The 251,224-nt window shown below is 44.7% G+C and overlaps 4 protein-coding genes and 1 long non-coding RNA gene across 13 annotated transcripts; 3 read left to right on the top strand and 2 right to left on the bottom strand.

The window, feature by feature from the left end:
- The first annotated feature begins 6,501 nt into the window (after positions 1 to 6,501).
- Positions 6,502 to 54,009, top strand: ANAPC5 (anaphase promoting complex subunit 5). 2 transcript variants are annotated; one of them, XM_047760611.1, is made up of 17 exons: positions 6,502 to 6,822; positions 9,430 to 9,509; positions 9,973 to 10,082; positions 11,215 to 11,407; positions 22,411 to 22,477; positions 25,369 to 25,470; positions 27,328 to 27,518; positions 32,804 to 32,885; positions 33,525 to 33,614; positions 36,470 to 36,651; positions 38,109 to 38,244; positions 42,944 to 43,018; positions 45,246 to 45,367; positions 46,096 to 46,203; positions 46,287 to 46,434; positions 53,138 to 53,300; positions 53,682 to 54,009. In XM_047760611.1, the coding sequence occupies exons 1-17, from the start codon at positions 6,616 to 6,618 to the stop codon at positions 53,891 to 53,893; spliced, it is 2,268 nt and encodes a 755-aa protein (XP_047616567.1). In that variant the 5' UTR covers positions 6,502 to 6,615; the 3' UTR covers positions 53,894 to 54,009. The 2 variants fall into 2 exon arrangements, 1 of the variants encoding a protein (XP_047616567.1); XR_007132190.1 differs by lacking the exon at positions 45,246 to 45,367 and having other exon boundaries at positions 53,682 to 53,824.
- A 5,686-nt stretch (positions 54,010 to 59,695) lies between these two features.
- Positions 59,696 to 114,076, top strand: CAMKK2 (calcium/calmodulin dependent protein kinase kinase 2). Of its 7 annotated transcripts, none has more exons than XM_047759644.1 (17): positions 59,697 to 60,261; positions 78,124 to 78,636; positions 84,599 to 84,646; positions 85,368 to 85,421; positions 86,131 to 86,182; positions 88,914 to 89,047; positions 92,025 to 92,061; positions 96,977 to 96,998; positions 97,126 to 97,214; positions 98,450 to 98,649; positions 99,580 to 99,633; positions 101,801 to 101,874; positions 101,961 to 102,048; positions 103,350 to 103,478; positions 107,512 to 107,612; positions 108,153 to 108,195; positions 110,863 to 114,076. In XM_047759644.1, the coding sequence occupies exons 2-17, from the start codon at positions 78,190 to 78,192 to the stop codon at positions 111,025 to 111,027; spliced, it is 1,737 nt and encodes a 578-aa protein (XP_047615600.1). In that variant the 5' UTR covers positions 59,697 to 60,261; positions 78,124 to 78,189; the 3' UTR covers positions 111,028 to 114,076. The 7 variants fall into 7 exon arrangements, with proteins under 7 accessions (XP_047615604.1, XP_047615606.1, XP_047615600.1 ...); XM_047759647.1 differs by having other exon boundaries at positions 59,703 to 59,785; XM_047759645.1 differs by lacking the exon at positions 59,697 to 60,261 and adding an exon at positions 63,138 to 63,485.
- Positions 114,077 to 116,118: 2,042 nt separating this feature from the next.
- P2RX4 (purinergic receptor P2X 4) lies at positions 116,119 to 135,471 on the bottom strand. The gene is made up of 12 exons (XM_047761031.1): positions 135,252 to 135,471; positions 129,672 to 129,819; positions 126,214 to 126,285; positions 126,032 to 126,104; positions 125,495 to 125,591; positions 121,609 to 121,689; positions 121,363 to 121,504; positions 121,126 to 121,262; positions 117,812 to 117,905; positions 117,613 to 117,678; positions 117,199 to 117,294; positions 116,119 to 116,702 (listed from the first exon to the last, which is right to left on the bottom strand). The coding sequence occupies exons 1-12, from the start codon at positions 135,383 to 135,385 to the stop codon at positions 116,676 to 116,678; spliced, it is 1,167 nt and encodes a 388-aa protein (XP_047616987.1). The 5' UTR covers positions 135,386 to 135,471; the 3' UTR covers positions 116,119 to 116,675.
- Positions 135,472 to 165,084: 29,613 nt separating this feature from the next.
- P2RX7 (purinergic receptor P2X 7) lies at positions 165,085 to 224,216 on the bottom strand. 2 transcript variants are annotated; one of them, XM_047761736.1, is made up of 13 exons: positions 223,968 to 224,216; positions 202,419 to 202,587; positions 201,196 to 201,264; positions 196,779 to 196,851; positions 195,269 to 195,365; positions 191,124 to 191,204; positions 190,382 to 190,511; positions 183,705 to 183,841; positions 174,971 to 175,061; positions 172,153 to 172,218; positions 171,916 to 172,065; positions 170,104 to 170,205; positions 165,085 to 166,034 (listed from the first exon to the last, which is right to left on the bottom strand). In XM_047761736.1, exons 1-13 carry the CDS (start codon positions 224,090 to 224,092, stop codon positions 165,537 to 165,539), a joined length of 1,788 nt encoding a protein of 595 aa, XP_047617692.1. In that variant the 5' UTR covers positions 224,093 to 224,216; the 3' UTR covers positions 165,085 to 165,536. The 2 variants fall into 2 exon arrangements, with proteins under 2 accessions (XP_047617692.1, XP_047617694.1); XM_047761738.1 differs by lacking the exon at positions 223,968 to 224,216 and adding an exon at positions 206,120 to 206,358.
- Positions 172,330 to 178,046, top strand: LOC125116486 (uncharacterized). The gene is made up of 3 exons (XR_007132345.1): positions 172,330 to 172,484; positions 176,425 to 176,471; positions 177,972 to 178,046. It is a non-coding gene; the product is annotated as an uncharacterized LOC125116486 (long non-coding RNA).
- Positions 224,217 to 251,224: the final 27,008 nt, after the last annotated feature.

The following is a 251,224-nucleotide window of genomic DNA, read 5'->3' on the forward strand; positions in this document are numbered from 1 at the left end:
TTATTTTTTTTGGCCACGCCTACGGCATGTGGAAGGTCCTGGGCGAGGGACTGACCCACGCCACAGCAGCAAACCCAAGCCGCTTTAGCAACAACACCGGATCCTTAACCCACTGCACCACAAGGGAACTCCTATTACCTTTGGCTTACTAGTGTTAAGATACATGGGAAATGTATTCGAGAAAACAAATGACAAGAGTCAATGATAGAAATGTAAACTCAAGGTCAATTAATTAATTAACTTGTCCAGGGATCCCTCCAGCTGCAGATGGTGGTGTCTACTTTGGATGAAACAGGAGGTCCAGGGAAAACAAGGAGAGTTTCTTTCCCCAGGGAGTGAGGTCAATTCAGTTCATGAGCTTTGAGAAGCTGGAATGTTACCTTGGGTCTGGAAATACTCAGTGATCCTTGTCAGGCTAGTGATCAAGTTTCCCCAGCAGTTCAGTTAATTACCCAGAACATTCTGTATTGATGGAGCCCTGAGACCCTGCATGACTCTCCCAAAGTCATTTTATTCAACAGGAGACATTTTCTTCCCTCTCACCTGGATTTTCTTGAGTTATCAGAAAAAGTGTTTATGCATGCGCACAGGAGACCTGGTTTACACATTCTACTTTCCTTGTTCAGAGCAATCAGAGCAATGACCTATTTCCTCAAACATGATGTCTTAGAACTGCACAGCACCCACCGTTAGGGTTTGTCATTTTCAGTTCTGTGTCTGATCAGCAGGTAAAGCATGCATTCTGTGGCACTGCCGGCTTTTCCCTGTCCTGGGAGCTGCAGAGCGAGTGCCAGCACTCAGCTGCTGGTAAGCTGCTCTCTAATGAGCAACAGGGAAAATTGGTTCTGCCTCTGGCACAATTTGACTTGGAGGAGACTGTGTTCTGAGGTACATAAAATCATGGATAGAGTCCTCCATTATAGTGAACAACTTAAACACTTCTGAGGATTGATTACTCAGTTCTTTCATAATCATGACATTGCTAATCATGATTCATAATTGGATAGCAAGCTCAGTGCCTGATCCTCATTGAAATGTGGCCATCCTCATTCATCGCTGGTGGGAATGTGAAATGATGTAGCCACCGTGGAAAAGACTTTGGCAGTTCCTCAAGAAGTTAGAGTCACCATATGACCCAGAAATTCCACTCCTAGGTATATAGCTAAGAGAACTGAAGCATGTGTTCATGCAAAGACATATACGTGAATGTGCACAGTGCCATGATGCACAACCAAAAGGTGGAAACAACCCAAATGCCCACTGATGATGAAAAAATAATAAAAAATAGAGCCTAGCCATAGCATGGAATATTATTTAGACATGAAAAGGAATGAAATACTGGTACATGATACAACAGGGATGAACCTCAGAAACATCATGCTAAATGAACACAGAAGACCACATAATGTATCATTACACTGATATGCAACACCCAGGCTAGGCAAATCCACAGAGAAGTTGGATTAGTAGTTGTCAGGGGCTAGAGGGAGGCAGGATGGGGAGTTACTGCTAATGGGTGTGGGGTTTCCTTGTGGGGTGATGACAGTACTCTGGAATAGAGAGTGGTGAGGCCTGCACACTTCCTTTCCCAGATTCTGAGTCAACCAGCTGGGTTGAAGTAATAAGAGACTCTGGAGGGAGATTGGAGAGGAAGTCAGGGTATTTTTTGCCCCCTCTCTCTTCAGGCAACATCCTCCTGCAGTGGTTACATTTACCTGTAATTTCGGTTCCTGCTCAGTGGCTTCAGCTTCTGGACTCTGGTAACCATTTCTTTCCTTTGTCCCTTCTGTCCCGGGAGTGGTGGCATCTTCTTGTTACTGCTAATCTCTATCCCATTTGGCTTCTCAGATCTTCCATCATCTGTGGAGTCAGTTCTCTGTATTAATTTTCTTGTGTTCAAAACATCTAGAGTGACTTCTGCTTTCCTGCCTGGACCCTTCTGAGGGCTATGCCAACTTAACATTCCTTCCAGGAATACATGAAACTGCCTGTATCCTCCCAACCCAATTAATGCTGTGTATTATCATCATAGGATGGATGGGGAGTTATTGCTAATGTATATGGGTTTTCTTTTGGGGGTGATGAAAAAGTTCTGGTACTAGACAATACTGAAGGTTGCACATCATTGTGAATGTACTAAAGGTCATTGAATTGGCCATTTGAACATGCAGTTAAAGTGGTAAATTTTATTTTATTTTATTATTTATTTATTTATTTTTTGTCTTTTGTCTTTTTAGGGCTGTACCCACAGCATATGGAGGTTCCCAGGCTAGAGGTCTAATAGGAGCCATAGCTGCCAGCTTACACCAGAACCACAGCAACGTGAGATCTGAGCCACATCTGCGATCTACACCACAGCTCACCGCAACACCGGATCCTTAAGCCACTGAGGGAGGGCAGGAATCAAACCTGCAACCTCATGGATACTTGTCTGGTTCTTAATCCGCTGAGCCACAATGAGAATTATGATTTCAATATTTTCTTTCTTTCTCTCTCTCTCCCTCTTTTTTTTTTTTTTTTGCCTTTTTGTCTTTTCTAGGGCCGTACCCATGGCATATGGAGGTTCCCAGGCTAGGGGTCTAATTGGAGCTGTTGCTGCCAGCCTACACCACAGCCACAGCAACATGGGATCCGAGACACCTCTGTGACCTACACCATAGCTCACGGCAACGCCAGATCCTTCAGCCACTGAGCGAGGCCAGGGATCAAACCAGCAAGCTCATGGTCCCTAGTCAGATTTGCTTCCACTGCGGGAACTCCTTTTTTTTTTTTGTCTTTTTAGGGCTGCACCCCCAGCATATGGAGGTTCCCAGGCTAGGGGTCTAATCAGAGCTACAGCTGCTGACCTACACAACAGCCATAGCAATGCCAGATCCTGACGCATCTGTGACCTACACCACAAAAAACTAAATATGAACTATCCCACTGATCGAGGCCAGGGATTGAACCTGAAGCCTCATGGTTTCTAGTAGGATTTGTTTCCACTGCATCATGATTGGAAGGAACTCCAGCACATACTTCTTGAATAGATGAATGAATGACTTAAAAGCCTTACCAATTTACAGTAAAATTGCTGTTTAGGATTTACAAAAATTATTTTCCTCTTACTTTCAGTGAAGTGTTCCTATTCAGGTTTTCAAGATTGAATAGATGTTTATTCCACAAACATCCTTTGCCAACATGTATTTTACGCAAAATCCATGATGCAAAAAGATACTTAGAGCTGTGAGATTGAAAGTATGTTTTTACATGTAAATCAATGAAACTGGACCATATCCTCACACCATTTGCAAAAATAAACTCAAAATGGCTTAAGGACTTAAATATAAGACATGATACCAAAAAACTCCTAGAAGAGAACATAGGCAAAATGTTCTCTGACATCAACTGTACAAATATTTTCTTAGGTCATCCTCCCAAGGCAACAGAAATAAAAATAAAAATAAAACAATGGGACCTAATCAAACTTACAAGCTTTTGCACAGCAAAGGAAACCATTAAAAAAAAAAAGAAAAGAAAGGACAACCTACCGAATGGGAGAAAATAGTTGCAAACAATGCAACCGACAAGGTCTTAATCTCCCAAATATACAAACAACTCATACAACCCAATGACGAAAAACAAACAACTGGAGTTCCCGTTGTGGCTCAGTGGTTAATGAACCGACTAGTAACCATGAGGTTGTGGGTTCCATCCCTGCCTCGCTCAGAGGGTTGAGGATCCGGCACTGCTGTGAGCTGTGGTGTAGGTCGCAGACACGGCTCGGGTCCTGTGTCGCTGTAGCTGTGATGTAGGCCATTAGCTGTAGCTCTGATTAGACCCCTAGCCTGGGAACCTCCATATGCTGTGGGTGCGGCCCTAAAAAGACAAAAGACCAAAAAAACAAACAAACAAAAACCCCAAAAACCAAAAAATGAAAGAACAAAAAACCAAAAAACACCAACCCAGTCGAAAAATGGGGGGAAGACCTGAATAGACAATTCTCCAGTGAAGACATATGGATGGCCAGAAGGCACATGAAAAAATACTCAACATCACTAATTATTAGAGAAATGCAAATCAAAATTACAGTGAGGTACCACCTCACACGAGTCAGAATGGCCATCATTATTAGTCTACAAATAACAAATGCTAGAGAGGGTGTGGAGAAAAGGGAACCCCCCACACTGTTAGTGGGAATGTAAATTGGTAAAATCGCTATGGAGAATAATATGGAGGGTCCTCAAAAAACTAAATATGAACTACCATATGATCCAGCAATCTCACTCCTGGGCATCTATCCAGACAAAACCACAATTCAGAAAGATACATGCACCCATATGTTCATAGTAGCACTATTCACAACAGCCAAGACATGGAAACAACCTACTGTCCATTGACAGATGAATGGATTAAGAAGTTGTGGTACATATACACAGTGGAATACTATTCAACCATAAAAAGAATGAAATAATGCTATTTGTAGCAACACAGACCCAATTAGAGATTTTCATACTAAGTGAAATAAGTCAGAAAGAGAAAGAAAAATACAATATAATTATCACCTATATATGGAATCTAAAATACGGCAAAATGAACCTATCTATGAAACGGAACCAGACTCACAGACATAGAAAACAGACTTGTGGTTGCCAAGGTGTGGAGGAGAGAGTAGGATGGACTGGGAGTTTGGGGTTAGTAGATGCAAACTATTACTGTGTAAGCAATGAGGTCCTCCTGTATAGCACAGGGAACTATATCCAGTCTCTTGGGATAGACCATGATGGAAGATAATATAAGAAAGGGAATGTACATATATGTATGACTGGGTCACTTTATTGTACAGCAGAAACTTAAACACTATAAATCAACTATAATATAATAAAAAATTCAACTAAGAAAATATGCCTTTACAGTAAAACAAAAGAAAGGGGTGGGGGAAGATACAAAAATAAACTGAGGCAAAGAAACAAGTATCAAATTTCCTTCAAACAACCAGCTTCCCCTTTTACAAATAAAAGACAGTTACATAAGAATTGTATGTGGATGGAATTTCCTTATGGTTCAGCGGGTTAAGGATCTGGCAAAGCCACTGCAGTGACTTGGGTTGCTGCTGTGGTGAGGGTTTGATCCCTGGCCTGGGAACTTCTGCCTGCTGCAGGCACAGCCAAACAAAACAAACTCCCCCCAAACCAACCCTCACCCCCCCGAAAACCAAATAATTGTATTTGGTAAAATGTACAGAGCTATATGTCTAAAACATATGTAACCGTATGTCTAAAATCCATAGAGCTTTCAAGATATGGAAGTTAGGTCCTGCATTCCAAGCTATCAATGATTTCTTTTCTGGCACAGCTATTTACCCTATGTGCGTCTGCCTTCTTTTGTATTTTCTTTGTGAACTAAAATCACATAATCATTCATCATTCATTAAACTAATAGCAATTGAGATAATAAAAACCAGGCACTATGAACAGTGAGTGCGTGTGCAGCCAAAGTTGAAGAGTGGGTGTTTTTCTTTCAAGGGACTTGCAGATTAGTACAGAAGGTAAATCATTATTAGTACTGAAGGTAAATCATTATTAGTGTTTCAGGCTGTAGAGAAATGTCTTGGTAAAGGTATACAAAAGTGGGAGTTGTGAAAAATCGGATTGAGAAGTTCCCCTCATGGCTCAATGGTTAAGGAACCTGGCTAGTATCCATGAGGACCTGGGTTCCATCCCTGGCCTTGCTCAGTGGGTTAAGGATCTGGCATTATCCTGAGCTGTGGTGTAGGTAGCAGAAGTGGCTCAGATCTCACCTTGCTGTGGCTGTGATGTAGGCCTGCAGCTACAGCTCCAACTGGACCCCTAGCCTGTGAACCTCCATATGCCTCGTGACTGCGGCCCTAAAAACACCAAAAAAGAAAAAAAATCGGGTTAAAAACATTTGTCTAGGGATTGATTTTGATTTTGAATGCCAGAATGTAATATTAAATAGGAAACAGAGATTCAGCTTTTGGAAGTGATGTTATTTTTGTAATTAAGTAAAGTATACATGGCTACTTGCAATCTGACCTGGCTGTCTGCAAATAACATTTGTGAAATATTGAGGGAGAAAAAATGTTTATTCACGCATTTAAAAAGACCTAAATGAGACTTCCAAACTTTGCATTTAAAAATTAACATAACGAATTAAAAACAAATTTTAAAGATGCAAGTTTAATTTTGTTGCTTTTAAACGCAATCATTTTTAATTCAATTTCAATTATTTTCAAATTAAATGAACAAACGGGGCACTCCTACTGGCCTTTCACACCTTGCTCGAAAGCGTCGACTCTCTTCCACTAGGCGCCAGTACAAGTAGACCCGGAACCTGCTCTCCTTCGGCAAGAGTTTTTCTGTAGGGACTCAGTCTTTAGCTGCACCGCCTTTGCTCCACCCTTCACAGTACCTCTGGACATTTTGATTGGCTGTAGCTACCCTCGTGCTCTGTCCTGGTTGCTCTAATTGGCTAACGACGTGCCATGAGCGCAAGGATGACAGTTTCCTCGGATACGGCGCGGGCTGGCGGAGGCGTAGGGCGGGTTGAAGAGCGTCCTGAACAGGAGCTTGGCTGTGGCGCGCGACCGGACTCTTGTTCTTTTCCGGGGGTGCCATGGCCAGCGTCCACGAGAGTCTCTACTTCAACCCCATGATGACCAATGGGGTAGTGCACGCCAACGTGTTCGGTATCAAGGACTGGGTAACGCCGTATAAGATCGCGGTGCTGGTGCTGCTGAACGAGATGGGCCGCACGGGCGAGGGCGCCGTCAGCCTCATGGAGCGGCGGAGACTCAATCAGCTCCTCCTGCCGCTGCTGCAGGTGAGGCGCTCCTGCTCATTCAGCAAACTCTTACTATGCACCTGCTCTGTGCCAGACATTTCCTTGGGCCTGGACACTCTCTCTGCCCTGTTGGACTGCGAAAAAATATAGTTAATACCGCCAGCAAGCACTTAATGTGTGCTTACGATGGGCCAGGCGCTGTACATGCATTTATTTTTTGCAGGTCTATATCTTGCTCCAGCATTTATTAGCTGAGTGACTGGGGAAAGTGTTATTTTCTCAGATCGTCTGTCTTCTGTAGAATGAGACTACATGTAGGCCTGGGTGTTGGAAACAGCTATAAGCTCTGCCCTAGAGGTCTGTAATAAGTGATAATAATGACATAAATGTAACAGCTAACATTGATTGAACACCTTATATGTTTTAGTTGATTTTGCAGACTGAGGAGATAGCTCCACCACTTACAGGCTGTGCAGCTTGGGCAAGTTTCATAACCTTTTTGGGTCTTTGCTTTCTCTCTGTAAAGTGGAAACAATAATAGAAACTGTCATGTGATGGTTATATTAAGTTAGGAGATCCAGGAGAACATTTCATAGTAAATGGCACGTAAATGCTCAATCAGTTTTAGCTAGTTTCGTTTTAATCTTGTAGGAGTAGGACATGTAGTTTATATCATGTGGTTTTTCCATTTTTTGTGTGTGATTACATGAGTGATGTCTCTTTCCCCTACTAGACTGTAAACCTCCATGAGGGCATTACTTCTTCCTGTTTTTGTTCACCCTTGTATCCCCAAAGCCTGGTACAGTATAGTTTATAAAGGGCTTATTTTAAATCAGTCACCTTTTTTCGGAGGGGAGAAAAGAAGGGGTACTAAGGACACAGGTTAAGGGGTACTAAGGACACAGTTAAATAAAAGAAATGAGGGTCTCTATTATTTTCTGCTTCCAGGCCTGTCTACATTACCCTTATTATAAGTGCGTTTTCGGAGTTTCCATTGTGACTCAGTGGAAACAAACCCGACCAGTATCCATGAAGATGCAGGTGCTATCTGTAGCCTTCTTCAACCTACACCACAGATCGTGGTAGCACTGGATACTTGACCCACTGAGCAAGGCCAGGGATCGAGCCTTTGTCCTTATGGATACTAGTCGGGTTCATTTCCACTGTGCCACAATGGGAACTCCCACTCACTCAACTATTTATTAAGCAGCAGATGAGGATAGATCTTTCTAGACTTTTTTTCTGTATGTTTGTGTATATAGATAGGTAGATGCATATGATTATAAGTATACATGTATCCTTTCAATTTTTCTTTTTTTTTGGTCTTTACGTATTTATTTATTTTTGGCTTTTTAGGTCCTCACTTGCGGCATAGGGAGGTTCCCAGGCTAGGGGTCCAATCAGAGCTGTAGCCTCTGGCTTACGCCACGGCCACAGCAACGTCAGATATGAGCCAGTCTGCGACATATACCACAGCTCACGGCAATGCCGGATCCTTAACCCACTGAGCAAGGCCAGGGATCGAACCTGCAATCTCATGGTTCCTAGTCGGATTCATTAACCACTGCGCCACGACGGGAACTCCTACCTCATCCTTTTTAATGGCTGTGTTATAGTCCAAAGTAATAAAAGAAACATGATCTAACTCATACTTTTAATTAATATTAAAATTTATAAATTAAAATAAACTATATTGATGAACTTACAGGTTCTTTTTAGTTTTTCTTCATTTCAAACAATACATGCCAAACATACCTTCCCCAGGAGTGGGATTGCTCGGTTATCCACATCTAAAATTGGCAGCTTACTCTCCAAAAAATATTCAGTGTTTAGTTTTAAACCTCAGCTAGGTTTTAATCTCCTTGATAGCTGAGGTTGCATATTCTGTCTCTAACAGTACCTTTTACAAGCTTGGACACATAGTATGACTGCTTATCCTGCAATGTTTGGGGAAGGATCAGATGCGATTTATGTTTATGAAAAATAGGATGCCTGTATTTATATAATCTCCAGGCTACAACACACTTTGAATTATTTTAAATCTTTGCCACTAACAAGAGAGGTTATTATTATCTTCATCTTATTGATGAAGGAAGCTAGGGCTCAGAGAGGCTACAACTTTGCCATGATTATAAAACTAAGAAGGAAAGGAGTTTCCGTTTTGACTCAGTGGGTTAAGAACCCAACTAGTATCCATGAGGACGCAGGTTTAATCTCTGGCCTCCATCAGTGAGTTAAGGATCTGGTGTTGCCACAGCTGAGGTGTAGGTCGAGGATGCGGCTCTGATCTGCAGTTCTGATTAGACCCCTAGCCTGGGAGCTTCCATATGCCATGGATGTAGCCCTAAAAAGAAAAAAAAAAAAAAGGAAGGAAGGAATAGGGTGGGTGTGGGGCGGGAAAGGGGCTCTTAGACTACAGGTTCTATGCTTTTTTTCCATTTTAAGTCTTTCCTCTGACTAAAAGAGAATGCTATGCAAATGTGAAAGCATTTTATGCAGATAGGTTTTTTTTCCCTTCCTGATTTGAGATTTCATGTGTGAAATGATTCTTAAAGCAGAGAGCTTGATAAGTGAATTCATGTTTGCAGCTGTTTATTAATCTCAGCTCTTAAAATTTTTTCTGAAACCTTTCTCTCCTTTACCCAGGGCCCAGATATCACATTGTCTAAGCTTTATAAGTTAATTGAAGAATCTTGTCCTCAGCTGGCAAATTCAGTACAGATCAGGTAAGTGTCGTTTTCTTCTGCATATATGAAAAGGTGTCAGAGTAGATGAAAATCAGAAAAAGGCACATGGTGATTAATTTCTTTAAAAAAGATACCTTTATTATTCTAGGTTGTTTTCCTAAGTACCTTTATTTGATTTTTTTTCCAAAAGTGGATAACATTAAACATACTGCTTCAAAATTTATTCTGTATGAATGTACCTTGTTCGTTTTAATTGTTGCAGAGATTTTAATTTTTATTGCCTGATATGTTATTTCAAGAAATTGTATAATCAAGACGACATCAGTAATGATACTTTTCAGAATATGGGCATGACATTATGGATTATCAAATTTGTTTTATGTGCCACCATTTGATATGAATCTCTGAATTGTTTTTCAAATAGATTTATTTTAGGTAATTGTGGAATATGAAATGTGTCAAAGGGCCTTCCTAAAACACGCATCTCACTTTTCTTACTCAGAATCAAACTGATGGCCGAAGGCGAATTGAAGGATATGGAACAATTTTTTGATGACCTTTCAGATTCTTTTTCTGGAACTGAACCAGAGGTTCACAAAACGAGTGTAGTAGGTATGAAATTCTTCTAAGGAGAGCAGAGAATATTTTCACAGAAATGAGCAGCTCTCTGAATCACGTCTATCATTACTCTGCTATATCTGAACACAGTGGGGATGTTGGACATGTTTTTGTTTGTATTCATTGCCTTGCCATTTTGATCTACATTCAAATAGTTGTCTTGTGGAAAAGCATCTTCTCTTTTGTATGCTCTTGTCACAGTGTTAGCCTGGTTGTGGGGTCTTTTAGGGCTTCTCAGCTCTTTCTGACATGTTCTGGTCACTTGTCTCTATTTTATGACTAAGTCAAGGTTACTAAGTAAACTTTTATGAAGAGAGGTAAAGTGAGAGTATATTCTTGATACAGCAGAAATCATCATAGCACTGTAAATCAACTGTACTCAAATACAATTTTTAAGAAATGGTATAGTTTATAAGGCAAGGGCATGCATGAAGTTTCTTGAGGCTTTTGTTAACTTTATAACCTTTTTTCATTTTTTTTTTTTTTGGAGGTCCCCAGGCTAGGTAGGGGTTGAATCAGAGCTGCAGCTGCTGGCCTACACCACAGCCACAGCAGGACGGGATTCAAACTGTGTCTGCGACCTACACTACAGCTCATGGCAATGCCAGATCCTTAACCCACTGAATGAAATCTGGGATCCAACCCTCATCCTCATAGATGCCAGTCAGGTTCTTAACCCGCTGAGCCATGATAAGAGTCTGTAGCTATTTTGTTCCTGGTAGCTTTTATGTTATTAACTGTCAGTTATCTATTGATCTGCCATGTGCCAGGCTCTGGACTTTAAGAGAGACAGGCACCTTGGTCTTAATGGAGATTACATTCTAGTGGTTGTGGGAGGAGGGGCAGGCAGATGGTAAAGAGTAAACAAATAAGACAACTTCAGTAGTTATAATAGTCTTGAAAACATATATTAGGTGGAGAAAGAGTAGAGTCGGGGTGGAAGGACTGAGCCTTTCATATAAAGAGAAAATCAGTTTTATAAATGGTGGTGAAAGGACATTCTGGGCACAGGGAACAGCACCCGCAAATGTCTTTTTCTGATTATTTTGAAGGAAGAATGGCAACTAATAGTCATGGACTCTGTACCAAATTAATGCCGACACCTCGTCTATGTCTTCTCTTCTAGGTTTGTTTCTGCGTCACATGATCTTGGCCTACAGTAAGCTCTCTTTCAGTCAAGTGTTTAAACTGTACACTGCCCTTCAACAGTACTTCCAGAATGGTGAGAAAAAGACGGTGGAGGATGCTGATATGGAACTGGCCAGCAGAGAGGAGGGTGAAAGAAAAATGGAAAAAGAAGAACTTGACGTATCTATAAGGTAACTGGGGTTTTTCTGGCAGGGGTCACTTCCCTGTGAAGTGGCAGCATTACAGGAGCAGTAAGTTCTTACCACCCAGAGTTCATGTGCTGGCTGTCATCTTCCTGTCCCTCCAGACCCAGGAAGTTGACCCTAACGGGCTGCATCAGTAGGCTCCTTCCCCTCTGACTTCTTCTTCTTCTTCTTCTTTTTTTTTTTTCTGTCTCTTGTCTTTTTAGGGTCACACCCATGGCATGTGGAGGTTCCCAGGCTAGGGGTTGAATCGGAGCTGTAGCTGCTGGCCTACACCACAGCCACAGCAATGCAAGATCTGAGCTGGGTCTGTGACCTGTGCCACAGTTCAGGGCAACGCCAAATCCTTAACCCACTGGGTGATGTCAGGGATCGAACCTGTGTCCTCATGGATACTAGTTGGGCTTGTTACCGCTAAGCCACAATGGGAACTTCCTCTTTTTTTTTAATTAAATAATTTTTTTTAAGTTTTTTAAGTTTATTGAGGTATGCTCAACATAAAATAAACTGCACATATTTAAAGTGACAAATATATAATTAATGAAACCATCAGCACAATCAGAATAATAATAAACCCATCATGCTAAAAAATTTCCTCTTGCCCCTTGGTAATCTTTTTTTTTTTTTTGTCTTTTCTAGGGCTGCTTTCCATGGCATATAGAGGTTCCCAGGCTAGGGGTCTAATCCGAGCTGTAGCCACCAGCCTATGCCAGAGCCACAGCAATGTGGGATCCGAGCTGCATCTGTGACCTACACCACAGCTCATGGTAACGCGGGATCCTTAACCCACTGAGCAAGGCCAGGGATTGAACCTGCAACCTCATGGTTCCTAGTTGGATTCGTTAACCACTGCGCCACAACGGGAACTCCGGTAATCCATTCTTTATAGCTCTCCCCACAACCCCCTGCCCCATCTCCAGGCGACCATGGATCTGCTTTCTATCTCTATATATTATTTTACATTTTCCAAAAATTTTTTTGTTAATGTCCTTGTGTCTGTTTTAATAGGGAAGTAGTAGCAGATATTAGAAACAAGGTAATAAAGGTTCACAGCTGGGCCCAAAGTATTTTCTTTTGGAATTTTCTAGAACTTAGTAGCAAACTAGATGCAAGGCCAGGAAGCACATCTCTGAGAGTCAGCTTGATGCCATGGCAATGAGGCAGTGCATGTTATAGTTTCTCGAGTCCTCCAAGCTGAGGTCTGCCTCACAGTGCCTGGCCTGCTCTCCCCTGACTTCTCACCTCGCTTGTGCCCTCTCACCATTCAGATCTCAGCCCCCATGTCCTCATGCAGGCCTTCGCTGACCACATATCTGAACTAACTCCATCATAAATACTTCCAGCTTTTTTACTTCCTTCATAGCTCTCCTCACTGAAGAACCTTTATTTACTTACTCGTTTATGTCTGCCCTTGCTCCTCCTCAAGAGCTAAGACCCTTCTCTGTTGTATTTCACCTTATGTTACTTAGTGCTTGGCTTGGAATGTCTGTGAACAGGTGTTGGATGAGTGAATGCAGACAATCAGAACACGTAGTCCATCGCCCACACTGGTAACCTGCGCCATTAAACCCTTTGTATTCACTTCCTTCCCTTCACTGGCTCATGTCTCCTCTTCTCCAGCTCTTCCTGGGATCACCTCCTAAATAGACTACTTGTGTTTGGAGGGAAAAACGTGTATGCGTGTGTATGTGTTTCCTATTTCCTGATCTCAAGGAGCCCACAGTCTTGTGAGGAAGACTGACGGGGCGGCAGATCACTACGAGTAACAGTGTGCTCAGAGCTGTGTGAGAAGTTGGGCCCTCCTGCTCTAAGTAGGCTGGCTCACCCCCTTGTGGGCTGGGGGGTGACTGTGTGTAGCCAGAGAATATTTCCCTGCAGTTCCTATGGGCGGCCTTTGTACGGTTATATGATTTGTTCAACACATACTGGAGCACGAAGACTATTGTACCAGTAAGTGCCGCCCCAAACTCACTCAGACTTGCTCACAAATGCTTCCCATTTAGTGGAAACCCTTGTAGGGTTGAGTCTGGCTCTGGAGTCAGACCCTTGGTTTTGAATTCCGGCTCCTCCACTTACTCCTTTGAGACCTTGGGCAAGTCACTCTCTGCCTCAGTTTTCTTCTTTTGGCTGCATTCATGGCATATGGAAGTTCCCAGGCCAGGAATGGAACCTATACCACAGCAACAACCTGAGCTGCTGCAGTGACAATGCCTGATCCTTAACCTTAGTGTCACAAGAGGACTCCTGCCTCAATTTTCTTATCTGCAAAATGGGACTCATGTCACCTCCTGAAAAGGTTGTTGTGAGAATTAAACGATACGTCTATATGAAGTGTTTAGAACTATGCCTGGTATTAGTAAGCATTGGACAAGTATTCCCTGTTCTCCAATTTCTCTTTTGTTACAGTCCCCTAATGAAGGCTGCTAGGAAACAATGTAATTTTTGTCCTTGCTACTATATATGCTTAAAGTAGCAGAATGTCAATTCTTCAGAAATGTTAAAATTCAGACTTTTCTTATTTAGGTTTGTCTTTCTCCTAAATTAATCTAGTTTGACTAGGTCTAACTGCATCACTTTGTTTTTATCCTATTCTAAGAATTCATTTGTGTGTAATACAGTGTGTCTACTGTTAAGTTGTATGGTTTCAGAAAATAATATGCATTTAGTAAACTGAATTCCATCACTGAAATAAAAGAAAATATTATTTAAATGTTATTCTTATTAAGTGTTATAATTCTTTGTCCAAAAGGAAATGATTTCATTGCAAGATTTTTACAATTCCATAATATATATTTATATTCATTTCTTGTTTATTTTCATCACTTTAAGTATATTGTGCCACTCCCTTCTGGCCTGCAGAGTTTCTGTTGAAAAATCTGCCGATAACCTTATCAGGGTTGCCTTGTATGTTATTTGTTTCTTTTCCCTAGCTTCTTTCAGTATTTTCTCATTGTCTTTAATTTTGGTCAGTTTGATTAATATGTGTCTTGGATGTTCCTCCTTGGGTTTATTTTGTATGGTACTCGTTGTGCTTCCTGGATTTGAGTGTGTGGTTCCTTTCCCATGTTAGGGAATTTTTTGGCTATTATCTCTTCAAATAATTTTTCTGTCCCCTTTGCTCTCTCTTCTCCTTCTGGCACCCCTATAATACGGATGTTGGTGCATTTAGTGTTGTCCCAGAGTTCTCTTAGACTGTCTTCATTTCTTTTCAATATTTTTTCTCTTTTCTGTTCCACATCAGTGATTTCCACTAATCTTTCCTCTACTTCGCTTATTCATTCTTCTGCCTCCTGTATTCTGATGTTGGTTGCTTCTAACGAATTTTTTATTTCGGTTATTGTATTTTGCATCTCTGCTTGCTTAAGTTTTAAATCTTGTATTTCTTTGCTCAATGTTTGCCATAAATTATCAGTCTTTGCCTCCAGTTTATTTCCAATATCTTGCATCATCTTCACTATCCACAGTCTAAAGTCTGTTTCCTGGAGGCTCAGAATCTCCAGATCACTTAGCTGTTTTTCTGGGGTTTTTTCTTTCTCCCTTATCTGAGTTATAGTTCTCTGCCTTCTCATTTTTATAGGTTTTTGGTGTGGTCTTCTTTTTGCAGACAATAGAGTTATAGCCTCTCATACGTCTGATGTCTGCCCCCCTTGTGGTTGAAGTTGGTATGAGGGGTTTGCTGTTGGCTTCCTGATGGGAGGGACTGGTGCCTGCCCACTGGTTGGTGGGGCTGATTCTTATCCCTCTGGTGGGTGGGGCTTTGTCTTTGGGTGAGATTTGAGGTGGCTGTGTGCCTGGGTCGTCTTTAGGCAGCCTGTTTACTGAGGGGTAGGGCTCACCTGGATTATTAATCCCACCTGGATTATTGTTTGGCCTGGGACTTCTCAGCGCTGATGGGTGGGGCCGTATTTTCCCAAAATGGCCACATCTAGAGGAACACACGCTGCTGAATATTCCCGAGACCTTTGCTTCCCATGTCCTTCCCCCACAATGAGCCACAGTCAGCTCCTTTTTTCCCAGGAAATCCTCCAAGTACTGCAGTCAGGTCTGACCCAGATTCCTATGGAGCTTCTCCTTTGCCCTGGGACCCAGTGCACCTGAAAGCCTGTATGCGGCTTTCAAGAATGGGGCTCTGTTTCCCCCAGTCTCGTGGAGCCCCTGTGCACAAGCCCCACTGGCCTTCAATGCAAGGTGCTCTGAGGGCTCTTTCTCCCAGTGCCAGATTCCAGGTGTGGGGACCTGACGTGGGACTCAGAACTTTCACTCCTGTAGGTGAGTCTCTGTGAAACAGTTACTTTCCAGTCTGTGGGCTGCCCACCTGGCAGGTATGGGCTTGCTTATATTGTGTAATCACCCCTCCTGCCGTCTTAATGTGGTCTCCTCTTTGTCTTTTGGAGTAGGATATCTTTTTTTAAAGTTTCCAGTTCCTTTGGCTGAAGGTTGTTCAGCATTTGGTTCTTGTTTCTTTTAACAAGGAAGGTTTCATTCTTTTCTGTGTTCTTTTCTAATGTTTTATTGCATTATGAGAAGCTTCTCATAACCTTTCATTCCCTGCCTTCCTCCCTCCCTCCCTTCTTCCCTTCCTTTCTCTTTTTAGTTATTAGAATGTTTTTAGATCTCTTTTGTTCAGGGAAATTATTTTTCTTGCCCTAGAAATTTGTATTAAAGTAAGAAAGGCCAAAGTAATATTGGATAGCTTGAAGATCTCCCATCCTATGATGAAATTATTTCGGTTTGAAAATAGGGACCCACCTGTTAATTTAGAAGGGAGAGAATAAATATTTAGTGAACAAATATTTATTAGCTGTTTTTAAAAAATCCAATTACAGGAGTTCCCAGTAGTGCAGTGGGTTAAGGATCCAGTGTTGTCACTCCTGTGCCTAGGGTTTGATCCCCGGTCCGAGAACTTCCTCATGCTGCAGGCGAGGCCCCCCCCCCCCAAAAAAAATCCTGTTATGTAAGAAAGTGCAGACTGAAATTTAGCCTCAGCTTTTCATTTATTCGTTGTTGCTCTGGTGCAGCATTTGTTGCCTGCAACAAGAGAGGGGGCTTATAGTGTTACACTCCACCAGTTTGTAGGGGAGGCTCCAGGTCTGAAAGCTGTTGGTGCTACACTTTCTCTCTGCTTCTAAGGACCTAACAAAAGTAGAAATTCTCTGGCAGTTCTTCACTTGTCAGTGATGTAATGTAAATCTCCCAAGTTCATTAATTTATTCAGTGAGTACTTATTCAGTACTTCTGGTGAACCAGGTGCTATGTTAGGAGCTGTGCTGTCAGCAAACAGGAGAAAGTCCCTGTCCTCATGAGGTTATGTGGAGAGCATCAGGTAATAGAGAAATAACTAAATAAGGAATGTGATTTCAGAAAGAGTCAGTGCCAGAAAGGAATGACCAGGATGCAAGGATGCAGGGTAATTGGGTGCTGTGAGGGAAGGGCCCTTTAAGACCGGGAGCCAGGCGACCAAGAAGCCAGCCCTGAGAAGAGTCATCAGAGTGTGTGGCAGGCTATCAGCTCCCAAGACTGGACAAGCTGATGTGCTGGAGGGACTGAAGGAGGACAGTGTGGCTGGGGCATATGAGCTGGAGAAGAGGAGCTGGGTCACCCCTCTGGTCACACACCTTGGAAGGGTTTTGGTCCTCGTGGCCTCCTAGGGTGTTGAGTAACTGTTCCCTGTCTCATCCCATCCCCTGCCTTTGTTCCATCACTACCTTGCTCAGCAATCTACAGAGCTTCACAGAGTCTCCCAGCCTGGTGTCTGAGGCCTTCCGCAGTTGACCTTTTTGAGATTAATTTCCCTTTCTTACCTTGGATCCTTTATCCTAGGCAAGCACCTCTGTCCCTCTAACAGGCTTGGTGTTTTCCCATTCCTTTTTTTTTTTTTTTTTTGGTCTTTTTAGGGCTGAACTCGCAGCATATGGAGGTTCCCAGTCTAGGCGTCCAGTCGGAGCTGTAGCTGCTGGCCTACCCCATAGCCATAGCCACACCAGATCCAAGCCCCATCTACAACCTACACCACAACTCAGGGCAACGCAGGATCCTTAACCCACTGAATGAGGCCAGGGATGGAACCTGCATCCTCATGGATACTAGTCAAATTTGTTTCCACTGAGCCACCAAAGGAACTCCTGTTTTCCCATTCTGCATCTTTCATTTTCCTTTCCTGGAATGCCTTCTTCCTTCCTCATCCTTTCCTCCACTCCTCTCTAGCTTTCAGGCTCCTCACCACTCCAGCAGGAGTAATTTATCCCTTTTCTAAGTGCAGAGATCATATTCATACTTGGTGTTTGTTGTTTACTGTCATCTTTACACACGGGCTGCCCTTAGCCTTCACCAAGACTCTAGGTCCATTAACACACTATTTTCTTCAGGAACCTAGACTTGGGTCCCCCACACCCTGCCACCACCCAACTTTGTTGATTTTTTTTTGGCCATGCCCATAGCATGTGAATGTTTCTGGGCCAGGGATTGAACCCAAATCCCTGACAGCACTGGACCCTTAACCCACTGCACCGCAGGAGAGCTCCTTTTTTTTTTTTTTTTTTTTAAAGATTGTTTAATAATAATAACAACAAAATATGTATATTTTAAAAATTTCAATTACAGTGGGCAAGTTAAGCCCTTTAGAGGAGTATCCAGGGTCCTTTTTCGAATCTCATGAATGCCATATACTGTCATCACGTTAAAAATGCTTATTTTGCATGTAGTTTTACAAGGTTCATGAATGCCTTAAAGCCCATCCATAGACCCAGGTTAAATGCCTTTGATCTATGGAGCACTTGTAAGTCTAAAATTCTTTCTCAATTGTTAAGTGGATTCATAAACAAGGTATATTTGAGTCCTTTTCCTATATAAGTAGCCATCTTCCTAAATTGAATACTTCTGTGGCTTTTTTAGGACCGCATCCTCAGCATATGGAGGTTCCCAGGCTAGGGGTTGAATCAGAGCTGTAGCTGCTGGCCTATACCACAGCCACAGCAATTCAGAATCAGAGCTGTATCTGTGACCTACATCACAGCTCACGGGCAACGCCAGATCCTTAACCCACTGAGGGAGGCCGGGGATTAACCCACTTCCTCATGGATACTAGTTGGATTTGTTTTCACTGCACCATAATGGGAACTCTTGTGGCTCTTTAAGAGTTACTTGCTCTGGCATGTATTTGAGGCCTTGAGGAAGCAAAGGAGGAACCAGTAAAAGGATGGTTTGGCCATGGTATCTTTACTTGCTCTTCCCAAGCTTGTTCACTTTGGCCACTGTTCCCACCATGGAAGCCAGAGCCAATTTTTTTTTTTTTTTACTGGTTTATGTATGTATTTATTTTTATTTATTTTTCTGCTGTACAGCATGGGGACCAAGTTACACATACATGTATACATACTTTTTCCTCCCATTGTTGTGTTGTGATGTAAGTATCTAGACAGTTCTCAATGCTACACAGCAGGATCTCATTGTAAATCCATTCCAAGAGCAATAGTTTGCATCCATTAACCCTAAGCTCCCGATCCCTCCCACTCCCCCCTCTCCCCCCGGGCAGCCAAAAGTCTATTCTCCAAGTCTATGATTTTCTTTTCTGTAGAAACGTTCATTTGTGCTGTATATTAGATTCCAGTTATAAGTGATATCATATGGTATTTGTCTTTCTCTTTCTGACTTATTTCACTCAGTATGAGAGTCTCTAGTACCATTCATGTTGCTGCAAATGGCATTATGTCATTCTTTTTTATGTCTGAGTAGTATTCCATTGTGTATATATACCACGTCTTCCTAATCCAGTTGTCTGTTGATGGACATTTGGGTTGTTTTCCATGTCTTGGCTATTGTGAATAGTGCTGCAATGAACATACGGGTGCATGTGTCTTTTTTAAGGAAAGCTTTGTCCAGATGTATGCCCAAGAGTGAGATTGCTGGGTCATATGGTAGTTCTATGTATAGATTTCTAAGGTATCTCCATACTGTTCTCCATAGTGGTTGTACCAGCTTGCATTCCCACCAACAGTGCAGGAGGGTTCCCTTTTCTCCACACCCCCTCCAGCGTTTGTTATTTGTGGACTTATTAATGATGGTCAGTCTGACTGGTGTGAGGTGTTATCTTATGGTAGTTTTGATTTGCATTTCTCTAAGAATCAGGGATGTTGAGCATTTTTTCATGTGCTTGTTGGCCATCTGTGTATCTTCCTTGGAGAATGGTCTATTCAGGTCTTTTGCCCATTTTTCAATTGGGTGGTTGGCTTTTTTGCTGTTGAGTTGTATAAGTTGCTTGGATATCCTAGAGATTAAGCCCTTGTCCATTGCATTGTTTGAAACTATTTTCTCCCATTCTGTAAGTTGTCTTTTGGTTTTCTTTTTGCTTTCCTTTGCTGTGCAAAAGCTTTTCAGTATGATTAGGTCCCATTGGTTTATTTTTGCTCTTATTTCTGTTGCTTTGGGAGACTGACCTGAGAAAATATTCATGAGGTTGATGTCAGAGAGTGTTTTGCCTCTGTTCTCTTCCAGGAGTTTGATGGTGGCCAGAGCCAAATTTGATCTTCGTTTATAATAAATGTGTTTGCCTTCTTTTGCAGCAGTTTCGCTTTGCATGATTCTGGTTTTCTCTTTCTCTTTTTATTAATCTTATTGTTCTTGAGTCCTTTCTTATAGGCTACCTCAACTCTTTTTGGGGAAAGGGTTAAAGTAAATAAAGCATTTGGTAACACTGAGCATCATGGACCTTAGAGGAGGAGGGTGGGACCAGGCATGGTGTGTCCCATTTCATTCAGAGTCTCACCTGTCTCAAGCCCTTTTGTGTACAGCCGTATTCATTTCAAGCCTTGGGCTTCCTTACTTTGAGGGCTATGGTAAGAGAAAAGGGCTTCTTATTACCCAGGCACTTTTCCATTTGAGAACTTGGCCCGTGAATTTTTTTTCCATTTCCCTCTAGGTCACTGTTGTCTCACTGATTTCTTTGATGCCGGGGCGGGGCTGGTCCTTGGCAGCTCTACTACTTGCAGAATCTGATATGCTGCCTCGTACCAGAAATGAAAGCAGGAGTTCCTGTCATGGCTCAGTGGTTAATGAATCCGACTAGGAACCATGAGGTTGCGGGTTCGAGCCCTGGCCTTGCTCGGTGGGTTAAGGATCTGGCATTGCCGTGAGCAGTGGTGTAGATTGCAGACGTGGCTCAGATCCCGCGTTGCTGTGGCTCTGGTTTAGGCCGGCGGCTACAGCTCCGATTGGACCCCTAGCCTGGGAACCTCCATAGGCACAGGAGTGGCCCAAGAAATGGCAAAAAGACAAAAAATGAAAAAATTAAAAAAAAAAAAAACGAAAGCGAGAGAATATTAGAGCAGCTCTTCCCAAAGTGTTTCCTATGGAATACTAGGGCTTCTTGAGAGATGTGAGGAAAAGATTCTTTGTTCAGTTGAGTTTGGTATATGGTACATTAAACAAAAGTGAATGAAATGTCTCTCTGTTAGATTTCTGTAATGTGTGTCATGAATCCCCAAGGAAGAGAGCATACAACTTTCCCCAAGTGTTTTAACCTCAGAAGCATTTTTTTTTCCTTCTAGAATACTCATTTACATATTGTTTGCATGCAACAGCATGAGAACTACTGTATTAGAGTGCTTATAAAAATATTATTGATGAATAAATGTTGATTTTTATACTTATTGTCATCCTACGTAGAGAAGCCACTGCTTCAGAGTCATGTGGCAAAAGGGTATTATTCATCCTTTGCTCTTTAAATAAGACTATTTTATATTGTATAAACATAGATTTCTTAAATCTATATTTATAGGAGTATATGTCTTGTTTAGTCTATGTAATCTGAACTTCTAGGCAAACGGCTATTTCTTAAATGAGGCTTCTTTTTCTTGTTTTTTTTTTTTTTTTGGTTTTTTGGCTGAGCCTCCGGCATGCAAAAATTCCTGAGCCAAGGATCCATCCTGAGCCACGACAGTGACAACACTGAATCCTTTACTGCTAGGTTACCAGGGAACTTCTCTTTTTCTTGAATAGAACACCATTTTGTATGTGTATTGAGGAGTTAGAAACTCTTTCTTCATTCATTTCCCAATGTGCCTGGGCATGGACTGGCTGTTCACATGCAAATGCAAGTAAGAACAGCCAAGTGTGGCAGTGCTAGATGTTGTGATAAGTATCTCTGGAAGGCAGTGGGAGCTCAAATGAGAGATGTCAGGAGAGATTCTTGCAGGATATGGCACTTGAAGTATTCTGAATGCCAGATGGTGCCACAGTTCAACAGTGGATGGAAAAATAGGCTCTGTAAGTTGAGGAAGCAGGGGAAGGGGAGCCAGGACTGGCAGTTTGGCATGATAGCAGATTGTAAGGAGTTCACCATGGCTGGGGTGTAGGTGAGAAAGCAAAGGTGGAGGAGAGGGGTAGGACTGCTCAGGAAGCATTGCACCTGCCCTGCTGAGACTTTATTCTGGAAGGTGATGGGGTACCACAGAAGGGCTTTAAATCAGGGATAACAGACTAGGCATTTTAGATCATGCTGAGGGCTGTGTAGAGTTGAGACCTATATCTGTCTGTAATTGTGTGGACTTTGGTAGGTCATTCGCATCACTTTTTAAGTATGTCTTTTTTTTTTTCTTTTTGTCTTTTTGCTATTTCTTTGGGCCGCTCCCTCGGCATATGGAGGTTCCCAGGATAGGGGTCGAATCAGAGATGTAGCTGCCGGCCTACGCCAGAGCCACAGCAACGCGGGATCCCAGCCGCGTCTGCAACCTACACCACAGCTCACGGCAACGCCGGATCGTCAACCCACTGAGCAAGGGCAGGGACCGAACCCGCAACCTCATGGTTCCTAGTCGGATTCGTTAACCACTGTGCCACGACAGGAACTCCTAAGTATGTCTTTTCTAATTCCTAAGAAGAGAGAATTTATTTTAAGAGTTTTTAATCTCTTATGATAAAAAATTGATTTGACTTTGTAAGCATTACCATTTATACTATTGTGCAATTCTTTATTATTTTTGTTTTATTTTTTCCAGAGAGGAGGAGGTATCTTGCAGTGGGCCTCTGTCCCAAAAACAAGCAGAATTTTTTCTTTCTCAACAGGTATGTTGGTTCTGTAATTTGTCCTGAACTCTTTTTAATCCGGTGACATTATATGTTATGATATATGTTTGTTACGTGAGTAGGTTTATTTGTGAAGAGGCATTATCTCTTATTCCTGGACCTTTTTTTTCTCCACTAAATGCAGTTATAGTTCTGTGTCTCTTCTCATTTTGTGTGTGATTTTATTTCTCTATTAGAGTCGTAATGCAGATTCATTTAGTAATGGTGTGTGGCCAGCACAGCCCCAAAATGTGATTTAGAAGACTTACTTCCCTTTTCCCAACATTTTATCATGGACATTTTCAAACAGAAGTAAAAATCGAAAAGCAGGAGTTCCCGTCGTGGCGCAGTGGTTAACGAATCCGACTAGGAACCATGAGGTTGCGGGTTCGGTCCCTGCCCTTGCTCAGTGGGTTAATGATCCGGTGTTGCCGTGAGCTGTGGTGTAGGTTGCAGACGAGGCTCGGATCCCGCGTTGCTGTGGCTCTGGCGTAGGCCGGTGGCTACAGCTCCGATTCAACCCCTAGCCTGGGAACCTCCATATGCCGCGGGAGTGGCCCAAGAAATAGCAACAATAACAACAACAACAATAACAACAACAAAAGACAAAAAAAAAAAAGGAAAAGCACTGTACAGTGAATATCTAGATATTCACTGCCTATCATCTAGATACTGCAATTAATATTTTCTTCCATTTATCATATATCTACTTGTCTAGCTACCACTTCATCTTATTGTTTGACATATTTCAGGTTGCACACATTAGTCCTCTTTACTCCAAACTCTTCTGGTGGTTTTTTTTTTTTACTTTTTTTTTTTTTTTTTTTAGGGTCACACCCACAGCTTTTGGAAGTTCCCAGGCTAGGGCTTGAATCTGAGCTGCAGCTGCTGGCCTGTGACAGCCATGGCAACACTGGATCTGAGCTGTGTCTGCTACCTACATCACAGCTCATGGAAATGCTGGATCCTTGACCCGCTGAGTGAGGCCAGGGATCAAACCCACATACTCATGGATACTGGTTGGGATCTTAACCTGCTGAGCCACAATGGAAACTTAAGTTTCTCGTGTTTTTGAACCATATTCTTTCATTTTTTTTTCTTTCTCCGTTTTTTCCCCCATTTATTTATTTATTTATTTATGTTTTGTCTTTTTGCCATTTCTTGGGCCGCTCCCTCGGCACATGGAGGTTCCCCAGCTAGGGGTCCAATTGGAGCTGTAGCCACCGGCCTATGCCAGAGCCACAGCAACGCGGGATTCGAGCTGCGTCTGCAACCTACACCACAGCTCACGGCAACACCGGATTGTTAACCCACTGAGCAAGGGCAAGGATCGAACCCACAACCTCATGGTTCCTAGTCGGATTCGTTAACCACTGCGCCATGACGGGAACTCCATCTCTTTCTTTCTTTCTTTCTGTAACACAAGCTGAATATTTTTCTTCCATGTTATTTTTACCATAGAATTTTGATTTTTTTGCTCTACTTTCCTACTTTTCCCTAATTTTTTAAATGAATTTTCTTTCTTTAGAAAGATGTAATGTTTAGATCTAGCTGCAGGTGATAGAATCACCCCTGTAGATGAATTTTAAGCAGGTTAGAAAAACCCGTCTAGACAATTGGTTCACTGTAGAGGAGAAAATACAGCTGGATCCTCACCTCATTTTTGCACCTCAGTACTTTACAGGTGGATTAAAAGCTTAAATGTAGACATTTAAAGTTATAATTAGACTAGAAGGAACTGTATATTAACCTTTAACTGATCTCTGGGTGGGGAAAGACTTTCTGAACATAAAAGCTGTGGAAGAAAAGATGTAGGAGAAGATCATTTGACTTTTCAGCATAAAATTAAAAACGTCTGCATGTCAGTACGTGTTCTAACAAAATTAACAGTCAGATGACAAAATGGGGGAAAGGATTTGCAATACATACTACAAAGGGTTAATACTTTTGCTTTAAAAATTGTATTTTCAAAGACCATTTGATGATGAGACAAAGTTTATAATATGTTATTAAATGAAAAGAACAAGTAATAAAATGATATAGTCACCTTTTCTTAAAAGGGCGTGTACACATGCATATGTGTAAACACATACATAAATATATGTATACACACACGGAAAAAAGACTGGCATAAAATACATTGGCATAAAAAATAGTGTTACTTCTGGGTGGAAAAATTACAGATGGTTTTTGTTTTTCTTCTGTGTGCTTTTCTGTATTTTTGGAATCTCCTCTAATAGTAATTAATTAAAATGGAACTAGAAATTACTTACAAATCAAAATTTGTCTAGGTAAAACTGAAGAGTCTATAACCCAGTTACATACTAATAATTAATTTATAAATAGTTTTTCCACATATTTTATACAACTGTTGCTGGTACCATCCATATGAATCGAATAACCAGGAGCAGGGCAAGTGTGTGCCTTTAGGCCCTTTGCTGGGCTGAAGATATACACTTCCTGCCTTGAAGGCACTTAGAGTCTAGGAGTGCGTATGTGTGTGTGTGTGTGTATATGTGTGTATGCGTGTGTGTATGTGCTTGCATGTTTGCACTTTTAATTTAATTTGATAAGTACTGCCCAAGAGTTAGTGCAGGGGCTTATGGGACCATGTAGGTGTTTATAGGGCTTTACCTAGTTTAGAAGGTGATAGACGCAGGTGGCTGAAGTCTAAATTGGGCCCTGAAGGCTGAGCAGGAGTTTGCATAGAAGAGTAAGCGGATGGGGACAGTGGTTGGGGGGCTTAGAATTCCAGAAAGAGAAAACAGTGTTCTACATGGTCAAGAGGAGAGTGTAGGTGCAGAAAAGAAAGTCATCAGATGATGCCATTTAGTATGCATTTCCCTGCGTTTATTGGCCATTTCTAATATGTTGTCCTTTTAAAATTTCAGGCTTCTTTGCTAAAGAATGATGAGACCAAAGCCCTCACTCCAGCTTCTTTGCAGAAAGAATTGAACAACTTGTTGAAATTTAATCCTGATTTTGCTGAAGCGGTGAGTCTTTCCTAAAATTTATTGGCCAGTTGGACAGCAGGGACTAGACTGCTCTTCCTTTTGAGTTGTCATGCAAATGGGGATTCGTCCTTTGACCCAGATTCTTGGAAAGAAATCAAGTTATTGGCAAGAAAACAGTTCAGCCTAAGTTGCAAAACTTTCCCTCCCACCCTCATTCCTGGGCCAGTAGGGATTTCTTTAGACTATTGGTATTCTTTTTCACTCATCTATCTGATGTTTTGATGTGTGGCCTAGAGATGATAGACTAGACTGGTTAAAAAAAAAATTTTTTTAATTATAGTTGATTTACAGTGTTGTGCCAATTTCTGCTGTATAGCAAAGTGACCCAGTCATATGTATATATACATTTCTTTTCCTGTATTACCTTCCAGCATGGTCTGTCTCAAGAGATTGGATATGGTTCCCTGTCCAAATTTTCTTTTTTAACTTGAGGCCTAAAAATTATTTTCTTTTCTCCTTTTTTGGTCAAGTTTTTTTTTTTTTTTCTGTCTTTTTGCTATTTCTTGGGCCGCCCCTGCGGCATATGGAGGTTCCCAGGCCAGGGGTTGAATCGGAGCTGTAGCCACTGGCCTACGCCAGAGCCACAGCAACTCGGGATCCGAGCCGCGTCTGCAACCTACACCACAGCTCACGGCAACGCCGGATTGTTAACCCACTGAGCAAGGGCAGGGACCGAACCCGCAACCTCATGGTTCCTAGTCGGATTCGTTAACCACTGCGCCACGACGGGAACTCCCTTTTTTTTAAATTTTTTTTTTATTTTTTTTAAGTTAAAATAATTCCATTCCTTGTTGGATTTTTAACCTGAGAACTTTCTTTTTTCTTTTTCTTTTTTTTTGTCTTTTTGCCATTTCTAGGGCCACTCCCGCGGCATATGGAGGTTCCCAGGCTAGGGGTTTAATCAGAGCTGTAGCTGCCAGCCTACGCCAGAGCCACCGCAATGCGGGATCCGAGCCATGTCTGCGACCCACACCACAGCTCACGGCAACGCCGGATCGTTAACCCACTGAGCAAGGGCAGGGACCGAACCCGCAACCTCATGGTTCCTAGTCGGATTCGTTAACTACTGCGCCACAACGGGGACTCCAGAACTTTCTTAATAGTACCTGGATTAGCCATCTAATTTTATCCACATATAGAAATATATTTGCTTTGCTCCTCGGTAACTGGGATCTGCCTTCCAGAGGGAAGTTTAATTCGGTGAACAAAGCAAAATGAAAATAGTGCCCATGGAAGATAATTAACTTCTAAAACTCATAAACTAGTAAAAGTCTCCCTGTTTTTTTATTTGGACATTTAGAAAAATTGGTTTTATACAAATTCAGGTTTTCCATCTTTATTTTTATACTGACTGTTCTTTGATACCTGAGCTGGGTGAGTCCCTGTCCATCCTCACATGTCACCCATGGTTGATAACCAGTGGCATATGGATGAATATTTAGGATAAAACTCTGACATAAATACCAATGGAACCCCCATTTTTTCATCTGGGGACTCCAGGAGGTAAACCAATCAATGTACCTTAAGCCCATTTTATTCTGCCTAGGGTGAAAGATTAAGCTAAACTATGACTGTTTTGTTAGAAGGGTAGGGGATACACAGCTGTTTGCAGCCAGTGGATCTTTCTGAATTAATCTTACACAGAGGGGAGTTCCTTGGTGGCTCATTGGATTAAGGCTTCAGCATTGTCACTGCTGTGGCTCTGGTTACTGCTGTGGTGCGAGTTTGCTCCCTGACCCAGGAACTTCCATATGCCACAGGCACAGCAACAATAACAAAAACTTACACAAGAGGAAGCAGAACATTTACAATATGTTGATTGTTTCTTGTTTTTAGCACTATCTCAGCTACTTAAACAACCTCCGGGTCCAAGATGTTTTCAGTTCAACACACAGCCTCCTTCATTATTTTGACCGCCTGATTCTTACTGGAGCCGAAAGCAAAAGTAACGGGGAAGAGGGTTATGGCCGGAGCTTGAGATATGCTGCTCTGAACCTGGCCGCCCTGCATTGCCGCTTTGGCCACTAGTAAGTTTATATATTTATGTCCATGCAGAAATTGAAGAAACTATCTCTCAAATGTTAACTAAGATGTATTTTTGTAAATGTATTATATTAAAAAAAAAAGAAGGATAAAAGAAATAAAGTGTTCAGCTTGGACTCATTAATAACTTCCAAAGGAAGCTTTTTGCACTGGACAAAAAAGTTCATGAAAAGCTTCTGCCAAAAGAGTCTGCCCCCTGGTGTCACTATTTAACATCACTATTAAATACATGGCCTCTTTCATTACTTCTAAGAATTCTCAACAGCCACTGAATTAAAAGGAAATTAGGTCATTAGGCCAGAGATTCCCAACAGGATTTTTCAGAGGTAATAATGGGGATGTAAAAGTTATTTTCAGTATTTCAAAAGGCCAAAAGGAAGTTGTACTTTTGGATGAGGGACTGCAAGGTTTACCGAAAGTCACATGATTGTGCTTTTGGTTGGAATTCAGTCAGCTCAGTGAGGTGACACTGACTTATGCCATTGCTAAGATATGCCTATGATTTTAATAAGTAAAAATAGGAAAACTGATCAGTTATTTAGTAAATAGAGTTAAGAGGTTAAAAACTTTCAAAATACAGAGGGTGTTTTGGATATAATAATGTAATGGTGAAAATGTAGGAAATTGCTTATTGAAAGAGTTTTCTCTGCCTCCCTTGTGGCTTTTGCCCACTTAGGAAAAATGGGCACTTTTCCCATTTAAGAAAAATTCTGCCCCAGGTGTCTTTGAATAGAAACCAGAGTGTATCAATGGAAGTATAGTGTACAAATGTGAAGAATTGAGACTTCTACCCCTTGCTGTCTGGCCTAGGCAACAACTAGGAATTTGTTAACTTCTGGTTGCCACATTTTATTTTATTTTGTTTATTTTTGCTTTTTTTAGGGTTGCACCTGTGGCACATGGAGGTTCCCAGGCTAAGGGTCAAATCGGAGTTACAGCTGTGGGCCTACGCCACAGCCATAGCAACACCAGATCTGAGCCGCATCTTTGACCTAGACCACAGCTCACAGCAGCACTGGATCCTTAACCCATTGAGCAAGGCCAGGGATCAAACCCGCAACCTCATGGTTCCTAGTTGGATTTATTTCCACTGCACCATGATGGGAACTCCTGGATGGCACATTTTAAAAAGGGACATAGACAAGCTGGAGCTTGTGTGTGGGACAGTTTCATTGGAGGCATTTAAGCCATGTTACGAAAATAGTTTGGGAAGGATGTGAGAATATTTAGCCTGGAAAAGAAATGCTTTAGCCAGGCATGTGTTTGACGTCTTCCTGTAGTGGAGGTCATGTGAAAAGGGCTTATAGGAGTTCCCACTGTGACAGGGTTAAGGACTTGATGTTGTGGCACCTGTGGCCAAGGTTGCAGCTGTGGGCTCAGATTTGATCCCTGGCCTGGGAACTTCTAGGTGCCATAAGTTTGGCCAAAAGAAAAAAAAAGGCTTAGATTGAGAGCTGGTGGTAAGTGCAAGTTAAAGGGCAAAACGTTTTTGCTCATTATAAGGATAAGGTTTCCCTGTATAGAACTCTCTGAGCAAGGGGTCAGCAGAGTGCTTATGCCGGCAGCAGGGATGACATTAGGTAATTCAAGCATCAGATTGATACTTGTACCAAAAAAAATTTTTTTTCTGGTCTTTTTAGGGCCTCACCTAAACTTCCATATGCCTTCCAGCATATGGAAGTTCCCAGGCTAGGGGTTGAATTGGAGCTATAGCTGCTGGCCTACACCACAGCTCATGGCAACGCCAGATCCTTAACCCACTGAGCAAGGCCAGGAATGGAACCTGCATCCTCATGGATACTAGTCAGATTTGTTACCACTGAACCATGATGGGAAATCCCCAAAAATGTTTATGGCTACTCCCAACTCCATGATTTTGTGAGATTTACTTTTAATAGTAAAATTCTTGTCTTCCCAACTTTAATAACTTCTTTGATCAGGGCCTTTCATTTTTTTATGTACTCATAATAAAGAGCACCATTTGTAATATTTATCAATAACCTTTTTCTCTGTTAACACACAGCTTACCCTGGGGTTTGGAAATTTGTAATCAGTCTGCTAGATACAAATAATTAATCTCTTGCTGTACAGAATTTCTCTGTATTTATAGTATCATCAATGGATAGGCAGCTAACTATATGGAATTAATTACTAATTAATTTCTGATTACTCAATTCCAGGCTTCTTTGTTTTTAGTCCTGGAGCAATGAACCTGTGTAAATCGTTGTCGCTTAGCTAATAGGATAGTGAAGATTTGAGAACCTACTATGACCTAGGCACTGTTCTAGGTGCTGAGGATACAGCAGTGAAAAAAGAGGAAAAAAAAAATACCCCTCATGGAGGTTACAGTGGGGGAAATAAATATTAAACAATGCTAAACATGATTATAGTTTATCAGGTAGTCATAGATCAGGATGGATTAGAGAGTTAAGGGGATGCTGTTTTCAGAAGTAACACTCTTCCAGATATATGTACAGATCACTTCTTCCTCAGTTTGTACATTTCTGTTTGACAAGGAAGGTAGCAGCTTGCCCCTCCCTAACCTCTGTTAACAGAATATTTGAATAGTGATGTTGAGTAATTGAGGGCGTGAGTAATCTGTGCATGTATCTGGAGAAAGTGTGTTCTAAGCAGCTAGAATAGCAAGTGAAATGGCCCTGAGCTGAGGGAGGAGTGTGCTTGGCCTATTTGAGGAGGAGCAAGGAGAGTCGTTGGAGTGCTGTAGGTAAGGGGGAGAGGAGAATGAGGTCGTAGAGGGGGCAGGGGTCAGAACAGTTAGGATCCTGTAGCACCAGGCAAGGACTACTCTGAATGACATAGGAAGCTGTTGTTTAGAGGCCACAGGTCTTCCCACTCTGGCATTTTGCAAATGGTTAGACAGCCAATGTGTTTCAGGCATTATAATCAGTTTGCCTCTGGCTCTTTTAGTGAAAAAAATTTTTTTTGTCTTTTTAGGGCTGCACCCTCAGCATATGGAGGTTCCCAGGCTAGGGGTCTAATTGAAGCTGTTGCTGCCAGCCTACACCACAGCCACAGCAATGCCAGATCCGAGCTGTGTCTGTGACCTATACCACAGCTCACGGCAACGCCGGATCCCTAACCCACTGAGCGAGGCCAGGGATTGAACCCGAAACCCCATGGTTCCTAGTCGGATTTGTTTCCATTATGCCATGACAGGAACTCCTAGTGAAAATTTTTATCAGAGGCTTTTCTGATTAGCAGCAGGGGAAAACCACAGGTTCTTCAAGGATTTGCCTGACCAGAAGTTGATAGTCTGCCTTTTCTTCCTACCTGGGGAAAATAATCTTTCTTTAGTCCTGTTTTAGTATACTATCTATACAGTTCTCCCCCCCTCCCCCCAACACAGCATTGTTTATTTGGTCATCAGATGTTCAACAAAGTTAAATCTACTACTTACTGAGGGCTTGTGTGTGAAGATGTGCTTCCTGCCTCCAAACATCTTGTGTTCTCTTAAGTTCCGGTGCATCTCAGCATTGAAAGGGATTTAAAAGAAATGTAAAGTAGGTAAAATGTTTCTTGTTTCTTTATACAAACAGGTAGTTATTGAGGAACAATTTGTCTCTCCCCAGTTAAAATTAATTGTGTAAGGGTATTGCTCATATTGAAGGAAAATTTTACATAAAATTTTCCCTAAGTAAGTGGTACCCATAGAATTTCTGACTCTATCTTGAGATCCTAACTGACCCAGCCTTTATAGAACTTCTTTTCTATGACTTGCCACTGGGAAACCCAAATTTTGAGACATCACCTGTGCCCTCTACAATTTGAAGAAATAAAGCTAATATAGATTAAATAAATAGAAGGTGCATCATCTTTTAGTTCATCAAGTATTTAACTAAGCACTGCAAGGTGGGGCACATATAGCATTTCTTTAAGCATTTTCAGAGGTGAGAGCTCAGTGGGGCCAAGAATAATAGGCTGAATTTCCACAGAAGTTGAGAGTTGGGGGAAATATCCCAGCTGGAGGGGAACAATGTGAGCAGAAAAAAATCAATCTCAGAAGTGAAAACCCAGGGAGTTCCCGTCGTGGCGCAGCGGAAACGAATTCAACTAGGAACCATGGGGTTGCAGATTCGATCCCTGGCCTTGCTCAGTGGGTTGAGGATCCAGTGTTGCAGTGAGCTGTGGTGTAGGTCCTGTGGTGTAGGTCGCAGATGTGGCTTGGGTCTGGCGTTGCTGTGGCTGTGGTGTAGGCCAGCAGCTGCAGCTCCAATTGGACCCCTAGCCTGGGAACCTCCATATGCTGCAGGTGTGGCCCTAAAAAGACAAAAGACAAAAGACACACAAAAAAAGAAGCAAAAACCTGGAATTTCTATGGTGGCTCAGCAGTAACAAACCCAACTAGTATCCATGAGGATTCAGGTTCAATCCCTAGCCTCGCTCAGTGGATTAAGGATCTGGCGTTGCCATGAGCTGTGATGTAGGTTGCAGACATGGTTTGGATCTGGCATCGTTGTGGCTGTGGTGTAGGCTGGCAGCTACAAGCTCCAATTCGACCCCTAGCCTGGGAACTTCCTTATGCTGGGGTACAACCCTAAAAAGGCCAAAAAAAAAAAAAAAAAGGAAAATCCTCAAAATATTTTTTAAAACTAGTTGCAAAGAAATTATAAAAATTGGAGTTTCTTGTGGTGCAGTGTATTGAAGATCTGGTATTGTCCCAAACTGCAGCAGCTCTGGTCGCTGCTGTGGCTTGGGTTTGATCCCTGTGTGGGGAACTTCTACATGCCACAGGTATGTCCAAAAAATTTTTTTTTTACACAAGAGGACGCAAAACATTCAAAATACATTGTTTCTTGTTTTAGCACTATCTTAGCTACTTAAAAACCTCCAGGTCCAAAGAAAAAGAAACAGTATCAAATGCCATAGTTAAAAAAAAAAAAAAAAATCAAAGAATGCAGAATGGAAGGCAATGAAAAGTAAAATCTTACATTCCTTCCTTGTCCCTCCCCTCAGCAGTAGACACCTTAAAAAAAAAACAAAAAAACACCTTAGGATCTGAGATGAAGAAAAGTTATTATCCCTTGTCCCTTTTAGTAGAAATCCACCTTAGAAAGGACATGTTACCCCTACTGTTACTGTTTCTTGCTGCTGGAGGATGGGAATGCCTCTGAGGGAATAAGCCCATGGTTTCAGCTTCTGACCCAGAGGCCTGCACGCTGGTGTATTACTGTACAGATCACTTCCTGTTACCGTTGCTTGCACATGTTTGTGGTTGTTAATGAGATATTAATGTTGAGTCTGTCTTTAGTCAACAGGCAGAGCTTGCCCTGCAGGAGGCAATTAGGATCGCACAGGAGTCCAACGATCACGTGTGTCTCCAGCATTGCTTGGTGAGGCCAACCTCCTGTCCTGGAAGTTCTGCCCTGGGGTTGATTTTGTCTTCGAAAGGCCCCATTTGAATAGAGTTATTTTGCAGTGGATGGTCCTTAGCAGTGTTGGGAAACTAGATGGATGGTCAGGGAAATTCAGGAAAGGCAACCCATATTTATTTATCTTTCTTAATTCTTGATGTCCGTTTTACCTTGGGGGCATTTCTTGTTTACGAATTTTAATGCCACTTGCCATGCAAATCTACCACATTAAACATTGGCATTTGCAGTACCTGGTAACTGATTAAGACCTTGTCCCTTCAAAGCATAATTGCCAGGCACCAGGAGAACACAGAATTCAGCAACCACCTGAGAATTTCACTTTCTTAATTACAGGCGGTATGGAGGCTTCATGCTTTTTGTCTGGAACATTTGCCACTCACTCCTCTCAGAGGTGAAGAAGATCAATGGCTTGTTTATTTCAGTCTGATGATTTTAATGTGTTTGATGGGTTTCATTTAGGTTCATAATTTGTGAAAACGTATTTCAGAGAATTTATTTTTTCCCTAGTTAATTTGTTCTTATAACCATGCTCATACTTTCAATAGAACATTAGCCTTTATCATTGTTATGATACATTTTGATGATTCCCCTTGGCAGAGCTGGCTTTATGTCCTGGGGCAGAAGAGATCTGACAGCTATGTTCTGCTAGAACATTCTGTGAAGAAAGCTGTACATTTTGGGTTACCGGTAAGGCTCATTTTTCTGTGAGATTGTTTAAATAAATGGTATGGTTTTATGCTTGGTAGTTTCATAGGACCTTAATTATTAATCAAACCACTATATTCTTTTGGTAGGTTTCTCTCTACTCCCTTTCTCCTAATAACATCTCTCAATTAGATGAGATCTTTGTTTATTGATCAACACTAACTTCCACATATTTACTTAGAAATTTTTTTTTTTTTTTTTGCTTTTTAGGGCCGCACCCTCAGCATATGGAGGTTCCCAGCCTAGGAGTCAAATCGGAGCTGTAGCTGCCAGCCACAGACATAGCCATAGACACAGCAACGCTGGACCCTTAACCCACTGAGTGAGGCCAGAGATTGAACCCGCTACCTCCTGGTTCCTAGTCAGATTTGCTTCTGCTGCACCAAAACAGGAACTCCAGAAAAGCCTTATTTTTAAACCAAGGCTTGGCAAACTCTTCAGCCCATGGGCCAGATCGGGCTCACTGTCTGCTCATGTATGGCCCTCAAGATAAGAATGAGTTTTACATTTTTAAATAGCGGGGGTCGGGGGGAGGGACAAAAAAGAATATGCTGCAGACCAAATGTGGCCTGCAAAACCTAAATTATTTACTATCTGGCTCTTTATAGAGTAAGTTTGCTGGTAGTTTTAAATAATAAACAGAGCCAGGAACCAATAAACCTGACCAGCAGATTTGTCCGTTCACATTTTGGGTAACAGGGAGGGACCTGAATTATATTCCTCAGTGACAAATACTGAGGGGCATTGAAAGGGCACAGTCAGTCTACACATGAAGTAGTAATGATTCTTAGAATCTAGATTAATGTTGTTCAAAGAACCTTTTTCTGTCTCATAAATGTATATATGTATATATATATGCTTTTTAAAGCTGTAAATTGTTGGAGTTCCTGCTGCAGCACAGTGGGTTAAGAATCTGATGCAGCAGCTGTGGTTGCTATGGAGGCCCTGGTTTGATCCCCAGCCTGGTACAGTGGGTTAAAGGACCTGGCATTGCTGACATTGTGGCATAGGTGTGCTTGTGGCTCGGATTCAGTCCCTGGCCCAGGAACTTCCACATGCTGCAGGTGTGGTCATAAAAAGAAAAAAAAAAAATCTATACATTGTGTAGTTGATTCATTTCTGGGAGATGAAACTTACATGTTTAGAATTGATTGTAATAGCAAAAGTAAGTGGTTCTTTTGCTATTACATAAATGATAGACTTCTTAAGCACAGTTTTTGTTATGGATTTTTTTTTTTTTTGGCAGCACTCGTAGCATGTAGAAGTTCTGGGACCAGGGATCAAACTTGTGTCACAGCTGCAACCAGAGCCACAGCAGTGACAATGCCAGGTCCTTAACCCACTGCACAACCAAGGGAGCTCCTAAGTGAGGGTTTTTTTTAGTTGAGCTTTTGTCCTTTTTTTTTTTTTGGCTTTTTAGGGCTGCACTTGCGGCATGTGGAGGTTCCCAGGCTAGGGGTCCAATCGGAGCTCTAGCTGCCAGCCTACACCACAGCCACAGCTACGCCAGACCCAAGCCACATCTGCGACCTACACCACAGCTCACTGCAACACCGGATCCTCAACCCACTGAGCAAGGCCAAGGATCGAATCTGCAACCCCATGGTTCCTAGTCAGATTTGTTTCTGCTGCGCCACAACAGGTCCGAGCTTTCATCCTTGAAAGTTATACCAGAAGTTAATGAAAAGATAAATTATGCTCATAATAGGCAAACTTTTTTTCATTTTTTAAAATTATAGTTGATTTACAGTGTTGTGCCAATTTCCGCTGTACAGCAAGTGACCCAGTCATACATGTATATACATTTCTTTTTCTCCTATCATTCCCCATCATGTTCTTTCACAGGAGACTGGATATAGTTCCCTGCGCTATACAGTAGGACCTCAGTGCCTATCCATTCTAAATGTATAGTTTTCATCTACCAACCTCTTAATCCTAGTCCATCCCACTCCCTCCCCTTCCCCTTTGGCAACTACTAATCTATTCTCCATGTCTATTGGTCTGTTTCTGTTCTGTAGATAGGTTCGTTTGTGCCCTATTTTAGATTCCACATATAAGTGATATCATATGGTATTTGTCTTTCCCTTTCTTTCTTTCTTTCTTTCTTTTTTTTTTTGTCTTTTTAGGGCCGTACCCACAGTACATGCAGATTCCCAGGCTGGGGTCTAATAGGAGCTGTAGCTGCTGACCACAAGCACAGCCACAGCAATGCAGGATCTGAGCTGTGCTCTTTGACCTACACCATAGCTCACGGCAACGCTGGATCCCCAACCCACTGAGTGAGGCCAGGGATTGAACCCGAAACCCCATGGTTCCTAGTCAGAGTCACCCCTGCTGCGCCACAACAGGAACTCCTGTCTTTCCTTTTCTGACTTAATTCACTTAGTATGATGATCTCTAGTTGCATCAATGGGCATCCATTTAAAATCTGCTACTACCTGTTGTGCCCAGCACTTTTGACATACACTATTTGATTTTTATCCTTAAAATAATTATTTATGATAGGTTTGATGCCATTTTACAGATGAGGAAGTTGAGGCTTTCTGAGAAGCTAAGTTACTGTTCCCTAGGTCATATAGTGAGTGGCAGAGGCAGTGTTTAAGTCCACATCTACTTAATTTCAAATCCCTGGCTCTTCCCATTGTACCATCGGCCTCTCTTCCATTCCCATTTTTAGGAACATATCTCATAGGGGTCAGGGTTAGGCTGTTGGTGCTTTCTTTTTAAACAGTGCTGTCATTGGGCATGTATTGAAATGTGAAATATGCCCAATTTCTCAATAAAACATTCTGTCATGTAATTTCTATCCTGAGTTGTGGGTATGTCTGTCTCCTTAGTACCTCGCCTCCCTGGGAATACAGTCCCTAGTTCAGCAAAGAGCTTTTGCTGGGAAGACTGCGAATAAACTTATGGATGCCCTAAAGGACTCCGACCTGCTCCACTGGAAACACAGCCTGTCAGAGCTCATTGATATCAGCATCGCGCAGAAAACAGCCATCTGGAGGCTCTACGGCCGCAGGTGGGTCTTTAAGTAGATGGTCAAGGCTGTGAGGGCATGAATCCTTTTATGGATGAGCAGAAGCTAGCAAGCGGTTTTGTGAAAGCCAAATGGATGCTAGTTATTTGTTCAGGGGATTAAAGAAAATGCATTATAATTTGGAAGCATTTTCTACTTTGCACACACTTTGCAAAGGTTTTTCCTGTGCCCATTTTCTTGTTTGTTTGTTTTGTTTTGCTTTTTAGGGCCGCATCCGCGGCTTATGGAGGTTCCCGGGCTAGGGGTCGAATTGGAGCTACAGCCACTGGCCTACACCACAGCCACAGCAACGCAAGATCTGAACTGCGTCTGCGACCTACACCGCAGCTCATGGCAATGCCAGATCCTTAACCCACTGAGCGGGGCCAGGAATTGAACCTGCGTCCCCACAGATGCAAGTCAGATTCGTTTCCACTGAACCACAGTGGGACCTCCCTGTGCCCATTTTTATTTACTCCTCCCAACTGCTCTGGCAGGTAACTAGGGGGTGATCTCCATTCTTGGATACATAGGACAGTCATACATCTGATCTGCCCAGATCACAAATGAGTTAACAAGTGACAGAGCTCAGACTCAAGCCAGGTCCCCTGACTCCATGCACTAAGACCCCATGCTCTAAGAAGGGAACTTCTCTTCCTGTTGGCAGCAGGCATGGGCCACAGTCTCATTCAAGTTGAGCATCCCTTAGCCCTAAAGCTATTATAGAAAGAAAGTTGCTTTCCTGTTAACCAAGGTGTGTTCTCTATCTCCAGCCTTGTGTATAATTGCCATTTAGCCTCCTTCATCCTGGAAGTAAACTTATTTTTGGCCACACCTGAGGTCTGTGGAAGTTCCCAAGCTGAGGATTCAACCCATGTCACAGCAGCGATCCAGATCCTTAACCAACTACACCACAGGAGAACTCTGGAAGTAAACTTCTGAACCAGATTTTTTATCTTGGAGTCCTGTCACTATCTCACCTCTCACCTAGACAGTCTGCTGTTTCTAGGAATTCAGTAATGAAAGGAAGTGCCTATTTTATCAGTCTTGTTCTTGTACTTGCAATGATTTTTGGCACAATGTGGTCTGAGACAGCTGCAGACACTGGCCACTGCTTATACTGCCAGGGCAGCTGGTGCCAGGGTGGCATCAGGTCTGAATTTACCCATGAAAACTAATTAACGTACTGTGACCGCAGGGAAAATTAGAGGCACTGGGGGGGTCTGGGGCTTGGAGTTTCCAGTTGTGCCGTAACCACTACATGTGTTCTTTGGGGCTACATTCCAGGATGCTTTTCCACTGTCCTTGTCCTGAGGACAGGAGAACTGGCAGTGGGAGATACCTTCTCCCACGAAGCCAGAACCTGCAGAGGGACTTCATTTTTCTCCATTTCCACTCTGTGGCTGAGGGGCAGCCTGGGTCTCTTGCCTGAAGGGGATTCCTGTTGTCTCCTCACCCAGCACCATGGCACTGCAGCAAGCCCAGATGTTGCTGAGCATGAACAGTTTGGAGGCGGTGAACGCAGGCGTGCAGCAGAACAACACGGAGTCCTTTGCCGTTGCACTCTGCCACCTCGCAGAGCTGCATGCAGAGCAGGTAGGCAGTGGCTGGGCCAGCATGCTTCTGGAGCAGTGCAGGGTCTGCCATTTCTTTCCTCTAGTGCTTGAGAAAAACACTGGACAGGTCTGGTTGGGTGCAGGTGGCTGAAAAGGTGAAATGGACTGAGTGTGGGGTCTACAAAGTTTGTTGAACTTAGAATCCCTTTCTGCTTCAGGGAAGGGAATAAGAGGTCAGTTATTTCCATGTAACAAGTAGAATAGAAAGGAGTCTTTGAAACATAAGGAAGCAGAGCTGCGTATGTTTATGGGAAAAGGAAGAACATAATAAGAGTGTAGCTAAATGATAATAGCTAAGGTTTGCTGCGCATTTTGTTCTGAGCCAGACCCTCTGCTCAGTGATTTTCCAGGTATGATCTTCCTGCTTCCTTACAGGATCCCCGCAAGGTCAGCTCTGTTATCATCCCTTTCTCACAAAAAGAAACTGAGTTCCAGGGAGCTAAGTCCCATACCCGAAACTAGTAAATGTCAGTGTCAGATCTCCATCCCAAGTCTGACTGACCCCAAGGAAGGACAGTGAGGATAGGGCATAACCTTGACTTACAGCCCAAGTGATTTTACACAGTTCTTTTTGTAGGGGATTGATTAAAGGGTTCCTCATGCTGCTCTAGGCTTGCTTTCCCCTTTACTCAAAAATATCTTTTTTCATGGGAAAAGGTCAAGGAAAGTGCTTATCTAAAGCCTTCTATCTCACTGAATACTTCCTTGCTATGCATACATTTTCTTAATCATATTATTTTCTCCACCTCTTTGTGGCATAATAATGATTGTTAGGTTGCATCGTAACACTCAATATTCTTTAATCTGCAGCCTAGGGATCTTTGAGTGGTTTTCGTCCCTTTCAGAAGTCTATAAATACTTCTCTCTACTAGACATATTTTAGCATTTTACAGTCCTTCAAGTGGCTGTGTAAGCGAAGGGGCTGGATGGGCTCTGGCTGATGGATTCTGCCTGCACCTTCATCCTATACCTTAAAGCATCGCTCAGACTTTGTGACATCAAAACAGCAGGCCACCCCCTCTTGCTGTTTGCTTTCTTTCAGGAATGTTGCACGTTAATCACTTTCTTGGTTTTCTTCCCCCGTCTAAGGGCACTGGACCATCTTTAATGGCTTCTTTTCCTCTGCTGGTGCCTTGGTTAAGCAGAGCATTTATAATAAATGAGTCAGTGAACATTCAGTTGGGTATTTGATATGAGCCTCATGTTGACTTTTTTTTTACCAACACCTTTATTGAGATGTGATTCACATGCCACACAATTTACCCATTTAAAGTGTCCCTGTGACTTTTTCAAGTAGGATTCTCCCCACTGACCCCCCCACCTCAAACTGAGCATAACTTCCCTTCTGTTCTCTTTGAATTACATAGGGTAGAAATTATTACAGCTTTACAAAAATCTGATCTTGGCTCAATTCTTCGGCCTTGAAACTTTCTCCAAGGCCAGGTGTTATAGTTCTGTGACTTTTTTTTCCTGAGGTAAGGACTGAAAAGTAACCATGCTCTTTGGACCTGTAGTCATCCTTCCATCCTCAGCCCCTTTTCATCTCTGGGCTTATGTGAAGGACCAGCTGACCCCATCATTGTCTGGCTCTAGTGGATGTGCTAGGAAGCCATTAATTGCACAGCTAGGAGATAGTGGCTGCTTTATTTCAATTCAGCCTCTTTCCCCACCTTTCCTCCACCTGCCTTTGAAAGACCTTTCTAGTGTTATAACATCAACCATGTAGCCTACTGGGCTGATGACTGTCACATTTTATTTATTTATTTATTTATTTATTTATTTATTTATTTATTTTTGTCTTTTTGCTATTTCTTTGGGCTGCTCCCATGGCGTATGGAGGTTCCCAGGCTAGGGGTCGAATCGGAGCTGTAGCCACTGGCCTACGCCAGAGCCACAGCAACGCGGGATCTGAGCCACGTCTGCGACCTACACCACAGCTCACGGCAACGCCAGATTGTTAACCCACTGAGCAAGGGCAGGGACCGAACCCGCAACCTCATGGTTCCTAGTTGGATTCGTTAACCACTGCGCCACGACGGGAACTCCAATTTTGTTTTGTTTTAATTTAATTTAATTTGTCTTTTTAGAGCCATACCTACGGCATATGGAAGTTCCCAGGCTAGGGGTCGAATCAGAGCTGTAGCTGCTGGCCTACACCACAGCCACAGCAATGTGGGATCTGAGCCCCGTCTGTGACCTACACCATAGCTCATGCCAATGCTGGATACGTAACCTACTGAGTGAGGCCAGGGATTGAACCCAAGACCTCATGGATACTAGTCGGGTTCATTACTGCTGAGCCACATTGGGAACTCCGACTGTCACATTTTAAATTGCACAAGTTCAACTTAGACCTGGGAAATTAAGCTTGGCTAACTGTAGAGGAGGCAGTTTTATCATAAGTTTCTGTTTTCTCTTGTATTTCCTTTGTGTCACCTTCAAATTGTGTCCTGAAATTGATCTTCAAATAAACTGGACACCACCCTTTGCTATGGCAGTGACTGGGGCTTGGGTGAACCTGTAAAGAAGTTATGGGGTCTGAACTGCTGTTTCTGAACTTCCTCCTGCAACCCAGAGGAAGTGCTAAGAGGGCCAGCCCCCTTTGCTCTTTCTGCCCAGTTCTGGGTAGGCATGTCACGTTCCTCTCCTGGCCTCAGGAAGTGGCAGATCACAGTGGGGGTTGGGGGGAGTGCTGCCCTGTGTATACTGTTCTCTTCACTTGGCCTGGAGGTTTGACGGCCATCTAGAGCCACGTACCCAACTCCGTGTATTGCAGTCATGAAAATGATGAGTGTAATTGGCCAGTTACAATCACAAGACTAAAAAGATCAGTGATCTGTTATTGTAATTCTGGGTACTTTGCACTTAATTCACTTCAAATAAAAGTTCACTTGTGGTTTGACTGAGCTTGTGGTTTGAAGGTGTACTACCTAGTCAAAGGATTGGGACAGACTGAAAAGCTTTTGGGGTTAATAAGGTAAACATTCCAGCAGTGTGAGAGTGTAAAAGAAGACATGAACATGTATTCCCAGAAAAAAAGTAAATGATTATAGAACTTGAAAAAAATTCAATGTAATCATTAAATAAATTCAAATTAATGCAGTGACATACCAGTTTTACCAAATGAAAAGGCAAAGAAGCTTAAATACTGGGGAAAGAGAAAAGTGTAGAATGTTGGTTAAAAAAAAGTACTTTGTACATTTATGTGTGGTAATTTAGTGATAATATATACATCAAAGAGTTTAACAGTGCCTACCGCTTAGCCCAACCATTCTAAGGTACTATCCTAAGGAAATAATTAGACAAATGTGCAAAGATGTGTGCATCAAGGTAATCATTCTAGCATTTTTAAATGGAAAAAATTGGGAGTATTCAAAATATCCCAAACTGGGAGATCATTCTGATGGACTATATTTATCTACATAGTAAAATACTGTAATGTATAGATTTGTGTTTATTGACACTGGAAAGATTAATTCACTCAAAAAAATAATTGAGTGCCTATCATGTGGTAAATAGTGTTATAGGCATTTTACAAATATGGTATGTATACCTGTTTTTTTGTTTGTTTTTTGGGGTTTTTTTTAGGCCACACCCAAGGCATACGGAAGTTCCTGGGCCAGGGATTGAATCTGAGCCACTATTTTGACCCATACCACAGCTGTGGCAATGGCAGATCCCCAAACCACAGAACCAGGTGGTGATTGAACCCGTGCAGCCATAGAGACACACTGGATCTAAACCCCCTGTGCCACAGCAGGAACTCCAAAGCCTTTTTTTTTTTAATGGTTGCACCTGTGGCATATGGAAGTTTCTGGGCCAGGGATCAAATCTGTCCCTCTGCAGCAACCTGAGCCACTGCATTCTGATTCTCAACCTGCTGCACTACAACAGGAACTCTGTTTTTGGAATATTTAAATGATTTATATATATTATATATATATATATTTTATTTATTTATTTATTTATTTTTTGCTATTTAGGGCTGCAGGTATGGCATATGGAAATTCCCAGGCTAGGGGTCAAATTGGAGCTACAGCTGCCAGCCTGTACCACAGCCACAGCAATACCAGATCTGAGCCTCATCTGCCACTTACACTGAAGCTCATGGCAATGCCAGATCCTTAATCCACTAAATGAAGCCAGGGATCGAACCTGCCTTCTCAGAGAGGCAGCCTCGGGTTCTTAACCCACTGAGCTACAAAGGGAAAAGGGAACTCCTACATGTATAATGTTAAAAAAATTTTTTTCTTTTTTTAGGTCTGCACCCACAGCATATGGAAGTTCCCAGGCTAGGGGTTGAAGTGGAGCTTGTAGCTGCCGGCCTACACCACAGCCCACAGCAATGCAGGATCGGAGCTGCGTCTGACTTACATCACAGCTCGTGGCAATACCAGATCCTTAATGTGCCGAGAGAGACCAGGGATTGAACCCATGTCTTCATGGGTTTATTACTGCTGAGACACAGTGGGAACTCCTCAAAAATTTTTTTTAGTGTACAAGTGAAACACATTAGAAACTAAAAAAAAAAAAAAGGGCCCTTTGATATTTGAGTCTCTGCCTAGGGTTGCCCAGGTTGCTGCACCAAGAACAGGTGAGTCACGTGGACATCCTGTGAGTGGTGCAGCAGGGGTGGTGTCAGACAGGTGTGCTAAGCAAATTGTGCCTTTCTATTTCAGGGTTGTTTTGCTGCAGCTTCTGAGGTATTAAAGCACTTGAAGGAGCGATTCCCACCTAATGGTCAGCATGCTCAGGTAACCTGTCTTTTGTGTATCATTGATTATTTCTGAAAAGACCATTTATATTATTATCAAAATAGGATATTTTAGAATCTTCCCATCTTGATTTCTCTCTGTGACATCTGTGGGGTCACCATAGGAGATTCCCATAAGATATGTTCAAGAAGGCCGAGAAGCGAACTCCAAGAAAAGATTAAAGTAGGATACTTTCCCCATGTCTTTGTGGTTTTAAATTAGTATTCCTTATATCTCTAACTGTATGGGAATAAGAAATCATCAGTGTCCTTTGGTAGATCAAGAATGAGGGCACCGTTTGGTTATTTTGTCTTTTCCTTCTTGGCAGCTCTAACCTTTTCCTCCCAGAATTGAAGAACCTTTTGGGAAGATGTATCCAGAGGGAATGAACCTTATAAAGGAGTTCTAGGTGTTCTGTTCCTTGTTGCACTGATTTCCATCTCTGATGGGACCAAGAAAACCATTATGAGGGACCTCTTCTATTTCTTCCTCTTGCCAAGTTTAGTGTTCAGGTGATGAGGGAGTTTGAAATCATAAGAGACCATGGCTTGGGAATCTCCTACTGTTGGTCTGGGGGATTGGGAGGTCGGGTGGGGGGAGGCTGCCACCATTCACATGGGTTGTCGGCCCCACTGTATTAGATATAATGTGAATGCCCATCTGCTTGTGAGGTGTGCTGGGATCTCATGGCTGCTTTCAGCAGGCTGTGATCTGAATTCAGAGTATCCAGACAGAAAGGTGGTAAGCCAACACAGAAGCTAGCACCCAAGGCTGCTGTGGGGAAAAAAGAATTAAGCATGTTGCTATGTTTGTGCTGTGATAGAACAGTTTTATTTATAATTCTAGCCATTTTTTAAGAAGATGCACAGTACAAAAACAGAGAAAGTCAATTTAATTCACATTCTCAAAAAAAAATGTATGGCTGATAAAGAGATGAAAAGATGCTCATCTCTTTATCAGCTATACATATTTAAAGCATTAAAAGATGCTTTAATTTGTATTTCCCTTGATCAAAAGTCAAGGAAATAGAAATTAAAAAAATTTTTTTTAATTTAAAAAATAGAAATTTAAAAAAAATTAGATATTTCATACCCATCAGATTGGCCAAAAGTAAAATATCTGACACCACCAATTGTTGGTGAACATGTGGAACAGTGAGTAATGTCATACACCACAGATGGGGAGTGTAAAACAGGTGTAACCCATTTGAAGAACATACAAACACTGTGTTAAGGAGAAGGTGTATATGTTCTACAACCCAGCATTTCCACTACTTGCCGTGTGCCTGGGATAACTATTGCACAAGGAGTGAGAGAGGAGAGTGTTTATTGCAACATCATAAAGAAGGGTGAAAAATCGGTACTCCCTAAATACCCATCAACATGAAAGTAGATAAGTTGTTCCATATTCGCATAGTTGAAAACGATTCATCAGTGAAAAGGAATGAACTAGAACTACTTGTATTAACATGCGTAAGTTCCCCCAAACAATGCTGACCTTAAAAAGCAAGTTGTCGAAGTTCCCTTCATGGCTAAGCAGTTAATGAACCTGACTAGCATCCATGAGGACGTGGGTTTGATCCCTGGCCTCACTCAGTGGGTTAAGAATCTGGGGTTGCCGTGAGCTGTGGTGTAGGTTGCAGACACAGCTTGGATCCAGCTTTGCTGTGGCGTAGGCTGGTGGCTACAGATTCGTTTGGACCCCTAGCCTGGGAACCTCCATATGCCATGGGTGTGGCCCTAAAATAGACAAAATAAATAAATAAATAAATAAAAATTTAAAAAAAAGCAAGTTGTCAAAAGATGCATATATTATGATACTCTTTAACGAAGTTAAAAACATGTAAGATCATACTATGTATTAAGAATAAGTATATATTTTGTAACAGAATAAAAGCGAATGGGAGTGATAAACTCCAAATCAAGTGCTTCCTTTGGAAAAAGAGGAGAATGGAATTTGCAAAGGACCTTAATAGTATGTAATAGTATCAAAAGCAAGTAAAGTAAAATGTTCTGACTCAACAAAGTTGATGATTGACACACCTAAGTTGGTTATTTTGTTCTTAGTGCTTTTTCACATACTTGAAATTAAAAAAAAATTAAATCTTAAGAAATGCATGTGAGTTGTAATATTTGCTAATAAGCAAGTCAGAATATTTTCAAATTTCTGTTGAATAATGAGATGAACACCTGCCATTTTATTCTTTTTTTTTTTTTTTTCTTGTTAGTTATGGATGCTGTGTGATCAGAAAATACAATTTGACAGGGCAATGAATGATGGCAAATACCATTTGGCTGATTCACTTGTTACAGGAATCACAGCTCTTAATAGCATAGAGGGTGTGTATAGGTAAGAAATTTTGAAAAAGCTAACCCCAGAATGAAGTAATTTTTCAGATGGCTTTTTTTTTTTTGTCTTTTGTCTTTGTTGTTGTTGTTGTTGCTATTTCTTGGGCCGCTCCCGCGGCATATGGAGGTTCCCAGGCTAGGGGTTGAATCGGAGCTGTAGCCACCGGCCTACGCCAGAGCCACAGCAACGCGGGATCCGAGCCACGTCTGCAACCTACACCACAGCTCACGGCAACGCCGGATCGTTAACCCACTGAGCAAGGGCAGGGACCGAACCCGCAACCTCATGGTTCCTAGTCGGATTCGTTAACCACTGCGCCACAACGGGAACTCCCAGATGGCTTTATTCTTATTTGTTTTGTGTTTGAATTACTTATTAACTTCAACTTAGAAAAAAACTTTTTTTATTTATTACCTGTTTATTGTATGACGTTAGAAAATGCAAATAAGCAAAATGGAGAAAGTTAAGGATTACCCAGAGATAATCACTAACATTCTATCTATAATTCCAGACTTTTTTCTTGTGTGTACATGTGTGTGTAAGCACATATGTGCTTTTTTTTTTTTTTCTTTCTCTTTTAACAAAAATTATGTCAGGCAGAGTTATTCCCCTTGGGAGATTTACAGTCTAATTGAGGAGACGGAGATTCTAACCCTGAAAGTGACTCTACATAAAACCTTTGCAAAACATCAGCATCACCATTTGTGCTTATTTTGTTTCTGTGTCAGAAAAGCAATCGTACTACAAGCTCAGAACCAAATGTCAGAGGCGCACAAGCTTTTACAGAAATTGTTGATTCATTGTCAGAAAATCAGGAACGCAGAAATGGTGATCAGGTAAGGGGGTGCTTTTGTGCATCTCTGCTGGGTGGCACTTTGTGCTTGTTGTTCTCATGCCATGCCTTCCTCTTTGCGGGCAGTGTCCTGCTGTCTGTGGCCGAGCTCTCCTGGCGATCTTCCTCCCCTACCATCGCACTGCCCGTGCTCCTGCAGGCTCTGGCTCTCTCCAAAGAGTACCGGTTACAGCATTTGGCTTCCGAAACAGTGCTGAACTTGGCTTTTGCCCAGGTAAGCAGATCTCTGTTTTTATAGCACATATTTGTGCTCAAGAACTGGCTAGTTTATTACTACTTTTCAGTCTTGAAAAGGTTAATAATGAGGTTTCACTTCTTAATATTAAAATCTGAGAATGTAGTCTTACTGTGCTGGCCTTCCATGGAAATGTGGAGCTGTGAACTTGGTGACAAGCTGACACCTCCCAGTGGCACTGGCTTGACCGAGATGTTTATTCACTTCATTGAGGACCCTAAGCTGGTTCAGAACTGTGCTTGATTTAACAAGGGGATGAATAAAGAAATGAGGAAGTCATGTGTTCCTTGAAAGATTCTAGAAATTAAATTGTCCTTTATGTTTGTTTTCTGTCTCCCCCTGAAGAATGTAAAGACCATGAGAGAAGGGACTGTTTCTTCCCTGCTATGTCCTGTGATACCTAGTAGAATCTGCACATAGTAGATTAATAAATATTTATTGAATGAATGAATTTTGAACTTACTGGAGGAATTTACTGACTAAAGCAGACATTCTCCAAACTGTGCATTAGGACTATTGGGAGATTTAAAAACTGTCTGCATATCTGGCCTTGCCTCAAACCTACAGAGTCAGAATCTCTAGGGGAGGAGCCTAAGAACCTATTTTCCTTACCAACTTCCTCAGTAATTTTTTTTTTTTTCGGAGTTAAGATTAAATTCATTGGAGTTCCCTTGTGGTGCAGTGATTTAAGGATTTGGTGTTGTTACTGCAGTGGCTTGGGTCGCTGCTATGGTGCAGATTTGATCTCTGGCCCAGGAACCTCCACATATTGTGGTTATGGCCAAAAAAAAATAAAAATAAAAAATAAAATTCACATACCTATTTTAACCATTTTAAAGTTCAGTGGCTTTAGAGCATCTGCCATGATTTGCTACCATCACCACTGTCTATATTTTCATCACACCAAATAGAAACCCCAGACCCATTAAAGCAATCATTCCCCATTGCCTCCTTCCAGCCCCTAGCAACCACTAATCTATTTTCTTTCTCTATAGGTTTGCCTGTTCTGGACATTTCATATAAATGGAATCATACAGTATATGGCCTTTGTGTTTAGCTTTTTCACTTAGCAACATGTTGTGAGGGTTCATTCATGTAGATTGTGTCAGTTCTTCATTCCTTTTGATTGCTGAATAATATTCTATTGGATGGATAGATTACATTTTATTTATCCATTCATCAGTTGATGGCATTTGGGTTGTTTCTACCTTTTGTCTATTATGAATAGCTCAACATTCATATACAAGTTTTGTGTAGATATATGGTTTCATTTCTCTTGAGTATACTTAAGGGTGGAATTGCTAGGTCATATTTAACTTTTTATGTTTTCCACTGTGGCTATACCACTCATATTCTCACCAGCAATGTGTGAGAGTCCCATTTCCTCTATATCCTTGCAACTACTTGTTATTTGCCATTTTATTAGTGTGAAGTTATATATCATTGTGGTTTTCATTTGCATTTCCCAAATAAATAATGATATTGAGCATCTTTTCATGTGTGTATCAGCCATTCGTGTATGTTCTTTGGAGAAATGTCTAAGTCCTTTATCCATTTTTTAAATCGGGTTGTCTTTTTAACTTCAGTTGTAAGCGCTTTTTTAATATTCTGGATGTTAGACCCTTATCAGATATATGACTTGCAAATATTTTCTCTCATTCTGTGGTTGTATTTTTACTTTCTTGATTGTGTCCTTTGACACATGAAAATTTTTCATTTTGATAAAGTCCAGTTTACCCTTTTAAAATTTTGTTGTTTTTGCTTTTGGTATCCTACTTAGGAAACTGTTGCCTAGTCCAAGGTCATAAAGATTTACCCCTATTTTTCCTTATAAGGATTGTATAGTTTTAGCTCTTACATTTAGATCTTTAATCCATTTTGAGTTAATTTTTGTATGTAGCATGAGGTAGGAGTCCACCTTCACTCTTTTGCATATGGATATTCAATTGATCTAGCACCATTTATTGAAGACCATTGCATGGTTTTGGCACCCTTGTTGAAAATCAGTTAATCATGGATGTATAGGTTTATTTGTGGACTCTTGGTTCTATTCCATTGAGCTATTTATTTGTCCTTATGCCAGTACCACACTATTTTGATTATTTGAAGTTTGTTTGCAGTCAGGAAGTTAGAGTCCTCCAGCTTGTTCTTTTTCAAAATTGTTTTACCTATCAATGTTCTCTTCCGATTTCATATGATTTTTAGAATCAGCTTGTCCTTTTCAGCAAACATGATATTCAGAATTTGGTGTTTTTTGTTTGTTTGTTTTTTGCTTTTTAGGGCCACACCTACAGAATATGGAAATTCCCAGGCTAGGGCTCAAATCGGAGCTGTAGCCACCAGCCTGTGCCACAGCCACAGCAATGACAGATCAAGCCATCTACACCTACACTGGATCCTTAACCCACTGAGCAAGGCCAGGGATTGAACCCACATCCCCATGTTACTAGTTGGATTTGTTACTGCTGAGCCATAACAGAAATTCTGATATTTTGTTAGGGATTGCAATGAATCTGTAGACCAACTTGGAGAATATTACTATCTTTTTTTTTTTTTTGGCTTTTTATGGCCACACCTGCTACATATGGAGGTTCCCAGACTAGGGGTTGAATCGGAGCTGTAACTGCTGGCCTACGTCACAGCCACAGCAACACCAGATCTGAGCTGCATTTGCGACCTACACCACAGCTCACAGCACTGCTAGATCCTTAATCCCTGAGCAAGGCCAGGGATCGAACCTGCATCCTCATGGATACTAGTCAGATTTGCTTCCACTGAACCATGATGGGAACTCCAGAGAATATTACTATCTTAACGTTATTAAGTCTTCCAATCCTTTAATGCAAAATGTCTTTTATTTAGGTCTTTTTAAAACTTTCTTTCAATAGTATGTTCTAGTTTTCAGTCTATAATAACTCTTGCAGTTTTTAAGTTAAATTTATTCCTAAATATTTTATCCTTTTTGATGCTATTATAAATGGAATCTTAAAAATTGATTTCATTTTTGGATTGTTCATTGCTAGAGTATATTGATCTCAAATCCTGTAACTTTGCTGAGCTTACTACCTGTTATAGGTTTTTGAGGATTCTTTCAAGTTTTCTGTATATAAGATCATGTCATCTGCAGATAGAGTTTTACTTCTTCTTTTTTTTTTCTTCCTTTTTCTTTTAGGGCTGAACCTGAGGCATATGGAGGTTCCCAAGCTAGGGGTTGAATTGGAGCTACAGCTGCCGGCCTACACCACAGCCACAGCAACATCAGATCTGAGCTGTGTCTGTGACCTACACCAGAGCTCATGGCAATGCAGGATCCTTAACCCACAGAGCAAGGCCAGGGGTCGAACCCAAAATCTCATGGTTCCTAGTCAGATTCGTTTCAAGGTTTACTTCATCTATGCCAATTTGAATGTCCTTTATTTCTGTTTCTTGCCTAATGCTCTGTGTAGAACTTCCAGTAGTGTTGAATAGAAGTAACAAGAGTGAACATCCTTGTTTTTGCTCCTGAACTTAGGGCTCAGGATTTTAATCTTTTATCATTAAATATGGTGTTAGCTATGAACTTTTCATGGATATTACTTTGAGGAAATTCCCTTTTACTCCTGGTCTGTTTTTATTATGACAGGATGTTGTATTTTGTCCAAAGCTTTTTCTGTATCAATTGAGATGATCATATGGGTTTTTCCCCCTTCATTCTGTTAATATGGTGTACTACATTGAATGATTTTTGTATATTGAAGTGCTATTGCAGAATAAATCCTACTTGGTTATAGTCTGTGGTCCTTTTAATATGATACTGGATTTGGTGTGCCAGGATTTGTTGAGGAATTTGCATCTACATTCCTAAAGGACATTAGTCTGTGGTTTTCTTGTGATATCTTTATTTTGCTTTGGTATTAGGGTAATAATGTGGCCTCATAAAATGAGTTAAGAAATTTTCTTAACTAATCAATTTTTTTGGGAAGGATTTGAGAAGGGTCGGTGCTGTTTCTTCTTTAAATGTTTGATAGGATTCACCAATGAAGCCATTTGATCCTGGGCTTTTGTTAGTTACTGATTCTTTCTCTTTACTTGCTCTATTCAGATTTCCTATTTCTTCTTGAGTCAGTTTTGGTAGCTTGTGTCTTTCTAGAAATTTGTTCCTTCATCTACTTTATCTAATTTTTGGCATACAGTTGTTTATAGTATTCTCATATAATCCTCTTTATTTATGTAAAGTTGAATAGTTAAGTCCCCACTTTCATTTCTGACTTTTGTCATTTGAGTCTTTTTCTTTTTCTTTGGTCAGTCTGTTTTTTCCAAGAACAACTTGTAGTTTCAATAACTGCTGTTTTTCTGTTCTCTGTTTTGTCTATCTTTATGCTAGCCTTTATTATTTCCTTACCTCTGTTAGCCTTGGATTTAGTTTTCTCTTCTTTTTTTAGTTTCTTAAAGAGGAAATTTAGTTTACTGATTTGAAAAAAAAAATTTATTATTTTTTTTGGCTGTGCCCATGACATGCAGAAGTTCTGTGCCAGGGATTGAACCCAAGTCACAGCAGTGACAATGCTGAATCCTTAACCTCTAGTACTTCAGGGAACTCCTTTCTTTTTTAACGTTTGCCTTTACAGCTGTAAGTTTTCTTCTGAGCACTACATTCCATAAGTTTTCACTGCATCCCATAAGTTTTAGTATGTTGTATTTTTGTTCATTTCAAAGTATTTTCTAATTTTCCTTGTAATTTCTTCTTTGACCCTTTGGTTATTTAAGAGTGTGTTGTTTAATTTCCACATGTTTGTGAGTTTTTCAGATTCTCTTCTGTTAGTGAGTTCTAATTTCATTTCATACAGTCGGAGAAGATAGTTTGTATAATTTCAGTCTCTGAAAATATAATGAGTGTTATTTTGTGACCTAACATGGTCTGTCCTAGAAGAGGTTCCATGTACATTTGTGAAGAATGTCTTTTCTGCTGTTGTTGAGTTTAATGTGCTTTAGATGATATTAGGGCTATTTGGTTTATAGTCTTTTTCAAGTCTTCTATTTCCTTGATGATCTTCAGTCTAGTTTTCTATCCTTTATTGAAAGTAGAGTATTGAATTCTTTAACTATTATTATTGATCTCTTTCTCCCTTCCGTTCTGTCACTTTTTGCTTGATGTATTTTGGAGATCTATTATTTGGTGTATATATGTTTATAATTATTGTATCTTCTTGATGAATTGGTCTTTTTAACGGTATATAATATCCTTCTTTTTGTAACAGCTTTTGACTTAAAGTCTATTTTGTTAGTATAATCAGTCCGGCTTTATTTTGGCTATTGTTTGCATAGAATATCTTTCTTTTAATGGCCTCACCCTTGGCATATGGATGTCCCTGGTCCAGGGATTGAATCTGAGCCTCAGCTGTGACTTATGCTGTAGCTGTAGCTGTAGCAACATTGGATCCTTTAACCTACTGTGCCAGGCTGGGGATCAAATTGCACCTCTGCCATGACCCAAGCTGCTATAGTCAGATTCTTAACCCACTGCACCACAGTGGGAACTCCTAGAATATCTTTTTCTTTTACTGTCCTTTTACTTTCAGCCTATTTGTGTCTTTTAATCAGAAATGAGTCTCTTGTAGATATCATATAGTTGTATCATGTTTGTAAAAATCTGTTCTGCCAACCTCAGCCTTTTAATTAATGGATTTAATGTAATCCATTTATATTTAATATAGTTATGGATTAGAAAAGATTTACTTCTCTATTTTGCTATATTTTTCCATAAATCTTACTTTTTTTTGTTTCTCCATTACTGCTTTTTTTTTTGTCTTTTTGTCTTTTTGTCTTTCTAGGGCTGCACCCGTGGCATATGGAGGTTCCCAGGCTAGGGGTCTAATCGGAGCTGTAGCTGCCAACCTACACCACAGCCACAGCAATGCAGGATCTGGGCCATGGCTGTGACCTACACCACATCTCATGGCACCGCTGGATCCCCAACCCACTGAGTGAGGCTAGGGATCGAACCTGAGTCCTCATGGATGCTAGTTGGGTTCGTTAACCACTGAGCCATGATGGGAACTCCATTATTGCTTATTTTGTGTTTAAATGGATATTTCTAGTGTACCCCTGTTTATTTTAGTGTACATTTTTTAATCTTTTAAAAGTAGTTCCTTTTCTTCCAGTGATTCTTGTACAGCTAGTTCAGCCATTTGGAATCATTAATCTAAAAGCTTTTTGTAGAGAAAAACCTTTCTATAGTGTAAATAACTACCCCCTACTTTACCTATTGTAGTCTGAAATCAGATTGTCACACATTATGTTTTCTAGGAGTGTGGTGCACATTAAAGATAGCACATGTTGGGAGTTCCCATTGCGGCTCAGCAGCAAGAAACCCAACTAGTATCCATGAGGATGTGGGTTCAATACCTGGCCATGCTCAGTGGATTAAGGATCTGGCATTGCTGTGAGCTATGATGTGGATTGCAGGCACGGCTCAGATCCAGCATTGCTGTGGCTGCAGTGTAGACTGACAGCTGTACCTCTGATTCAACCCCTAGCCTGGGAACTTCCATATGCTATGGGTGTGGCCATTTAAAAAAAAAATAGCATATGTCAGGGAGAAAGCCAGATGTGGCCATTCAGGAGAGAAGAGCTGGAAGTGAAGTCCTTCCTATAGTGGGCAGTGGGTGTGTTTGTGTATAGCACTATTATGTTTCTTTTTCAGCTCATCCTTGGAATCCCAGAACAGGCCTTAAGTCTTCTCCACATGGCCATTGAGCCCATCTTGGCAGATGGGGCTGTCCTGGACAAAGGCCGTGCCATGTTCTTGGTTGCCAAGTGCCAGGTGGCTTCAGCAGCTTCCTATGAGCCACTGAAGAAAGTAGAAGGTAGGAAACCATACAGAGATTGTTAGATAATATATTATAGAAAATTTGTAAAATTTAGGACCCAGAAGAAGACAAGATGTTAAGTCTGGGATAACTTAAGTTCTGAGTGTTCACAAATGTGTTAAAATTTCATGCAGCGTTTGAAGTGCTTTCACTTGCATGAAAGTTGAGGGCAAGTGAATTGTTATTTTAACCCTATAGATCTAGGTTTCAGGCTGGAAATCAGGACTAAAGACCTAGTGTATTTTTTTTTTCTCTCAAAGGGTACAATTTTAAAGTTTCTGGTATATGTTAAATCAATAAAAATAGATACTAAGTTTTGAAAACTATATGTGAAGCATTGAGTTATATATGTGTGATATTTTCCCCACTTTCCATCAGCTCTAGAGGCTGCCATTGAGAACCTCAGCGAAGCCAAGAACTATTTTGCAAAGGTCGATTGCAAAGAGCAAATCAGAGACGTTGTGTACTTCCAGGCCAGACTCTACCACACCCTGGGGAAGACCCAGGAGAGGAACCGGTGTGCAATGCTGTTCCGGCAGCTGCATCAGGAACTGCCCTTCCATGGGGTGCCCTTGATAAATCTTCTCTAGTGGGAACATTGCCACCAGACCACTGTGCAGAGTATAAGATTTTGGACTTGTTCACACTTCCTCCCCATAAATGATGTATTTGATGTCTGTCTTATCAATAAACTGCATTCTTATTAGTTCGTCTTATTTTGTTGCTAAAATATACATATTTGTTTGTTTTGGCCATGCCAAATGTTCCTGGGACAGGGATTGAACCCATGCTACAGCAGGTACAACACCAGATCCTTAACTGACTAGGCCACCCGGGAACTCCTGTATATATATATATATATATACCTGTTTTTTCTTTTTCTTTCTTGTGATAGTAAGGACACTGACTTTTCATTAATATGTGGCTGTTTTATTGATAAGCTAGTACAAGTCTTAAGGATTATATCCTCTCTAGGCAAAGTTTCCAATATCTTATTGGAAATTGTGCACACTCTCCATCATTCTGCAAATGCAGTTAGCACATGTGCTCAGACAATAGCTCTTTTGGGTATTGGTAGATCTCTCTGGGGGATTGGTGCAGGTTTTTCTGAGGCTTGGATTTTCCTTTGGAGGCTTCCCTGCTTTGCTCTGCTGAACTGCTACTTTTGGTGGGCCTGTGTTGTACTTGTAAGCACATGTCGGTCCCTGACTGGAGACTAAGAAGGAAAAGATCTTTTTATGGTTTTTGGACCAGGGACAAAAAGCATATTTCAATCACTTTCTGGATATTGGCTTTCTTAGATCTTCTGCATGGGTATATTTTTTCTATATTTAACTATATAAATGGGGGATGATGATTTCCTGAGTCTAGGAATTCATCATGAATAAGGTGATTATAAGTTAAGAAAGGGTCTGAAGCTCAGAGGTGAGTGGACTATCACTCAAATATGTAGTGTATCTAATGTACATATCTCAACCCTGCAGTTTAGCAGAGGCAAGTTATTGCTCAGTTTGTGAATTTATCTTACCCTTCAGTGTTTACAGAAAATTCCCTTTGTCTCAAATCCAAAACAGCAACAAGGAACCAACCAAATTTGCAGCTTCTATCATTGGCTCTTTCTCTGTTAAATTTAAACCTTCTGACGGGAAATAATTTATCTCCAGAACTCTTTGAAACAGCATAAAACAGCTCCCACTCATTAGGGTGTGTTTGCTGGCCAAAGACAGCTGCTCTGAAAATAAGAGACTCAGCCTGGAGATACAGACACTAATTGGTATGTTGATGTTTAAAAATCTTTCCTTAAGTTTACTTGAAATGTTATATATGTAGATGGTAAAAATTAAAGATTGTTAAAGGCTGTGTAGTAAAACATTATTCTTCCTCCCAGGAAGGATCCTCTAGTATCAGTTTCTCTCTGTTCTTCCCACATATTCTCTCATCTGCTCTTATTTTTGGTCATTGTATTTAAGTGCCTTTCAGCCTAAGAAGTGATCTTATTCTGGCTCATTGTAAGAAGGTTTAAGAGATGGGGTGACATAAAAACCAGAAGTCATCACTCCTGGCCAGGACCAGCTACATATTTTGTGGGGCCCAGTGCAAAGGAAAAAAATATGAGGCCTATATTAAGCAGAGCGTTAAACCAGGTACAGGGCCCATCTAAACACAGAGCCCTACTTGGCTGCACAGTTGGCACTCCTGTGATGCTTTCCTGCCCGACCCTGCTCCCAGCTTGCTGCATGTTCACCATGCCAGGCCTGCATCCAAAGCTAATACAGAGAGTCTGTGGCCTCCTGCCATCTGTGACTTAGATTTGTTGGCTGGAGCCTGGCCTCTTCAGGAAGAAATAGTGGGTTAAATTGAAAGTCAGAAATATCAGAGTGACCCCAAAACTAATAACTATCTGAGTTACAGCTAATTGTTTTTTTTTGTTTTTTTTTTTCTTCCTGGTGCAGCGTTTGGTGGGGGAAGGAGGAATCAGGTCAGTGTAATTATGGGTGGTTTAATGTAGGGGTGTAATAAGCAGTGATTTAATTAAATGGGGATGGGGTTTGGTGAGGAGATAACTGGAAGTACATAGCTAATGGGAGAGTCCTGCTGGCTGGTGTCTCTGCAGCTCTAGGATGCAAGTTCTATCCCCTGGCCCAGCACAGTAGGTTAAAAGAATCCTGTGTTGCTGCAGCTGTGGTGAGGTCTCAACTGCAGCTCCACTCTGTTCCCTGGCCTGGGAACTGATCCCTGGCCCTGGGAACTGCATATGCTTGGAGAGGGTTGGGAGGAGGGAAAGAAAAAGCTAATGGGCATCTGGGTCTATACTAGAGACCTGAGGACAGATCCTCAAAGGGGAAGAGGAGAGTGGGGTTGTGACCCCTGCCAGTGGCTCGGCCTGGTAGGAACTCTCCCCAGCAGGTTTGGTATTGTTTCCAGCCCTGAGACAGGTGGGCACAAACAGCTTAATAGAGAGTGCCCTTTGTAAGTTAAATGTCAAAACAATCTTCACAACAGTCCTAAAAGATAGGCAATAGCAATAATCCCATTGAACAGATGTGGAAACTGAGGCATGAGGAGTTTAAGTCACTTACCACCCAACCTCACACAGCTAGTAGGTGGGCTGCAGGGCTGGGGATCCAACCCAGCTCTTGCATTTACCCTAGAGCTGTCTGCTCCCAGAGTTTTGAGCAGTACTGTACTGTTTGGGGGAACATTCCTTTTTTTCATTGAATATAAAATTGATAAAAGCAGCTGTAATTTATCTAGCGCCCAGTATAGGCCAGACACTGTGCTAGGTACTTTTACAATACCATTTCTAATGATTGTAAGCGAAATACTATTTTGCAAGTGAGGAAACTGCTCTATAACTTGGCCTGACCCAGCCCCTTCACTAGGGAGGACCAGTCAGGATTTAGAGCAGATGTTACAGGTTCTTCAACTCATCACCAGGCCGCCTTTGTCTTCACCTATGTATCTTGAATACTTCTACTTGTTTGGAGTATTATAATTATTACTACTGACCAGGGAGCTCCAGGGTGTTTTAAATTTGTCATTTTAGTTGGTCAAAATGTCTTTCTTGGAGTTCCCTAGTGGCACTGTCATTGCTCTGGTGTGGGTTCCATCCCTGGCTTGGTATAATCATTTCTTTATTGTAATACATTGAAGGCAAATAAAGAACTTTATCTTGCTCATGCTGACTTCTCTTTTCATGATGCTGTTTCAAACAGCTTTTCATGCTGTTTATGTTTGGGATTAACATATTAATTTCACTGCCTGTTGAAGAGAAATGAGAAAATTCTTGGCCTCTTTCTTTTTTCTCGTCTCATTGTTTTTTACAGTCTTATTTAATGGGGAGGAATTTAACAAAGTCTAGGAGTTCCCGTCGTGGCTCAGCGGAAATGATTCTGACTAGCATCCACGAGGACGCAGGTCCGATCCCTGGCCTTGCTCAGGGGTTAAAGATCCTGCTTTGCTGTGAGCTGTAGTGTAGGCCAGCGGTGACAGCTCCAATTTACCCCCTGGGAACCTCCATAGGCCACGGGTGCAGAACAAAAAAGTCTCTCAGTATGGTTAATATTGCTGTCTTCATCTGGGTGTTCAAGGTTTGGGAGGTGGTGGACCATTTTAGTGGACGAGGCGAGTAGCACACAGAACAGTTCAGAAAGGAAAAAACAAAGCCTCCGCATGAGTTTATGATGCTGTCCTAGTGAGTGATTTTTTTTTTTTTTTTTTGCGCTTTTTAGGGCCTCACCCAAAGCATATGGAAGTTCCCAGGCTCAGGGTAAAATCGGAGCTCCAGCTGCTGGCCTACACCACAGCCACAGCAACACCAGATCTGAGCCACATCTGCGGGGCCACACCACCACCCAAGGCAATGCCGGATCCTTAACCCATTGAGCAAGGCCAGGCATCAAACCTGCATCCTCATGGATGCTAGTCAGATTTGCTAGCTCTGAGTCACAGTGGGAACTCTGAGTGAGATGATTTTAAAACCTTGTTTTTCAGCCCCTCCCTTGTGCTGTCCAAGTTTTCTTAAAAATAAGATTCCTATGCTCTGTTTACTTATTTTCTTGGCAATCTGTGTTGTCAAGACAACAAGAGCTGTTTGCCTAGAATAGGTTTTTCTGGTGTTCTTGGAGGAGAAAACTCAAAAAGCAAAGCCAATTCTTATTTTCATATTTCAATGTTTCCCTTGAGTGGAAGGGACTCTATCATAAAAGGGACTGAGTGTCAGTGAAAGGCAGTTGTGGTTTCTCCGCTTTGTTCTAATTCACGTTAATAAGAAAGACACATAATTAATGGGGTCTTTAGCTCTGTGCTAAGTGTATTAATAGTTAGCACCTTTGAGCACTTAAGTGCCAGGCACTGAGGTAGTATCTTTTTTTGAGCTAAAATTATGTAACTTTATGTGTTTCAGGTGTACAACATTATAATTTGATGTCTTCCTGCATTCCAACATAATCATCACCAAAAGTCTAGTCACTATCACTCAATCCCCTTGACTCATTTTCTTTTTTTTTTTTTTTCTTTTTACGTTTCACACCTGTGGCACATGGAAGGTCCAGGGCTAGGAGTTGAATCTGAGCTGCAGCTGCTGACCTATGCCACAGCAACGCCAGATCAGAGCTGCATCTGCAATTTATGCTACAGCTTTCGGCAATGCAGCATCCTTAACCCATTGAGCAAGGCCAGGGATTGAACCCACCTCTTTGTGGATACTAGTCTGGTTCTTAACCCACTAAACCCAAACCTGAACTCCTCCTTTGACTTAAAACACTCATGTTTTGTTTTTGTTTTTTTGGCCGCAGCCTTGGCATGCGGAAATTCCCCAGGATCTGATCTGTGCCATAACATGACAATGCTAGATCCCCACTAGCCCACCAAGGAAATCCCAAACACTCATGTTTTAACGTAGAACCCACATGTAGGCATGTGTCTATGAACAGTGTAAACTATATTCTGCAATTTGCTCTTCCTTTTTTCATTTTTAAAAGTTTTATTGAAGTATAGTTGACTTACAATGTTGCGATAATTTCTGCTGTACCACAAAGAGATTCAGTTATACACATGCACACATCCATTCTTTTTAGATTCTTTTTCCATATAGGCAACTTGCTCTTTTACTCAGCATTTTGTTTTGGGTTCTCCCCATGTCTGTACAAATAGATGTATTCATTAGAACTATTGCATAACATTCCATCAAATGACTACAACACATTTTATTGATCCACTTCCCTGATGAACATTTAGAATAGTTGTTCCCAGGTTTCTACTATTACCAACAAATGCTTGCATGTTGAACATCAGAAGCGGCTGTTTTAAGCAGAACGCTCTGAATTGTTTGGGAGTCACTCCTGCAGCTTGAAAATACTAGAGGGACTAAACTGAAGAGGACTTCGAACCTTTAATATGGCCCTTGACACAGGACTGAGTTTTGCAACCACTCAAGGACAACAGCGGCATCCTGCAGCCCGTGTGAGGTAGTCCTTTGCCCCTCTCCCGCAGTTACCCAGCTGGGAGACTAAAACTCTAAGGGCTCCAGCAAGGTAGGGCGCCAAAAGGGTAGAATGTTTGGGAAGCATATGATGTATGTCACAAAAAGCATCTAAGAAGTTTTCAGGAAAGACAGGACTTCATCGGGTTTCCTGTAGTCTGGTACATCCAGGTGGAGTTGGGGTGGCAAAGAAACACGGTCCCCCAGCCTTTAGGGCGGGTCCCGAACAGCGGTCTGTGGGGAGGCGGGTGCGGAAGGGAGTTCCCCAGAATGGGTGGTGACCCGAAATCCAGGCCGCACCCACCGCCTGGTACAGGGGCAGCAGCCCAGGGACAGGAGCTGAGCCTCGAGGCGGGGCCTCGCGTGACTCGCAGGCTTGGGGAACTTTCCGCGGCTCAGCCGCCGCCCTGCAGTCTCCGCGTTTGACTGAAAGCGAGTGCAGCCGGAGCCTCCGGCCGGCCCGAGGGTGCCGCGGTCGCCGCGGGGAGAACCCGGGCAGGTGCGCGCCGCGGGCGGGGGCAAAGTTGCAGCACAGCCTCCCCCCCTCGCGCGCCCAGGCAGGTTTCTGCCCTCCTCGCGGGTCCGCCAGCTCTTCCGACACCCCCACCCAGCCTTGCCTCTTTTCCCTCCTCTCTGCCTCCTCCCCTTTCTCCTCCTTTCCCTCCGCCCCGCCTCTACTTTCCTCTCCTTCGGCTCCCGCCTCCCTCCCCTCCTCGTCACGGGGCCGAGCCTTCGGGGGCGCGCGGCGAGAGCGGGCGGCTCCGTGCCGGGGTTTCTAGCGACCGCAGCCAATCTCCGCGCAGCCCGCGGCCGCGTCGCGCTGGAGCCGGGACTCGGCGGCTCCTCCCGCCCCCGCCTCTCCCCTGCGCGCCCGCCGGGGCCGCGGGGAAAAGCTCGCGGGCGCGCGGAGCCGAGCAGAGCCGAGCTGGGGGCGCAGAGCGCGGGAGGCGGCGGCGGCGGCAGCGCGGAGCCCAGGTGAGCGGGCGGGAGCTGGGCCGCACGGTGGGGGGACGCATCCGCCGAGGTCTCGGCGTCCTCTCCTATTCGGGGCGCCGGACTATGGCCGGGATCGCAGACAAAGCCCTGCGGCCGGGCCCTGGTTCCCTCCACGGAAAGGACCCCACGTGCGCAGTCCCACGCCCCGCCACGTGGGGGACGCGGCCCCCGGCGCCCCTTCCCCCGCGTCCTCCGGGCGCCCTGGACCTCAGGGTGGCTGGCTCGGCGGGGCCGCGCCCCGGCTTGGGGTGGAAGGGGTGGTCCCGGAGTTTGGAATCGTTGTCACCAGGGGACCAGGGCAGTCAAGGATCTTGGAGGCGGCCTAGGCCCACCCCCTCGCGTTTGACAGGTGGGCAGAGCTAGAGCGGGCGAGCGAGGAGAAGGCCCGCGGACTTTGAGCACCCGTTCCACGCTTGTCTTGGGGGGCAAACCCGGGCCGTGATGGGTTGGACACCAGGCGGCAAGACCCAGACCGGCAGCTGTGGGACCGGGGGCCCTTAGCCTCGCCTCAGTCGGCCCTTTGCCCCTGCCCCCTTCTCTCTGCCGGAACCTCACAGGCTTGGTCCTTTTGACCTAAATTCACCTCGGGGCCGCAGCCTACTGTGAACGCAGAGCAGTGCCTTCGCCCGGCACCCTCCGCCTGACTCTTGAGGATGGTGGGCCCGCCCGGCCCCGCTCAGCATTGGGTCTGGGTGCCCGCGGTGCCACCCGTTACAGCCTTGAGCTTTTCCTGGCTTCCCCCACCCCCTGCACTGCCCAGTTTGGGAAGCGGGGTGTTTTCACAGCTCTGCCAGCCGCCCTGCTGCTCTCACTTGGCGCAGAAGAGGTTGCACCGCAGCCCCTCCTATCTCCCCTAGAAGGCTGGGGCAGAGGCTTGGTGCTTGGGGGGCGGGGATCTCAGTGCCATCAGTAAGAAGGGCAGGCTGACCTGAGTTGGGACGTGCAGGGTCCACCTCCTGAGAGGCAACTTTTACCTTCTTCGGTCTGGAAGTCCCCACAGTCCTCGAGATAGAAACTTCTTGTGCCTTGGAGCTGTGCTATCATTTACCACACCCTCCCCTGGCTCTGCCCCTAGGGGAGAGAGGAGATAGCTCTCAGTTTCTTTGGCTAAACTACTTCACAGAAATGCAATTTAAGAATAAATGGTGTGCGGCTATGCAAATACAGCTTCAGGGTGAGTCCTGGAACTTCTTGCCAGATTGCTGATCCTAAACTCTTCTCGTATAGAGAGCAACCATTTGTAGTGAGAGCACACAATGTATTTTTATACATAATAGCCATCATTTCATGGGTCCCTAACTTGGATAATAAGAATAATATAATAATAATGTTAATAACTAGTATTTTTGGGGTTCTTACTATGTGTTAGAAACTGTGCTATATGTTGCAGGCATCATCTGGTTTACTGCCTACCAGAATCCTGTGAGGCGGAGATGTTTATCCTCATTGTAGAGATGAGGAAATCAAGGCTAAAAACAACCATGCAGTATTGCTGGGAGAGAGCCCATTTTATAGAAAGGCTCAGAGAGGTTAAGTAACTTGCCCAGGGTCACACAGCCAACCCAAGCATGTCAGGTCCTAAAGCGTTTGTACTTTACCACCTGCTCTGGAGCAGAGGCCCTTGCAGGGCTGCCCTCAGCTTCATGAGTAACCCAGGAATGTTTGCTAAAACAGCCTAAGGAGCCATGGTGGTGATGCTGATCGACTTGGGTTTGTCTTTGTTTCCAGGTTGTTAGTGGGCTGGTAGGCAAATCTATTCACTAATAATCATGCAGTAGTTCTCATCAGGGGTGTTCCCACCTTCCTGGTAAGCATTTAGAAAAGTGTGGGGGTGACTTTGGTTGTCAAAATGATGCTGAGCCCTCCTGACTTTTGGCGGGCAGGAGCTGGAGATGCCAAATATCCTGCAAGTGGGCCAGATTCACAGCAGGCATGAAGAATTGCCCTGCCCTAAATGCCAGGAGCGCTCCTGTTGAGAAATACAGGAGGAATACATGCTGTGGGAACGATGAAGCAGAGGGCAGTGGGGGATCTGGAGAAATCCCTTCTGGCTTGTGTGAATCCAAGAAGCTTCCTGAAGGAAGCATCATTGGAGCTGAATCTTGAAGGATGGGCAGAAAAGTGGAGACTGGAGGGGAGTAAGAGGGGAATAGGACAGGATGCTCCAGCAGAGGGAAGTTTCTGGAGTCAGCTGGAGTTCCCTCCTTGACAAGCTCAGCCTGTATCCAAGATGGGCTGGTGGGTGGGGAAGCACCTCTCTCAGGAGGAAGAGATGGGTGGGTGGGGCAGGCCAAGCCTGTTTCCAAGGCATTTTGGCTCCGATTTGAAAGTGGGCCACAGAATCACCCTTTCCCTCTCAGGAGCCCACCTGATGGAAGGGCTTGGAGAGGCTAAATGGCTTGTTCAGCGTCACTTGTGACTTTCTACCCACAGGCCTTCTTCTGGTGGCTGGGGGAAGCATATGGTTCCCGTCTCTTTTCCTGATCCTGAGGACTTTGGGCAAATGCTCTTTCAGATTTTCCTTTGAGTCAGAGAGCCTTGTTTTGCTATTTTTTCGCAGCTGTTTTGCTTTCCCAGTAGCTCCTCCCTCTTGGACTGGGTTAGAAAAAGAACCTGGAGGTGGGATTCAGGCAGGCCTGGCTCCATGCTGCTGCAGTGGCCTTCGCCCTCACCTCTGTGCCTTCTCTCCTGGACACTTGAGGAAATGGCAGTTCCTTTTTGGAACTGACTTTTTTCCTTTTGGACTGTGCTCGCTACAACTTTACTGATGTGCTAGTACCACGTGACCTTTTATGTCTGGCTTTCATTGCGCAGACTATTTTCAAGGTTCACTCAGGCTGTGGAATATTTCAGTGCTTCCTTTCTATGACTGAATAATATTCCCATGTATGGAGACCCCACATTTTGCTTCTCCATTCATCCGTTGATGGTCATTTGGGTTGTTTCCACCATAAGAACTTCTCAAGGGCACTTTGTCCCTTCCTCTGTCTCCACTGCCCCCAACGAATAAACCTCTGGGCACAAGATATGATTTTGTCGCTCCATTTGCAGGGAGAGGGTGATGAAAGGAAGGTTCTCCAAAATCAACTGGAGACCAGCTTCCTGGAACAAGTTTCAGGACTCCTTTAACTTCACCCCCACCTGCTCCTCCATGAGAACCCTCGCTCCCATCCAAGCACATCACCTCCAGGGGCCACTCACAGGTATTCATTCCAAGTGTGATTTTTCAGGGAGTGTCTGGATTTCATTCTTTTCAGGGATGATTTGTTAAATGTAGGTCCCCATGTGATTTTATTGGTATATATTTTGTGAGACCTTTTTCCAGGTAAGTAAATCCACAAAGGAGAGAAAGCCTCACCAGACAGACGGTCCTCAAACCCTGTGGCTTGGCGTGGCGTCACCTCCTCCTCCTGACAGCTTTGCCAGGAATGCCCACCAAGGATGTGGAAATGGAGCAGTGTGAAAAGTGGGCTGGGGGGAAGCCCAGAAGTTTCCAGCCCTTCCTTTTTGACAGCTGGGGAAGGTGCAGGGCAGAGAGGAAGGTAGTACATGGTCTTTTCATACGAGATTGGGTGCGTTCAGGGTGGTATGGCCTTTAAATGAACATGGTCGTTTCAGAGCTTTGCCATGTTGTGTGTTGGGCACTTTTATAGAATGACTCTATGGCTACCCCCTTGGTAGGTTGCTGCAGTGGCTCCATTGTGCAGATGAGAAAATCAAGGCCCAAGCCCCCTGAGATCTGTAGTTTCCTGACATATCTTCTAGTCTGAGCTCTTGTGTCTCCATCGGCCTCCTTATGCTGCCAAATGATATCCCTTTTCTCATGGAGTAGAATCCACCTTCTCCAGGGGGTTACGGGGTGGAAATAGTTTCCTAATGGTTTTGCTCTTTGAAAAATAAGATTTGTTGTGGAGTTCCCATCATGGTGCAGTAGAAACACATCTGACTAGCAACCACCAAGTTGCAGGTTGGATCCCTGGCCTCACTCAGTGGGTTAAGGATCCAACGTTGCCATGAGCTGTGGTGTAGGTCGCAGACATGGCTCGGATCTGATGATGCTGTGGCTGTGGTGTAGGCCAGCTGTAGCTCCATTTGGACCCCTAGCCTAGGAACCTCCATATGTCACAATGTCACGGATGTGGCCCTAAAAAGCAGAAAAAAAAAAAGAAAAATAAGATTTGTGGATGCTCATTTTTTCTTTCTTTGCTTATGGAATTCCTTACCCCCAAAACCAAAAAAAATAAAGGGGCATATTTAAAAGGAGGTGAGGAATTCCTGTTGTGGTGCAACAGAAATGAACCTGACATATTAATATCCCATATCCATGAGGATTCGGGTTCGATCCCTGGCCTCGCTCACTGGGTTAAGGATCTGGCGTTGCCATGAGCTGTGGTGTAGCTTGGCAACTGCAGCTGATTAGACCCTTAGCCTGGGAACTTCCATATGCCGTGGGTGCGGCCCTAAAAAGCTAAATAAATAAATAAATAAAGGAGGTGAGCGTAGGGAAGACCTCTGGCTCTGGCATTCCCAGCTGGGGGATGCTAATGACCAAAATGGGGAAGGAATTATTTTAGCTGCCAGTGTTTTCCATTTCAGTCTTGTTCGTAGTGTTGCTGCTGAATTTTTTCCCTCAATTATGAAACATTTTAAGGGTAGAGAAAAAGCTGAAGTTTTTTTTTGTTTGTTTGTTTTTTTTTAACTGGCTCATGGTTTTGGAAGGCTGGAAGGAGGCCAGGAGGTGATGGAAATGGGGCAGAGCAGGGCGCTGGCTCTGGAACCCTATGACCTTTCACTGAACCCACCCCTTTGGTGGGTGCTGGTGACAAGCCCTGCCCTGGGAACTGAGGAACGCTGGAACTTGGTCCTTGGCCCTAAGGAGCTCCCAGGTGAGCGGTCTGGAATTATGGAGGATCACTTTGGACAAGATCACCAATTCTAGCATTTTTCCCTTTTGAACAGGAGAGAAAGAAAATTGGAAGCAGCGTCTGTTGTGCCCCTGCCCTCACCCTCCCCTGAAAGCTGCTGAGCAACTATTTTTATGTTGTCCCTTTTTATCCTGTTGGCTTCTGTAAATAGTTGAGAGATGGCAATTGCAGAGATAAAGATGCTAATTCTAACCTGGAGAGGAGAGACTGATGGTTCCCCTAGGAAATCGGAAAAGGCCAAGGTCTTGCCCCTTTGCCCTCGTCTTCTTCGGCATGAGGTAGGAAGTGAGGGGGACATTGAGGAGGGGACACGGTGGGAGGTGCCTGAGGTAAGCCTCTACTGGAGAGCCTTAAATGGGGAACTAGTGGTTTGCGTGGGGGCAGGGTATGGAGGAAAGGATTCCCTTGTGGGCTTTTTAAGGTGCATTGGTATTTTGCTGTTAAGGCTTCTGGTGAAAGAGATTTTATTTAGATTCCTCCCAGACAGTTCTTCTGCCCTCTGGGTCCAGTGTAGGGGATAGGATTGGACCCCTAGAGCCAGCTCCCAGCCCCTCGTTGCCCCTGGCTGGGGTTGCTTCGTGCTGGAGGCTGGGGAGGGAGGGAGCTGGATTTAGCATCACCTCAAAGCATCAGGGAAGAGGGAGGGAGAAGGGCTGTGGGTGGGCGAGGCCGGATGCCTGTGGATTCCCAGCCAGCCCCCTCCCTCTCTGATTTGCCAAGCTGCAGAGCGTTGGAGTCAGGAGTCTTTTTCTTTTCATCACAAATGGAAATTTTAGTTGTTTCCCAGCCTCTTCCTAAAGTTCGGTGAAAGATTGCTCCGAGGGATTCAGCGGGAGAAGAGAAAGGAAGTAAGACGGTTCCTACCTCCTTTTTCTATGTACCCACACTCACACCCACCCCCGCACTCAGCCATTCATTCACACTTCCTGGCTCTTCAAGCTGGGGGCCACCAGCACACACCTGCCTTTAGGTTCTGGCGGGTGATTGGGGACCGTTCTCTTGTGATACTTCACTATGGACGGAACAAGAGGAACTCTTAAGACAGTGGAGCTTCTTGCTCTGCCAGTGTCCAGGGCCCTAGGGGACACTGCAAGGGTCAGGAGTCCTGCCCTGGCCGAGCCTAGAACCTACTGAGCTGCCTGGAAGAGGTCATCTCACTTCCCTGGGTCTCAGCCGCTCTGTCTGGAGCCTTCGGGAGCTGATGATCAAAGCTGTTTGAGAATGTGTGCAAAATTCTTATACCACAAGTAAGCGAGAATGCAAAATTATCTCTGCTTTTGAGGTTGTAAAAAGTAATGCATGTGGATAAGAGTTAGAGGGGAAGGGGAAAAGAGTTAAGCGTGGTGTGATTTCACAATAAAAATTTTAATGTGAAGCCAGTTGAGGGCCTTGAACTTGATAGCGGCTGAAGTGCTTTCTTGGTAACAGCTTCCATTTAGGGAGCATTTGCCATGTGCTGGGACCTGTGTGGTGGGTGAGGTAGGTATTGTCATCCCCAAGGTTACAGCACCTAAGGTGAAGGGCTTTCCCCCCCTTTCAAGGAGCCTTTGATTTCACACTTGCGCCCTCCCAAATCATTGTGAGATTGGGGCAAGTCACTCATACTCTCTGTGCCTCAGTTTTCTCATTGGTGAAATAAGCATGATAATAATACCTAACTCATAAAGTTGTTGTTAAGGTTAAATGAAATAATACGTACAATGTGCTTAGAGTAGAGCCTGGCACTCGGCCAGACTCAGTCATCATTGTTATTGTATCTGCAACTACTGTGGCTGCTGCTATAGTGACTTGATTCTTGTGTTAAAAGTATTAGTCAGGAGTTCCTGTCGTGGCGCAGAGGTTAACGAATCCGACTAGGAACCATGAGGTTGTGGGTTTGATCCCTGGCCTTGCTCAGTGGGTTAACGATCCGGCGTTGCTGTGAGCTGTGGTGTAGGTTGCAGACGCGGCTCGGATCCCGCGTTGCTGTGCCTCTGGCATAGGCTGGTGGCTATAGCTCCGATTTGACCCCTAGCCTGGGAACCTCCATATGCCGCGGGAGTGGCCCAAGAAATGCCAAAAAAAAGACAAAAAAAAGTATTAGGGAGTTCCCATGGTGGCGCAGTAGTAATGAACCTGCTAATATCCATGAGGACATGGGTTTGGTCCCAGGCCTTGCTCAGTGGGTTAAGGATCCAGCATTGCTGTGAGCTCTGGTGTAGGTTGCAGACACGGGTCAGATCCCACATTGCTGTGGCTGTTGTGTAGGCCGGTGGCTACAGCTCTGATTCGACCCCTAGCCTGGGAACTTCCATATGCTTCGGGTGGAGCCCTAAAAAAACCAAAAAAAAAAAAAAGTCAGTTTCTTCCCTTCATTCCATCCTGTTCATTAGCCCTTTCCTTCTGCATGTTTGACTTTTTTTTTCCTTAAAATAAAAAGAGAAAGAAATTAGGACTTTGGAAGTTCTGATTTTCTGCCACACTGTCAAGTGAAGGCTGTCAGGGGAGCTGTAACTGCCTGGCAGTTTAAGGATTGGGATCCTTAAGGTGTAGGGAACTTACCATCTGGCAGGGAGCTTAGTGGAGGTTTTCTGTCAGTCACCTCTGTGTCATTTGTCTATTAGGACCCTTGGTTGTAAATGACAGAAAACCAACTGCAAATTAACTTAAGCAAAAGTGAGAATTTATCGGCTCATGTAGTTAAAAGCTTGTGGGGTATATGGGCTTCAGGCATGGCTGGATCCAGGTGCCCAGACAATGTCTCCGACTTCCGTTTTTTGTTTGTTTGTTTTTTAAATCTGTTGCCTCTCTTCTCTCTCTATCCACTTCATTCTAAGGCAGGGTTCTCCCCAGCACCTGGTAAGTCTAGAAATAATCTTCATTGCTCTGTGCTCCACAGAGACATTCTTCTTAATATTTCCACAGAATCCTAGAATAAGACTTAATAGACTGACTTGGGTCACACATCTACTCTTGAAACAATCACTTGACCAGAGTAGGTGATGCCCAGTTGACCAGGCTTGAGTAATCGTGGAACCCCTGAAGCTGATGGTACAGATAGTTCCATGGAGTTACCTTTCACACAGAAGGGTGAATTCCAAACATAAATCAGACTGCTGTTAGCAGACTAAAGGAACATAAATTCTAGGCCAGCTAAAGAAAGCATCTGACCTCTTGAGTGGTCTTGGGATTAGAGAAATAAACAATGACCTCTAGCCAATACTTAGTGAGTGCCTACAGTGTTCTAGGAAGTTGTAGGTCCTGGAGTCCAACAGTAAACAAGAAAGGCAAAGCCAAGGCTCTCACAAGTTAAGTCAAATCAATATGTCTGTGCCCATGCATGTCTTTTCGGAGCACTGTAAGACACTGTGCTTTCACACTCTCCCCTTTCACACAGGTTGGAGTCTCAGAAAGCCAGAGGAATGGGCACTATATTCCCCTTTGTTCAAGATTTTGGTGCAGCCTGGACTTCAGGACATACTAAGTGGACATTGCAAGGCTGTACCTGTAATTTTTAGCTCAGACCCATTTTAACTCTGCTTGGAACCACTGTGTAACTTTGAACAAATCAGTAGCCCCTCTGAGCCTTCATTTTTCTCATTGGCGGAATGAAATGGTTGGAACAGGTGACTGCCAACCTGTGCCTGTTTTAGCACTAAGATCCAGTGCATCTCAAAGTAGGGTCTGTAGGGATAAGACCCATCATGAGAGGTGGGAGGATGTGTAACATGGCACTCAGCCTGTCCTTGGTGTGGGGGAGTCAAGGGGGAACAGTGAGGACTATGGCAGCCTAGTGAGTGTATTTTCTGTCCAAGAGCTGCAGGGAGCTGTTGCCAGGGGAGAATACAGGCCCACTGCTATTAGAATGTCCAGTTCTGGAGTTCCTGTTGTGTCTCAGCAGGTTAAGAACCCAGTTAGTATCCATGAGGATGTGGGTTTGATCCCTGGCCTCACTCATTGGTTAGGGGTCCAGTGTTGCCACAAGCTGCAGTGCGGGCTGCAGATGCAGTTTGGATTCTGAGTTGCTGTGGCTGGCAGCTGTAGCTCTGATTCAATCCCTAGCCTGAGAGCCTGAGACCCTGAGACCCTGAGAACTTCCATATGCTGCAGGTGTGGCCCTAAAAAAGACCAAAAAAAAAAAAAAAGTCCAGTTCTTCAAAGAACTCTGGAAATTTTCTTTTTTTTGGCTGCACCCATGGCATGTGAAAGTTCCCAGGCCAGGGATCAAACCCATACCACAGCTGTGACCAGAGCCACAGCATTGACAATGCTGGGTCCTTAACCTACTGAGCTATAAGGAAACTCCTGGAAATTTTGATTTTTTTTTAACTTTTTTTTGGCCACGCCCATGGCATGCGGTTTGTGGCCAGGGATCAAACCTGTGCCACAGCAATGACGATGCTGAATTTTTAACAGCTAGGCTACCAGGGAACTCCTGGAAATTTTGATTTTGATCTGAAATCTCCTGGCTCTGAAATCTTGGTATCTCATCCAAATAGTTTTAAACACAATGTAGGCCAAGCAAAATACATCAGTGGCCAGATGTCGCACAAGGGGGACTTTTTGCTTTAGGGACTCTGATGGGGATAGGGTCTGCGCGCTCTAAAGCCATCACTGTCCCATGTGCCTTCTGCCAAGGAGGGGCCTTTGTCTCTGAGGAGACAGTATCAGTGCCTCCAAACTCAAGAGTGTTCAGGGAGGGATAAGGTGGAGTCACTGAATCTGATTGGACTGCTTGGCTGGGCTATGAGCCGGAATCTGGAATATTTCAGCTGGTGTCAAACCTCGGCACCACTTCGGCTGGTGCGGCTGAGCCTCCCAGGTCTCTGCTTAACCACTGGGAAACACCTCTGAGTCCGTGGCCTCTGGGCCAGCAGGCTTCTGTGCTTGGGTGGGGGGCACTGTGACAGTTCGCTATGACTGCTGACTGCCGAGATGAAGCCCTGCAACAGGGGCAGCTTGAGCAACAGAAAGGCATTCTCTCCTAGTCTGGAGGCCGGAAGTCTGAGGTCCAGGTGTTGTTGGGCTGGTTCCTTCCAAGGGCTGTGCAAGGGAATCTGATCCATGCTTCTCTTCCTGCTTCTGGTGGCTGCTGGCCGTCTTTAGGGCTCCTTAGCTTCTAGGGGCAGCACCCCAATCTCTGCCTTCGTGTTCTCATGGTGTTCTCCCTGTGTGCAGGTCTGAGTCCAAATTCCCACCCCCACCTGTTTTTTTTGTTGTTGTTGCTTTGTTTTTTGTCTTTTCTCCTTTTCTAGGGCTGCTCTCGTGGCATATGGAGGTGCCCAGGCTAGGGGTCGAATCAGAGCTGTAGCCGCGGTCTACACCAGAGCCACAGCAACTCGGAATCTGAGCCGCGTCTGTGACCTACACCACAGCTCACGGCAACGCAGGATCCTTAACCCACTGAGCAAGGCCAGGGATCGAACCCTCAACCTCATGGTTCCTAGTCTGATTCGTTAACCACTGAGCCACAATCGGAACTCCTTTTTTTTCTTAAATAAGGACACCAATCATACTGCACTAGGACTCAAGCATATCTTTCTTTGGGGGCGGGGGCACAATTTCACAACCCATAATAGGGCCCATTGATGTCCCTGTGGCTTTGCCTGGGCCACCCCTCCTGATCCTATTGTTTCCTGCAAAGCTCTTGGGCTCTGGTCCCTCCAGCCTCCCTCCCTTCCCCCTCATTTACACAGGACTCCCGTTCCAGGGTCCTCTTTCTGTTCCCTCCTGTCTCCCACCTCTTCCCTGGTTTGGGGCCTTCTCAGTAGCTATTTCCTCTGCCTGGAACAAGTTCCTGCCCCCTTGGTTAGCACTCACTCACCCCATAGGTCTCAGCCTAAATACAACTTCCCAAGCAAGGCCTTCCTTGGCTCATCCCCTCCCATTCAGACCGCCCCTGGGTCCCTGTGCTGTTCTCTTTTATCTCATCCTGGTTTTCTCCTCCAGTTTGTTCTTATGGAGTCATGTGCTCTTACAGTCACTTTTAAGAAATCAGTCTGTTTTATTTATCTGGAACATAGTAGGTTCCCCGTAATCATGTACTGAAAGAGGGGTGAGTGAATTTCCTTTAGGACCGCCCCCCCAGGGGAGGGAGGGTGTGGCTGGCCATGCCTGTTACCCCAGAGGGTACATCATCCCTGGCCTTGGCAGGATCCTCAAAGCTATTTTGGGCCCCTTTGTTGTCCCGTGGTGCCTGGGACCTTAGGGGACCACATAAAGCCACTCACTGGCTACTTGCTATGCTGCAGCTCCCTCCCAGGGCAGCTCTGTGTTTGGTAAGATGGCGCGGGTTGGAAACAAACACCCCCCCAGGAAATGGAATGCATTTCCTAGAGGCCTGAGCACCGGGCTTCCTGGCAGGGGAAGGAGCACTGGCTTCATCCTGGCCTGGAGCCGGGTCCATCTGCTCCAGGAAGGGTCTGTCTGGTCCTTGGTTGAGTGGCCTGTGAGAGGGAAGGGGAAGGGAGCCTGGGGCTGCCAGCTGGGGCAGTGGGGAGGCCCTCAGGGCGGGGGTGGGTGGGTGGGGGAGAACCCAGGGGCAGGAGGCTGGGGAGAGAGCTTTTGGAATTTTGTCAAACCTATCCCCCCACCCCCCACGCCCAAATCACATGCTTAGCTGTTCCTGGCAGAGGGCCTATGAGGGTTAACTGATGCTTGGTGAGTACGTGCCCAGTTGGATGTTAGCTGTTATAATGCAGACCATTGTCTTTTTGTCTTGAGTTTTCTCTCCTGGGAGTGTGGGGAGCTCTCATCCTATCTTTAAGAGACCTGTGACCTCAAAGGATCTGTGACCTCAGATCTGGTCAGAGCACACTGGCTTAGGCTCTGTGGGCTGAGTGGTGCCGAATGGCCAAGTCCTTGCCTGCCAGGCCAATGAGTGGCCTCCAGTCACTGAGGTCCGTGTCCCTTGGGGCTTCTCCCTGGGACCTAGACACACCTGGTGCTCCAGCCCAGAGACACCGCCCCCCCCATCTCTGTCCCAGCACCAGCCCCAGCGCCAGCCAGTGCGTTTTTTCTCTCCTCTCTACCCCAGGCCTCAAGGGCCAAGGCATGGGCCACATGCCAGCTTGTCAAGGAGACTGATTAAAAGCAGCTTTGCTGGTGGTGGATGGCTTGATGTCCTTGGCCTGGAGTGGCGATCAATAAGCAATTGTTTTTCTGTTGGCAAGAAAGGAAAATTCTCCATTAACTTTCTCAGGTGCTGCCAGACTAGTTTTCTTTTCAGGAACTCTGCAGCCCTGTCAGACGTGGGAGGGAGGGTGGGCCAGAGAAGCTGCTCTCCTGGGGGAGGCAGGTCCACGCTGCCAGGGCGTCCGAACACACACAGAAGGAAGAACATTTGGGAAGACAGCCTGCTAATATTTGTTGAAAAAAGAGCTTTTTGAGCTCTTAACCACGCAAGAGACATGAATATTGAGTTCTGGATTTCATGTTGTGGCTCAGAGGTTATGAACCTGACTAGTATCCATGAGGATGCAGGTTCAATCCCTGGCCTTGCTCAGTGGGTTAAGGACCCTGCGTTGCCGTGAGCTGTGGTGTAGGTTGCAGACATGGTTTGGATCCCGTGTTGCTGTGGCTGTGGTGTAGGCTGGCAGCTGCAGCTCTGATTCGACCCCCTAGCTTGGGAAATTCCATACGCTGCAGGTGCAGCCCTAACAGGACAAAAGAAAGAAAGAAAGAAAGAGAGAAAGAAAGAAAAAGAGAAAGAAAAAGAAAGAAAAGAATATTGAGTTTTTAGTTCAGTTAACCCTCAGGACTCTCAGGTGAGTGCCCATTTTATAGATGAGAAAACTGAGGTTATAGACCCAAGCAGTCAACCTTGCTTTTCCCCTCTTGGGAAATAAGGATTATAACAAGGAAATGTAAAGTAACAGCAGCTGGGACCATGGAGAGCTTTGAACTCAGGTTGTCTTCTTTCACTGATGAAGAAGCCAAGACAGGGACACATTTAATGATTTCTTTCCCAAATACAGTAAAGGTAGGATAGAGGATTAGGAGATGGGGCTAGCTGTGCCTTCCCTCTGCCTCGTGCCCCAGAGGTGGTGCTCAGGCCAGATGATCTTTACTCCAATTGTGGTTACAGTTACTTTCTTTGAAAAATTCATTTCTGAATAATTATTATTTGCACACTTACTTTTACAAAAGTAAAAGTAAATCCAGTGAAAATTAAGTCCCTCCCACCCTGTCCCCATACTTCTGCAAACCAGTTGTCTTCTCTTGAGGCCAGTTATCACTTTCTTGTGTATCTTTCCAAAAATATGCTGCACATATTTGATTATGTACGCATGTGTGGCCCTTTCCCCCCTCTGCCAGCAGCAGCATACTAATGCTTTGGTGTTTTTCCATGTAGTAGTGTGTCTTGGAGCTTATTCATATTAGGATGTAAAGAGTCACCTCTTTTAAAAGAAAGGCATGATTTTCTCCTAGGCTACATGTGTCTCCATTTACTTATTCAGTCCCTGGTGGATAGTTATTTCAAACCACACTACCAAAATCATCCTGTATACATGTCATTTTTATGTGTGAGATTGTCTCTAGGATCAAGACTCAGGTGCAGAATTGCTAAGTCAGAGGTCTCTGCATTTGGAATTTGCTTAGATATTGGTGACTTTCACTTCATAAAGATGGTACTAGTTCATATTCCCCATAGCCTCATCAAAATATTGCTTTGCTTTTTGCCTTTGCCAATCTGATAGATGGAAAAAAGTCATTTCATTGTAGCTTTATTATTATTTTCTTAATTTTGGTAAACGATACATAACATAAAATTTACCATTTCAGCCATTTTTAGGTATACAATTCAGTGGCATTATTTGCATTCAGAATGTGGTGCAGTCATCACCGCTATCCATTTCCAGAACTTTTTTTATCACCCCCAAACATACCCCTTAAGCAGTGACCCCCCCTCTCCATCTGCCTCCCACTCAGTCTCTGAATAACCTCTATTCTAAACTTACTTTTTGCTTTTTAGGGCCACACCCATGGCATATGGAAGTTCCCAGGCTAGGGGTCGAATTGGAGCTGCAGCTGCTGGCCTATACCACAGCCACAGCAACGTGGGAGCTGAGCCACATCTGTGACCTACACCACAGCTCATAGCAACACCGGATCCTTAACCCACCGAGCAAGGCCAGGGATCAAACCTGCATCCTTATGGATACTAGTCAGGTTCATTACTGCTGAGCCACAGCGGGGGCTCCTAAACTTACTTTTTTTAATTTTCATTTTCCACACATCCATTCTCTTTCAGAGTCTTTTCTCACATAGATTATCGCAGAATATTGGGTAGAGTTCTCTGTGCTCTACCGCAGGTCCCCATTGGCCAATCATACCTAAACTTTCTGTGAATTTGCCTGTTCTGGATACCTCACATAAGTGATATTATACAGTATTTTCCTTCTAACATCTGGCTTATTTCACTTAGCATATTTTAAGGCTTGTCCGTGTTGTCGCATGTGTCAGAACTTTATTCTAAATGGCTGAATATTGTTGTATAAATATACCATGTTCTGTTTATCCATTCTTCCATTGATGGACACTTGGGTTGTTTCTGCCTTGTGGCTATTGTAAATAATGCTGCTTTGAACATAGGTGTATAATATCTGTTTGAATTCCTGCTTTCAGTTCTTTGGGGTATATACCTAGAAGAGGAATTGCCAGGTCAAATGGTAATTCTAGGAGTTTCCATTGTGGCTCGGCAGGTTAAGAACCCGACATAGTGTCCGTGAGGATGCAGGTTCATTCCCTGGCCTTGCTCAGTGGGTTAAGGATCCTGTGTTGCTGTGGCTGTGGCATAGGCCTCAGCTGTAGCTCTGATTTGATCCCTATCCTGGGAACTTCCATATGCCGCAGTTGTAGCCTTAAAAAGAAGAAAAAAAAGAAAAAGAAAAAAATGGTAATTCTAAATTTAACTGAATGGTTAATGGTAGAATGGTGAAATGGTTTGGTTTGGTTTCACACCAAACCGTTTCATTGTCATTTGAATTTGCACTACTCTCCCCATAACTGAGGCTGAGCATCTTGTCACATGATTGGACACTTTGTCATTGCTTTACAATGAACTGTGTTCAGGAATTGTTCTTCTGTGTCCGGGTTGGGATCTTGCTGTTGTTTCTTTAATGCTCTTCTCATTGGCCTTTCCTTGTTGAATGAGAGCAGGGGACCCCATCTGCCTATGGTGTGATCCAGATTGCATATATAGGAGCTGTTTTTTTTTGCTTTTTAGGGCCGCACTCATGGCATATGGAGGTTCCCAGGCTAGGCGTCTAATCAGAGCTGCAGCTGCTGGCCTACACCACAGCCACAGCAATGCCAGATCCTAACCACGTCTGCAACCTACACCACAGCTATGGCAATGCCAGATCCTTAACCCACTGAGGGAGGCCAGGGATCAAACCTACAACCTCATGGTTCCTGGTCGGATTCATTTCCACTGCTCCATGACGGGAACTCCATAGGAGCTATTCTGTAAATACTTCTTGCAGGACTGTCCCAAAAGGGTGGCTAGCATTTTTCTGCCCCTCAACTAGGTTCTCTAGGAAGCACTGGCTTTCGGTTCCCAACTGTACTTTCCTCTCTCTCCCCCCACTGCCAGCCAGTGTTATAAAGAGATATCATTTTATTCATTCATAAAATCTCTCTGCTCAGCACTCACTGCTTTCCTGGCATTTTCCTGACGTGGGTGATCAGCACGGAGCCGCCACCTTCTGCATCTGTGGATGTACTCCATGAATTCCAGTGGTACCTGTGACATTTGTCCAGCAGAATTTGTCAAACACACGAAGCAAAGGTTAATATTCTGTTCCAGAGACAGGAGGAATTGACAGTCTGAGTGTGTCAATTTTTTTGTCATTTACACAAAATTAACCATTTAAACGTGTGCAACTCAATGTCATTTAGTACATTCACAGTGTTGTGCAACCACCACCTTTATCTAGTTCCAAGGTCTTTTCAGCACCCCGAGAGGAGACCCCCGTGCCCACTGGCAGTTACTCCCCATTTCCCCCAACACCTCCTCAGTCCTTGGCAACCACTATACTTTCTGTCTGTGTGGATTTGCCCACTCAAAAATCTCACGTAGCTAGGATCATACACACGTGACCTTTTGTGTCTGGCTTCTTCCACTCAGCAGCATGTTCTTGAAGCTCATGCAGGTTGTAGCCTGTGTCGATTCTTTATTCCTTTTTAGTCATGCTCCATTGTGTGGACAGACCACATTTTCCCATCCATTCATCTATTGTTGGACATGTAGGTTGTTTTTTTCTCTTTTGGGTGTTGTGAATAGTGCTGTTTGGGTAGATACCAAGGAACACAGTTGCTCAGTCATATGGTAATTCTCTGCTTAGTTATTTGAGGAACCACCAAACTATTTGATGCTAACCTTTTTTTGGGGGGTGGGGGTGGCACTCACGGCACACGGAAGTTCCAGGGCCAGATATCGAAGTGACACTGCACCATACCTGTGGCAACATCAGATCCTTAACCTGCTGTGCCACAAGGGAACTTCTGAAGCTAACCTTTTTTATCTCGTATTTGCTTTTTGTCTAGTGGTAGCTAGCTGGGGCTGAACTGGGGCAACAGTAGATAACAGATATGTTGAGCCTTCCTCCTCAGACAGCACACACTCCCCTGGCTCACACACTCTCTGGGCGCCTCCTCCTCCTCTGGTGTGACCTCCTGACCCTCACGCCTCAGGAATCATTGGCTCCAGGCCAGGCCAGGGGACTGGACTCCTGTGCGCATGGTGTGTGCCTTAGGAGACCTGGACAAATCCTTCTCCCTCTCTTGAGTCTCAGTTTCCCCATTTATAAAATGAAGGTATAAGGGCAAACCAACAACCTAGGGCACTTGTGAAATGATCCTGATGTGTGGAAGATATTTTATAAACTGGAAAGTGCTGTCTACATCATTGCTCTTATGAAGAGAGGCAGCCCAGAGGTCACCATGAGGAAGTGTTTCTTTGGCCTGTTTTTTTTTTTTTTTTTTGGTCTTTTTGCCATTTCTTGGGCCACTCCCATGGCATATGGAGTTTCCCAGTCTAGGGGTTGAATCGGAGCTGTAGCCACCAGCCTACACCAGAGCCACAGCAACTCGGGATCCGAGCTGCGTCTGCAACCTACACCACAGCTCACAGCAACGCTGGATCCTTAACCCACTGAGCAAGGCCAGGGACTGAACCTGCAACCTCATGGTTCCTAGTCGGATTCGTTAACCGCTGAGCCACAACGGGAACTCCAGGTATTTTAAAATATTTAAAATAATTGCGAATTTTCCAAAAATTAAGAGATCTCACCCAACATCATCGGTTCAGGACTTCTCTTTAAAAAAAAAAAAAAAAAAAGGTGGGGGAGGTAATCAGACAATTCTAGGCCCAAATTCCTGCTTAGCAACAGTTGGCTTGAGCTGGAAGCCACATTTGTTGGTTGCATGGGTGCTCTAGTTTTTGGGTCTTCTCATACTTGGTTTCTACAGGAATTGAATTTGGATTCTTATAGTGTATGAGGAGGGGCTTTTTTTTTTTTTTTTTTTAATTTTTACTTCCTCACCCACAGCATATGTAAGTTCCTGGGCTAGGGGTCCAATCAGAGCTGCAGCTGCCAGCCTACACCACAGCCACAGCAACACCAGATCCCAGCTGCCTCTGTGACCTTTTTGCAGCAACTCGGATCCTTAACCCACTGAGTGAGGTCAGGGATGGGACCTGCGTCCTTGTGGATACTAGTCAGGTTCTTAACCTGCTGAGCCACTTTGGGAACTCCTGTGAGGAAATGTGGAGTAAGCTCATCTCTACAGACTCAGATCAGATTTTATCGTGTTGTAAGGACTCCACTCAAAGCAGGAATGAGGCATCAGGCTTGGCCAGCAGGAGAAACCCCCTCCCTACCTTGGCCCTGCCCCACTGGGTGGGGGCAGCTGACCCTTCCTCTCTCTGCAGGTGGTGTGAGCTGCTGGATGGGTGTGCCCCCGAGAGTCTGTGTCGCATCAAGTGGGCACATGCACCATGTCATCATGTGTCTCTAGCCAGCCCAGTAGCAACCGGGCCGCCCCCCACGATGAGCTGGGGGGCGGAGGCGGCAGCAGCAGCGAAGGCCGGAAGCCCTGTGAGGCCTTGCGTGGCCTCTCGTCCCTGAGCATCCGCCTGGGCATGGAGTCCTTCATCGTGGTCACAGAGTGTGAGCCGGCCTGTCCTGTGGATCTCAGCCTGACCCGGGACCGGCCCCTGGAGGCAGATGGCGGCGAGGTCCCGCTTGACGCCTCTGTGGCCCAGGCCCGGCCCCTCCTCTCCAGCCGCAAGCTCTCTCTGCAGGAGCGGACCCAGCTGGACGCGAATGGGCGCGGTGTCTGCCCGGCCCTGCCCCACTCGCCCGTGGGCTCCCCGCAGTCCTCACCGCGGCTGCCCCGGCGGCCCACCGTGGAGTCGCACCATGTCTCCATCACCGGGATGCAGGTGCGTGAGCGGCGGCCCCTGGTGCCATGTCCCTGCGCCTGCCAGGAATGCCTTGGCGTTAGGCTAGGGTCCCTGAGAATTCTAGCGCAAACAGTTGCTTTGGGAGGTGACCCCAGAAAACCCAGAAAGAAGTCAGTAAAGGTGCATGATGGAGCCGGTGGGCAGCTGTGGTGCCACCTCTGGGGAGCCCTGCAGGAGACAGTGTAGGAGGCCAGCCCCAATGTTATTCCACCTGCCGGCAAGGAAGCTCCGCCTTTGACACCAGCTGCTGGCAGTCCCTGGTGAGGGCTTCTGGCTGTGGGTGAGCTGCCTTGAATGTGGACAGAGCATCTCCCCGTGGAGAGAGCCTCTGGCAAAGGGATGTCGATGCTGGTGCTTGGAAGTTGTGCTAGGGGCTTTGAATTGGGGATGGAAGGTCAGTCACTGTTGAAAACCTGAAAACCGCAGGGCCCCAGTTGCTGAGTGTTTGCCTTCTCAGGCTCCTTATGTGCATCTCTCTCTTGATTCTTACCGTGAACTCCTGGAAGATAGGTTGGAACTCAGACCCCCAGCAGGGTTCTCAGGGCCTGATCCACCCCTTCCCCACCTCCTACCTTTGTGCTGCTGATGCACAGAGCTCCCACCAGACCCACTTCTTTGTATTCCTCAGATATCCAAGCTCATTCTCTCCTTTAGGCCTTTATCCTCTCTTGTCCCTCTGCTTGGGACCTCCCCCATCTTTGCAAGGCCCTCTCCATCTGACTTCCAAGTTTCATCTCAGGTGTCACCTCCTCTGAAAGGCCTTTCAGACCACACCCTCTAAGCAGCTTTCAGGCCCTCTCTGTCCTATTGCCCTGTTGACTTTCCTTCCACCATCAGATCATCTGTGTGTTTGTTGTTTCTTGCTTGTCCCCCTCAGCTGGGGTGTTAGCTCCCTAGGAACAGGCCTGTCCACCAGCACTGTGTCCCCAGCACTTGGCATGGGGCCTGGTGCAGAGTAGCTCAAAAATATTTGTTGAAAGAAGGAATTAATTTAATTGAGAGAATCCTGGAAATGGTTTTCTTCCTTTCTTTTTTTTTTTTTCTTTTTAGGGCCGCACCTATGGCATATGGAAGATCCCAGGTAGGGGTTGAATCAGAGCTGCAGCTATCAGCCTATGCCACAGCCATGCCAGATCCAAGCTGTGTCTATGATCTCCACCGCAGTTTGCGGCAATGCTGGATGCTTAGCCTACTGCGTGAGGCCAGGGATGGAACCTGCATCCTCATGAATACTAGTTGGGTTTCTGCTGAGTCACGATGGGAACTCCAGGGAAGGCTTTCTAAAGGGGCTGATATTTAACTACACTTTGAGGGCTAGGTAGAATTTTTGGAATTGGTGATGAACACTGAGAGTTCACTACAGGGAGTGAGCATAGTATAAGCAAAGGCCTTGAGGTAGATGGCAATTTTCAAATTGTTATTGTTTCATCTCCTAGTTTATTAACCAGCCACAGACCACCTAGGTAACAGAGGTAGTTTCATTCTTCTAATTTTTTTTTTTTTTTCATTTTGGCTGAACCTGCAGGATGTGGTTGCTCCCTGGCCGCAGATCAAACCCTTGCCACAGCAGCAACCTGAGCTGCTGTGGTGGCAAATGCCAGATCCTTAACCTGCTGAGCCACAAGGGAACTCTTAATATTTTAGTTTTAAAAATGTGAGTACCATAACCCAGCTAAGTACCAGCTGGGTACACCAATATATTATCACTTATTGGATATATATGAATTCCATAGAATTCAGGATAGGTCAGGAATAGCTGGAGTGTGGGGCCCAAAATGAAGGGCATTGTGACAACAGGGCTGGAGGGAGAGTTTGAGTTTATATCCATTTAGCATTGAGTCAGCTTAGAGAAATAGAACTCTCTCCACAACAGTAGCCTTAACACAATAAGGCCTATGTATCGTGTTAAATAAAACTAGAGCTAGGCAGTCAGGATTGGTGTGGGCAGTCCTGTTGTTGTTTTTGCCCCCAAAGCTCATGATCTCAAGATGGCTGCTGTGGCTCTAGCCTTCACAGTTCCATTCCAGGCAGGAAGAAGGTGCAGGGAAGGAGGACACACTATGTCTGCCTCCAAAGTTAGTCCTCTTTCGTGGAAGCTCTACCCTACAACTTCTGCCTACCTCCCACTCGACAGAACTCAGTCGTGAGGTCACCCTCACTGTAAGAGAGGCCAAGGTCAGAGCTTCAGAGGGTTTGAAGGCCAGGATGTGAAGACAGGACTTGACCCTGGGGCTGATGTGGTCAGAGTGGAAGATGAAGTCAGCAGTTTATGGGGGTTGACTTAGGAGGCAGTGAGACCCCTTAGTTCAGCTCTGCAAGGCCCCACCTCTGCTTTTCACCTCTGTCCAGGTCTTAGGGGAATGAAAACAACACTGGAGAGAAACATGAAACAAACTAAAAACTGTGGGGCAGAGAGCACTACACAGTAGATGAAAGGTGCAGGCCTGATGTGGAACTGTCTCCAGTGAAAGGAAGTTGAGAAATGATTTAGTGTGTCACCATTTATGCCTCCCCCAACCCCATCCCAAAACAGTACTCTGTATTTTCTGCAGGTGCATGTATGCATGCATTTCCGTAGAAAAAGGCCTGGAAGTTTATACACCACCCTGATGTCAAGGTTTGGGGAGAGGGGTAGAATTGGGGTGCAGTGGGGGATCAAGGGAAATGTTGGGCTTCTCTGTAACGCTGGAAGTTTTGCTTCGTGTTTCCTTCCCCTGTTTTACTTCTTGTATCACTTAACATTCCCTCCTAACTATATTGAGGTGTAATTGAAGTAAGACAAACTGTATATATTTCAGCGTCAATGTCTGTATACATCTGTAAAACCATCCCCCCCATCACGATCGCAGACATTTCTAGCACACCCAGCAGCTCATGCCTCCGCTACTTCCTTTCCCAGGTAGCTGCTGACCTGCTTTTTATCAAGAGAGATTAGCTTGCGAATTGTGGAATTTTATATAAATGGAATCATTTAGTATGTACTCTTTTTTAGCTTGGCTTCTTTCACAGCATAGTGATTTTGAGCTTTGCCCATGTTACAGCAATGGTTCACACCTTTTTATTGCCAGGTCGTATTCTGTTGTCCATGGTTTGTTTACCCATTTACCTGTCGATAGTCATTTAGATTGTTTCCAGTTTTTGACTATTACACATAAAGCTGTTATGAACGCATGTATACAAGTCTTTGCATGGGCACAAGTTTTCATTTCTCTTGAGTACATGCCTATGTGTGGAACGGCTGGGTCCTATGGGAGATGCTTGCTAAGAAACTGCCAGATGTTTTCCGGAAGAGGCTGCACCATTTAAAATTCCCACCAGCAGTGTATGAAAGTTTCGTTTGCCCTACATTCTGATAATGCTTAGTTTGGTTAGTCTTTTTGATCTTAAGCCAGTCTAATGGGTGTGGTTTTATTTTGCATTTTCCCGAGGAGTAATGATGTTGAGCATCTTTTCGTGTGCTCATTGATCACTTGTGTATCTTCTCTGGAGAAATGTCTCTTCAGATCTTTTGGCCATTCCTTTTCTTTTAGTGACCACACCTGTGGCACATGGAAGTTGCCAGGGTAGTGGTCACATTGGAGCTACAGCAGCTGGCCTGTGCCACAGCCACAGCCATGCTGGATCTGAGCTGCATCTGCAACCTAAGCTGCAGCTCATGGCATCATGGGATCATTAACCCACTGAGTGAGGCCAAGGATTGAACCCATATCCTCATGGACACAGTGTCAGGTTCTTAACCTGCTGAGGTGCAGTGGGAACTCCCTTTTGCCCCCCACCCCTTTTTAATATTGACAGTGAGCAGCTGTGGTACAAAAGGATGGTCTTGGAGAGCTGGGAGATAGGGCTTCTTCCCTGTCTTCATCTCCATCAACTTACTTACACCCCCAGGTTCCACGGGGTCCTTGCTATGCAACATAGCTTCAGGGCAAATCTAGGCTCTCTTACAATCTGATCTACCAACCCTAAATATCCTTTTCTGACATCCCCAGACCATTATTCCCTGTGGATGGTGGGATTGTAGTTTTTTTTTTTTTTAGTTCTTTTTTCTGTTGTGATTTTCCTCATTTTTTTGTTTCTTTATAAATGAATATTTTTTCCCCTAAGGAATACAAATTATTTATATGAGAACCAAAGAACTTTGGGAGATCTTTTCATGGTGGTAAGTGAAACATGTTAGGCAAACATGTATGAGAAGAGGCGGTGGCAAGAGAAGAAGATGTCATTTAGTGGACATGGTATAGACACCTATCCATGTGGGGTAGTTTTTAGTAACATCAAAAAGATTGGCAGCTCCCCCAGCTATCCTTCCATTAGCTCTGAAGTTAATGCCTGACATTCCCACTGTCTTTCTTCTTCTTCTTCTTCTTCTCCTTTTTTTCTTTTTAGGGACAAGCCCCTGGCATATGAAAGTTCCCAGGGGTAGAATCGGAGCTACAGCTGCCGACCTACACCACAGCCACAGCAACATGGGATCTGAGCTGCATCTGTGACCTATACCACAGCTCACGGCAACACTGGATCCTTAACCCACTGAGCAAGGCCAGGGATCGAACCCATATCCCCTTGGATGCCAGTCAGATTCATTGCTGCTGCATCACAACGGGAACTCCCCACTTTATTTCTTAGAATTAACACATCGCAAGTCTCTAATGGGATGCATATGAAAAGCTAAATCACCATTAGTCGTTATTAACTTGGTGTAAATTAATTCGTAAGACTCTTTCCAGTTGGCTTTTGAAGACCTGTAAGAGTAGGACACAAGCTAGCTAATTTTTGCTGAGAAAGTTGTAATGATAAAGGTTTGGGCTCCTGAAAAGACACAGGGTTGGTCAGCTATGCAAAAAGTTGAAGAAAAAAAGTTGAGCTTGGGGAAGGAGCCAAAATAGAACACAGAGAGGTGAAGAACTGGATCTAACCCAGCTCTCAACAAAATACAACCCTCCATACTTGAATTATGGTTTTCTGTGTCATTTCATGGGGACTCACAAGGTTTTGGAATCAAAATCCAGATTGCAGAAGAGTCAGTGGATGATACCCTTTTCATGGGGACATACAAAGAAAATCATAGTTACTTTTTATTGTGCACACAGTATGTGACAGGCACTATACTGAGTATTTTGTGTACATCTGTCTCTTAATGATTCACAATAAATTGATGAGGTTGCTAGTAGTACAGATGAGGAAATGAAGACACAGGGTATTGGAGTTTGCTAAAGGTCATAAAACCAGTAAGTGGAGAATTTGAACTCAAATCAGTCAGACCCTCATTTTCCTCTCTGTTTTCTTCCTTGAGGCCAGGGGGGACACATATTTCTGACTCGGCCTTTTGCTGCCCGTTTTTTAATTGGGTTGCCTTTTTGTTAATGAGTTGTCAGAGTTCTTTATTCTAGATACCCATCCTCTGTCCAATATAAGTGTTGCAAATAGTTTTTCCCTGTCTATGGTTTACTTTTTGTTTTCTTAATAGTGTTTCAAAGAGCAGAAGTTTGAATTTTGATTCACATCAACTTATCACTTGTTTCCTTTTATATTTTGCACTTTCTGTACAAAAGAACCTTTGAGAAACTTAAGAAACTTTTGTCTGTCCTAATGTCACTCAGATTTTCTCCTGTTGTATCACTTTACATTTGTTTACAGGATAACACCATCATGGATTATTGTTTAACTTAAAATTAACTTCTTAAAAGTGGGAAGAACCTTTAAAAATAGGCATTAAAAGAGTATATACTGCATGGCTATGTTTTTATAGTGTATAAAAACTGTTTTGGTAGAAGCCAGGTTGGGGATCACCCTGGAGAGGGGCCAGTGACTGAGAGATGCTTCCAGGGAGCTGGAAATGTTCTTTTTCTTGACTTGAGTCCTGGTTAAGGTGTTTGTTTAGTTTGTGGAAAATGTACTTAGCTTACAATTTGTATTCTGTGTGTCTCTCCTTGCTTTGCAGGATTGTGTGCAGCTGAATCAGTACACACTGAAGGATGAAATTGGAAAGGTAAATATCCCAGGAGCCAGGCTGGTTTTCCATACCTTCCCTGGGTGTCTTGGAGACTATGGAGGTAACTCCACTAGAGGTGGGAGCGGGAGAGGAGTCCTTGGCAGTGAGGCGGTGGGTGACAAAGGTCCATCTGTTTTGTTTTTAGATTATACTGTGTTTCTAAAAGCTCACAGAGCTTCCAGGGAAATCCCATGTCAATAACATTAATGCTGTGTTTTTTTTTTCCTTTAAGGTACTCTCACATCTATTTTTGCCTTTATATCAGCCAATGGGCAATATCATTGCAGGGGTCAAAAACTCAAATGCCAATAGATAGCACATGAGTAGTATAAATGAGCAGAGCATGTTAGGTATAAGACAGTAGGGAGTGGTGAAGACTGTGGCAAACTTACATGGGAATGTGAATGCCATGAATGCATCTGGCTGGGTATAAGAATAGAGAGTGGTAAGGTCTGTGGTTAACTGTTCACATATGGGAATGATTATGGCTCCATATGGCCAGATCTTCCATTTTTTTCCAAAGAAGCCAAGAATCTGGATTTTTATATCCAAGCTTTCTGTTTTTAAATGTTAGTCACAAATTCAAACTTTCTAAAAACTGTAGATCCAACAAAACACAGGGCAAATTTTCTGCCAGTTCGCAACCTGTGTGTTAGGGTCCTCATTTTGCAGCTCATAACTTCTGGATGGTATGTCAGAGGCGTCTCCCTTTATCCAGGGCTCCTATGGCGTGGTCAAGTTGGCCTACAATGAAAATGACAATACCTACTACGTGAGTATCTGCATTCCCCTCCCTGCCCCCATCCTTGTTTAGAGAAAAAGCCTTCTTTCCAGTGCCTGGCTTCCTGGAAGATTTTCCTAGCTCTTGTCTCGTTTTATTCTTAGGTCATGTTTATTTTGTGCCTTAGGAAGGAAGTGGGGAAATGGAGAGGTGAGGTGATTGGCTTAGAAAGACTGAGTGAATAAATTGAGCCAGTGTCTCATATCCTCACTTTGGGCTGTCATTTCTACCTCCTCTGTAGCCCTGAGAAGCAGGTCGTAGTGAGACAGAACGCCCTCATGTCTAAGGTTTCGGAATCAGTCCAATGTGGGTTCAAATCCTGGCTTTCCCATGTGCCAATTGCATGTCCTCAGGCAAGTGACATAACTGTGGGACCTGGGTTTCCCCAGAGGTCACATATCCCTTGCCCATCACTCCAGCTCACTCTTGTCTTGAGTTGGTGGTACCAATCCTGAGGCTGCTGGTCTCCCAGCTGAGAGAGCTGACCTGGAACCTTGGAAGTACCCTCAGGGCTGGAGGGATCCCGGGAGTCCAGCCCCCGCATAACCTGGGAAGTTGACACTTTCCTGTGATGGGATGCTCACAACCTTGTCCTGAGGCTGCTGGGACTCCGAGCACTTGGCAGGCCTGGGAGTGGAGGGAATTCTCCCTCTACGCTTTTCTCCATTTTAACTAGGACGCGGGGTCTTTTCTCCCACAGGCAATGAAGGTGCTGTCTAAAAAGAAACTGATCCGACAGGCGGGCTTCCCACGTGAGTTTGTCGCCCCAGGGCCTTTGTTTTTAGGCACGGGGTTGGGGCAGGACAGAGAGGGTTGTGTTAAGGGGTGTCCCCTGCAGAGAGTGCCCTGGATGGATTCCCCAAAGACAGCACTGGGCCTCCTGCTGAGGCTTTTTAATTCCTTTTCTTTAAAAAATATTTATTAAAGTAATATAGGTATCAAGAGGAAAACTGGCAGCTCTTCAGAAAGTTAAACATGAAGTTACTGTATCACCCAACAATTCTTCTCCTAGGTTATCGACCCAAGAGAATTAAAAATACATGTTCACATAAGCTTATATGTGAGGGCTCATTGTAGCATTGTTCATAATAGCCGAAACATAGAAACAACGCCAAACGTCAGTCGACAAAAGGTGGTCTGTCTAGCCAATGGACTATTACTCAGCTCTAAAAAGAAATGATATTCTGATACATGCTGCAACACAGATGACCTTGAAAACATGATGCTAAGTGAAAGAAGCTAGGCACAAAGGGGCACATATTGTATGATGCCACTTATATGAAATGTCCAGAATAGGTAAATTTTAGAGACAGAAAGGTGATCAGTGATTTCCAGGGGCTGGGGTTAAGGGTTAAGTGGGAAGTGACTGCAAATAGGTACAGGGGTTTTGGGGGAGGGTGGCTTTGAAAATGTTCAGGACTTAGTGGTGATGGTTGTACAACCTTGTGAATGTACTAAAAACCATTGAATTACACATTTTAAAATGATGAATTAAAAATTTAAATACCGGAGTTCCCATCATGGCCCAGTGGAAACGAATCTGACTAGGAACCATGAGGTTGTGGGTTCAATCTCTGGCCTTGCTCAGTGGGCTAAGGATCCGGCATTGCTGTGAGCTGTGGTGTAGGTCTCAGATGTGGCTCAGATCCAGCGTTGCTGTAGCTCTGGTGTGGGCTGGCAGCTACAGCTCCAATTAGACCCCCTAGCCTGGGAACCTCCATATGCCGTGGGTGCAGCCCTGGAAAAGACAAAAAGACAAAAAAAAAATTTAAATACCGTAAGACATTTCAATTATATCTACAAAAATACGAAAGAACAGAAGGACATATAGAGAGATCAAGTTTCTTTCTGCACTCCTCCCTCTCCCTGCAGGCAGCTCCCACTTTTAGCTCTTTTGGGAGCTGGTAATTACTGCATGTGATCAGGTGTAGGTGAGCATATCAGAGGCTGCTCCAACATAAGCTCGCTGCCAGCAGTGCTGAGCAAACTGTCAGCTTGAGCCAAAAAGAGAAAGTAGATAAGAAGAAACATAAACCCCATCCTATCACCAGGACCCTGGTTTATCCTGCTTATCTAAACTCTGAGCCAGATAATATCCTTGTGCCATTATTTCTTGATTTATTAATTTTCAGCATTGACTTCTGACTTCCTCTGAGGACAGCTTAAACCACCCCTTAGCGGCCTTTCCCCAACCAGGCAATGAGATGGTTACATGACATTCAGCACCTCTGTTGTTCCTGCCCTTGGTCACTTTCTTCCTTGTTCCAGCAGGTGTAGCAAGCGTCTTTCCTTTGAGTTTGTCTTCCCTGTGTTCTCATCCCACTCCTGACACCTGCCCCTCTGCTTTTACTTTGCCAAGGCTGACACATTTGCATCGGGTTTGTTGATCACACATAGACCCTTAGTGTAATCTGCAGTGTAAGTGTTTTGACTGTGGACCTTTCCATCACTGTGACCTTTTGAGTGTCAGTCACTGCAGGGCCAAGCAAGTCCTTTGATTTTTCTCTCACTGGCTCATCTTTTCTTACCCCTGACATCATTTTGTATTTCCACTATTTCCATAAGTTAAGGAGATGAGGGCTAATGTTTTTTGTTCATATTATAGAGTGGGAAAACTGAGTCCTAAAGAGGGGAATATTGAGATTGCTGAGCTAGACCCGAGACCTCTTTTCCTTGTACCACAGTGAACTTTTTTTTTTTTTTGTCTTTTCTAGGGCTGCTCTTGTGGCATATGGAGGTTCTCGGGCTAGGGGTCTGATTGGAGCTGTAGCCACCGGCCCACGCCAGAGCCACAGCAATGCAGGATCCGAGCTGCATCTGTGACCTACACCACAGCTCACGGCAACGCAGGATCCTTAACCCACTGAGCAAGGCCAGGGATCGAACCCGCAACCTCATGGTTCCTAGTCAGATTCGTTAACCACTGAGCCATGACGGGAACTCCCACTGTGAACTCTTGATTCTCATTGTGGCTTGGGTCATGGAACAGGAAGGAAGGGATTAACAGGAGGCTGGCCATAAGGGCTGGGTCTCCAGCTTCAGTAGTTTCCAGCAGCAGAGAAGATAGATGAAAAGAAGCCTGTTTAATGCCTTGTGGGAGTTCCATTTGTGGCTCAGCAGTAACAAACCTGACTAGTATCCAAGAGGACGTGAATTCAATCCCTGGCCCCAATAAGTGGGTTAAGGACCCAGCATCATCGTAAGCTGTGGTGTAGTTTGCAGACACAGCTTGGATTCTGTGTTGCTGTGGCTGAGGCATAGGCCAGTGGCTGCAGCTCCAATTTGACCCCTAGCATGGGAACTTCCATATGCCACAGATGTGGCCTAAAAAGACAAAAAGAAAAAGAAAAAAAAAAAGCCCCTTGTGGCATCAGCCACTCCAGCCCTGCTGAGACCCTTCCCCTCTGTTTGTCCTGCCTACAGTCCCCTCTGCAGAGGACAGTCTCTTTGCCTTGACCTTAGGATAGTTCATGTCTCCTCCAGGTCGCCCCCCACCCCGAGGCACCCGGCCAGCCCCTGGAGGCTGCATCCAGCCCAGGGGTCCCATTGAGCAGGTGTACCAGGAAATTGCCATCCTCAAGAAGCTGGACCACCCCAACGTGGTGAAGCTGGTGGAGGTGAGGTGGGGGAAAGTGGGGACAGGAGGGAGGAATGGTGATGTCTGAGCTCTGGCGCTGTTATCACCCAGATGCCATACCACTAGTTTCCAGGGAGAGCCACGCCACATCAAACAGCCTGTTGCAGGGCTGAGATGTAGCTATTTCTACAGGCTCCTTCACTCTGTTATTTGGTGTCATCTTCACCCTTCCCTAAGACTATTTATTTTACTCCTGTTTTACAGATGAAAGAATTGAGGCTCTGAGGGATACTGAGGCTTGCCCTTCACCCACTTCTGTCTTTTTGGAGCTGGTTCTCTTTCTACTACACATATGTGTAGTTGTAGCACAAAAGCAGCCATTAATTTGCATGTAAACAAATGGGCCTGGCTGTGTTTTGATAAAACTTTGCTTGCAAAAACAGGTGGAGAGCCAGATGGCCAACCCCTGCTCTAGATCACCAGTTCTCCAACTTTTCGGTCTCAGGACCCTTTTATGTTCTTAAAGATAATTGAAGCCTCTAAAAAACTTTTGCTTATGTGGTTATATTTATTAATATTTATTGCACTAGATTTAAAATGGAGAAGTTTAAAAATTACCTTTAATTCATTTAACAACAACAGTAATTCTACACATTAACATAGGTGACTTTTTAAAAAGAAAAATAACTATTTTCTGTAACAAATGAAGTGAGGAGAGCAGCATAGTTTTCATTTTTGCAAATGTTTGTGTTAAGGTGTGCTTAATAGAAAACAGCTGGATCCTCACATCTTTTGTATTCATCCTGTTATGATGTCACATGTCACATGGTTTCTGAAAAATCCTTAGAGAATGAGAATGAAAAAGACAAATATTGTCTTAGTTTTATTTTTTTAAATTATAGTTGATTTGTTTTCAGTTTCTGTTGTACAGCAAAGTGACCCAATCACACACAGTTCCCTGTGCTGTACAGTAGGGCCCCATTGCCCATCCATTCCAAACATAACAGTTTGCATCCAAAAACCCCGAATGGCCCATACATCCATCCCCCTCCCTCCCCCCTCCCTTGTCTTAGTTTCAGAACAGAAATAGTATTGACCTTGTGGGTTCCTTGGAAGCATCTTGGGAACCCCGAGAAGTCCCCAGACCACATTTGGAGTAGCTCTGGTCCACAGGGACCAGGACTTGTAAACAGTATGTGATAAAGCACTTTATTGGAGGTACATTCAAAGTGCGATGAGAATAAAGAGTGGGAGTGGCCAGTTCAGCCTGAAGGCTTCTCAGAGGAAGTGATGTTTGTGATGGCCCTGCTGTTTCCTGGATGGAGAAGACAGGGAAGGGCATCACAGGGGCAGGAACAGCATATGCAAAGGGCAGGAAGCCTTTATTTGGCTGGGGGCTTACCTCTGCCTCTGGTAGATGTGAGGGTCATCAGCCACACTTTGGTTGGGGCCCTTTGGGTACAGAGTCCAGATGGGCAAGTGCCTGAGTCTGTCTTTCCCTCAAAGGGCAGAGCGTAGGGTTCCAGGTTGGCTGTCCTGGGCCTCTGCCTGGGTGCATCCTTTTCTCAGGGCTCCTCTCCTGTGGCTCTTGAGTGGCTGGTGATGGTGAGTGTGATATGGGAAGAGGTGGGAGGACCAGTCTAGCCAAGGAGGCTGCCTTTGTTTTTTCTCAGAAGGAGAGAGATGGTGGCTGCAGGTCATCTTCACCTGTCACACTGGGTTTCACAATTTCAACTCATCGATGCTGGAGTCAGCCATCTTAGAGGAAGCCCAACAGTTAGCACTTGGTTAGCACACAGGTGTGGGTCCTGGCGGGATCTCCCTTCTCCCCAGTGCCCTGTGGAGACTCTGCCAGCTTGCCTGTTCATTCATTTATCAGGCATTTCCTGAGCACCTATGTGCCTAGTCCTGTACAGGGCACCTTGGAGGCAGCCAAGGCGGATACAATCTGATGCCTGCCCTTTGGAGAGAGGGAGGAAGATAGAAATAGTGGTAAATGGTGGGATTGATGGGGAGTTTGGGGTTAGTAGATGCAAACTATTACATTTAGAATGGATAAATCCCCAGCAGCGGGGTCCCACTCTGCAGTACAGAGAATTATATTCTGTCTCTTGGGATACAACATGATGGAAGAGTCAAGTTCCTGTCATGGCTCAGTGGTAATGAACCTGACTAGTATCCATGGGGATGCAGGTTTCATCTCTGGTCTTGCTCAGTGGGTTAAGGATCTGGCATTGCCGTGGGCTGTGGTGTAGGTCACAGATGCAGATCGGATCCAGTGTTGCTATGGCTGTGGTGTAGGCCGGCGGCTACAGCTCTGATTGGACCCCTAGCCTGGGAACCTCCATATGCCACGAGTGCAGCCCTAAAAAGAAAAAAAAAAAAAAAAGGCCAAAAACAAAAATCATAATGAAAGATAATTTGAGAAAAAGAATGTAATATATGTATGACTGGGACATTTTGTTGTACAGCAGAAATTGGCACAATGCTGTAAATAAACTATACTTGAATAAAAAATATATAAATGAACAAAAGAAATAGTGAAAGCAGGAAGGCTGTGAGAGAGAGAGAGTGTGAGAGCGGGAGAGAGAGAGTGCACACTGTGGCAGTTCTAGGCAGGGAGACAGCATTTCTGGCAGGGCAGGGGCATGGGGACAGGATTTGAATTCTCACCCAGAGGACCAGTCCATTGTCTCCTAGGAAACAGAATCCTTATTCAAGCCGAGACATTTTCCAGGGGAGGAATCCTCCCCCTGCTTTTGTAACCTCCTTTCTGGGTGTCTTGGACCCTTGAGGATTGGGCTAGAAAGCACCTATTTTCCAGATGGTCATTTGGCTCACTCGCTCTGGGTTTTTTCCTGTGACCTTCTTCTCAACCGGGAGAAGCAGTGGAAATCGCAGAATGGTCCAGGTGCAGGTGCAGTCATGTGGATGCTGCTTCCTCCCTGCTCATGATTTTCTCTCTTCCTCTCCCCCTCTCCTTATCTCCGGCCTGTTCCATGTGGCTGTGCCAACAGGTCCTGGATGACCCCAACGAGGACCATCTGTACATGGGTAAGAGAGCCCTTGCCTTCTGCCGCCCTGGCTCAGGCAGCTGCGCCGGTCAAAGCCCAGCGGTCCTCTCCGGACATCCCCTGCCCTGGGCCTCTCCCACTACCAGATGCTCCTGGAGCTTTTCTGCTCCAGATGGCCCCCCTGGGGAGCCACCCAGACGGCTGCCCCCCTGGGTTGAAGCAGGAGGTGGAGGGAGTTCTTGCTGGGACTTTATCCTGTTCATCCATTTGCAGATGTTAATTGAGCATCTGCTGTAGGCCCGTCACCATTCTAGACCCTAAAGATGCAGTGATGAGTAAGAAAGATGAAGCCCCTGCCCTTAATGAAGCTGGTGTTCTAGTCAGGGAGGGCAGAGAGCCACCAGCTAGAGTCGGCCCTCTGTGTCCGTAGGCTCTGCATCTGCAGATTCAACCAACTGTGGATCAAAAATCTGAAAAAGAAAAAAAAAAATCGCAGAATGGTCCAAAATGTAAAACTTGAATTTGCCATGCACTGGAAACTACCTAGTGTTTATGTTAGAGTGTAGCTTTTACTTCGTACTCGTTATTTTAAGTAATCCAGAGATGATTTAAGTATATGGGAGGGTGCATGAAGTCTGTATGCAAATACAACGCCATATCATATAAGGGACTTGAGCCTCTGCAGGTTTTGGTATCCGCGAGGCTTCCTGGAACCAATTCCCCATGGACGCAGAGGGTCAACTGTAGGTAAAGCAGACAGTCGACTTCAGATAGATGCTCTGAAGGAGATATGAGAGGGTGAAGTGAGAGAGAGATGGGGGGGCCACTTCAGATAGGAGTGACCACTTAGCATCTGAATGTCAAGGACACCACATCCGGGGAAGAGCTTGCCAGGCCAAGGAAACAGCAGGTACAAAGGCCCAAGGACAAAAGCCAAAAAAAAAAAAAAAAATGAAGAAGAACATTAGAGAATTGCAGTTTCTCAAAATGTGGTACCACTAGCACTTTAAACATATGACATGATTTTAGGTGTTACACGGACAAACATTTGAGAATTTTGTTAGATCACTGTACCATTGTATATGCTCAACTATAACCAGCACATGAAACTCATGATTTCATGGGTATCCTTACCTGAGATAAGGCTAAAAGTTTTAACAATAAGTCAACTTAAAGAAAAGTGTGAAATAAATAATAGTTAACGTGGTATATAGATATGGCCAGACTATAAACATGGTAGGTAAACAAGTGAAGGTTGGGGAAAGAGAGAAGAAATCACAAACGTGAAAGCTAATTACTGTCCCACAATGGCATCCCCAGCATCTTCCTCACTCGGGGCTGCAGACCTGACACCAGATGGCTTTGGGCTGCTCCTGAGGAGGCAGGTTGTTCATACAACAAACATTACAGTTTGTCAGGCCCTGTTCTAAGTTCTTCAGGGAACGAAACTCAACCCCCTCACCCTCAGGAAACTCTTGTTCTGGGGAGGACAGACAGACACACTGAGACCTGAGTATTATGCATACACTTGGTAGGTGACAATACTGCAGAGAAAAGCTAACCTGAGCAGGGTCAGGGGAGCTAGGAGTTCTGGGTTAGAAGTTTGGGAAACAGAGTGCATCCTCGAGATGCCACCCTGAGGTGATGTTTGTGCAGGACAGTGGGGACCAGATGGCAGAGGACACTTCACACCATTGTAAGACCATGCCTTTTACTCTGAGTGAGAAGGGAGCCATTGGAGGGTTTTGAGCAGAACAGTGGAATAAGTATGAAAAGAACACGACCTGGGCTTCAAAGAGGAGTTTCCTGGGAGATCCCGTTGTGGCTCAGTGGTCACTAACCTGACTAGTATCCAGGAGGACTCGGGTTTGATCCCTGGCCTCACTCAGTGGGTTAAGGATCCGGCGTTGCTGTGAGCTCTGGTGTAGTTTACAGACTTGTCTTGGACCTGGCATTGCCATGGCTGTGGTGTAGGCTGGCAGCTGCAGCTCCGGTTCAGCCCCTAGCCTGGGAACTTACATATAACGCAGGTGGCCCTAAAAGCGCCACCACCCCCCAGCAAAGAAAAAAAAAAAAAAAAGGAAAAAGAGAGAAAAGAAAAAGAAGAGTTTCCTAAGCCATTTGGACCATTCAGCTTCTTTTTTCATTCCTTGAGGCAGTGGTGTGGTAAGGTAGTTGTGCTGGTTTTGGTATGTGATACCAGTGGTTTTGAAAAAATCTTGACAGAAATTTTAGTTTCATGCCGCGGCTTACGACAAGAACAGAGAGGGCAGCTTGGGAAGCTGGGTAGCAGCTGTCCACAAGGGTCCTGCAGCTGCAGAGCCGGCTGACCCTCAAAGGCTAGAGAACACAATCGACATTTCTAGAGGTTAAAAACCTCCTGGACTTCACTGGTGGCTTGTGGGTCAGGGATCCAGCGTTATCACTGCTATGGCTCAGTTTGTGGCTCGGCCCTGTTTGTTTGTGGCCATCCCTGGCCCTGGAACTTCTGCATGCCATGGGTGCAGCCAAAGAAAAAGAAGAAAGAAAGGAAAACCCCCCCCCCCAAATCTTCCCTCCTACCACTCAGCCCCAGGAAGGATTAAACTGTTAGTGACTGAAAGTAGACCTATTTCAACAGGCTGCCTTCCCCATGCCAACTGAGTTATGGTGCTTGGGAGGAAGCAAAGAAATTCATGAGGCAGCTTTTGAAAGTCAAAATGTACATGAATACAACATTGTAAATCAAGTATACTTCAGATTTTTTTTTTTAATGTACATAAACAAGGTGGGAAAGCAGGAGCCGAGGGCCCAGCGCTTCTGTCTCTGGAAATCTTACCTTCAGCGCCATTGCTTTTGCTTCTAGCCATAGCCTGAAGCAAAGGCATATTTGCCCTAACACTGGTTAATGAACCTGAATACAGGGTGGGGCCTCGGGGGAGTTAAGTGCCTTTTTCGGTTAGAACTTTTAAGCCTTCTTTTTGTCTGAGGAGCTGGCCCTTTCCCCTTGGCCATCTCAGTCCTTGGACAGCTTTGAAACAACCCTTTGGTTTCTCCTGTAAGAAACTCCAATGTGGGTAGGTGACTCCAGAACAACACACAACTCCAAAGTCATTCTTCACTGGATTTTGAAATTCACAGTGCTGTTTTTTCACTTCCTAAAGTACAGCTTCATGTTCCTGGTTGTATTTGTCCAAGCAGAATAAAATTAAGATAACTACACTATATAACCCAGGAGTTCCAAAGAATACTGCCAAAGAATGGAAAACAGACATCCACACAAATACCTGTACATGAATGTTTAGAGCGGCATTATTCATAAGAGCCAAAATGTGGAAACACTTCAAATGTTCATCAATTGATGGATAAACAAAATGTAGCATAGCCACACCAGGGAATATTATACAGCCATGCAAAGGAACAAAGTACTGACAGATGCTACAACACAGATGAACCTTGAAAACATGCTAAGTGAAACAGCCAGTTACGAGAGGTCACCTACTGCATGATTACATATATATGAAATGTTCAGAATAGGCAAATCTATAGAAACAGGAAGCAGATTGGTGGTTGCCAGGGACTGTTTCCTGGGAATATGGGAAGTGACTACTAATGGACACTGGGTTTCTTTTTAGAGGGGCTGAAAATGTTCTTGAACTAGACAGAGGTGGTTGTTGCCCTGGAGGCTGTGGATACTAAATGCCACTGAATTATATACTTTAAAATAGTTTTATGTTCTGAAAACTACCGCCCAACTTTTCAGATATGCAAAAAATAAACCAAACCTCTCCCACCACCAACAAAAAAGCTCTGCATTCCCTGAATACTGTTTACCTAATACTTGGTGTTTGGGGGGACTTGGTCCCTACACACACAGGGCTGGGGGAAGCTGGCATGCAGTGAGGCATTGGCATGCTCTGTGCAAATTTGAGTCCAGAAGGGCCAGTTTAGGGGGAAGCAGGTGAGTTGACTTTTAAGGGGATCTCCACCTCCAACTCTGTCTCCAAGTCTTAGTTTAGTTTGGACTGAGAGTCAAGGGAAAGGGTTCGAGGGCCAGCTAACCACAGAGCATTGAGGAGTTGGAACAACATTATCCAACAATTCTTGGTTTGTAGCCATCAGGATTGTAGCCTGGCAGCTTGAAAAATGTGAGAGGGGTAACTGGAACTTGTTCTTGCTGTTTTTTGAATTAAAATTTTGATAGGGTTCAGAAGACCCCTGGGGCTCCTTTTTTGTGCCCTTGCAATTCGATGTTAAGGTTGTGTCCCCTTAGACCTGTTCTTTGGCATAAAGTGGCTCAGAGCCTGGGTGTGACTGAGAGAATGTACTTTATTTTTATTTTTTTAGGGCCATACCTGAAGCATATGGGAGTTCCCAGGCTAGGGGTCCAGTCAGAGCTGCTGGTGCTGGCCTACACCACAGCCATAGCAATGCAGGATCCGAGCTGTGTCTGCGACCTACACCACAACTCCCGGCAACACCGGATCCTTAACCCACTGAGCAAGGCCGAGGATTGAACCCGCATCTTCATTGATATTAGCCAGGTTCATTACTGCTGAGCTACAGTGGGAGCTCCTGAGAGAATGTAGTTTAGCATCAGTCATTTTTCTGGAGCCTTCAGGTAGGAGAGGAAAGATGAAAGGAGCCAGGAGCAGTCCAGAGTCCACTATCTCCGGTTCCCCTGCTTTGTGTTCTCTGGCATGGGGTCCTTCCCTGTTTTGAGGACTAGAAGTACAGCCAGCCTCGTATAGTCCCAGTGACACCAGAAATCTCTGATCCCTAGCCACCAGATGGGAATTTAGAAAAGCAGAACCTTCAGTAGCTTTGGTTCAGTGAGCTATTTCTCTCCCCAGCCCCAGTAGTAGATTCAGTGCTTCTCGATGTTTCTAGGGGTGGGAGGGGCTTGGGGAGCAGGGGGAGGAAGATGGATTTCCAGTTTCCCAATGTAACCACTCACCCCCTTCTCTATCCTACAGTGTTTGAACTGGTCAACCAAGGGTGAGTGTCCCCATTCCCAGCAGGTAGGCTGCCTGAAGCTTCTGAGCTGCTAAGCTGCATGAGGTGGTGCAAGAGGGCAAAGGCCCGTGCGTCTGGTTTGCACTTCATGCATGTGTTGACTTTTCAGGCCTGTGATGGAAGTGCCCACCCTCAAACCACTCTCTGAAGACCAGGCTCGATTCTACTTCCAGGATCTGATCAAAGGCATCGAGTACTGTAAGCAGGGCCTGCGGGAGGACCCTCACCCAGGGGGGTGGTGAGCATGGCCTGGTGGTGGATGGGAAGTGGAGGGTTTCCTACTTCCCTCCTGGAGCCCAGGGATGTGGGCAGGAAACAGAATTGTATGAGTTGCAGAGTCACCGAAGGTTGCAGAGAGCTCTCCTGGGGCCACACTATGAGCAGAAACCCTTCTGCCACACAGAATAATGAAGAGAAATAGTGATGGTGACCATCCATCCAGCACTTTCTTATGTGTACCAGGCACTGTTAGGGACTCTCACTTGCAGCATTCTTTATTCCCAGCAACCCTGGGATCCTGCTGACCTCCTGGAATCTTCATTCCTTGTATGTAAAGTACGAGGTCAAGGATTGAACCTGCGTCCTCATGGATAGCCACAGTGGGAACTCCTGAGAGGATGTAGTTTATTTTTATTTAGTATAAATAAAATAAAAGAGATACTTTAGATAGCATGAAGTATCTCTCACCAGGGCTGAAGTCAGCCCGGACATCAGTAGTTCTGATTGGCAGGTGTACTTTCTACTTCCGGTTGTTAAACATTTTGACTCATACTCTTTGCCTGTTACATAGGATTGTTGTGAGATTGGAATGAGGTGAATGGGAGAGGCCCCTGACTGCGCATTCAGCAAAGGCAGCTGTGGCTTCTGTTACCAAAATCATCATTTCATTGTCACCACTGCCACTACCACCCCAGAAACGCAGTTGGGTCTTCCAGACCATAGGGTCATCCTCTCCCATGGGCTGACGTACAGTGGGGAACAGTTAGCCAAGTCTCCAGTCCTGTTCTGTGCTTCGCACCTCAAATCGGCCTGCTCTAGTCACTGTTGGTTTGGTGAACAGGTTGAGTAGTGGCATTAATAAATGAAAATATGTTTGATTATTACAAGTCTTGATGCTTCTAGTTGGGAGTCAAGCTGAACAACAACTTTCTCATGCACATGTGACTTAGACTATAGCAGGTGGTTACCAGTTGCTCTTGGCAGTCTCGTGTCTCACCCCTTGCTTCAGACGACAGGACAGCTTCTTTAGAGACACTCCTCTTGTCTTACAGAGTGTTCAGCAGGTTTGGGAGGGGAAGGCTGGGAAGAGCCTGGGGCCTCAGGAGAACAGTGGGATTCCTGCCTGTGTCTCTGGGCCATGTGGGCTATGTGGAGCTCCTCACATTGTTTTTCTGGCCCCTGTCTCTCCCATCCTGTGTTGATGCTGCCCCCAGTACACTACCAGAAGATCATCCACCGGGACATCAAACCTTCCAACCTGCTGGTGGGAGAAGATGGGCACATCAAGATTGCGGACTTTGGTGTGAGCAACGAGTTCAAGGGCAGTGATGCCCTCCTCTCTAACACTGTGGGCACACCCGCCTTCATGGCGCCCGAGTCACTCTCAGAGACCCGGAAGATCTTCTCTGGGAAGGTAGGTTTGGACCTGCCTGAGATGCAGAGTTCTACCTGTGTTAGGGTCCTTTCCGTTTTAAGTGGCAAATACCCAGCTCACTGGCTTTAAACAGTGAATCCATCAGGATCATATGGATGAGGAGTGGGGTGCGGTTGGCTTCAGGCTTGGCTGGACACAGGGATTCAAATAGGAATCCATCTTGCCATCTCTCAGCTCTGTTTTCTGGAATTCCTCCTCAGGTGAATGGGTCATCAGCAGCTCCAGGCTACTTTCTATCAGTTTACCAGCCTCAGTAGAAAGAGCATTGTTCAGGAGTTCCCGTCATGGCGCAGTGGTTAACGAATCTCACTAGGAACCATGAGGTTGCGGCTTTGGACCCTGCCCTTGCTCAGTGGGTTAACAATCCGGCATTGCCGTGAGCTGTGGTGTAGGTTGCAGACGCGGCTCGGATCCCGCGTTGCTGTGGCTCTGGTGTAGGCCGGTGGCTACAGCTCCAATTCGACCCCTAGCCTGGGAACTTCCATATGCCGCGGGAGCGGCCCAAGCAAAAAAAAAAAAAGAGCATTTTTCTTTCTGAAGAGCTCCACCAAAAATCCTGGGGTTGGCTCTGATTGGCCTAGCGTGGGCCATATGCTCATCCTTGAGCCAATCACTGTGCCTAGGGGAAGTGTTGCTCTCATTGGCCAGGCCTGGGTCATGTCATGTGCTCATCCTTGAACCAGTTATGGTGTCTGAGGGAAGTATTGCTCTCATTGGCCAGGCCTGGGTCATGTGCCTAACTAGAGGCTGGGGATTGAGGGGCAGGAACAGCCATGCCCCTGTTCTGAGCAGTCAAGAAGAGGTGGTTCCCCAAAGGAGAGCTGGGGGATTGGATGCTGGGCAGTAAAAGCTGTAGACACCCTTTACTACTCCTCATCCCCTCACACAGAACTCTTTTTTTTCTTGCAGGCATTGGATGTTTGGGCCATGGGTGTGACACTGTACTGCTTTGTGTTTGGCCAGGTAACAGGCTGGGATGTCTTGTATCCTGGGGGTTGTGGATGGGCCCCCTTGGATTAATAGTTACCTCTGCAGTTAGATAGTGCTTATTCACTTAAAAGTTATTTCATTTTATTTCCACAGTTAGATCTGAATATGAAAAATTATGCCTTCCCAAATGCACATAGCTCTATGTGATAGTCATATCTGTTGACAAAATGAACAGAGGATTAAAACAGAAGGATTGGCAGAGGCTCTAGTTTATAAATTCAGTAGTTGATGAATTTAGGGCAAGAAAAGCAAATGTGCTACCTCTGCCCACTCCTAAACCAGAAACAGGCATGCCTAATCAATAACTACTCTTTTCTCCTGAGCCCAGTTTTGCTTTGATGTTCTTCTCCCAGTGTTCCTAGAAGCTGTTGTTGGAGGAATAGAATTAGAATGGAAGTTAAAGCCCATCTAGCATTATTGATTTAGGGAGTGCTGTTTTGTCTTCTTTTTGTTGTTGTGCTTTTGCTGTTGTTTTTTTATTTCTGATGTTTAGGAGCTTCTGTTTTTAACTCTGAAGTTCAGCTTGATTATGTGAGCAATAAAAGTGTGAATTATTCCTTTCCACAAGCTTGTACTCCTATTGAGGAAAGCCTAAGAAATTAATTCCATGAGGAAGTAAAGGAGTTCATTATCCCCAACCCTACCCAACATTTGGTTAGAAAAATTTCAGGAGTTCCTGCTGTGGTGCAATGGGATCAGCAGTGTCTCCGTAGTTCTGGGATACAGGTTCAATCCCCACCCAGCACAGTGGGTTAAGGATCTGGCATTGCCCCAGCCACAATGTAGGCTGTAACTGTGGCTGGATCTGATCCTTGACTGGGGAACTCCATATGCCTTGGGTGGCAAAAAAAAAAAAAAAAAAAGGAAAAGAAAATTTTCAATCCCAAAGCAAAGTTGAAACAATTGTACCTCCTTACATGGGCTTCAGAAGCTTACTATTTGTTTGTAGTTTCCTTTCTTTTTTCTTTTGGGGTAAAATTTATATGTAATGGAATACACAGATTTTAAGTGTACTATTTAATGTGTTCTGTCAGATGGACACCTGTGTAATCCAAACTCTTTATCTCAAGTTACTCCTCTTAATGAAATCATTTTCCTTGGACCAGAGTGGACCAGGTCACTTCCAGTGACCTCTTCTGATCTTCTGAACACCCCACATAAAGGTTCCTTTTCTCAGCACAATGCCTGAGCTCCTCCTGGGTCAGGCCCTCCACCAGGTGAGAGCATCCAGTCACCCAAGCGGTGGTGCATGAACAGGCTTCAGAACCTGCCCAGTCTAGGCTTAAATCCCACCTTTGCGCTTTCTGGGACACCTCACCTCTCTGAGCCTCTCTTTTTCTTTTCTGTAAAAATGAGATTAATTTTTTTTATGGTTTCTGAGCATATCCACAGAAATAATTCAAGCATTCATTAATTCAACAAGCATTTATCCAGGTCCTACTTTGTGCCAAGGTTGTTCCTGGGCACTGGGTATCAGTAGTGAGCAAGACACACAAAAATCCTGCCCTCTTGGAGCTGACATTCCAGTGCAGGAGTTAAACAATAAACAAATATATAGGTAATATAATGTTGGGGGAAGGTGCGATAATGAGAAATAACATGGAGGTGGAGGGGAGAAATAACATGGAGGTGGAGGTAGACAGGAGCTTGGAAAGTCCTCCCTGAGAGGGTGAGCTTTGATCAGACACCTGACTAATGGTAGAAAACAAGCCATGCAGATGTCAGTGGGAAGAATATTCTAGGCAGAGGGAATAGCCAATGAAACATTTGTCCTGAGAAACCTCAGTAGAGGGACTGGCCCAGGCTAAGCCCTCACAAATCACAGCTGTTCCTGCAGCGTCTTTTGTATTGTTCTTAGTACTGTTATCCTTCGCCTGGCAAGTAGGTGAAGAAGTTTGCTTTTGCATAAGTCAGTACGTTAAAGCACAGCTACAGAGGAAAGCCACGGTATGGTTGGGAAGGTTCTAGCCCTTCTGGAAGTGGTTCTTTAGATCTCTGGGGAATGGGAATGGCTTCCTCTCTGGACTGGCAGAGAAACTGGGCTGTTTCTTTGCCATAACCCACATGGAGTGACATCTGCCCTTGCAGGACAGGTGTGCCAGCCACTGATGGCCGCCCTGTCCCTCACCTGTCTCTACAGTGCCCATTCATGGATGAGCGGATCATGTGTTTGCACAGTAAGATCAAGAGTCAGGCCCTGGAATTTCCAGATCAGTGAGTATGGCCCTGATCATGTTGCTTCTCTTTCTGAGTGAGCCCTTGGTGACATCTGCCACCCCTGATGTGTCTCCCACCCCCAGGCCTGACATAGCCGAGGACTTAAAGGACCTGATCACCCGCATGTTGGACAAGAACCCAGAGTCAAGGATCGTGGTGCCAGAAATCAAGGTACCTAGGGGTCCCTGCTGCCCCATGGGGTGTGCACTGCAGGCTCAGCTGTGTTCTCTGCTTGGAATTGTTTGGCTCAACCCTGCTTCAGCCAGGCCCCACACCCCTCTGTTTATAGCGATGCACACCTCTGCCCTCTTATGTCCTGGGGCCTCTGGGGTGTGGGGGCTTGTGGGGTGAGACTTGTGTTCACTGTGAGTGTGGAAGTGGGATCTGCTGTCAGCTGAGCAGCTAGCACTTGCTCCAATTGGCTTGGGCTCATAGCATCCACCCTCCCAGACCAGACCAGACCAGACCAGGGCCTCTGGTGGCTGAAATCTGGTGTCTTTTCCTTGACCTTGCCCATCCCTTCGTGAAAGTACGATGAGGGTGGGAGGACATTAGTGAGCCGTTTGACCCCCCACTCCTGAATTCCACCCTGTGAGAAGAGATCACAGCCCTTCTACCTCTGCCACTGCAGGTGTCACATGCACCCACTTGGACCTTAAGGAAATCTAGAGGAGTTCCTATTGTGGCTCAGCAGTTATGAACCCATCTAGTATCCATGAGGATGTGGGTTCAATCCCTGGCCTTGCTCAGTGGGTTAAGGATCCTGCATTGCTGTGGTTGTGGTGTAGATCAGCAGCTACAGCTCCGATTCAACCCCTAGCCTGGGAACTTCTGTATGCCACAGGTGTGGCTCTAAAAAGCAAAAATAAAACAAACAAAACAAAACCCAGAAGTCTAGAGATTGGTTTCAGGAATCTTAGGCACCTAAGCTAACTAGCATTTGAAGAGGGGGCAGCCTGAAAGGTTACAGCAGAGGACTGGGACCCCTGGGCAGGTAGTGGGGGGCAGTGCTCTGCCCAGGTCCTCTCTCGATTGTGTCCTTTGTGTCCTTCTGACCCGTCTGTTTCCCAAGTCTGTTTCCCTTTCTGTTAAGTAGAGAGGATGCTGCTTGCTCCGAACTGAGCCTTGTAGGCACTGGGGAGAGTTGCTGAAAACAAGCAACTCTACAGCCTGAAACTCTCCGCAGTTGCGAGGCAGATGGCAAATTCCAGGCACTTCTGCCAAGACCTGGGCCAGAGGGAGGATCCAGGCCACCTCCCACCCGAGCCCATAGCTCCCTCCCATTCTCTGTCCTCTGTCTTCTCCACCTTTCCTCTCATCTCCCTTGCCCCCACCCTCTTCCTGGCTTGCAAGCTCTCTTGCCTGCCTGACCTCAGGCCCTTGCCTCTCCCCTCCGGTGTCCCCTCCCTGGGCCGGCAGGGTCTCTGGGAGCCAGCTGCACTGCCCCTCACCCCTCCTGTCATTCATTGAAGCTGCACCCCTGGGTCACGAGGCATGGGGCGGAGCCGTTGCCTTCGGAGGATGAGAACTGCACGCTGGTCGAGGTGACTGAAGAGGAGGTCGAGAACTCAGTCAAACACATTCCCAGCCTGGCTACCGTGGTAAGACGGGACGAACCACTACCCAAGAGCAGGGACCGTGCCTGAGGCAGGCCTGGCAAGGACAGGGATGCAGGAGGGTGACTGAGACACAGGCTTTGGGCCTGCGAGTCAGGATGGCTGAGCCTACTCTTCACCCAGTGCTACCAGCCTCTGGGCCTCAGTTGCACATACCGCCACGTGGCCCCTGCATCTTGTAGCTTGAGTTCTGCCTGCAGCCATCGCCCAGCTTCCTATAGATGGTGTAGCCCCTCTCCAAGGATCCAGCGGTCCCTCTTGGGATTCCTGCTTTCAGAGCATGTCACAGGAGCAGGAGGAAGAGAAGGACCAGGGCAGGTGCTGATGAGCTCCCTATGGGCTGGTTCTTCCGTCCCTAGAGCAGACGGCCTAGTTCGTCTCATCTCTGCCATGTGGGTACCGCCAGGGCTAGAGGCTGGGCCTCCGCTGCCCAGGCTGCAGAAAGCTCTGCCCAACTCCTGAGGGTGGGCATTTGCTCAGGAGCCACTAGGCCTCCTTTTATGGCCTTGCATTTGGGTCCTGACCCAGGAAGAAGGAGCCAGATTTGGAGTCCTCAGGCCTAACCTCAGAGACTCTGAGAATCACCCACTTGCCAAGCCTCTGCCCAGGGGGGGCATTTGGCTCTGGGAGGGAGCCCAGGAACCTCAGGGGTCTGGGGTCCAGGCCATAGTCCACCTGGGGCACCTCACAATCCTGGGTGTGTTTGGCCAGTACCTGCCCTAGCAGGCAGCAGGGCCCTGGGCTCTGGAGGGCACTGCTGGGACTGTTTGCAGAGACACAATGTCCAGCTTCGAGTGACCGCCCCCTTAGGAGCCCCAGTGCTGGTTCCTTCTCTCTCAGCTTCGCACTTTGCCCTCTGCTTCCCCATACTCTCTCTCTCTGTCTAGAACCTGAGCTCCCAGGGCGGGGCTTCCATTCACACCTTCCCTTCCTCTCCCATGGGAGCCTCTGCAGGACCTTCACTGTTCAGCACTCACCCACCCCCACCCCCTCCTTCCCATCCACCCACTACACTCATGTCCTGAGCCCAGGGTGGTGGGAAGGCAGCTGGTGTCGGATTTCCAGTGCCTTTGTGGGTTATTCTGTCCCAGGTTGGGGGTGTTCTTGGGAGGAGGCGTCTGACCCGAGAGGTCTGAGATAGGCGTTGATTATTCAGGAAACACTTCTTGAACACTGAGTGGTTTCCCCGGGGCCTGTGTTGGGAGCAAGGGGTACAGTGATGAATAAAAACAACATGGCACCTGCAGATACTGGGCAAAGAACCTACAAATAAATGTGCAAGTAACAGAGGGGCTGTGAAGGGTACCCTTGGGTGGGGGGCGGGGAGGAGGCAGCCCAGGTGATGGGCTGGAGAAGGCCTCCCGGAAGACGTGCACCGAGAGGATGGCGGGTGTTCATCAGGCTGAGGGAGGGTAAAGGGTGGGGTTGTTCCCGTCCCATAGAGAGGACAGCAAACACAGGGATCCTGTGGTGGGAGGCAGCTAGGCCCACGAGAAGCCTCAAGAAAGCCAGGGCTACTGAAGCAGAGCAGGTCGAGGGAGGGTGGCATGAGGCAGGGCCACACAAGTTCTGAGCCTACAGCCAAGATTTAAGTCTCGGGGCCAAGAGGTGTAGGAAGCACCTAAAGGGTTTGACTCAGGGACAGCATGGTCAGCGCTGGCCTCAGGAAGATCCCATGTGGAGAATGGACTAGGGGTGGGGTGGGGAGGAAGTGGGGGGCTCCCGCAGCTCTCTGAGAAGGAGGGAATGCAGTGGGAGGGTCCAGGCCCCCTCATGGCACCCAGTGTGTGCGGGGCATGGGGGTACAGAGATGAATAAGGTATAGCGCCAGCCCTCTAGGGTTCCCAGCCTCATGAGAAAGATGGATCTGGAAAGAAAGAATCCCCCTGTGGTACTGTCACATGGTGAGAAGCCAGCTGGCAGAGGACCAGGAACAGGGGGCTTCCCAGGGTAGGAGCTCCTTCCACTGGTTCCTGGGGGCTGGGAAGGCCAGGCTCCCCAGGGGGAGCCTGCAGAGTCTCAGAGGAAAGGGGCTTATGTGTTCCAGGAAGCACGGAACTTGGGCCTTGGCAAGGGAGGGACTGTGAGGGCCTTGCCAAGGGGCATGACCTTCATTCTCTGTCTCTATCTAGCATTTTTCTTTTTTCTTTTCTTTTCTTTTATTTTTTGGTCATTTGCATTTTCTAGGGCCACTCCCACGGCACATGGAGGTTCCCAGGCTAGGGGTCTAATCGGAGCTGTAGCCTCCGGCCTACGCCAGAGCCACAGTAACGCGGGATCCGAGCCGCGTCTGTGATCTACACCACAGCTCACGGCAGTGCTGGATCCTTAACCCACTGAGCAAGGCCAGGGATCGAACCCGTAACCTCATAGTTCCTAGTCGGATTCGTTAACCACTGAGCCATGACGGGAACTCCCTAGCGTTTTTCTTTTCTTTTTTTCTTGCCTTTTTTTTTTTTTTTAAACTGAGGTAGGAGTTCCCTCTGTGGCACAGTGGGTTAAGGATCCAGTGTTCTCTCTGCAGCGCCTTGGGTCTTTACTAGGTGTGGGTTTGATCCCTGGCCCAGCACAATGGGTTAAGGATCCAACATAGGTGGTATCTGTGGCTTGGATTCGATTCCTGGCCCAGGAACTTCCATAGGCTGTGGGTGCAGGAAAAAAAAATTGAGATAGAATTCATGTAACATAAAATTAATTTATTTTTGGCCGCACCCACAGCATATGGGAGTTCCTAGGCTAGGGATGAAAACATTTTGTGTGGAAAGTATGTCTGCACAAAAAACTTGTACACAAATGTCCATCGCAGCACTATTCACAATAGCCCCAAAGTGGAAACAGTCCAAATATTCACAAACAGATGAATGAATAAACAAGATGTGGCGTATCCACACCAAGGGTTATTACCAGGCCATAAAAAGGAATAAAGCAAGGATTTGTGCTACAACATGGATGGACCTTGAGAACATTATGTAGAGTGAAAGAAGCCAGACCTCAAGGACCACGTATTGTCTGATTCCATTTATATGAGATAAGAATAGACAAATCCATCCAGACAGAAAGCAGATTGGTGGGTGGCAGAGGTGGGGCAGGGGAGAAGGAATGGGGAGTGACTGCTAATGGGTGCTGGGTTTCTTTGGGGGGTAATGAAGGTGTCTGAAATTAGATAGTGGAGTTCCCGTTGTGGGTCAGTGGTTGAGAACCTGACATAGTGTCCATGAGGATGCAGGTTTGATCCCTGGCCTTGCTCAGTGGGTTAAGGATCCAGCAGTGCCACAAGCTGTGGCACAGGTCACAGATGCATCTTGGATCTGATGTTGCCATGGCTGTGACTGCTGCTAGCAGCTGCAGCTCTGATTTGACCTCTAGCCTGGGAACTTCCATATGCTGCAGGAAGTTTCTTTAAAAAGAAAAAAAAATGAAATTAGTGATGATGTGAATATACTAAAAAACTTTGATTAGTACACTTTAAAATGGTACATTTTATGCTGTTTGAGTTACATTTTAATTCAAAGAAAAGTGCAGTGCCCCAGCCCCCACCCGGCCCCCCAATAGTTGGTTTCCTGTTGGTGGTTGTAGATGGCTTTCACCGAAAATAAAGCTCCAACCTTGAAGATGAGGTGTGTTGATGGGCCAGGAGGACATGTACATCGATGGCCCAGATAAGACAGATGGTACCATGTGTACTGGAGAGACAGTGCTGGTCTCCCAGACCAGAGTCCCTTGGCTGCTGAGTTGACCAAGACAAGATAATGACAGGCCTCGAATGTCAGACGGAGTTCAGACCTTATCTTGTTGGTAGCCAGGGAGTGGTGGAAGGTTTTGGGAGCAGGCCTGTCACCTTCAGTGGCTTTGGCTGCTGTATCTCGGGCGGGTGTCTCTCAAAGACCTGCTATCAGCCAGCAGTCCTGGGAGCCGGCAGGGGGCCGGGGGAGAAAGGAAGAGAGAGATGGGAGCAGCATGAGGCTGCTGTCACCTGGGATCTCCCCCAGGTGGCCGAGCCTCCTCTTCTTTCCTTCAGATCCTGGTGAAGACCATGATTCGGAAACGCTCCTTTGGGAACCCGTTCGAGGGCAGCCGGCGGGAGGAGCGCTCGCTGTCAGCGCCCGGAAATCTGCTCACGTAAGTGTCCACCTGCCTTCCCTTGGGCAGGAGCCGGAGGCTCCGTGAGGACCTGTCCCCTGTCCTTGGCCACAGAAGTGCAGACCAGCAACCAGTCCCAGGAGCACACTGGGGAAATCAGAGCAGCTGCTGGCTTTGATTTTGCCAGCAACCAGTCCCGAGGGCACACTGGGGAAATCAGAGCAGCCGCTGGCTTTGATTTCAGCCCACCTCCTATTGCTGATAGCTAATCCACAGGGAGGTTTTATCTTCCTCAGGGGGACTTGCACGTTGGAGGGAGTGGGAGAGTGACTGATAACCAGAAAGGCTTTTTGACCCCAAAGCACGCATGCTTGATGGGAGGGGTTCTGTCCCGTGATGGGTGATCAAGGCCAGTCTGGCTCCCGGGACCCAGGTCTCACAGCACAGAGATGTCCTGCTCCTAGCCGCCCAGGCAGCAGCTTGGCGAAGCTGGTGTTCAGGGTCTGTGGGGGCAGGCACCCCCTGGATCCCAAGTGTCCCCTTCTCACTTCCCTTTTCCCTCCCCTCTGGCAATTCCAGCAAAAAATCCGCCAGGGAGTGTGAGCCCCTGTCTGAGCCCAAGGTAATGCCTGCCTGCCTGTGCCTTAGCCTCTGCCGGGGCCTGGGGGCGGGGGCAGCTGCAGAGCACGGGGTACCCCCCCACCATACCCAGACTGACCATCCTCCCAGCCTGGGCCTCTATGCCCAGGCTTACCTTGGGCCTCTGGACCCAGGATGAAAACAATGAGAATCCGGGGCTTGGCCCAATGATGGGTCGTGCATGTGGGCTGGTGCTGCAGGTGCATGGCGCTCCACCCGGAATGCCTGTGAGCTCACCCAGTTCTTAGAGCTAGTCTGGCGCCTGCATCAGCTCGGTGCACGTCAATGGCATTGAGGCTGTTTCTTGGGCTGAGGCTGCCCCTGCTGTGGGTGGGCAGTCAGAGCCTAGATCAGGCATGCTGCACCCTGGGGCTCCCCCAGGGGCTCTCTGGCATCCACCCTTTCTTCTCAGATGGGTCTCGACCCAAAAAATAAGTCGTCTTCCAGCCTGTTGCAAATGAGTGTGAGGCTCCCCTGCCTCTGGGGAGGATCCAGACTTTTTCCTCAGAGGTGGCCATTCTCTGCCAAACACATAGTCCGCTCAGCAGTACCAGTGCCTCCCAGGACGGATGAGAGATTTTATCCCTACAGGTCTGAGATGACAAATACTTGCACTCCTGCTGCTACTTTTCTCCACGCCCCTGTGGCAGGATAGCAATCCCAACATCTGTCCACGGAGCGTGTCATGCTCAGTAGGGGGCTCCAGGCAGTTCTCAAAGCTGCTTTATGGAGCAGTAATTCACATGCCATAGAGGTCAGCCATTTAGAGTATATTATTCGGTTGTTTTTACTATATCCACAGAGTTGTGCGACTCACCACAGTCAGTTCTAGAACATTTTCATTAGCCTGGGAAGGAACCCTGTGCCCTTAGCTGTCACCATCCAACTCCCCCATTCCCCAGCCAGCACGAATCTACTCTCAGTTTCTGTAACTATTTGGGGATTACTTATGCTTCTCTGGAGCAGGGAACGTGGCAGTTAGCCAATCAAAGGCAGGCTGTGAAGGCTGCCTTGGTCCCTGCTAAAATGTTCCCAGACATCCCTTCAGCCGCATGATGGGGCAGCCTTGCCTGCAGGTTAAGCCTCACAGGGTGACAGGATGAAGCGTATGGACTGACCTTCACTTGGCCCTTCTCTTCTCAACCCTGGTTTTAGGATTTGCCTCCCATTTTGTGCCAAGCCTGTCATTTTTTTCATTTTTTACTTTTTTGTTTTTTTGGGGGCTGCACCCTCGGCGTATGGAAGTTCCCAGGCTAAGGGTTGAATCGGAGCTGCAGCTGCTGGCCTACGCCACAGCCACAACAATGCCAGATCCGAGCCACGTCTGTGACCTACACCACAGCTCACTGGATCCTTAACTCAATGAATGAGCCTGGGAAGCAAACTCACATCCTCATGGATACTAGTTGGGTTCGTTACCTCTGAGCCACAACAGGAACTCCTGTTTCATTTTGAATGAGATTAAAGTTGCAAGACACCAAAGACTGAGACTGGCCTGAAGGACTTTACTGCCTCTATTCCCTCACCTGCAGTCTCAGAAACACCTGGGACTACCTGCCCTTGCTCTCAGCCCGTGAATGGGATGCTTTAGTTGTCCCTGTGGTCCAGCATCCTAGAGCTCTTGCAGCATAGTTGTTGGAGACCTTGGACCCGTGGCCTGCCTGCTGCCTGCTGCTAGAGCAGCCAGTACAAGCAGGCAGCTCCAGGGCAGAGACGGAGGGCCTCACTGGATATCTAGTTACAGCTCCCTCCCCGGAAACTTGACCCTTGTTCTTTGGCAGACACATAAAAGCCTATGCTTGTGATTTTTAAACAAAGAGGAGTTTCTTCGTAGGCACGTCCAGACATCAAGCTTGTCTTTCCCTCATGCAAGGGCAGTTCCCCTTCCCACCAGGGGTACATGATAGAGATCAGTCCTGTGTGGCAGGCCCAGCGGCTCCCCTTAGAGGGGGCAGTGTTTGCTTGATGATGGCAAAGGATTGGGCCCCTCCTTAGGGATTCCCCTCACATCTCCCATCACGCTGCCCGTGTCTGTCACCCCAGGAGGCTCTAGCTGGGGGCCCTTTAGGATGTGGCCTCTGGGGGGATGTGAAGACCCTACTTCCCACCAACTCGGTCTCTTCTACTCTGATCACACTTTGCCAAGATGAGGGCCCTTCTTTCCTCTGTAGTGTCCCTTGGGCCTGTATGTGGAGGGCAGTTCTGTTGACAACCACTTCCTGAAGGCGGGCTCTGTGCCCGCCCAAGTCAGGTGGTCCTGCTTGCTGCCCCCAGGAAGTTCACTGGGGAACTGAAGACAAGGGTCTGGGTTCCTGCCCTGCAAGAGCTTATTGACTAAAGACCGGGCGTGGAATTGCCAAAACCCCTCAGGAACAGACCCCAGTGTGGAGCCCACACCTGACCTGTGACAGGTGCCAGTGATTTTAGGTGTTAGGGGGATAGGCTGGCATCTATTTTTATAATTCCTTGCTATTTTTGGTACATGATGCTGGTTTCCCTTCACAGAGGGGATATAGCGTCTCCTTTGAAACTTTCACATAAGAAAAAAAGGGGGAGAGAATCTAAAAGATGTAAATAACATTCAGGTGGTGCAGGACGTCACGTGCCGGCACCGCCGGGTCTGAACGAGGGTTTTCTGTTCGGTGAGCAGGAAGCAAGGCAGCGAAGACAGCCCTCCGGGCCCCGAGCCGCCCCTCGCGGGGGAGGAGGAAGTGCTCTTGTGAAAGGCGGCCCCTGTGAGGGGAGTTGGGGGCCCCCAGCCCCTGGCTCCCGTGCACGCTCACCTCCTTCGCGGCCGGATGAGGCGATGGAGTAGCTGCTGGACCGCGACCTCGCATGTCCCGCACCTCACCTCAGCAGCTGCGCCCTGCGTTTCCATAGCAGCATGTCCTACGGAAACTGAGCACGTGTGTAGAGCCTTGACCGTCATCTCTGGTTGCTGTGTTGTTTTTTCCGTTTGTTTGATTTCTTAACCGTTTTAAAGGGGACAAAAACCACAAAACAACAAAAAAAGACTTGACTCCATGACATCGACCTTGGCCGCTGGCTGGCTGAATGGGCGGGTATGAGGAGTTGCAGACCCAAAGCCACGTGCGTTTGGGGACAGTTGCTTTTTAAAACGTTTTTATGCCAAAAATCCTTCCTTGTGAACTCAGAATCATGTCAGATATACCAAGTGAATGTGTGTGGGGGGTTGAAAATCAGCCCAAACTGTCGGAAAACTGGTGGTGCGGTCTGAGACCACACCCACATTTGAAGGGGGGGTGTAACTTGGTGCAGAACCCCAAACCCCAAACCGTGGCACCTTCTAGAACCATGGACTCAAGGAGTCAGGACAGGGCTAACCCTCAGTAAACTGCAGGGAGCTTTGCTGCAACTTACTCCTAAGAAGGACTTTACAAATTTTTTATGAGTAAAGTTGTAGTCAGGAAAGGGCTTGATGCTTAATAACTTCACGGAGGGGGATTTTCCGACCCCAGAGGGGCATTCGGTGGTTGTGGGGGGACAGGTTGCCTCTAAAGGTCTGGACGAGTGTGTTTATGACATCGGCTCAAAGCCGGAATCTTTCTTAGTTGACTGAGGAGCTCTGGTAAGTCTCTTGTTAAATGACAAAAACTTCAGGGTGAAATCCTACACTTCCATGTACATTACATGGCTTAGGAGTAAAAACAAACAAAAAATATGTTCAGTTCTCTAACTAGTCTGAACTCTAGAGCAGTTCAGAAATCATTTCGAGCTTCCAGGATATATCCCACGGCTTCAGATATGTGAGAGCCAGTGAAAGCTATGCCTGTATATTTAGCAGCTCTGCTTGTTCATAACCCATGTATTCTAGAGACGGCTAAGGTTTTCTTTCCTTCTTAAATACTAGCTGATTGCTGTTAATGAAACACTTATCTAGTTTCTGGAGGGCCAGATAGGAGGTACTTTCCTTCAGCTGAGACGCAAATGACCATTCCTCACGGGCAAAGCTCTGTTGGGATCTCTATGGTAACTTTAGGGCACCCTTTGAGAGATGATGATTGAAACGAAGAGCACTCCTCAGGGCCCCAGGGAACCAGAGCTTGGCACGAGAAGTTCCCTTTTGTGGCCAAAAGTCTGGAAAGAAAAGGTTTACTTTTTGACTTTCCACTGACGTTGGGAAGTTTGGTTGCAGTTCAAGTATGATTTCTTCCAGAGCTACACGTGGGTGAGCATGAAGTTCTAGGGGGAAGAAAGTTGGAAGGACTTCGCATAGGGAATTCCCAGTGCTTTGTGGAATCTGGCTTGGGGGAAACAGGGTCTTTCATTGGCTCAGAAGGAGTGCTTTTTTGTAGTTTCTATCTACTCAGTGTTGGTAGGAGGGCTTTTTGCAGAGAGACAGAGAAGCAGACCAGGTGCCTTCCTGCCCAGCACGTTCACAGAGCCCCAGTGTTCTTGGCCTCCCTAGATCTTCCTAAGCTCTTGACTGTGGTTTAGCCAGGCTTCTCTTGCTCTCTCATAAGCAGTACTGAATTAGGGAATGCTGGTTTCCAAGAGCAAAGGTACACTCTCTGCTGCAGGGGCCTCTGGCCTGCTTTCTTTCTTTTTGTAACCTAGCACTTCCTCTTGCCTCTTGGACTTGTTTCAGTTTACAGGCTCCACCCCTACTGGGAGCAAGTGGGGTCTGGTTAGTTTGCAATAAGCACCTTGCAGTGGTTCCTGTCAACCAGCCCCTAGTCTCAGTCCCAGCCTGTCTATGTGGACTCTGGCCCGGCCTGTGCAGTGGCTCGCCCAGGGAGGGCGGGCAGCATGCAAGAGCCTCTGCAGAACTGTGTTTACACAACCGCATCGGGCAACGCCATTTCTCCCACGATGAAACTCTCTGGCTAAGATTTCATGGCGTGGAAAGCCAGCGAGCAGGCAGCACCGTGAACTGTTGTGGGGGTGGGGGGGGGCAGGGGGCTATGTTCATTACTTTTTTTTTTTTTTATTTTTTAAATAAGAAACACCAAAGAAAGCTGTGGAAAGGAACTGCCCCATGGAGAAAAGTATAAGCAGGGAGGTGTGTAACATAAAGCATTAGAGCTCCTTGGAGCACAGACTCCTGGGGTTCGTCTCCACTCTTAGAGCACAAACTTTGATTCCCCCCTCCACCAAAGTCAGCTCTGTTAGGAAAGGGCAGAAGCTGTGATGAGCAGCTTTTCCAGGTGAGGATACCCATCCACTTCTTCCATCACTGGCTCATCAATGGGACCAGTTTGGCGTAAGCAAGACATGGCCTGCACCTGTGGCCTTGAAGGAAGCACACGTCCTCTACCCATCTTCCTTCTGCCCTGTTCCACTCCCCCATCTAGTCTGCAGCCTGGCCAGTGGCTCCCATAAAGCCTTATCCAGCCCCTCGTTGGCACTTGGGGCCGGAGAGGCTGTCTCCCCACTGGCCTGGGCTTTCCCGTGAGTTAGGGCTCCGTCCTCAAGTCCTTTCAAGGCAAGGAGGCGAATAGCTGTGCATTTAGAGACACAGGCCCAACCTGTCACTCTCACTCATCTTCCAAAGGGGAGCTTCCCACTGCCTGGGGGCGGGAAGAACCAAGACCTCTACTTGCTTCCAAGGTGCTAGGGAAAGTGTCAAGGTCGTCGATTCTCATCTTCTCTCAGCTTTACAGGCCGAGTTTCACGGGACTGCTGACTTTTCTATTCTGTGACTGACTTCATGCCCGATGCTTCTGTTTTATTCCTGATCCTTTCTACTATGCATTTTCCTTTTATCAGGTGTACAAAGTTAAATACTGTGTATTTATCACTAAAAAGGTACATGAACTTAAGAGAATATTAAGCCTTTGGTGTTTTTCCACAGATGTTTAAGCTTCTCTGTAAACTTGAAATAAACAGCAAAATGGTGCAAAGCCTGGCCCTTTTTGGAATGTTTTCGTTGGCCGTTCCATGAAGTCAGCCCTTTCCAGGTCATCTGGCCTTATGTCTGTTTTCCTTCCTTAGGCTTGACAGGGAGATCAAATGCCCAAGTCAAGGCAGATGCACTCAGTCATCCCCTAATTTAAGCCTGTCATAGTACCCCGCTACTGAGAGTGTGGTCCCCAGGTCAGCATCACCTGTGAGTGGGCTGGAAATACAGACTTCTAGGCTCCATCTAAGCAAGCTCCCCAGGTCACTCATCTATACACTGAGGTTTGCAAAGCACTGCTCTGGCAGGCAGGTCATTGCCAGATGGATTCTTCCGGTGGAGACCAAACAAGCGAGCACCTACAGGATGGGTGCTAAAAGGTCACACACAGGCCACATCCTGCGGGCAGGCAAGCTTCCTGACCCTTCACCCCATGAGGTAAGTATTAACCCCATTTATGGATCATCATCTGTAAACAGGCTTGAACAGAGCTCTGAATTGGTCAGCAGGTTCAGTGCTTTGCAGAGCCTTGACAGCTGCCGGTTGTCATGGCGTTTGGAGAGATGTTCTAGAACCGCTTTTTCCAGACTGCAGGCTAAGGGTTCCCTGCATTCCCAGGTGCGACTCCATCCATGGCACTGCTGTACTGGCTTTGAACTTCCATTCTTTGTTATCAAGGGACAGTAGATGAAGTTTGAAAGATTCCTTTTCCACAACTGCAGGAACACAACATTGAAATACTGGCCCTCCAGGGCTGGGAGCAGGTGTTCCCAGTCAAAGACCCCACTGAGACTGATGAAAGCCAGGAGAGGCACACAGGTGCATCCCATTGCAGGGTTTTAGGGGTTTCAGAGTCTCTTGGAAGGTCATCCACAGATGCAAAGCTGAAGGAACCCTGCTTAAAAGGCAGCGCCAAAGAGTGCCAACACGTGGGGGTGCGATGAAACACAAGATGACGCTGGTGAGTTAAATAGTAAGGCCACCTCCACCCCCTGCCTCACCCCATCTGGCCGTGGCATTTCGTCTAAGAAAAAGGGGAACCAGAAAGTCTCCCGTACTCCAGTAATTGGCACTTCTTAGCCTGCAAGAGAAGCCCTCCCTAAGAATTCCAGCTCCACCTGACCTGTGTATTCAAGCAGGCATTTTTCAAAAAGGGAGTCTTGAACCTGAACTTTTTTTAGAGGGGTTTGGTAAACCTTTTCTTCCCCTCCAAAGCAAGAAAAGCCCAGGTTGGTCATGTATCCCCCTAGAAGCAGAGCAGATTTAAAAATAACCTTCTGGAGTTCCCGTGGTGGCTCAGCTGTTAACGAACCTGACTAGGATCCATGAGGACGTGGGTTTGATCCCTGGCCTCCCTCAGTGGGTTAAGGATCCAGCCTTGCCTTGAGCTGTGGTGTAGGTTGCAGATACAGCTCAGATCTGGTGTGGCTGTGGCGTAGGCCGGCAGCCGTAGTTCCGATTCAACCCCTAGCCTGGGAACTTCCATATGCCGCTATGGAAAAAAAAAAAAAAAAAAAAAAAGCAAAAAAATAATCTTCCCTTCAGTAGAGGGAAATGAATTCATGTCGGGGGTAGGGGGATGGTGGCGAGCTGCTTTCTTTAGGGAGATTCTGAACACCTGATGCAGAATGAAGCAGGTGTGAAGTCAGAGCTGGAAATAGCTTCATTAACATTCTGCTTTTGGTTGGAGGCTTCTGGAAAGCAAATGGGAGGGAGGATAAACCACCTTCACGTCACCTAAAACTGGGTTCCCTGCAGTGCAGAGCCACACTTTTAGATAACACATGAGCACAGGAGAGACAAGTAGTGGTCACCACAGAGAAGAAGTCTGGTATGTGCTAGAGGAACACAAGCGCATGAAGATCAAAATGCTTAGACCTTTGAGAGACGGTTAAAGTGGGGGGTGGGGCAGTGCCTAAGCCCCTGCAACAGATATTTCAGGAACCTTTTCTGAGCACAGGGAGCTGGGATAACACGCGGATTTACTGGTCAAGGTGGAAGAGAAGAAAGGAAAGTTCTAGCTTGAGCTGTGAAACCACACAGAGGTTAAGAAAATGATTTGTTTTAATATTTGGTCCTCAATCATCACCATGTCAAGCTTCTCAAAGGGGAAACGCTCCCTCCGCCTCGTGACCAGGTGGTTGAAGAGGCTGCTGGGGGAAGAGGAAGAGCGGGCAGGTGTTCGGAGGGCACGCCCGGGCAGCCACCTTCCCTTCTAAAGTGCGGGAACTGAGCTGCCAGGCCTCACAGGGGGCTGGAGGTGGGCGCCTCAGAGGAAAGCTGATCCTGGAGAAGGTTCCCCCCCACCCCTGCCAAGTCCTGTAGCCACAGCAGTGTCACTGGCCTTGGACCTGGAGCTTGTCCCAGTGACCCCAAACTGAAGGAACAGCTGAGGTGATTGCCCACGGACAAAAGGTGACCCGCTGTGCAGAGTGTTTACTGTGCAAACTGCGTACAAGACATGGGAGCAGCTGGGCAACCCCGTAGTCCTCGTGGAGACTGACTCAGAATCTGGAACTCTCTCTGGGGTGACACGGCAGCTTTTTCTCCCTTCTCGTTGTGCTTTGATGAGGGCCCTGGGGAGCCCACGTGCGGCATGGGCTTCACTGGTCCACCTCACTGCCAAGACCCTGCAGAGAACAATGTGCTTATCGTCAGATGCTGGCGGATACCCGCGCCCCTGCCGTGTGCTGCCTGCAGGCAAGCCTGGACTGGCAGCAGGTGAGAGTCCCTGAGGACGTTCCTGTGGCCTGTCACAGCTGGCCCTCTCAGGTATGTCCTTGTGCAGGGGTTTCAGAGCAGGGGACCCAGCCCCCCCAAACCCACCCTGCTCTGCGAGGCGATTTCTAGAGTGTGACACAGATCTTGGCATGATATCCATTATCATGACTAACCTGAGGCGTCACTAAGTAAAGCGAGGCTAAATTTTAATTTAGAGTCCATTTGAGAAAGTTATGCAGTAAATCCTAGTACAGATGGTCTAGGAATGGAGCAGATGACCAGAGCGGCTGTGACTGGGTTGATGACACACCGGTGCGTGTGAGGGGTTCTCACCACTGGTACAAGAGGCAGAGGAGGTCATGGGCTTGGACCTTCCTCCTGCTGGGAGCTGGGGAGGTGGCCTACCTGCTCGTAATCTTCCACATATTTGTATTTCTTCTCCCGATAGTAGTATCTTTTCTTCATGCAGTAGAGGACAATGACGTCACACAGCACTGTCGCCTGAATGTAGCACAGGGGGAGAAAGGATGAGCCAGGGTGCTTTGGCCCCTGTTGTTCTGTGTGTGCCCCTCCCCACGCAGCCTGGGGTCTTCTGTGGACAGGAAAGTCTTCTCTGTCTCTCAGGAGAAGCCTTGGCCCCCAGCTGTGAGGTCTGGGAGAGGGAAGGTGGAGGCGGGTAGGGGAAGGGAACCAAGTCTGGGGTCAAGGGAAAGGACCAGGACGCCAGTGGAGGGTCTCAACGTGCTGTGTAGCCACTGCTGAGGCAGCCTCTGGCCCCCTAGGGGGGTGGGGGTGACCCAGGAGGTCAAAGCCACTCACCACCCCTAGGAGCGCCAAGCCGGAGCCCACGTTGATCATGGTTGGGATGATGTCAAACTTCCCAGCCTGCAAATGACGGAGAAAAGGAAAACGCAGTTGTGATGGGGGGTTGGGATGGGGTGGGGAGGGGGCCCCTTGGCCCGCCAGCCCAGAAGAGCAGGGCTGGGCTCTGACTGAGGGGAGCCGGCGGCCAGGCTACCTTTCCAAACACGATGATGTCGAAGCGAATGCCATAGGCTTTGATGAGCGTGCGGTACTCAGCCCCCGTCTGGTCCTTGTAGTACTTGGCGAACCTGGGGAGAGGAGGTTGGGTGAGAGGGAAAGGGCAGGGGCGGCGTGTGACAGTGGCTGAACGGCTGGTCCTGGGCAAGGGATGTCAGAGCGGATGCTGGAGACCCTGGTGGAGCTGGCGTTTGCTAAAGATTGGCTCCGAACAGACCACACTGAGGGCCTCAGCACCACAGGGCCTCTCCCAGCTCATGTGAGCCACGCAGGAGGGTGCTGGGGCCCACAGGGCAGAGGGTCTGAAAGGCTGGCAGAAGGGACACCTCTGCATCCCCCCCTCCCCGCCATCACCCTCACTTCCTGACAACTTAAACTGGTACTTCTGGCTCCAAGGGTCCTTCTTGATATAGCCGAGCCCCCCGGCTCTCTCAGGGAAACCCTGGCCACTAACAGAGTGTGGCCAGCAGCAATTGCCAAGACCGCTTTTTGGGTGGGGCCACTGAGCATTAGCACTGGAGGTTTTTTGTTTTGAATTTTTAAAAAATCTTACTGAAGTATAGTTGACTTACATGTACATGTACACCTTCTTTATCAGATTCTTTTCATGTATAGGTTATCACAGAACACTGAGTGAGTTCCCTGTGCTATAAGCAGGTCCCTGTTGACCATCCATTCCATAGATAATAGTGTGCGTGTCAGCACTAGCCCTTTTTTTTTTTATTAAAGAACCACTGATCCATCAGTTGGATGAGTGGATAAACAAAATGTGGTGTGTCCACACAACAGAATATTATTTAGCCATAAAAAGAGAAGTACTGATAAATGCGAAAACATGAATGAACCTGGAAGGAAACATGATGCTGAGTGAAGGGAGCCAGTGACAGAAGGTCACATAGGGTATGCGTCCTTTGATTTCAAAGCCCAGAAAAGGCAAGTCCTTGGAGAGAGGAGGTGGATTAGTGATTGTCAGGGGCTGAGGTAGACAGAAGGATTGAAAGGTGAGAGTTAGGGGTCCCGAGTTTCCTTCTGAGGTGATGAAAATGTTCTGAAGTTGACTGTGGTAATAGCTGCACAACTCTGAATATTCTAAAAGCGACTGACTTCTACACTTTAAATGGGTGAACTGTGTACTGTGCGAACTAGATCTCAATAGAGCCAGTTTTATTTGTTTATTTATTTATTTATTTTTGTCTTTTTAGGGCCGCACCTGTAGCATATGGAAGTTCCCAGGCTGGGGGCTGAATTGGAACTGTAGCTTCCAGCCTACACCACAGCCACAGCAATACCGGATCCGGGCCGTGTCTGTGCCCTACACCACAGCTCATGGCAACACTGGATCCTTAACCCACTGAGGCCAGGGATCGAACCTGAGTCTTCATGGATACTAGTCAGGTTTGTTACCGCTGAGCCACAATGGGAACTCCTCAATAGAGCCTTTTAAAAAGAACATGAGGGAATGCCCTGGTGGCTCATCAGGTTAAGGACCTGGAATTGTCACCACTATGGCTCAGGTCACTGCTGTGGTGCATGTTTGGTCCTGGCCTGGGGAGCTTCACGCCACAGGTGTGGCCAAAAGAATTAACCAAATAAAGAACACAAAGGGAAACAGTGGAGGGAGGTCCACTAAGACGGACACCATTTGCTGTCCGTGTCATACAGGGGATCCACCAGGAGCCTAAGCTCATGGCCTGAGATCCATCTGGCCCACAACTTCCATGCCACAGTCCAGGACTGACACTGGTGGGGAGGGGCGGTGTCCCATTGTCCTCTCTCTGTTCTGAGGTTCCAACCCAAGCCTGAGGTTTTCCGCAGTGGTCTCTACAAGAGCCGTGTAACCTCAGAGATAGAGCTATGCAAATCTAACTCCTTAACTGGGAAAAAATGCAAGCACCTACCCTCCCATCAGTGAGCCAGATGGTTCAAAGGGACTGCAGATCCTGCGTGCATTTGATTCCACATGTCACCACTAGAGGGAGACAAGTGCAGCTCAAGGACACCACTGACATGTTCAGGTGCTGCCGCCTGGGCCCTGTTTTTAAGAGCGGCCACGTGTGGAAGAGACATCAAAGGGCCTGTGAAAATGTATGTGGCTACCGATGTTACAGCCTCAAGAAAGTGGCATCTGTGACCCTCAGCCCTCTCATCAGATTACCAGCTGTACGGGTTTGAATGTTGTCCCCCCCAAATTCAGGTCTACCCCGAACCTGTGAATGTGACCTTACTTGGAAATAGTGTCTTTGCAGATGTAATTAAGATGAGATCATACTGGATTAGGGTAGACTCCAAATCTGATATGTCTGGTGTCCTTAAGAGAGAAAGGACACACAGAGATGGGTATAGAGCGGAAGAGGCCCAGGCTGGAGTGAAGCATCTGTGAGCCAAGGGCCACCAAAGATTGCGGGCAGCCACCAGAAGATGGAAGAGGAAGGAAGGAGCTTGGCCTGCCGACACATTGATTTGGGGATTCTAGCCTCCAGAACTGTGAGGGAGCAAATTCTGCTGCCTCAAGCCACCCAGTTCACGGTCATTTCTTACAGCACCCTAGGAAGCGAATACATTGCACTTCCAGTAGGGAAACACCAGCAAAGGCCTCTCCTGAGGCTGACACTTGATTCTCTGCACCTCTGAGATTCTGAGGGCCGATCAACTGAGAAACCTATTAATTCATGGATCAGGCCCCAGAGGCCTTGGTGCTGGAGAACTACAGGCTCCACCACTGCTTGAAATCAGTGAGCAGAGATCATGGCTGAGGCTGGCCCCAGAAAGCAAAAGCAGACAGGCTCTCTTGGGTGCTCTGCAAATGGTCAACATGTTTCTTTCTTCTTTTTTTTAACAGCTGCCCCTGCAGCACATGGAAGTTCCCAGGCTAGGGGTGGAATTGGAGCTGGGGCTGCCAGCCTACACCACAGCAACAACCATATCCGAGCTGCATCTGTGACCTACGCTGCAGCTCACAGCAATGATGGATCCTTAACCTACTGAGCAAGGCCAGGGAACGAACCCGCATCCTCATAGACACTGTCAGGTCCTTAACTCACTGAACTACAGTGGGAACTCCTCAATGTGTTTTCTAGGCAAGGAGGGCTCTTATAGGCCAGGCTGCCAGGGGCCAAGGCCCTGCTCAGACTCCTCCCAGCACATGCCTCCCCCACCTCCCCCCAACCCCTTGCCGCCCTTGGGTGCTGCCTGAGTGCTGGTCTTTGGGTGTGGAGGCTGCCACTGGGGGGTGACCCAGCTACCATCCATCACCCCACACACAGAAGACACGGGCCCCAAGCTCACACCCACCTGAAATTGTAGCCTGGGGACACGTTGTGGTCCACGTCCCGGGTGTCCAGGCGGCGGAAGGAGTACCTGGGCAAGCAGTGGGAGGCGGCTCTGTCCAGGTTGCAGTCCCACTTGATCTGGATGCCCATGATGCCTCCCTGTGGGTTGCGAGCAGAGACAGAACAAGCTTTCCCCAGAGCCCCTTCTAGAATGAGACGTGCCAAAGACCACCTTAGAAAAGACAGGACCTGCCCCTACCTCGACGGCCATGTCCTGGAAGTTGTGCCCCGCATTTGCGACTATTGTGCCAAGACGGAATATGGGGCAGAAGGGATCTGTTTTAGCATCGTAAGTACATGTTTTGAGGTAGGCGGTGGTGATGTTGGAAAGGATGTTCCTCCTAAAGTCAGGAGGAAGCAGAACATAGGAGCGAGGAAGACCTCCAAGAAGAGCCAGAAGTTTCTCTAAGACCGTGGTGAACGCACACAACTGGCCATCACTTACTTGCTGAAATTAAATTTGGGATACCAAATGTTGTTCTTAACCAAAAGAGTGAAGTTTTCTGCAGCCTTTAAAAAAGCAGGCCTGAAAAAGAATTACAACATACTGTTAATAAAAGTACAAACACATGTACACTCATATACCTAGGTGATGTTTTTAAAAAGCATACACACGTATGTATTCCAGTATCATTTTGCCAAGAAAAAAGTAAAACACTTCCAGTGTCTTCTACTCTCCTCTGATCAACCCTAGGTCAGAGAGGAGGTTGTAAAGCAAGGCTTCTCGTTCCTTCCAGCGGGGAAGGGCAGGGCCTCTTCCCCAAGGTGGCAGGGATTTTAGGAGCCTGAGGAATAGCTAAGGAGAGCTGGTGCCCCGTGGCCTCCCTGGAAACCATTGTGGCTGGGTTTCAGGCTTAACCTCCCTCAGGTGTTCTCGGGAATGTTCAACCAATCTGGTTTTATAAGTGAAAGCGAAGGTGAAATCACCTGCAGGCTAGATGGTGAACCCTCGAAAGTCCCCCCAAAGTGCATGTTTGCTGCTGCACCGCCTCTCCTCGGAAGTGTGTCAGCTCCTGATGACAGAAGTTGACTCTGTTCCCAGAGGGACCCTGCTCTTTTGGGGGGGTTTCTACCGGATGATCTGATGCTGGAGGCTGACCCCTTGGCAGGGGAGATCCCCTCACCTACCCAAGAGGAATTGCTGAAGCTGTAAACTTCCCAAGCTTGGGGCCACATGGTGAGGAGAGCTGAGCCTGTCGCCATGGCTGACAAAGGCCTTGACCAAGGCACTTGTCTTGGGGCTTCGAATACTCTCGCCCTGTCCCAAGGGGATGGATTATATCAAGGTTTCTCACACTTTTCATTGTTCCCTATTCTGTAACCTTTCTCCTACATCTGTGTGCCTCACGTGCAAATACTTGTCTTTAAGACCAACCCATCTTTTAAAAAAATTGAGGAGAAATTCACAGAACACAAAATTAACCATCTTAGAGTGCACAGTGTTGTACAACCACCACCTCTGTCTGCTTCTGGAACATCTTCCTCAACTCCAGAGCAAACTGCTTGCCCCTCCGGCTGTTACTGTCCATTCTCCCCTCCCCTCCAGCCTTGGGGACCACTGATCTACTTTCTTTCTCTATGGATTTGTCGATTCTGCATGATTCATCCAAATGAATCAGTACGTGACCTTTTTGTCTGGCTTCTTTCATGTAGCATATTTTGGAGAGTCACCCATGTGGCAGCACGTGTCAGAGCTTTTTATTCACCCCTTTTTCTGGCTGAAAAACATTCCATTGTACGTGTTTACCACCATCTGTAGATGGACACTTGGGCTCTTTCCACCTTTAGGATCAACTCTTTTATGGACATTCATTTTGAAATAAAACTTTCCATCATGACCATAAAAAAGTATTGTTTGCCGCAAGTCAGAGGTCATCGTTCAAATAAATACAACAACACCAGAATGACGTGACTACAAGAGGTGGTTCATGTTTTTGTCTGCTGGGCCTGGGGCTTGTTCTTGGTGACAAATGGATAGACAGGGACTGAGGACACTCCAAACCAGGACCTCCTCTTTGATATCAGCAAGGGGCTGAATAAGGGTGGAAGATCCTTCTCTCTGTGTGACTCAGAGTCATTTGGTGTAACAGTGTACACTTAAAAATCACCCTACACTATAATAAAACTGGTGAAAATATACTGAGACACAAACCATATTATAAAAGTTTCTGGGAGTTCCCATTGTGGCTCAGTGGGTCAAGAACCCAACTCATATCCATGAGATGTGGGTTTGATCCCTGGCCTCGCTCAGTGGATTAAGGATCTGGCGTTGCCGTGAGCTGTGGTGTAGGTTGCAGATGTGGCTCGGATCTGGCGTGGCTGTGGCTGTGGCGTAGGCTGGTGGCTGTAGCTCCAATTCGACCCCTAGCCTGGGGACTTTGATATGCCATAGGTGCGGTCTTAAAAAGACAAAAAAAAAAAAAAAAAAAAGTTTCCTAGGAGTTCCCTTGCAGCACAGTGGGTTAAAGATCCACCATTGTCTGTCACTGCTGTGGCTCGGGTTCGATCCCTGACCTGGGAACTTCCACATGCTGAGGGGCAGCCAAAAATAAAGATTTTTAAAAAAAGTTTCCTAGTAGATATGTTAAAAAGTAAAAAGAAACAAGTGAAATTAACTTTTTGAGAAAAAACTCAATATATCTAAAATAATAATCTCCAGGGAGTTCCTGTTGTGGTGCAGTGGGAACGAATCTGACTAGTATCCATGAGGATGCAGGTTCAATCCCTGGCCTCCATCAGTGGGTCTGGCATTGTTGTGAGCTGTGGTGTAGGTTGCACATGTGGCTTGGATCCAGCATTGCTGTAGTCGTGGTGTAGGCTGGCAGCTGTAGATCTGGTTTGACTCCTAGCCTGGGAACTTCCATATGCTGCTGGTGTGGTCCTAAAAAGCAAATAAAATAAAATATTACTCCAACATGTGAACAATACAGAATGTTATTAATGAGATAGTACATATTCTCCTTTAAATAATAAGTCTTTGAATCTGGAGTGTATTTTACCCTGAGAGCTTATTTTGGACCAGGCTGCATTTCAAGTGCTCAGAAGCCATACACGGGCTCCTATATTGGTGAACATCCCTCCATAAGATCCTTTCCAGCTCCAGAATACTAGGATTCCTTGTCTTCAAGCAGCTCCTTCCCTTGTCTGAGCTGCTGCCTTCAGCAGTCTGCAGTTCTCTACATTTTCTTGTGTTGCAACACACCCATGTGATTACCCGCTCCCTGGGCTTATGGAGGTCTCAGTCTGACTGTGAGTAAGAAAGGCCTGGGGTTGCAAGCCATTCCTTTAACTCCACCCACTCATAGCACAGCTGATCACAATTGGGAAGAAAGTCATTCTAGGCAACCTTGAACCTGCTCTAGTTTATAAAACACACTTTAATGGGCATTAATAATTTTCCTGCCCAGCATCTGTTCCCCTTTTTTCCAATAACAGAACCCCACTCCTCCTTTAGAAGCCACACCATCCCCGCTCTCGGCCTGTGTTATTTGGGTTTGGCATTGGACTCCAACCCTAGCTAGGAAGGCATGTGACCCAGGCCCTAGCCACTAAGCAGAATCCACCCCCCAGCCACAGTGATGCTCTGGATGGGCTGACAGATGTGGCTGAAGATGTGCAGATGGATGGGTCCAGAATCTCTACGGACTGCTGGGTGGGGAGAACTGGGACTATGCCATGGGTCCTGCAAATGAAGTCAACATGGGGACAGAAGCAGAACCAAGAGGCTTCCCCCCCCGCTCCCAATGGTTGCACCCATGGCATATGGAAGTTCCCAGGCCAGGGACTGAATCTGAACCACAGCTGTGAACTATGCTGCACCTGCAGCAATGCTGGATCCTTCAACCCACTGCACCAGGCTGGAGAATGAACACGCACTTCCTCAGTGACCTGAGCCACTGCAGTCAGATTCTTAACCCACTATGCCACAGTGGGAACCACTCAGATGCTGTCCTTTAAGCCTTGGATCTAGCCATGCTGGGATATCTGTGGTCAGCTGAACAATAAACTGTCCCCACCGTGTGTGTGTGTGTGCGCACACATACCTGCTTAATGCCTTGAGCACTGTTTCCTGTCACTTACTTGCAACTGTCAGAGCCCTAATGTACGTAGAAGTCAATCATTTGCCCTCCTATCATGAGTGACAAACACCAAAGCCTACTCACCACTGATGGTTGCTGCCTTGTGGTTGAGAGCTGCCAGCCCAGGAAAACCTGACTCCACATAGACACCAAGGGCACGAAGCCAGAGCGCATGGGCTTAACTCCCCTGCCCCCTCCCTCAGTACCGAGACCCAGGGTCTAGGACACTTCCGTCCCTTGTGTGGGACTCACTTTGGCACTTGTGCATCATCCTCCACCGGGCACCAGGCTGCCACCTCGCACGTCTTCAGAGTCTTATTGAAGGGCACACATCTTCCTGTGGCGACGCCTACAGGGGCGAGGGGGGCCCAGGTCTACAGGGGGGTCTCCTACTTTCTGCTTTGCGAGTCAGAGTGGAAGCAACACCACGTATCCTGTACAATCAGTCTTGAGCTATCCCAATTCTGGGTTCTAGACAGTGTCCAGAAATTCGAATTGGTGGAAAAGAATGACCCGAGTCCCAGCCTCTCCTTGGCTTTGACAGTGGAAGGGGTGGTGTGATGCCGAGCTGCTGGTCTGGGATGGATTTTGGGGTGCAGATGGCAGAGATGAAGGTGGAAAGGGTCCCAAGACCCCAGCCTGGACCCCAGGCTCACCCAGGCTGGTGTGAAGGCCCTGGGGGATGAGAGGGCTTTCTCCACCCGGAGCTTTTGCTCTGAGAGGGGACCACAGGGGAGGTGTCTCCCCAGGCTAGGCGTCTACCGTAGGGTCCCCACCACAGGTTCCTACCGTTGCTGTGGGTGCCTGAAGAGCCAGCAGTACAGTTGGCATCTGATTCACAGGTGGTGGTCTTATCTGGAATCTGGACAAAGAAGAACCAGTGAAAACAGGTTTCACAGGGCCCAGCCCCACCCACAGCAGGACAAGAAGGAGGGTATGCAGCCTGGAGCTCTTCCTGAGCAGCTGCCTACCTCAGGACAGAGGCCCTGGGTCTGGTTCATGGTGATGATCAAGTTGGTCATGATGAAGAGGGAGCTTTCCTCCTGCAGAGGCGGGGAGGGGAGAGAGCACTGCGTGTCACCTTCCGAGGAGCCAGGCAGAACCCACTCCAAGCTGGATGTTCCTTTATTAGGGTGGTACCTTTCACTTCTTCCACAGGTCGCACAGAGAGCGAAGGTCAACACTGACCTTGGGGTTTCCCCTTCCACTTGTGAGTTTACAACCTGACTGAAAGCAGAGACTCCAACAAACACCTGCATATATGTGTTCACAGCAGCATCCTTCATGATCGCCTGAAGGTGGAAACAACCGGGTGGGCTTCCACGGATGAATGGATAAGCCAATTGTGGTCTGTAAGACACCCTTGTAATGGACTGTGACTCAGTCATAAGACGGGGTGAAGCACTGACACAGGTGACGGTGTGGATGAACCTCACAGACATGATGCTGGGAGTTCCTGCTGCGGCTCAGCGGTAACAAACCCTACTAGTATCCATGAGGTTTGATCCCTGGCCTCGTTCAGTGGGCTACAAAACCAGCGTTGCTGTGAGCTGTAGTGTAGGTCGAAGACGCTGCTCAGATCCTGTGTTGCTGTGGTTGTGGTGCAGCTCGGCAGCCGTAGCTCCAATGTGATCTCCAGCCTAGGAACCTCCATATGCCACAGGTCCAGCCCCACCCCCCCAAAAAAGAAAGAAAGAAAGACAAAAAAACCATGATGCTGAGTCCAAGAAGTCAGACACTAAAGACTATACAACATAAGATCCCACAGATCTGTCATATACAGAAGAGGCAAATCCAGAGACAGAGAGGAGATGAGTGGTTGTGAGGGCCTGAGAGGGAAGATGGGATAGGAAGCAGTTGCTTAATGATGTGGATTTCCTTTTAGGTTGATAAAAATATTCTGGAACTAGATTGAGGTGATGGTTGCACAGCATCGTGAATGTACTAAATGCCACTGGATTTTTCATTTTGAACTGGTTAATATTGTACACAAATTTCACCTCAGTTTTTTTTTTAATTTTTAAAAATTTTTTAATTTATTTTTTCACCTCAGTTAAAAAAAAAAAAACACGTCTCTACCCTGAAATGTTTATTTCTTTTCCTTTTTTTTTTTTTTTTTTTTCTTTTTAGGGCTGTACCTATAGTACATGGAGGTTCCCGGACTAGCCATCAAATTGGAGCTGTAGCCACTGGCCTATCCTACAGCCACAGCAATGCCAGATCCTTAACCCACTGACCAAGGCCAGGGATCGAACCTGTGTCCTCATGGATACTAGTTAGATTTGTTTCCGTTGAACCATGATGGGTACTCCCTGAAATGTTTCTTAATAAAGCTTGACTTGTGGAGGGAAAAGAGCCAGTACGTGCTCAAAACATCTCTGTCAACCTGCTTACTCAGAGGTACAAAAACAGGAGACCTCAAAGGTCTCAGATGTGGCTGGTTTTCTTTCCTGACAGGAACTAAAATAAATACATAAAACCTTCTAGAGAAGTCCCAATCAGGGTGAGCAATGGACACACTTCTCCCTTTGAGAAGGTTCTGTTTTCTCCTCCTAAGTATGAAGTTGCCAAATGGCTGATTTAGTTTCCGGAGAGTTGGGGTTCCTGCTGTGGTACCAAGGGATTGGTGGTATCTTAGGAGGGATGGGATGCGGGTTCAATCCCCAGCCGGGCACAGTGGGTTAAGGGTCTGGCATTGCTGTGTCTGTGGCTTATGTCCCAACTGCAGCTCTGATCTGATCCCTGGCCCAAGAACTCCATATGCTGCAGGATGGCCCCAAAATAAAAAAAATTTATAAAGTTTCTGGAGAGCAATTCGCTTGGGGAATGAGACTGAAGCATTGCTAATAATGACCTTCCAATATAAGGAATAAAAGACAAACCCCTGCGAGTTCTAGTCAGACCCTCCCTCACTGTGTGCTCTAAAACAAAACGTTCTGATCATTTCATTCAGTAAAGAGCAGAGTCAGTGCTGGGAGTCATCAGGGAAATTCAGGGTCCACAGTGTCTGCAGACATCTGCACCCCCCAGGTCTGACAAGGTGGTGGGAGCTCTGGGAATATCTGGCATCTTTCAGAGGAGGGCCTGGAACAAAGCATGTTGGGCGATGAGGAAATCGCTGCATGAGGAGGCGTGAGCCTGAAGCAGGAGTCCCGGGTCCATCTCCTGGCCCCTGTCAAGCTCCCAGGTCTCCCCCACATAGACACCTGGCTCACGTGATGTTTACTGAAGGCTTCCCCTGCATCTCTCCTGACTTAGCGCCGAACAAGTCCAAGTGGCTTACTTTCTGTTTCCTTTTTTCCCTATTTTAAGTTGGACAATTCAGTCTGGAGATGAGCCAAGTAGATGCAGTGCAGAGATGTTTGTGTTCCATCTTTGGCGGAGCAGAAGGATAATGTGAAAGCTCATAGAGAGCCCCGTGCAGCTCACACAGCCCCCCAGCTCCAATCGGACTTGCTGTATGTTCTTTTCCACTGAGGGGCAGAGGCAGGGGGACCTGGCCTTCCGTGGGTGCATAAACAGACTGTCATGTTCCCAGAACTGGCCAGGACCAGGCTGTGGCTTCACAGGAAGCAGAGGGCTCTCTGTGGAGACAGGTGCATGCCACCAGGATTGGCTACCTGCAGCAAGTGGCGGATCCCCTGTGCCATTTGACCCTTATGCCTCATTAGCTCTGACTTCTCTCTGGGCACCTCAGGAGACCCTGTGCTTGAAAAGGCAGCTGGAAGTGAACGCACTTGAAAGAGTTTCTGAAATCCTTGCTCTGAGTCAAGAGCTGGGTAGCTTATCTGCATTTGGCCACCCCAGTCACCCAACACCTGGACCATCTGGAGGGATCCGTGGGGTTTGGCTGTGGATCACAGCCATTATCATGGTTAAAGAAGGTCAATATTTAACTAAGCGCTTTGCAGCTTAGCAGATGGGAGGGCACAGTGCTGCCCCAGACAATTTCTCCCCTTCCCTTTGCTCCTGATGGAACCCTGTGTGAGCATGTCTGTTCCCTTCTCGTTTGGCTTTGGGTCTCCAATTGCTGTTAAATTTTTAACACCGAAAAGATCTACCTTGTGGGTTGAAAACAATAAAGGAAATACAAACTATGGAAAGGTAATACTTCTACCTGACTTTCCCCCAGGATTTAAAACATTTGCTTTTTCACCCTTCAGGGCTTAAGAGAGAGAGAGAAAGGTCCACAAGGAAAGCTTCCTCTTTTTAAGCAGGTCACGTGTTAGGGCTGAAGAAATACAGCTGACTGAATACTGCCTGTCAGACCCTAAGCCACAATGAGGTTTGTCTACACTGTTTTCTGGGACTAAAACAATCAGTCTGGGCTCTGGTGATGTTAGAACTGGGGGCATGCCAATCAAGCGTGCAAAGTCAAAGGAAAAGTGGCCAACTGAGCTTTAGACAGACTCACAAGTGGGAGGCTTACCTGAGCTGGAATCACATAATCGGCCACATCCCAGATCCGGAATCCAAGTTTAGAGGTGTTGGTCATGGTTACACCCTTGGCTTTGGTCGTAACTGAACTGACCACAGAGTCTGTTTCCTGGTAGCCCTTTTCCCACACAAACACCCACCTACAAAATAAAACAGGCCTCTTAGGAGTTCCCTGGTAGCACAGTGGGTTGAAGATCTGGCATTGTCACTGCTGTGGCTTAGGTTCGATTCCTGGCCCAGGAACTTCTGTATACTTTGGGAGCAGCCAAATAAACCCCGCATAAAACCCAGGCCTCTTAAATTGCCACTAGGAATTCATGAATTTGAATTGAGACCAGGGAGCCTCTGATAGTCAGAGGCTGAAAGTATAATGTTTACTAACAGTGTAGACTTTGCAAAATCTGCTTAACTTCTTAACTTAGCAAGCACAGGGATTAGCACAAAGAAAATGCTCAACAAATGCTGTCTTATTATTAGATATTTGAGAACTTTCAATGCATCTTCAGAATCACCGAGACATAATAGAAATTACAATAAGTTACCACTTGAATATTTAGACCAGGCACTGATCTAAGCTTTTTATGTATATTAACTAATTTAATATTGAGCAATTTATAAGGCAGCTGTCACCATTATTCTCCACTTTACATAGGAGGAAACCGAGACACAGAGAAGTTAAGTCACTTGGCCAAGGTCACACAGCCAGTGAATGGCAGAGTCAACATTTGAATTCCAGTCTTTTGCCTTTGAAGCCTCTTCCCTTGCCCTCTATTCTGTCTATATACTCCTTCTAAAAAGGAGAATCTCACCTTTTAAGTAACTTTACAGTAGTTTCTTGCTTTTTTTCTCTAAGAATTTGGGTCATATGTATGCTTCTTTCCTCTGAAGTAGGGACTTTACTACCAGCCTGAATAGTTAAAAATCTGAAGGCACGGGTACATGATGATTAGGACACTGGAACCCAGACTGAAGCTAGCCAATCCCAGTTCATGTCTCAGCTCCATCACTCACTAGGCATAACTTTGGCCAAGCTGCTTAGCTTAACTCTCCTTGCCGCAGGTTCTCCCATCTATAAGCTGGGAATGGTAACAGGACTTCACAGAATTGTCGTGAGGTTAAATGAGTTAATGTATGTCAACTGCTTGGAACAATGTTTGTAATCCAGCATCGGGAGGCTGAAATTGGCCATGATGGGAGTATTTTTTTAAATTTATTTTTTATTATAGTTGATTTACAATGTTCTGTCAATTTCTGCTGTACAGCAAAGTGACCCAGGCATGCATTATATATATATGTGTGTGTGTGTGTGTGTATGTACACACACACACACATACATACACATACATATACACTTTTTCTCATATTATTCTCCATCATGTTCCATCACAAGTGACTAGATACATGTCCCTGCGCCATACAGCTGGTGGGAGTATTTGCACCATGGAAATTGGTCAATACTACAAATCAGAGCTTCTCTTCTTCAGAGCTGTTGTTAAACATCAACCAGCGACTGCTACTGTTGTTATTATTTCTATAATCAAGAAATGCTAGCATCCTTCTCCTCTCCTTACAAAGCTCAAGGTGCTGAGATTTCAGAAATTTGCTGCTTTTGGTTGCTGAGTTTTTCTGTTCTGAGCAATTTCCAAGTTCACTGTCTGCTTTTCCCTTTTAAGTCCTCTTCTTTGGGGTTTCTAGGAATTCAGATGCAATATAAATTTCCATTTAATTCTAGTCAGACACAGAGAAGCTTAGGGCAGGATCACTATTATTTTACCACTAAGTACACTCAGCCCTTGATATCCAAAGGGAGTTGATTTCAGGACCCCGGAAGATACCAAAATCTGCGGTATCAAGTGGAGTCCCCATTGCGGCTCAGTGGGTTAAGAACCTGACATGGTGTCCATGAGGACGCTGGTTCGATCCTTGGCCTCACTCAGTGGGTTAAGGCCGGAAGCTACAGTTCTGATCTTATTTGACCCCCAGCCCAGGAACTTCCATATGCCACAGGTGCAGGTATAAAAATTTTAAAAATAAAATAAAGTGGCGTAGTATTTGCATATAACCTATGCACATCCTCTTGTATACTTCAAATCATCTCTGGGTTACCTATAATACCTAATAAAATGTTTGTGCCATGTAAATAGTTGTAAATACAATGTAAATGCTATGTAAGTAGCTGGTAAGTGGCAAATTTAAGTTTTGTTTTTTGGAACTTTCTGAATTTTCTCTTTTTTTGGCTGCACTTGTGGCATATAGAAGTTCCTGGGCCAGGGACTGAATCTGAGCTGGAGCTGTGACCTAAGCCACAACTGTGGCAACACTTGATCCTTAACCCACTGCACCAGGGCAGTGATTGAACCTGCACTGCTGCCAAAACAATGACAGATCCTTAACCTGCTGCATCATTGCAGGAACTCTGATGGATTTTTGTGATTTTAAAAATATTTTTTGATCTGTGTTTGGTTGACTCTCTGGCTGCAGAACCTGAGGATACGGAGGGCCAACTGGACAGTGAGTTGCTAAGTCAGAGATACATGGTTTCACACCAATCATTACATGAATAACTATTACCTCATCCTGTCACTGGTAACACAATTAGATAACTGAGAAATGTTCAGACTCTTTTTGGTCAGTACTGGAAAAGAGACCACAATTTCATCAAGATGAACTGAATCAGGAAGTCAAGACACAAGTTTTGTTTTGTTTTAAAGCTCTTAATTCAGATCCTGAGTCAGATTTGTTCAACAAGAGTTATAAAAACAGGAGTTCCCATTGTAGCTCAGCAGGTCATAAACTGACTAGTATCTATGAGGATGCAGGTTTTGTTCCCTGGCCTCACTCAATGGGTTAAGGATCTGGCATTGCTGTGAGCTATGGTGTAGGTCCCAGATGCAGCTCAGATCTGGCATTGCTGTGGCTGTGGCATAGGGCAGGTGCAGCCCTAGAAAGAAAAAAAATGAAAAAAAAACATAAAAGCCAAGTATTTTTATTGCTTAAAAAATCCTCAGGATCAAAGTGGATGATACTCCATAGGAACCATATAGAGCTGCACTTCTCAGTAGAAATATAACACGAGTCACATATGTAATTTAATAGCCATATTAAAAGGTAAAAAGAGGAGGAGTTCCCATTATGGCTCAGCAGTAACCAGCCTGACTAGTATCCATGAGGATGAGGGTTTGATCCCTGGCCTCACTCAGTGGGTTAAGGATCTGGTATTGCCGTGAGCTGTGGTGTGGGTCGCAGATACAGTTCAGATCCTGCGTTGCTGTGGCTGTGGTGTAGGCCAGCAGCTGTAGCTCTGATTCGACACTAGCCTGGGAACTTCCATATGCCATGGAGGTGGCCCTAAAAAGACCAAAAAAACAAAAACAAAAAACAAACAAACAAAAAAACAGGTAAAAAGAAGAGTTCTCTGATGGCCTAGCAGGTTGAGGCACCTGTGTTTTCCCACCTGTGGCTCAGGTCACTACTGTGGCACAGGTTCAGTCCCTGGCCCAGGAACTTCCAGATGCTTCAGGTGTGGCAAAAAAAGAAAAGAGAAACTGAAATAAATGCTGCAACTCTCATTTTAAAAAAAAGTCAAAGGAAACAGGTAAAAGTAATTTTAATGATATATATATATATTTTTTTTTTTGTCTTTTTGCCTTTTTCTAGGGCCGTTCCCGCGGCATACGGAGGTTCCCAGGCCAGGGGTCAAATCGGAGCTGCAGCCACCGGCCTACGCCAGAGCCACAGCAACGCGGGATCCGAGCCGCGTCTGCAACCTACACCACAGCTCATGGCAACGCCGGATACTTAACCCACTGAGCAAGGCCAGGGATCAAACCCTCAACCTCGTGGTTCCTAGTCGGATTCGTTAACCACTGAGCTACAATGGGAACTCCTTAATGATATATTTAATGTAAGTTAACACAGCTAATACATTTTAATGTTACCAATATAAAATGTATTAACGTGACATTTAACTTTTTGCACTATGTCCTCAAAATCTGGCATGCATTTTATAGTCATAGCACATCTCCATTTGAAGTAGGAATATTTCAAATGTTCAACAACCTCATGTGATTCCTGGCTCCCATATATTACAAGTGAGGATTATACTTTCTGTGAAGTCCAGAACTTTACAGATACCTTAAAGTAGATGTAAACTGATCCTCCCCTGAGCAGCAAAAGCCAGAAGGAAAGAGCTGCATGACAGCTCCTGATTCCAAATACTTCCAGGTCCAACCCAGCAATATGAGTTTAACCAGCTAGTAGTGTATCTCAAAATTTAAGGGTGCATCACAATCACTGAGGGGCAAGGAATTGGTGGTGATGGTACTTAATGTGACAATGATTGCAAACCTGGAGACAGGCCAGGTGGTTCTGAGGTGGAGTCCATACGTGGATGGGATTTTATTGAATACTGTCAGTACCTACTGCTGTTGCACTGATAGAAGGTAGAAGCCAAACCTGCCAGATCATGTGAATTCCCTTGGGCAGTGTTAACAGATTCCAAGCCCCACCCTGGGGAGGGGGTAGGGGCTGTTAGCTTTAATCAATTCCTTAGGCCAGTTGTTCAGGCATGCTTGGGAAACACTAGGACACAAGGTTCCCAAACCTTGCTGCCTATCAGAGTCACCTGGGGAGTTGGTCATACTCTATAGCAGTTGAATCAGAAGGTCTGGGTCTGAGAGCTAGCAATCAATATTTTTTTACAGACTCCCAAATGGCTCTATGTGCAGTCTGGGGACCAGTGCATTAGGCCTTTTACGAAAAGGAAGGATGGAGCAGATGGCATCTGTCAACTCAGCAGCTGTAGACACCATAACATCCCAGGCAGACCTTGAGAGCAGGACCAGTTGGTAAATTAATTTCCACCTCCTTTCTCCAGTTACATTGTAACTGATGCATCAGTTAAAGTTAAGCACTTGATGAGGACTGATAAAGACAGGACATATAAACAAAGACAGCAGCATGGGGGGAATGATGAGACTAAGGCAGGTACCTACACTAAGCCCCCTAGCAACCCCCACAAAACAAAGGAAGTGAATTTTAAGTGATTTTTGAATGTATGACCTCTCTATTATCTTGGGTTACCATATGGTGCTCAAAGGAAAAGAGAGGACGTCACGGACCCAAAAGGAACCAAGTTCCAATCCCAAACCTTGGTTTCTGTCAGCTGACCATCAGATTGCGAAGTGAAGAGCAAAGAGTGAGACGTTTAAGGCAAAGCCCTTCCACCCCCGGCCAAATGACACCATGGAGCAAGTCAGAAGGACGAGAAGCCTGAATGGCGAGGATGAAGGTGTAACCGGGCTTTGCCTTTAAGACACAGCAACAAAGCAGTCTCAGACCCAGAGCGCCCCGCCTCACAGAGCCTTCTCCCCTTCTCCCCCGAGGCCAGGGTCTGGGAGAGGGATTACGTCACTGGCCTCGGGTTGCAGTCCCCTGGGCCCCACCTGGAGGGCGCTCGTGAGGTTCGCCCGAGGACCTAGGCCAGAATGAACAGGTGCAGAGCTGGGACCCAGATGGGGGAGTTCCCGGCCACCGGGCCACCCCCTTCCCTCCGCTCCCCTGCCTCGCTCACCCGATGACATAGGCTAGGATGAGCAGCTGCACCATGCGGTTCATGAGCCCCACTTTACGGCTGCGGATGAGCACGATTCGGGGCGTGTCATACTCGAACAGGAAGGCATACAGCACCGCGCAGCAGCCCGCCATGGCCCCACTCCCTCCGCCGCCAGCCGGCTCCGCGCACTGGGCCCGGTTGCCAGACCCGCCGCGGCGTCCCTCCCGGGAGCCCCGCCCAGAAGTTCCGGCTGGCCGGCTGCGCGTGGATCGCGGGGGAGGGCCCGGAAGGAAGGCCCGGAAGGAGAAGGTGCTGGCCCTCAGGGGTCGGGATCGCGCAAGGCGTGACTTGTGCCTTGGGTACGAGTACAGCCTCGGGAGGGCCAGGTGGTAGGCAACGCACTCAGGGGAAATGGGGCTGGGGACCGCTTCCTTGGGAACGAATGGTCCCCTCAGGAGAGGGGCAAGGGAATAGTGATCCCCCTCCCCCCCACTTGGAGAGGGCGACGTGGAATGAGCGACTCCCTCAAGGGGGAGTGGGCTGTACGGGGAATGGGCAGTACAGGAAGAGGTGACCTCTCCTTCGGGAATGAAGGACCCTATCAGGAAAACCAGGGGGAACCAGTGACGCAGAAGAGAGATAGAGCCCTCAAGAAAAGAGGGTCCTCCCCTTTAAGAGTGAGATACGCCCCACCTTCAGAGGGATGGGAGGGATAATGAGCAATCCCCTTGGGGTGTCTAGAGGAGACCCGGGAAGGGGGCGCGGAGGCGCAGGGCGGTTTAGTAGAAAGAGCAGCCCCTGTGGAAGTCTGAACTCACGCAGGAGGAGCATGCTGCTTTTTTTTTTTTTTTTTGGACTTTTAGGCCCACACCCGCAGCATGTGGAAGTTCTCAGTCCAGGGGGCGAATGGGAGTTGCACCTGGCAGCCTCCACCGTAGCCACAGCAACGACCTACATACACCACACCTCACGGCAACGCCGGATCTTTAACCCACTGAGTGAGGCCAGGGATCAAGCCTTCATCCTCGTAGATAGTAGTCGGGTTCTTTACTACTGAGCCAGGATGGGAACTCCCCCTGCTGCCCTCTTAACTGCTGGAGAGAATGCCTAAGTATCTGGTACCCTAGGAGCTCTTGGCTTGGAGCCATGGATGCTGTAAAATACCCGTCTTGGAATTGAAGTCAGGCCACATCCCTACTGTAATTCAGATGCCTCCTTAGTTGGAGGACAGGGGAGGAAGCGGCTTGAGGCTGGTGACAGGTTTCTGTGACCATCTTTTGAACTGAGAAAATTTTACCACGACTTTAGGGGGAATTGGAGAATAGAGGGAAAGTAGAAATAGAGGAAAAATAGAGGAAATATCCACGTTGCACTATTTGAACATAATTTTCCACATGTATTCATCCCCTTCTGGTATGTTTTCATAGGTATGCCTTACATTTAATCTCATTAATTCATTCAACAAGTATTAATAAACAACTTCCAAATGCTAGGCACTGTCCTGCGAACAGAACAAACCCAAACATCTTGCCTTCATGGAGTATAAATTCTAGAAAATAACTGTGCATAAAATTTTAAGTTGTAATTATATATAGTCAGTGATGGTGCTTTTCAATTCCTGATTCACACCACTTGTTTTCCACGTTACTTCAGATTTGTCATAACGATAATTTTAATCTATGGATTGTTTCTTCCAGAGGGTAAACCATGATTTCCCTAACTGCTCCCATCTGATTGCTTCTAGTTTGTAGATCTTACACATGATCTTTGACACAACATTTTAGTTCTTTTCGTGAAAGTAAGATTCCTAAGCCATCCTACCTTGTTTTTCCAAATATAAAAAGATGAATAATAAGAAAACTTGAGAAAGGCAGTATCTGCCTCTAGATGATGGAATTATGTTAGAGGGAGGAATAGAGCTGCCACCTGCCTCAGTCCAAAATGATCCCAGGAAAAAGTGGTGACAGTTTAAATGGGATTTTTTTCATTCATTTGACAGATATCCACTAAGTGCCTGTTGTGTGCTTGACAGTGTCCTTGATCCCAGGGATAGGAGTGGGAACAGACATAAGTCTGTCAAAATAGAGGCCTGTGCAATTGGGAGGGCTTAAACTCTGTGTGGAAAAGGAGAACGCAGTCACTAAATTCTCATTGGAAAGAGACTTAAAAATACTTTTCTTTAAGAGTCAAAACACATTTCCAGCTCTCAGTTAATACTTATTTCATAGTAATGAGATGGTTCTGGCCTTCCAGCTGTTGAATTTAAATGGTTTGCTTGTGTGTTGGAACAAAGTCAGTTAAGAGAAATGCAGAATTAAGTTTTCGTAAGTGCCTATATGGTAGTGTATCTTTAGGCCCAACCAGAGGAGCTGATCCTGAAAAATGGTTAGGAAAGTATTTCATTTATACTCTTACCCTTAGTTTATATCTTTTAAAAAACAGCTATCTTGAGGCATAATTGACATATAATAAACTGTACATATTTAAAGTGTACAATTTTATAGGTTTGAAATATGTATACACCCATGAAACCATCAGCACAATTAAGATAGGAAAAAAATCCAATACACTAATATTAATTTATAGAGTAAAAGTGACTGCTGATTGCAGTTGGGTCTTTTCATATATGTATATCTTAATTACATTCAGTTGCATATTGTATGCTCGACTAAATATAGTCAGTTATTGAGCAACTTTGAGAATTTAGCTTAAAAAGGAACAAGGTTTTTTAGTAAAGAGGTTAAGACAATTCAGTAAGAATAGTCTTTTCAACAAATGGTGCTGGAACAACTGGATATCCACATGCAAATGATGAATTTGAACCCCTTCCTCTTACCATGTATAAGAGAATTAACTCAGAAGTTCACTTGTGGCACAGTGGGTTAAGGATCAAGTGTTGTCCCTGTCATGGCTTGGTTTGCTGCTGTGGTATGGATTTAATCCCTGGCCCAGAAACTTCCACATGCCATGGGTACTCAAAATGGATCAAAGATATGAAGACATAGGAGGAAATCTTTGTGACCTTGGATTAGGCAGTGTTTTTTTTTTTTTTTTTTTATTTCATTTTTGGCTGCCCCGTGGCATATGGAGCTCCGAGGCCACGGATCAGATCTGAGCCACAGTGTCTCAACCTAAGCCACAGCTGTGGCAATGCCAGATCTTTAACCCACTATGATGGGCAGGGCATGTAACACTCATCCCAATGCTCCCAAGATGCTGCCAATCCCATTGTGCCACAGCAGGAGCTCCAGGCAGTGGTTTTTTAGATCTGACACCTGAAGCAGAGGTGACAAAGGAAAAAAGTAGATAAGTTGGACTTCATCAAAATTTGAAACTTTTGTTCTTCAAAGGATATTAGTGAGAAAAAGAAGACAATGTGCAGAATGGGAAAAATCATATATCTGATTAGAGTCTAGAATCTTAAGAGTTCTTTAACTTATAACTCATCACTAAAATGACAACCCAACTAAAAATGGGCAAAAGAATTGAAAAGACATTTCTACAAAGAAGTTACACAAATAATCAATAAGGATATGAAAATATGTTAAATATCATTGGTCACTAGGGAAGTGCAAATTGAAATCCCACTAGCATGGCTAAAATTAAAACAATGGACAATCAAAAAGATAGCGAGACTGGAGAAATTGAGAGACATACACTGCTGGTGGGAAAATAAAATGGTGCAGCTGCTTTAGAAAAGTCGGGCAATTTCTCAATATGACCTAGTATTTCTATTTCTAGGTATATATCCAAGAGAATTAAAAAGATATGTTTTATGTGAAAACTTGTGTGTGAATGTTTATAGTCACTATTCTTAAGAGCCAAAAAGTGGAAGTAAACAAAATAGCCATTAGTTGATGAATGGATAAATAAAATGTGTTTTAGCCTTACAATGGAATATTTAGCCATAAAAAGGAATGAAACACTGGTACATGCTAAATGTGCATGAACCTTGGGAACTATGCTAAATGAAAGAACCCAGGTACAAAAGGCCACATATTGCATGATCCTGTTTTTATGAAATGTCCAGAACAGGCAAATCCATAAATATGGAAAGTGGATCAATGGTTGCCTAGGGCTGGGAGAAAGAAATAATGGCGAATGATTACTAGATAGTTGCAGAATCTTTGTGAATCTACTAAAAGTCACTAAATTGTAACAGTTTAAAAGGGTAACTTTTATGGCATGTGAATCATATCACATTATAAAAAAAGGAACAGGGAGTAGACAATCAGAAAAAAAAAGGGGAGCCTCAGAAAAAAAAGTATGAACCTTCAATAATGAGGCCAAATCTCATGTTCTTTCTTCCTAGGGGAGCACCTCAGGCCCTCACAGAGCTTAGTTTTATTTTAGATTCCAACAGACTGGATTATCTGGTTCCTTTGTTGCATGTTACAGCAGTTTGTCACATTCTTCCTCTAAAAACTGCCCTTCCTCACAGAGGTGGCCCCAAGGGCCATTTTTATACCATATGACCTTATCAGTTGGGCCACAGGGGGAGCCTAGACCCCAAAGGGCCAATCAGATTCTCACCTCTGGACTGGCCTTGGGAGAGGGGCAGATCTTTGCTCTCTGCAAGCAAGCAGAAGCTCATGGTTTGTGGCAGAGTCCTATTCATGGAGAGACCAAGAAGGGGCATTTCCAGGAGCAAGAGAGTGAAAACAGACAGGCAAAGGGAGTGGATAGTAAGGAAATGGCCTCATTAGTTTCTGCTGAGTTTCTACTTCCAGGTTGTGCCTCATTTTTCACTCTTACCCTTGAGGTACCCTCATAAACTTATAATAAATGTTCTTTTTCTTTTTTTCATAAGCTAGTAGGCTTTTGGAACTTGGGATTGAAAAGGGCTATGGTACTAGGTTTCAAGAGATAAAAAATGTACTGTCACTGGTAACATGTGTTAAATATTTGTATAAATGCAGCAAATGAGAGGTGGGAGGCACTGCGTGAGGCCACCAATTCTAAGAGCAGCAATAAATAAATTAATAGCCCTCAAAAAGAAATAAGTTCCTATAAAAAGCAGAGCCAAGAACAAAAAGCTCATCACTTTCATCTCTCATTTAGTAGAGAGGCCGGCAGTGACTGACCTCAGTGCATATTAGGGAATCACTTGGTTATAGCATGGTAAGAATGATCATTGCAATGGCCTGGAGCCACACAAGGCTAGTTGGTTGAAGATATATCTTTTGTTCAGGAGTATCTTCAACAAAAAAATGTTTAAATTAGGTGTTCAGGCAATTATAGATGTGAGATTCACTTATCTGGCACATAGACATTATAAAATACATCAGTGTGTAACATAATGACAGGGACATGTGCTCCAAATGTATAATTATACATACCTCCAGAAACAGCGCATCCCCTAAATAAAGAAAAAATTGGTAGTGAAAGTGAAGAATAAATTACTTTGTAATTTTACTGTTGCTTTCCCTCTGGAGTCCTTGAGGCTGAGGCCACTGTGGAACAAAAAAGAGAAAAAAACCTGACTCTTATTTAATAGGCCATATGCTGATCATATATGCTAGACCAGTGATCTCAACCCTATCAGATCCAAAGTCCCTTTAAAAGAAGATATTTTCTGATAATATGAGAAAAAGAGTACACACACACACACCCAGTTATGTATATAGCTGGGTCACTTTGCTGTACAGAAGAAATTAATAGAACCATGTATATCAACTATAATGAAAAAATTAAAAAAAATATTTTCTAGCATTCCATTAGGAGGTCTGAAATAAATTAATCTGAAATATAATTGACATACACTCAAATATATACATAAAATGTATATATTAAAATATACAAATATATTAAAATTTGTTTAGTTTGCATTTTCATGATGATTAATCTTGAGCTTTTCATTTGCTTACTGGCTGTTTGCACATCTTTGGAGAAATGCATGTTCAGATACTTTGCCAATTTTTAAATTGGGTTATTTGCCTATTTTAAGTTGTAAGAGTTTTTTATATATTCAGGGACAATTCCTTATCAGATATATGACCTGCAAACATTTTCTCCCTTTCAGTGGGTGGGTGGAATTATAGCTTATTGAAATGGAGAAAATGGGAAGGATGATATTCTTGCAGATGAGCTGGACCTCTTTCTGTAACTGTATATCGAAATCTCAGCACATTTGACACGTGATTTTTTAGGAGGCAAAAAGACCTCAGAGACCACGTCTTTTGATAGGCAGCAGAGAAAAGAGGACAGATGGGGGAAAAGAGCTGTGAATACAAGGGTTGATGGAGCAGTTGTGAGGTTGATCTTTGGGGATTATATCTGCTATTACTGCAAATAAAAGTATTCAGGGTGAATAGAGTGTGTGCCAGACACTGGGATATATATAAGATTATTTACCAGTTACACAACCCTAAGTGAGCTATTTACTTTTGGAGAGTTTGTTTCTTTAAATGTAAAATGGGGACCAGTGTTATTGTGTCAAGTATGATATCATCTTTATGATAGTAATAACTATCATAGCTAAGTCTGCTGACTGCTTTATAGGCTTCCTTTCCTTCAGTCTCACTTGAACTGTGAGGTAGGCACTGAGGAGTAAAACTGAGACTTGGATCATGCAAGCAGTTGAGTCAGGATTTGAGTCCATCCCTGTTTCCAGAATCTTTGCTTTTAATGATTTCACTGTGTAGCTTTAAAATGGAGTGAAGGAGTTCCTGCTATGGTGCAGTGGGTTAAGAATCCAACTGCAGCAGCTTAGGTTACAAGCCCTGTGTAGGTCACAGCTAAGGCTTGGGATATATATATATATATATGTATGTATGTATGTATGTATATGTATGTATATGTGTATATGCATATACGTATATATATGTGTATATATATATATATGTATATATGTGTGTGTGTGTGTGTGTGTGTGTGTGTATATATATATATTCCTGGCCCAAGAACTTCCATATGCCATGGGTGCGGCATTAAAAGAAAAATGCTGGAGTCCTATTTTGGCTCCCCAGATAAAGAACCTGACTAGTATCCATGAGGATGCAGGTTTGATCCTTGGCCTTGCTCAGTGGGTTAAGGATCCAGCATCCCTGTGGCTGTGGCATAGCTCTGACTGTGGAGTCAGCAGCTGCAACACCAATTCGACCCCTAGCCTGGGAAATTCCATATGCTGCAGGTACGGCCCTAGAAGAAAAAAAAATGCTAAGCAATAATTTTGTCCACTCTAAATCATTGTATAATAATATGTGGGATTTTTTTTTTATGTTTCCATCACTTGGTGTATAATGTAAGTTTAAGGGATAATGACAATTGTGGGGGTCACACTGAAATGGGAGAAGTCATGCTTGTAGAGATGATAGTTACTGGAACCCTTGTATATTTCATCATATTCCCTGACATTCACATATGATATAATCAAGTATCTTTTCAAATTTACTTAGAAACCATTTGGTACCAAAATATCTGGAAGGATTACCCAACATGCTCAAGAACGTAAGCCCCAAAGATATAGTCCCATTAATGTCAAATCTGATCACTTTCTAAGATGGTGTCTTAATGACCATGGGAGGCAGGGTAATGACTCCCTACCTCCTACACCCCCCCCAGGATATCCACATTCTAATCTCTGGAATCTGTGAATATGATACCTTATGGCAAAAAAGACTTTGCAGATTGATTAAATCAATGATTTTGAGATGGAGAGAGTGACCTGGATTATCCAGGTGAGTTCAATCACATGGGTTCCTTAAAAAATGAAGGAGAAGAGCTGAAAATCTGAGTCAGGAAAGGCCCATGACAACAGAAGCACAGGTCAGAGTGATGAGACTGCCAACCGGAGGCCACGAGCCAAGAAATGAAGCTGCAAAGGCAAGTCGTGGATTTCCCCCCAGTGCCTCCAGAAGGAACACAACCCTGCCAACACCTTGATTTTAGGCCACAAGACCCATTTTGTATTTCTGATCCCCAGAACTGTAAAACTGTATCTTTTAAACAATTTAAAAAATTATTTATTTATTTTTTTTCTTTTTTGGCCGCATCTTGACATATGGAGTTCCTGGGCCAGGGCTCAGATCGGAATTTCATTGTAACCTAAGCCACAGTTGCAGCATTGCCGAATCTGACTAGGAACCATGAGGTTGCGGGTTTGATTCCTGGCCTCGCTCAGTGGGTTAAGGATCCAGCATTGCCCTGAGCTGTGGTATAGGTTGCAGATGTGGCTCGGATCTGGCATTGCTGTGGCTGTCATGTAGACCGGCAGCTACAGCTCCGATTAGACCCCTAGTCTGGGAACCTCCATATGCCGGGGGTATAGCCCTAAAAAGACAAAAGACAAAATAAATAAATAAATAAAAATTAAAAAAATTAAAAAATTAAAAAAATTCAGGACTATTTGTGTGAATTTAGATTTTTTTTTTCCACTTAAAAAAAAATAACTGGAGGGAGTTCCTATCGTGGCTCAGCAGAAATGAATCTGACTAGCATCCACGAGGATGTAGGTTCAATCCCTGGCCTCACTCAGTGGGTTAAGGATCTGGTGTTGCTGTGAGCTGTGGTGTGAGATGGGTGTTGCTGTGGTATAGGTCACAGACAAACCTTAGATCTGGCGTTGCTATGGCTGTGGTATAGGACAGCGTCTACATCTCTGATTGGACCCCTAGCCTGAGAACCTCCATATGCTTCAGGTGCGGCCCTAAAAAAAAAAAAAAAAAAAAAAATGGTGGAGAAATTCCCACTGTGGTGCAAAGGGATCAGCAGCATCCTTGCAGGGCCAGGGCACAGATTTGATCCCTGGCCCAGGGCAGTGGGTTAAAGGATCTGCCGTTGTATTCTTTATGATTTTTTTGTGCTAACCACATGGGAATCCTATTCAATGGTAGAAAAAGGCTGTGATGGGTGGTGCAGAGAGACAAAAGTTGCAAAGTACAGAGATTTAACTTGAAAAGTTTATAGTATTTTGAATCCCACACAGGGTTTCTTGTTTGTGTACAGTACAGTTTCTGCAAGGAGGTAAATCCTTAGCTGATTCATAAACATTGTGGTTTGCCTATGAATAAGTTCCTAGGATATGGGACTTTGAACATTAAATCTGGGAAAGTCCCTGGCAAACAGGATGAGCTGGTGACCCCCAGAAGGATTAAATCATCTAGCTTCAGGAAGGCTCACCATAGCATAGATTCTGAACCAGGGCCCCACAGGCCATTGATACTACCCCTCCCCACCCCCCAGCATCCACTCCAAGCTTCACTCTCTGGAGACTGGTGCTGGTTAAATTGGAACTAGATCTGTTTAAAAAAGAAAAAGGCTTTTACAAGAAGCAGAGAGGCTTTGCCAGAAATGTGGCCTCTAAACCGCACTTCTCCTGATCTTGTATCAGACAACTCAAGCTTTCTTGGAAGTCTGAATGAAAGTGAAACAAAACAATGATGAAAAGCATCAAAGGTTTACCTTTAAGTTACTTGTCTTGAGATGAAAACTCATCTCCTTTCTTCTCTAGTGAAGACAGAGTTTTCTGGAATATATGGATTGTCTCCCCCACCCCTAAATTATTGGATTATTAGCCAAATTAGCAAACAGTCTCTAGCAGATCTAGAACTCAGTGGAAACTTAGGTTTCTTTTTTAAAAAGTGTTTATTTATTTTTAAATTATAGTATAAGTTGATTTACAATGTTGTGCCAATTTCTGCTGTACAACAAAGTAACACATCATACATACACATACATTCCTTATATTATTTGCCACCATGGTCAGTCTCAAGAGACTGGACTTAGTTCCCTATACTGTACAGCAGGACCTTATTGAGAACTCAGGTTTCTTTGGCTCTGGATAGCAGTTTCTATTCTGAAAATCACTTTCATGTGATTGATACTCATAACCTCTTTTTATTTTTTTTTCATTTAAAAAATTTTCCTCCCTCCTTCCATCCTTCCTTCCTTCTCTGTCTCTCCTTTCTTCCTTCTCTTCCTTCCTTTCTTGTGTCATATAGAGTTGCCAGCCCAAGGATCAGATCCGTACTGCAGTTGCAATCTATACCATAGCTGTCAGATTCTTTAACATGTTGTGTCGCCTGGGAATCCAACCGGTGTCCCAGTGCTCCAGACATGCCACCCATCCTGTTCACAGTGGAAACTCCCAGAATCCTTTTTTATAGTTGAGTAAAAGCTCAGCTTCAGAATTCCCATTGTGGCTCAGTAGTAACGGACCCAACTAGTATCCATGAGGATGTGGGTTTGATCCCTGGCCCCATTCAGTGGGTTAAGGATCTGGCATTGCCGTGGATTACAGTGTAGTTCGCAGATGTGGCTTGGATCTGGTGTTGCTGTGGCTGTGGCATTGGCTGGCAGCTGCAGCTCCAATTAGACCCCTAGCCTGGGAACCTCCATATGCCTCAGGTGCGGCTGGAAAAAGGGTGGGGGGAACTCAGCCTCATTTGTGTTTTATAAAACATTCTGGAGGTCTTCCTTTTTCTAGGTATGAGGCCTCCCTCTGTCATAAGAGATGTCTCTTGATAATTGGTGGCTAGGAGAAAATGCAAGCACAGAGGGAAGAAAGAACTAACTCATCAGACTCCAAAACCATCAACCTGATAACAATAATGTTTTGAATTTCTGTTGTCTGGCGGCAGTCAGGAATAACCTCTAAGGGAGTTCCTGTTGTGGCTCAGTGGATTAAAAACCTGATATAATGTCCATGAGGACATGGGTTCAATTCCTGGCCTTGCTCAGTGGGTTAAGGATAAGGCATTGCTGCAGGCTGCAGCATAAGTTGCAGATGTGGATGAGACCCGGTGTTGCTGTGGTTGTGGTGTTGCCTGCAGCTGCAGCTCCAATTCAACTCCTAGCTCAGGAACTTCCATATGCTGAAGGTGCAGCCCTAAAAAAAGAATAACCTCTAAGCTCACGTAAGCAAATCATAAATTGTTCTCTTGGGATTTTCCGAATTCTTTTCTATCCTTCAGTGTAGCCCCTAAAAACTCTGCCAACACTGCAGTGAGAAGTTTTAGAACACTCTGTGTTAGGTGTGTGTGATGTGAGCTGTGCTGAGGCCGTGAGCTGTGTAATTCATATAATCAACAGGAAGTGTATGTGGAGGGTAGCATCTTATCTCTTTAGTGGCTTCCCTTTTTCTGTTTTTTTCCGTTTCCCTGTCAGTAGGAAATTCCATGGAAAGTGGGGGGACAAACGGCAGTCACTTTCTTTGGGTCAGCTGAGGGCAAAGATGGCCTCTTTCCTGCCCTGAGAATTATCCAGAACATTCCTACTCCCTGGTCTAGCCTCTTCACTAGGGGTGAAACATCATCAGCCTTAGCCTTCTGTTTTGCCCAAATCTGCTACTTAGCTTTTGTTTTAGTCTCAGCCTTTAGAAGGCCAAGTAGTTAGATGACCCCTTCAACACCATTTCTGGCTGCTCTCAATTTGTATGTGATCAATGAACATGGAATTTATGGGTAACCATCGTCTCTAATCAGGGTATCAATGTCAGTGATATGAGTGAGGCCTGGGATATATTGTTAATACATGAACATTTACCTTCCAGCTTTGATGAGCATTCTAGTTATAACTGGAATGAAAAAAGTCTCCTTAGATGTTGAGATTGTATCAGTAGTTTACACATTTAGATTTATTATTGTTAAAACAGAGTAATGTTTAGAAATATTTTGTTTTATTTTATTTTTTGACCACACTACTGGCGACATGCAGAAGTTCCCAGGCCAGGGATTGAACTTGAACCGTAGTGGTGATAACATGGAACTCTTAACCACTAGTCCACCAGGGAATTACTGGAAAGTTGTATTTTTAAAAATAACAACTAGAGTTTCCACATGGCACAACGGAAACGAATCTGACTAGGAACCATGAGGTTGCAGGTTCGATCCCTGGCCTCACTCAGTGGGTTAAGGATCTGGTGTTGCCATGAGCTGTGGTGTAGGTCCCAGATGTGGCTTGGATCTGGCATTGCTGTGGCTGTGGTGTAGGCTGTCAGCTGCAGCTCTGATTTGACCCCTAGCCTGGGAATCTGCATATGCTGCAGGTGTGGCCCTAAAAAGCAAATAAATAAATAAAAATAACAACTAAGAGGAGTTCCCTGGTGGCTCAGCGGGTTGAAGATCCAGCATTGTCACTGCTGTGGTACAAGTTCAATCTCTGGCCCAGGCACTTCCACATGCTGCAAGTGCAGCCAAAATCAATCAATCAATCAATAAAATAATGAAGAACTTTGAAATAGAAATTCCCACCATGGGACAGTGGCTTAAGGATTTGGCATTGCTGCAGCTGCAGGTAGGTCACAGCTGCGCCTCAGATTCAAATACTGGCCCAGGAACTTCCATATGCCACAGATGTAGCCAAAAAAAAAAAAAGAACTTTGAAATAGTTTAATGGAAAAATTGATGAACAGACCATTAGGAGAGATTTTTGTTGGCCAGGTAATAATTTGGATGATAATAGAGGTGTAAAGATGTTGGAAATTAGAGGTCTCAGCAGAAATGAATCTGACTAGTATCCATGAGGACGCAGGTTCAATCCCTGGCCTCACTCAGTGGGTTAAGGATCTGGTGTTGCCATGAACTGCAGTGTAGGTTGCGGACCTGGCTCAGATCCCAAGTTGCTGTGGCTGTGGTGTAGGCCAGTGGCTACAGCTCCGATTTGACCCCTAGCCTAGGAACCTCCATGTGTTGTGGGTGTGGCCCTAAAAAAAAAACAACAAAAAAAAGATGTTAGAAATTAAAAATATGAGTGAAGGAATTCCTGTTGTGGCTTAGCAGGTTAAGAACCCGACATAGTGTCTGTGAGGATGTGAGTTCGATCCCTGGCCTCACTCAGTGGGTTAAGGATCTGGCGTGGTTGCAAGCTGTGGCATAGGTCACGGACATGGCTCCGATCTGGCATTGCTGTGGCTGTGGCGTAGGCCTGTAGCTATAGCTCCAATTCGACCCCTGGCCCAAGAACTTCCACATGCCACAGGTGTGGGAATTAAAAAAAAAAAAGGAGTGAAAAAAAAATCTTTAATTTGCTCTTGAAAATATTCAGAAAATATCTTCAAGCAGTGCATGAAACTTCGTTGGTAGGATTGCTTTAGTGAATTTCATTATCATCATCAACCCAGTTTTCAAGTACAGAACTGAAGAGGACGTAAGTCTTTATCATGGTCATGTGGTGGCAACAGCACTATCAACAGTGTACTGTTCTGGCAAAGCAGCCAAGACATATCTTAGCTTCACCTTCAAATAGTTGAAAATGGGTATCCAATCAATATCCAAATGCTCAGTGGAGCAATCATAGGAGCAATCCTAAGGAAGGAAGGCTCATATGTTATAAAAACCAAACTTTAAAATTTGATTAGTAAAATGTAATAATACAATTGAAATAATAAGAATTTGAAAATTTTTCAGATTTATTCTTGTACTTTGGCAGGAATATTGAGCTTTGGTTATTGATTTTAACACTCAGCCATTTGGCTAAATGTGTTTTTGGTACACCTTCACTCTTTTATTAATTTATTTTTAATTGAGGTAAAATTCACATAACATAAAGCTAACTATTGTTAAAGTGAGCAGTTCAGTGCCATTTAGTGAGTTCACAATGTTGTTGCAACCACCACCTCCATCTAGTTGAAAACATTTTCATTTCCCCAAGGAAACTCTCTACCCATTAAACAATAGTTCCGCATTTGCCCTCCCTCCCAACCTCTGCAACCACCAGTCGGTTCTCTGTCTCTACATTTCACCTAGTCTGCATATTTCATGTGCATGGAATCATACCACATGTGACCTTTTGTTTCTTGCTTCCTTCATTTAGCCACATTTTGGAGGTTCATCCACATTGTAGCATGTGTCAGTACTGCATTCCTGCTTATGGCTGAGTAATATCTGGTGTGTGGATATGTCACACTTTGAGGATGGTTATATCCACATTTGGATTGCTTCTGCTTTTTGGCTGTCATGAATAGTGATGCTGTGAATATCCGTGTACTACTATTTGTTTGAATCATGTTTTCAATTCTTTGGGGCAAATACCGGAGACTGGAATTGCTGAGTCATATGGTAAATCTATGTTTGACTTTTTGCGGGAACACCAAACAGTTTTCCTTCTTTCCTCTTCATACCCAGAATTTGTACAGGCTCATGTCCCTCAGAGGAAGAAATCCCCTATTTCTTTGAGTGGCTCTAGAAATGACCAAGGTTCAGTGACACTGTGCTCCTGGTATGATCAGAATCCAGAGGCTTTTAGCAGGATTCCTTTGCAGTTCCTTTTAGCAGGATTCCTCTGCAGTTGTCCCTTTTCCTGGGCAAATCTGGAAAGTTGAGAAGTTACCTGACTTCATTGTGCTGACTTATGGGGGCATTCATCTGTGCATTCATCAAATAGTTACTCAGTGTGTGCTGTCTATCTGTGAACCAAGCAGACAAAGATCTTTGCCTCAAGGAGCTTACAACCCAGTGCCAGGAGACCAATAATAGGCAATAAAAATACTAAACAGAGGTAGTCAGGGAAAGCCATGCAAATTTATTATCATGTGATTGTTTATAATTGTTTTAACATTTAAAAAAAATCTCTGTTGTAACTGTCATGTTCTACCTTTTATTCTATATTTTATTTATTTATTTTTCTTTTAGACACGCCTCCAGCAAGACTTCTATCTTATTCATCTTTTCATAGAACCAGCTTTTAGTTTTGTTAGTTGACTCAGTTGTCCTCTATTTTTTATTTTTATTTTTATTTTTATTTATTTATTTTGCTTTTTAGGGCTGCACCTGCAGCATATGGAGGTTCCCAGGCTAGGGGTCAAATCAGAGCTGTAGCTGCCAGCCTACGCCACAGCCACAGTAATGTGGGATCCGAGACGCATCTTCAACCTACACCACAGCTCACGGCAATGCCAGATCCTTAACCCACTGAGCAAGGCCAGGGATGGAACCTGCATCCTCGTGGATGCTAGTCAGATTTGTTAGCCACTGAGCCATGACAAGAACTCCTGTCCTCTATTTCTTTGATTTCCGCCCTAACAGTTATTTTCTTCGCATTTCTTTCAGTTGGTTCTACTGCTCTTTTCCAAGGTTTGAGTTGAATGCCTAGCTCATGTCTTTTCAAACCTTTTTTTGTTTACTGATAAATGTGTATAAAGTTATAAATTTCTCTTTCAAGTAGTGCTTTCACTCTTTCCCCTCAATTTTGACATGTAGTGTTTTCACTATCATCAGCTGTAAAAATGTCCAAGAGTCATTTAGCAATATTTGATGTGGTTTCCAAACATTTAAAAATATTTTCTTTTAAAAATTAATTTCAAATTTCATTGAAATGCAGTTGGAGAACCTGATCTATATCATATTGTTCATGTGGAATGTATTGAAGGAGATACAAGCTCTAATGCATGTCTGCTTTTGTAAATGTTCCATGTGCACCCTAAAAGAATACATTATTGGTTGGGTGTTGAATTTGCTATTTATCTGTTAGCTTGAGAAAGGCCCTCTCTAAGAAAGTACATTTGAGCTGAGCTCTAAATGTGAGGAAAGATCCAACTCTCTGAAAATCTGGGGAGTGGGGAGGATCCTGGGCAGAGGGAATGGCAAGTGCAAAGCCCTGAGGTAGGAAAGAGCTTGGTGTGTTCCAGGAACAGAAAGAAGACTTGGAGCATGGTGGACAAGGAAGGGAGTGAGGTGAGGTAAAATCCTGAGAGGTAGTCAGGTGCCAGATCAAGAAGAGCCTCAGGATCTCTGGTATGGACTTTTGATTTTAACTAATACAGCAAATTCATTGACTACAATTACCAGGTGATGTGCTGTGTGTTTTATGTAAGCTTGATGTCAGGTACAAATTGATTGCATTTTATACAGTGGAGGACACACTTTGAGATTAAAAGTACCTTAGAGGAGTTTCCATTGCGGATCAGTGGAAACGAATCTGACTGGTATCCTTGAGGTCACGGATTTGATCCCTGGCCTCACTCAGTGGGTTAAGGATCTGGCGTTGCCGTGAGCTGTGGTGTAGGATGGCAGCTGCAGCTCTGATTCGACCTCTATCTAGCCTTGGGAACTTCCATATGCCATGGGTACAGCCCTAAAAGGCAAAAAAAAAAAAAAAAAAAAATTAAAAATAAATAATAAAATAAAATAAAAGTACCTTAGAGTTCATAGTTAACCCAGTCCTTTCCTTTTGCAAATACAAAAACTAAGATGAGGTTTAGAAAGGCCTCATAGCCAGTTGAAGCCCAGGCTTAGGACATCCCTCGTCTCTCCGATAGATAAGCTCAAAAGGGAGGATTCCATTTTTGTATAATTTCATTCAAATGTTACGAAAAGGAATCTTATCTTGTTATAAGCAAAAATCATGCCCACCCATCCTATTTACTTCTTATAAATCAATTTTTATGGATTGGGTTTATTCAAAATGAGTTTTCCACAGGGACTCCTGCCTCTCTTCAATGCTCTGCTCACTAATTTAACCCTCTCTGCTTTGCTGCAACATTTGGACTTTTTTCTATGAGGTAGCAATTTCAGCCCCCCTGTATTTTCCTGGGCACTGCTGTCCCCTTTCCAGGATGACCTGTCCCAGCACTTTTTTGATGAGGCCTCTGTGGCACATTCAAAACCCTCCATGTTGCAAAAGTACTCATGGTAATTACCCATGGGCACTGCCTGGCTGCACATGCTTTTCTCACCTTGGATGCTGAGCCACTGTGCTCTCCAAGGGGCACTGGGCTAATGCAGATGTTCCCTGAGCAAGTGGAAGTCAATTCCAGGTGCTGAGCCAGGCACTCCTCAAACTCAGTGGGCCTCCTGCTGTGAGCTCACCCCACACAGCCCTCTGCAAGTGCCTTTAGGCACCTCGTCCTTCAGTGCTTTATCTGAAGCTGAAGGCAGATTTTTTTTTTTCCCCATCAGAAAAGAAGAAATTTCCCTCCTGATGATGAATGGCAAAGTCAATGGCTCAGGTGAGCTCAGTGCCTCGAATTCTACCCTAAGAAAGATTTTTATCCACCAACCACTGGCTTATTCCTTCTTCCTTGCATAGCCTCACAAATACTGTTCTCCTGGCTTGCTGACCAGGCTGGGGATCACCACTGGAACGTTTTCTTATGAGAAATATTTATATGTGTTTGGATGGCACAAAGAAATATAAACAGCAAGGTGACCCAAGCCTCCAGTTGAGACTCAGACTAAAAGAGTCTAGACTTTGCCAAAAAAAAAGTATTTTTTTTTAGTGATATAAGGAAATTTCCACAAATTATAAAAATCCCACAGTTGCCCCAGCATTCTTTATTTTTATCATAGGGAAATTAAAATTTTTTTGCATAAAAATCTTTAAATTTTTTTGCTCTTTGTGACTAGTAATATTTAAAATTTTTTTATTAAAATATAATTGATTTACAATGTTATGTCAATTTCTGCTGTACAGCAAAATGACCCAGTCATATATATATATATATATATATATATATATATATATATATATATACACACACACACACACACTTTTTTTTCTCACATTATCCTCCATCATGTTCTATCACAAGTGATTGCATATAGTTCCCTGTGCTGTACAGCAGAACTTCATCACTTATCCATTCTAAATGGAACAGTTTGCATCTACTAACCCTGAACTCCCAGCCCATTCCACTCACTCCCTCTCCCCCTTGTCAACCACAAATCCATCCATGTCTGTGAGTCTGTTTCTATTCTGTAATAGGTTCATCTGTACCCTATTTTAGATTCCACATATAAGTGGATATGGATATTTTAGATTCCATAGGTAAGTGACATCATATGGTATTTGTATTTCTCTTACTGACTTCACTTAGTATGAGAATCTCTAGCTGCATCCATGTTGTTTCAAAAGGCATTATTTCAGGAGTTCCCGTCGTGGCTCAGTGGTTAATGAATCCGACTAAGAACCATGAGGTCTCAGGTTCAATCCCTGGCCCTGCTCAGTGGATTAAGGTTCTGGCGTTGCCATGAGCTGTGGTGTGGGTCGCAGAAGCAGCTCGGATCTGGCGTTGCTGTGGCTGTGGTGTAGGCCGGCGGCTACAGCTCCGATTCGACCCCTAGCCTGGGAACCTCCATATGGCCGAGGGAAAGAAGATGGCAAAAAGACAAAAAAAAAAAAAAAAAGGCATTATGTCAATCTTTTTTATGGCCGAGTAGTATTCCATTGTGTTATGTACCACATTTTCTTAATCCACTTTTTAATCCATTCATCTATTGATGGAAATTTAAGCTGTTTCTATGTCTTGGCTATTATAAATAATGCTGCAATGAAAATAGCAGTGCATATATCTTTTTGAGCTGTAATTTCGTCCGGATATATGCCCAGGAGTGGGATTGCTGGATCATATGGTAGTTCTATATTTAGTTTTCTGAGGAACCTCCATACTGTTCTCCATGGCATTTGTACTAATTTATATTCCCACCAACAGTATGTGAGAGTTTCCTTTTCTCCACACCCTATCCAGGGGCCCAAGCATTCTCTTTTGCTTTTGTTGATTTAAAAATCGTGGTAAATATATGTAACATAAACTTAACTATTTTTAAGTGTACAAATTAGTGGCATTAAGTATATTCTCAGTTTTGCACAACCATGGCCATTATCTGTTTCCAGAACTTTTTAATCATTGGGAGCTTTGTACCCATTAAACACTAACTCTTCATTTCCTTCTCCCCCAGCCCCTGGGAAACTTTATTCTACTTTCCATCTCCATGGATTTGCGACACTGGATATTTCATATCCGTGGAGTCGTACAGCATGTGGCCTTTTGTGTCTGATTTACTTAGCATAATGTGTTCATTCACCCATGTTGTAGCCTGTGTCAGTGCTTCCTTTCATTTTATGGCCAAATAATATTCCACTGTATGTATAGAACCCATTTTGTTTATCCATTCATCTGTTGATGGGCACTTGAGTATTTTGGGACTTCAAAAACATCTTCACTAATGTAATTCTCAGTTTGTAGCTACATACACAATTTTTAGTTCTCAGTAGTGAGGATGGAATAGATTTCTAGAAGCCAAAGGTGTTGGAGAAATGTCTGTGTAAACCTGGGACCAGTTTATTATGAAGTTTCATTACTCACAAATGCCTCCACTAAGAGCACTGCATATGGAAAGAAAACTTATTGCTCTCTCTTTAGGATAGTAAACTCTAAAATAGCTCAATGTGGGAGTTCCCTGGTGGCCTAATGGTTAAGGATCTGGCATTGTCACTCCTGTGGCGTGGGTCTGATCCCTGGCCCAAGAAATTCTTCATGCCATAGGTGCAGCCAATAAAACTAAGATAAAATAAAATAGCTCAATGTGGGACCTTAGCTCACCACAGAATTTTAATGCTGGACAGACTCTCCGCCCATCATCCTTACTTTTCAGGTAAGAAAGAGAGGCTCAGTCAAATAACTGCTCATAGGTCCCACAGCTAATGTCAGAATGAGATCAGAATTAATACTTCCTTACTTCTTGCCCACGCTCTTTCTTTTTTAAAAAATTTTTTAAAGTTTTATTGAAGAATAGTTGATTTACACGCTTGTGATCATCTCTGCTGTACAACAAAGTGATCCAGTGATACATGGTCACCCACCCATTCTCTTTCAGAGTCTTTTCCCACCTAGATCATCACAGAATATCAGGTAGAGATCTCTGTGCTATACAGCAGGTGGCGGGCATTTGAGTTGTTTCCATCTTTTGGCTATTGTCAGTAATATTGCTATGAACATTTGTGTACACATATCTATTTGAGTCCCTGCCTTCAGATCCTTTGGCTATACACCTAGGAGTGGACTGCTGGGTCATATGGTAATTCTGTCTAAGTATCTGAGGAACTTCAACACTTGAGGAACCCAAGCATTAGATTTTATATTTAAAATATATTAGTCAGAAATTTTCATTGTGGCTCAAGGGTAATGAACCCAGCTGGTATCCATGAGGATGTGGGTTCGATCCCTGGCTTTCCTCAGTGGGTTAAGGAAACGGCAGTGACACGAGCTGTGGTTTAGTTTGCAGACTCATCTCAGACACCGTGTTGCTGTGGCTGTGGCGTAGGCTGCATGTGCAGCTCCAATTCAAACCTGGCCTGGGAACTTCCATAAGCTGTGGGTGCAGCCCTAAAAAAAAAAAACACATACATACATACATATACATAGTCATAATTAAAAAGAAAGAAGAAAGGTATTTGGTAGGGTTGCCTCATAAAGGACCATAGACTGGGTGACTTAAATAGCAGAAATTTGGTGTGCTACGTGCAGGTGTCAGCAGAGCTGGTATCTCCTAAGGCTCTTTGTCTTATAGATATTAGCCAGCATCTCCCTGTGTTGTCACATGCTTGCATCCTATCTCCTCTTATAAGGACACCAGTCAGATTGGATTAGGAGCTACTCATATGATCTCATTTTACCTTAATTGCCTCCGAATCTACATCTCCAACTATAGTCTTTTTCTAAGATAATGGGGGTTAGAATTTCAATGTATGCATGTTGTGGGGGGCAGCAATATTCAGCCTCTAACAAGAGGTACAAAGCCAGCCATGTGCCAGCTCTTAACTGACTTACTCCAAACAAACCAGGATAAAGGAAACCCCCAAAGATTGTTTTTAAGCTTGATTTCTGAATTTCAGGGAATGTCATTGACCTTTTCTAATGTCTCTGAATTTGCCATTATCCATGACATATTCCAGTGAGGAATGAGGTGATTCTTCTTTGTCTCGTTAAATGTGCATCCAGGGTTAGAGGTTTTTAATAAATACTATCTTTGCAAGAAAAAAAAGAACTCTAATTAAAGGCTCACATTTCCCTCAAGCGAGAAATGTCAGGCAGATTGTGTTCTGCCTTGAACATCTTTCAGTGTCATTTGCTATCCTTCTATGGCATCGTTTTAAATAGCTGCATACACTTCTGTTATATGAGTGTACCATAATTTATTTAACCAACCTTCTAGCATTGGATTTAAAGGGATTTTAAAAATTCTTTCTCAGATTCCTTACTATCACCACCACCCAATTAGCAGTCCAGGTTGCTTCCTGAGTCACTCTTATATGATTTTAGCAGACTCCTAAAAGTCATCTCCCTTCCCAGGGTTTCCTCCTTCACCCAGCATCCTCACAACTGAAGGATGCTCTTAAGTCACTATTTTCCTCACGTCCCCTGTCAACCCAAGAAATGTTCCATCTGGACTTTGCAATTGCTCCAAACACCTCAGCCTTTTTCTTTTCTTTTCTTTTTAAAAGATTTCCCTAAATCAGCCTCTATTTATTTTTTATCCACTTTTTTTTCCCAATCTGGGGAGCCAGCCAAATCTACTTTTTTATTTTTTTCCTTTTAAGGCCGAATCTGCAGCATATAGAAGTTCCCAGGCTAGGGGTTGAAGTGGAGCTATAGTTACAGGCTATGCCACAGCCACAGCAACGCCAGACCCAAGCTTCATCTGCAATCTACACCACAGATGTGCCAACACCAGATCCTTAACCCACAGAGTGAGGCCAGGGATCGAACTCGCATCCTCATGAATACTAGTTGGGTTCTAAACCCATTGAACCACAATGGGAACTCCCAAATCTACTTATAATCTTGGCACATGTCATACTCATGTCTATGGATTGACTGGTGCTACTGGTCCTGTTGGGAATGCTCACCTCATCCCACTGAGTATTTCTTCGTCTAGGAGGGCCAGCTCATGTATCATAAGCTTCATAAAGCCCCCTGTGATTACTCTTGTTTGTTTGGATTTTATTTTGCCTTTCTTTGAGCTCCTGTCTCACTGAGATGGGACAACACAATTTATGAAGCTGTAAGAAAACAAGTAAGTTGTGCCCCTCCCTGGCTAGACCAGAAGGTAGGGCCTTTTGTAAGTGTCCCATTCAACCTGGCCATCTGACCGTTTTGGAACACACTTCCTTTCTTTCTCACTTCAGTGCTCTGCCCTTGCTGTCCCTCTGCCTGAAATGCCCTGCCTCCAACTCATCACAGTCACTTCCTTCTTGACATTCAGATCTAACTTAAATGCCACTTCCTTGGAGAGGCCATCCCTGCCCCCTGTCAGTAACTCCCCTGCTTTTATCACAGCACATTGCTTGTTTCTTTCCAATCCTTTATCCCAGGCTGTGTTTATCTCATTTCTTTTTTTTTTAATTAAAGCACATTTGATTTACAATGTTGTGACAATTTCTGCTGTAGAGCAAAGTGACCCAGTCATATATACATATTCTTTGTTTTTCTGTCATCCCTCATCATGTTCTGTAACAAGAGATTGGACATAGTTCCCTGTGCTATTCAGTAGATTCCTTTTTTCCTGTCCTCATTGTGCAGCGCCTTGATGCAGGATCTTGGTTCCCAGACCAGGGATTGAATTCTGGCCTCATCTAATTTCTTATTCTCCTTCTCCCTCGCCCTCTCCCTCTCCTTCTCCTTCTTCTTTTCTTCTTTCTTCTTCTTCTTTCTCTTCCTCTTCTTCTTCCTCTTCTTTGTGTGTGTGTGTGTGTGTGTGTGTGTGTGTGTGTGTTTAGGCTGCAATTGAGGCATATGGAGATTCCCAGGCTAGGGGTCGAATCAGAGTTGCAGCTGCCTACACCACAGCCACAGCAACACCAGATCTGAGCTGCATCTGTGACCTACACCACAGCTCACAGCAACACTGGATCTTTAACCCACTGAGCAAGGCCAGGGATCAAACATTCATCCTCAGGATAATAGTCAGATTTGTTTCCACTGAGCCATGATGGGAACACCTCATCTCATTTCTTTACACATTGCTTCTTGTCTTCCCCCACTGCATGTTACTTCCAGGATAGCCTGTCTTCTTCATTTGTTTATCCCAGCACACTCAGAGTGCCAAGGTGCTCAGCAAATGTTTGCTGAATGAATTGGTGAGTCTGGATGGAAGGGGGAAAGAGGAGGGAGATGGGAGACTTGAGGCTTGGATTTCTGGCTTGGGAAATTGAGCTGATGGGAGGTGGTGCTACTAACTGAGCTTGGAAGTTAGAAGAGCACACGTGCATGGGGTGGAAGAAGCAGAGATAGTGATTTTTCCCTCGTACTTATTTGAGTTACCTCTAAACTATTTACATAGAATATCCACAGGCAGTTAAATATATAGGCCTGGAGCTTAGGAGTGATTATTGGGTAGTGTCCATTAACAGTAATAGCCAGCATCATTACACATGGTTAACACTTTTCTTTTTCTTTTTACAGATGCATCTGTAGCATATGGAAGTTCCTGGGCTTGGGGTTAAGTCTGAGCTGCAGCTGAGGCTTATACCACAGCCACAGCAACAGGGGATCCAAGCCACATCTATGACCTATGCCACAGCTCGTGCCCACACTGGGTCCTTAACCCACTGACACACAGCAGGAAATCTAACACTTTAAATAATAATAATACCTAACATTTATTGACTGCTTACTCTGTGCCAGGCAGTGTGCTAAGTGCTTTACATACATTTATATATAGACCATTTAATATTTAACACAACCCTTGGTCACAAAGATACAACTAAGGTTTTTAAAGATTGGATAAATTTCCTGAGGCCACTCAGCTAATTAGTGAGCACACTAAGATTTGAACACAGGAAGTCTGTTTCTTCCCCACTGCACCACTCTGCTGGAATAGGCATGCAGACACACAAAACCAAGATGAGCACTTTGCCCTTGAGAAGCTTCTTGTTTGCTTAGGGAAATACACCTTATAACTTACTATATACTCAGCAGGCTTGCCTAAAGCCCTTATCCGAGCCTGTCAAGTATGGTAATTATCTGGTTAAAATGACCAGTGCCGGCCTCCTCCAATTCCTGAAGACTCAGGGTCATGTGGCCTTCATAATTCATTAAGAAGAACTGAAGATATTAGAAAAGCATAATCCTGTCCATACATCATCAGTTTTGGAAAGATGATTTGTAACCCTTCTTGGAACTGGACAAGAGGAAACTGAAAGATCACAGTAAAAGTGAAAGAATGTAGTAATGTCTACATCCATTCAAAAAGAGAGCAGAAGGGAGTTCCCATTGCAGCTCAGGGGGTTAAGAACTCAACATAGGAGTTCCCGTCGTGGCGAAGTGGTTAACGAATCCGACTAGGAACCATGAGGTTGTGGGTTCGGTCCCTGCCCTTGCTCAGTGGGTTAACGATCCGACATTGCCGTGAGCTGTGGTGTAGGTTGCAGACGCGGCTCGGATCCCGCGTTGCTGTGGCTCTGGCGTAGGCCGGTGGCTACAGCTCCGATTCGACCCCTAGCCTGGGAACCTCCATATGCCATGGGAGCGGCCCAAAGAAATAGCAAAAAGACAAAAAAAAAAATGTTGCTGTGTAGCACTGGGAACTATGTCTAGTCACTTATGATGGAGCATGATAATGTAAGAAAAAAAGAACATATACATGTATGTGTAACAGGGTCACTCTCCATGCTGTACAGTAGAAAAAAAATTGTATTGGAGAAATAACAATTAAAAAAAATTAAAAAAAAGAACTCAACATAGTGTTTGCGAGGATGTGAGTTCAATCCTTAGCCTCACTCAATGGGTTAAGCATTCAGTGTTGCTTCAAGCTACATACAGCATAGGTGGAAGATGTTGCTCAGATCCTGAGTTGCCATGGCTGTGATTAGGCCAGCAGTTTCAGCTCCATTTCGACTGCTAGCCTGGCAACTTCCATATGCGGCAGGTACAGCCATAAAAAGAGAGACAAAACAAAACCAAAAAGAGAACAGAAGGATTTCAGTCAGGGGACACTCAGGGATTCCCAGAATGAAGAATGCATGAAGGATTAGAATATAGGTTTAGAAGCATAGAATATAGGTTTACAAGCAGCAGAAAGTAAAACCACCCATTCAAATGGTTAAGTTTAATAAATGGGGGTAATAGTCCCAGATCCTTGTGGGCTCTAGGAAACAGGGCTTTATGCAGACAGTGACTGTGTAGAAGCCAAGCTGAGCCTCTAATTTTTGAGGGCAACTGGAATTAAGGGTATCTTAGTCACCTCTTCACCCCATTGATAAGGGAGAGATTCCCATCCTAGGGTTATGGGAGTGGCCAAATAGATGACACCAAGCACTGGACAGATGAAACTGGCAACAATTCATTAGTCACATCCTTACTCTTCTGACGGGGAAGAAGGACTTCACATACCTTGCAGGGTCACATGGGGATAGCATTTAGGAAAAGAGGGAACAATCAGAGGCAGTGGGAGGCAAGCTTGCTTTGTAGCATCAAGAGGGGGAGGTGTCCTGTGGTTCCCACAGGAGGATGTCATTGGCTTTTTGGGATCATTCCATGGCCTGGTGGGGAACTCAAATCCACTATGCAGGGATCAGTAGGAATGGCATCTTGTCCATCTGATAAGGAAGGTTGTTTACTAGGTAACCTTTTCCATGGGAGCATATCAAGAAGAGAAGCTTGCTGTTCTGCAAACCTGCTATGCTTTCTTCTGCCCCAGGACTTTTGCACATGCCATCCTCTTTGCCTAGAATGCTTCCCCTGCCCTCCAACTCACATAGTTATCTGGAACTTATTCTCCAAATTTCGGCTGAAGGGCTCCTTCCTCAGAGAAGACTTCTATTTCTCTAAATAGGTCAAGTTCCCCTATTATAGGCTCTCAGAACATCTTTTACCTTCTTTATCATGATACTTATCATAAATTACCAGTTTACATTTGTTGAATTATTTGATTAATGTCCATCTCTTCACATCTACATGAGAACAGCAATCTTATCTATTTCTGGTCTCTAGTAAGTGCCTTAAGAAAACTCCTGTTGGAGTTCCTGTCGTGGCGCAGCGGTTAACGAATCCCACCAGGAACCATGACGGTGCGGGTTCCATCCCTGCCCTTGCTCAGTGGGTTAATGATCTGGTGTTGCCGTGAGCTGTGGTGTAGGTCGCAGATGCCGCTCAGATCCCGCGTTGCTGTGGCTCTGGCGTAGGCTGGCAGCTACAGCTCCGATGAGACCCCTAGCCTGGGAACCTCCATATACCGTGGGAGTGGCCCAAGAAATGGCAAAAAGACAAAAAAAAAAAAAGAAAGAAAGAAAAGAAAAGAAAACTCCTGTTTACTTATACTCCACTTGTAACAATTTTGACACCAAACGTGTGTCGGGTTTTCACACAACAACCAAGTCTCCAACTCTCCAGACACGGACTGGGTGTTTTGCAATTCAATTGTGACATGAATTACCTGGAGTTAGCATAGACCCCACAGCTTCAGGGCTCAGTCCTGTAGGATTGTCCCCATATCAGACACCAGTCATGTGTCCAAGATTGTCACCTGTACTTCTGACCAAATCATTCTAAATTGGGGATTTAGAACCAATTCTCCTCAAGTTCAGTACTTTGCTGTAGTGGCTCACAGAACTCAGGGAAACATTTATATACACCCAGTCGTTATAAGGGATATAATAAGAGACAGATGAGTAGTCAGATGAAGAGTTACGTAGGGTGAGGGCCAGAAGGGTCCTGAGTGCAGAAGCTTTTGTACCGCTGGAGTTGGGGTGCACCACGCTCCCAAAATATGCATGTTTTCTTCTGTACGGAGGTTTTCCTAGCCCCATAGGGTAGGAATTTTTATGGAGGCATCATCACATAGGCAAAAATCAATTATTAACTTAATTTCCAACCCCTCCCTGCCCTGGAGGGTAAGGGGGTAGGACTGAGGGTTCCAAGCTTCTAATCATGGCTTGGTCTTTCTCAGGAGCCTACCAAGAGTGGCCTCATTAGAACACAAAACAGTCCTATCACCCAGGAAATCCTGAGGGATTTGGGAGCTCTCTGTCAGGAACCGAGGACAGAGACTAAAAATATATCTTACTATGTCATAGTACCTCTGTGTGTATATGTTGACTGAATGTGTCAGTGAATGAGCTAACTGATTTGGGGATCTTCTGAGGAAAGAAAGTAAAATGAATGCTTTAGGAGTTCCTGTCATGGCTCAGTGGTAATGAACCTGACTAGTATCCATAAGGACATGAGTTCAATTCCTGGCCTCACTCAGTGGATTAAGGATCCGGTGTTGCTGTGAGCTATGGTTTAAGTTGCAGACATGGTTTGGATCCTGCGTTGCTGTGACTGTGGTGTAGGCTGGCAGTTGCAGCTCTGATTCAACCCCTAGCCTGTGAAATTCCATACGCTGCAGGTGCAGCCCTAAAAAGCAAGCAAGAAAAAAAAAAGGAATGCTTCAATAAATGCACACTATACATTTTTCTTTTTATTAACAAAACAGTTAAAACATCTGCATCCCCAGGCTAGAATTAGGAGGGTTTTGAAAATGGTTTCTTCTGAAGAGAGGAATGCAAACCCATAACCAATTCTACATGAAATCAGGCAGTGCTACAAGAAAGCAGATCTTCAATACAGAGAGGAAGCAGTGAATACTGTGCCATTACTGTAACAGAAGAATGGATTTAAGTACAAAACCAGAGCCTACACAACATGACTTTCCTGGGGATACCTCTGGAGATGACACTATTTTATACAGTACACTAAAAATAGGAATATAAATATGACACATGTGACTGTAGGAAATGTCAGACATTTTACACATCACCCTTCCACTTTCTCACCCAGAGCACCTGGGAAAGGTGAAGGAAAACAGTAGGTAGATCCAGTGATTATGTGTCATTCCAAATACTGACTCCATCTGGGGTCTCCACAAGGTGATAGAAACACATGGGGAATCAGGCACCAAAATATAACACACGAAAGCTCAGAGGCCATCAGAATGGAAATCTGTAGTAGTTACGTAGAATTCTTAGAGTAAGAAATTTCAAATTCTGGGGAATTCCCGTCGTGGTGCAGTGGTTAATGAATCCGACCAGGAACCACGAGGTTGTGGGTTCGGTCCCTGGCCTTGCTCAGTGGGTTACGGATCCAGTGTTGCTGTGAGCTGTGGTGTAAGTCGCAGATGTGGCTCAGATCCCGCGTTGCTGTGGCTGTGGGGTAGGCCAGCGGCTACAGCTCCAATTTGACCCCTAGCCTGGGAACCTCCATAAGCCACGGGAGTGGCCCTAAAAAAGACAAAAAAAAAATCAGTTCTGAAGAAGTCATATATAATCCACTTTTCAAAAACATCTCTGAAAGGTAGTAAAAATAAGCATTAAATCTGGCCCAATTCACTTGATTCCTGAGGTTAAGGCCAGATAAAATCCTGGGTCAAGAAAAGAAGGTTTTTGTTCATATTATTTTACACGAGTACAGTAGAAACTGATGACTTTTCCAAAGTATCAAAATGGTAAATCTTAGAGTATGTATTAAAAACTCATAGACACTTCATTAGTCACAGTTTTGAATAGTGGTCTCTATTCTTTAAAATAGTTGTTTAGAAATAGTCCTGGAGTTTCCTGGTGGCCTAGTAGTTAAAAGATCTGGTGCTGTTACTGCTATGGCTCAGGTCTGATTCCTGGTCTAGGAATGTCTATAAGCTGTGGACTTGGTCAAAAAAAAAAAAAAGAAGAAGAAATAGTCAGTTCTAGTGCCAAAACCATGAAAAGGAAATCCTACAGGAGGATCCTAAAATCTGTAACTATTCATTTTTATACTCGTAACAATCAATGTACAGATATGGGAGATCCCATTGTGGCTCAGTCTTAACAAACCTGAGGACACAGGTTTGATCCCTGGCCTCACTCAGTGGGTTAAGGATCCAGCGTTGCTGTGAGCTGTGGTGTAGGTCACAGATACAGCTTGGATCCCACATTGCTGTGGCGTAGGCCTGCAGCTGCAGCTGTGATTCGACCCCTAGCCTGGAAACTTCCATAACGCCTAGCCTGGAAACTTCCATACGCCACAGGTGTGGCCCTAAAAAAAAGAAAAGAAAAGAAATAGTTAAAAAAAAGAAATGGTAAAGGCTTGAGTGTGAGTTGCTTTTGGAGTAGCATCCAGACTGCATTCATTATAATTGGCTGCAAAGTGCGGAGGATGTCTTTAAAGATGTTAAAGGCACAAACGTGGCTTTTTCCAGTTTTTAACAGCAGTTAACATTACTTCCTATCATAGAAATGTGATGTGGATTGGAATACACTGGGTAGCTCAGCAGTTAGATTTGATGGATTCCGGGTCTGGTATGATGAGTTACCTGATTTGGTCTGCAGCTCTTCTAGAACTGCCACATAGAAACCTAAACCTCCAGGGATGGTCCAGGTTCCCTAAGAACTTTAGAACCAGAGATGTGGAATGAGCCTATGTCCCATGAGTCAGGCTTGCTCTCTGTCCCAGGTATCCGTGGCTATGTAATAGAAAACCCCAAACTTAGTGGCTTAAAACAACAATTTTGTCCAGTGGGTTCAATGGGCAGTTCTTGCTTGGGTGTCTCATGCAGTTGCAGTCATATGTTAGCAGGATCTGGAATCATCTGAAGGCTTCTCCTCTCCCCTGTCCAATGACTGAACTTGGATAGCTTGAATGCTGGGGCTGGTCAGGCCTCTCTCCTCGCCACATGGCTACCTGAGCTTCCTCACAGCAGGGCAGACTCAGGATAGTCAGATTTTTATATGGGAGTTAGCTTCCTTCACAATAAGACTTTTAAGGGACAGAAAGTGGAAGCTGATAGCATCTTAAGACCAAGACCTGACACAGCATCACTTTATCATTGGGAAAAGTGATAAGAGCTGCCAAGACACAAGGTGGGGGCTGGGAGGGGGTTACAAAATAAGACAAATGCCGGAAACTTGGTGGCCACTTTTAATCCTCCCCATTCATCAACCAAGAATCAAAATGTTTGTTCATAGTTGGGCGTTATCTTAGTCTCACCTCAGAATGAGATGCTTCATATTCATGTAGCTCTTTATGTGCTAATAAGAAAAATCATGGAGTTTCCATTGTGGCTTAGCAGGTTAAGAACCCGACTAGTAACCATGAGGATGTCGGTTCAATCCCTGGTCTCGCTCAGTGGATTAAGGATCCGGTGTTGCCATGAGCTGTGGTGTAGGTCACAGAGGCGGCTTGGATCTGGTGTTGCTGTGGCTGTGGTGTAGGCTGGCAGCTGCAGCTCCAATTAAACCCCTAGCCTGGGTACTTTCATATGCCGAGGGTGCGGCCCTGAAAGAAAAGAAAAGTTTGTGTACATTGTCTCAATTTGCTTTCCTAATATCCCTGTGAAACAGTAGTTTGGATAATAAGGCAACTGAGGTACAGAGGTTAAAGGCCTAGGATCACACAACTCCCTAGGGACAGAATGGAACTCTCTTTCTGAATCTCTTGGCTCTCAGTCCATGCTGAGGGATTCTGGCTTATTTGTTGTTTGTTGACCCAGATCACTTTGCTTCCTGACACTTACAGAGCTGGGGGAGAGGAAAGCACATTTCCCTTTGGCTGAAAATCTGGATGCAGGTCTTAGCAGGGGAAGCTCAAGGTGCAAAAGCAAAGGTAACATTACATGACCGCGTAGCCTGGTGCCATCAGTAAGGACTCTGGAAGCCACTGTACTGGCCTTCACTCTTGGGGAACTCTCTCCGGATCCTCCAGCGGCAGCAGCTCGGCAGGATGGCAAAGTCAGCCAGGTCCTGGGAGCCAAAGCGCCAGATAGTGTAGCACCTGTAGGCGCAGTGCCGCAGCCGACTGTTGGCAGAATCTGCATCCAGCACCAGCAAGGGCTCCTGGTAGTGCAGGAGGAACTGCAGGACACCCCTGGACAGGACTAGCTTCTGGAACAGCTCTGAGGTGGTGATACAGGCACCCAGCTTTTTCCGACAGCACAGCTCCTCCAGGCACTTGTGACTGTCAGGGAGTTGGGACGGGAGGCAGTTTCCACACTGGCACCAATCTGGGCAGTCACTGGATCTAGGAGCTGCCTCTTCACTAAGCAGCTGAATAGCCTCTGGTTGTCCAGGAATGAAGGGTGGGTCATGAAGAGACAGAGGCAGCCTAGACAAGTCTGTGAAGTCCATCGGGGGTCTCTGAAAAAGTCCAGTTGCCAAACCCATCAGCAATGACAACCTCTAGGGTTCTAGGTTATTTCATTTTATTATTAGCTTTATAAAATTACATTTAATATTACATCAATACCAGCAGCTATCGATTATTTATTTATTTTTCTTTTTAAGGATGCACCTGTGGCATTGGGAAGTTCCTGGCCTAGGGTCCAATCAGCCTGCAGCTGCCATCCTGTGCCACAGCCTCAGCAATACCAATCTGGGCCACATCTGCGACCTACACTGCAGCTTGTGGCAACACCAGGTCCTTAACCCACTGAGATCAAACGCACAACTCCTGGATACTATGTTGGGTTCTTAACCCACTGAGCCACAACAGGAACTTCTCATCTATTAAAAGTACATGCACTCATCCATCCCACTCCCTCCCCTTTCCCCCTTGGTGGTTTTTTGGATGCAAACTGTTACATGGAATGGATAGGCAATGGGATCCTACTGTACAGCACAGGGAACTGTGTGTGATTGGGTCACTTTGTTGTACAAGAGAATTTGATGAAACATTGTAAATCAACTCTACTTTAATAATAACAAAATAAACACACACACAAAATAAAAGTGTATATACTAGGACTAGGACTCACAAGCATTGAGTCATTTAAGCTTTTGAAGAGCCTCGTGAGATGTGTGTCCTGATCTCCATTTCACAGACTTGAAAAGTGAAATTCAGAAAAGCCAGACCTCAGCACAGAATCACCTCTTCAGAGAGAGCTTCTTGCCCTTATACCTGATCTAGGTAGTTCCTCTCCTCCCAGGTCATTCTCTTATCACCTAATGATGTTCTATGTTCTTCATAGAACACTTATTACCATCTGAAATGGTCTTATTAATTGATATGTGTACTTTTTTTGTGTGTTCTTTTTGTCCTTTTATGGCCGCACCCAAGGCATATGGAGGATCCCAGGCTAGGGATCTAATCAGAGCTGTTGCTGCCCGCCTACACCACAGCCACAGCAACGTGGGATCCGGGCCGCGTCTGTGACCTACACCACAGCTCATGGCAACATTGGATCCTTAACCCACTGAGCAAGACCATGGTCTGGACACACAACCTCATGGTTCCTAGTCGGATTTGTTTCCGCTGCACCACGACGTGAACTCCAATATGTTTACTTGATTCTTCCACATGAAAGCAGGGGTCTTATTTGCTGTGTTTACTGCCAGGATCCCAGGTGCCTAGGACAGTCCCCAGCACATAGTAGAGAGTAAATATTTGTTGACCTAGCTCAACTTTCTCCTTTCTCACCGTGTTCCCTCTTCTGAAAAAAAGCCTTTGTTATCCTCCAAGGGAAGTTGCCATAATTGTCCTCATTTATGTCTATTCTTTGTGACATATACCTTCATTCACCAAAGAAAGCCCAAGTATGATAAGACTGAATAGTTCTTGTACTTGAATGTTCACAGCAGTACTACTTATAATAGCCAAAGAGTGAAAAAAAATAACCCAAGTGTCCATGAATGGAGAGACAGATGAAAAAATATTATGTTCAAACAGTAGAGTATTACTCAGCTATAAAAAGAAATGAAGTACTGACAAATGCTAAACATCGATGGAACCTTGAAGACATTATGTGAAGGGAAAGAAGTCAGACACACAGGGCAAATATTATATGCTTCAGTTTATATGAAATGTCCGAAGCAGGTAAATCCATGGCTATAGAAAGCAGATTAGTGGTTGCCAGGGGTTGGAGAGAAGTGAGTGAGGAGTGGCCACTGAATGGATACAAGCTTTCCTTTCATGGTGATGACAAAGTTCTAGATGGTGGTGATGGTTGCATAGCATTGTGGATATCCGAAATATTACTGAATTGCACACTTTACAATAGTTAATATGGGAAATGTTATGTTGTGTGTGTTCTACCCTCCCTACCCTCCAACACACAGGAGTTTGCTTTATACCCAGATCTGATAAGAACATGACAAGAATGGAAAAATTTTAGCTAGTCTCTTCCAAGAAGAGATGTGAAATTCTTAAATATTAGTGAACTGAATCTAGCCATAAATACAAAGAATATTAAACTGCATTCAAATTGATTTTATTGCAGGAATGCAAGATTGGCTTAATGTTTGAAAACTAGTATAATTCACCATATAACAGAAAAAAAGAAAATTCATTGATTTTTTGAAAAGCAGCAGAAAAAAATATTATTTTAAAATTCAATTTCCATTCATGATAAAAATTCTTAGCAAACTAGGAACAGAGGAGAATTTTCTTAATCTGGTAGACCATTCTTTAAAAACCTATGGCAAGTGCTATAGTGAAATGAAAATTTCTCTTCCGGAGATAGGGAATGAGACAAAGATGCCTGCTATTACTTCTATTCAGTATTTCTAGAGGTCCTAACATGTATAATAAATACATGGAGCTGGAATAAGCAAGAAAGGAATCTCCCCTATAGCCTTTAAAGGGAGCACAGCCATGCTGACACCTTGATTTCAGACTTCTAGCCTCCAGAACTGTGAGAGAATAAGTTTCTGTGGTCCCAAGCTACCTAGTTTGGGGCAATTTACTATGGAAGCTGTAGAAAACTACCACGGTTAGTGGAGATATGCAGCAGCCAAAACTGCTGGGGAGAGTGTGAATTAGAACACTCACTTTATTTGTTTGTTAATTAAAGTTGATTTACAATGTTATGCCAATTTCTGCTGTATGGCAAAGTGACCCAGCCACTTAAATATACATTCTTTTTCTTATATTCTTTTCCATCATGGTCTATCCCAAGAGATTGGATATAGTTCCCCATTCTATACAGTAGGACCTCATTGCTTATCCATTCTAAATGTAACAGTTTGCATCTACTAACCCCAAACTCCCAGTCTATCCCACTCTCTCCCTTCTCCCCCTTGGCAACCACAAGTCTGTAGAACACTTATTTTAGAGAAATGTTTGATAGTATCTACTAATGCTGAACACACACCTGCCTTATGACTCAGCATTTCCACTCTTAGGTGCCATATGTTTACCATAGCAGCACCATTGGCATGAGACCCAAAGTGGAAACTCCCCAAATGGGCAGTTCATTCAATAGCAGAATGGGGAGTTCTCGTTGTGGTGCAGTGGAAATGAATCCGACTAGGAACCATGAGGTTTCGGGTTCCATCCCTGGTCCCACTCAGAGGGTTAAAGATCCTGCGTTGCCGTGAGCTGTGGTGTGGGTCACAGACTTGGCTCAGCATTGCTGTGGCTCTGGCATGGGCTGGCAGCTGTAGCTCCAATTAGACCCCCTAGCCTGGGAAGCTCCATATGCCACAAGTGCGGCCCTAAAAAGACCAAAAAAAAAAAAATAGTAGAATGGAAACACTGAATGTTTATAAAATGGAAATTATACAACACTGAGAATGAATCATTGTTATGTGCAACATCGTGGATGATTCTTACAAGAATGACATTGAGTGAAAGAGGCCAGACACCCAACAGAGTATATACTGAATACGCAATAGAGAATTTAAATTTTATAAAATTCCAGGAGAGGTAAAACTAACCTTGAATACAGGATAATGACTCCTTTTTTTTTTTTTTTTTTTAATGGCCACCCTCATGGCATATGGAGGTTTCCAGCCAGGGATTGAATTTGAGCTGCAGCTGCAGCAATGCCAGATGCCTTAACCCATGCCTCCGAAGTGACCAAAGCCATTGCAGGTGGATTCTTAATCCATGTGCCACAGCAGGAACTCCGATAATGACTACTTTTAAGGGAAGGTAGTGATTGGGTAGAAACGTGAAAGGAACTTATATTAGTGATATTCACTTTTTAAATCTGGGTGCTGGGGAAGTTCCCTTGTGGTGCAGCAGGTTAAGAATCCTGCATTGTCACTACATTGGCCTGGATTGCTGCTGTGGTTTAGGTTCAATCCCTGGCCTGGGAACATCTGCATGCCACAAGCGTGGCCAAAAAAAAAAAAAAAAATCTGGGTGCTGGTTACATGTGCTACATGTGGTTTGCTTTGTCAAGTCATAAATTGTGATATATACATATTTCTAGATGTATTTATATTTAATAGTATGTTTTCTTAAGAAAAAAATTAAATAACTTACTGGGACTTCTTCACCTTTGACATCTTGCAGACTTCTGCCCAGTAGCCTCTGGTCTACCATCCTAATGTGGGGTTCATCCACAAAGGACACATACTTTAATGTCTAGAAAATAAAGATTAAAAGTTGACTCATTTTAGGACAGAACTATCATGAACTGCATATTTGAACATATCTAAAGGCAACTGTTTTGCCTACTTACCAAATGACAACCTGTTTAACAAGCTAACTAAAAACTCCTGCTAACCAAGAATGAATGATTCTGAACCTAAAGGTAAATAGCAGAAATGGATCCCCAAGCACCTTAATTTGTAGACTCAGAGTATCCACAGTTTACTGCCTAGTATCTTTAGGTCCCACAGGTGCTAAGTAAAAATTCCTTTGTCGTGCTCCCTCAATTTCAGTTACTTTAGGCTCAATAGCTCCAGAAAGTTATACCATTACAACTTACATTATTTGTATTTTCATTAAATGTCATCCCATCTCGGGCTGTGAAATGGTGATTAATTCTAGCTGCAAAGATGAACTTTTATTTTAATTGCAAATACGTGTATAATCAACAATGAATCATGCATTCAGCTGCCGGGAAAGGACAACAATGATCTTGGATAAGGGAAAGATGAAGAAACCCTCTTTGTTGTTACGTACTAGAGATTTCTCTTTGATTGGAGGAAATCATGGAGTCAGTGTCGTAAATTCCAAATTAATCGAATCAATATCACACAGATGAGCTAAAATTTCCTTTGACTACTTCCTCATCCTAGGCTCCTTTCCAGGACCAATCACTGTTATCACTTTTGTGAATGTCCAATACCTTTTTGTATAGATGTTTACCCCCTCATATGTATGTGTGTGCATATATGTGTATAACAAATAGAGAACACATAGAATTAGTTTATGTGTATAGTTGTTTTTTAACGTGTATATCATACCATACATATTGTTCTATAGTTTGCTTTTTTTCCTCCCAGCAAATGTCTTAGATATCTTGCTTGTGCCAGTACCTATAGCATAGTGGTTATAAACATGGATTCTGAAACCAGCCTACTTAAGTTGGGATTTCAGCTCTGCCACTTACCAGCTGTATGACTTATTATTTAACTTGAATTATTTAACTTTATTGTGCTTCAGTTTCCTCATCTAAGAAAGGCACAACAGTAGTACCTATCTATAATAATCACAGAATCCCATAAAACTACCTAAAAGGTTGTGTGAAGGTTCACTGGAAATGCTATATAAATGTGTGCTTTTATTATCTACCTTATTTTAAAAAGTTGCTGCCAAGCATTCCTTACTATGGACTTATCATAGTTTATCTCACCATTCACCTATTGGACATTTGGATAGAGGCTCCCCTTCACTGTTACAAATGGCACTCTCATGGACACCTTGTTCACGGGCACTGCTTGGGTACCCATGTGAGTGTTTCTCTAGGGCAGGTATGGAGACGTGAAAATGCCAGAATTTAAAGTATGTCCTGTTTTAAATGTTACTAGATACTGACAAGTTGTCCTCCAAAGTCATTATACTTTTTTTTTTTTTTACTTTGCTGTACCAATTTAATGAATTCGAGAAAATCGACCAATCCTGGAACATAAAAATTTGTTTTCCCCTATATCTTGCTTCTCCATTTTTTGTTTCTCTTCTTCCCTAAGACTAAAGGATTCACCTGAGAGATGGTGGATTGAGGTGGGGTCTAGAGACTCAGCCACCGTGGGATTACACCTATGATTTTGGCCTGGTTTCTGTACATTTCTCAGTGATCTAACAAACCCTCTGGGCCTTTGGCTGTCCCATAGACACAGCCACTCTTACCGGCTTTGGCTCCATGATGGATTCACACTTCTTCCTGTAGTAGTATTCATTGACTGCACAGGGCTCACAGCACTTGCAACAGGGATAAACATGGGATCGACACCAATTATTTGAGTATGTGTTGATGAGAAAGTCGATGAACACAGTGGCCTGGGAAGAATGCAGACAAGTGCCATGTCAGTGAAACTTCCTCTTGCCAGATCACTTTCATAAAGTCTAAGAAAGAGAATCCCTTACCAAACCAAAGTAGGAGAGTGTTGAGCCAATGTACACAATCAGCTGGATAATGTCAAATTTTCCTCCCTGAAAACAGAGTGGAAAGATTACTTGGTTGAAATTCAGAGCACTGCTCTTTAGCTCTAACATGTAATTGTAAGTTTCAGCAGAGGAGGGAGTCTAGCGCCGTGAATTTGACAGATGCAGCCAAAGTGTTCATGGCAAAGGAGATTAAGGAGGCTGAAAATATGACTCCCGTTCCTCCTGCTTTTGCCTTTCAGAGTGTGCTCGGAAACGTGGATGTTTTAAACCAAGAAGCACTGGAACCTACATACTGAGGAGAACTACTGGAGGTTTGTTTTTCCATTCAAGGTGGGAGGTTTCAAATGAGCTTTCCCTAAAAGTGGTTTGAGATTACCTTGGAAGCAGAGAGAAGGAATGTCTGCACAAACCCTCCCTGGAGATGTCCGTGTGTGTGTGTGTGTGTGTGTGTGTGTGTGTGTGGGTGGGTGGGAGGGTGGGTGGTGGTGGTGGTGGTCGTTTTTCCTCTTTTGGCCACTACAAGGCATGTGGAGTTCATGGGCCAGAGATCAGATCTGAGCTGCAGTTGTGACCTATACCACAGTTGCCACAATTCGGGATCTTTAACCCACTGTGTCTGGCTGGGGATCAAACCTGCATCCCAGGGTTCCAGAGACACTGCCGATCCTGTTGCACTGCAGCAGGAACTCTTTCTTGTGGTTTTTATTCTCAATATGTTTCTATCCTCTCAGCCATATCTCTTTAATTCTTGTGCCACTTATCACCATGTTACCTAATATGCTGTCAGACAAGGTATGTGAGCATCTGTTGCTTTTTGCCTGCCCAGCATCCTCTCCTTCTAGAGACAGCATGCCAGTTTTCCTTTGGAGAACCGACTCTGTCCATACTCAGTCCATGCAGTTTGCAGGGGAAGGAGGTGGTTCAGGGCTGGTCTAAGACCAGTCATTGAGAGAATGGCTTGACTCTGGTCACAGTGATTAGATCAGCAGTGAACCTGGGACCCACACTGGGTCAGTCAAAGCCAATGGCATCTTCTGAGGACTTGGCTGAAACTCTGGCAAAGAGGTGTTCTTTTTTCACTGAGGTTGCTAAACTGTGAACACCACCAGCTGCTGACACCACCACATAGAGATGACCCGCTGCAAATGGGAACAAAGCAGAGGGGAAACAGATGTCAGAGATGGATGAGGCAGGTTTTGGAGGATGTTATTGAGACAGCTGGATTCAACCACGCCTGAAGCCTGAAAACTGCCTCTGGACTTTTCAGTCACGTGAAAAAGAAAAAGGCATTTTTTTCCCTAAGCCATTTGAGTTGGATTCTGATCTTCGCAAAGTATTTTGCAGAGATTTCTGTCCCCCTGTCTCTCAAACATTAGAGTTTTATTTATTTATTTATTTATTTAGGGCCAAACCTGCAGCATATGGAGGCTCCCAGGCTAGGGGTCTAATCTGAGCTGTAGCTGCCTACCTATACCACAGCCACAGCAATGCCAGATCCGAACCTCATCTTCCACCTACACCATAGTTCAAGGCAAAGCCGGGTCCTTAAACCACTGAGTGAGGCCAGGGATCAAACCCACGTCCTCACAGATACTAGTCCAGTTCATTAACAGCTGAACTGTTTTTGTTTGTTTGTTTGTTTGTTTTAGGGCTGCATCTGCCCTCAGGATTCCCAGGCTAGGGGACCTTGTGGTTCCTAGTCAGATTCGTTTCCCCTTCGCCATGACAGGAACTCCCCATCAGGGTATGTTTAAAGTTGAGGAGTTTCCATTGTGGCTCAGTGGGTTAAGAATCGACTAGGGGAGTTCCTGTCATGGCACAGCAGAGAAACGAATCCGACTAGAAGCCATGGGGTTGTGGGTTCCATCTCTGGCCTTGCTCAGTGGGTTAAGGATCTGGCATTGCCATGAGCTGTGATGTTTTAGGTCAGATGCGGCTCGCTGTCGGTGTGGGCTGACAGCTATAGCTCTGATTGGACCCTTAGCCTGGGAACTTCCGTATGTCATAGGTGTGGCCCTAAAAAAACAAACAAACAAACAAAAAGAATCTTACTAGGGAGTTGCCGTCGTGGCTCGGCAGAAAAGAATCTGACTGGTAACCATGAGGACACAGGTTTGATCCCTGGCCTTACTCAGTGGATTAAGAATCGAGAATTGCCATGGGCTGTGGTGTGGGTCGCAGAAGCAGCTCAGATCTGGTGTTGCTGTGGCTATGGCTGTGGCCAGTGGCGACAGCTCTGATTCAGCCCCTAGCCTGGGAACCTCCATATGCTGCAGGTACAGCCCTAAAAACAAACAAACAAACAAACAAACAAACAAAAGAATCTGAATAGTATCTGTGAGGATGCAGATTTGATCCCTGCCTGGCCCCACTCAGTGGGTTAAGGATCTGGTGTTGCTGTGAGCTTCAGTGTAGGTCGAAGATGCTGCTCGGATCCCGCATTGCAGTGGCTGTGGTGTAGGCTGACAGCTGTGGCTCCAATTCTACCCCTAGCCTGGGAAATTTCATATACCATTGGTGTGGCCCTGAAAATGCATACATGCATACATACATACATGTATACATACATAAATTTGAGTGTTAGGTTTTTCCCCCAGGCCCACTCTGTACTCATTAGATGACTTGGCCATGAACACTACCCTAAGGACATCATTCCCCCTCTATCCCACATGCAAGATGCAAAGTGCCAGCTAATAACTATGACCAAAACACTCACCCTTTGATACACTAGAGCAATAATTAAGACACAGTCATAGGAATGGAGATGCCAGGGGCTGGGAACAGAGAAGAGACTTACGGTGCCAAAAACCAGAATGTCAAAACGGATCCCAAAGACTTTGATCAGAGTCCTCTTTTCAACATTATTTTCCTTATAGTACTTGGCATATCTGTAGGAGGAAAATGATCCATATTTATAAATCTATCGGAAAGTGCTGGTATTTTCTGAAAAGGAAAACTGAAACAGTAGCTGATCTCCCACAAGTTTCTCTCTTTCTCCACCTGGAGCCAAGGCACCACCTCCCCATACCACCTCTTCTACTTCCAGCAGCACAGAGTTATGGAAAGTCTGCTTTGAGTTTAAGGTTAAAATGAACAATTTTTAAGTAATATAGGGTTAACTGCAAGAGAAATTTCAAAAAATAACTTCAAGCAATCTGATCATTCTCTATGGTGAAAAGTTTGGCTTCTAGAACAAAGAGGGAGAGGGCGCATCTTAGATGCCAATTCCTGGACTGGGAACAGGTGCACCTCAGCATCTGTTCTGTTTTTCCTTAAGATTCTGTATTTGGGGAGTTTCCATTGTGGCTCAGTGGGTTACGAACTCATCTAGTATCCATGAAGATGTGGGTTGGATCACACTCAGTGGGTTAAGGATCTGGCTTTGCCATGAGCTTCAGTGTAGGTTGCAGAAGTGGCTTGGATTCTGAGTGGCCATGGCTGTGGTGTAAACCAGCAGCTGCAGCTCCAATTCAACCCCTAGCCTGGGATGTTCCATCTGCTGCAGGTGCGTACCCCCCCCCCCAAAAAAAAAGGATTCTGTATTTATCTCTTTGGCTTCCATTATCACCGGGGACAAAGTAAAAATGTTGTTTACCCACCCCAGATTCCAAACCCTCACCCCAGTCCAACTTTTGTGAGTATTTGAAAATCATGTTACAAACCCTCCGGCCAGTTCTGAGTCCATATCTCTAGCCACCTCCTGTATGTAACTCTCATACACCCAGCCAGTATTTCCTGTGCCCTAAATTCCCCGGGGCCAAGAACCAGACAACCAGAGGCCACCCCTGTAGCCCGGCCCCTGCCACCATTACTCTAACTAGCCAATCCTAAGCTGTTTCTCTGCCCTGCCTTGCCTTTCCCACAGAAAACACAGTAAAGGCTTTGGGTTATGCTTGCCCCTCGCTCCTGCTAACCCCTGACCAAACCTGGTGCTTCCTCCTGTGACCTAATGTGCCCCTTCCTCAAGAGGAAATAAATTTTTTTTCAGTGGCCTTAACTTCTCTGAGTCATCACTCAGTCACCTTTATAAATTAAGACCTGGGCAAAAATCACACTCACCCCAAATATGCGAGTCTCACCAGTGCTACAGCCAGGAAAGTGGCATGTTTTGTTTTTCATGAATAATTAGGAAGGTTAAAGCCACATGCCTCACAAAACTTTTAAAGCTGTCCCTCCCTCTTACCACCTTTTGGTGGTTGTTTTTAGGTAAGGGAGTATATTTTGAGTCCTTAATTCACCATCTATTTACAGGTATGGAGAGAGAAGAAAACAGAAGACAGATGCTCTGCCAGAATACGGTATGGAACATATGAAATTCTTTCTAAAATTTATTTTAATTAATTTATTTTTTCATTTTTTTTGGCTGCCCCACAGTCTATGGAATTCCTGAGCCAGAAATCAGATCCAAACTTCAGTTTTGACCTATGTTGCAGCTGCAGCAACACCAGATCCTTTACCTCACTCTGCTAGGCAGGGAATCGAACCTGTGTCCTGGTGCTGCAGGAAAACCGCTGACCCCATTGTGCCACAGTGGGAACTCCTGAAATTCTTTTTCTAAAAACTCTCACGTTCTGAGTTTGAGATCAGTTAGATATTCTCAGGCACTTCAGTGCCTCTTTCTGTTTCAATTTCTTTGCATCTGATTGTTCTCATTTCATGACAGTACTGTCTTTTTCTGCTCTATTAATTGATTTGTTTTTGAAAACACAAAGAAACATGCATCACCATTCCATGCTCTAGGGTTGCACAATCTCTCTGCAAGATGGTTTGCTGGAAGGTTAACTCTCTGCAGCAAATACCTGAATCTCTGCTTTTAGGGTCTCGGTACAGTGGTCTTCAAAGTGAGGGGAAGAAACACTTGGGAAATGTGTTCAAAAGGCAGACTCCTGGGGCTCACTCCAAAGGGGGCTTTTGGAAGGTCTGAGATGTTTGTAGCAATCTGCATTTCCAGGAAAGGTACCCAGTGGTTCTGATGCAGGTGGTCAGTGGGCCACATTCAGAAACACCAGGCCCTGGGCAAGGATGTATTTGTATGCTGTGACGGGTTGAATAACGGCTCTCAGAAAAGATAAGTCCAAGAGACCAACCCCTGCACCTGCAAGTATGACCTTTCTTGGAAATAAGATCTTTGCAGATGTAAATAAGGTACAGATCTTAGGATGAGATCATGCTGGATTTAGGGTGGCCCTTAAATCCAAAGACTGCATCCTTATAAGAGAAAAGAAAGGGAGAGTTAAAATAGAAACACAGAGAGTTCCAGTTGCAGTTCAGTGGGTTACTAACCCAACATAGTGTCCGTGAGGATGTGGATTCGATTCCTGGCCCCACTCAGTGGGTTAAGGATCTCGCGTTGCTACATGATGCAGCATAGTTCATGGATGTGGCTCAGATTCCACGTTGCTGTGGCTGTGGCATAGGCCAGCAGCTGTAGCTCTGATGTGACCCCTAGCCTGGGAATTTCCATATACTGCAGGTGCAGCGAAAGAAAGAGAGAGAAGGGGAGGGAAGAAGGGAAGGAAGGAAGAAAGGAAGGGAGGGAGGAAAGAAGGGAGGAAGGGAGAGAAACAGAGGAGAAGGCCATGCAAAGACGGAGGCAGAGACCAGAGGGAGGCAGCCACAAGTTAAGGAGCACCTAGAGCCTAGAAGCTGGAGGAGTCAAGGTGGGATCCTTCCTTAGAGCTTTTTGAGGGAGTGTGTCCCTGCGGACACCTTGATTTTGGACTTCTGGCCTCCAGAACCATGAGAGAAAAATGTGTGTTGTTTAAAGCCACCATATTTATGGTTATTTGTTTCAGCAGCCATGGGAAGCAAATCCACACACAGACCCTTTCTGAACCAGAGGAGCTCATCTGGCTTCTACTCCATGTAAGTCTTCCCCGTTTTTCATATGGTAAATAAACTGAACCATTGAATAAGGACCTTTTGCCACAGATCTCTTGGTAAAGAACAAAATTCTGCAACGTGATCAATCCCTTCAACTTCCTATGAGTTAGAAAGTCATATTTTCTCTCATGTACCTCATATAACCTCTAATCTCCTTTTTTGTGTGGCTCTTTGAAAATAACTTGTCAGTTACCCATCCGAGCTCAGCAATTTATTTTTGGCTTGAGATTTCTTCTGGTGCTTATTCCAGACAACAAATGCTCTAACACTTTGTTCTAAAAGAATATTAACATCACAACCCGTTCTTCAAAAAGCTCGGATCTCTCCAGGAGCTAACATTCTTGGGCTTAGCTCAGCGACTTGAAGGACGTTTGCTAACATCTGATTGGTACATTGCCCTGCGTGTGTCTGCTGATGGCTGGAAAAACAGCCTGTGGGGGCAGTTAGGGGACCGCCGATCAAGGCCTCTCTGCTTGCTAATGGCCATGAGCCTATTCAGTAGACCAGCAGGGAATGATCAAAACATTGCCTAAATTAGGAGCTGGTTTCAGGGCCTTGGATGAAACTCCATGGACCCAGAGAAAGCAAAAAGCCTCTTGTGTCTGGATTTCAGCTGGCCTTTAGTCAAGGGTCTCAGACTCAAATGCCTGTAGGGGCCAGGCAGTCCACAGAAATGAGAGATGCAGCCAGGTAGAAGGCAATACAGAATGGTGAGGACCGTGGCAAACCAAAAGCTGAATGCCCTTTCTAAAGGGAACCACTGCAGTTCCAACTGAGGTGCTACTGTATCTGTGGCATCTCTAGAATGCTGGGAAGCAAGTTCAATCCCCAGCCTGGAACAGTGGGTTAAAGGGTACGGTATTGCAGCAGCTGTGGTGTAGATCACAACTGTGCCTTGGATCTGATCCCTGGCCCAAAACTTCATATGCTGCAGGGCAGCATAAATGAATGAATGAATGAATGAATAAATAAATAATAAATAAAATCCTGATACTCAGCTCTAGCTGAGTGCTGCCATGTGGCATATGAACCCAGAGATTATCAGATGGTTTAATTTTTCAAAAAAAAAAAAAAAAGTAGGAACTCCAGATTTTTATGTAGAATGTCTCAACTTCAAAACATTGTGCAGGCCAAAAATGAAAACAAAAAGCTGTTGAAGGCTGTTTGCCAATTAATGATGCTGCTTTTGAATAAAATATAACTCAATCCATTTGCTTGAGCAGACCCCTCTAGAAGTCAGTAAGAGTGCTAACAGAATGGTTAGGAAGAAGTGAATGTATATGTTTGGGTGTGTGTATGAGTGTGTGCGTGTACGTGTGTACTTTGACCTGTATTCACATGAACAGACACATTTTTATTCATTCTCCCAGGTAGCAAGCAACCTGGTGGCGGAAACAAAATATAATCAGATGAAACATCTAAGAAGAAAGTATGTTTGGGCTGCTAGATAATAGAGTGCTAGACCAGTGCTTCTCAAATGTTTATGCACACATGAATCTCCTGGGAATCTTAAAATGCAGATTTTGATTCAGTAAATTGAGAGTGGGGGCTGAGATTTTATATCACAACAAGCTCCCACTGAGGCCCGTGGGTCTGGTTCCAGGACCATGTCTAGATGCATGGTTCTCAAACTTGAGTTTTCAGCTGAATAACCTAGAAGGCTTAGGAAGACAATCCCCAGAGTGTCTGATTCAGTAGGTCTGGGGTAGAGCCTGAGAATTGCATTTTTAAGAAGATCCCACGTGATGCTGAAGCAGGGATCAGCATTCTGGTCTAGACTATTAGGACTGAAGGTATTCAGAGAAGCGAGTATCTTTGTGAGTTGATTCCCTACCGTGGGCTCCTGTGTGCAGTGTCTCTTCTTAACTAGGAGAGTTCAATCCTCAGGAAAGTACGGGCTGCCTGCAGGGCTCTTCCCCTGTGCTAGGAGAAGCCTTCTCTGCTTGCATCTCCCCCGACCCCCATCACACCATCTTGTTTGATTTCCTTGGAAGCATTTATTATCATCTAAAATGGTCTTGTCAGATTTATCTGTTTGTTCTATTGAGGTATAATCAGCATATAATAAAATGCATAAGTCCTAAGGGTTCAATTCAGTGAGTTTTGACAAATAAATACCCTGTGTAACCTACATCTCTATCAAGATTTAGAGCATTCCATTCCCCAGAAAATTCTCTTGTACTCCCTCCCAAATCAGTTCCTATGTTTTCTTCCCACCCCCACACCCCAGCCCAGCAACCATTGTTCTGTCTTTTATCATCACAGATAAGTTTTGCCTGCTCTTGGACTTCATATAAATGGCATCAGAGAATGTACTCATTCGGGTCTGGCTTCTTTCACTCAACATAATGTCTGTGGGATTCATTTATGTTGTTGCGTGTATCGGCAGTTTCTTCCATTTTTATTTATATTAGGTAGTGTTTTATTATATAAATATAAAAAATTATTTCTCCATTTACCTGTTATTGCACGTTTGATTGCCTCTAGGTTTTGGCTCTTATGAGTAAGGTTGCTGTGAACTTTCATGTGCAAATCTTTGTGTGGATACATGTTTCCTTTTTCTTTGATAAATACCTAAGAGTGGAATTTCTGGATTATAGGGTAGATGTCTGTTTAACGTTATAAGAAACTTCCCAACAGTTCTATGATGTGGCTGTACCATTTTACACTCCCACTAGGAAAGGAGGAGAATTCCAGTTGCTCCTCCTCCTTGCCAACATTTGAAATTTCCAGTCTTTTTATTTAGTCATGCTGGTGGGCATGTAGTTATATCTCATTGTGGCTTAAATTTGCATTTCCCTGGTGACTAATGATGTTGACTTGTTGAAGTTTTTAATTTACTTATATTTTGTGTTACATGATACCTATATTCATGTCCTGTTACAATGTATGCTAAGTAGCAACTTGTCTATTTTGTTTACCAATGTATATCCATTGGGTAAACAAATATTTTTTCTTCCATATATTAATGAATGAAGAACATCAGTATCAATTTCCTACCAGCTTCATCGACAAATTGTGTAACCATTATTTTAGGGGTACACTCAACAACTGTCTCTGAAAGGGGACCCGCAAAAGCCTACTTTGTGTCTGGAAAGAGAGCACAAAATGACCAGCCATAACCACAGTCACAGAATCCTGTCTGGCTCCCACAGGCAGGGATAGGATGTGGAGACTGTGTGATAAGCCTTAAACTGAGAGGCCAAGTTACTGCTGGTCTAGTGTTGTAGGGTCAGTCGGAAAAAATTATTCAAACATAGGAGATAATCTGGAAACTAAGTTCAGGGCACCGGATCACCAATAGGAAAAAGTCAGGAACAGAGGATTGAACTATGCAGAGTGTCAAAGTAAGAATAGATCAGCACAAAACCAGCACTAGCCAGCTTAAGAGGGACAATAATCAGAATTCACAGGGTTCACAGGTCCAGAAGCCAGAAGCATACATGAACTTTAAAAGAAAGATAAGACTGCAGTGAGGAAGTAGTAAGACCCATGGTGTCAGAAGTCTTTAAGCTGTTCTTACCAAGAGGACTTCCAATCAAGATGGCAGGCTGAGGAGTTCCCGTGGTGGCTCATCGGTAACAAACCCAACTAGTATCCATGAGGATGCAGGTTCGATCCCTGCCCTCGCTCAGTGGGTTAAGGATCTGGCATTGTCACAAGTGGCAGCATACGTTGCAGACGAAGCTTGGATATGGCGTTGCTGTTGCTGTGGTGTAGGCCAGCAGTTGCAGCTCTGATGCGACCCCCTAGCCTGGGAACTTCCATATATTCCAGGTGAAATTGTTAAAAAAAAAAAAAAAAAAAAGGCTAGGTGCTTGAGATGAGTGGAGAGTAAAGCCATGTAACCCCTGGGAGGACCAGACCAGGTCTGTATCTGAGTAACTAGAGTCTTTACTAACACATTCCTTGGGAAGGGAGCTGAGGCCACAGGTGCCCAGCATAGCAAGGGAGCAGGGATGCGATACTTCTACAGGAGTGAAGACCTCCAGCACCTAGAACTAAGCTAGAGACTGGTTTGTAACTGATAGATGCCATATAGTCCTGGCAGGAAGAACTACAAAATTAAATTATCCCCTGGGAGGAATGACACCATATCCAATGGCACACACAGAACTTTGCACAAGGACATCCCTGCCAAAGCCCACCAACCAATATTCCAAAACCCCGCAAAGAGAAATCCCATCCAAAGTACTACAGGTAAGTGTGAAAGGGGTTATACAGTAGGTTGAACTAAAGGACTAGGACCCATAAGCTAAGAATGGACCTCACTGAAATGATAATAGAAGCCTTTGAAAAAGAACTGAGTAGAAATCTGAGAAATAAATATGTAGCCATGTAGTTTTTTTAAAACCTGAAAGCATATGGTAAAATGCTCCTAACTTTTGATCTAATAATTCTACTTCTAGAACTTTATCCTAAAGAAATAATCTGGGATTCAAACAAAGACTTATGTACATAGGTACACACTGCAGAGTTCCATATAATATAAAACCTGAAACACCCCAAATGCCTACTAATGGAGGAACGAGTGAGAAAATCATGGATAGAAGGGAAAAGGTGTGGAATTCCCTTGTGGTGCAGCAGGTTAAGGATCTGGTGTTTTCTCCACAGCAGTGTAGGTCGCTGCTGTGGTGCAGGTTTGATGTCTGGCCCAGAAACTTACACACGCTGCAGGCACAGCCAAAAAAAAAAAAAAAAAAAAGGGAAGGGTGTGTTTTGGGATGTTAGTGACCTAGGTTAGGATTATGGAGCTTCTAATAGTAAGGTCTTGGGCAAGTCATCTCACCTTTCTCAGCTTTCCCTGGGATGCTGACTTCTCCCTTCTAGGGTGGTTGTGATATGATGCAGATGTAGGATCTAGTGATGGGATGTAGGTGCCTGTTACATAGCCGACCCTCCCTAAGTTGTAGCTGTTGTTATCATTACACTCACACAATGGAATATTATGATCATTAATGTGATGGTCACAAATAATTTTGAGTGACCTGGTATATGAAAAAACCCCACAGAATACCAAATTATAAATGTGATATGATCTCAAACCTCACAAAAAGAATAGGTTAGATGAAGTAAAATTCACCCAAAGGTTATCCTCCATTATCTCAGGATGGAGGAATTTTGGGTGATTTGTTTCCTCTTCTCTATGCTTTTCTGTTTCCCAAGTTTTGTTTTTGTCTTACAAAGGATGTGCAATTCTTTTTTTTTTTTCTATAGCTGCCCCTGCAGCATATGGAAGTTCCCAGGCTAGAGGTCCAATTGGAGCTGCAGCTGCCAGCCTACACCACAGCCACAGCAACACTGGATCTAAGCTGCATCTGCAACCTATGCCGCAGCTTGCAGTAATACCAGATCCTTAACCTACTGAGCAATGCCAAAATCGAACCTGCATCCTCACAGACACTATGTCGGGTTCTTAACCTGCTGAGCCACAACAGGAACTCAAAGTGTGCAGTTCTTCAATAATTCATACAAAAAAATCCATCATTGCCTAGTTTTGAAAGGAAGTCTTTCACATTCCCCTTGTTGCCTTGGGAACCAAAACTAGTCCTACTGACTGCTGGGATGCAATTCGGCTGGGCCTAGATGGTCCCTGCAGGGCCAAGCGCGGCCAGTCACTGGGTGAGTCTGACCTGCATCCCTGTTACCTGAAGTTGTAGCCAGGGTACGAGGACTCCTTAGCGGTCTTGTCGTCAAGGCGACGGAAACTGTATTTGGGGCGGCAGTGATGGAACCACCTGTCCAGGTTGCAGTCCCAGTAGATCTCAATGCCCATGATTCCTCCCTGTGGAGACAAGAGACAACCTCTAAGGCCTCCTGGGGGCACCACAGCCAACAGACATCCCTCTGCATAGTGGTGATCACGGATAAAAAGGTTTGCTTCTGAGGGAAAAAAAAAATGCTCATTAAAAATTTCTGGAGTTACCATAGTGGCTCAGTGGGTTTATGAACCTGACTAGTATCTATGAGGATACAGTCCAATCCCTGGCCTCGCTCAGGGGATTAAGGACCTGGTGTTGCCACAACCTGCAGTGTAGGTTGCAGATGAAGTTCAGATCCTGCGTTGCTCTGGCTGTGGTGTAGGCCTCAGCTGCAGCTCCAATTCAACACCTAGCCTGGAAACTTCCATGTATCACAGGTGCACCTCTTACAAACAAATTTTTAGAGCCATGCAGAGTTTGGGGTTGGTGGGTGCAAAGTGGTACATTTAGAATGGATGAGCAATAAGGTCCTACTCTACACCGCAGGGAACAATATCCAATCTCTTGGGATAGACCACAATGGAAGATAGTTGAGAAAAAGGATGGATATAGATGTATGACTGGGCCACTGTGCTGTATAGCAGTCATTGACACTGTAAATCAACTATAATAAAAAAAATATCCTTCAAGTAGTTCCCACCACTGCTCAGTGGAAATGAATCTGACTAGTATGCCTGAGGACGAAGGTTCAATCCCTGGCCTCGCTCAGTGGGTTAAGGATCTGGCATTGCCATGAGCTGTGGTGCAGGTCACAAACGTGGCTTGGACCTGGCATTGCTGTAGCTGTGGTGCAGGCCAGTGGGTATGCCTCTGATTCAACCCCTAGCCTGAAAACCTCCATATGCTGTGAGTGTGGCCCTAAAATGACAAAAAAAAAAAAAAGTCACTCATGAGTTCCCTTTGTGGCTCAGCAGTTAATGAACCCAACTAGGACCCATGAGGATGTGGGTTCGATCCCTGGCCTCTCTCAGTGGGTTAAGGATCCAGGGCTGCATTGAGCTGTGATGTAGGTCGAAGATGGGGCTTCGATCCCATGTTGCTGTGGCTGTGGCTGTGGCACAGGCCGGCAGCTGTATCTCCTATTTGATCCCTAGCCTGGGAACTTCCATATGCCACAGCTGCAGCCCTAAAAAGCAAAAAGCAAAAAAAAAAAAAAAAAAGCCAAAAAAAAGTCACTCAAAAAAAATTTCAGAGCCATAAGTGCAGCCCTGCTTAACTCATACAACCTTTACTGTGGCAATTGCAAACACATCTCGCTGCCCCTCCTCCATCTAGGACACACCACCATTAGATTTATTCTCCTAAAATATAACTTTCAACAAACCACTCCTGTAATCAGACACCTTTAATGCCCCCCCCATTAAAGATTATGTTGAAATTTGTTAGACTGGAATTCAGCGTGCTCCATCACATGTCTCTTCTGCTTATCTCTCCTGGAGAGAGCTCTTATTCCAAACACCTTTTCCTAAACGCACTTTGCATTTTCATTTAAAAAAACCAGTCCTATTGAGATACAGTTCACATAGAGTTCACCCACTTAACATGCGCAGTTCAACAATTTTTAGTATATTCATATATATGTGCAACTCTACCACAATCAATTTTATTTTATTTTATTTTATTTATTTGTCTTTTGTCTTCTTAGGGCTGCACCTGTGGCATATGGAGGTTCCTAGGCTAGGGGTCGAATCAGAGCTGTTGCTGCCAGCCTATGCCACAGCCATAGCAACGCCTCTGCGACCTATACCACAGCTCAGGGCAACACCAGATCCTTAACCCACTGAGTGAGGCCAGGGATTGAATCTGCAACCTCATGGTTCCTAGTTGGATTCATTTCCACTGCACCACACAGGAACTCCACCACAATCAATTTTACATTTTTATCACCTCCCAAAGAAAACATGTAAACTTTAGTTACTGCCCCTCTCTCAGTGCTAAAAACCCACTAATAGGCTTTTTGTCTCTATAGAGTTTCTTATTCTGAACTTTCTTTTTTAATAGAATTTTTTATTATAGTTGATTCACAATGCTGTGCCAATTTCTGCTGTGCAGCAAAGTTACCCTAAATTTTCATATGAATGAAATCACGTAATATATGATCTTTCGTGTCTGGCTTCTTACACTTAGCATGATGTTTTTAAAGTTCATCCACATTATAGCATATGTCAATACTCCATTCCTTTTTGTAGTGGAAGAATACTCCATCATATGAATATTCTACAATTTGTTTATCCATTCATCCTTTGATGGACACTTCAATTATTTCCGCCTTTTGAGTTATTATGAATAATACTGCTATGAGCATTATGTACAAGTGTTTGTGTGAACATATGTTGTCATTTTCTTAGGAAAGGAACTTCTGGGTACACTTTGAATTTTTAATTTCTATTACTTATTATTATTATTATTATTATTATTTGCCTTTTAGGGCTGCACCTGTGACATATGGAAGTTTCCAAGCTAGGGGTTGAATCCGAGCTGTAGCTGCCAGCCTATGCCACAGTCACAGCAATGCCAGATCCGAGGCGCCTCTGCCACCTACACCACAGCTCACCACAACACCAGATCCTTAACCCACTGAGCAAGGCCATGGATTGAACTTGCGTCCTCATGGATACTAGTCAGGTTCGTTACCACTGAGCCGTGATGGGAACTCCCACTTCGAATTTTTAAATCTTGGCCCTTTCCCTTTTCTCCCAGTGAAATGTTTCTCCCACCCACCTCTCTATCTAAATTTTCCTCATCCTCCAAGACCCAGCTTACATCCTTTCCCATCCACCCAGCCACTCCTACGCTACTCAAGTCGAGGTAAACTTTCTCTCCCTAAACTTCTAAAGAATCTCTTAATCTCTTACCTGTGTTTGCTACTTCTTTCTACAAAGTTTTATTTTTTGGGGTGCACTATCATATTTCATTGAATCTTAAACACCATTGCTTGTAAGACACATAATTTTTTTTTTAAGGGCCATACCTGCAGTGTATCAATACATGGAATTTCCCAGGCTAGCGGTCAAATCGGAGCTACAGCTTCCAGCCTACACCACAGCAACTTGGGATCCAAGACTTGTCTGCAACCTACACCACAGCTCATGGCAATGCTGGAATCTTAACCCAGTGAGCAAGGCCAGGGATCAAACCTACATCCTTGTAGATACTAGTCATGTTTGTTAACCGCTGAACCATCAGGGGAACTCTAGCGTGGTTTTTTTTGTTTGTTTTGTTGTTGTTTTGTTTTTACTGTTACACTAAGGAAAAAATGCTGTCAAACTCTGAGACTCCATCAAGTGAAAGTACTTCCTAATTTCAAAATTATTAAAAGTGAAAAAAAGTTATGTCTTTGAATCAGTGAAAAATCAGGCATTTCAAGACAGTATGCTAGATGTTGAGGATACAGAGATGGATAACAAGGAGGCTCTGACTTGGGGAAAGGGGAAGTAATACAAAATAACCACATCTGTCATCTTTTTGTTAGGCACTAACCCAAGCACTCTACACACTATAGTGAATATCTAATGCTTTTGTCTCTCAGCATCCAATTTGCCTTTTTCTGGGAAAAGTACCTCGAATTTCCTTTGGGAAACACCTCTTCTATCTCCTGGTGGTTTGAAAGGGGCTATGACCTCCTAACTCCAAGAGTGGGCACATGACCCAGGCCTGGCCAATTAGGACAGTACATCCTTCTGGACCTGGTGATTGGTTCAGGGATAAATATGTGGCCCAAGGTAGACCAATCAGAGATTTCCCTGAGACATTTTGCCAGAACCAACAGTAAAAGAGGTCCTTTCAGGAAGTTCCTGTTGTGAGCAGCAGAAATGAATCTGACTAGCATCTAAGAGCATGCAGGTTCGATCCCTGGCCTCGCTCAGTGGATTAAGGATCTGGCATTGCCATGAGCTGTGGTGTAGGTCGCAGATGCAGCTTGGATCTGGAATTTCTGTGGCTGTGGCATAGGCCAGCAGCTGCTGCTCTTGTTCGACCCCTAGCCTGGGAACTTCCAAATGCCCTAAAGAGAAAAAAAAAAGAAAAAAAAAAAAGGTCATCTCTGGCTGGGATCACTAACTATAGAGCGTGAAAGTCTAAATCAGCATTGTCGGAGTTCCCGTCGTGGCGCAGTGGTTAACGAATCCGACTAGGAACCATGAGGTTGCGGGTTCGGTCCCTGCCCTTGCTCAGTGGGTTAACGATCCGGCGTTGCCGTGAGCTGTGGTGTAGGTTGCAGACGCGGCTCGGATCTCGCGTTGCTGTGTCTCTGGGGTAGGCCAGTGGCTACAGCTCCGATTCGACCCCTAGCCTGGGAACCTCCATATGCCGTGGGAGCGGCCCAAAGAAATAGCAAAAAGACAAATAAATAAATAAATAAATAAATCAGCATTGTCTAATAGAATTTTCTGTGATGATGTACTCATGCTGTGCAATACAACAGCCAGTAGCTATTGCACACTTGAAATGAGGCTGTTATCACTAAGGAAATAAATTTTTAATTTTATTTAATTTTAGTCAATTTAAGTTGAAATCACTTCATGTGGCTTGTGGCTACTGTATTAGATAGTACACTTCTAGAGCTTTGGTCACTTTGCCTTGGCACATGGAGAATACGCCTGAGAATGACATCATCATTAAGCAAACAATCAAGAGATGAAAAGAGTCAGATTCCTGAAGACATCATTTGAGTTCTTGGATGCAGCTATGTGTAAATCTATAACACCCTTCATTCAGTCAACAAATATTTACTGAGTGTCCATTATGTGCTGAACATTATACAAAAATGAACCAAAAAAAAAAGAGAGAGAGAGAGTAAAGATCCCTGCCTTCTTGAAACTTAAATTCTAGTCAGGGAAAATAGATGACAAATGGATATGTAAAATATATCGTATGTCAGATAATGATAGGTGCCAGGGATAAAAATAAACCTGGAAAAGGCCATAGGGCACACTGGAATAGAGGTGAGAATTGCAATTTTTAAATTTTATTTATTTTTATTTTTATTTTTTTGTCTTTTTAGGGCCGCACCCATGGCATATGGAAGTTCCCAGGCTAGGGGTCATATCAGAGCTGTAGCTGCTGGCCTACCCCACAGCCATAGCAATGCCAGATCCGAGCCACATCTGTGACTTACGCCACAGCTCACAGCAATGCTGGATCCTTAACCCACTGAGCAAGGCCAGGGATAGAACCTGTGTGTTCATGGATGCTAATCAGATTTCATTTCTGCTGAGGAACTCCTGAATTGCCATTTTAAATGACGTAGTGGTAAGGGAAAGCTTCACTGAGCTTACATTTGAGTAAATATTGGAAGTAGGTGAGGGAGACAACTAATGCTATGTCTGAAGCCAGGCTATTCCAGGTAGAGGGAACAGCAAGAGAAAACTCCTGAGGTAGGAAGATGCCTTGAGTACACTAGAATGTGCATCCCCTCCTAGTCTTTTTACATGAGTTAATATGGTTCCTTTTCTGCTTAAGCCATTTGAGTTTGGTTTCTATTACTTGCCACCAAAATTATTTTTTATTTTTTGTTTACATCATTTGAACTGGATTTCTCTAACTTGCAATGAGGAGGATGCTGACTAATCCAAGTGGGTTTGGTATCTGAATAACATCCTCCCTCCAAATATTCCTAATCCCTGGACCTCTGAAAATGTTACCTTAGATGGCAAAAGAGACTTTGCAGATGTGGTTAAAGTAAGGTTCTTGAGATGGGGAGATTATCCTGGATTATCTGGTGGGCCCTGTAATGACACTGGTCTCTGTAAGAGGGAGGCAGAGGGAGATTTGACACAGTGTAAGAAATCAACTTGACTACTGAGGCAAGTTGCTGTGCTGTTGGCTTTGAAGCTGGAAGAAGGGGTCAAGAGCCAAGAAATTCCAGGAATGCACCTCTAAGAGGTGGAAAAAGCAAGGAAATGGATTTTCTCAGAGCCTCCAGAGGGATCATGGCCCGGATGATACCTTGACTTCAGCTCAATTGAACACATTTTGAACTTTTGATCTCCAGAAGTACAAAGAAATATATGTTGCTTTAAGCCACAAAATTTGTGGTAATTTTACACAGGAAGGTAATACATGAAGTATCTCACTCCTAGGATTGTTGCGGGCTTAGATGAAGTGACACAGGATAAGTCCTTGTCACCATGCATGGATTTACAAAGTGCTCAATAAATATGAGCATACTGGAGTTCCCGTTGTGGCTCAGTGGTTAACGAATCCAACTAGGAACCATGAGGTTGTGGGTTCCATCCCTGGCCTTGCTCAGTGGGTTAAGGATCCGGCGTTGCCATGAGCTGTGGTGTAGGTTGCAGACGTGGCTCGGATCCCGCGTTGCTGTGTCTCTGGGGTAGGCCGGTGGCTACAGCTCCGATTCGACCCCTAGCCTTGGAACCTCCATATGCCTCAGGGGCAGCCCTAGGAAAAGGCAAAAAGACAAAAAAAATAAAATAAATAAAATAAAATAATAATAAATAAATATGAACATATGATTAAGACCTGGTAGTCCAGACTCTTGGCCATTTGCCATCCTCCATCCCTTGACCCACCTCCATATCCCACTGTACAAAGTCATCACCAACCTGAATTGCCACATCTGAAAAATTATCTCCTGTTTCTCGGAAGATATCGCCCAGTCGGAAAATGGGACAAAGTGGATTCTGAGTCTTGTGAAATGTGCAAGTGATGTTTAAACCTGGTAAGATGTTTCTCCTGCACATAATGGAAAACAAACATCTCTATTGAAAACTGGAGGTTCCATCTCTTTCATAGGAGTGAATCAGGGCTGGGCACCATGAGGGCCACCAATGATCTGCCTCCTGGGACTCGCACCCTTGTGAATTCCCCTCCTACACTATACAATATTAGTCTGTGTGAGCAATAGTATACAGCAGAAATGATGCTGTGTTACTTTAAGATTAGACTATAAAATATGATGGCTTCCACCTTGGTTACTATCAAGCTTGACTTGCTCTCTGTCTGGCTCACTTGTTCTGGGGAAGCTAGCCACCACGTCCTAAAGACATTCAAGGGTACGAAGGACAGGGCCACATGTAGAAGAACTAAGCCTTCCTGCCAACAATTGCATGAATGAGTTTGGAAGAGGATTCTCCAAGCCAGGAGTTCACCACAGCCCCCAGTGACAGCTTGACTGCAGCCTGAGAAACCCTGAGCCAGAACCACCCAGCAAAGTCATTCCTAGATTCCTGACCCACAGAAACGGTGTGAGACAATAGTTGTCTCCTGTTGTAAGCTTCTAAGTGTTGGGGTAATGGGTTACATAGCAGTATACAACTAACACAGCCAGATGTTCTGGGCACTTACGTTGTGTAGTTGTGGCCAGGGAAGTCGATATTGTTCTTGATGAGCACAGTGAAGTTTTCAGCACTTCTCAAGAGTGCAGGCCTGAAAGAGAGAAATGAAAAATGGGGATCAGTAACTCCAGGGGCCAAGGGAGTCAGTGGGACTCCACTGGAACCAGAGGCTCTGGTTTCTTGCTTGGGTCAATGTGATGGGTGAAGAGAAATACAATCTAGTGGACAAAATGTTCCAAAATTCTCCAGCTTCTTCAGGAAGAATTTCTCTCTTCTTTAGATCCTGTGGCATTTACTATGATACTTCTCACTCTGATATAATTCTTTGTTTAGGTATGCATGGTGGTGTGCTGGTAAATGTTTAACATCCAGCTCTCCAGGCAAACAAAAAGCCCTGGTATTGTAGGACTGACTAATTACTGTGGTGTAAATACCCCACCATAGCTGATTTCAAGCTACCAATAGAACATCAGTGAACTTGGAGTTAAGAAGGGATGAGTATAGGGGAGTTCCCATCGTGGCGCAGTGGTTAACGAATCCGACTAGGAACCATGAGGTTGCGGGTTCGATCCCTGCCCTTGCTCAGTGGGTTAACGATCCGGCGTTGCCATGAGCTGTGGTGTAGGTTGCAGACGCGGCTCGGATCCCGTGTTGCTGTGGCTCTGGCATAGGCTGGTGGCTACAGCTCCGATTGGACCCCTAGCCTGGGAATCTCCATATGCCGCGGGAGCGGCCCAAGAAATAGCAAAAAAAAAAAAAAGAAGGGATGAGTATAAAGGGCTCAGAGTTGGGATAAGCCAGCTCCAGCACCCTCCTATTTGTATCTTTCACAATAGGCTTGGTGTTCCTGCAGGGCTGGGAAAATAATTTTCTTATCTTAGTGTCTCCAGCATTTAGCCTAGGGCCACACTTATGTCACTCTCCAGAGACTCTGAGTACTGTAATATTCTCCATGAGTTAGAGGAGCCAAATTCTAGATGACCAAAAGGTCCATCCAACATCTATATATCCATTCATTCAACAGATATTTATCATACGGGCATGGGGCTGAGCACTAGGGATATATAAACAAGATAGTCAAGGTTTTAGTCCTTGTGTAGTTGACAGTCTGTTAAAGATGGAGAGAATTTGCTTCCTAAAAAGATATCGCTGCTATCCTGTTGCCTGGCATGCTTGAGTAGGTGGCAGATGTATATTGGTAGAAGCTCCAGGAAAGGGTGGAGGGTATTTGGAAGAGGGTATCAAGAATGAACTGCTTGGGGGTTCCCATTGTGGCTCAGCAGGTTAGGAACCCAACATAGTGTCCATGAGGATGCAGGTTTGATCCCTGGCCTCGCTCCGTGGGTTAAGGATCTCATGTTGCCATGATCTATGCTGTAGGTCACAGATGCAGCTCGGATCTGGCATTGCTATGGCTGTAGTGTAGGTTGCAGTGGCAGGTCCAATTCAACCCCTGGCCTTGGGAACTTCACTATGCTGCAGGTGCAGCCTTGGTGGCGGCGGCGGGGGGGGGGGGGGGGGGGGGGGAAGAAAAGAATGATCTGCCTTTTATTCCAGGGACTTCAGAGCCCAACTTTGGCTCTATTTTGGATGTAACTCCAGAGAACACTGTAGTTTTGGCCTATCCAGCATCAATTCCCCCTCTGGAAGTAACCCCTCAAATTCCTCCTTTTTTGGGGAAGCCAGGTCTCTTCCACTCTCAGCCCAGAATTCATCTCCTGCCCATCCCTACAGTTCCCAGGGCAGGAAAGTGACCCAGAGCTGGCTAAACAGTATAACCCAATCCCTTTGGCTACAGTGATTGTTTCATAGGTTGTCATCTGCCTTAGGCCACTGAAAACTTTCCAGGACTTTTACAAGAACTATTGGTAAAGAAAAACTCATTTTCTCTAGGACTGTTGGTAGTAAGGGTAGTGTAAACCTGGCGTGCCCCCAGACCACAATGTGAGGAGAGCCAGTAGAAGAAAGAATAGCTGGGGATTTGGGGGAGAAAGAAGGTAGAGGAAGAGAGAGAGCAAATCTTGAAAGACATCATTTGAAGCCTTGATCAAGCCTCTCCTTTACCTATATTTCTGGACTCCTCATTTATGTGAGTCAAAAAAACAAGCCAAAAATTAACACTCCTTTTTTTTTCTGAAGCCAGTTGAGGTTATACTTGTCACTTGCACACACATAAAATCATATTTATGACAGTCCTGCTATATGTCAGAACCTTTGCCTTTAGAACATTCTAAACCCCATACTTCCTGGGCAACACTCTAAGAATCGAGGACAACAAGATCCCCTTTCTTCCTCTCTCATGACACTCAGTTTTCTATTCTGAATTATAGCCCTCTGTGCAAGCATCTAATCTCTTCTATTAGGTTGCAGGAGCCTTGGGACCTGCTCCATATCTGGGTCTCCTGTGTTTCACATATAATTTAGCCGCATCTTTCTTGTGTATAATTACATGTGAAATAAAAACCTTATACCTACTACGTGATAATAGATATGTTGGATAAGCAATTAAATGAGTTAATTTAGTTAACTATTTGTATAACATATGAGAAACAAGTTCAGGGAGTTGCTTGCCCACGGTCATGTAAAACGGCAGCCCAGGGTCCAGAACACTGGATATGCACAGTATAATTTATCCGACGAATGAAGTGATGGCAGAGGTGGGACTGAAAACAACAGGCAATCAAGAGGTCCCTTGCCCTGAACTAGGGACTGCTTGAATGGAGGTTAGTGTTCCCCCCAGGTCCTGAACAATTCCTTCTGTGACAAAGAAACTTCCTGGATCTATAAATGAACCTGAGTGGTGCCATTAATGATTGAGGGCCAGTCAGGCTGATACTGCCTAGTGCTTCCCGCCCTGACATGGGGAGCTTTTGCCCCAACCTTCTAAAAAGTCAGTTTGGGAAAGTCTTCTCTTTGCCCCAGATTTGCTGAGGTATGGCCCTGAGTCACACTGTCCAATATAGTCTAACATCCCCTAGGCATGTGTGACTATTTAAATTAAATTAAATTAAATTAAATTCAGCTGAATTGCAGTAACCACATTTCAGCCACTCAATAGCCACATTTAGCTAGTGGCTACCATATTGGTAATGCAGATGCAGAACACTTTCATCATTGCAGAAAGTTCCCTTGGATGGTGCTAGTCTAAACCCATCACACTACTAGGGGAAAATTGTGATGTGTGTGTGTGTGTGTGTGTTATTGAGGCCTTACTTTGTGTCGAGCATGGGGCTCGCTTTGCAATCACTGTATCTCATTTAATTCTCACAACAGCCCAGTTCAAGGTCACATAGCAAGAATCGAGGACAACAGGAATTTGAATCCAGACCTCCTATACCCTCATGAAATGCACCCCTCCCAGTGGTTTCTGAGATGTAACATCAAGCTCTGCCTTCTGGGCCTGACCTTGTGTGTTAAAGAAAAGAATCATACAGGGCACACTCCAAATGTATAGGTCACTGTGAATTTTTTTTTTGTTTGTTTTTTTAGAACTATACCCATAGCATATGGAGGTTCCTAGGCTAGAGGTCTAATTGGAGCTATAGCTGCCGGCCACAGCCACAGCCACAGCCACAGCCACAGCCACGCCAGATCCGAGCTGCATGTGTCACCTACACCACAGCTCACGGCAACGCCGGATCCTTAACTCACTGAGCCAGACCAGGGAGCAAACCCACAACCTCATGGTTAATAGTCAGATTCATTTCCACTGAGCCATGACAGGAACTCCCCACGGTGAAAACTTAATTAAAAAAAAACTTCCCTTCCCTTCATTTTCCTTTCTTTCCCCCTCCCTTCCCCTTCCTTCCTTTTTCTTTCCTCCCTCCCTCCCTTCATCACTCAGTATGGATATGGACAATCAGAAGGGAGCCTACTATAGCACTGGAGGAGGTGTCTGGAGGTGCCTGGGAGAGGTGCCAGGGCAAGCAGGGGGCAAGGGTACCCATGGGGGCTCAGGGCAGTAGCTATTTACCAGCCAGTAAAAAATTATTTCAGTATTTTAACAACTAACACAGTCTTCCCAGAGACCATTAGCAAACCTAGCATGGGAGTCACCAAGCCAGTAAAACCTAGGACTTGGTGGGACTGTGCTGAGAGGGAGGTTGGAGCGTTGCCTGGCAGGACCCTCCATTCTGTCCCCTCCCTGCAACTCACTGCGGGGCTTCTTCCACTGCCTCGATGGGACACCACGCGGAGACTTCACAGGTCTTCTGCTTCCCTTTATACTCTACACACCTTCCGGTCTGGATTCCTGTGGGGGTCAAGGGGTCATAGAAGCACAGGTGTGAAACAACTGGGGGCGGGGGTGGCGGGGGGAGGAAATTCCACTCACCTCAAGCAAGAGACTATGTTTTTCAACCCAGGCAGTTTCAGTTTCCATGAAACCCCATCCAAACCACAGACTTACATAAGAAAAACCAAGCAAGCAACACAGCCAACGGTAAGCTTTTTCACAAAAGGATCAGAGAGAATGACCATAGTGGCTGTTGGATGTTTTGGGTTCTTTGCAAGAAAAGTTTCCTAAAGGAGGAACTGAGCAGTGTGTATTCTTTTGCCAGGAAGAAATGGACTAGAACTTGGCTTCCAAACAGGCACCTGAGACCCTCTCAGGATATACAGTATGTACCAGGATGCACAGAGCCAGGGAGAGAGCATGGCACATCTTCCTGGAGCATCTGTGTCACTAACAGATTTTTGAGGGGAAAGTTAAACAGTAAATAACGTTAATGATCTCTACACCAACTCAGAGGCATTATGGGATGGAATAGAACATCCATATGCCTTTTTGTGTATGTGTGTATAATAACCATTGGTGTTTTGGGCGGTTTTTTTGTTTTGTTTTGTTTTTGTTTGTTTGTTTTTTGTCTTTTTTAGGGCTGCACCTGTGGCATATGGAGGTTCCCAGGCTAGGAGTCCAATCAGAGCTGTAGCCGCTAGCCTACACCACAGCCACAGTAACGCAGGATCTGAGCCGAATCTGCAAACTATACCACACAACGCCAGATCCTTAACCCACTGAGTGAGGCCAGGGAAAACCCACAACCACATGGACACTAATCTGGTTCGTTAACCGCTGAGCCGTGATGGGAACTCCCCACTGATGGGGCTTTTACTTTTTATTTATTGTGGTCATTTAAAAAAATTATTATGTGCCTTTTTAAATTAAAACAGAGCTTTTATAGAATTCCCTGGTGGCTCAGCAAGCTCAGGACCTGGCGTTGTCACTACTGTGGCTCTGGATACCACTGCTGTGTGGGCTTGATCCCTGGCCTGGGAACTTCCTCATGCTGCAGGCTTGACCAAAAAATAAAATAAAAAATAGAGCTTTGGAAATTATGCAGGTTAATATTGCCCTGGGGCTACCTATCTATTCATGCTTTCCAACCATTGGGGAAATTCAAGAGGGGGCATTTAGAATATACAGATGATGCTATGAGCCATCCACTTTTTCTCTCAGTGAGAGCCCGGAAGGTGCTAATTCTGCAGGCTTTTCAGGAGCTGCCTTCCCTGAGAACTAGAGTCCCATTCACAGTCAGTAGTTTCAGAGGCATAGGGCAGGCACAGGCTTGTCCATGGCCTGGTGCTGAAGATCTGGGCATTTTGAATGTCACCATGAATCCAAACCATCCACCCCTGAGACCTCAGGAAAAGAAATAGAACATACCTTTGCTCTGCGGGTCCATCCATCCCTTTTTACAATCCTGGTTAGAGGAACAGAGCGTCCTGCGGGTGGGATACTGCAGGGAGGAAGACAAGAGTGGGGAATAAACATCGTGAGTCTCTACGGTACGGAAATAGGAAAAGGAAGATATCTGTGGCCACACAAAAGCTTGCACATAATGCCAAAAAATGGAAACAGCACAAATCCTCCAATGGATGAATGGACAACCAAATCTGGTACATTCATAGAATGGAATGTTATTTGGCCATTAATAGGAATGAATGAAGTACGGACACAGGCTGCAATGTAGATGAAACTTGAAACATAATGCTGAGTGAAAGAAGCCAGACACACAAGACCACATAGTATATGATTCTGTGTACATGAAATGATCAGAACAGGATAATCCAAAGAGACAGAAGGGTGATCAGTGGTCACAAGGGGCTGAGGGGAGTGGGGAGTGACTGTTAACGGGTGTGAGATTTTTTTTCGGAGAGATGAAAATGTTCTGGAAACTGATAGGGATGATGGTTGCACAGCGCAGTGAATATCCTAAAATTTTACTTTAAAATAATGTATTTCATGACCTGTGAATTATATCTCCATAAAAAAATAAAAATAAGTAAAAGTCTAAGAAGTATATGCCAGGGACCTCTTTCAGGGATAGCCCTGGGTGTGGAAAGCAGGGGCCTCGTCCAAGCAGCCCAGTGGCTGCAGACCTAAGCGAAGCTGACAAGCACAAAAGCTCAGCAGGGACTATGGAAATAAAGGATTCCAGCCAACACTTTCTTCTGGGCTGAGAAAATGAGGTCAATCAGGTTTCAGGACCAAGGGCTGAAGACAGAATAAAGGCAAGAAACAGGAGATGACTTGGTTTGTGCATACTTGACCTCCCATTTCTAGGGCCCAGGTTTAATGGCCAGTCTTGGGGAAACCAGAACCTCTGGGAAAAAAGCCTCTTCTGAGTGATTTTACAGAGATGAGGGGGAGGCTCCAGGCTAGGACTCAGGTACAACTGGCTTGGCAATAGCTGCATTCTTTTCCAGCTGAGTGATCTCAGCCAGGTCCCTTCCCCTCTCTGAGCCTCAGTTTCCTCACCTGTAAAGGGGAATGAACAGATTTGTCTTATGCAGTTGTTGTGAAGATCAAAGGAGCCATGGAGGGAAAGGGTGTAGCACATGGTTCTTGCTCAATGAACATTTCCAGTAGTTTTCAGTCTCTCTCATGTTCTCTTTTCTTCCCAAAGTGCCCTCTTCCTGCTACACAGCAGGCCCTGGGTTTGCTGCCCTTGTGACCCCCAACACACTATGAACCCTTTGAACACAAAGCCTGGATCATATCTTTGTAGCGTGAGTGCCTGAAACATAGTAGGTCTTGATTAATGTGGAATAAATGAAGGAATGAGTGATCATTCACCGTGGCTTATGGAAAGCTATGTTATTTTGATTATCAACTGGAAAGGAATCTCAGGAAAGAAGAGAAACCAACTAGATTTTGCTCTCTAAAAGAAATCCCAAAATTAAAAAAGACATTTTATTCTAAATTTCTCTTTTTGTGATTGTCACATGCATTAATTTTTTTTTCTTTTTTGCCTTCCCCCTGGCATATGGAGTTTCCGGGCCAAGGGTCAGATCAAAGCCATAGTTGCGGCCTATCTTGCTGCTGCGGGATCCTTAACCCACTGTGCTAGGCTGGGGATCGAACCTATGTCCCAGTGTTTCAGAGATCCTGATGATTGCATTGCACCACAGTGGGAATTCCATATGCATTAATAACGGCCACAAATTCTTTGTCATTCTTGCCATCGGGAGGTGGAGTGTTTCCCTTTTAAGCTGGACTGACTATGACTGAGTAACCAGCAGAAGGCACTGGAAGTAACACTGTGTCAGCTCTAGGTCTAAGCCTAGGAGGCCTGGAAGCTTCTTTTGGCTTGGGGGGGACCTGAACTGCTATGAGGAAGTTTGGAAAGACTAGGTATGTGGAGAGACTGAAAAGAGGAGAAACCTTGAGAGTCCCTGGAGGGGAAGACAGGGCCAGCCATTCCATTACCCGAGTTGAGCCTCCATATGGCACTAGCCCCAGCCACCATTCGTCTGCAACCCCATGAGACCCCCAGCAGATCCCAAGATCAGCAGAACTGCCCAACTGAGCTTGGTCAACCACTGAACTGTGAGACTTGGTAAAATGCTTGTTCCTTGAAGTCCTCCAGGTTCAGGATAGTTTGTTGGGTGGCCCATAGATACTAGAACCAGTGTCTGTTCATTTCAGCCTACATCTGGGGCTTGGCCGTATTCACTGAGACAGACAGCAAGACCTATCCTTGACTTCCACCTCCTGAGCAAAATTAGGGCAGACGTCAACATGCAAAGAGAGGAGGCGAGTATCCACTTAGAGCAATCCCCACCAGCCTGGGTCACAGGTCAAAATCCCAAGAGTTACATAGTGTTCTTTAGGCAGGCAGTGCCTCCACAGAGTTTTGGGTTCCAACGGTCTGAGTGACATCCTGTTTGAGAAGTAACTTGTCATTTGAATCATAACAGCTTACAATATACCCTGCCTTGTTTTCAACCTGTCATAGATAGGCTCATTTGGTGCAACAATCCTAAAAGTTACATTTTGTTATTAGCTCCATTTTGCAAATGAGCATATCAAAGCATGCAGCAGTGATGTTACCTGCCCAGAGTCACAAAGTCAAGTTTGGAACCATTTGCAGTCTAGCTCCTAAATCCAGGCTCTTAACCTCTGGGCTAAAACAGCTCTCTTCCTTACAAGTCTCACTAACTTGAAAGGTGGCTGTGAGAAGTGCCACAGGGGTGCAGTGTGAGAGGCAATTACAGAGTATGGGACAAAATGGACCCAGGGGTCCCAAACTGGGTTAGAGTTTGGATGCTGCTGTGAAGGGAGGAGGAAGCAGGTGTTTAGTTGCCCTGGCTGCCGCTACTGCATTAGAGTAGCAGGAACTTTGAAGGGAAGATAAGGGCAAAATAAACATTGGTCTCTGCGGGGGTGGGGGGTGCATTGTTGAGAAAGACACCAGAGGAATGTTAGCTTATTTCCAAGTTTAGGTAGAAATGACGGCAAATGAAGCTCCCAGTGTGGCTCAGCAGGTTAAGAATCCAACATAGTGTACGTGAGGCTTCGGGTTCGATCCCTGGTCTCGCTCAGTGGGTTAAGGATCCAGTGTTGCCGTGAGCTGTGGTGTAGGTTGCAGATGTGGCTTGGATCTGGTGTGGCTGTGGTGTAGGCAGGTAACTGCAGCTCCAATTCAACCACTAGCCTGGGAACTTCCATATGCCGCAGGTGCAGTCATAGAAAGAAAGAAAGAAGGAAAGAAAGGAAGGAAGGAAGGATGGAAGAAATGGTGATAAAGACTGTAATCAGAGAGAGCATAGCCATCCTGAGGGCTCAGACACTCAGAAAACTAGGCCTTGTCACCAGAGTGGGCTAAGGAGCAAGACTCATGGGCAAGGCTGGCTTTCTGCCCCCCGGGGCTGGGGACCAGCACAATATTCCCACAGTGCCGCACCCCTCAGCGTGGGGATGTCCCGGTCAAGTGCGGGTGTGTTACTTGAGAATGAAACAGCAGGAAAGTGTGGCCTAGTCACACATTGTTATAGACAATGTATCAAAACAGCTTGTTATCACTTTATAGAGCAGATAGCAGGACTGGGATGGGACAGAATAGGACAAATAAATTTTGATAAAGAAGAAAGCTTCCCAGGAAAAGGGAGGGGGAGCTCAAGAATATGGAGAGTGTAAAACCAGGTTGGGAAAGGCTGCAGGGAGGGTGTGGAGGAGAAGAGCTAGGAGACATGGGGACATTTGCACCTGATATAGACCCTTAAACTCTAAGAAGTGTCATGAAAAGTCAAACTTGAGCTGTCTGACAGTCTTCCCAGGCCAGGCCCCACAAGCAGTTCACAGTGGACCATAGCTGAAGAAGCTGTGAATGAGGACAATTGGATTCTAAGCTTGGCTCTGCCTCCAGCAAGCTGTGTGACATTGGAGAAGTCGCTCAACTACTCTGATCTGTGTGCTGACCTGTAAAATGGGGCTGGGAATGCTGTTACCCTCCCAAAGTTGTTGTGAGGCTCCACTGAAACACAAGAGACTGTGCAAATGCCCCGGATCCCTGCTGAGTCAAGCTACACAGGGAGCAAGCGATGGAGAAAGCGGGCCTCGAGCTGCACAGGCTCCTAGTGCTGAAGCTGGAGATCCAGAGAGTCAGACAAAGATCTGGTGGTTACAGAGTGAGAACTGCAACATCTTTTCACCTTTCCCACCCAGCCCAGATCTACATCTCACAAAACAAACTGATGCTCAGAAAATATTTGCAGGTTCCCAAACAGCCCTGGTCTCAGTTTCTGTTTCCCCTGTCCTGTGCCTCCTCCAAGAATTCTTATCACCCATCACTCCTTACCTCGGGACACAACCCTTGCTCTTGGCCTTCTGTCTTGAGAAAGTTTGTCATCACAAAAAAGGAGTTCCCCTGTGGAGAAAAAGGAGAGAAGGCAAATGCAAAAAGCCCCTGAGAACAGAACTTCTTAATCACAGTAATCCAGCCGGCTAAGTGCCTGGGGGCGAGCCTTTCCACTCTTCTAAGCTTCAGTCTAGAAATCAGAGTCTGGGGCATCTGGTCTACCCCAAGGGCTTAATATCAAAGCTGGATGAGCCGCCCTGCTGAGCCAAGGGAGCACAGAGGAACATTCAGATTGACTGAGTACTCATTTTCCATTCCAGCCTCAAAAGCGGCCTTTTCATTTTTTTGGACCCGGTAAAATCCCATTAAATTGAAACTCAAGAGACCCGGGGGAGGCGAGGGTAGGGGGTGTCAGTTCCATTAGAATGCTTCGTAGATTACCCAGGACTTTAATTAAAGGGCAATAGGGCATCCCACCACCTGGGAAATGGCTGAAGATTTTAATGACCCGCTGTTAAAAACAAACAGATAGCAGCCTAGCTTTTATGGTTTTGCAAAGCTTTCTAGTTCCCAGGCGCTGCCAGTGTGCCCTCTTGTCCCTCCCGCCCTCCATCTGTTCTTTGGTATTCTCAACCCCACTTCAATTTTTCCCTTTTGACAATTCTACTTTCGTTTTCTCTTTCTACAAATTGAGTCTGTCTCACGATGCCCTTTCTCTGTGATCTACACCCTTTCTTTCTTTGTCATCTATATCCTACCCTTGTGGGAAAATGTACCCAAGAGAGTTTTCCTGGAGACATTTTTGTTGATGAACTGCCACACAAACAATATAGAAGCGCTGGTCCCCTCTAGGCAGAAAGTTCTCTGCCCTTCTGGATCTAGGCAGCACTTGCTGACTTGATGGCCCCGCTTCTGAAAAGCTGTGTATAAATCACGTGTGAGTGAATCGAATCATGTTTTAAATGCGCCAGGACACACTGCTATTTTGAGAAACCCTGCAGGACTTGACAAAGCAAAGAATCGTCTCCTTTGAGCTGCTGGATCTGACCCAATTTTGCAATTTTTAGGTTTTCTCAGTTGGGATTTTCACAGAGCTTTTTAAATGGGGCCAGTGCCTTTCTGGAGTGAAGTTCTTGGTTCCAGAAGGGGGGTAGGGGGGGGGGTTGAGGCCCTGGGGCCAGTGACCAGAGACAAGTCCTAGGAGGATGCTGACCGGTGCTCACCTGCAAGGGGAAGGTGTAGTCTGCGGTGTCTAAGACACTCGGCACCACCTTCTTCAGCCCATTCTCCACAATCTCCTGTGTCACCTCTGCTATCCCTTTCACCTTGGTGTGCACAGAACTGATAACAGACTCTTTCCGTTGGTACCGCTTGTCACTCACCAAAGCAAAGCTAAATGGCAGACACAGAAAAACATCAGTGGTTTTCTCAAGGGAGGCACAGTTTAGTGGTTTGGGATGCAAGTTCTGAAGGCCACCTCCATTCAAATCCTAAATTTGCTGGGTGACTCTGGCCAAGTGACTTGCTGCTGTGACTCATTTTCCTTATCCATAAAATGGGAAGGATAGTCCTACCAACTTCATGGGGTTGTTGCGCGCAGGAAAAGAGATATGCATGCAAACTCCTTAGCCCTGTATCTGGCAGAGTGAGCTCTCACTAAATGGAAATATTGCCCCCAATGCCAACCTTTAACGTTGCCCATTAGAGACCCTGATTTACAGGGTGGCTTTTCAAATACCAAAGTCCATCCCCAGGTTGGTCCACCAGCTTTGCTCTGTCGCTCAGAAACACATTAGCATTTATCTAAGGATGTGTCTAGCGGGTCAGCCACCCATTTTCCAGAAATACCCATTTGGTTTGTAAATAATATTGATAATGAAAACTACCCTTTACTGAGTACTTAGTATGCACCAAGTGCTCTACCAGCATCATCTCTTTTAATCCTCACAACAGCAGTGGGAGAGAGTTACTATAATCAAAACCCTTTGTAGACAAGGGAATGGGCTCAGAGAGGTGAAGGAAGTTGCCCAAGGTTATAGATAATCAGCAACAGGACTAAAGTCCTCGATTGGTCTACCTTAGAGCCCAGAGCCAGACCTCTTTTAACTGTGTGTTATACTTGTTCATGCATAATATGGCTCTGCCTCTGGTAACCTGCCTTTTGATCCATTCATTAGCTATTAATGCTGTCTTTAGAATGTGAATCTAAATTATAATGATGAGGGAAGAGAAGGAGAAAGTAGAATTGGTGACTAAAAATGGTAGATTCCATCCCCATTTATCTGTTTTCCCTGTCTTCCATTGCCCTGAACAACCAAAAACTTATTTTAAATGCTTTGTTTATTCATTCAGCATGTATTTATTTGGTCTCTTCCCTCTGCTCAGCCTCTAATGTCTGAACAATGTCAGGAAGTCTAAGCCAGTGGCTGCCCTCTTTGAGCTGACCTTGGGAAACCAACCTACAGGCGACCAAAACCTTGGTTCCAGCTGTTCTCAACCTTGGCTGTATGTTACAATTACTAGAGGAGCTTTCAGTTGCAGCTCCCCAGTCCCATCCCTGGGAACTGTGATTCAGTAGGTCTGGGGAGTTATTCAGGTACCTGTATATTTTTTCAGAAGTTAATTCTGATGCACAGCCAGGGTTGAGAACCCCTAGGAGATTCATGGAAGGACAATTCCCATTTGGCAATATGAACTACATACATGTGAAGTGCAGTCCCCATGACTCAAGCAATTTCATTCCCAGGCACATGCCCCAGAGAAACCCTCAAACATGTGTCCAAGGTATTAAACACAAGAATGTGTAAAGCTGCACTATTTGTAATAGGGAAAACTAACTGGAAATAACCTAAATGTCCTCAAACATAGACTGGGTAAATCAGTTGTTGGATTCATACAATGGGATGTCTTACAACAGGGAAAATGGAAGGAAATCTACTTGTAGCAATATGGAAATAACATAATGCTGGGTAAACGAAGTGCACCACAGAATGAGATAAAGTTTAAAGAAATTCAAAACAATATTATATACTTAAAGATATGCTTGTCCACACATATTCATAGCAGCACTATTCACAATAATCAAAAGGTGGAAACAACCCAAATGGTCATTAAAAGATGAACAAATGAATAAAACAGAGTCTGTCCACATAATGGAATATTATCTTCCCACAAAAAAAGGGGTGAAAGGATGCATATGTTCTACTGTGGATGAACAAACACTGTGCTAGTGAAAGAAGACAGACACAAAAGGCCACAGAGTGTCTGATTCCATTTATACAGAATGTCCAGAACAGGTGAATCCATAGAGACAGAGAGTAGAGTGATGGTTGCCAGGGACTAGGGGAGGGGGTAAATGGGGAAGTAACTGCATAACAGGTATGGGGTTTCCTTTTCAGATGATAAAAATGTTTTGGAACTAGATGGAGGTGGCGGTTGCACAACATCGTGAAGGCCCTAAATGCCACTGATTGTTCACCTTAAAATGGCTAACATTATGTTCTATGAATTTTGCCTCAATGAGAAAGAGGAGAAATATTTTTCTAGATATAGACAAGTGTGGTAGAAATATTAAAACAAACATAGAATGACAAACTCCAAATTCAAGGTGGTATTTATAAGGGAAGGGAGAAGAGAATGGGATAAAGGCTAGGTGAGCAGGGAGCAAAATCTGTCTTAGTAATTAAGTTGGGTGGTGGTGCATGAGTGTTTATGACATCATTCTCAACATATTTCAGTACTTCTATAACATTCATTAAGAAGAAAGCTCATCAGGGAAGACATTGGGGCTGGAGAGCCAGTCGGCATGTATGAGACACAGCTATTAGGAGTTCCCGTGGTGGCGCAGTGGTTAACGAATCCGACTAGGAACCATGAGGTTGCGGGTTCAGTCCCTGCCCTTGCTCAGTGGGTTAACGATCCGGCGTTGCCATGAGCTGTAGTGTAGGTTGCAGTCGCGGCTCGGATCCCGCGTTGCTGTGGCTCTGGCGTAGGCCAGCAGCTACAGCTCCGATTCAACCCCTAGCCTGGGAACCTCCATATGCCGCGGGAGCGGCCCAAGAAATAGCAAAAAGACAAAACAAACAAACAAACAAACAAAAAAAGACACAGCTATTAAACGTAATTCCATAGACAAATACAATAACACTTATTCAATAATACACTTCAGCCCAGCATCACAACATGCACATGATACGTGCATCGTTTTGTGTGTGTGTGTGTGTGTGTGTGTGTGTGTGTGTGTGTTGGATATTACAACATTCTCCCAGAATAACACTGGGTCAGTTTGGCCCTCCCTTTGAGAAGCTCAGTCTCTCATATTCACCCCAAAATGTACAGCATGTTATAGATCAGCCTTAACGGAATCCAACTCTCTCATAAATCAGAAAAACTTTTCTTTGCGTAATAATGAACACATTTTAAGAATTACAATGCTTGAGATGCATCAAAGGAAAATAAGAGGAAAAGAAAGTGTTTGCAGTATTCTGCCCTATGGAAAGAACACATTCCAGCGACTAGCCCAGCAGCTCTCTCTCTTGGCGACTCGGATAAGCTATGCCACATTTCTGGGCTGTGGATTTGGTCCCTGAATAGGGGGATAACCTGGTTCCCTAATCCCTGTGGCTTTTTGGCTCTAAGAAGCCAGAATTCTTGGCATTCTGCAGAGGGCAAAACCACTGGTCCCCAGAGTGAGCTGGGATGAGCAGAAGCTGGGGATTCAGCTGGGTCTCCTAGGATGAAAGAGAGGGGGGAGAGGAAAGCTATGGAGCCTGGGAAGGTGAAAGAGGGCAAATGTGAGAGAAGCCGGGGCTCTTGCAGGTCGATCTGGCTGGAGAGGAGGGCTATGGAGGGGCAGAGGGAGGAGGTGGATGGACAGCGAGGTCAGCCCAGGGAGCCCTCAGGCAGGCACACAGCACCAACTCACCAGATGTAGACCAAGGTGCCCACCATAAAGAGGTTCTTCAGGGTCCCCAGCCATGTGTTCTCGATGTGAACAACTTTCACAGACGTGTGCTGGCATTTCAGGGGGAACGGGCTGCATGCCACCATGGTGAGAGCGTCCCCAAAGCACCACAGGGAGGAAGTGCCTCTCAGCCGAGCCCGACTTTCCCTTGCAGCACCTGGGCTCACTGAGCAAGGTTATGCTAAAGCGAAAGGATGTGACCTGAAAGTGAACTACCCTCTTATCTGGTGAACTGACGCCTACCCTGGGGCCAACAGTCCCTTTTGTGGGCTCGTAAGAGAATGGTGGGTCCTGGGCCTCTGGGCCTCGTGGAAAAGTTGGACCTGCAGCATCCAAATCTGATATCTGAATCTTAACCAAGAGAAGAATCTGGTTATGTCCATGCCTGGTCCACTCAGTTGTAGGGGGAGGTGAGCAAGGGGCCAGGGGCAGTGAGATGCACTGAAGAGAAAGGGGAGAAGAGCATTCACCCTAAAGGCAAGCTCAATACTGGTTGTATGAGTTTCCCATTGCTGCTGTAACAAATCACCACAAACCTATTGACTTAAAATAACACTGCTTGTTTTTCTTCTCTTAGTTTTGAGGTTCAGATGCCTAAATTCCATCTTATAGGCCTAAAACCCAGGTGATGGCAGGCCTGGTCCCTTCTGGAGACTGTTGCCGCTAGAGAAATCTGTTACTGCCTCTTCCAGCTTTTAGAGGCTGTCTTGGCATCTATGGGCTCTTGGCTGCATCACTCCAACCTCAGCTCTTGTCGCATCTCCTTGTTTTGACATTGACCTTCTTGTCGCCCGTCCCTATTTTAAGGACGCTTGTGATCACATCAGGGACATTCAGATAATCAAAAATAATCTCCCCATCTCAAAGTTCCTTTTGCTGCATTAGGTAACATATTCACAGGTTCCAGGGAGTAGGACACGGAGATTTGGCGGGGTGGGGGTGTGTGCATTATTCAGCCTATATAGCACGTCTGTTGTGGCTTTAGAAGAGCCCCCCTGCTCCATCCTATCTTTCCTTGAGCTGACAGGAGGGAGTTCAGTTTCTTGTTACCCACAGCTTGGCTAAGACATCATCTACCCTCCTTTTTTTTTTTTTTTTTTTTTTTTTATGGCCATATGGAAGTTCCTGGGGCCAGGGATTGAATTTGAGCTGTATTTGCAATCTACACTGCAGCTGCAGCAACACCCTATCCTTTTAACCCATTGCATTGGGCCAGGGATCAAACCCCTGCCTCTGCAGTGACCAGAGCTGCTTCAGTTGGATTCTTAACCCACTGTGCCATAGCAGGAACTCCATCATCTGCCCATCTAATCCCTTTTTGCTATTGCACTTCTCCACTGCCTAGTGCACCTGGAAAGCCCCTCCTTTTCATACGTGTCAAATTATCCCCCTCTCATTCAAAACAACTCCTACTGCAGAACACAATCCTTTTTTTGAAGGGGGAAGGGGAGCTTTATAGGGCCACATCTGCAGCATATGGAGGTTCCTAAGCCAGGAGTTGAATCAGAGCTGTAGCTGCCAGCCTACACCACAGCCACAGCAACACCAGATCCGAGCTGTGTCTGCAACCTACACCACAGCTCATGGCAACACCAGATCCTTAACCCACTGAGCAAGGCCAGGGATCGAACCTGCGTCCTAATGGATACCAGTTAGATTAGTTTCTGCTGAGCCACAATGGGAACTCCAGAACACAATACTTTCTACACATCCTATTCTACAGAGAGCAGAGAGTGAGTCCTAATCTTTTAGTTAACATTTACCAATTAGGGGAAATATAATGGCTACGTGTAAATGCATTGAGCTCAAAAACTCAGTTATGCAAATACAGGCCATGGATCACCCAAATTGGCAGAGGTTTATCTTAGAGGTTCGAAAAATTTAAATAATGCTAAACCCAGATGAGCCAATATTGTGTTCTATCATCCAGAAAACGAAACCCAAGAACCTAGTGTTGTTTTATGCTTTGGTGAGACCAGTAGAACATTCTACTTGAGGGTGGTGCTAAGCCAATGACCTATGCCTTAATTAGGCAGCAAGCAATAGAAGCCCTGTGTTCAGGTTCTATGAGCCACACTTTTAAAGAGGATCCCTTTTGTTGTTATAAAAGTGTAAATTTCACAGATGAGCACAAAAAACATGAAAAGCTTCCAATGTTCTCCCTCCCAGATGTTATCACTTTTGAAACTTTGAGAGTGTTTTCCGGATGTCTCTTTATGCCCACACCTAGACACACAAACGTGGCAACACACTACATGCTGTTATTTAACTTGCTGTTTTTACTCAATTACATGTTATTCTTTCCTCAAGAGTAGTGATAAACTTATGATAAAGATAGATCTATAATAAATAATTAATTTGAATGGTTGCAGCATATTCTTGTGTTGAGGCTGGAACACATGAACTTGACCATCTTGGAGACCCAAAAACTAGAATATTGGCAATTTCCTGTGGTTCAGCCTAAGAAGTGAGTTGTGAAAATTTGCCAGCCAGTCTGTAACTGATGGATATTTAACTGGAACATTTGCTCAGTTTGCCCAGTTATAAACCTTTTTTTTTGGTAACCCTGGTAGAGCTCTTATTATGTGCCCAGCACCCTTCTAAGCATATATTATTAATATATATTAACTCTTTCAATCCTCACCTTCTCAAAACAACCCTGTAAAGAAGGTGCTAGTACAACCCCCACTTTATAGCTGAGCAAAATGTGGCACAGAGAAAGTGAGCCCATGCCCAAGCTCACATAGTGCAAGAGACGGAATGTTTGTGACCCCCTAACATTCACGTTGAGACCTAATCCCTGTGATGGTATGAGGAAGTGGGGCCTTTTGGAAGTGATTAGTCAGGATGGCAGAGCCCTTACGAACAGGATTAGTGCCATTATAAAAGAGGCCCCAGGAGATCCTCACCCCTTCGGCTATGTGAGGACACAGCAAAAAGATGGCACTCTACGAACCAGGAAGTGGGTTCCCACCAGATACCTTTTCTGCTGGTGCATTGACCTTGGAACCTCCAGCTTGTAGAACCATGAGAAATACATTTCTGTTGTGTATAAACCACTCGGTCTATGCTATTTTGTTAGAGCGGCTCCAATGGACTAAGACACATGGTAAGTAGCAACGCTGGCTCCACAGCTTAGCTCTTTTGGATACTATTGTAAATGGAATCTTTTCCTTACATTCTTTTTTAGATTGCTCGTTGTTGTCGTATAGAAATATGACTGATTTTAGTGTATTGATCTTGTACTTTGAAACTTTACTATATTGGATTGTTAACTTTAAGGTTTTTTTATGAATTCTTTGGGATTCTCCATATATAAGATTTTATCATCTGAGTATAGTTTATATCTTCCTTTCCAATTTGGATGCCTTTAATTTCTTTTTCTTGCTTAATTGCTCTGGCTAGAATGTCTGGTACAGGAGTTCCCACTGTGGCACAATGGGATTGGTGGCATATCTGCAGCACCAGGACTCAGGTTCAATCCCCAGCCCAGCACAGTGTGTTAAATGATCTGGTGTTGTCACAGCTGCAGGGTAGGTGGAAACTGTGGCTCAGATCTAATCTCTGGCCTGGGAACTCCATATGCCATGGGGTGGACAAAGAAAGAACAGGTTTTTTGTTTTTTTTTTTTTTAAGTCCAATACAGTGTTGAATAGCAGGGATTTCAGTGGTGAAAACAGGCATCTTTGTCTTGTTCCTGATATTTCAGGAGGTGAGGGGAAGCCCTCAGTCTTTTACCACTGAGACTCAGTCGGTCCTCTTCCTCTCTCCCCCACCTTTCTCTTTTTATGCTAGGGCCACACCTGGCACATATGGGAGTTACCAGGCTAGGGGTCAAAACTATGCCACAGCCACAGCCACAGCAACACCAGATCCAAGCTACATTTATGAGCTATGCTACAGCTTATGGCAATGCCAGATTATTAACCTACTGAGCAAGGCCAGGGGTTGAACCCACGTCCTCATGGATCCTAGTTGGGTTCTTAACCTGCTGAGCCACAATGGGAACTCCATCAGTCTCTTCTCTTAAACACCATACTTCATTGCCTCTCCACACTCCCCTTTCATGTTGCCAGGCACATACTTGCACAAGAATCTTTTCACACCTAAGGTAGACTTTACAACTTAAGATAAATTTCTGGGTCAAAGTATATGCACATCTTTTTAAAATCTAAAATCTCAATTCATCTTGTCAAACCACAAAAGCTTAAACTGTTTCATGTTTCCACCAGCAAAGCAAGAATGCATGCACCACATTTTAAGAGGGCTTTGATGAACAGGAGTGTGGTTGTGTGGGCTTGGCTGAGATAGTAAAGAGTCTGGATACTGGGGCACATGGCCGGAGAACTGGGGCTATTATTTTGGAAAAGTGGAGAAATACAGTAGCAAGGTGAAGCCACTTGGAGAGTGTCAAGTAGAAGAGGGACCACAAGTAGAACTCTAACCAACAGGAAAAATTATAGGGAGATAGCTTTTAGCTCAATGTAAGGAAGAGAGGTCCAACAATTAGAGTCTCCGAACAGAATGAGCTTCCCTTGTGCTCGAGCGACAGTGATGATGGTGATGGTGATGATGATGATGATTTTGTTTATCCCATCATCTCTCCTTCTCTCAAGTCTCCTCTCCATCTGCATTTCAACATTATTTCCCATCTTAAAAATAAACCCTCCCTTGACCCCACATTCTTTTCCTTCTACCACTTGAGGCCTCTCTTCTCCTTTGTAGCCACATCCCTTGAAAAAGTGAGTCACCACATTCATTTCCACATCTCCATTCACTCCTCCACCCACTCTATTCTGGCTCCCACTATCAGCACTTCTCTAAAACCTCTCTTGCCAAGTAAACAACAATACCGTCACTAAATTCAACAGACATGCCGCAGACCTGATCTTCCTGGAATTCTCAGCAGCAGTTTATGCCAGTGACCATGCACCTCCTCCTTCCTTTCTTCCCTCAGCTTCCCGGAATCCATATTCTCCTGACTTTCTTTAGATCATTGTGTCCACCCTCTCTGAGAATCCTTTGGGGAACTCTGCTTCCTATTACTTAAAGGTTAGTATTTCTCGGGGGTCTGTTCTAAGCCCTCTTGCACTCCCATCTACATCCTTTCTTGCTGGTCAATTGCAGCTACTCTCATGGTTCTTGTTACCATCTCTAAGCTGGTGATAGCTAAATCTACATGTCTAATGCCATATTCATGCATCCAACTACCCAGGAAACATCTACATTTGTATGCCCCTTTGACATATCAATCTCAATGCCTTTAGTTCTAACTCATCCTCCACCCAAAATAGGCTTTTTCTTCCACATTTCCTAGCCCAACAAGTTACTCTACCACCTACCAGTTGCCCAAGCTAGAATCATGGCGCACTTCCTAACTCATTCCCCCTTTTCCATTCAATTGTAAAATCTTATTGTTTTGGTTTTTAAAATAATATGTTTTATTTTATTTTACTATTTCATTTTGCTGCACTCACAGCATATGGAAGTTCCTGGGCCAGGGATCGAACTCACACCATAGCAGCAACCTGAGCTACTGCAATGACAACGCCACATCCTTAACCCACTGAGTCACAAGGGAACTTCTATTTTTTAAATTTTTTTTATTTTTTCGGAGTCCCCATTGTGGCTCAGCGGTAACAAACCTAACTTGTATCCATGAGGACATGGGTTCAATCCGTAGCCTCGCTCAGTGGGTTAAGCCATGAGCTGTGGTGTAGGTCACAGACGCAGCTTGGATCCTGTGTTGCTGTGGCTGTGGCATAGGCTGCAGCTATGATTTGACCCCTAGCCTGGGAACTTCCATATGCTGTGGATGCGGCCCTAAAAAGACAAAAAAATTTATTGGCCTATAGTTGGCTTACAGGTGTTGTGTTAGTTTCAGGTGTGCAGCAAAGTGACTCAGTTATACATATACATATATTCATTCATTTTCAGATTCTTTTCCTATATAGGTTATTACAGAGAGTTGAGTAGATTTCTCTGTGCAACACTATAGGTCCTTGTTAGTTATCTATTTTATATATAGCAGGGTGTATATATTAATCCTAACCTCCTAATTCATTCCTCCCCTACATGTCCCCTTTGGTAACCATAAATTTGTCAAATCTTATTGTTTTATCTTCTTAATGTTTTTTCAAATCTGTCTACTTTTTTATCACTGTCATCTCCTCAGTCCATGTCACCATCAGCTCTCACCTGGATGACTCTGTAGCCTCCTAAATGGTCTTCCTCCCTCCATTTGTAACTCCTATCCCCCCCCTACACCCCCGCCCCATTCTCTATAGGGCTGTAATGAGAACCTGGACTCTGGGTGAGATGCTTGAGTTCAGTCTTGGCTCTACCAGTTACTAGCTGTATAACACTGTGTTAAGTTACTTAGCCTTTCCGAGTCCTTGTTTCTTTATAATTAGGGAGTATTAGTATTACATTGGACAGAGTTTCTAGTTCTAAACAAGAGTCCACTCTGTCGAGTTTAAGAAGAAAGATTGTCTAGAAAAGGCAAATCTACAGAGGCAGAGGAGAGATTAGCGGTACCTGACTCTAGGGGGCCCGAATGGGGAATGACTGCAAATGGGAACGACAGATCTCATTGGGGTGATGAAATATTCTAAAGCTGGGTTATGATGATGGGTGTTCAGCTTGGCAACTTTATGAAAAGTCATTGACGTGTATGCTTAAAATGGGTGATATTATGATATATCAATTATACCTCAATAAACTTGTTAGAAAATAAAGGAAGAAAAATATTTTTAAAAGGACATGAGGCAGTTTATACAGTTTCTTGGAGGACCAAAAACCAGGCTTGCTGAGATGGCACCACCAGGAACAACACCTAGAGAACAGAGGCTGTTCCAGAGAAAAGACTCTGCCAGCCACTGCCGAGCCCTAAGGTGGAAACTCACCTACGTGGGCAGCCCCTGCCAATAATGTTTGGGAATGGGTGCCAGGATCTTAGTCACTGCCAGCCCCAAATGAGCTGGATACTCAGGGCCAGCCCTCCTACAAGGGGCTGAATAATGGCTCCAAAACTAGCGGGTCTTAATCTCTGGGATTTATAAATGTTCCCCTAGTTGGGAAAAGGGTCTTTGCAAATGTGATTAAGTTAAGGATTTTGAAGTGGTGAGGTTATCCTGGATTATCCAGAAAGCCCTAAACGCCATCATATGTGTGTTTTTTTTTTTAATTTTATTGAAGTATAGCTGATTTACAATGTTGTGATAATTTCTGCTATACAGCAAAGTGATTCAGTTCTACATGTACACACATCCATTTTTTTCAGACTTTTCCCCATATAGGTTATCAGAGAATATTGCATAGAGTTCCCTGTGCTATATAGTCAGTCATTTGATATACCACAGTGTGCAATGCCAAACCCAAACTCCCAGTCCATCTGTCCCCCTCCCACCTGTCCCCTTTGGTAACCATAAATTTGTTTTCAAAGTCTGTAAGTATGTTTCTGCTCTGCAAATAAATTCATTTGTAACCTTTTTTAAGATTCCACGTATAAGTGATATCATACAATGTTTGTCTTTCACTGTCTAACCTCACTTAGTATGATAATCTCTAGGTTCATCCACGTTGCTGCAAATAGCATTATTTCATTCTTTTTACGGCTGAGTAGTATTCCATTGTGTACATGTCCCACATCTTCTTTATCCATTCCTCTGTTGATGGACATTTACATTGCTTCCATGCCTCAGATATTGCAAATAGTGCTGCAATGAATATTGGGGTGTACGTATCTTTTCAAATTACAGTTTTCTCTGGATAGATGCCCAAGAGTGGGGTTGCTGGATCACATGGTAGTTCTATTTTTAGTTTTTTAAGGAGCCTCTATACTGTTCTCCATTGTGGTTATACCAATGTACATTCCCACCAACAGTATAAGAGGGTTCCCTTTTCTCCACACCCTCTCCAGCATTTATTGTTTGTAGACTTTTTGATTATGGCCATTCTGGCTGATGTAAGGTGGTACGTCACAGTAGTTTTGATTTGCATTTCTCTAATAATTAGAATGTTGAGCATATTTTCATGTGGTTTTTGGCTAATTGTATGTCTTCTTTGGAGAAACGTCTACTTAGGTCTTCTGCCCATCTTTTGATTGGGTTGTTGATTCATATGTGTTCTTATAAGAGTTAGATAGAGGGATATTTCTCTCTCTCTCTCTCTCTCTCTCTCTCTCTCTCACACACACACACATACACACATACACACACAGGAGAAAGCTTTGGGAAAGTGGAGCAGAGAGTCAAGGATGCTGGCCTTGAAGATTTGAATGATGTGACCACAAACTACGAAACACAGGCCACCACCAGAAGCTGGCCAAGGCAAAGAAGAACCCTCCTCAAGAGCCTCTGGAGGGAGCCTGTCCCTGCTGACACCTTGATTTTGGCCCAATATTACCGATTTTATTTATTTATTTACTTACTGACTTTTCTTTTTGTGACCACACCTTTGGCTTATGAAGTTCCCAGGCTATGGGTCGAGTCGGAGCTGCAGCTGCCAGCCTACACCAGAGCCACAGCAACACGGGATCTGAGCTGCACCTGAGAACTGCACCACAGCTTGCGGCAACGCTGGATCCTTAACCCACCAAGCGAGGCTAGGGATCAAACCTGCACCCTCAGAGACACTATGTCAGGTTCTCAACCCACTGAGCCACAATGGGAACTCCCAGTGATACTGACCTCCAGAACGATGAGAGAAAAAAATTGTTGTTTTAAGTTACCAAGTTTGTGGTTATTTGTTATGGCAGTAACAGGAAATTAACACCTGGGCAAGAGAACAAGTAGAGGCCTGCATATTGCTTGGTTAAACATTTTAAAGTTGTAACAGGAGTTCCGTTGTGGTGCAGCAGAAACAAATCCGACTAGGAACCATGAGGTTGCAGTTTTGATCCCTGGCCTCGCTCAGTGAGTTAAGGCTGCGGCGTTACCATGAGCTGTGGTGTAGGTTGCAGATGCGGCTCGGATCTGATGTTGCTGTGGCTTTGGTGTAGGCTGGCAGCTGTAGTTCTATTTTGACCCCAAGCCTGAGAATCTCCATATGCTGTGGGTGCGGCCCTAAAAAAGAAAAAAAAGTCATAACAGATGTTAAAATAAAATATATTCTTTCATCTACCCTGACATACCTTCATGACAGAAGGCGAGATCCAAATTCAGAATTCTTGGACTCTTCAGAATTCTGTGGCATAACATGGAGGTATTGGTTGAAGAGGCCCCTGGCCCTTAGCCCTTAGCCCACCCCCCTTGTCATCTCCCCTGGTCCCTCCCAGCTCTAAGGACCTTGTGCCTGTGAGTAAGGATGCCCTGCACGGTATGCTTAAGCTCCCTCCACCCCCTGAACCTGCATACAACTGCCCCTCAGGCACCCCCTTGATCTCAAAAGCCAGCCCCTTGGGGCTACAGTCTTCTTTTGAGAGGATAAACCTGGGTTCTGGACACCCAGAGCGTGGAGGGATGAGGTAGTGCTTCCAGTGCTCTTCAGGGGCACATTCTGCCCCTGAGGCAGGCAGACTTCAAAGAGGACACCTGGCATACACACCCCACCTAATCCTGCAGACATTTGAATATGATGGAAATACTTCCAGGACTAGGTTATAATATACAGTGATCTGAAGATGGCAAGATCATCTGTGCGGGCCTGATCCAATCACATGAGCCCTTTAAAAGCAGGGTGTCCTTTGGCTGATCCCAGAAGAGAAGACAGAGGTTTGAAGCATGACAGCATTGCCCCATCTCTGGCTTCAAGATGGTGAGGGCCACATAGTAAAGAATGCAGGTGGTCTCTAAAATCTGAGAGTGGCCCCTGGCTGACCGCTAGCAAGAAAACAGAGCTCTGAGTCCTGTGACAGCATGGAATTGAATTCTGCCAACAGGAAGAATGAGCCTGGAAGTGAATTTTTCCCCAGAGTCCCAAGGTGAGAACCCAACACAGCTGACACCTTGATTTCAACCTTAGCATGGACCCCAGTCACGCCAGACACAAACTACTGACCTAGAGATCTGTGAGCTAGTAAGTGACGCTGCTTTATGCTGTGAATTTTGTCATAATCTGTTACACACACAGCAATAGCAAACTAACACAGCCCGCGGGCTCCTTACTCTATGGGGGGACTTGCAGCCAGCAGAGGGCCCAGATGGAAAATCTAAAGCGTGGGGTCTAGGAAGTGCTCCAGATCATGTAGGTCAAGCTGGAACCGCCCCCACACTTTCCCAAAGATGAATGCTGCGCATGCCCACCAACCTATGTTATTTTCTGCGCACCAAATTGTTGTTCCATGGTGCTTGTGTTTGAGAAGCCTGGGTCTCGTGCTTATGTCTAGCTGTAAGGGAGGCTGGGAAATTCAGTTGCGACATGAGAGGTGGAACCCACAACATAGGAATTTCCCCATAGTCGTGCTGTTTGAGTCATGATGACACATTATGAGAACCAATTTTGTAGGATTATTTACAAGGATCAAACAGGCTAATACATGTCACAAGTTAGGAATGGACCCCGGCCCATGCTAAGCACTCAGTAGTACTCAGTAGGTGTTGCCATGTTGAAGGCAAAATGCTCTCTCTGAAATGAAATTATGAACACAAAAACCTTATGGTTGGAATTTTTCCTAATTAAATGTTGACGGCAGGGTGGGCAAGTCTCTTCTTGCTTCCTCAGTGTGTCCTCAGGATAAAGTTCAAGGTTGTTGTCCATCGGATCCCTGTTGGCTTCTCTGGTCTCACTTTTACCTCCCCTTCCCTGGCACTTTGCATGCCAGCCAACTGATACATGTGCTGGGTTAGGGGTAGGGGTAGGGGTAGGGTTAGTCCTGTAAATTATTCATATAATCCTGTCCTTGCTCTTCCCAGCACTGTGCTAAAAACCCAGGAGGGCTGGGAGATTCCAACCCTGGTGGGAAGCTGTCCTGGAAGTTGGTGCCCAGAAGCCTGTGGGTACGTGAGGGCTGGTCCACCATGAAGCCTCTGCCATTCCGCAGTGAAATGAGAAAACGAGGCAGGCTTTTCATAAAGCTAAAATCATTCACTTGAAAAGACCATGCTTATTACTATTTTTTTTTTTGGACTATGTGCTTCCAGCTTTTTAAAAACATTTTGGTTTAGCCATTAATGAAGGAATGCTGAAATACAGTAGTAGTCGAGGTGTTTTAATAGTGTGTTTGACATAGTTAACAATGCTGTGTTGGTCAGCAAGCTTGACTCTCCTTGGTCTTTCTTAGATGATCAATTAGTCATCCTCAGCCACCAAGAAGCTAGAGTTATCTTCGCCTTCTAGCAAATCCATTAGTTCTGCCTCCCAAACACAGCCCCCCTTATACTCCAAGTCACCATCTTCTCCTATCATGGTGACTCCAATGCCTTCCTACTGACCCCCGCCACGTCCCTGCAACCCCACTCCTGCCTTCCCCTCCCCCAAATCTACATTCTGCACAGTGGCCTGAGAGTGCCTTTAGAAACGTAAATCAAATGGGTTCACTTTTCGGTGGCTTCCCATGGCACTGAGAAACAAATTCCAACTCCGACTGCTGTGCTCCTCCCTCCTCTCACCAAGTTCTGGAGTGTGCTGCCCTTCTGGCTATTTGTCCTTTATGCTTCCAGAGGTTCTCATTTGCTGTTCTCATGGTCCCATGTAGGTGGCTGGATTCTTCTTCTCCTAGAGGATGTCACCTCCTGAAGTGGGTTTTCTCTGAGCCCTCCCATCTCTATCATATCCCCCAGGGGTCTAAGGTGGGATGAGAAAGTGGCAGGTAGCTCATATTTCTGTTGCTCTCAGGTGGCAGGGGCCATCAGGACCACCCCTATGTTGGATCTGCCCCTCTCCAGCCTCTGGAAACTCTCTCTACCTCCTGTAGACTCAGTCCCATGCAACTGGAGGTTGTGGCTACCATCCCATGAAACAAGCAGCCAGCCAGGAGCCACATTTTAATGGCCGCAAACTAGGACAACCACACCATCTCCATGGTGACAGGCCGAGGCTGTGCAGCATGGTATTGTGCTTGCTGTAAGCCTGGGTGGAGACTGACAGGTAAGGGAAAAGAAATAGTTTTGAGTGGACTTTGTTCCCCTCTTTCTCTCTCACCCTCCCTCGCCTTCCACAGTCATTGGGAAAACTTCTGAGAGGACTAATCTCCAGGGAAGAAGGGAATCTTCCCAATAGAGTGTAAATATCATGGAGTTCCTGTCGTGGCTCAGTGGGTTAAGAACCCAACTAATATCCGTGAGGATGTGGGTTGGATCCCTGGCCTTGCTCAGTGGGCTAAGGATCTGGCATTGACATGAGCTGTGGTGCAGGTCATAGATGCAGCTCGGATCTGTCATTGCTATGTTTGTGTGCAGTAGCTGCAGCTCTGATTTGACCCCTAGCCTGGGAACTTGCATATGTTGCGAGAGCAGCTCTAAAAAGACAAAAAACCAAAAACAAATATCTTTCACTTCTCTGGTTTACCTGTTTCTATGGCTTCTCAGCTAACTCAGAATAAAATGCAAAGAATTCAGAGTGGCCTCTGAGGCCCTGAATGATCTGCCCTCCCTCCCCAACCTGTGTTACCTCTCCAACTCATCTCCCTCTTCTCATTCACTTCTCCAGCCACAGACCTCCTTGCTTTCCGTTGAATACCCTATTAAGTCCCAACCTCAGGGCCTTTGCACTTCCTGTTCTCTCCACCAGAAACACTCTTCCTGACACTCCATGGCTTTTTCCCTCTCTTCGTGCCCATCTCAGCCCAAATGTCTGTGTCACATATATGCTCATTTGTTGTCCTCTTCCCTGATTTGTTATTCTTCATAGCACTTAACACCATCAGACATTTTATTATGTCTCCTTGCTTTTTTTGTATTATATCACTTTCCTCCATTGGAATATTAGAATATACTCCAATGAGTTGCAAGATCTTTGTTTTACTCATTGTTACAGCCCCTCGTGCCACTGAATAACAGAGCCTGACTCAGAGTAGATACTCTAAAATTTGGGAAATGAATAAACAATGGAGAAAGCCACACTCATGGGATGCTCATTTCCTCACTTGCCCTGGCCCACTCAGAAAGACAAAGAAGATGATGGTGAAAAGGAAGAATGATTGGCCAAGGGTTGAGGAGGTCTAGTGCCTAGGCTTTCAAAGTCTGACAAGTTCCACTTTAGCAATGTGGTTTGTGGATTAAGAGCATTGGCTTTGGATTTGAATCCGTTCCGGAATTTGATTTCTAACTGGATGATTTTTATAATTGAACTCCTTCTTTCATGCCTTCCATTTCCTTATCTGTGAAATAAGGAAAAAAAAACCCTAAGTCCTAGTACAAATGAGATGGTATAAATAAAGCCAACAATAGAAGGAAGCTCTCTTTATGGTCATTCAGGCATTTGAATCTCAGTTCTCATGGAGGGTAAACATCATTATCCCATTCTTCCCATCTCATCAAGGCCAGAGGACAGAACAGAACCCGGATTGGAAGACTATATGGAGTTCCAAGAACTGATTCTCAGAGGGAATTTCTGTTGAGAACACCTAGGTCCCAGTTTTGGCAATAACTTGGGGCAGAGTCTCCACAGCACAGGTGCTGGGTTGAGACAAGTCAGGGATAGAGCAGTAGCCTTCAGATGTCCCTGGAATTTCTGGCTTTTGGAAAGACCTTGTAACAGATGTTTGCATTTTGTCTGGCTCTCTCCCTACCCCATCCTTTTACTATTTCTTTTGGCAGCCGAATTCTTCTTTCCCAAGGACGACCCACAGGACATTGTTTAGGTTCCACTCATTCAGTCCTGCCACCTTCTCCCTACTTCCTGCCATAGAAGCCAGCATGTGATCTAGGGCTCACCAATCAGTTGACACATCCCCAAACACAGGGTTTGGTTCAGGGATGGGTATGTAAGTCAAGCTGAACCAATCAGAGCCTTTCCTATGACTTTCCTGCCAGAGCTCTCAGAAGAGTCTCTTTTGTTCCTCTGGGATTGCTAAAAGGGGAGGATGTGAAGATGTGAATGTACTATCTTGCTACATAGAGAGCCTATTCAAGAAGAAAGCTGAGTAGAGCCAAGATGTGGGGAGAGAAACATAAATGGGAAAAAAAAAAAAAGATGTGGGGAGAGAGACCCAGCCCCCACAGTCTGACACAGTTTGAACTTTTATAACCATCTGCTTCAGAAGAGAGCTATTTCTTCTGCTGTCCAGTTAAGACAATAAATTCCTCTGTGTGGCTTGGTGGCTAACTTGCATTAGGTTTCTGTCACTTACTATGCAAACAGTTCTGACTAATGCAGGCCTACTCAGCATCCTCTCCACACACTCTTGCCCTGGAAGCTGGAGCCACTGGATCTTGCCTGTAGCTGTGGCCCCTGCCTTTGACTACAAATTGGAACCAGGTTGTGAGGGACTGTGAAAAACCGATCAGCCTCTTTCCTCTATTGCCAGCCCCTGCCTTGTACCTTCTTATCTTACTTCATTATCCTGGCTTTTTGCCTTTTCTGCCAGAGGGCCATGAACCCCATGGCCAGAATCCACTACCTCTCGCCTTATATCCTGAATGTTATCCGGGCCTGTCTGGACTTCCACCTATGATCCACACCAGTCCTATTTGATGCAAACTACCTCGTTGAATCCCTTTGCACCATGGATCTACCCATTTCACAGATGGGCAATCTGCAATTCTATCAGCTTGAGGCCTCACAGTCCAATTTAAGGCAGCATTTCCCAGGCTGTGTTCTATGGGACTTCATTTAATGAGATGTAAATAGATGAACCAGTAGCATAGAGGGGAAGAAAAATCAAGGGTGGTAATACTTTTTCTTCAATTGTATATTTTAAAATATGAGCAGTAGAGAAGCGTTTTACATAGGGGTTATCTTCTAAAGTCGGCCCTTGAGGTAAAGATTGTCTTCACAAATTTGTCTTGACAAAACTGCCTTTTGGAAAATCCTTAAACTGTCTATAAAGCATAGCAAACAGACCTCCCCCCTCCCAATGAGTTCATGAGAGCCAGTTTTCCCTCCAGCTCTGGAACAAGTGGCGGTTTTTCCAGTTTTGCTCCAGATGAAAATAAAGGAGTTGGCTTATTCTAGGGGACATGTTGGGTGGAAATACTCACAGGTAGGGTGGAAAGATGCTTGTTCTATAAGAAACGTGGGAACAGAGACTGACTGAGGGAACCCCATCTCACATGTACTCCTGGGGCCCCCAACTGCTGAATCATTGCACTGTTTAAACTGTGCTTTCTCTGTCTCTCCATGCTCCTGTGGAAAATGCACAACTTAATTTGAGAGAATTAAATGCATGTAAGATAAGATTCCACCATAGGAAAGAAAAATATTTATCATTACAAGATGTTCTGTAATAATCTGTTATTATATATACAATAATCTGCTTTTAAGACATTCTGCACTAGACCCAAGAATACCAGGAAGCCACAGTACAGTGTGGAATTGTGACATATGATCTATGTATTGATCCCTAAGGGAGCATTTACTAACTATGCTCTTTATTATCGGTTCTATGATATCTGGTCTGAGTAATATGTCTTATATTAGAATTTTAACATACGTATGTATTCTTTAATATTTGTTGCATAGTAACCATATGAATAAAATAATGATAATCCTAATAATATTATTGACAAAGAAGAATTAACACTTCGTAAGGGCTCACCATATGCCAGGTATTTTCACAGCAGCTTTACATTTATTAACTCTTTTAATTCTTACAACAACAATTATCCCCTTTTACAGATGAGGAAACAAAGGCTCAAAAAAGTGAAGGATTTTTGGAGTTCCCGTTGTGGTGCAGTGGAAACGAATCCGACTAGGAACCATGAGGTTGCAGGTTTGATCCCTGGCCTCGGTCAGTGGGTTGAGGATCCAGCGTTGCTGTGAGCTGTGGTGTAGGTCACAGACACGACTCAGATCTGGCATTGCTGTGGCTCTGGCGTAGGCCAGTAGCAACAGCTTTGATTAGACCTCTGGCCTGGGAACCTCCATGTGCCAAGGACAAAGGACAAAAAGAAAACAAAAAAAGTGAAGGATTTTTGGATCCATATTTCCAGATTTCAAATCTCAAGCATGGGCATCATTACTTTCACGGTCAAAGGATAGGATGTATATGAAAGAAACTATTAAATTCAAAAAGATTATTTTTAAAAATAGCTACCATATGTGACACTCTTACCCTATACTAGGCATCGATAAGTGTTTGTCTTGCCATTTCTTGTTTAATTATCACAACTCTCTGAACAGATGCAGAAACTGAAGCTCAGAGAGGTTAAACGTGGTCAAGAAAACTTAGCCAGGTCTATAAAATAGGTTTCTTTAACCTTGAGCTAGTGAAGTACACTGTCTCTCTGAATAGATGCAAGTTATCATCATCATCACCACCACAAAGAGCCAGGGAGCAGTTGCCATGAGAGAAATATGAATCAAAACCACAATGAAATACTCACTCACTGGGGCCTGTAATCCAAAAGACACACGCTAACAAGTGATGATGAGGATGTGGAGAAATTGGAACATACATTGCTGGTGGGAATATGAGATGGTGCAGCCACTGTGAAAAACAGTTGAATGGTTCCTCAAAAGACTGAGGAGAGTTTACCAAGTTATCCAATGGTTCCAATCAGATGTACATACCCAAGAAAACTGAAGACATGTTCGAAAAACAATGTGTGCACAGATGTTCACAGCAGCATCATTCATCATAGTCAAAAATTAGAAACAACCCAAACTTCCACTCAAAAGTCGTATATCCATACAATGGAATATTACTCAGCCATTAAAAGGAATGCAATAAAGATACATGTTCTAACATGGCTGAACCTTGAAAACAGTTGCAAAAGGATGACATATTGTGTGATTCCATTTGTATGAATTATCCAAAATAGGTAAATCCATAGAGCCAGAAAACAGATCAGTGGGTACCTGGAGCTGCAGGGGAATAGGAGGATTGAGAGTGATGGTTAAGGGATGTAGGGTTTTGTTTTGTTCTGGTTATGAGGTAATGAAAATATTGCCTTTTTTTTTTAGGGCCATACCCACAGCATATGGAGGTTCCCAGGCTAGGGGTCGAATCAGAGCTGTAGCTGCTGGCCTACACCACAGCCACAGCAATGTGGGATCCGAGCCACATCTGCAACCTACACCACAGCTCATGTCAATGCCAGATCCTTACCCACTGAGCAAGGCCAGGGATCGAACTTGCGTCCTCATGTATGCTAGTCAGAGTCTTTTCCACTAAGCCATGACAGGAGCTCTGAAAATATTCTAAAATTGATTGTGGATGGTTGCACAACTCTTTGAATATGCTAAAAACTGCTGAATTGTATCCTTTAAATGGGTGCATTGTATGGTATGTGAATTGTATCTCAATAAGCTGGGTTTTTAAAAAAAAAAAAAAAAAAGGAGCAAGAAGGGTCTTCTTGACACCAAGGAGGACCTGAAGTTGCTTTTACAGGTCTAGTCCTATTCCTCCCCTAGAGCAGGGATGACTCAGATTGATGCCGGCATTATCATCAGGCGTGTCCCAAATCCTTGACTCCTTCCCAGGAATCCAGGGTGTTGCCCTGCATTTCCCCACCTTCTCCAGGCATGCCCTGCCCAGCTTGCCCCAGCAGGCCTGGGTTAGAACCCATGGTGTCACACTCCCTTCCTGTGGCTTCTCCCTGCAGCAGACTGGCCCTGCTTCCTCTCCCAACTCCCCACCTCCACCCCCAGCTTGCAGATTTTAAAACCGCAGGGAATTCAGAATGTGCATCAGGAGCTGCACCTTGAGGTTTTCTGGGCTGCTTTCAGCCACTGCAGAGATTCAGGGCCCTCCCCACGCCCCACTTACCTAACATAGGAAAAGACCAATACGTGGAAGAACCACTTAATGGTGCCATAATTCATGCTCTGGATCCGGGTGACTTTGTTTGTCTCATACTGGAAAACGTCGTTCCAGCTGCACCAGGCTGGCATGGTGAGAGGCTGGCTCTCCACTCGGGGCTGGACCACGGCTCAGCCCTTCCTGACCGGCCACAGCAGACCCACCAGTAAGAGGAAATTGAAACGTCCTGATTCTTAGCAGGACCTTTAAAGTTTGAGTTCCTCCAATGATGGCAGAGTGGGGGCGGGCCCTGGCCACTGCCCCAGATGTGGCTGGGAGTAAACAGGAAAAGCCAAGTCCTACAGGCCTGGCAGACAGATGACCCCGCCCCAGCGGCCTCCCCCAGATGCCTGCACAAAGATGGTGTTCAAAGGAAGGGCATTTTAAGAATTCTGCCTTATCCCCTTTCTCCTTTCACATTTTTTTGGACTCATTTCCATTGGGGTAAAGAGGCAGCCCTTCAAATGTCAGGAGCCCCAGTGCTGCCATTGTGCTTTAGTAAGGAGCCTAGATCTTTCTGTTGCTTCCAGCCCCACTCAGAAGCTGATTGATTCATTTCCACAACCCTTTATTCAGCCCCAGCTGTCCGTGAACACTGGATGATTCAAGGTCCCTCTCCTCCCTCCCTCCCTTCCTCATAACACTCTGGTCTGCAGACAGTGGGGGCTGGGGTGGCGAGAGGACTTTATTTCCTTGCTGGATATTTTTGGCCTGACCCTCTAGATCTACTCTTTGGCCAGCTCTATGCCCTGGCGGATCAACCCATGACCTAGCCCAATCAGCTTAAGACCACCAGACACAAACCTGCCATCCAACAAAATCAGGTTTATTGACCCATTCAATGAGGAAGAATACAGGAGTTCCCATTGTTGCTCAGTGGGTTAAGAACCCGACTAGCTTCCATGAGGATGTGTGTTCAACCCCTGGCCTTGCTCAGTGGGTTAAGGGTCTGGCGTTGCCAAGAGCTGCAGCATAGGTTGAAGATGCAACTCAGATCCTGTGTTGCTGTGGCTGTGGCTTAGGCTGGCAGCTGCAGCTCCAATTTGACTCCTAGCCTGGAAACCTCCATATGCCACAAGTGCGGCCCTTAAAAAAAGGAAAAAAAAAAAAAAAAGATGAGGGAGAGCACGTCACCAAACAAAGGGACAGAGTTATCAGAGTCATCGATGCTGGGGAAGGTGGAGTTGAGATTAAATTGAAACGAAAGCGAGTTTTCACAGGCTCACAGCAAAGCAGGTTTAAATAAAATGGTCAGCTTCAGATCTGTATTGCAAAGTGGACCCAGGGAGGCAGTAAAGCTTTGATTGTTGTGTCCAGAAAGCTTTTACCTAAAGCTCCTCACCTGAGCTGCAAATCGAGCTATGTCTCAGTCTCAGGGTGACTTAGACCCTCCAGACAAAAGAATATTTCATTCTTACTGATGCAGTTTCAAATAGCAAAGTTTCTGAGATCTATGATTTTAGTGGATGACACTTCTCCATGAGTAGGAAAGCAGCAGTCCCTCACTCAAAGATGCAGGGTATTATCACCCTACAGCTACACTCGGAAATACTGTTTTTTTGTTCCCTTTGCAGTGGACTTTATCCATTTCTGCTCTTCCTGCCTGCTAGTTAGTCGGACTGACTTTTACTTTTCTAGTCTGAGCTAATTTTTATTTTCTCACCCATTAGAGCTATTCAGGGTGTTGGATGGGGGGGCTCCCCTACCTCCCTGCTCCCAGTTCAGGATACAGAGAGCAGGAGGACAGTGAGGTTGGATGTGAATTTTCCTGGCTGCTCTCCAACTGCCCATGGCAGGGCCTCTGGGCACCCCTCCCTCCTTGCCCCTTCAGGCTGGATTTGGTGATGGCTCTGGGCTGTTGCCAGTCCAGGCAGCCTTCCATTCCTTATCACTTTTTGTTAACTCTGCCCACACCTTTGTAAATGGTCCCATCATTAGTTACCCCCCTGGAGCACGCCATCACTTTCCTGCCAGAAAGTTATCTTCATCTATATAAAGAGAAGATCCTGTGAGAGCAATAAGCTTGATGGTTAGAACATAGGTGCTGAGGGACTAATTGCCTAGCTTCTAATCCTGGTGTTACATGTTACCACCTCCGTGACCTTGGACAATGCTACTCACGCTATTCATCTACTCATTTCGACAGCACCAATCACTAGTGATACAGCAGTGCATAGGCAGATAACTCATATGTTCATCGACAGATGAACGGTTAAAAAAATATATGGTCTATCTATACAATGGAGTATTATTGAGCTATAAAAAAGAATGAAGCACTGATACATGCTACAACATGGATGAACCTAAAAAACATGCAAAGTGAAGGAAGCCAGACACAGAAGGTCACATAGTATGTGATTCCATTTATAGGAAATGTTCAGAATAGGAAAATCACTTCAGTATTGCCCTTGCCACCACCCAAAGACATCCAATTCCTTCTAGACTTTCCTCTGAATTATTATACTGATCCCTCATGCTCTTCACTCTCTGCTTCCTCAGCTCTGTGTCCACTAATTCCTCCCCCATCACTCCATAGATTCTCTTGTCCATAAGTTTATCAATGAATTCTCAGTTGCCAGATTTAGTGCATATCTTGTATTCCTTATTTTACTGGACCTCTCAGATGCATTCAACACCCTCAACCACTCTCTACTTCTTGGAATAATTTCTTTCCTTCATTTCCAGGACTCACCTGGGTCCCAGCTTCTGGTTTCTCATTTTTACCTCTGTGACTATTTTTCTTACCTTCCTATGGTTCTCTTCTCCCCTTTACATGTCAGTTCCAGTGAATTCTGTTTCAGCATTTTTATATTTCTATCAGTCAGGAAAGGACAAGTTATGCTGCAGTAGCGAACAACCTCCCAAATCTCATGGCTTTAAACAATGACAATTAATTTCTCATTCACAGTGTCCATCATAAGTCACTCAGGAGGCTCTGCCCAGAGTTCCCATTGTGGCTTAGGGGTTAAGAATTCAAGGATCTGGGTTTGTTCCCTGGCCTCGTTCAATGGGTTAAGGATCCAGCCACAAGCTGCAGTGTAGGTCACAGATTTGGTTTGGATTTGGCATTGCTGTGGCTGTGGCTGTAGCCAGCAGCTGCAGCTCCAATTTGTCCCCTAGCCCAGGAACTGCCATATATATGCCGCCAGAAAAAAAAAAAAGAAGGCTCTTCTTATTGTAGTCACACAGAGACTAAGACTAATGGAACTGCAACTACCTTGAACTCTTTTTTTTTTTTTAGGGCCACATCCATGGCATAAGGAAGTTCCCAGGCTAGGGGTCGAATTGGAGCTACAGCTGCCAGTCACAGCCACAGCCACAGCAACGTGGGATCCAAGCTGTGTCTGCAACCTACACCACAGCTCACAGCAATGCTGGATCCTTTACCCACCGAGCAAGGCCAGGGATCAAACCCGCATCCTCATGGATCATGGTCAGGTTCGTTAACCACTGGCCATGAAGGGAACTCCTTTTCGTTTTCTTTTTTTCTTTTTTCTCAACTCTTGAATGAGCATTTCAATGCTCTGACCCGGGCATAATGCACTCACTTCTGCTCCTAATGCCTTGGTCAAAACTAGTCACTTGGCCCCATCCAACCACTAGGGAATCCAGGAAATTCAGTCTCCCCATGTATTTCCCATGATCCCAGAAACAGAAGCAGCAGAAATATTTAGTGAACAGTATCACTAACTTTTGCATCTTCTCCCTAGAAAATTTGATTTACATACTTTTTTGGCCACACCCATGGCATATGGAAGTTCCCTAGGATTGCATTTGAGCTGCAGCTGTGACCTATGCTGCAGCTGTGGCAACACCAGATCCTTAACTCACTGCACCACAGTGGGAACTCCTACACACATTGTTTTGAGTCACCAAATGCTAAAATTAAAAGAGTGTGGGAGGGGTATATGTGTATATTATTTATTTATGCATGCAATATAGCTGGAAACAGGTTCTACTGCATAGTTTGGGGGATCCAGTACAAAATTTAAAGGTAGGCTCCCTTATTCAAAAATGAAGGATTTCAAGATGGTGACATCAGGACATCAAATCAAGCTTGGAGCCCTCCTAAGTGTGTGTCTCTATGTGACCACAAAGGTCCCATGGCCACAAAGCTGGCTGTGTCTAGAAGGGTATACAAGGTGATGGTCTCTGGGGAGGGAACTGGGGAATTAGTGCCAAGAGTCTTACTTTGCATCTTTCTATGAAGCTTTCTCCACCATATGTACGAATTACTTTTTAAAAAATCAGTGACGGAGTTCCTGTCATGGCTCAGTGGTTAACGAATCCGACCAGGAACCACGAGGTTTTGGGTTCAATCCCTGGCCTCGCTCAGTGGGTTAAGGATCCGGCATTGCCGTGAGCTGTGGTGTAGTTTGCAGATGCAGCTCAGATCTGGCATTGCTGTGGCTCTGGCGTAGGCTGGTGACTACAGCTCCGATTCAACCCCTAGCCTGGGAACCTCCATATGCCGAGGGAACGGCCCTAGAAAAGACAAAAAGACAAAAAAAAAAATCAGTGATAGGAAGTTCCCATGTGGCATAAGTAGGTTAAGGATCCAGCACTGCCACAGCTGTGGCACAGGTTGCAACTGTGGCAAGGGTTCGATCCCTGGTCCAGGAAATTTGACATGCTGCAGGCATACCCTCCAAAAAATCTCTGATATATTTTTAGAAGGCATATCTCCAGACCAAACCTGCCTTTTGAATTCTACACTTGCCATATATGAACCTCAAGACCTAAATATCCCACAGACACTTCAAATCACAATTTCAAAATAGAACACCTTCCCATAAAATCATAGTGCAAGTAACGATTGATGAGAGTGAAAGTGGAGAGTAGATAGGGGCTACTTTTCCTGTAAGTTTGGCTATGAGAGGAGAGAGGTAAGGATGATTTTTAAGAGGGGTCATGGGGTCAAGGGAAGATTGGAAGGGTAGTTAAGATGGAAACATTTGAGCTGTTCGGAGATGTTCAAAGTGAAACATCAAGAACAATGGTCTCTGTTTCTTTGTGAAGCAGGAACTCAGGTCATGAATGGAGTGGAGACTGGATGAATTTCTCTTAGTCAAGGGCGGTGTGTGTGTTTCTGGTTACAGGTCGGAAAATCAAGTGACCTTCTTCAGCAAAAATGAAAGTTGTTTTTGTTTTGAGAAAACACTTATTTTATAGAGCTCAAATGCATGAAATGTGGCACCAAATCGTGAGAACCTATTAGTTAAACAGGAAACCGAAATGTCCTCTTTCAGTTGAAAGAGGTTGTTCTTTCAATGTGCCTGAAGCTGTGAGGTCCCACCTCTGCCTGTCTGTCTGTGCACCCATCATGTATCTCTCTGAACCCTGGACTTCTCTGCTTCTCTGAGGGCACTGTGGCCAAACAAGGCTATCCAGAGTTCAAGTGAAAGCCCAGATCAACTGCCGGAGTCCAGAATCCCAGGGAGTGACTCTGATTGGTTCCAGCTGTTTATCTCTGGTCCAATCAGCTATAGCTGGGGGCGGGGTCACAGAGCAGCACTGGTGAGAGGGCCCTTCCTTGGTGTAGAGAAGGAGGGGGAGGAAGGCAAGAACGGAAGCAGGGAGAAAGAGAGAGAGGTGTGGCTCTCAGGGAATGGAGGCTCCTAGCTTGGGGGCCCTGGTTAAATATCTCAGCTCCTCTCTCTGGTGGGACACCTCAGAGGCGGTCTAGGCAGTCTCCCAGGGGTCCCTATTGGGACTGGGCCCTTGACTGCACTTGAATGTTTCCTGATTGGCTGCCTTCCCTTCCCTGTGCCACTTCCCCACTCCCCTTCTTGCTCTCACCTCCCAAATAAGCTCCTTGGACCCAAATCCTGTCTCTGGTCTGCTTTGGGGAAACCTAGTCTATTTCAGCCTCCTGTGCTGTTGTTAAGGAGTCCAGAATTTATTCTGAGAGCTGTAGGTGGATTTCTAAGCAGAGTCGGCATGATCTCATTTGCACTTAAAATCTGCAGTGCAGACTTTGGCTGCACTGCGGAACGTGGATAGAAGGAGAAAAAGTGGAGGCAATGGTTCTGTCCAGAGAGAGGGTGAAGAGACATGGAGGGGGGCTGAGGGCAGATCCCTAAAGAATCCAAAACCAAAGAGACTCAGCAGAGGCATCAGGGAAGGAGAGGAAAGCCACGCGGGTGCGTGCACTCTGAAACCAATGAGAGAGGGTGGTTTACAGAAAGGCCGGTGGCCACAGGAGATATTAAGAGCGATTATAATGCTGCAGAATTAAAGGACACTAATGAGGAAACTGACAGGTAAATAAATGGAACCGGGGGAGTCAGGTATTAAGCACAAAGATGGGGGAAACTTAGTGTATGAGAAAAGCACTTAAAATCAGGGGAGAAATAAATTGCTCAAAATGTGACCTCAGAGCAAGTGGCCGGCCATTCAGAGGAAGTCGGTGGAAGGAGTGGGATGTTTGTATTCTAACTTTTCCTGTTTAAAAAGGTGTGTAGCTGTTTGAAATGGAGTAGAATCCTCCAAAGCGAAAAAAAATGGCTATACAAAAGGGACATTCAAGTCACCATTCTGTTCGTGTTGCATACACTTTGTGTTACAGCAGAAAATGCAAAGATAAGTGGATACCCTTTGAAATAATTTAGCTGATAACTACACCACACCAGCACTTGGCTGGTTCTTGGTTCTTTCTCCCACTCACACTCTGGATTGGTGTCAAGACCAGCATGGATCTGCAGCAATGATAAGATGTATGATGATGATGAGAGCCTCTTAGTCTCCTTCAGGAATACAGTGTTTCAGCCAGAATTCACTGTGGTTTCTGTCTTGGTAACTGGAGCTATTTTCAAGAAAGCACATCACAATGATATTTATTTCCCTTCTATTTCTCCATGGCGATTTCTTGTGAACATGCCTCTCTAACCCTCTCCTCCTTCCTTTTCATCACCGAATTGGCAATTCTTATAATAAGAATCTACCTCTTAGGGATGTCACAGAGTTAGGAGAAATTCCAGTGCCCTTTTTTCTTTGAGTCGCTAATTTGGTGCAGTCTAATAGGGTGGCCACTAGCCATACACGGCTATTTCTATTTAAATTAATTAAAATCAAATGAGTTGTTTGTAGCTTAGAGGGTTAAGGACCTGACATAGTCTCCGTGAGCATGAGGGTTCGATCCTTGGCCTCGCTCAGTGGGTTAAGGATCCGGAGTTGCCGTGAGCTGTGGTGTAAGTCGCAGACACGGCTCGGATCTGGTTTGCTGTGGCTCTGGCTGTGGCGTAGGCCTGCAGCTACAGCTTCAATTCGACCCCTAGCCTGGAAACCTGCATATGCCGCATGTGCAGTCATTTAAAAAAAAAACAAATGAAATTTGTTCCTCAGTTGCACATGCCACAATTCAAGTGCTCAACAGCCACATGTAGCTAGCAGCTACCATAGTGAGGGTGTAAACATTTCTACCACCGCAGAAGTTCTCTGGGACAGCACTGCTGATAAATGTGTGAGGGAGGAGAAAAGGTGGGTACAGTTGCAGGTAAGTGAGGAAGGTGGGGGTGATCCTAGTCAGATGGCATCTTTTTTTTCTGTGAAAAAGGAGGTGGAGTTTATGGATGAGAGAGAAAGGGAAAGCAAAGGGTAGGAGGTTCAATGAGAGTAAAGAAAATTCAAAACAGTTGCTATGGTAAACGGGAGAAGAGAGCAAGCAAGGAAAACAGGAGTTCCAGGGTGGTGTTGAGAATCAAAGACCAAGAATGTGTTATTGCAACAGTCTACATGGCTGAGATGATGATAAAAGCCTGAGGCCTTCCCACCTGCAGGCTCCACCTCCCACCTCCACACCCAGAGACCAACCACCTCTTGCCAAGTGGTTCAGATAATTTTAGAATTTGCAGTCAGAGGTTCCCATTGTGGCGCAGCAGAAGCGAATCCGACTAGGAACCATGAGGTTGTGGGTTCGATCCCTGGCCTCGCTCAGTGGGTTAAGTATCTGGCGTTGCTGTGGCTGTGGTGTAGGCTGGCAGCTGTCGCTCTGATTAGACCCCTAGCCTGGGAACCTCCATATGCTGCGGGTGCAGCCCTAAAAAGACAAAAAAAAAAGACAAAATAAAATAGAATTTGCAATCATTACCTTCTACTTTATTCTGGTCTACATTTGTTCCAGAGACATTGTGAGCAAAGCTGCATCTCTGCCCTTCCTTCCCCCTCTATTACCCTTCCCCTGGGGCTGGTATCCTTTGCCAGCCCCACAATGCAGGGCAGGAAGCTCCTCTTTTTCCCCTAACTCAACACAAGCACTAGGAATGACTTAGTTCACTAAGTTTATTTCTGGTGCAATTGCTCTATCCTTCTCATGGGTTCCTGATTTCTTTTAATCCCCAGATCTTCTCTCCACTCCTCTGTATCCAAGCCAAATACACATGCTCTTTTTGGGAACTTGTAAAATCCAGTTCCTAGTCAAGAACTGGCCACTTCAGATAACAACGCTGGTGGTTTGCAATGCTAAACAGAGAGGATGGGGAAGGGTGGAGAAAACTGGGGCTCTTCTTCCAAGGTGGATGTGAGACAGGTGCAGGGGGTTTCTAGAGGACCAGGGACCCGCTATTTTCTCCATCGGTCTTAGCAGGACAGGTATGAAAACAGAATAGAAGGATGTTCACATTGATCCAGGGCTGAGCTTTTGCTAGGAGTTAAGAATTATGTCATTTAGAAGTTCCCATTGAGGCAGAATGGGATTGGAGGCAACTCTGGAATGCTAGGACACAGGTTCAGTCCCCAGCCTGGGAAAATCATATGCCTTAGGGTGGCCAAAAAAAAAAAAAAAAGAATTATGTCATTTAAGGTACTTTTATATGAAAGTAACAGAATATGCTTCATATAACAGGATATCCAGAGAGGACAAACTTGAAAATGGGTTGATTTTGTGTCTTGATGATATCATCAAGGACTCAGGTACTTTCTGTCTCTCTGCACTAGCACCTTGTTGTTGGGTTCATCTTCAAAAAGAAAGATCATCAGGAGTTCCTGTCATGGCTCAGTGGTTAACGAATCTGACTAGGAACCATGAGGTTGCGGGTTCGGTCCCTGGCCTTGTTCAGCGGGTTAAGGATCCGGCGTTGCAGTGAGCTGTGGTGTAGATCACAGATGCAGCTTGGATCCCCCATTGCTGTGGCTCTGGCGTAGGCCGGCGGCTACAGCTCCAATTCGACCCCTAGCCTGGGAACCTCCATATGCCGTGGGAGCGGCCCAAGAAAATGGCTAAAAGACCAAAAAAAAAGAAAGAAAGATCATCAATTCTTTTGTCTCTGTTATAGGAAAATCTCTCCCAGAGCCCCTCTCTCCTTCCCTTGCCATACCCTCTAGTGCTAGAAGTGAATCACATGCCTGTTTCCCTACCGACAAGAGAGAGGACATGACCATGACCAACTCAGACCAATCAACTGGGTTCAAGTAGATGTTAGGAAGTTATCTCAAATGTCCACCACTTGAGTACTGGCAAGAAAATAGCTCAAGTGAGGACCACAGGATATGTGCTAGATAGGGATGGAAGTGGAGGAAGGAGGGTCTTAAGAGGGAGAAAGTAGAAAGGTCTGGAATTCTAGAGTTCAAAGAACTGCTAAACCTGGATTAATTGAAAGAACAGAGGATACAAGAGTGTGTTCAGAGAAATTTAAGTCTTTAGAGGAAGATTCATCCCAGGAGAAACTGAGGTCTAGGATATGGTGAAGAGAGATGTGGCTCAAGTAGCATGGAGGTGAAGATCATTGGAAAGAGAAGAGACAGGAGCCAAGGGGCCAGGAGGTTGGCCAGGTCTTGAGTCATCCTCACAATCATGAAAGTCATTAGTATGGTGGTGGGAACTGGGTGGGAGGAAAGGATGAGCCAGATGCTAAAGACCTTTAAGAATAAGGATTGACTGATTGATTGACTAGTAGACATCAGCAATGGAAGGCGCAGAAGGTAGTACCATGAGATGCCATGAGCCTCAGACTTTACTCAAGATGAAGGACTGTTGATCTGGAAATAGAGCTGAGGACCACGGGAGACACCGTGAGAGCGTAAGAAAGATTAGCATCCTCTGGGGAGGGCTTCAAAGACTGTCAGGGGAGAACCAAGTTTACGGGGGCAGGAAGTAGAAAGAGCTCTGTGTGCTGAGGTCATGAAAAAGAAAAGAGGATGCCTTCCACTCTTCTCTATCTCCTTCCCATAATTTGGAATGAAACCCAGTGCTAAGCTATCATGAACCCAGAGTATGAGAACTTGTACTCCTTGTCCACTGGTTAATAATAGAAGCAAGTCCAAAACACCCTTCCTAAATGTCCATTAATCCCCTTATCAGTATCTGGGAGTGTAGCAAGCACTCAGTTACTTTTTCAAAATCAAAATTCTTTTTTTCTTTGTTAACAGGATCCCCAATTTTGTCTTAAGTTTCAAACCTTCAGAAAAGATAACTCTATCCCCACCTCAGAGATATCACATTAATCTCATCCTACCTGTGGGTGGCTGGTTTAGGTAGGAATGGATAAGAAAGCTAGTTATGGCCACCAAAATATGAAAGCTTGTTAGTGGTCTGCTAAAGAAGGATGTCATCCCTAGGAAAGAGACATGAGAAGAAATGGTCTTTCTAATATGACATGCTCAGGATGGCAGAGCAGAACGATGGAAAGAACTTGTGGGCACCACTAAGTAAACTAACTCTGGAGCCATCCAACCTTAGGACTTCTTCTCTCAAATGTAGTTTAAGCCATTTTAATTGGGCTTTCTTCAACTCATAGCTGAAGCATTCTGATTTAAGAAGCATTGCCAAGGAACCCTTATGAAGTTTATCAGAGTCTGACAGACAGTATCTCTGGAGCACAAAACAGGCAGATATACAATTATGGGGTAATTTAGGACAGTGAGCAGCATCCTTGAGGTACAGAGACAGCAAAGACTCAACTGCCAAGAGGCAGCCTGCCCAATAGCTGGGATGCATCTAGCCTAGGAACTCCCATATGCCACAGGTACAGCCCTGAAAAGACCCCCCCAAAAAAAATAAGCCCCCCCCTGTCATCTTTTCTTTGATGTCCTTGCCCTGGCATCTCCTGGTCATACTTGAACCCTGGCGTGTGGAACAGAATATGGCTCAGGTATCTGCTACCTTGTATACTCAAAGCCTCAGTTCTCTTATCTTTTCTCATTCTCTATGAGAGTTCTGCCAGCTTCTCCTTTAGACCAGTTAATGCAAGAGATGCTCTGTCTCAAATGATGGATGGGTTGACTACCTCGAGCTTTCCAAAGAACAAAGGCTTATTTTTTTTGGGGGGGGGGTCTTTTCAGGGCTGTACCTGTGGCATATGGGAGTTCCTAGGCTAGGTGTCAAATTGGAGCTGCAGCTGCTGGCCTATGCCATAGTCACAGCAACATGAGGTCTGAGACATGGCTGCGACCTATAGCACAGCTCACAGCAACACCAGGCCAGGGATCAAACCCACATCCTCATGGATACTAGTCAGTTTTGTTACTGCTGAGCCGTGACAGGAACTCCAATTCAAACCCTAGCCTGGGAACCTCCATATGCCACGTAAACTGCTCTCAAAAGACAAAAAAAAAAAAAGTGACATAAATGATCTACCTACTAAACAGAAAAGGTCATGGAAATGTAGGATAGACTCATGTTTGCTGGGGAGGGAATGGGATGGATTGGGAGTCTGGGGTTAGTAAATGAAAACTCTTGCATTTGGAGTGGACAGGCAATGAGATCTTGCTCGATAGCACTGGGAACTATATATCTAATCACTTGTGATGGAACATGATGGAGGATAATATGAGAAAAAGAATGTATGTGTGTGTATATATATATGTATATGTATATGTATGACTGGGTCACTTTGCTGTATAGCAGAAATTGACAGACCATTGTAAATCAACCATAATAAAATTTTTTTTAGTTGTCAAGAATATATAATAGGTTTTATCATTTTACCCAATGTTGTTGTTTTTATTTTGTTTTGTTTTTTCTTTTTAGGGCCGCACCTGCAGCATATGGAAGTTCCCAGGCTAGGGGTCCAATCTGAGCTGCAGCTGTCAGCCTACACTACAGCCATAGCAATACAAGATCTGAGCTGCGTTTGCAACCTACACCACAGCCCATGACAAGCCTGGTCCCTGAACCACTGAGTAGGGCCAGGGATCAAACCTGCATACTCATGGATACTAGTTGGATTCGTTTCCAGTGCACTACAATGGGAACTCCCCATTTTACCCAGTGTTAAGTGTACAGTTCAGCGGTATTATGTACATTTACCTTGTTGTACAGCCATTGCCACCATCTACCTCCAGAACCTTTTCATCATCTTAACCTGGAACTCTGTACTCACAAACATTGCCTCCCCCCAGCCCTTGGCAACCACTGTTCTACTTTCTGTCTCTATGAGTTTGACTACTCTGGGTACCTCATGTAAGTGGAATCATACCACATTTATCCTTTTGTGTCTGGCTTCTTTCACTTAGAATAGTGTCATCCAGGTCATCCATGTTGTAACATGTGTCAGAATTTCACTCCTATTTAAATCTGAATACATACCCTCCGATGAACATTTAGGTTGTTTCCACATTTTTGTGAATAGTGCTGCTCTGAACACGATTGTACAAATTTCCAGTCATGTTTCTGTTTTCGGTTATTTGGGGCATATAGCCAGAAGTGGAATTGCTAGATCCTATGGTAATGCCATGTTGAAATTTTTTAGAAACCAAGTTGTTTTTTTTTTTTTTTTAACTTACCAAGATATCACGAGACAGCTTCTCCTTTTTAACCCCCAAGCCGAATGCATCACCCTCAGGAGGAGAAATACTTTCCTTGTATCAGTGAGACGCCATCCCCCATTAAAGCAGAGATAAAAACCATTTGTTTAATTCCAACAGAGCATTCTGTTACTGAGAGAGGGAAAAGCAAAATAAAGTTATGCTGAATAGATGGAAATTTAGGACATGAAATGAAAAGCAGAAGCAGAGAGACAGAGAGCAAAGAGGAGCCATGGGTGGGGCTGTGGCATGAAGACCCGCCAGCTTCAAGAGTCCCCAGAGTGACCCTGAATAGAGAATTCCTTGCTAATTCTGGAGTCCAAAAAGCCTGACCCATTTACAACCTCCCTCCCTGCTTTTTATTTTTAAATGAAATCCCATGTTCCTATTTCTCTCTGATCCTATGCATAATAAGTGTGACTAACCAAAAGGAAAAACCTCTGTCTGTCTTAACACTCACAACACTCCTGACACTAAATATGTCATTTCCCAACTTTCTGGACACCATCTTGGTGTCCTGCTATTCAATTAGGACACTAATGACTGAGAGTTTGCACAGATTCTGCAGGTTACTGGCTCAGTCCCTCTGCAGGACTGCTCCCATTTCTGTCACTAGTCACATGGAGTGGGTCCCAGGTGTTTGACCTGGGGTCTCCCATGACCTCTTCCTCAGGTTTTTTTTTTAATTTATTTTTTATTTTAATTTTTTTTCTGTTGTACAGCACAGGGACCAAGTTACTCTTACATGTATACCTTTTTTTCCCACCCTTTGTTCTGTTGCAATATAAGTATCTAGACATAGTTCTCGATGCTACTCAGCAGGATCTCCTTGTAAATCCATTCCAAGTTGTATCTGATAACCCCAAGCTCCCAATTCCTCCTACTCCCTCCCTCTCCCTCTGGGCAGCCACAAGTCTATTCTCCAAGTCCATGATTTTCTTTTCTGTGGAAATGTTCATTTGTGCTGTATATTAGATTCCAGTTATAAGGGATATCATATGATATTTGTCTTTGTCTTTCTGACTCATTTCACTCAGTATGAGAGTCTCTAGTTCCAACCACAATGGCATTATGTGGTTCTTTTTTATGGCTGAGTAGTATTCCATTGTGTATATATACCACATCTTCCTAATCCAATCATCTGTTGATGGACATTTGGATTGTTTCCACGTATTGGCTATTGTGAATAGTGCTGCAATGAACATGACGGTGCATGTGTCTCTTTTAAGTAGAGTTTTGTCCAGATATATGCCCAAAAGTGGGATTGTGGGGTTATATGGAAGTTCTATATATAGATTTCTAAGGTATCTCCAAACTGTTCTCCATAGTGGCTGTACTAGTTTATATTCCCACCAGCAGTGCAGGAGGGTTCCCTTTTCTCCACACCCCCTCCAGCACTTGTTATTTGTGGACTTATTCCTGATGGCCATTCTGACTGGTATGAGGTGGTATTTCGTGGTAGTTTTGATTTGCATTTCTCTTATAATCAGTGATGTTGAGCATTTTTTCATGTGCTTGTTGGCCATCTGTATATCTTCCTTGGAGACAGTCTATTCAGGTCTTTTGCCCATTTTTCCATTGGATGATGGGCTTTTTTCCTGTTGAGTTGTATAAGTTGCTTATATATTCTAGAGATTAAGCCCTTGTCGGTTGCATCATTTGAAACTATTTTCTCCCATTCTGTAAGTTGTCTTTTTGTTTTCTTTTTGGTTTCCTTTGCTATGCAAAAGCTTTTCAGTTTGATTAGGACCCATTGGTTTATTTTCACTCTTATTTCTGTTGCTTTGGGAGACTGACCTGAGAAAATATTCATAAGGTTGATGTCAGAGAGTGTTTTGCCTATGTTTTCTTCTAGGAGTTTGATGGTGTCTTGTCTTATATCTAAGTCTTTCAGCCATTTTGAGTTTATTTTTGTGCATGGTGTGAGGGTATGTTCTAATTTCATTGCTTTGCATGCAGCCATCCAGGTCTTCCAGTCTTTTTCCCATTTTATCTTCTTGCCTCCCTTGTCAAAGATTAAATGACCATAGGTGTCAGGGTTTATTTCTGGGTTCTCTATTCTGTTCCATTGGTGTGTCCGTTTTGATACCAGTACCACACTGTTTTGATGACTGTGGCTTTGTAATATTGCTTGAAGTCTGGGAGAGTTATGCCCCCTGCTTGGTTTTTGTTTCTCAGGATTGCTTTGGCAATTCTGGGTCTTTTGTGGTTCATATAAATTTTTGGATTGTTTGTTCTAGTTCTGTGAAAAATGTCATGGGTAATCTGATAGGGATTACATGGAATCTGTAGATTGCTTTGGGTAGCATGGCCGTTTTTACAATATTGATTTTTCCAGTCCATGAACATCGAATATCTTTCCATTTCTTTACATCTTCTTTAATTTCTTTGATTAAAGTTTTATAGTTCTCAGCATATAAGTCCTTTACCTCCTTGGTCAGGTGTATTCCGAGGTTTTGATTTTTTGAGGTGCAATTTTATTTTATTTATTTATTTATTTATTTATTTATTTATTTATTTATTTATTTTTGGCTATTTAATATGTCCTCTTTTGAAGAAGTATTTGTTTAGATCCTTTTGCCCGTTTGCTTGTTTGTTTGTTTTTCATCTTTTTGCTATTTCTTGGGCTGCTCCCGTGGCATATGGATTTTCCCAGGCTAGGGGTCCAATCGGAGCTGCAGCCACCGGCCTACGCCAGAGCCACAGCAACGCGGGATCCGAGCCGCGTCTGCAACCTACACCACAGCTCACGGCAACGCCAGATCGTCAACCCACTGAGCAAGGGCAGGGACTGAACCCGCAACCTCATGGTTCCTAGTCGGATTCGTTAACCACTGCACCACGACGGGAACTCCTTGAGGTGCAATTTTAAAAAGTATTGTATTTTTGTATTCCTTTTCTAATATTTCATGGTTGGTATACAGAAATGCGACTGATTTCTGAATGTTAGTCTTATATCCTGCTATTTTGCTGAATTTATTAATCAGTTCAAGTAGTTTTTGGGTTGAGTCCTTAGGGTTTTCTATGTGTAGTATCATGTCGTCTGCATACAGTGACAGTTTAATCTCTTCTCTTCCTATTTGGGTGCCTTTTATTTCTTTTGTTTGTCTAATTGCTATGGCTAGGACTTCTAAAACTATGTTGAATAGCAGTGGTGAGAGTGGGCATCCCTGTCTTGTTCCAGATTTGAGTGAGAAGGCTTTCAGTTTTTCTCCATTGAGAATTATATTTGCTGCGAGTTTGTCATAAATGGCTTTGATTATGTTCAAGAATATTCCCTCTATACCCACTTTGGCAAGAGTTTTGATAATGAATGGATGTTGGACTTTGTCAAATGCTTTTTCTGCATCTATTGAAATGATCATATGGTTTTTGGCTTTTCTTTTGTTAATGTGGTATATGACATTGATTAATTTGCGTATGTTGAACCATCCTTGTGAACATGGGATGAACCCTACCTGATCATGGTGTATGAATCTTTTTGATATGTTGTTGGATTTGGTTGGCTAAGATTTTGTTGAGAATTTTTGCATCTATATTCAAGGTTTGATGATTCATTCTAATGGCTCACAGAAGTCAGGAGAACATGTCTGCCAATTTATTATAAAGGATATCATAAAGGAGACAAAAGAACAGCCTGGTGACGAGGTACATAGGGAGAGGTCTGGAAAGGGCCCAAGTACAGGAGCCTCTGTCCCTCTGGAATGGGGGTATTCCACCCCCAAGCATATGGGTGTGTTCACCCACCCAGAAGGTCACCCAGCTCTGAGTTTAAGGATTTTTATGGGGACTTCATCATGCAGGTGTGATTGGTCATGAACTCTGTATCCAGCCCCTCTCAACTCCCCAGGGGATGATGAGGGGTGGGACTGAAAGTTCTAAGCCTCTAATCATGGCTTAGACTTCCTGGTGACCATCTCTCACCCTGAACCTATTCAGCAGCCCACCAAGAGTGGCCTCATTAGGACAAAAGATGCTCCTACCACCCAAGAAATTCCATGAAGCAGCTCTGTGCCAGGAACCAGAGGCTGAGACTATATATATATATATATTTTTTTCTTATTACATCACAGTGACATAGTGCGACTGGGTATTTATTCCCCACAATCAAACAGGTTTAACTAACATACAGTCTCATGCTCTTGGTCCCGTCACATGGACAGCACCTTCATGTCAAAGACACTGATGTGCTTCCACCCTTTTTGTTGAGCCAGTGACGTGGCATTCATCAGGATCATTTCAATTTAGCTCAAGAGCTCCGAGCCAAATGGAGAAGCCAATGGGCTCAGGCCACCAGGCTGGGGCTAGATGCCTGGAGATATTGGTGACATGGAATAGAGCAGGTGCAGCAAATAGGAAGTGATGACCCTAGCTGAGAGGCAGGACAGGAGGCTGAACTCAGGGTCTCTGGAGGCCCCAGGAAGAAGTGGGAGAACACCCTTATTCTCTTCTACTAGAAGAGAGAGTGGGATGGTAGAGTCTGAAGTTCTCTGTACTTCTTCCTGCCTGTTTCATTGCTTTTATCAAAATTCTCAGTGTCAAGGAGTTCCTGTTGTGGCTCAGTGGATTAAGAACCCGACTAGCATCCATGAGGATGCAGGTTCCATACCTGGCCTTACTCAGTGGATTAAGGATCCGGCATTGCCATGAGCTCTGGTGTAGGCCGCAGATGTGGCTTGGATCCTGCATTGCTATGGCTGTGGAATAGGCCAGCAGCTGCAGCTCTGATTCAGCCCCTAGTCTGGGAACTTCCATATGTCACAGGCGCAGCCCTAAAAAGAGAGAAAAGAAAAGAAGAGAAAAGAAAAGAAAAATTCTTACTGTCCATTTTACCCAAACTTAACTTCTCTGTCTCTCTCTTTTTCACTCTCATGCCCATTTCCCTTATGCCTAAACAGCCTCCCACTTGGCATCTGCCTGCCCAGTAGCTTCCCTGCCTGTACAACTGCACCTACCACTTAGTTTCTCCAATTAAGTGAAAATTGAATCATCATACTTTGTTTCCCAAGGCACATCCCTATATTCCAAATGTCCCTGGGTTGCCATACATGATAGAAGCTCTCTGACTGACTGACTTCCCTTGAAGGAATTACTTGAGCTTACTCATTAAAAGCACCATGCCTGGTACATAATAAAGTTCAATGAATTGCTGCTGTTAATTAATAGTGACACATTGTTACTTATAGTAACAATAATAGTAAGAGGAGATAAGCTCTCAGAAGACAAGGACAGGGGTTTCTCTATGCCCAGATTCAGTAACCCAATATCTGAAGATTTAATTACCAGAGATTAATAGGTTTTTTCTGCCATGCCTAACTTCTTCTAGCTCAACCTGAAATCAGCAGGCCTTCATATCCCTAACCATGGCTGATTGGACCAGGGCAAACTGCCAGACAGAGTCAGACCACTGGCAGGCCAGTGACCCACTGGGATCTCTCCATCAAGAACATAGGAGTTCCCGTCATGGCGCAGGGGAAACAAATTTGACTAGGAACCATGAGGTTGCAGGTTTGATGCCTGGCCTTGCTCAGTGGGTTAAGGATCTGGCATTGCTATGAGCCATGGTGTAGGTTGCAGACTCAGCTCTAATCTTGAGTTGCTGTGGCTCTGGCATAGGCCGGCAGCTATTGCTCCAATCAGACCCCTAGCTTGGGAATTTACATACGCCATGGGTGCAGTCCTAAAGAGGAAAAAAAGAATATAAAGGGAGGTCCCTGATGGCCTAGTGGCTAAAGATTTGACATTGTCACTGCTGTGGCTTGAGTTTGACCCCTTGCCCACGAACTTGCATGCTGTATGTGTGGCAAAAAAAAAAAAAAAAAAGAAAAAAAAAAGAAAAGAAAAGAAAGAAAGGGAAAAAAAGGAATATAAGAGACAAAGACATTAAAGGATCAAGTAAAAAGAAGAGCACTAGAATGAAAGTCCTCCAACTCTAATGATGTGGTTCCTGGAAGCTCTCTGATCCTTGCCCTTCCTGAGACTATAGGTTTTGTAGGAGACTCCACAGGAATCTTTGTCGCAGTCTTTTTCTGAAGTTAATTTGTTTTTTTTTTTAATGATTTTTATTTTTTCCATTATATTTGATTTACAGTGTTCTTTCAACTTTCTACTGTACAGCAAAATGACCCAGTCACATATGTATATTTTTTCTTTTTCTCACATTATCTTCATCATGCTCCATCTCAAGTGACTAGATATAGTTCCCTGTGCTATACAGCAGGGTCTCATTGCTTATCCCCTCCAAATGCAACAGTTTGCATCTATTAACCACAGATTCCCAGTCCATCCCACTCTTTCCCCCTCCCCCTTGGCAACCACAATTCTGTTCTCCAAGTCCATGCCTTTCTTTTCTGTGGAAAGGTTCATTGGTGCTGTATATTAGATTCCAGATATAAGCGATATCATATGGTATTTGTCTTTCTCTTGCTGAAGCTAATTTGAACAGGTGGTTCAGAGCTCATATCACAACTCTGCAACTTCTATGTGATTTGAATAAAGTTATTTAACCTCAAGTTTCCCACCTATAGAAGGGGATGGTAATACCTATTTTGGGGTGTCCTGATGATTAAGTGAGGTAGTGTGCTCTTAGTCTAGCATTTATTGAGGGTGTAGCATGCTTGCTTTTTTTTTCTTCCCTTCTTTTCCCAAATGTCCATGTATAGGCATTATATCAGTTAGAGTAAGAGATCAATTGCAGCAACATAAACCCCAAATAAGAGAGTCCAAATAAGGTAGAAATTGATTTCCTTCTCCCAAAGAGTCTGGATGAAAATGGTCCAGAGCTGATAAGGCGGCTCTGAGCAACAAATTCATCAGGGACCCATCTCTAGGGTGTTGCCCTTATCTTCATGGTCCAAAATGCCTCCCCATCAGGATTAAATTCCAAACAGAAGGGTGAAAGAGGGAGAAAGGAGAAAGAAAGGGCATGTTCCTCCCTTAAAGGGCATGACCAGTCACTGTCCTTTGCAGCTCATTGGTTAGCACATGGTCATATGGCCACACCTACCTATAACAGGAGGTGAGAAATGTAGTCCTTATTCTGTTCAACTATGTCCCTTGCTTAAAAATCAGCAATTTTCTTACTTGTATTGAGAAAGGAGAATGGATATTGAAGGACAACCAAGAATTCCTATCATTGGCACCAATGAAATGGTTCTTTGGCCTGGAGATGAATGAGAAGCCTCTCCTACACATGGAAGGAAATCTTTGAGCTCATTGGGTACCCAACAGCTATCAGGTGTATAACACCACCCAGCCAGGGACAAGCTCTATAGAGGATTTATTTGCCCAGGTAAAATAACCTGTCTGTGTTTTCCCAAGGGAACAGGCCCATATCATTTAGTCTGTCTAGCTTGGCACCCATGGGGGTGTCTGAAAGTCAGAGCTTGGGTATGGAGTATTGGAGTCTCTGACCAGCTCCTTACCTGCATCCTGTGGGAATGTTCTGGGTTCCTTGGGTGATCTCAAAGCTCACTGACTCTACAAGATCCTAAAAGCCTTCCCTGATCTTCCAGCTAAGAAATGTCCCCCTCACTTGAACCCCCATTTTAATTGGAATAGGCCTGTGTTGGTTTTGCTATCTGGCCTTATTTTCTCTTCCGGTTTTCCTCCGGCAGAATCATGCCTTCCACAGTCTCATTTGATTTGGTTCGGGTCAAGCTGTCCCCACCCACAGGCCCCAGGGATGGACTCAGGACCCAATCCTAGACAATCAAAATACCACGTCACCATGGCTACTGTGCTCTGTTCAAGAGTGGACACACATGGTCCAGGTCAGTTTGATAAGTCTTGGAACTTTGGTTAAAATGACTGAAATAGTGGAGTTGCAAAATTATAATTTGTCATCAGGGAATTAAGTCAATTCCAAGAAATCCAGAGGGAAATGATGGAGGGATACCTGATAACATCATTTGAACTTCTGGATCAAGACATGCCTGAAGGCTTGATTAGTTTCAAGAACCAATAACTTCCTTTTTTGGCTTAAGCCAATTGAGGCAGACATTAGTATCACTTTCAGCCAAAATAATCTTTTTTTTTTTAATTTTAGAGCTACATCTGCAGCTTATGAAAGTTCCCAGGCTAGGTGTCCAATTGGAGCTGCAGCCGCCAGCCTACGCCAGAGCCACAGCAACACAGGATCCAAGCTGTGTCTGCTACCTTTGCCACAGCTCACGGCAATGCCAGATCTTTAACCCACTGAGCGAGACCAGGGATCACCCTCATCCTCATGGATACTAGTTGGGTTCATTACCACTGAGCCACAACAGGAACTCCCCAACCAAAAGAATCTTGACTAGAGCAGCATCTATATGTACCTTCACAACATAGCTTAGCATTTTAATCTGATGTTGCAGTTATTTCTGAATATATCTCATGTCTCCCCAATTATCTTGAAACCAGAGTCCCACCTAGGAGTCAGACACAACCCAGGTGTTCAGGGAGTGCTTAGAGAATGAATAGATGGCTGGCTGGCTGGAGCAATGGATTAGTGGATGGATGGATGAATGCTGGAAAGAATTAGGTTAGTACACGTCCCTCCCTCCTGAACATCAGGCCCAAAATAGCAGCCCATGCTTCCTTCTCACAATCCTTTCTCAACCCTTTTGCTTATTTATTTTGACAACAAATGTTTATTGAGCACTTGCTATGTGCAAGGCTCTATGCCGGGAGCTGGGAATACGTGTGTTGTGGTGAAGAGCTCATGCTCCTGAGTCCTACAGAACTGGATTTGAACCCCAGATCTGCCCATTATTCTCAGTGATGAGGTGAAGAACATCTCTGAACTTCGATTTCTTCATCTGTGAACTGAGCACTCACGGCATCTTCTTCACAGGGTTTTTGTGAGATAATGAGACAAGAAACTTAGAGTGTTGGATGGTGCTGATTCATAATAATAATTGTTATAACTGAAATTAACACTATGTGTCCTTTAAAACGTTAGCTGTGAATATGCTCTCCCCTTCCAATTTAACTAGCAAAAGAAAGAATGTATACATATACAGAGAGAAAGACTGAGACAGAGAGACAGAGATAGAGAAATAGAGACAGAAATAGGCAGAGGAATAGGGAGACAGTGATGGTGAGTCAGAGACAGAGAGACAGGAAGAAAGAGACAGAAATATAGGGAGAAATATAGACAGGAAAGATAGAACAGCAAAAATAATTTTGAATGTTTTTCTCTTCTCTGATAATTGTGGTCTACCTGGGTTTTAGAAAACTATATTTGTCTAAACCAGTGGTTCATAACAAGGTACACCCCTGGGGATATCTGGCAAGGTCTGGAGACATCTGCAGTTGTCATACCTGAGGGAGTGCTACTGGCATCTAATGGCCAGGGATGCTGCTAAACATCGAACAAATACGCAGAGCAACCTCCCACAGCAAAGATTTATTTGGTCCAAAATGGCAACAGTGCCAAGGCAGAGCGACCCTGGTCTATACAGGATTGGTATCTCAGCTGTAAATTTAATTGTAAACTGTGAAATCAAGGACCACAATGTAAGACACACGGTAGTAAGGTGCTCCATGAGGGTTTGGTAACCACATAAATGAAGGAATGATAAATGAATTGGTTGGTATCTTATATTTGTAATTTGGCCGAGTGCCTGGTTCAGGGCTGTGTCAGAATGGCTGGCCACTAAATGGTTATTGACCAATCCCCTAAAGAGCCACCAGTACAGCGGCTGGGAATGGTGTCCTCCTGGCAGGGGGACAAGATGACCTCACAGCAGAGATTTGGGTTGCAATCAATTACTGTGGGCAGCCACAGAGCGGCGGAGCGATGGATTCATTGTTTTCTCTCCTGCCCCTCTTCTCTCTAACCCTGGCTGAAAAGCATTGAGAGGGTGGAGTTGAGAGCCTGTGATTTAGCTCTTTAGGAAAAGGAGGGGGGAAAATGAGCCCAGACTGAGGCTTTTTATTAATATTCTTGAGGATCAAGAGCTCATTAGAATTAGAAACAGGGGTCGGGAATGGGGGACAGGGCTCTGCTTCATCACTACGTTATTCAATTCATTTATTCAATTAATGCTTATTGAGTGTCAGGGACTTTGGGGGGGATAAGTGAGTTAACTAATGAGATCAAAATCCCTACCCTCTTGGAGTTTATGTTCTAAAGAAACTGGATGATCAATAGATAAGTCAAACATATAGTATGTGAGAGGGCCATGTGCTCTATGGAGAAAAATCAAGCAGAGAAGGAAGATAAGATGTGCTTAGGTTCCACTCTGGGGTTAAGTTGAAGTGAAATTCATATAACTTAAAGTGAACCATTTCATTTCATTTTATTTTGGGGGGTGGCTGCCCTCGCAGCATATGGAAGTTCCCAGGCTAGAGTTCAAATTGGAGTTACAGCTGCCGGCCTACACCAGAGCTCATGACAACGCCAGATCCTTAACCCACTGAATGGAGCCAGGGATTGAACCCTCCTCCTCATGGATACTAGTCAGGTTCATTACCGCTAAGCCACAAGGGGAGCTCCAAAGTGAACCATTTTAAAGTACAGTTTAGCGGCATTTAACACATTCCCAGTGTTGTGCAACCACAAACTCTGTCTAGTACCAAAACATTTTCATCACCCCCAAAAGGAGATTTCTACCCATTAAACAGTCACTTTCTACTCCCTTCCTCTCCTGCAGCACCTGGCAATCTTTGGTCTACTTTCTGTCGCTATAGATTTACCAGCCCCTGGTAACCACCAATTTTCCTTCTATGTTTGTGGACTTACCTATTCTGGACCATTTCACATAAATGGAATCAGACATTAGTCTTTAGTTACTGCTTTCTTTCTTTTTTTTTTTTGTCTGCACATGCCACAGCAGAGACCTGAGCTGCTGCAGCGACAATGCCAAATCTTTAACCCAGTGTTCTGCAAGGCAACCCCTTACTTCTTTGTTTAATGTAAGGTTTTCAAAATTCATCCATATCTTAGCATGTATCTGCATCTCATTACTTTTTGTGGTCAAATAATATTCCATTGTGTGGCCATATCACACTTTATATATTCATTCATCTGTTGATGGACATGGTTTTTTTTCATTTTTGGCTATTGTGAGTAATGTTACCATGAACATTCTGGTACAAGTACTTGAGTTCCTGTTTTCAATTCTTTCGGGTAAAAACCTAAGAGTGAAATTGCTGGGTCATATATTGAACTTTCTGAGGAATACCCAAAATATTTTCCAAAGTGGTCGCACAATTTTACACTCCCACCGGCAGTGAAGGAGGGTTCTAATGTCCCCACATTTTCACCAACGCTTGTTATTTTCCATTTTATAAATAACACCATCCTAGTGGTATGAAGTGGTATCTCCTGTGGTTTTGATTTGCATTTTGCTAATGCAAATCCTTAGGTGTTGAGCATTTTTTCCTGTGCTTATTGACTGCTTATCTGTCTTATTAGAGAAATGTCCTTTGGCCACTTTTGAATTGTTTATCTGTCCTTTTGTCATTGAGATGTAAGAGTTGAGAATAAATCTTTTTTTTTTCCAGCTAAAAAGGGAGTTTATTAATTTACATAGACACAGAGTATAGAGGAGGAACTGAGTTTTGGGACTCAAGCGTGTGATAAGGGAAAGGATGAACTTTTAAACAGGATGGTCAGAAAATGTCTCCCTGAGATGACTTTGTTTTTTCTTTTTACAGCTGCACCTGCAGCACATGGAAGTTCCCAGGCAGAGCTGCAGCTTTCAGCTTATGATATAGTCACAGCAACGTGGGATCCAAGCCAACACCACAGCTCACGGCAACCCACTGAGGAAGGCCAGGGATCAAACCCACATCCTCATGGATACTAGTCGGATTCTGTTTCCGCTGAGCCACAAGGGGAACGTCCTCAACTGTACTTTTAAAAAATATTAAAAGAAAAGAAAGAAAGAAAGAAAATATATTAACTGAAAAAAAATTTTAAGTTAAAAAAAGACTGGATGTGTGTATATGTATAAGTGAATCACTTTTTTGTACAGCAGAAATTATCACAACATTGTAAATCAACTATACTTCAATATAATTTTTAAAAATAAAATTGAAAAAAATAATTAGGGAGTTCCCATTGTGGCTCACCAAGTTAAGATTCCTACTGGTATGCACGAGGATGCAGTTCAATCCCTGGCCTTTCTCAGTGTGTTAAAGATCCAGCATTGCCATGAGCTGCGGCATAGGTCACAGATGTAGCTCAGATCTGGCACTGCTGTGGCTGTGGTGTAGGCCGGCAGCTGCAGCTTCACTTCCACCCCTAGCCTGGGAATTTCCATATGCCGCAGGTGTGGCCATAAAAAGAAAAAACAAAAGTAAAGGAGAGAAAAGGAGAGGAGAGAAGAAAAAAAAGAAAAGAAAAGAAAAGGAAAGAATTAAATGAAATAATATACCTAGCCAGGACCTGGCACATAGCTGTGCTTAGACATGGGTTTGAACCCAGATCAAGAGGATTTCAAATCCTGAGGCCTCCAGGAAGAAAATGGTTTACAGCAGAGTCTGAGGGCTTTCATGGTGGAGAGGCCTGCAGTCTAGCCTGACACAGGCTATCCTATACTCTCCTCTATTTATATTTTTAAGACCATACTTTGTTTACATACTAACATCAAGCAGGGGGATTAGAGTGTGAATGCTAGCTTTCGCCAAGTGACTTCAGGCAGATTTCTTAATCTCTTTGAATCCAGTTTATGCTTTAGAATTGTGGACAGGATTTAAGATGATATATGTGTCATAGGAGAATTGACAGATAATGGATATGAGTGACACTGGCATGTGGTAGCGGCTCAAAAGATTTCCCTCTTTCATTGTTTCATCATATGTCTGCCCAGGAAATAGCATTTGGGGCATTAAAAACCCCACAAGATTACCTTTAATCATGTCTTCAACACAATTTGCCATGATGTTTTGCTTTGTTTTGCTTTTTGGTGGCAGGTAGAATGTGGGCTTTGGAGTCTCATGTGAGAGTTGAGATCCAGGTTTTTGTACTTACTAAGGCTGTTGGACTTGGGGCAAGTGTCTTAACTTCTCTGAGCTTTAGTTTCCAGGCCCACCTTACAAAGCAGTTGCAAGGATCTGAGATCATTTTTGTCTTTTATTTATCTTTTTTCTCTTTAAGGCTGCACCTGTGGCATGTGGAAGTTCCCAGGCTGGGGGTTAAGTTGGAGCTGCAGCTGCCGGCCTACGCTATAGCCACAGCAATGCCAGATCAAAGCCTCCTCTGTGACCTACACCACAACTCAGAGCAATGCCAGATCCTTAACCCACTGAGCAAGGCCAGGGATCGAACCCCCATCCTCATGGATACTAGTCGGGTTCTTAACTGGCTGAACCACAATGGGAAGTCCTGAGATCATTTTTGCAAAGCCCCCAGCACCCAACAGGACTCTTAGTCTCAGGGCTGATGGCAGCCACCTTGGTATGAAGAAAAGGACAGGAAGTCCAAGCAGTTTGGGTGGTGAGGAAAGAACAGGAGAGAAAAATTCCTATCAAGTGATCTAGAAAAGCTCCTGAGAGCCCAGCAAGAGTGAAGCCATAAATGAGTATTTCCAGTCCTGACTTTTCTCCCTTTGGAAAGAGCTAAGAATCAAGAGTCCCAAATGCACTGTCCAAGCCTAGATCCATACCCTTGGGCAAGTCCTTTCCCCTCTCTCTGAGCATCTGTTTCCTGGGGTACCTCTCCAAGGACCCTCTCTTCTCTGCATCCATCTGTAGCACCGCTACTGACCAGTAGAGGGTAGCGAAGAACCAACATTCACTAGGAGGCCCGTTCCTCCAAGTCTAGTTATGTTGGCCATGTTGCTCTTGTCTGACCAGGGAGGAGGAAACTGTGGTGAAATAATAGTAGCAGTATGTTTCTTTTTTTCAAAGGGCCTTATTTTCTCCTCAATGCACAGTTGGAATGAGGAATGAGGTCTTGCCGCAGTATACAAATGAGGAAGCAAAACCTCAGAAGCATAAGAAGCTTAACAAGACCGCATATAAACAATCAACAGACAATTTCGGTCACACCACATCCTAAATTTAGAACATTCCAGTGCTGGGAATGGCATTGCTTTTGCCTTGTCTGCTCAGTATCAATAACCCATTACTTACTTTATGGTTTATGAAGTATTTTCTGATCCTCAAGGTCAGGGGCTTCTCATCTTATTCTCCCAGCTTACAGATGAGCAAACCGAGGCTTCTAGAGGTTATACCATTTGGCCTTGAATTTTCTTTTCTTTTTCTTTCTTTCTTTCTTTCTTTCTTTCTTTCTTTCTTTCTTTCTTTCTTTCTTTCTTTCTTTTCTTTCTTTCTTTCATCTTTCTCCCTCTCTCTCTCTCTCTCTCTCTCTCTCTCTCTCTCTCTCTCTCTCGGGCTACAGCTGCAGCATATGGAAGTTCCCAGGCTGGGGGTTACATTGGAGCTGCAGCTGCTGGCCTATGCCACAGCCACAGCAATGCCAGATCTGAGCCTCGTCTGTGACCTATACCACAGCTCATGGCAACGTCAGTTCCTTAACCCACTGAGCAAGG

This window comes from Phacochoerus africanus, chromosome 15 (genome assembly GCF_016906955.1).
Source record: "Phacochoerus africanus isolate WHEZ1 chromosome 15, ROS_Pafr_v1, whole genome shotgun sequence".
Lineage (NCBI taxonomy): Eukaryota > Metazoa > Chordata > Mammalia > Artiodactyla > Suidae > Phacochoerus > Phacochoerus africanus.

What these genes read in the sequence shown, in the direction of transcription:
- ANAPC5 (XM_047760611.1), top strand. Translation starts at nt 6,616, where the DNA reads ATGGCCAGCGTCCACGAGAGTCTCTACTTCAACCCCATGATGACCAAT. An exon ending in CATTGCCGCTTTGGCCACTA is followed by an intron (nt 27,519 to 32,803) that starts GTAAGTTTATAT and finishes GTCTGTCTTTAG; the next exon opens with TCAACAGGCAGAGCTTGCCC. An exon ending in TGGAGGCTCTACGGCCGCAG is followed by an intron (nt 36,652 to 38,108) that starts GTGGGTCTTTAA and finishes CTCCTCACCCAG; the next exon opens with CACCATGGCACTGCAGCAAG.
- CAMKK2 (XM_047759644.1), top strand. Translation starts at nt 78,190, where the DNA reads ATGTCATCATGTGTCTCTAGCCAGCCCAGTAGCAACCGGGCCGCCCCC. An exon ending in CCGACAGGCGGGCTTCCCAC is followed by an intron (nt 86,183 to 88,913) that starts GTGAGTTTGTCG and finishes TGTCTCCTCCAG; the next exon opens with GTCGCCCCCCACCCCGAGGC. An exon ending in TTTGAACTGGTCAACCAAGG is followed by an intron (nt 96,999 to 97,125) that starts GTGAGTGTCCCC and finishes TTGACTTTTCAG; the next exon opens with GCCTGTGATGGAAGTGCCCA.
- P2RX4 (XM_047761031.1), bottom strand. Translation starts at nt 135,385, where the DNA reads ATGGCGGGCTGCTGCGCGGTGCTGTATGCCTTCCTGTTCGAGTATGAC. An exon ending in GATGATGCACAAGTGCCAAA is followed by an intron (nt 121,690 to 125,494) that starts GTGAGTCCCACA and finishes ATTCTTTTTCAG; the next exon opens with GCCTGCTTTTTTAAAGGCTG. An exon ending in ACATCATCGTGTTTGGAAAG is followed by an intron (nt 117,679 to 117,811) that starts GTAGCCTGGCCG and finishes CGTCATTTGCAG; the next exon opens with GCTGGGAAGTTTGACATCAT.
- P2RX7 (XM_047761736.1), bottom strand. Translation starts at nt 224,092, where the DNA reads ATGCCAGCCTGGTGCAGCTGGAACGACGTTTTCCAGTATGAGACAAAC. An exon ending in GATGGACCCGCAGAGCAAAG is followed by an intron (nt 195,366 to 196,778) that starts GTATGTTCTATT and finishes TGACCCCCACAG; the next exon opens with GAATCCAGACCGGAAGGTGT. An exon ending in TACCCTGGCTACAACTTCAG is followed by an intron (nt 175,062 to 183,704) that starts GTAACAGGGATG and finishes TTCCTCCTACAG; the next exon opens with ATATGCCAAGTACTATAAGG.